Raw genomic sequence first — 288,358 nt, forward strand, 5'->3', positions numbered from 1 at the left:
TTCATCACCCAAACTTCACACAACTCCAACGAGGTTTTGTTGAGTAGTCTGAGTTTTGTTGAGTAGGTCTAAGGGCATGTGGACTTACAATCAGGGTTTTAATAGAATCATAGGATCATTGATTTAGAGCTGGAAGGGACCTTGGTGGTCATCTCTTCCAACTGCCCTCTTCATACAGATGAAAGAGAAATTAAATGAACTACCCAAGTCCATGTTACACAACACAAGTGGCAGAGCCAGGATTTGAACCTAGGTTCTATGGATTCAAATCCAGTGGCCTTTTCACTGTACCATGCTGTCTCCAAGTTAAAAGGAATTTTCTAAAACCTCAGTCGGATTGTTATGGGGACACCAGAAGAAAAGTAGTCAAAAGAATAGATTTAATCTTAGCCCAAGGCTTTTTGCTGTCTATCTGGCTAAATATGGTAGCAATAGACCTATGTAATTCACTAAAATCAATTTACACTTCTCCCTGACCTTGCCAGGTTTTACTTATTGTTATGCTCCCAAGAGATCATAGGACAGAGCAAGAGATCACTCTCAAGAGACTGAATAGCTGAAAATGCAGAAGGTCATGGTAGAAAACTGTTCAATGACCAAAAGAACAGCAGAGAAGCCCAGCAGAAACGACACAGTGGATAAGGAGGATGAAACACCCAACAAGGAGCATCAGATATTCAATGATTTCACCAGAAGATATAAGTAACTCGATAGCAGAGATGTGAGTTGCCCTGATCACATATGTGTTATAGCTACGTGTGTTACTGGTATGTGCTTCAATATGCATGCTCCCTGGCCACACAGTTCCTTACATATGTTCCCTGCATGTATGTTTCCTGATTACATATATTCAATGTGTATGTGCCCTGCCTCAGTGCTAGTATGTAAAATGTGGAAGGCTATACTGCATTTGTGTCTGGTAGGAGGGAAATATTTTCTTGTCATGTAATTTGTTATGTTTTTTTGATTAAATGTATTTTGATTTGAACTAATGTGTCCACCGGCCTTGCAAAAATAAACATATTAGTGGGACTTATGAGTTATGGCTCTGAGTGGATGTTGATCCACAAAGTAACTTGAACCTTGAGTAGCCCCAGTTATTATATTTTAGACATTGAATATTATGTTCACTCAAAAAAATTTACACTATATCATGTATTCCTAGATTTATGAAGAATCTTTAGTGGGACTGAACAATAACTTCATTATATTAAAAATTCCTCCATTTCTCGAGCCGCTATTTCTATGCTCTCACTCATTTCAGATGAAGCCGCTAAATACATCATTATCACCAAGTTCACTCTAATAGAATTAAAAATTATAAATTAGCAGCAAATTTAAATTAATCTTATCTCTTGAACTAAAAAAGGAGGGTTAGGGGACAAAGATTCATAATTATACATACACAACAAACAGATATTCATACCCTTGATCTTTCCATGACCCATAAGTATTTCACTTCCATGTTCATGCACTATGAAATTCCTTTATCTGATCATAGTCTTTTATCATTCCATCTTTTTTCTGCCTTAAGACCCCAATCTCTGTTCCTCTGTCTTCACTGTGACTTCTAATTTCTCCACTCCACATTTGTTTCACAGGCCATCACTTCTTCACTGGCTATACTGTCTTCCCTTCCCCATTTCTAGGCCTTGGTGAATCAGTCTGGACCTACTCTTCTCTTGAAACCATTGCCCCTTATCCTATCACTGATTTTGCCCTGATAATCCCCTTTCTTGGAATGCTTTGATAATACACTGCCTTCATTCTTATTTATGAGTGGTAGAATAAAGCCAGTGAAAAATCAGGAAATCAGAGTAGGGACTTCTGGGATCCAAGATGGCAGAGTAAGCAGTAAATTACCATAATTCTCCCATATTTACCTCCAAGTAACCATAAAATAGTTCCCCAAAGCAAATCCTGGAACAACAGAACCAACAAAAAGATGGGATGAAACCATTTTTGAGCTCAAGAAACTTAGAAGATTGGCAAGAAAGGCCTGGATCACTTGGAGGGGGATGTAGTCCAGGAAAGGAAGCATCCCAGCAAGCCCCACCTCAGCAAAGCAATGGGAGATCCTGGACCCCAGTGTTGTGGAGCAGGCAAAGACCAACACCAGGACCCCCCATGTGCGTCAGCCCAGCCAGGGGAACCAGCAGACTGCAGCTCTGAAAACCACCATGTGCTTCATTGTAGCCCTGGGCAAACAGGCATCCTCCAGTGACCCAACCTCAACATGTTGCAGTACAGCCCCAGAAAACAGCCACCAGTACCACCTCCCCACCACATGCTTCAGAGTAGTCATGGGGAAACAGAACTACACCACCAGCCTCAGCACACACCAGACACCAGAACTAGGACCCCAGCTCAGTACCAGGTAAGCTGATAGACCCATACACCTCCAGCAGTACCAGTCAATCCCCACCTCACCCCCTCAGTGCAGCACCAGACACACAGGTCCCCCAAGGGCCTCAGGGCAACATTAGTGCAGCACAAGGTAAACAGCCAGGGCCTGCAGCCCCTGGCACAAGAAACCTGAGACAGGGCCTCATCCACCCTAGGCACAGAGATCAAATTTTTAAAAAAGTAAGAAGACCAAAAATAATGAGCAAAAAACAACAACAAAAAAGGAAATCTGACCAGAGAAAGTTATTATGGTAACAGGGAAGACCAAGACACAAATTCAGAAGAGGACAATGCCAAAAGAACTATGGGCAAAATTCCAAAGAAAAATGGGAAGTGGTCTCAAACCCAGAAAGAACTCATGAAAGAGCTCAAAAAAGGAGCTTAAAAATCTTAGAGAGGTAAGAAGGTAGAAGGTAGAGAGGTAGAAGAAAAATTGGGAAAAGAAATGAGAGAGATGAAAGAGAATTACAAAAAAAAGAGTCAACAGCTTGGAAAAAGATAACTGCTTAAAAAGTAAAATTGGCTAAATGGAAAGGAGATACAAAAATCCACTGAAGCAAACAACTCCCTAAAATGTACAATTGGCCAAATAGAAGAGGAAGTACAAAAGCTAACTGAGGAAAATACCTCCTTAAAAGTTAGAATTGAGCAAGTAGAAGCTAATGACTCTATGAGACATCAAGAATCAATCAAACAAATTCAAAAGAATGAAAAAATAGAAGAAAGTATAAAATACCTCATTGGAAAAGGAGAGACAATGTCAGAATCATTGGACTACCTGAAAGCCATAATCTATAGGAAGACTTGGACAGCCTCTTTCAAGAAATTATCAAGGAAAACTGCCCTGATAACCTAGAACCAGAGGGCAAAATAGGCATTAAGAGAATCCATGAATCACCTCAGGAAAGAGATCCTAAAATAAAAATTCCAAGGAACATTATAGCCAAATTACAGGACTATCAGGTCAAGGAAAACAATAGTGCAGGTGGCTAGAAAAAAATCAAATACTAGGGAGCCATAATCAAGATTACACAGGACATAGCAGCTGAAACATTAAAGGATTGGAGGTCATGGAATTAGGCAAAGGAGCTAAGACTACAACCAGGAATCATCTACTTGGTGAAATTAAGCATAATACTCCAAGGGGAAAAAATTGTCATTCAATGATATAAAACAATTTCAAGTTTTCATAAGGAGAAGACCAGAACTGAACAAAAAAAATTGATTTCCAGTATCAAGACTCAAGAGAAACCTAAAAAGTGGAAAAGGTAAAAGAAAGCGTAAGGTATTCAATGGAGCTGAACTGTATATATCACTACATGGGATGATATTTGTAATTCTTAAAAATTGTACCACTAATAGTACAGCTAGATGTAATACACATAGAGAAGGGGTGTGAGTATAAGGTGAATTTGAGGGAATGAGATAAAAATAACCAAAGGATGAGAAAGGAATACACTGGGTGCAGAAGGAAGGGAGAGGTAGAATGAGGTAATTTGCTTCCCATGAAGAGGCACTAAAACCTATTGCAGTGGAGGGAAAGATGGGAGGGTAGGCAATGGGCATCACTTGAACCTTACTCTCATCAGTATTTACTCAAAGAGGGAATAATATGCACAATCATTTGACAATAGAAATCTATTTTATCCAACAGGAAAATAGGAGAGGAGGAGATTAAGTAAAGGCGGGGGTGGGGGAGTGGCTGACAGAAGAGAGGGCAGACCAGGGGAGGTGGTAGATAGAAACAAAACACTGTTGAGGAGGGAAAGGGTGAAAGGAGAGAGAGGACAAACAGGAGAAAAAATAGGATACAGGGAAATACCATTAGTAATAATAACTGTGAATCTGAATGGAATGAACTCACCCATAAAATGGAAGCAGATAGCAGAGTAGATCAAAAACCAGAATCCCACAATATGTTATTTACAAGAAATGCACTTGAAGCAGAGAGACACATGCAAGGAAAAGGTAAGGGCTGGAGCAGAATCTATTATGCTTCAGCTGAAGTAAAAATAATAAAAAGCATAGGTAACAATCCTGATCTCAGACAAAACAAGAGCAAAAATAGACCCAATTAAAAGAGATAAGGAAGGAAATTATACCTTGCTAAAAAGTATGACAGACATAGAAGTAATAATATCAATACTAAACACACATGCACCAAATGGTATAGCATCCAAAGTCTTAAAGGAGAAATTAAGTGAGTTGCAATTTCATGATCAAACAAGAGACAGAAATCATTATGAAATGTAAAAGATAAATTTGATTATATTAAATTAACAAGCTTTTGTACAAACAAAACCAATGCAACCAAGATTAGAAAGAAGGCAGAAAGCTGAGAAACAATTTTTATAGAAATGTCCCTGATAAAGACCTCATTTTTCAAATGTGTACAGAAATGAATCAAATTTATAAGAATGCAAGCCATTCCACAATCGATAAATGACTAAAGGAAAGGTCAACAGGCAGTTTTCAGATGAAGAAATCAAAGCTACCTATAGGCATCGGAAAAAGTACTCTAAATCACTTTTGGTTAAAAAATGCCAATAAAAACAACTCTGAGGTACCACTTCACACTTGTCAGATTGGCTAATCTGACAAAAAAAATGGAAAATGACAAATGTTGGAGAGGATGTGGGAAAACTGGGACACCAACACACTGTTGGTGGAATTGTGAACTGATTCAACCATTCTGGAGAGCATTTTGAAACTATGTCCAAAGGGCAATCGAACCATATGTACCCTTTGATCTAACATTACCACTACTAGATTTGTATCCCAAAGAGATCATAAAAAGGGGGAAAGGACATACAAATGCAAAAAATATTAATAGCAGCTGTTTTCATGGGGGCAAAATATTGGAAACTGAGGGGATGCCCATCAATTAAGGAACTGCTGAACAAACTGTGGTATATGAATGTAATTGAATACTATTGTGGAGTAAGAAATGATGGACAGGCAGATTTCAGAAAATGCTGGAAAGACTTGCACAAACTCATGCAAAGTGAAATGAGCAGGACCAGGAAAACATTGTACACAGTATCAGCAACACTGTGTTAAGATCAACTGTAACACTGTGTTAAGATCAACATGACTCAGCTCTTCTCAGTCATACAATGATCAAAGACAAGAACAATGGACTCATGAAGGAAAAGTTAAATACAACCAGATAAAAATTGATGGACTCTGAATACAGATTAAAGCATATTTTTTTCCACTTACTTTATTCTTTTTTGTGGTCTTTTTCCTTTTGATCTGTTTCTTCTTTCACAACTCTGACTAACATGGAAATACGTTTCACATGATAGCACAAGCACAACCTAAATCAAATTGTCTACTACTTTAGGAGCAGGGGAGGGGAGAGGAGGAGAAAAAACTGAAACTCAAAATCTTGTAAAAATGAATGCTAAAAATCGTTTTGACATGTAATTGGGAAAAATGCTATGAAATGCAAAAGAAAGAAAGAGAGAGAGAGAAAGAGAAAGAGAAAGGAAGGAAGGAAGGAAGGAAGGAAGGAAGGAAGGAAGGAAGGAAGGAAGGAAGGAAGGAAGGAACAAAAAATCAGGAAATCATGCTGAGTCTACAACAAATTTATGTTACAAAAACTCAACTGGGCCCTCACTGCAGCAAGACAATATTTTTATACTTCCCGAATCCCAGTGACTACAAATTTTCCCCAACCTTTTCAAGAACTCTCTTCAAACCTTCCAGGGCTCTCACTTCTCCCCCCGTCTCATCTGAGAATTTTGTCTCATATTTCACTGAAAAAACTGAAGGCTTTCATCAATAGGTCCCTTTTCTGTCATCTTCCCCATCTCACATTACTCAGATGCCTTCCCCCATGATCTCCTTCACTTTTGTCTCACATGAAGAGGTAGGAATTATCCTTATCAATGCAATCCTCTCTACATGTACAAGTGATCCCATTCCAACCCATCTTCTCTAGCAAATGGATCTTCAATCTTTCTTTGTCTACTAGCTGCTTATCTGCTGGCTGCTTCCCTACTCCCTAGACACATGTCCATATCTTCATGATCCTCAAAAATCCTCATCCATCTCTGCTAGCTATCATCCTATATCCTCTTAACCCCTTGAAAAGACCATCTACAATAAGGACCTTTGCTTTATCTTCTTTTCTCTCACTCACTACTTAACTCTCTACATTCTGGCTCCCAACTATTCAAGTGAAACTGCTCTCTCCGAAATTATCAATGACATTACAGTTGCTAAATCTAATGGCCTTTTATCAATCTTTTTCCTTCTTAAGCTCACTGCAATCTTTGATATTGTCAATTACCCTTTTCCCCTTGATACATTCTTTGCTTTAGGTTTCTATGACACTGCTCTCTCCTGGTTCTCTGTCTACCTGTCTGACTGGAAGATTCTCAGTCTTTGCTGATCTTAATCCAGGTTGTAGCTCCTAACCATGGGTGACCATCAAAGCTCTCATCTAGGTCCTCTTTTCTTCTCCTTTGGCACTATTTTGATCAGTGATACCATCAGCTTCCATAGATTCAATTATAATTTATATGCAGATAATTCTCAGATCCAGCCCTAACCTCTTTTCTGACCTTTAGTCTTGTATCTCCAACTGCTTATTGTACATACTTAATTAGAATGCCACAGACATCTTAAACTGTGCCTGTTATGGGCCAGAGGACCAGATTTATGTTTCAGTCCACCTCCACAACACACATATGAGGACATCCTAAGCTACCTCATGCCTCATCCTTTTAAAGACTAGGAAAATGGGGCTCCGCATGTTTATAACTCCAGTCCCAAACTTTATTTTCCCAGTAAAATGAGTTGAGAATGTACCATGTCAATCTCTGCCCCTGCCATATCTTTAGCAGAGAAGATGCCTACTCAGTGTAGGATTTTTTTAAAAAGAAACCAGTATATTTTCCAATAAATACCTCTAACTGCAGAGAAAATCTGGTTCTCAGGATATTTTTTTCCTTTGGGGTCTAAAATAAACATGTCCATTGCTTTATAGTTTCCTGTAATAATGACATTCGAGTGCAATTTCAAATTCCTATGACAGGCACAACTATTTTTACTGTCTGCAATGATCTATAAAATTCATTTGTAAGCAAGAGCTTTGAGAAGCCACTATTTGAAGACATGAGTATAAAAGGAAACATTAAGAGGCCCACTTTGGAAGTTGAAGTGAACCCTAACAGATATTGAGAGTTTCTGAGAAACTGTGTTTAGTTCTCAGTGCTGGAAGGTATCTCAAGCTCACAAATGAATGCCCACCTGAAGCCACTCAGAGAATCTATTGAGGATTGGCTTTTGCCAACTGGTTAAATCATTTAGGCAAAGGCCTTTTTTTATGAGTGTTGAGGGAAAAGATGTACTCAGGCAAAACATTTAACAGTCAAAGTCAATCAAAATATAAGTAGCCAGGATGATTTAAACTCACTAGATAATGGCTCAAAAGTTCACTTCTTCTGGGTAGTCCTGGCCTCATTGTTTTATAACCATGATTAGCAGCCAAATAATGGTGAGCAGAGACTTGTTGTAAAGCTAGGAAACAAATAGGATAACTTGGGGTTGGAGAGAGGAAGGCATGGAATTGAGATATTGAAAAATTAAAAAGTGATTGTGATTGCAAAACCATACAACCAAATGGAGACAGAGAGAAAGACATCGTAAAGCACCACAATTTAATCACTATGGTAACTCACAAAGTATTTTTGCAGAGCTGTTCTCACAGCTCCCCCACGTACAATCAAAACAAATATGCTGAACACTAAAATTTAAAGAGAATTGGTCATTTTATGTGTTGTATTAACACATTTAATAGTGTCATTGTACATAATGTGAAATTTATGTTAAATCCATATAATGTTATAGTAGTCAAGGCTACTTTTGCTTAATTTAATGAGCATGTATCCCAACATAACATGACTCTAAAGAAATGTTTTCAATGATGCAATAAAGGTGATATGAAGGAACACAGGGAAATAAAAGCAAATAACCTTTTTTGGGAAGTGAAAATTTTATACAGTTACCTTTCAAAAATCATGATCACACATATGAAGGTCAATTTCCCTAACTATTCAAAAGTATTGACCAGCACAGCTCTTTGGAAGATATCACTCCATAGTTACAATGGTTCACATGATAACCCCATTTTGGAATGTTTTAAGATGTTTTCGCCCGCAAATCCTTTCTTGGATAAAATTTTCCATACTCTCTTTTCAGAAAACTGAAAATGGCAGGAGCATTAAAATTTTTCTTTCCTTTCCTTTCCTTTCCTTTCCTTTCCTTTCCTTTCCTTTCCCCTTTCCTTTCCCCTTTCCTTTCCCCTTTCCTTTCCCCTTTCCTTTCCCCTTTCCTTTCCCCTTTCCTTTCCCCTTTCCTTTCCCCTTTCCTTTCCTTTCCTTTCCTTTCCTTTCCTTTCCTTTCCTTTCCTTTTTTTGATTTATAATAGTCACACTTTTTTATCAAAACAAAAGATGTGATAAATTTTCAGGTCAATGTTTGAATTTTGCAATTCCAAAGCTTATGTGCAGTTAGATGCCAATAAGCAATAGGTCTTCTAGGAAGTTTCTAAGTAACTGGCTCTGAAAGTTAATGTATCCTGAGAAGACAGTATAGAGCAGCAAATAGGATTTTGGGCCTGGAGTAAGGGAGATACGGGTTCTAATCCTGCCTCAGACACATATGTAACCTTGGACAAGTCACTTTAATTTCACTGAACTTGAATTTTCTTGTCTACAAAATGAGGGGGCTGGACTTGATGGCTTTTAAGGATCCTTCCATTTCTGAATCTAGAATCCTATGAATATTCCCCAGCATTGTCCTAATCCATTTTACCAAAATAATCTGCTCACCATCATCCCATATTCATCTTCACTTCAATGTCTCCCTATAATATTCTCCCATATAATGTAACCTCCAACCAACACTTCACCATTACATATTCTCATAATATATCAAAACAGATATATGAAAAACCTTTCTGATCTAAACCTACCTTGTCTAATTACTCCTATATGTAACATCTCCTTAATAAGTATACAGTTTTATGTAAGATCAAAGGATATGGACAAACAGTTCTCTAAGAAGAATTGCCAACTATTAACAACCACACGAAAGAATGCTTCACGTTACTCATAAGAGAGGCACGCTAGTGTAATGCTGGTAGAGCTGTGAACTAATATAACCATTTTGGAAAGCAATTTGAAATAATGCAAATAAAGTGACTTAAAAATTTTTATCTTTTAATGCAGAGATTCTACTACTGGACAAGAAATTAATTGCTAAGTCCCCATATACACCAAAATATTTATAGCAGCATTTTTTTGTGGTAATAAAGAATTTGAAACAAAGTAATCCCCGTTAGTTGAGGGATGGATAAACATACTGTGGGACATGAAGATAATGGGAAATTACTGTGGTAAAAGAAACAATGAATACAGAGAAGCATGAAAAGATTTACATAAACTGATGTAGAGTGAAGTAATGAAAACAACATATACAAGGGCTACAATAATGTAAATGGAAAGAATAGTAATCATAAAATAATTGAGTGTTGCAAAATTATAGAATAAACATGACCCCAAAGAAGAGATATGGGAAAACACCTCCCCCACTCCTTTTCAGAGGAGGGAGGTTCACAGGTGTGAAACATTGAATATATTTTCAGATTTTGTGGATATATTGATTGGTTTTGCTGATTTTTTCTCATTTTCCTCATTTATTTAAAAATACTATTTGTTACAAGGAATGATTTTCTGGGATGGTGGAAGGGAAGGGATAAAAGAGTGTTAATTTAGGCAACAGAAAAACAAAAATGACCTCTAAAAAATTATTTAAAAAATGAGGACATAGGAAAATATGTTGTTTAAAGATATTATGCTAACAAGTTTCTGCAAAGGCACCAAACCTCTATTTTCTTTTGTAATACCAAAGCATCTGGTGCTCACCATAGGTACTCAATCAATCTTGCTCAAATGAATAAATTTTAAATGTGCAACTAGTTGTGTGCCATAGAAAATCTTATTAGATTTCAGGATGTGTACTTATCCTGTGAACTTGAGTATACCACTTACCATCTAACATCATTCTCCTCATCTGAACAATGAGGGAATTCATTTAGATGATCCCTACGGTCTCTTCTAGCTTTCAGATTTTATTTCCTTCCATAATGACCACATCAGAGAATACACATGGGGACAATGGAATTGCCACTGTGCTCCTGGATTTCCCACATGCTTATGGACTAAGCCTTTGTGCTAAGAGTAAAATGGAAGCCTATCCAGCTTTGCAGACCTAAGACCTATGTGTTTCTAACTTAGAGTTCTTAACCCCAGGGCAATCATATCACTTCTACACACGGGATTTCCATCAAGTGTCCTCGGTATCTCTCCTATGCTTGACATTCCCTTGGAACTTTGCAAATGAAAACTCTGAAAATAGAAAAACCTCATGCAAATAAGAAGCCAAAAAGGAAGGTGAGATATGAACAAATGAAAAAAACAGCAAAAGACATTGTATTTCTTGACTATATGGAGCCTAATTAACAGATTGCTTTTCAGCAGATGACCAGAGAAGGCAGAAGATGACCCTGTGACTCCTGGATTGCAGGTTACATGACAGCCATCACATAAGAGTAGAAGAAAGAATGCTAATAACACACCTGAATGTTTTGACAAAAGCAGAGATTCTGTAAGACCAGCTGTCAGTAGAACAGAGCTTGCATTCTGAAGTTTCCTGGAAGGCATACTCATAGCCATTGATGTTTGTCCTTTGCAAACATGGATGGGGAATTCTGTCTTCTCACTTGCTTTAGTTTATTCAGGACATAATGAAAATCAATATTCTTACATTGAGTTTGAAAAGTTCATAAAATCAAACAGAATGAAGCTGGAAAGAAACACACAGATAAAAATGACAACTTATTTATATGTAACTATCACTTCATGGTATATGGAGCACTTTACACACGTCTCATTTAAGCCTGGGGGCAATTCTGTGAAGGAGGTAGTGCATTCGTTTCACAGATAAGGAAACCGAGGCTTAGAGATATTAAACAACTTGCCTCAAGGTCATGCAGATTGCAAACGGCACTTAGTAGAGGCATAAATTCTAGCTCATAAAGCCAGACAGAACGATGCCGGAAATAAATTCATATACCAAGAACCTCCCAATGAACAAAAGAATAATGGGAAGGAACATAGTGGGGCTACAGTGGCATATTATCTACAAAGACCTGAATGCAAGGACTGGCATAAAAAATACCATGGCTACACAGGCATGGAGGAACAGACATACAACTAGTAATTTTTACATCTGAAGCAAGCAGCAGGCAATGTGTCCTCAAGTAACATTTTATGGTGAACATGTTTAGAAGAAGGGAGCAAAGGGTCCCTCAGATGCCGTGTGGTTGCTTCTGAAGGGCCCACCACTGGAGAGTGGGGGGAGCAGAGTAAGATTAGAGGTTTAGAGCTATTAGGGATCCCAGAAGCCGTGTACTTCAATGCTCTCATTTTTACAGTTGAGGAAAATGGAGCCCAAAGAGGTCAGGGAGAAGACCACCTGAGTTGTCACTGATGACAAGAAGAATGCTATTTGATATATGCTTATTTTAACTCTTTCTTGCTAATTCAGGGCAAATGTCAGTTGTTTCTACACCCACTGAAGGATGTTAAATACTGTCAGCACCCTCTGAATTTAGGTGCCTTGGGATAAAGCCCTCAAAATCCCACCCTAATTAGAGTTCTTTGTTGGGCTAAAAAAAAAAAAAGGAGGTGGGCTTACCATGTGGTAAGAATGAGACTTAGAGCAGATTGCCCAAGGGCTACATTCTACCCTGGAAATAGTAAAAAAAAAATTAAACATAAAAGGCCTCTATGTAGGATGCATAGAGAGATAGAGATTTTAAGGCCAAGAAATGTTGTTATCTTCATTGATGGATTAAGGGAAGTAATATCTATAACAGGAAATAATAGGGTAGCAGCCAGGTAGTACAATAAATAAAATGCCAGCCCTGGAGTCAGGGAGACCCAAGTTCAAATCCAGCTTCAGATACTTACTAGCTATGTAACCTTAGACAAGTCATTTACTCTTTTGCCTCAGTTTCCTTATCTGTAAAATGGGGATAATAATAGCACCTACTTCTCAGTGTTGTGAGAATCAAACAAGATAATTGTAGAGCTTTTAGTATAGTGCCTGGCATATGTTACGTGCTATCTAAATGTTAGTTATTATTATTTATTATTATTAATCTAAATATCTAAGTAATCATATTTATATAGTGTTTTAAGGCTTGTATGAAATATCAATAAGCCTTCAAAAACATCCTGAAAAGTGGGTAGGTAGCCTAAGTATTATCTCTATTTTACAGATGAAGAAACATGGACTAAAAGAGATTCAGTGTCTTGTCTGAGGTCACATAGTGAGTTAGTGGCAGCGCTGAGACTTGAATTCAAGGATTCTGATTGTAGATCCATCGATTCTTCCCCTACACAACATTGTCCCATGCAAAGGGATGGGTGGCAGAAGAGAACCAAAAGTCTTAAATAAAATAATACAGAACTAACTTTTAAAAATGGGTCATCCCTACAAAACACCTGGCATTAGCATCAAGAAATGTCTGGGTCCTCAGGATAAGACCTTGAACACAGGCTCAGTGGAGGCCTGTTAAAGAAGTAGGGTTGCACCAAACTTTTATTTTCTTAGCAGGTCAATTATTTTTGCAGATACTCATTTTCTTGGAGCTCTATTTCATATTCCAATTTTTTTTCCTCTCTACATACTTGGAGAGTTCAAAGTACCAAACCAAATCCTCCCTAAAAGAAACCTGGAGGTTGCAACTTAAACAGACCAAACCAATTATCTCAGTTGAAGAATTCTTTTTCCATAAGGTGAAGTTCTAATGAGTTACAACTTTATGTGCCAGGGCATGTTTTAGTTTGTACTTAAGATACTCCCAAATCAAGTCTTTTTTAATTACCCACCTGTATATAAAAAGTAATTATTTATTATAAGTGAATAGAAAAGAATATTAATTTAATTATTTCATCTGTGACATCAAATACCTTGAAGACAGTAGGACTTGATAAATATTTCTTAAATTTGGGGGAAAAGTAGTGAAAAAAAATTGAGAGCTAGCAATTTTAGCACCTTTCCAAGACTATCTTAGTTGAACCTATGAATATGTAGACAAGGATATTTTAGACTTCCCATTAACAAATGTAAAAACTACTATTTATAATAAAGCCATTGTATAATGGAAAGAGCAATTTATTTGGAACCAGAGGTCTATGGTCCAAATTCTGGCTCAGTTACTCACTATTTATATAACCTTAAACAAATCTTCGTCTTACTGTTGTTCAGTCATTTTCAGTTATATCCTACTCTTCTTTTGTTTGTTTATTTGTTTGTTTGTTTTTGGAAGGGGGAGGCAGGGCAATTGGGGTTAAGTGACTTGCCCAAGGTTATACAGCTAGTATGTCAAGTGTCTGAGGTCAGATTTGAACTCAGGCCCTCCTGACTCCAGGGCTGGTCCTCTACTCACTGCGCCACCTAGTTGCCCCTGTGTTCTACTCTTCATGACCCCATTTGGAGTTTTCTTGGCAAAGATACTAGAGGAGTTTGCCATGTACTTCTCCAGAGAAAACTGAGGCAAACAGAGTAAAATAACTTGCCCAGGGTCACAGAGCTACTAAGTGTCTGAAACCAGATTTGAACTCAGGAAGACGAGCCTCTCTGATTTCAGGCCTGGCACTCTATCCATTGTACCACTTAGCTGCTTTATTCTTCTTTAAAATGATGGGGTTGAAGTAGGTCTCTAAGGTCCCTTTCAGTTATAAAACTGTAATCCTATAAAATAAAACAACTATTGCGGCCACAAAGGGAAAATAGATATGCTCCATAATTTTAACATAGGAGGTGACTAGAGGCCTTCCTTGCTTTTTCCAGACATCCCAAGGATATCAGTGGAACACTCTTACTGCTTATCTGTCATCCCTTGCCCTTTCTACATTCCAGTCCATCTCCTCTTCTTATCATGCATTTCCCTGATGACATCCTTTATTGCTGTTCTTTGAAGTTCTACATTGGTTTTACTCTATGATGCAGCCTACTCACATCCACCATAAGACTCTCCATAGTCTTCTGTATGATACTTCCTGACACATACGTACCCTTTGATCCAATGACATTGACCTCCTGGTTGTTCCATGAACAAGACATCTCTCAGCTCCAGGCATTTCCTCTGGCTGTACCCCATGCCTGGAATGCTCTCCCACCTCCACTCCCACAACTGATTTCCCTAGGTTTAAGTCCTAATTAACACCCCATCTTCTTCACTAAAAGTCTTCTTCAACCCCTCTTAACTTCAATGCCTTCCCTGTTAATTGTTTCCCATTTATCCTGTATGTAGTTTGCTCTCTATATATTTGTTTTCCTGTTGGATCTCCCAATAGATTGTAAGTTATTTGAGGGAAGAGATAACCTTTTGCCTCTTTTTGTACTCCCAACATTTAGGACGGTCTGACAATTGTATGCACTTAATAAAGGTTTATTGATTAATGTTAATTTTCAATTCTTCAGAGACTATTGTATTCCATGTCTTGTGAATACACAACACTGGTAGAATATTGGGATTATTTTTAATGTGCCTTTGTTTCCAGGAGAAAGTTAATTAAAGAAGCTTTACAGTTTCCTAAAGGGAATCTAGCCCGTTTTCCTCCTCCTCCTTAATTCTGGACCCAATTCAGTGCCCATTTAGATTGTGTGTCCCGTATACATACATGCATACATACATACATACATATATAATACACATGCACATACTAATAGATAAGCACTGCATGCTGTCTATTCAACTATATGTTATAATTGGGCAATAGATATTTTTTATCCAGTTAGTCCTTGTGCGAATAATCAAAACAAACTACTTTGAGTGGTTAAGAAATTTTCTCTTCTTCTTCTAGCAAGCTCTGCAATGTATCAAAGCTTGAAACAAGCAGAAAAAATGTTATCTTTGAACTGGAACATTACAAAGGTCTTACAATCCACAGGGAATCCCTGTTCAACTTGGAATTTGTGCTAGGTCTCCCCCATCATAGTACCAGACACTTTTAGCAAGCACAGAGGTCCATGTCTTGGATATCACTTCACATTTATGATCAGAAGGTGGTTGAACAGGGTTATTTCTATCATATCTTTCAGACAATCTTAAATGATTTTAATGCATGGATAAGAGATAACTTGTTGAATGAGACCATTTAAGGAGGTGTTTTGTTCTATCAAATCAATGAACCTTATATTGCTGAGAAAAGACTAACAAGGTAATATCAATAACTGGACCCATAAGATTATTTCCCCATAGCTAGAAATTCTTTATGGGAATAATCTATGTATATATAAAGGACACTGTTATATGTACACAGACATATATGTATATATATACACAAACACACATACATGCATACACATATTTGATTTAGCAAAAAAGCTGTCCTCCAACAAGCTATCTTAACAAAATCATTAAAGATCTAGAAAGATACACCAACACAGAAACCTATTTGGTAACTTTCCATTTATGTTTGTAACACTTTACTTAATAAATGACTCCCTACAAATAGGTGGCTGACAAATACTTTTTTGAGTGATGTCATGTTCTACTCTTATGCCTCATTATGCTCATCAAAATCTGAAGCAGGCCCTGTGATTTTGAAGATGACATCAGCATATTACAAGCCCTTATGGGTCCTGCCAAACTGGAAAGGCTTCAAATATTGGTTGGTGATAGACTATGTGCATCTGTCTTTGAGAAGCAGCTTAGCTGAGTGTGGAAAGCCTCAGTGCCCGAAGGTTGGTCACAGCTAAGACCATGTACTAAGCCAATATTATGTTTTCTCTCCGTGAACAGTATACCCACACTAATAAAATCACAGACTCTTGAAACACTGATATAAATAAGAATGCAATTGTATTACATCAACCCTTTACACTTCAAAGAATAGAGAATCTTGATATGCTAGAAGCTTTATATGACACATCAGAAGACATTACTTATGACTTCCAGAGGCCAAAAAAGACAAAATACACACAAATAGAAGGAAAATATGAAAAACAAAAAAGCTTTGGCTTGCTTAAAAAAAGAAAAACTCACAATCTTTCATTTTGTTTGTTACTTGCTAAATTCTTAAATTGAATGAGATCATATGGCTATCTATGAGAACTGAAATATCACTTGACAAGTCAAAGAAAAAATGCTGAATATAAATATGTTAATAATAATCAAAGTATATTCTAATCCTCACCTGAAGAATGGAGTATAAAGCTTAATAGTCTGGGATAGAATAAGTGAAATATGCTTATATACATTTGTACATGGTCTACTACTTTAAAAAAAATTACCTCAAAGGTCTCTCATGGCTCTAAATCTATGATACTATGATGCTATTATTCTATTGAATTACAGTTTAAAGGATAATTGACCTTCTTGATGGTGAGTGCACTTGGTTTTAACTCTAGACAATCAACTCTCTGGCAGTCATTTCTTCTTGTCAATGTTCACATTTTAATGCATAATTGAGGATTTCGAATTGCATACTCAAACTGATGAATCATGATTGACATAGTCCCTCCTGTTCAAGTTTGGATCAATGGTAAATGTATGCTTCTGCACTCATGAAAAATGCTTCCCTTTTATAAAATATCTTCCCTATCTTCCCCCCCCCAAAAAAACATAAAACAACTTCTTTTGTTTATCTTATAGCACAAATGCATTTTTTGAATAGATTTTTATGCTTTGGACTCAACAGTTTAAATGGCTACCTGATTAAGCTGCTATGTGACCATATGCCTTAAACACTCAATGACAGACTATAAAATGTGCAATAGGAACAAAAGCATTAATTCTGTCCTTTGCATTTCCATAAGTAACAAGGTATTAAATATTCCAAGGGAAAAGAAAAGGCCCATTTTAAAAGGAATAATAATGTCCCTTGCATTTTTATTTCAATGAAAACTAACATCACAACAGCAGATGCAATGAACTAACATTAATGAAACATAGCCTGACCACTGATGAGCTGGATTAATCATTTCTAATGAGAGATGCAATATTGAATGACCTTCAAGACGGTCCTTTCCAATTCATTTTCTCCACAAGCATTATCAATAGCAGAGAGGAAATCTTATTTAAATTAGAATAAATCTCAGTTCGAAAGATAAATAAATCATTACTGTATGGAAAACTCCAGGAGACAAACATGCACTTCCAGGAAGCCAATGATCAGCTGCCTATCTGAATGCCCTGGTTTGGTATACCTGAAATTAAATGCTTTGTAAGTGCTTGATTTTTTTAAACCAAAAAGGCATATACCCAAAATGCTATTTTAGAATCAAAGAAATCTGTTCTGAATCTCATTTCACTATTTAATAGCGCAGCTGAAAAATGACTTAAAGATGTGGCCATATGGTGTGAAAATCCAGAATCAAGGAAAGAATGAAATACTGTAAACATGAACCTAATGTGAAATTTGAAAAGGCAATAAAAGGAGGCACCTCCAGGTTTGGTTAATGAAAAGCTGATGATGGAGATTGTCTTTTATTGATTACATTTGAGGACAGTGACTCACTGGTGATTTCCAAAACATGAATCCCGCATTTAAAGGCCATTTAACATATTTCAGGGAGGTTCATCTGAATATATTTCACTCAGCCTGCAATCACTTGTGCAGAAAATTCTGCCCACGAAATATTGCCATACTTTCAAGCACAGCTCATCTAACTCAAAGACACAGGCGGGAAAGAGCTCCAATCTGGTAGCCTCAGACTAGAACCTGGCATTTTATTTGCTTAAACACTTTTCAGGGCATTATTATGCTGCATTAAAATTGGGGGTTCTAGAGGAAACATAATAGGATGAAGTGTGAGGAGCCTAAGCTGACATTCACTTTTGACGGCTGGCTCTGCAGGACGTCGGAATCATATGTTTTCATTTTGGAGCCATTTTACAGGCTGTCTTTGTATGGAATTTTTTAAAGCATTTTTTTTCCTTTCCATAAATGCTCTTTTAAAGATGAGCTGGTTTCAATGAAAAAAAAGGATAGATCTGAACCTTCACCCCAGTCTTAGGTTAAGCCAAGCTTTTTCTGATCTCCAGAAGTTCTACATAGCCCTAGCCTCTCTCTCATACAGCCCTTTGTATGTTTTGATAAATATGATGTACATCTGAGTGCAATGCCATATGTAAATGCCTGGGAAAATGATGGCCTTCCATACCCTTAAGCAGATCTTGTTCTGGTCCAAAACCTGCATATGAATCCAAATTAATGAAGTCCTACAGGGACTGGGCCAGTTCCAGGGAATATTAATAACTGACATTTATCTAGTGCTTTGGAGTTTGCAGAGCACTTTTACATGTTGTCTCAGTCAATTCTCACTACAACCCTATGAGGTAGGTGTTACTGATGATATTATCCCATTTTACAGAGCAACTGAGGCCCAGGGAGTATAAATGACCTATCTAGGGTCACAGAGCTAGAAAGTGCTTGAGGCAATTTTAGAATCCAAGTTTTCTGGGCTCCAGTTCTAGAACTCTAACACCACCACACCATGCTGCCTTATTATCTTCTGGGCTGTTCCCAAATTCATTTCTTTGGAAAATTTTAGACAAACATTTTGTTTGAGACACTCTCTTAGTCCTTTTGAAGGTCTTAGATGTCTGTTTTTCCCCTCATAATGTGTGAGTGGCAACAGAAGGCCAACTGGGCTGAATAACTTTGGGAAAGCTTCAGCTCTGTTCTGTGCCCTTTAACTGTCTCTAACTACCATGTGTCAAAACAACAAAAAAGGAAGAATCATGTTAACAAACTTGAGGATGGCTCACACATTAACAGCTAGCTGCTGCCCTCAAATGTACATGGAGCCCACAGCCAAAGAAGTCAATACTTGTGGAAGCCAGGGCAACCACATGTTAAATGCTGGGAGCTCCAAAAGGCATCAGTGATGGGTGCCCACAATTAAGCGGCATCCTTCTCAACCCTGAGTGCTGAAAGCACAAAGTGTGGCTGCAAAGATGGGCCTATACCATAAAAAGCAATAGAGAAAAGGATGCACGAAACAGCTGATAATATGTCAGTAAACCCTGTCTCACCAACAAAATGGAAAAGTCACCAGGTCTCCTTACGCTGCTTTCATTCCAGATGCTCCATGCTCAACATGGGTTTTTCTGGCCCTTCTCCAATGGCAGTGGCCTAATGTGCTTCATATGAAAATAAAACAAAGGATACCATTCATCATATTTTTCAACAACTGCTTTCTTTTTCTAGATCGAAAGAAAAACTTGGCAATCACACCACTAATTTTTTTTATTTTTTTTTATATTTTTCCCCCTCAGATGTCAAAGTAAACTTAAAGAGGAAAGAAAATAGCCCAATGGTGAAGGAACGAAAACACACAAAACCCTTCAGCCCAACAGGGGCAAACCCTTTCATTCATCTGACACCAAGCAGAGGAATGCATCTCTGTGAATGTCTGGCAACCCAGAGAGACCTCTGCTTCTGGAAGATGTGGCTACTTAGAGAAGCTCATTTTGGCTCCCAGCGTTAACAGCTCTGCAGATTGGCATCACCCGAAGTGACATATCCCAGATGGTGTCATCTAGAAAACCTCTTATGAATTAAGGAGAGAAAGAGAATTGGGTTCTTAGGCAGTACATGCAAATGGAAATTGAATGCAGGTGTGCTGTTCCCTTAAGACAACCCAGTTTCTGAAAATACTAGCTTATTCAACAGATATCTACATTCACCTTATGAGAAAATTAATAATAACAATAGCAATAATAATAAATTAGGACAAGAAAAAGATGATAATTTTTCATTAACAGTATGTAAACAAAGAAACATTGGGAAAATGACTAAGCTGTGCATATTTTTCTTAAAGAAATGAGGTGTATATGAAGATGATTTAGTATCAGGTTACTGGCGTCACAAATTACAGAAAGGTTACCCTGAAAAGGGCTAAAAGTAATGATCTATGTAGATTATGCAAAAAAGGGTAAGAACTGTCTCATGTATTATTTTAGGTCATAAAAATTTGGCACCTATGAAATATCCAGAAAAGACACAATTGAATGGCTATAATTATACACTAGAAGCTCAATATCTTTCAGAAACTGATAGAAGACAAATCCTGTTAGTATAAATACTGATCCCTAACTATCCTGAATAATTCAACAACAACAAAGAAAGGGAACTGGAAAATGATCACAAGTTAACACTGTTGCCCACAAGGACCCTGACATAACATTCATCCATACAAATTTAAGAATGTTTTTAATAGATGTCACTATACAGAGACCAAAGGCTTATAATCTATAAAATACATAGAATGAAAAGTTCTCAAAATACATACCTAACAAAACGTGGGAACAGGAGGAAGTGCATATCATCCCCATCATCTTGTCTGCTACTGGAGTTATTCCAAAGATAGCTCTGTGAGCCTTCAGAAGAAGAGTATGCAGCCCAACACTTTGGACAAAAAGGCAATCATTTTATCCATCAACATGATAGTTTGCCAGACATATTGTAGCATATCAACTTGTCCTAGGACTATATCTAGCTGAATGCCATCAAATCTGAGATAACCAGCATTTATAAATTACTTTAAGACATTATGAATCGCTTTACACATCTCATTTAATCTTTACTTATATTGAGGAGAGAACTGAGTGACAACTATCAGAAATATATAAATGGTTTGTTTGCAATGGTTAATTTTAAAATACCTCCATTTCTCTCCCTAATGCAAGGGTTCTTATCCTATTCTATGTCGTGAACCATTTTGGCAGGTGATGAAGTATATGGACCGACCCTTTCTCAGAATGTTTTTAAATGTATAGAACAAAATACATAGAGTTACAAATGGCACCAAAGGTCAGTGAAAATAAAGATGTAATTTTTTTCCTATCCAAGTTGAAAGACACCCCTGAAACCTATCGACAGACTCCTTGAGATCCCTAGGTTAAAAACCTCTGTCCTAAGGGAAAGAGGTATTGATGGAGTATTCTTGCCTTGATGACTTGAGTCAAAGAGAAGTATGGCAGAAAGAGTATTCCAACCCCCAACCAATGCAAATTAACAATCTGGAAACCTCCAACTAGGTTCTGATGAATTCGTGAGTGGCATCGAAATGTGTTAATTTCTCTACTCACCTGGATTTAATTCATGATTATGTCACATCCTGCTTCCAAAATCCAGACCCTGTACTGAGGCACCAAATCACCCAATGCTAAGGAAAGGCCTTTCTTTGGGGAAAGGTCTGTGTCTTCAAGTTGTTCACTCTACGTATCACAGTGTGTGCAGAAGAGGCTATGCCAATGAGTATGTAAAAGCCACCAGAATTACTGAGCCAAGGAAGGGCCGGGGGGCTCTAGATAGAACAAAGACATTGACGAGTGAAAACAACTGCTCTTTAGTCTCTAGGAGGAGAGGGAAATGTGACTATGGCCATTATTTCACTTTATTTTTGAAATCATACTCTACTTTTCTCTTACCTCACAGAGCCCCCTTTCCTTTATTCCCTACTGATTCAGCCTCACGATGCTCTCTGATTAGCAGCTGCACCCAGGCCTGGCTTATCTTGAAGTGATCCATGTTCTAAGACTACTTTCAATTAGTTGTCCTTCCTGCTCCACCTTCCTCCCATGCTACTGCTGCTCTTCAGTCCTTCAGTTGTGTCCAACTCCATGGACCACAGCGCACCAGACCCTCTCATCCTCCACTATCTTTTGAAGTCTCTCCAAGTTAATAATTGTTGTTTCCATGACACCATCTATCTATCTATCTCATCCTCTGCTGTCCCTTTTTCCTTTTGCCTTCAATCTTTCCCAATCAGGGTCTCATTACGTGGCCAAAGTATTGAGGCTTCAGCTTTGGTATTTGACCTTCCAGTGAATGGCCTGAATTAATTTCTTTAAGTATTGACTGATTTCATGTCCTTGCTATCTAAGGGACTCTCAAAAAGTCTTCTATAGCACCACAATTCAAAAACATCAATTCTGTGGTGCTCAGCTTTCCTTATAGTCCAACTCTCACAACCATAGCTTGTTAGTGGAAAAACCATAGCTTAGACTATTGTTGTTGCTGTTCAGTTGTGCCTGACTCTTCACAACCCCATTTGGGGTTTTTCTAGTAATGATACTAGAGTGGTTTGCCATTTCCTTCTCCAGCTCATTTTATAGAGGAAGAAACTGAGGCAAACAGGGTTAAGTGATTTGCCCAGGATCACACAGCTAGAAAGTGTCTGAGGTCACATTTGAACTCAGGAAGATGAGTGTTCCTGACTATAGGCCAGGTGCTGTATTCACTGCTCCACCTGGCTGCCCCCAGCTTTGACTATATAGATCTTTGTTGGCAAGGTGATATCTCTGATTTTTGGTATGCTGTCCAGATTTGTCATAGCTTTCCTTCCAAGTAGCAAGTGTCTTTTAATTTCATAAATGCAGTTGCCATCTGCAGTGATCTTTGAGCCCAAGAATATAAAATCTGACACTACTTCCATTTCTTCTCCTTTTATTTGCCAGAAAGTGATGGGACAAGTTGCCAAGATCTTAGGTTTTTTTGATGTTAAGCTTCAAGCAAGCTTTTACACTCTCTACTTTTACCCTCATCAAAAGGTTTATTAATTCCTCTTCACTTTCTACCATCAGAGTGGTATCATCTGCTTATCTGAGATTGTTGATATTTCCCCCAGCAACCTTAATTCTGGCTTTTGACTTATACAGGCTGGCATATCACATGATATACTATGCATATAAGTTAAATAAATAAGGTGACAATATACAGTCTTGTCATACTCTTTTTCCAATCTTAAACCAATCACTTGTTCCATATTTGGTTCTAACTTTTGCTTCTTGGCCTACATACAGGTTCCTCAGGAGACAAGTAAGATGATCTGATACTCTTATTTCTTTGAGGACTTGCCACATTTTGTTGCGATCCACATAGTCAAAGGCTTTAGTGTAGTCAATGAAGCAGAAGTAGATTTTTTCCTGGAACTCTCTTGTTTTCTTCTTAATCCAGCAAATGTTGGCAATTTGGTCTCTAGTTCCTCTGCCTCTTCAAAAACCAGCTTATTCTTCTGATAATTCTCAGTTCATGTATTGCTGAAGCCCAGCTAGCAGAATCTTAAGCATAACCTTGCTGGAATTTGAAATGAGCACAGTTTTTAGTAATTTGAACATTCCTTGGCATTGCCCTTATTTAGGATTGGGACATAAACTGATCTTTTCCAATCTAGTGGCCACTGTTGAGTTTTCTAAATTTGCTGGCATATTGAGTGCATCACTTTAACAACATCATATTTTAGGGTTTTAAATACCTCAGCTGGCATTCCATCACTTTCACTAGCTTTATTGTTAGCAATACTTCTTAGGGCCCAATTGAGTTCATTCTCCAAGATGTCTGTCTCTAGATCAATAACTAGACCATCAGACATCCCATTTCTTTAGTGTCAGGTGTTAGGAAGGAAATCTAATCAAAATATAGGAAACTCTCAGGGTTTGAAAATTTGCAACAAGAATAATAACTGATATTTACTCAGTGTTTTAAAGTTCACAAAGCATTTTACCTACATTATCTCATTTGAACCTCAAATGAAGTTGCCTTGTGAACTATGTAGGGTGGGTATTAGTATCTTCATTTTTCAGAAAAGGAAATTGAGCTTCGTTTCTGTGAAAGTAAATGTAAGCACTTTCTCCCCAAGTAGCCATTTTGTAACTTTGCTCTCCCTTATATATGTGCGTGTGTATGTATATGTATACGCATATATAGACATATATACATACATACATATATATATACACATGCGTATGTATGTATGTATATATAAATCAGAGACAGACAGACAGACAGAGAGAGGGAGAGAGAGAGAATGAATGAAACATCCTGGAGAGTATTGTAGACAGCTTTGTCTCATTTTTGTAGACTGTAAAGTTGTTTTTTGTAAATCCCCACCTCCACCCCACCAGAATCTAATTGACAATATTTTGGTGGTTTCTTGATATTTAAAATTTTCCCATAGAGTTTTCCTTTATGTTTGTCTTATCTGAGAAGTCACCTGGGCTGCAGAAGAAGTCCTAGACTTCTTTTTAACCCCTCATGAATAGCTATTTATCTTTTTGTTTCTTCCTGTAGAACCTAATAGCCCAGTCCCTACTACTGGACCCTTCCTATGGAGTCAAACTACATATAACCCCCTGCAAGAAAACAGAAAGAACTGAATCCAAGATAAAGCTTCTTTTGACTATCATAGAGAAAAAAGGGTTTTTGTTTTTGTTTTTTAATGTCTTATTTTGGAAGCTCCTTGTGTTAGAAGTTATTTTGCATGAATTTACCTCTAGTCTCTCCAAGAATTCTTCAAAGGAGTTTACTTTTTCTTAAGTTCTCATTACTGCCATATTATTCAGGGATTTGTCCATCCCCTCAAATGTATAGAGGTGTGCACAGTAAGCACCTCCTGGAGTTCAAGCTAAAGCATAGCCCCTTTTAGTCCTCTCAATGGATGCCTGCTTATCAAACTAAATAAATACCCAATTATTGGAATCTGAATCAAATGTGGCAGAGGATCTCTAGAGGAAATTGTGCCTTTCCTTGAATCTAAAATAGCCAGTTATTCCATCTGTATGTGTCACTTGGAATGAGAATGGAAGGGTGAAGATACATTTGTACGTATCTCTTTTTTTGTATGTATGTATGTATCTGTACCATCTAGGGACAGTCAAGGAAAGGATGAAAAGAGAGCTGCTCTGAGACTTTTCCTGAAAATTCTAGTATCCATAATAAATATCCATGACATGGCCCACTCTGGAATCTCTAGAAGGAGCCTAAGCATTCTAGGCCCACCTAGGTGATAAATATAGCTGTTCCCAGTTAGGAACACAAGACAAGTATCCTAGGGCCAATTTGACTCAAAATCTGGAAGTACCCTTCGCTAAGGTCAAACTGGAACAGTCCATGCCTCATGATTCAGATAGAAAGCTCATCAAGCATGGAGAAAGAGTGGAGGTCTCCTCTTGCCAATTCCTCACTTTGGGGGGAATAAAGGACAATTTCCCTCTCTTCCTCCCATCAACTGACCTTAGAAATGCTTGGTTTGGCTTTGTACAAGTAACCCTAGTTATTTGTCGATCAGAAAGGCTTCTTCTCACTTATGTTTAATTATAATGCACCACAATAGTGGTCATGCACAATAAATCACAGGGATAGCTAGGCAGTACAGTAGTTAGAGTATCAGGCCTGGAGTCAGGGAAGACCTGAGTTCAAATCCAGCCTCACACACTTATAAACTGTATGACTCTGGGCACAATAACAAAGTTATTTAACTTTGTTTGCCTCAGTTTTCTCATCTGTAAATCAGTTGGAAAAGGAAATGGCTAAACCACTCCAGTACCTTTGCCCAGAAAACCTCAAATGGGTTCATAAAGAGTTGGACACAATTGAATCTATTGAATAACAGCAATAATCACTAGCATCTATAAAGTGCATTAAATATATATATATACGAAGCTAATTTCGTTTGAAGTTTTATTTGATGTCATTTCTGAGCTCCTTTGGTCTTCGTAGTTTGTCGCTCACATCACATGACTATTTTCTAACAACTTAAGTTAGAGGGAACACTATTCAGAATCATGCTACTATCCTTCCCATCCCCAAACCTCAAATTTAAAATTCATTCAGCAGATATTTATTGTATAAATACTACATACAAAGTACTGGGGTGGAGGAGAGATAGAATGCCATTGTTCTCAGTCTTTCGGGCCCACAGTTTAACAGGGGAAGTAAGACATGAACACAAATAACTATATTATAAGGCAATATTTATTGTATTGGCACACATCATCCCAATTGAGCCCAATGCTCTACCCCTTTCACGTAATGTCTTTCTAGGTGTAGAAAATAGCCTCACCTGCTCCATGTAGAAACTGGCTTTCTGCATAAGTAGTCTATGCAGAGATCTAAATGATTCCCTCCAAAAGAGGGACATTTGTTAGGGTGAAATAGAGATAGAGTAAGACACAGTTGGGGATTATGTCCCTGAAACAATTTTAAAATTAAACTCAAAAGCTGTTCCTCCACCACTCTACAAACAATAGTACAGCAAGTGGAGAGAAGAAACTAGAAGAAGACTTTCCTATTCCCCAGGAGGGCTCATGGTCAAAACATTCTTGAACAAAAAAAAAAAGAGAGAATCAAAAATTTGTTATATCTAGTTACTTCATGGCTACTAAAAAGCCAAAATTGCTTAACCATGGGGATGATAGAAAGAGAATCTTTTGAAATTGTGCTCCAACTTTCCAAAGTGACCAAGGTAAATATAACTCTATGCAGTAGTTTCTATAGAACAGATTATTAAGCTTTTATTCCTCTCAAGGTGGTTTTATTTCCTATAATTTTATTTCCATGACTATACTAATAAAGAAACAAAGAAAATATCAGCAAGAATTCAACTGCCACTCTATTTTTATGCCAAACCAAGATGTCAGGTGATATGTAGATAGACCTTTTCAAGAAGCCAGCTATCAGGAACATATCACTCTGAAGCAAGTCTGATTTGGTTACCATATCAGAAACAAAATATGGTCTACAGGTTGGAGCTACTCATTCTCAAATGTTAAAGAGGGTAGGTTTGAAAGAATGAGCCCCAAATAGATTTGAGATGTTGCTGGGATGGATTTCCAAGGCCAGATTGGTAAAATGTGTCACAGAGTACATACTGAGGAATAAAGTACCATTGACTGGAATCTGTTGACTTGTCAGAATCTAAGTGCAGAATATAGATTCAGTTTTAAAGGGGCATTGTTGTCCTCTCTCTCTCTCCCTTCCAGAGAAGAAACATTATGAACACAAGGGTTAGTGAGAAGATTCAGGACATGAACTTGGAAAAGTGTTCAAGCATGATTCAGCTGGAGATTTGAGAAGGGGAGAGTAAAGGAGGGCTGTCATGGCTGACACTAGAGACACAGAAAGGGCTCCACTGTGCCTTTAGCCCCAATAACCTCTTTGAATAGCTTCAGGCTATGTCTGAAGTGAACTGATTGTTTTGTACTTTTGCATTTTTCCCTCAGAAATACCTGATTAAGAAAGGAATATACTAATCTTTTCTTCCCCTTCTCCTTCCTCTTGTTCCCATCTGCCCATTCCGCCAGGGAAAATCTTCACATGCTTAGGATAGACATCTCCCTAACTCACAGATAGGTTTGAAGCCTATTGGTTACTCTCACTTTTGGTTTAACCTTTCTGCTGAGATAGTTTACCAGGCTGTGACTGCTGCTTATGTTACAGTTTCTTAGAGCCACAGGTAAGAGTTGGGTGAATCAGGTAGATGCTAAAGGTAGATGAACAGCACTGAAAAGGGTTCATCAAGCCCTCACACCAGCAGTGCTAGTCTTCTTGGACACCTCATACAACCCAACTGCCTTCTCTAGAGGAAGGAGGAGATACGCATCTAATATGGACTGGTTATTCCGCTAAACTAAACACCTCTCACCCCAGGGATAGCTACAAATGCAAAGTGAAAGAACAATGCACTTTTACCACTTTGCCTTGATACAGGAAGGCTGTAGGTGAATGATGCCTCAGGTTTCCATCTGGCCTCACCCAATATACCCAGCCTCAGTTTTGGCATGGATAATAGTAATGATGGTGGTGCTAGCTCTCCTGCTGAAGGTACCACAGAAGAATTAGAGGGCAGGGCTAATTGCAAATAGTCTGATACATACATATATATATATATAGATATATAGATATAGATATATATAGATATAAACAAATATAGAATTAGACCAAAGGAACTTAGCAAACTAAGGTAACTCTGGTCTGACTCGATGTTACTTGCATAGTACTAAGCCATATACCCTGAGCCCCAGATCTTGACTATCACTAGATAGGTACCTTTTGGACTTTTTAATGATGCCTCATTTTTATCCTGCTTCTGCTCCCAACACAGCCTTACACTTCGGCCCTATCTATTCCTTACACATCTAACTGGCTCTTGACTTTGGCTTGTAGACACTACAATTCTTACCAGCAACTTTCTTCAACCCCATCCCAACCAGTTAAATCAGAAAGGGTTCAATCAGCACAATTAACACTGTTCAGTCAAAGCCTTTTATAGGTCAGGAGTATACTATAATTTCAACCTAGCTGGGCTGGGGATGAATTGTCCCTTTGCCTGAATTTAACAATTGTTAAGTTGCCAAGGCATATTTGAGAAAGTCTGTTTTAATTTCTTGGGACACTTATTTAAAGTAAGTAAGGAGACAAAAGAGAAGTGTTACCCTTATGAAATCAATTCACATATTCTATATATAATTCATATGTAGTTTATATGTATTTGCATATGTATACATGTGTATATATGCATATATATTTTCCATTGTGGAATAAACTTGGATTTGTAATGACATTTGGCCAAAACAGAAAGTATCAAAGGCAATTTGTAAGTTATAAGCTGACACAGAGATACTCCTAAGGCAGTCATATTTAAAGTATGAATGACACCTAGCCAACAATTACTGTTAGAAATAGTTGCTAGAAGGAAGATATTTCTCTATTTAAGAAGTGAAAGTTAAGCCCTCATGGTGATGTATGTGGGGTGGGGGAAGAATAAATTTCCATAAGGATTTTTGTGCTCCAAATTACATGCCCATTGTAGCTTTCATTCTCTTTGTTCTTTTCTTTTTTTTTTTCTTGTCCTTTTCTACCATGTGTTAGTACAGCAAAAAACAAACAAACAAAAAAACAAGGGAGTCTGAGTATGAAGCCAGAAAACCAACAGGCAGAGAAGTGAACTAGCCTTTCTGGGGTTCTAGGCCTACCTATAGCTAGCAAATGAAACCAGGGAGAAGCAGACATCTCCTCATTTCCCATCCAGGACTCATTTTAGATTTCTTTAGTGTCTCCATCATGTCCTATATAAACTTATAACTGGGAAATCTCATCATCTTGAAAGATCCAATCAGCCTTGTTACTCACACCTCATCAGTACCCTCTGCCCCTCTGATTGGAGTGGGGAGCCATAAATTCCTCCATTTGAGTAGGGAGACAAGACTGACATTTCCTCAGACTTCTCATTTTCCACCACTTCACTTGTTTGGACATCTTCGTCTATTTTCTTTTTTTTTTCTTTTTTTTAAATTTATTTAATATTTTTAGTTTTCAGCATTGATTTTCACAAAAGTTTGAATTACAAATTTTTTTCCCCATTTCTACCCTCCCCCACTCCAAGATGGCATGTATTCTGGTTGCCCCATTCCCCAGTTAGCCCTCCCATCTGTCACCCCACTCCCCTCCCATCCCCCTTTCCCTTCTTCTCTTGTAGGGCAAGATAAATTTCTATGCCCCATTGCCTGTGTATCTTATTTCCTAGTTGCATGCAAAAACTTTTTTTGTTGTTGTTGTTTTTGAATATCTGTTTTTAAAACTTTGAGTTCCAAATTCTCTCCCCTCTTCCCTCCCCACCCACCCTCCCTAAGAAGGCAAGCAATTCAACATAGGCCACATGTGTATCATGTAAAACCCTTCCACAATACTCATGTTGTGAAAGATTAACTATGTTTTGCTCCTTCCTAACCTATCCGCCTTTATTGAATTTTCTCCCTTGACTCTGTCCCTTTTCGAAAATGTTTGTTTTTGATTACCTCCTCCCCCCATCTGCCTCCCTTCTATCATCTCCCCTTTTTTATCTTCTTCCTCCTTCTTTCCTGTGGGGTAAGATACCCAATTGAGTGTGTATGGTTTTCCCTCCTCAGGTCAAATCCGATGAGAGCAAGATTTACTCATTCCCCCTCACCTGCCCCCTCTTCCCTTCCTACAGAACCACTTTTTCTTGCCACTTTTATGTGAGATAATTTACCCCATTCTATCTCTCCCTTTCTCCCTCTCTCAATATATTCCTCTCTTATCCCTTAAATTGATTTTATTTTTTTAGATATCATCCCTTCATATTCAACTCACCCTGTGTCCTTTGTGTGTGTGTGTGTGTGTGTGTGTGTGTGTGTGTGTATACCTACATATATACATACATAGACACACACATATGTATATATATATGCATATTCCTTTCAGCTACTATGGTATTGAGGTCTCATGAATCATACACATCATCTTTCTATGTAGGAGTGTAAACAAAAGAGTTCAACTTTAGTAAGTCCCTTATGATTTCTCTTTCTTGTTTACCTTTCCATGCTTCTCTTGATTCTTGTGTTTGAAAGTCAAATTTTCTTTCCAGCTCTGGTCTTTTCACTGAGAAAGCTTGAAAGTCCTCTATTTTATTGAAAATCCATATTTTGCCTTGGAGCATGATACTCAGTTTTGCTGGGTAGGTGATTCTTGGTTTTAATCCTAGCTCCATTGACCCTTCGGTCCCTTAATGTGGAAGCTGCCAGATCCTGTGTTATCCTGATTGTTTTTCCACAATATTCAAATTATTTCTTTCTGTCTGCTTGCAGTATTTTCTTCTTGACCTGGGAGCTCTGGAATTTGGTGACAATGTTCCTAGGAGTTTTTGGGGGGGGAATCTATTTGAGGAGGTGATCTGTGGATTCTTTCAATTTCTATTTCACCCTCTGGCTCTAGAATATCAGGGCAGTTCTCCTTGATAATTTCTTGAAAGATGATATCTAGGCTCTTTTTTGATCATGGCTTTCAGGTAGTCCAATAATTTTTAAATTATCTCTCCTGGATCTATTTTCTAGGTCAGTGGTTTTTCCAATGAGATATTTGACATTGTCTTCCATTTTTTCATTCCTTTGGATCTGTTTTATAATATCTTGATTTCTCATCAAGTCACTAGCTTCCACTTGCTCCAATCTCATTTTTAAGGTAGTATTTTCTTCAGTGGTCTTTTGGACCTCCTTTTCCATTTGGTTAATTCTGCCTTTCAAGGCATTCTTCTTCTCGTTGGCTTTTTGGAGCTCTTTTGCCATTTGAGTTAGTCTATTTTTCAAAGTGTTGTTTTCTTCAATATTTTTTTCAGTATTTTTCTGAGTCTCCTTTAGCAAGTCATTGACTTGTTTTTCATGGTTTTCTTGCATCATTCTCATTTCTCTTCCCAATTTTTCCTCTACTTGTCTAACTTGCTTTTCCAACTCCTTTTTGAGCTCTTCCATGGCCTGAGACCAGTTCATGTTTTTCTTGGAGGCTTTTGGTGTAGGCTCTTGCACTTTGTTGACTTCTTCAGGCCATATGTTCTGGTCTTCTTTGTCACCAAAGAAAGATTCCAAAGTCTGAGACTGAATCTGGGTGTGTTTTTGCTGCCTGGCCATGTTCCCAGCCAACTTACTTGACCCTTGAGCTTTTCGTCGGGGTATGACTGCTTGTAGAGCAAAGAGTACTTTGTTCCAAGCTTGAAGGGATGCGCTGTTAATTTCAGAGCTATTTCGATATAGCCAGCTCTGCCACCCCAGTACTCCTCCTTCCTCAAGAACCACCAACACGGACCTGACGCAAATCTTCAGCAGGCTCTTCACTCCTGCTCTGATCCACCACTTAATTCCTCCCACCACGTGGGCCTGGGGCCGGAAGTAACTGCAGCTGTAGTTCTGTAGCTGCACCTCCCCCGCTGCCCCTGGGGCAGTGGCCAAATCACAAACTCTGTCCCCCGCAGCTTTTCCCACTAACCTTCTCTGTTGTCTTTGGTGTTTGTGGGTTGAGAAGTCTGGTAACTGCCGCAACTCACTGATTCAGGGTGCTAGGGCCTGTTCTGCCCGGCTCCTGGTCTGGCTGATCCGCTCCCCTCCACTCCGTGCGCTATAGACCTCATCCAGCAACCATCCAGGCTGTCCTGGGCTGGATCCCTGCTTCCCTCTGCTATTTTGTGGGTTCTGCAGTTCTAGAATTTGTTCAGAGCCATTTTTATAGGTTTTTGGAGGGATGTGGTGGGGAGCTGACACAAGTCCCTGCTTTCCAGCTGCCAACTTGGCTCCACTCCCATCTTTGTCTATTTTCTACCAAGGAACTTTCCCCTCAACCTCCACCCCAACCCTTCTCAGGTGTGTGTGTGTGAGCATGTGTGTGTTCAAATTCCTATTAGATCGTAAGCTCCTTGAGAGCAAAAGACTTTCTTTTTTGTATTTGTGTCCTCAGCTCTTAGCACAGTACCTAGAACACAGTAGGCACTTAATAAATGTTCATTCACTCAAGCAAGATTTTACTGCTGGTGCTTGGGACTAACCCTATTTCTGCCTCTATTGGAAAAAGAAAAATTTCATGCTATCTGAAGGACAAAAGAGACATTCACAGCATAGCAGCATGGGTGTGCTTGGGTGTCTTACTCTGTGCATGCGTGTGTGTGTGTGTGTGTGTGTGTGTGTGTGTGTGTGAAAGATCATGAAGGGAGTTATGTGTCCAGCTGAGCTACCTGTAGTCTGAAGCAAATGCTGATATTGATGAATCTATGTCACAAAGGCAGCAAAAGCTACATCCCCTAACATGTTAGAGCTATTCCCTCTTCCCTAAGGTGTTTAAATGTCATGGTATCATATACCACATACCAGTTGGAAATGAGGAGGAAAGATGCCTAAGTGAACTTTGGGTGAAGTAGAAGTCACATGGATGATTCTGAAAGTAATGTGGACACAGGTAACAACAGAAAGAGGTTTCAAAGTCTTGTGATTTCAATCTAGCCTGAAGTCTAGAGCTATACGTCAGTCTCAGGTGGAATTTTACTCCAGGGTCAATTACAAAGAAACATTATAATCAAAATTTGGTTGAAACAAAGATTAGAGTAAGTTGTGAATGGCAATATTTAAGGATTGATGAAAATAATGCCTGGGATCTCGTTTTCTTTAAAAAAGAACTTGAGTTCTATAAATCATCTTTATACAGCAGTACTTGGTAAAATTATTTAAGTTCAGCTGTATTAGTAAAGGAGTGTTTACCTTTAAAAGAATGAGTAGCAAGTTAAAGATTTAAATCTAGCTCTAAGACAAAATATGTTTCTTGTGGTTGGATACTGGACCACATGAATGAGGAATGGCTCCCACCTGTTGGCAGTGTACCCTAATTTCAGGGAAAGCACTTAAGGGGTGGGGCTGGTAGCTGAATTTGCAAACCTGAACTTACTAAGCTATAGCAAATGTCTTGGACATGGTAAGTCATCAGCAAGAATCTTTGCCAGAATGATGACCAGTTTACAAACTGCTAGTAATAAAAAGTAAGCATAATCTTGTGGTGAACTGCATCTCAGTCATTTTTCAGAAACTAAATACATATACATATATATATATATATATACATATACATATATATATATATATGCCATAGCTACTTTATATGTAGAATCAGAAGACCTGAATTTATATGGTGAAATGAAGAGAACTCTGGATTTGCAATCAAAGGACATGAGTTAGAAGCTCTCCTCTATCACTTGCTGCTTGTGTGACCTTCTTAAGTCACTTAACCTCTCTGAGTATCAGTTTCTTCATCTGTAAAATAAGAAGGTTTGGAGGCCTCCGAAATTTCTTTGAGCCCTAACTACATGATTCTAAAATCTTTACTGTGTTACAGTTATCCCTTCCATATCATGACTTTCTCCATCGCAGTTTCAATATATTGGGGATCTACATAAGAAATTAAATGGGAATTTAGGAGTTTTTCTGATAGCTCATGCAATGACACAAAAATGCCAGTGCCTGTGAGCAAATTCTTAACCCAAATTTTGCAATAAGATACTGTAAAGACCCCATAAAAGAATAAAAAAATCAAACTTCTTTGGTATGAAGAGAGGGCCAGATTGCAGGGGCACTGCAACTCTAACCCTGGCAATGTGGAAGGGATAATTGTTTTTACTGTGAGGACTTGGACAAGTCAGGTCACCCCTTCTGAATCTGTCTCCTCTTCTGGAAAATGACATGAATAAACTAGAGGCCCTGAGATACCTTCTAGCTATAAATTCTATGAACCTATAGCCTAATTATTTCCTTTATTAAATCCTGTTGCATTTACTGAATCACACAATTGGCACTTTATTATTTCCTGTCTTGTCACCTAATGTTTTTATGTCTTGTTTGAATAACTAAACTTTGACCTTCCTATGGGCCAGGGTCATGTCTGTTATACTTCCCATAGCACATAGAATAGTGCTTGATACCGATTAGGGACTTAATAAACATTTCCTCATTATCGGTCAACCAATAAGTATTTTCTAAGTATTTATAACATGCAAACCACTGTCCTGGGTGCCGAGGAAACAAAGACTGTAAGGATTCATTTTGATTGTCTTTCCTTTGTTCTATCTTCCTTTCCCCTTCTCATTTGAAAGGCTTGACAAGGCTACTGTTAAGTATGTAGAGAGGTTTGGGGAAAGCCAGGGTCTTGACCTTGCCTGCTTTACTACAGGAATTGACTCACACACTTCTAAGGGGCAGGACAACAGTGATGAGGCACCCCTCACAGCAGCCCTTGCAAAGATGTTATTGACATCAACTGCTGCAACATCCAAAGACCAGTAACTTCCTATTTAATGAAGATGGAGTTGTGGAATTAGAGAAAGATACAGGACTTGCTCTGGGGCAACTTGGTGGTGCAGGGGCTAGAGTGCCAGGTCTGAAGTCAGGAAGACTCATTTTTCTGAGTTAAAATCTGGCCTCAGACACTTACTAGCTGTGTGATCCTGGGCAGGTCACTTAACCTTGTTTGTCTCTGTTTCTTCATCTTTAAATTGATCTGGAGAAGGAAATGGCAAAGCACTCCAGTACCTTTGCTAAGAAAACCCCAAATGCTAGTGCAAGCTCCGTTCAGTCATTTTTGAGTTGTGTTTAACTCTTTGTGACCTCATTTGGGTGAAGCTCATGGAGGTAGTCTAATTGATAAAGTGAGACTGTATCTAAAAGGGAAAGTTAGTAAAGATTTCAGTGGACTGATGGGTCGGTCCATGGGGCATTTTTGACACTACATGACTGCATTTTATAGGGTAGAATAGGCTATATCAAGGAACACCTGGAGACTATCCATTTGGACACCCTACCTATAAGCAAGCAACCATTAATATTTCTCCTCCTTACTCCAGAGATATGTCATATCCTGTCTAGCTGAAAGGTTCACAAAGACACAGACAAAGTGAAGAGAGACAGATAAAGAAGAAAACAAAGAGGCAAGACAATGGGGAGCTGACAGAGAATAGAACAGTTGTCTGTCATTTATTAGGAACTCTGATGATCCTGCAGATTCTCTGCCTCTGTCTCTGTGTCTCTATTCTCTCATTCTTTTGTCAGAGGGCTTGTTCCCATGCCAAAAACCTTGGAGGATAAACAGGTTCCAATGTTAACGCCTCTGCTTCAACTCCCAAATCATGCTAAATTAAGCTACATTAATGCTTTATGGGAACAAACCTGAAAATACACATAAATTAAAAGGAAGCAGCCAATTGATCAAAATTCAGACTAGGTGCTCCACATGCATAGGAACATTTGCTTTAACCATAGCTGAATAGTTACAGATGTTTTATTAGAGATTGTTCTTAGTAATTGTTCATACCTATGAAAAATAGATTTTCTTAAAAGCCATGTGCAGGCTTGCTTAAAACAATAAGCCTTTCTAGCCCCCAGAGCACAACATGCTCTGGTTGTACAGTCTGGATTCTTATCAGACAAATTCTGTGCTATGCCCTGAAGTTTCTGTGGAAGTACAAACAACCAAGTCAAAGAAATGCCTTAGAAAAGCGAAGCTTTGGAGCACGTAGCCTGTCAGTGAGATCCTCATATTCCCACAAAGTAAACAGTAACACGAGAATATTTATACTAAACAAAACTATATATCAAGCCTGCTTTTGCTCAGCCAGAGGGAATGATAAATTTCTTACAGATCTCTATTATAGTGGTCCTTTGTTGACCACGGACTCCACTTCCGAGATGGTAGAAACTAATTACAGTTCAAGACTTTCTTTTCATGTCAAGCAAAGACAGTATCATTCCCTCCCAATTTTTTTGCTGTTTTTTACAGCTACATTTTACTTAACCCACCTTTCACTGAAATGTTTTTATTTCTTATGATATAGTTCCAAAGTTGTTGGAAAAAATACCAACCACAAAACATTTATCACTCCCAGACTTGCTTACTTCTCTCCTTGGCCCTTTGAAAAGAAATTAAAGTTTAAAGTTTTAAATTGGGCAGGGTAAGAAATACCAAGCATTTGATAGAGCAATTTCATTTTGTTCTGGCATGGGCACAAAAGGTGAGCAAAATGACCTGGGAGGCACTGAGAACTAAGTGGGATGATTCCATCTTCCATATAATGCCCATTATATGCCCAAATGAAAAAAAACAGAAGAGTTGGGCTTAGAGTTATTTTAGCTTTTTACATAATCATTTAATACGGGTTAGGATATACATCATAGCTTAGCTCATTTCAATAGATTTTCTGCCACATTCACAATACTTGTCAAATACCAGAATAGGTAGGATGATCATTATGAGATTAATCCTACACTCATTCCATTCTACCTCCTTCTTAGCATCATTCAAAGCTCTATTTGCCAGATCTGTGTGGATGGACCGGCAAAATCTGATTCCAACCAAAGAAGTCTGAGAGAATGAAGAGTTTGTCCAAGGAGAATTGCTAGAGAAATGTGGTGAAGAGAAAGAGAAAGGGAAAAGAAGAGAAGAGAAGGAAAGGCGGGGCTGGGGTACACAGCCCTTGTAGCTTATGAATCTATTGGTTTTGCAACGTTCTATTATTTGTGACTCAAAAATAGCAAGCTAATACAATTTTTAAATGCACATAACTGCCACATATTTCCAGATTGATGCAGAGGATTTATGTTTGTTTAAAAAAATAAGCACAACTAAAGTTCACATACAGTAAGTGAAGTCAGCATAAGAGATAAAAGTAGAAAAAGGAAACATTATCTACTTATCTACTTTATCCATGTGTATTTATTTGCCCATTACATTTTTTAAGAATTCATGGATTTATCAATATAATTCCCTTATTTGGAGTGATATGATCTAACAGGGCCTGCTCCTAAAAAAGTAGTTTGGTATGCATTGATGTGGGAATACACAGAAAGTCTGATCATCATTGAAAGTCATTGAAAAGTAAATCAACTTCTACATAATTTGATATGATTTTTATATTAAGCCTAAATGAATGATTTCAAATATTGAGAAAAAGGTTATAGCCCTAGAATAAGTCTGCAAAGAATTGCTAGAGGAGAGGAAAATTAGGTTATCACTCTTCCCCAGATGTTACACCCAGAGATACATTGACCTATCCAGTCAAATGGGAAACATGCTTCACATCTCACAACTAGGAGCACACATGAACAGTGCTCAGATACAATGCCTAATTTTTCCTTCCATTTTTCAATTATAATGATAAATACCTAAAAAAAACCCAAAAATCACAATTCTGGCAAGAAAGTCAAGTGTTTGGGTCCAAGGCCTAAATACAAAACATACTGAACATTAGGGTAAATAACAAGATACTGTCTAAGGAAGAAGTGAGTTCATCTTCTTTTGTAGTCCCTTCAAACAAATTCACATCATATGCTGTTACCAGAGAAGTTTGTAATCTTTCTTGCTAAACAAAGGTGATCAAAAAGTCCCTCATGAAATTCCATTTGTTTATGCCTAGACAGGAGCACCATGGAATATCATGGGTACAATTAAATACAAATTCTGTGAATTTACAGACGATCTTCAAGGATTTCAATGCAAATTCTATGTATTTACAGAATATCTCCAAAGATTTAAAAGTACTTTAAAGGCACTAATTGTCCCAACAAGATGTACTCCACATGTTGGCTTCTTTCTCCTGAAATTTCTTCCAACAAATGCCATTCTCCTTACCCAATAGCAATGCCTTACTTCATCACTCAGATTTCCCATTTATATACTCCACATCACTTAAAATTAATCAGTCAATCAATTAAAAAACCTTTGTTCAGCACCTATTACATGCTAGGCACTGTGCTGGGTACCTAATGGGATATGTGTGTGTTTAAGTATGTATATACATGTATATACATACATACATACCTATATGTATATACATATATATATACATATGTATATATACACACGTGTATATGTGAATATACATATAGGTATATATAATGAAACAATCTGTAGTTATAAGCACGGTCAGTATGAGAGGCAGTAGAACATAATGGCATAAACCTTGAGAGTCAGAAGACCTAGATTTAGTCCCAGTTCTGTTGCTTCCTTGCTGTAGGATTATGAACAAGTCACTTCACTTTCAACCTCAGCTTCTCCATCTGTGAAATGGGAATAAGAAGACTCATACTGTCTACCTCACATAGCAGTGATGAAGAAAGTGGCCTTTAAAATCAATCCACCTGTAATTATTTATTGAATTGTAAACTTTAAATCATTTATAAAGGTGCTGTTATTTTTTTTTAACGTAATCGTTCCCAGTATGAACCCTCCACATAAGACAAACCCTACTCTCAAGATTACCACTAGAGTACACAAAATGCTATAATGAAGGGCATGAAAATATGAAAATAGAAACTGGAGTATTTTTTAACTCTCCCCACCCCTCAATCATAAAATTACAGAGTTGGAATGGAGGGACCTCAGAAGCCATATAGTGCAACCTCTGCCCCAAGGCCTGAGAGTCCTGCCTACCGCATCCCCTAGAAGTGGTTATGCCGCTTTGAGCTGTGTTAGGTTATACTATTAAGTGAATCATACTATTTAGTCTATGAAAAACTCCTCTATATTTCAATGGTTTCTGAATGCTGTTTTAAAGTATCTATAAAACAAGATAGATAATCATCTACCGTGGAATAGGGCAATCAGAATATATGCCCTCTTGGAGTGGGGGGGTGGTAGAAATGGGGAGAAAATTTGTAATTCAAACTCTTGTGAAAATCAATGCTGAAAACTAAAAATATTAAACAAATAAAAGGTATAAGAAGAAAAAAAAAGATAATCATCTACCCTAAAGACGGCCTTATTCAATCCCAGTAATCTGATAGGCAGTTAGGTAGCACAGTGGATCGAGTACTAGAGCTGGAGTCAGGAAGACCTGAATTCAAATCTAGCCTCAGATACTTATTAGCTCTGCTATCCTGGGAAAATCACTTAAACTCTCAGCCTCAGTTTCCTCAACTGTAAAATGAGAATCATAATAGGACATACATCCCAAGGTTGCCATGTGTAATGGTAATGTAAATGGGAAGATCTTTCCCATCCATTAATAGGCCCATGTGACCTGCCTGGGTCACATGGAAGCCTGAGTCGCATGAGCCTGTGATGGGAGGAGCTTGCTGAATGGGTGAAGCAGGAAGTGGGAGGTTGTTGCTGTTTGGGGAGAGAGAAAGGAGGCCGAGAGAACAGCTACTAGCCAGTGAGAGAGCGGCATTCTGGAGCCTAAGGGAGCCTGACGGAAGGAAGGCCTGACGGAGGGAAAGCTTGGAGAGGTTGGTGCCCCCTGCATTGCCAATGCATACAGACTTCTTTTTTGCTATGATTGATCTGGCTTTCTGGTGTTTGAATAAATGTTTTGGTTCTGTTATATTTTGCGATTCAGAACTACGCCAGCACATTCATAGTCGCCATAGGCACTGTGAGTATTGCATTGGCACTATACCATGTGGATAAAATAAAATGATATTTTAAAGTGCTTTGCGAACTTTAAAGAGTTATAGATGGTAGCTCTAGTTACTATTATTATAGGAGTTAAATTAATTATAGGAATTAATCATTATAGGAATTAAATAATATTATTATAGGAATTAATAGGAATAATTATTATAGGAATTAATTTAATTAATATTATAGGAATTAATATAGGAATAACAATTAATAGGAATTATAGGAATAATAAGTCCATTATTGGCAAAAGATAGTAATAATACCCAGGGATTTAATTAGTATAGAGCAATGAAAGATTTACAGCTCCATTCCCTATACTCCTCAGCTCTCCTTTCTTCCAGGAGAATGTATAATTTGTGTTTGTATTTCCAGAGACTAACAAATATTTAATAAAAGCCTGTTGATTGTTAAACTTTATTCCCTCCTAGATATCACACTGCACTTTGCCTCATAATTCTTTGCCTTTTCATTGGCTGTCTCCCATGCTTGGAATGTTTTCCTTTCTCTCCTCTGACTCCTGGCTTCCTTCAAAACTCAAATTAAATCTTATCTTCTACAAAAGGCCTTTCTCAGTGCCTCCTCACCTCCTCACCCTCCTCAGGGCCACCTCACATATGTGTGTATGTCATTATATACAATATATGTCATTATATATAATACATGCCATTATATATAATATATATAACATATACCATTATATATTATATACTCTATTATACTATATGTGTACATGTGTATATGTATGTATACATATATACACAAACACACATATATTGTTTATCCTTCATTTGAAGAAAACTAATAATATCATAGTGTGATATCTTAACTTCTGCGTGAATTGGATTTAAGTGGGGCAGAGTTGCACAAAGTCATCAACCTCACTCTTCCAGAATCATGGAAGTCTATGAATATATTGAATGACCTTGGTGTTTTTGATGTCTGACCAAGCTCTAAGCACTCCATAGCTCTTGCTTTAGTCGCCTTCATGGCCACTGGAACAAACTGGTATCATCCACCTATTCTGCCAGGGAAAGTCTTCACATGCTTGTGGTAGGCATCTCCCTAACTTACAAACAGGTTTGAGGCCTCTTGGTTACCCCCAATCTCATTTGGCCTGTCTGCCTAGATGGTTTACTGGGGTGTGGCTGCTGCACATGCTATGGCTTCTTGGAGCCACCAAAGATGAATGAGCAACCTTGAAAAGGGCTTGACAAGCCCTCACATCAGAGGTGCTAGTCCTTCTGGAGTACTCCATATACCTCAAATATATACATATGTACATGGTTGCTTGCATGTTGTCTCCTTTATTGGAATGTGAGCTCCTTGAGGGCAGTGATGATGCTTTGCCTTCCTTTGTATCCCTCCTATTTAGCACAGTGCCTGGAACATAGTAAATGTTGTTGACTGGCTGACTGACTTTCATAATCTTCCATCTTCTAGTATTCACTGAAACCTACCTTCCTCCTAAACATATTGCATCATTTGGTATTCTTTGAAAGGTTGTTCTTTCTACCACAGCTCCTAACATTCAGGGTTGGGAAGAGAAGTTGACATATTCCATCTTCCTCATTTCAGACTCTCTTTTTGCCCTCATCACTCAGCAACCACTTCTCCTTCCTTAAAATTCACTCCAACATATCTAGATCACCTGTGTACCTCCAGATCACTCAGCCTCTTTGACAATAATTTCAGTATCTGGCTTAGTTTTCTTTTCCACCTCAGTCTCTGGACTTTCTAACACCACAGAGTCATAGTTCTATCTCTTCAATTCCCTTGATTTCCATAGCCAATACTTCTCAACCACACAGAAGTGGTCAAACCTGAAGTACCTCCATCTGTCACTCATACTTGGCCACAGTGCTAGAATTCCTAGTTATAGCTCTGATTTATGTAATCTTTCAAGGCGCATTTCCTTTTTGTTGCATACCTAGTTATGATATTTTAAGTTTCATGAAGTGTTTTACAAATATTATCTTCAAATATGACAACAATTTGTAAAGTAAGTATTGCATGTATTATTATCTATCCTTAAAGAATGAGGAAACTGAGGCTCAAAGAGTTTAGGTGGTTTGTCTGTGATGCAAAATCTGAACCCAGGTCTCTCTTGTGTCCAAGATCATCACTTTACTCAACACTACACATATGATGCTAGAAGGTACTGAGAATCTGCTGGAAGTAGAAGGTATTAATTTGATACGTGCTTCAGAATGAACAACTGAGTAAACAAAATCTATCTTTAACTTTATTCATATCAATTAGTGGAAATATACATATATGTGTGTGTGTGTGTGTGTGTGTATATATATACATATATATGTATATATATATGTATATATATATTTTCTTTTTCCAAGGATTGATTTTTTTCTTCCAAGATCTTTTATAACTACCACACGGTAGGTAAGTATTCCTGATAATCATAGCAAAAATCACAAGGCCATTTTTGTTGACATTTACAGATACTATTTTTCTATTGCAGCTTCAACCCAACCTCTGTGCACCTCCTTTTCATCTTTAGAAGAAAGGGTTTGGTAGAGGCTGCCACTTTCCATTTAATGCAAAAGCAGCATTTGCTGGAGTCACATGAAAATGCCCTCCCGTTTCTTCCAGAATTCTCCAATCTTTTCCCTTAGAGCATATTCAGCACAGTCTTTGCACTCCTGAGGGGTAAACCCAACCAATGCTGTTCCAATGGTGCTAATTCCCTGATTGTGAGCCAGCTTTTTAATTTGAGCCTCTAGAGATTGAGGAGAAATGTAAGAATAATGATGCCCAAGAATACAGTATGTCATATATCCTGTGTTTCCTATAGGATTTTGATCTTCAAAACTCTCTACATTACAAGCAATTTCAATTTTCCCATTATGAGGAAAAGCCATAGCTTGAACACCCTTTAGTCCATCCACATTGGAGCCTCTGATGGCACTTGCAATCTTTTTTCCTGTAGCCAAATCTTGAGAGTCAATTGTCACATTGCAGTTCATCACATAGGGGCTGGCACCAATACCTACAACCATTAGAAGATTATATTAGTGAAGAAAAACAAGTTCCCATTTGGAGTATTTTAAGCATCCACTCCTTAATCTGTTGTGATCGTCAATAAAACACTTTCTTTGGCCTGCTTTCACCACGAAATAATGCGGAGTGCCATCATTAATATTCCCTCTTTTCAGTGACTCACAACTTTCTAAAAAATTATCTTTGTGGTGATACCTGAGCAAAGTTGACATAGAGGTAACAACAGGTATAAAGAAATTTATTATATCAATTTTTATTATATCAATTTTAAAAGCATTTGGAGGACTTTTTCAGCCTAGGTAATTGCAAAACATGGGAGACTTTCCAAAGAGCTAAGGCAGGGATTCTTAACCTGAAATTAATTGATCTCCCAAGGGGTCCATGGATAGATTTTAGGTATCTATAAATTTGAAAAGGAAGAAAATTAAGTTTTATTTTCATTAGTCTCCTTTGGGGTCCTATCTATTTTATTCCATGTATTTAAAAACACAATTCTGACTTCAGCAGACTGACAATTGGGTCCATGACACACAAAAAAGTTTAAGACCCTCTGAGTTACAAACAAAGGTATGGTCTTCCTACCTCTCCCCTTTCCAATCCATTTTCTACAGAGCTGCTAAAGGGAGTTTCCTAAATCAAACATCTGACCATGTGACTTCCCTACTCAAAAGAATCTAGCAGCCCTCCTGGGATATCATCAACAGCAAACTACTGCAAAATAATCTTCAACTTCCATGTAATGTCATCTCTATATGCTAGTTTGAATGGTAAAAGAAGTCAGAAAAAGATAAAATGGAGCCTTGTTATTGATAAGGGGAGGTACACAGGATCTTTACCTTTGTCATAATTGAAGGTGGGTATCATGGGCTGGCTTTATGCATATAAACCTCAGATAATTTTTTCCCCATAGCTAGTGAAGCTAAGCCCCTTCCCCTATTCCTGAGTGAGTCGCTGCCCCATGCCAGCAAGTCAGTCCACAAGCATTTATTAAACACTTAATACATACTAGGCACTAAGTATACAAAGAAAGGCAAAAATAGTCCCTTCCCAAAGGAGTTAACATTCTAATGGGAGAGATAATGTATAAATAATTAGGTACATACATAATATATGCAGAGTGGATGGAAGGTAATCCTGGAGCAGAAGTCACTAGCAGCTAGACAGCCTGGAAAGACTTTCCGCAATATGTGGGATTTGAATTGAGTTTAGAAGGAAGCCAAAGGGACTAAGAGAAAAAAGGCTGGGGAGAGAAAAAATCTAGGTATGGGGATTTTAAGGCACAGAGTTAGGAGATAGACTGTCATATGTGAGGAATAGCAACTAAACCAATGTGGTTTAATTGGAGAGTTCTTGAGGGGAGCAAAGTATAAGACAGAAAGAGACCAGGTTATAAAGAGTTTTAAATGCTAAATGGAGCATTTTATTTTTTATTCTGGAGGTGTAACTGGGAGCCCCTGGATCCCTTTGAACACACAGGCAACATTGTCAGAACTACTCTTTAGAAAAATTACTCTAGCATTTGAGTGGAGAATGCATTGAAATAAGGAAAGATTTGGGGCATGGAGACCAACCTGAAGGCTCCACTCAGGGCCTGAACTTGCTATTGCACCAACTGCTCCCCCACCCCTCCTGCCTTTTGAGGGAAATGGATTAAAGATGGTTGTTGCTGTTGTTTGGTTGTTTTACAGTCATATCTGATTCTTTGTGACTCCATTTGGAGTTTTATTGGCAAAGGTACTAGAGAGGTTTGCCATTTTCTTCTCCTGCTCATTTTACAGATGAAGCAACTGAGGCAAATAGGGTTAAGTGACTTGGCCAGGGTCATACAGCTAGTAAATGTTTGAAGCCGGTCTTCCTGACTCCAGGAATGACACTCTATCCACTGAGCCACTTAGCTGCCCTGGTAGTTTCATAAGTGAAGAGAAAGGGACAGATATGACAGATGTTATGAAGGTAAAAGTGATAAGATTTGGAAAAGGATTGGGTAATGTAGGATAAGTCAGAATGAGGTAATGATATTGAAGTTTTGAGCCTAGGTGACTAAGAGGATGGTGGTGCCCTTAAAAGTAATAGGAAAGTTTGGAAGAGAAGGAGCCTGGGATGGGATGCCTATGAGATATCCAGTTCAAGATAGCCAAAAGGTAATTGGTGATGTAACACTCTAGTTCAGGACTGTAATGTAGAACTGGAATTTATCTTCATAGAGATGCATAGAACCCATGGAAACGGATGAGATCATGAAGACAGTATACAGAGAAAGGAAAAGAGAGACCCTAGGTAAAAGTCTTAGGGGATGTACATAGTTAATCAGTATGATGTGGATGATTAACCAGCAAAGGTGACTGAGGAGGAGATGGACCAATAAGAAGTAAACCAGGATCGATATCATGAAAAACCAGAAATAACATGAAAGAATGCTCCAAATCATTAATAATAAAAGAAATGTGAATAAAAAATACCCCAAGGTTTCACCTCAAACCCCACAAGCTGGCAAAGATGATAAAAGGTGGGAATCATCAGCATTGGAAGAAGGAAGGAAATAAGCATTTTAAGTACCTACTATGTGTCAGGCACTACACTCTCATTTGACCCTTACAACAACCTTGGGAGGTAGACACTAATATTGTCTTAGTTTTATAGTTGAAGAAACTGAGACAGACAAAAGTTAAGTGACTTGCCCAGGGTCACACAGCTATTACATGTCTGAGGCTGGATTTGAACTCAGGGCTGGCACCCAATTCATTATACAGCTGAGCTGAGGAAATTAGGTACAGTAATATATTGGTGGAGCTGTTAATCAATATAACAATTTTGTCAAACAATTTGGAATTATGCAATAAAGTAATTAACTATCCACACAGTTTAATACAGAGATTCCACTACTAAATATATTACCCAGTGAATTTATTGCTAAACACAATGTCCCCATATACAAGAAAATATTTATAGCAGGACTCTTTGTAGTAGCAAAGAATTGGAAATGAAGTAGATGTCCATCGATTTGGGAATGGCCATACAAATTGTGATACACTAACATAAGGGAACATTACTCTGCTTTAAGAAACCAGGAATATGACGACTACAGAGAAATATAGAAAGGAATTGTATGAACTGATATAGAGTAAAGTTAGCAGAGTCAAGAAAACAATATGTGCAATGACTTCAATAATGTAAATGGAAGCAAAAAATAACCGAATATGAATGTTGTGAAATTACAAAGAACAAACATAGAGGAGACTTAGAAGACATTCTCCCTACCACCACCACCCCTTCCTGCGGTGATGGTATAGAATGATCATTACATATGTTGTCAGATATTTGTGATGTATTGATTAGTTTCACTCATTTTTTCTATTCTTTTTTTTAAAGTATTATTTGTTACATGGGATAGCTCTCTGGCAGGGAGAAGGAGGAGGGGAGGTTGTAAAAGCAAAACATCAATATGAATTAATTTTTAAAAAAAACAGAAAAGAGAAAGGTGGAAGAGAAGGTGATCAATCATCAAGTGCTATATAAAAGTCAAGAAGGATGAGGATTGAAAAAATGCAATTAAGAAATTATGAGCTTGATGATCTTAGAAAAACATGGATAGACTTGTAAGAAGTAATGAAGAGGGAAATGAGCAGAACCAAGAGAATATTGAATATAGTAACAGCAATATTGTTTTAAAAACAACTTTAAGTCATTTTGACTATTTTAAATACCTAAATTAACTACAAGGGACGTATGAAGATGTTGTCTGCATCCAAAGAAAGAACTGTTAAACAGAAGTGTGTATAGAATGATTTTATATATATACATATTTGTGTCTAATGGTAGCCACCTCTAAGGTGGGAGGAAGGACAAAAAGGAAAAAAAGAGAAATTTACATAATAACTTTGCTATATATTTAAAAAGAATGGCAAGTTGTACATAATAGATTTGCAGTATCATGTGCAATCATCTTTTTTATTATACTATGTTTATTCCATAAATTAAAAATAAAATAAATAAAGCTAAAAAAAATCATTGGTGACTTTGGAGAGAGCCATTTGAGTTGAATAATGAAATTAGAAAACAGATTGTAGAGGGTTTAGAAAAGAGAAAATCAAATGGCAAAACCTCGTCAAGATGGCTTTTCTCAAGAAACTTAACAACAGAGAAAGATAGAGGATAAAAACTATCAGGGAGGTTATGGTCAAGTAAGGGCTTTTTGTTTTTTAAGATATGAGATAAGTGTGTTTTTAGGCAGCAGGAACAGAGTCCATATGTAGGGAGAGAATCAAGATAAGAAAAAGTGGAGATTATAGTGGCAATCTTGAACAAAACAGGAAAAGATGAAATCAAGGACACGTGTAGAGGGTTGTGCCTTAGCAAGAAGAAATGTCACTTCTTCACCTGAGACTGGAAAAAAGAAGGAGATAATGGGTGAAGATCTCTGAGTGATATGTGATGAAGATGGATGGGAGATGGGAGATGGCTTCTGTGGGGTATGTGTCAAGGCCCTCAGTTGAGAGCATTCAGGAAGAGATGCCCTGGGAGGCTTGGAGAGAGATGAGATAGTTTAGAACAATACTGAGGATCACTTAAATCATGGAGCCCAGAATGGTCATCTCATTCACTGTACTCTAGGGATAGTTCTTCTCACACTGCACATACAAAATATACATTGAAAGATCTATGATCTGACCAGTGTGGATATTCCTCCCACCAAACTACATATCATAACCATTTCTTACCTTCTTGGTCTATATGATTTTCATTATGTCCTTCTGTAAAATCTCCATTAAAGCTCCACCTAATGTTCTGAAGTCCTTCTCTGTTTCTTTTAATATCTTATAGATAATCATTGTTAAAACTACTGATAAATATTGATAGATATCTTAATATCTTGATATCCATATGTGGTCTTTTATTCTTGCTACATGATCGGCTTACCTCCTTTTCCAACCAGACATATGCTTGACAAGTTCTTCTATATAAACTTTTCATGCAAGTCATTTTTGGTAATCTGCTCTATGGGAACTATGTAATTTTTTATTCTTGTGAACTCTAAACACAGGGATTCTAAATATATAGTTTATTAGTTGGTTAAGTTAATGGCAGCATAATAAGCCTCAGTTTTCTATGCCTTCATTTGGGAATATTTACATTTCTAACAGTGAAACTGTCTAGGGGGTTAGTGAGAGTGTAAAAAGGGTAACTTTTTTGTACTTAACAATTCCTTAGTTATTATTTCCAGCTCATTTTGCTGTCATTTCTTTTTCTTGCTGCTTTCAAACATATTACTTGTGATATCAGTGTCCACCAGAGAGGTACCTACTGTTTTTTCTTTATACTACTGAGATTTGGGGTTTTTTTACTCACTGGTCTGGATACTCTCATAGTAATGGTCTCTTTACATGTTCAGAAAGACAGGCTTTACTGGAACCAGTTAAACTATTAAATAAGGCACATTTCCTTCTTTTCTCACACACAGCCACAATGAAACATTTCAACTCCCATGAACAGGCAGGCCCCTAGGTATACAGACTTCTGTAGGCATGAATCATATTACAGTATTTCTCTATACTGCTGATTTCACAAAAAATACATTTCCTAACAGTCAATAGATCTCTCTCTCTCTCTCTCTCTCTCTCTCTCTCTCTCTCTCTCTCTCTCTCTCTCTCTCCCTCTTCAAATCGCACACACCAATCACCTACTCCAAATATCTGCAGGAAGTAAATCATTGTAACATTTCACAGAGTGCATTTAGACATTCCTTTTGCTCACATAAATCCTGATGTACCGTGTTGCCATGTGTGAACTCTGTATGGGCATCTAAGTATTATAGGGAAGGAGGCAGCCCAGCTTAACAAAATGAGCACTGGACCTTGAAACACAAGAGACTTTGAATCACATTTTGCTTTGGACACTTGCTAGCTAAGTAACCCTTGGCAAGTTATTTGAACTCTCTTAGGCTCAGTTTCCTCATCTGTAAAATATCTGTAGTATGAGGTATTGGTTTTTTCAATTGGCTAGTTAACCTGTCAAACACTTCGCAAGGCTAAGAATATTTAGTAAATGCCAGCTATTTTTATCATGATGTCCGTGTGTCTGTCTATATGTCTCTCTCTGTCTCTTTCTGTCTCTCTCTCTCTCTCTCTCTCTCTCTCTCTCTCTCTCTCTCTTGCACACACACACGTGTGTGCACACACACACACACACACACACACACACACACACACACACCATCCCATCTCTCTGGTCTCCTTTCCTAAAAGTAGATAAACACACTGAACTTCTCACTCAATATTTTACTCCATGATTTTATATGAATTTATAACTGATAAAGATCTTCTTACTATGCCTTCCCATGTATAATTAACTAGGACACTCAACCTTAGGAGAATGGTGAGTTGTTGTTTCTACTAGCCACTGTCAAATTACTTCATGCTAGTATGTGAACAATAATCTCCAAGAATTCCAAATTTCCAATCGAAGAAGGCATTTACATGGTAGGCTACAGCTCTTTCCTTAAATAACAATGACAACAAGATGTGCCTTCTTCTGCTTCATACTTTTCCAGACTCTAGCATTCCACCCTTCACAAAACAAGAGTAAATGATAAAAATAATCCAGTAACAATAAACTAGATTCTGCTTTAAAATACAGAGATCCCACTGATGTTACGCACAGGCAGAATTTGGTCCTCTGTGCTCATTGCAACTTTGAAAGAATTTTTAATTAAAAAAGGAAAGCTAATTCTATGTCCTTTAGTTAGTTAAGGCTGTCTAATTCAAATACTTCCATTCTTGTTTGGAAACTAGAAATCTGATGTGAACATTTTCTTTTCAAGTTGTAGCTTTCCGCCCCTCCCAAAGTCTACAACAGAATGGTATTCAGATGTTCTGATGGCAGAATGCAATTCTTTGCTGCACGGTTAAAATCACAACTTTATTCCAACACAACTGTCACAACGCCCTGAAGCAAGCTAAAAACAAGAAGAGGAAAAAAAAACTCTGGTATGATTTAATTTTCCATGTGTTCTTTAATGAGAAAATTTATCATTCTAAATATTGGTGTTTACTCCTATTTAAATCCTTTTTTTTCTAAAAAGAAAAAGAAACTGAGATTGAGTTGCTATTATGTAGCTTGGAAATATAACAAGCCTGATGTTTTCCTGACAATTCTGCTATTTTCTTGTGTGGAAACACTGTATTTATCATATACTGTACGGCTGGTGAGTCAGATATTGTAGAGACCTTATGGTTAACTGATAGTGATGTAAACTCTTTATGCCAGATTGTTTAAGCAGGAAAAAAACCCAAATGCACTTAATTAACATCTGATGTGTAGCTTTTTCAAACACAAATGCAATATTTGTGTTTGAGCACTGGCAGTAATGACTGTGAACTCTGCTATTAATGTCTGGTTGAAAGATGCTTGTGGCAAGATCACGTCTGAAGCAACACAAATAAAAACTTGTGTTCAGACAAAACAATGGTGAAGAAAGAGCCCATTAGAAAAATAAAGAAGCAGCCATCAGAAGAGAAACATGTAATTTTTTTCCCTTTAGAAACATACTCACATATCAAAACTGCTCTCAAGAGTGGATCCAGATACCGTCATTTTCAATAAATCAAAGGTAGAAAAGACTCCATATAGTCTTCTCCCTTCTGCCCTTTCCCCCAAATAAACTTAAATTTAACAAGGTCAGAGATAGTTTGAGAGTTTCTGTGTTAGTTTTCTTACTGACCTAGGCATCCTCTTCTTGAATAAACTGATGAGTTCAGAGGATCATAGATCCAGAGTTAGAATGGGCCTTGGAGGTCATGTAGTCCAATCGTGTCATTTTATAGATGAAGAAACTGAGTCACAGAAAGGTTAAGTGACTCAAGTTTACATGAGTAGTGAGCAACATAGGTGGGATTTGAACCAGGCTCCTATGACTCAACATTCTTCCACTGTACTGCAGTGAGAAAGACAATGATATGAAATATTTGGCATCTTCTTTCTCAGGGGGTTCTTAACCTGAGCTCCATAGACCCCTGATAGTGGACAGATTCCAGAAGGTCTGTGAACTTCAAACTTTAGGATTTGATAACTATTTCAATATAATCGCTTTCCTTGGTAATTTTCATTTTATGCATATCAAAACATCATTTTGAGGAGTCCATAGGCTTCACCAGGCCACCAGAGGGGTCCATGACACAAGCAAAGGTTAAGACCCCTATTTAATCTATTTGGAGAAAGGACATCTTTCTTGTTTGTAAGCTGCATTTCAATTGCTATCCAATCACAAGATAAAGTCCTGGTAACTTTTACCAAGGACAGCTAGGTGGGCAGTGGAGGAAGCAGGAAGACTTACCTTCCTGAGTTCAAATCCAGCTTCAGATACTACTAGCTGTCTGCCTCAGTTTCCTCATCTGAGCTGGAGCTCAGGAGAAGGAAATGGTAAGCCATTCCAGTATCTTTGCCAAGAAAATCCCCCAAATAGGGTCACAAACAGTCAGCCACGACTGAACAACAAACTTTTACCAAACTAGGATAAACATTAATCCTTGCTTTAGAGAGGATCCCAGGGTAAGAGTGCCACATAGGTTCAAGTTTATGGGCAGAGAGTTTCTTCTCAATAGATTTGTTATCACACTAGCCATGAATACTTCAAAAAATTTTAAGTGTGTCCTAAAAAAAGAAGCATAGCAACCTCAGGGAGTTTGATTAGAGGATTCCTATGACTCTAATGTGCTTAGTAAGTCGAATATTACCACAGAGGGAATGCAGGACATCCATCTATATCACTGAAATAAGAGGTAAAAAGCTTAGCAAGAGGTAAAAGTTTAGAAAGAGGACAGACACACAGACGTTAGCAGAATCAAAGGAGTAGTCTAGTTTTGTAGCCACAGCCTAGGCACTGCATCAACTGGATCTGATTTCAAATTTTATTTCTGCAGTAACTGCCTGTCTTCCTCAACAAAAGAGAAATAATATTATCCTACTCATAATCATGAGTTCCAATCAAAGACAGCGATTTTCAGATGAATGTTTCTGAAAGTGGTAGATGCTGTAATTAAATTAAATTGTTATTATTAACATTAATAACATGTATTTATATAGTACTTCAAGGTTTTGGAGAGTTTTATATATAAAATATTTCTATATATAGATACATATATATTTAACAATTTAAAACCACACTAAGTGTGTGTGTGTATATCCAGAAATATTTGAAGGACATAATTACATGTAAAATGGGCAGCCGGGTGGTACAGTGGATAGAGTGCCAGGCCTGGAATCAGGAAGACTCATCTTCTTGAGTTCAAATCCAGCCTCAGATGCTTACTAGCTGGGTGACCATGGGCAAGTCACTTAACCCCATTTGTCTCAGTTTCCTCATCTGTAAAATGAGCTGGAGAAGGAAATGGCAAACTACTTCGGTATCTTTGCCAAGAAAACCCCAAATGGAGTCACAAAGAATCAGACACGACTGAAAAAAAAAAGACTGAACAACAAATAACACATAAATATGCCCAAACTCAAATTTTTCTAGAAAGTACAATTCTGTCCTTCTCTACTTAACCCTTGTAGAGATAGTTCTCTCTTCATCTCCTTCTTGAGTTCATAGTTTAAGTACCTAAGACACATTAAGTTTCAACACTTTGAGAAATGTTTTCAGAAGATCAATTTGACTGAGCAATAAGTGCAAGAAATGATGAAATGTGCTCCTTGAAATAAACTTCTTTCTACAAATGGTAAATCATTTTCTAAGATGAGGCCTCGAGCTTTGAGAACACTTGCAGGTATCTCAAAAGAATCCTCATAGGAAATTCTCGGTGTGGGGTCACGAGGCACTACATACATCAGTTGGGTTTCTTGATGCCAAGAACAGGATTGTCTGATATTGGGCTTCCTGTTTAGAGTGGAGCAAATTGAGCAGGAGCAGATCTCAATAACCCATTTAGAGAGCTAAATAGAAAGACCATGATTCTAAGACGTGCCATTACTCATATTATCTATGACTCTTAAAACATCATATAAGATTAGAATTCAAAGAACACTTTTCTTCTATTTTTTAAACAATTATACACACATGCATGCTTTTCATACAGCAGAGCGACTATAGTGTTTAAATTACCCCATAAATGTTTAGGCTTTTTTTTTGATATGGTGTTTATTTATAGTTCTTAGACTATCAACCATTATTGCTCTGTCCTCACTTATGTTCACAACAAGCTGATCAACCATGAACTTTTAAAAGGAATTTGGCTTAAAAGATTTTTATGTGTTTGGCAGAGGCTGAGTATGTTAATCATCCCTGGACTCATTTTGTTCTCTCTTGTTTATAATACTCTTAGGGAACTTCACATTAGAAACCTGTGCCCTTATTGATTCTGTTTCTACTCTGGTGATCATGTGAATATATTTGTCATCCTGGAATGTGGACATTAAGTGCAAACTTGATAGCAATGCTAATATTTTATTCATTTTTTTAAAAAAAATAAACATGGTAACAATGTGTTCTTGGTGTCAAGCTATGGTTTGTTTTGTGGAATAGAACAGAAGAATGCTAAGACTATGTAGAGTAACCTGAGATGAGTTGGGAAAAAATATTAAAGGTTAAATTTAGGAAACATATGAAAAGCATTAGTATTATATGGAACCAAACTCATTTGATCAAGTGATAACCAGATCTGGTGTGCCTTCACTTAAACATTGTAGCTATGAAAATTACATTTTTAATAAGATATTATTTTAGGTAAAAGTAGATCATTTTTCCCTCCTAACTTCATTATAGGACAATATAGAATATGGTAAAAACTAACCTCTGTTTGGAGTTTACTATGAATCACAGACCCCATTTACATTCTAGATAATTTATATAGCTTTAAAAATTATTTTCCATTCACCTTTGAAAAAGTTTATTTGATTGCTACCAGCACCTGCTCTATACCTGTTAAATGAGTTGCTATTTTTGGTTGGTCTTATCTAAGAGTATGGCAAAGTAAGCTTGGCAGTCCTTGCAATTTCCAAATTTCCTGGTCAATGTGAAATTTATAATGCTTTCAGGCAAGATTTATCAAGAAGTACAAGAAACATCATGGGAAACAGTCTAGCCCCATTTTTCTTTCTTTGCTAATACAAAAAACATTTTAGATCTATCATCAAGCCAAATACGGCTGAAATCAAGGCCTGACTTATAAAAATTCCAGATTGACTAATCTTAACAAAAACCCTACAAAAAAGATAGGAGATAAGTAAGAGAAATATTTGTGTAGAAGTTTAAAAAAAAGCTAAAGACCACCTCAAAGTTCTCCAGATATTTCCAGAGATAACTGACCTTCATGTAAAGTAGTAAAGAAGATTTAAGAAGGTTGAATACAAATGAACCAAAGATTAATGCTAAAAAAAAGGAAAGACAAAAGTATTCTTAATTATATATGCATTTAGAATTAGAATGGGAAGTAACATACATACTGGTTTAAAACAAAAACAATATTTCCTTCCTTTTAGGAGACTGGCCAAATAAGAAGAATAGAATTAGTGTTTGATTTTTAGGTAATGCTGTTTACCACAAAAACTTGAATTTCCTCATAGGTAATTCAATTCAACCCAACCAACATCTATTAAGCACATATCATACGCAGAGCACTATGCCAGGCACTAGGGGGAGAATTAAAACCCTTTCATGAGATTAACAGTCTAGTGGCTAGCTTACACTGAAACTGGCATACACAATAATACATGGTAAGTACCTTAGAGACAGGAAAATGCTCTGTGAGAAGTCCATAGACAATGACTCATTCTCACTTGGCTACAAAAATGAATAATTCAATTACTCATCCAGATGTTTGGTCTACATGATATTACAACTGATTGGACTATATTGTTTATTGAACTGACTGGATGTTTTGGCAACATATAGATACAGGCTCAATCTTCAATGCAGTTTGAGTTAGAAACCAGGCATGAAGTATCTGAAGTTTTAATCATAAATTTACACTTGCTCATCTGTGAGCTGAGTTATAAGGCAATAAGTAAGGAATAAATAAGTTCCAGAGAGATAGTTTCTCTTTGCCAGTCATTAATGGTGCTGAGCTTGTTCTTGTATTGAAAAAGAAAACATCTTATTCTTTAGTTCTGTGAGTTTCTACAGGTTAGGTAGGACTATGTACTTGTAAACATGATTTTAACACCTAAGATTGACAATTTATAGCACATGTAACTAGAAGTGATAAACAAGATAATAGCTCTCCTTTAAACAGAACTTTAATGTTTACAAACATACACACATAAATATAAAACAGATATACACATACATGTGTGTACACATATAGTACATATACACGAATATACAAATACATATGTGTATATACATACATACATTCATGCTATATACACATACTATACGTGTATACACACTATATCACACATACCATGTATACATAGTGTATATGTATGTGTGCATATATATACATACATATATGTGTATATATACATATATATTTATATACATATATATACGTATACACACACATATATATATTTATATACATACACACACACACACACACACACACATATATATATACACACACATATGTGTATAGTATTTGGTATGCTCAGTCATGTACCAAGAAGAGAATGGTAAGATCAGTATCCCTTTTGCTCCCTTGGACAGGATGTGACTTCCCTAAGTGAGGTACACATTCCCTTGCCCTGAGTCTTTAATACCCAATGATCTGACCCTTTGTTTATAATTGATAACAAAGTTCACAGCTAAGGAGTTCTACCAGCAATGAGGATAAGCAAGCTCATATCTTTAACCTGGGCCTTGGAAAATGCTGCAAGTCTCAAAGAAATAATAGCGATGGAGTTGCAGGTGGTAAAGTAGATATATTGAGCAGAAGTCCACCTAGTTAGCCCACTCAAAATTTCAATAAAATTGTAATTGAGTTATTAAAAGTAATTTTCTGGGCCCAGAGGGAAAGTCTAATAGAAAAATAAACAAGGTAGAATTTAAGAACCTGAATAAAATATTAGAAGAATTTGGTATAATAGACCTTTAGCAGTTACTGAATGGGAACTATAAGGAATATACATATTTTTCAGTGTTCTAGCATCTTTGCAACAATTAAGCAGGAGCCAGAGCATAGAGAACTAATAGACAAAGATAAAAAGGCAAACATACTAAACACTTCCTTTAAAGACTGCAATGAAATTAAAATTTTAATTAACAATGGGAAAATAACAAAAGATTTTGAATTAAAGTTTAAATGATTTAATCCAAATATGAGTGGTTCAAAGAACAAATCAGAGAAACAAGTAATTATATCAAAGTAAATGATAACAATGAGAAAAACATACCAACACTTATGGGAGACAGCCAAAGCAGTTTGTAAGGGGAAATTTATATCTCTAAATACATGTTATTAAAAGAGTAAAGGAAGAGATCAATTAATTGAACTTGCAGCTTGAAAAATTAGAATATCAAAAAATAACTACCAAGTAAACAAAAAAATAAAATTCTGAAAAATCAAAGTAACTTCTGAAAGTAATTTTTTTTAAAAAATATTAAGTTGTTTAAAAGAAAAACACAATAAAGTAATAGATCATTTGCTAATTTAAGTTTTTAAAAAGATAAGGAGCCCAAGATTTAGAGAGGAATTTTCCCAGACTATCCTTGACCATGCCTCCAACAAAGGGCTTTTCTAGCTCACTTCACTAGGAAGACTTCTTGGAGGGATGACTCATAAGTAGTCTCTAAATTTGCCTTGCTTTCAGAGAAACAACACAACACCCTTTTCCCAAGAGACTATTAAACGAATAAAATTATTCTTTGTCTCTGTACTATCAGATAGAGAAAAAAATATATATGTTTCTAACCTGTTAAGCCACATCTTTTGTTAGGCATAGTTCCTAAATCAGGTTTAAGAGAATTGAATTCCCTCCTTGAGAACCAGCCAAGCTGTTTCCGTCTTTGGACAAGGCTTCGTTTCTCTGGATGGTCAGCTTCCCCAAAAAGAAACATACTGCAACCGGGCACACGAATGGTCAGCTTTTCAGCTAAGCCTAGGGAGAAGGGGAAGGGAGCAGGGAGAAAGAATAACAGAAATCAAAGTCTTTAAAAATGTTTCATACTTCTATTCATATTTGAAAAACTCACACTTTAGTGTCATTCTTCCTTTGAAGCTCATTTCAGAACTTACTTTTATACAAAGGATCCAGAACTCAGTAGCTCTTATGCGTATATCCATTTTGAATTGTCCAACTCTCTTGGTTCTCCTCCTAACTATCTGACTACCTCTTTGGTCTCCTTTGCTGGATGATGATCAACATTCTACCTTCTAGGAGTGGGTGTAGACTAGGATTATATTAAAGACCCTCTTCTCTTCTTTACATATGCTCTGTTTCAATGATCTTATCATTTTTCATGGGCTCAAGTATTATCACTATGCAAATAATTTCCAAATCTATATATTCATCTCTCATCTCTTTTCTGATATATATATATATATATATATGTATGTATGTATTTACACACGCATAAATTCAACAAGGGTTTATTGAGCATTTACTATACACAAAGTAGTCTGCATGCTAGGTGCTAGGGATACAAAGAGCTTCTTGTCACTTCTTACTTGAACTATATTTTGTAGTAGGTTCTTAATTGTTCTCCCTGTCTCCCTTCCAATCCAGCTTCCATACTGTTGCCAAATTGATATTCCCAAAGTCCAGATTAAGCCCCTGCTCATGAAATTCCAGTGGCTTCCTACTGGGTCTGGGGAAAGATATAAACTCCTCAACAAGATATTTAAAGCCCTCCACAATCAACTCTAAAGTTTAATGTCTAAACTATCATTCCAGACTTGTTTCATTCCTCATATATTTTATATCTTAGCTAAATCGGCCTACTTGTTCTCCCCTTTACATGACACCTCCTCACAATTCTTTACCTTTACACAGACTATTTTTCATGCCTGGAATGCAAGACCTCCTCATTTCTGCCTCCTGAAGTCCCTAGCTCCATTCACATCAACTCAAGTGCCACATCCTACACAAGTTGTTTTCTGATCCTATCTCTCTCCTCTCTCCTCTCTTTTCTCTCTCTCTCTCTCTCTCTCTCTCTCTCTCTCTCTCTCTCTCTGTCGGTCTCTCTATGTGTCTTTGTCTCTTTCTCTGTTTGTGTGTCTCTGTCTCTCTTTTTGTCTGTCTGTCTCTCACACATACACACACAAACACACATACACATAATTATTAGTGCTTCCCCTTCAGATATTTGTTTTGCACATATTCTACATTTACTTATTTGTATATTTTTCCTCTTCTTTCCCACCCCATCACCCCCAATCCCTAGTAGAACAGAAGCCTTTGAGGGAAGACAGTTTCCATTTTTTTCTTTGTATTCCCCTTGTATCTACCACAGTGCCTTGGACATAATAGATGATGAATAAAGATCAAATTGAATCTGAATAAGAACTACCACTATCTGCTTATTCAAAATAAACTTTTAAAATATACTATGATTTAAAAAACACATAACTCCCAGGCCATTTTCATGTATGGACCCCAAAAAAGCTGCCTCAGGTTTGAGTCTCTCTCTACAAGATAACACCTTACTCAAAACTATGGCTCATGAGCCCCTACAGATGTGTTCCCTAAAAAAAACATAAGAACAGATCACAGAATTTCAGAGTTGAAATGTACATCTCTTTTCCATGCTAGCCTCAGGAAGGACATCTGAGTTCAAAGTAAAAGACAGTTACTCAAACATAGCAAATTAAGTGATAAGAAATGTTCCCACAGGGAAAAACTGTCCCTAACCTACTACGTCACCAGTGGGAGAGTATACATATTATAATGTAAGGTCCTTGAGGACAGAGACTGTCTTGCTTTGTGTATTTTTATAGTTGGCTCCTGGCATGTAGTAAGTACTTAACAAATGCTTTTTCATTCATTCACATACACAGATAACATTAGGTCAGTTGACAAGCCATTTATTAAGAATTTAACAAGTGCCAGGCACTGTACTGAGCCCTGAGGATACAAAGAAAGGCAAAAATACAAAGTCCCTGCCCTTAAAGAGCCCACATTTCTAATGGGGGAGGCAAGGATAAATGCTATATAGTGTAAATGAAAGGTAATCTCAGATAGCACTGAGACAGCAAGGGTAGAGTAGGTGGGGGAGGGGTATGGAGAGGTTGGGAAAGGCTTTTTGCTGAAGGCATAATTACAATGAGTCTTCAAGGAGACCAAGGAATCCAGTAGGCAGAGGTGAGGAGGAAGTTCATTCCAGACATAGGGTATATCCAATGGAAAAACACAGTCTGGAGATGGAATGTTAGGCCATAACTGTTGGACTATAGTACGTGTAAAATGGAGTAAAGCAAAAGAAGATCAGAAGATATCAATGGACAAGGTTGTGAAGGGGCTCAAATAATAATAATAACCACAATATTAACTACCATTTATATAGTGACTATCATGTGTCAGGCACCGTGCTGAGAACTTTTTACAGATGTTATCTCATTCAGTCCTCCCAACAACCCTGTTAAGGTAGATGCTGCTATTATCCCCATTTTATGATTGAGGAAACTGAGGCAAATGGAGATTAAGTGATTTGCCCAGGGTTACACAGTTAAGTGTCTAAGGCTAGATTTGAACTCAGGTCTTCCTGACTCCAGGCTTGGAACTCTATCCACTGTGACACCTAGCTGCCTCAGGATGTCAGAGGATTTTATATATTATATTTTGTATTTTATTTTGAGGTTTTGGGGAACCATTGTAGTGGAGTGACATAATCATAGTCATACTTTAGGAAGATCATTTGGTGACTGAGTGGAGGATGAAGTAGAATGGGGAGAGGCTACGGAAGTGCCATTGTACTCCTGCAATCTGCTTGCTGGAATGTTTTTGTTTCCTCTTGAGCATCATGTTTCTATTGTGCATCTCTGTCTGTCTCTAACTGCTGTGTTCTATAAGCTGTTTTCTGCTTCCATTTACTGGGGTAGAGCTGCTGCTAAGCCTCTTTCTGGCAAAGAAGATTAAGTTCATTTAGTCTGCCTGATCCTGGACAGCCAACTTTCCTTCCTTCCTACCTTCCTTCCTTCCTTCCTTCCTTCCTTCCTTCCTTCCTTCCTTCCTTCCTTCCTTCTTTCCTTCCTTCCTTCCTTCCTTCCTTCCTTCTTATCTCCTTCCCTTCCTCCCACCCTCCTTCCTTTTTTCCCTTTCTTCATTCCCACACTATTTGACTTAGGGTTAGAAAATTCCTTTTAATTTCTGTCAAATCCCTGATGTTCAGTCTGTACCTATCAAATGATTTTGGAGACTCTGCCCAACAAAGTCACAAAGGAGTTACGTAGTGTTGAAAAGAAGCTTTATGTAAAGTTCACTGGTCTATCAGTCTCCTCTTTAGATCCTTTCTTCTAAATTTACCTTTATTATCTGCCTTTATTACTAACAAACAAAATCATTAATCTTTGTTTCGTATTTTTGACAGCAACAAACCTTTCTAGGCCCCCTGAAAATGCAAACTGAAGAAACGCTGAAGAAACTTTTGGGTCTAATTTACGAAGATAACATTCACCTTTTGTGAAAGACAGAAGGACCATATCCCCTAAGCTAGAAGTGAGAAGACCTAAATTTTAACCTTAGCTGTAATACTTACCTTGGAAAAGTCAATTCCTTTCCCTGATCCTCAGTTTTCTCATCTATATGTGATCTATAGGTTTATAAAGGACAAGTTCACTCTTGGGGACCTTTCAAGATTTATCCCTGGCTTATATCTCCACTCAGAGTATCCTCTGAGAACACCGTGCCCCTGCCTAGCATTTCCCCTCCAAATACCATAGCTTGGCTCACTCCTAGGCTATATAAGAAAAGGAAAAAAAAAGGTCCTTCAGCTCCCCATCAATAGAACACTGATGATAAAAGAGATTTCATTTGACCTGGGGTGGGGTGGGGGGAAGCACAAAGAACTAACCCAATCTCACAGATAGTTAAAAACAAGTCCCCAAACACCGCTAGTGGGGCTCTCCTCTCAGGTCCCAATTTATAGCACTATTATAGGTAAAGCTACAACTGCTCCGAGTTGAGGTCTTGCCTGCTCCTTACCTATTCCCCACATCACCTCCCCACCCCAAGGGAAAAGCATTCAGATCACTAGAAAGTTAACTCTTTTCAGGGGCAGCTAGGTGGTGCAGTGAGTAAAGCACCAGCCCTGAAGTCAGGAGGACCTGAGTTTAAATCCGGCCTCAGACACCTGACACACTTACTAGCTGTGTGACCTTGGGCAAGTCACTTAACCCCAACTGCCCTGCCTTCCCCCCTGCAAAGAAAAAAATTTTTAAAAAGTTAACTCTTTTCAATAGACCTGTGCAGCCCCCATAATTGAGAGTACTAGTGGAGGGCAAGGTATGGGTTCATTCCTCCCCATTACAACAAGCATTCTAAGCATCTACTGTTTGCCAGGCATTATACTAGGCACTGGAAATAAAAATATAAAAATGAGAGTCCCAGACTGCAAGGACCTGAATTCTATTGGGCGGAAGGGGAAAGGAAAACAACATGCACATAGCTAAATAAATGCAAAGTATATACACAGTAAATATGAAGTCATCCTAAGGGCAAAGACACAAGCAATTGCAGGGATCAGGGTCAGCCTTGTATAGGAGGTGGCGCCTGAGCTGAATCTTGAAAGAAGCTAGGAATACTACGAAGTGGCCCTGAGGAGAGAGTGCGCTCCAGGTAGGGAGGCCAGGCTGTATATACAGCAGTGTGGCATGTAGAGGGAACAACAAGTGACATAGTTTGGCTGGAACAGAGAGTGCACGAAGGGGAATAATGTGCATTAAGCTTGCAAAGGTAGGCTGGATCCAGGTAAAGAAAGACTTTAAATGCCAGATGAAAGAGTTTGCATTTTATCCTAGAGGCAAGGGGCAGCCTTGTGAGCTTTTGTCAGCAGGGGAGTAAGATGGTCAGATTTGTACTTTAGGAATATCAATTTGCCTGCATGGAGGATGGGTTGAATCAGGGAGACCCTGGAAACAAGGAGATGTGTTAGGAGGTTATCTACATCTCTTTTCTCTCTGCGTTCTCCATTCCTATTGATACCACATTAAAGATGATTGATTGTGCATGATTGATCATGCACAGTCTACGTGAATGATATGGCCATGGATTGATCAATCATCTTTATGTGGTATCAACAGAGAAAACCAGGTCAAAGAATTTCCAATGATGAACTTGGACATCTATTAAATATAAAATGAGGGATTGGACTGAATGATCTCTTTAGGCCCCTTCTAGCTCTAAATTCTATCACTATTTGAAGCAAACATTTCATCAAATCTGCCTACAATTAGCCAGTGACCATAGTCCTCTCTCATGTGTGTGTGGGGGGAGGGGTATACACATATACATTTTATCATAGTTGGTCACAGAAAATTAAAAGAGTGAGCGGAGCTAAACTTTTTAAAGCAGGTTGCTTTGAACACTTTCAAAGAATGGGAATTTGGGGATAAATGTTGATTCTTTAAGTACTTCTCCAGTTTTTGCCTCTTTAAACTGTGCCTATGTGCTAAGGCAATAAACATTTATTAAGCACTTACAACGTGCCAAGCCAAGCACTGGAAATATAAAAGCAAAAACAGTCCCTGCCCTCAAGAAGCCCGAAGTCCAATTAGGGGATATGACTTGAAAAATAATAATAGTGATAATAATAATGATAACAATAAAAACAAATAATATTTACACAGCTCTTACTATATGCCAGGCACTGGACTAAGTACTTTACAATTGTTATTTCATTTGATCCTCACAACAATCTGTGAGGCAGGATCCTCCCCACTTTACAGATCAGGAAACTAAGGCAAAGAAATGTTAAGAGACCTGCCTAGGCGCACACTGAGGCCAGATTTAAACTCAGGTTTTACTGACTCTAGGCCCAGTGCTCTATTCACCGCACACCCTAGTTGCCTAAATGGAGTTTAGTTTCAGTACTTTTTGAAGTCTGCAGTATTCCATCACAGATTATATGATTCTCCTATGTGGTTATCCAGCGGGTGAAGGCATCTGAGTGATTTGAGAGGAGGAGGATGGAAGAAGAGGGAGTTCTTAGCAAATGGCTTTGATTTTTTCAGTAAAATATACGGCAAAATTCTCATCTGAAAGAGTGGGAGAAAGAAATCCAGGAGAGGTTTTAGGAGGAATGACAAAGTTGGAAAAGCTGCTGCGGTGAGCGGGATCAAACTCTGCTGATAAAGAGTATTAACGAAACAATCCACATTATCACTGGTGTATGATATATCCTAAAGAAGCAGCCATTTAATAGTTTTTTCGCCTTTGTCTTACTTAGTCAGCTCTCCCAGGAATAATGGTTCACATCTTAATACCCCAAAGTCACTGTATGGTGTTATTGTTGTTCATTCGTTTCAGTTGTGTCTGACTCTTCATGACACTATTTGGGGTTTTCATGGCAAAGATACTGGAGTGGTTTGCCATTTCCTTCTCCAGCTTGTTTTAAAGATGAGGAAACTGAGGCAAACCAGTGTAGTACAAGATACCAAATTCAGTCCATATTATGAGTGTCTAATAAATCAACCCATCTAGTTCGAAAGAAGGAACATGTCTTCACATAATTAGGAAGCAAAAAGAAGGCAAATCTCTATAGCCACCTAAATTGTTATGAAGGTAATCATTATTTTTTTCTTTTTTATCCACATACAGCATATTGGTTACAATAGAAAAAGTATTGACTAGATTCCAAGGACTAGGTTCAAATTTGGCCTCTGACATACAGTAGATAAGTGTGATGTTGGGAAAATCATTTAATCTTCTTCCTTTCCTAGGCCTCTAGCTACTCATCTGTAAAATAAGGAGCTTCTTAAGTCTGTTTTAGCTCTCAATCTATAATCCCATGATTCTAATCCACATGTCTGCCCATTATTGTCAAGGCTGAGCAGTATCCTTCTCTCTCTACGTTTTTACTAGGCTGAGACTTTGCTTCCATTGCCTGAGACTTTGAAGAACATATCCCGTATAGCCAACTGGCTGGCCTCAGCTCCCCTCAAAATGATTTTTCTTTATCCACTCATACTCATTTATTTTATGATGTTATTCTGTTTCAACTTTAGATATTTATGTAATGAGCTTGGCAATTTCTCCTTTTCAGAAAGAAGAGACTAGTATGAAATGAAAGGCTTGTTTGTGTAACAGTTTCAGCTTGATATTGTTATCACAAGTGTTTTTCTACAAATGTATACCAGACATGACTGTGGTTGCAATGTAGTGTTTTATAGAGAATTTACAGTAATAAAAGTAGTACATACGGATTGTGTTTAAAAATCGGCTTAATTGATTATATGTGCCTGCCTTGCACTAATGTGCATTTTGTGTCTGGAGCATCACTTAATACCATTCTTTTCCTTTCTGTTTTTGTTTCTCTCAAAAACATTTAGGGCTGCTGGCAGGAACAAGATGAAACTTTCACTTTTTTTTCTTAAACCATTGGAATGATGCTGTGGCAGCACAAAGAACATAAAATGTTAAGTTCAGCTCTGTTTAACAGCCCTGTGCTGGCCAATACATGTAGCCAAAAGGCAACTTCAACCATCTATTGCTCATCCGTTTTCCTCTGGGAAGAGGCAAAACAAATCCTGTTTCCTCTGGCATCCTAAAAGTATCTGTGGTTCCCAAGAGCTGTCTCTAGCCCTCTTTACCAGATCTTTGATGATGCTAAAAGAAACTGTCACATCCTCTTGCTCTTAGGTACAAATAAAGATTTTCTGCCCTCTTTACCTCATACTCAAAGAAAGAACTATACCATATTTTTCAAAACAAACAACAAAGGTACCAGACCTGAAATCTTAGGAAGGCTAAGACTCAATCTAAATCTTGTTCTAAAGTAGGGGTTTTGTAGGGTCCAATAACTCAGTTTTTAAAATATATGTATATATATATATATATATACATATACATATATGTAACTGCATTTCATAATAATTGGTTTCCTTTATATGCTATGTGTTTTATTTTATGCATTTAAAAACATTCTTCTGAAAAGGAGTCCATAAGTTTCACCAGACTGCCAAACAGGTCCATGACACAGAAATGGTTAAAAACCTCTAGTCTAAAGAATAGCATAGCCTGGTGCTTTTAAAGGCAAAAACTAAGGATTCCTACCAGAAGCCCTAAAATATTCTCATGTTACAAAGTGCCTTTATGCTTTTGTTCTGTATAAAACATTGCCTGACCTTGTTTATTGAGATCTAATTCATTCTTAGTCTCTGTGATTTAATAGAACTTTTTTCCAGTAGTCTGAAAAAAATATGCAGCAGTCCTATGTGTAAAGGAGTTATTCAGGACCTTTCCTAAACAACCTGACAACAGATCATGACAGGAGTTTCCTAAATGACCAGATAAACATAACAGAATGTGGACTATTCTTGTTTACTGATCAAAATGAAAAGGTTCCTTGATTAACTTGATGGAAGTATAGGGAACTCGCCATCAGATGAATGCAACTGATGGGAGATAGACTGTGCTTAAGAACAAGCCACATCTCTGGTGATCTTTTAAAAGTAAGAGTCAGCTGTGAGTTCATCCTTCACTTCTTCCCTTGTGGTGCTCTTTGAGAATGCAGAGAGTCACTTGTATGGACCTCCTGGGTACACTTCTCAGCATACAGGAGGAAAGATTCAGAATACTCTGGACAGTATGATCTCTGATTCCAGCCTTTTAGCAGAAAAAGGAGATTTTAGTGCCAGTTGTGAGACATATTTGAGTTGGCTAGATGAATGGAGGGCACTGTACCTGGAGTGGAGATCTTGTTCAGGAGATGAAATGCTCCATAACTGAAGTGCTATGGCTACAGCTACTGAAGACTCAGAAAAGTCTGGAATTTGGTCACAATATTCCTAGGAGTTTTATTTTTGGGGATCTTTTTCAAGACATGATAGGTGGATTCTTTCAATTTTTATTTTACCATCTGGTTCCAGAATGTCAGGGCAGTTTTCCTTGATAATTTCTTGAAAGATGATGTCTAGGACCTTTTTTGGATCATGGCTTTCAGGTAATCCAATAATTTTTAAATTATCTCTCCTGGATCTATTCTCCAGGTCAGTGGTTTTTCCAATAAGATATTTCACATTGTCTTCCATTTTTTCATTCCTTTGGTTCTGTTTTGTAATTTCTTGATTTCTCATAAAGTCACTAGCTTCTACTTGTTCCATTCTAATTTTTAAGATAGTATTTTCTTCAGTGGTCTCTTGGACGTTCTTTTCCATTTGGCTAATTCTGCCTTTTAAGGGATTCTTCTCCTCATTGGCTTTTTGGAGCTCTTTTGCCACTTGGGTTAGGCTATCTTTAAGCTGTTATTTTATTCAGCATTTTTTGAGATCTCCTTTAGCAAGTTGTTGAGTTGTTTTTTTATGATTTTCTTTCATCACTCTCATTTCTCTTTCCAATTTTTCCTCTACTTCTCTTATTTGATTTTCCAAATCCTTTTTGAGCTCTCCCACGGCCTGAGACCAATTCATATTTTTCTTGGAGGCTTTTGATGTAGGATCTTTAACTTTGTTGACTTCTTCTGGCTGTATGTTTTGATCTTCTTTGTCACCAAAAAAAGATTCTATAGTCTGAGTCTGAGTCCTTTTACACTGCCTGTTCATGTTCCCAGCCAACTACTTGACCCTTGAGCTTTTTGTCAGGGTATGACTGCGTTTAGAGTGGAGAGGGCTTTGTCCCAAGCTTCAGGGGCCTTGCACTGTTGTTTTCAGAGCTACTTATACTCCGTAGTCACTGTAAGCTCTGCCACACCAGCACTCCTCTTCCCCCAAGAACTGCCAACCAGGACTGTAACCTAGATCCAAACTGGGCAAAGCAAGAGAACCCTACTCCCTGCACTCCCACTCTGATCTGCCGCTTGATCCCTTGCACCCTATGGGCCTGGGGCCAGAAGCAGCCACGGTGGAGCTCTGGAAGCAGCCACTGGAGCTTCCCGCTGCTGCTGCAGCTATCTCCGCCACCCCCGGGGCTGGGGCTGGACCATGCACTTCTCTTACCTAAATCCAGGAGTTTCCCACTGACCTGCTCAGTTGTCTTTGGCATTTGTGGGTTGAGAAGTCTGGTAACTGCTACAACTCAGTGATTCATGGCCCTGAGGCCTACTCCGCCCAATCTCCTCTGTGCCTGGTCTGTCCTGGTCCTGGCGTGGCCCACACTGGGCTGAGCTCCGCTCCCAGTATGGTGTGATAGACCCTTCCCAGCAACCACCCAGGCCGTCTTGGGCTAGAGACTTGTTTCCCTCTGTTATTTTGTGGGTTCTTTAGCTCTAGAATTTATTTAGAGTCATTTTTACAGGTGTTTGGAGGAATTTGGAGGAGAGATTGAGCAAGACCCTGTTTTCCAGCTACCATTTTGGCTCTGCCCCTCTACATGTGTCCTTTCTACATTTGTCTCAGAATAATTTTTTAAGTGCAAAAAATACAAAATACAAAGGATTATAAAGGAAACCAATTAGAGTGAAATGCAGTCATCAAAAAATATATATATATAAAAAAAAACAAATTCAAAGATCTCTTGAGGTCTCTCCTCGGACTTCCATGAGGGTCCATGGACCCCAGGTTAAAAACTCCGGGTTGTACCATTTCAACAAATGTTTTGAGTTAATTTTATCCTTTGGCTGACTATCAAAGGGTAAACACACCATTTTGGGGAGGAGGATTATCATAATCTATAGTTTTAGAAGTGCAGACCCAAAGAGAACCTTGAACCTAGGGTAGTTATCCCCAGGTGATAATCTGTTAAGGTAAATTCTAAGAGTAGCCCAGGGAGGAAATACACACATACAGCAATATATTTGTAGCAGCAGTTTTTGTGGTAGCAAAAAAAAAAAGTTAGTGCTCCTTGAATATAGAATAAGCTATTGTTTTGTTATAGAATATTGTGCTATTAAAAACTACAAATTATGAGGAATTCAGAGGAACAAAGTAATATTTGTATGAACTAATGCAGAATCAAGAAAGTAGAATCAAAAGAACAATCTGTACAATGTCCATAATAATGTAAATGAAGAAAACACAAAAAGACTACAGAATTCAGATGAAATGCAATGACCAATCATGGTTTTAGAGGACTGATGATGAAACATCCTTTCTTGGTCTTGGCATGGTAGACTACAAGTTGGGGAAGTTGCATATGACATTAAATTCTTTTGTTGTGATGGTCTGTTTTTCTTGACTATTTTGATACAAAGGAAAATCCCATGGAAAACTGACAAAAAATAACATGGATGTAAAGAACAAAAATCATCAATGTAACTTTTTAAACTGTGCACAAGCACACACATACACATGCACACACACTCACACACACACACACACACACACACACACCCCTTACTACTGTTACTCTCTTCCTCTTTCCTATCAAAATGGGTTCTACTACTGCTGTGTCCTCTGTCATAAAGACAATTGAACACAAGTCTAGTATACATACTCCAAAATTCTACAAATGTAGATTTCCCATCAAAAAATGAACAAAAAGAATACAACAGAAAGGAAGAGTTTGTTGCATTGCTGAGAGGCCTGCTGACCAATTCCTTGGGCATGTGGACACATTTTAACATTTATTAGTTAACTGTAGTATGAAACTTATATTTAATGAGAGGAATGCAAACCTCCCCCCCAAAAAACCAACCTGTGTGTTTTTCTTGTTTTGAGATTTTAGTACGATAGACCATGTATACAATCACCCATATACCCAAAGAAGAGCGTGATATAGTAAATAAAGGACTGGATTTACAATCCAGAAGATCTGGATTTGAATCATACCTCAGACACTTAATAGCTATGTGACTTTGAGCAAGTCTCAGCCTCAATTTCATCATCTGTAAAATGGGTCTAAAAATATCAATAATACTTACCTTATCCAATTGTTGTGAAGATCAAAAGTAATAACACATGTAGAGCATTTGCAAACCTTAAAGCACAATTTAAGCATCTGTTATTCTCAAACCTAAAGAAACTTTCATTCCACTTTGCTATAAAACTTCAAAAAAAGAGTAATACTAGAAAACAGTTTAAGTAATATGACAGTTGAAACTTTAATCAGTTTCAAACTTTGAAAATCTGAAGACTGTACATTAAAAAATATTAAGAATATAGCAATACTTTTTAATCTTTGGAAAATTACATAGCATTTTTTAGGTTGCAATGTGGGGGGCAAGAGGAAAAGTTTTCCCTTTTAATGTCAAAATTTTTCAAGAGATAAAGCATTGCTTTTTCAATGTCTTCATTAAACAGAGATGTTAAGTATGGCCCCCCAACCATCCCCGTAGAGTACAAAGCTAACCAGTATTCACCCCATATGCTCAGCTTTGAAGTGTGAAACTGTGACCATCCCACTAGTCTATGACTACCATCAAAGCCATCTCATTACGCCTCGTACTGTGAGTTAAAGCACAGGGCCCTAACCACTCCAACACAAACACCGTATTAACAAAGCAACCGCAATATTCCTCCCCCACATGACTCGAACTCAAAGAAATTTCTACCATATGTACACACACATGAGATATGAAAATTTATTGTGCTAGAACATCATTGAGAAGTACGTTAAGTATGTTGACTAAAAGGGGATGTTATTCTAAGGAAATGGAAAAAAAATAAAATGCAGATGATCTTTATGATGAAAGAACAGAAACATTAAACTGAAAAATGAGATTAAGTGCAATTCCTAAATTGCCTTTCTTCTGACACATTCTCCTGCCTGGTTTTTCTTGTGGGAGTGGAATACAATTTAAGAGGAGAAAACAAAACACTGTCACTCCATGCTGGGTGCTACTGTTTACTCTATCACATTTTACTTCTAAAATACAAATAAAGATACAAATAAAGATAAACTGATAATGTCTATGATTCAAAATGAACAGGCTTCTTTCTCAGGCAAGTAATTTCATTGGTAAGTCCTGTTTCCATTTATTCTGCCAGCAAGAGAAAAATAAATATACATATATGTATATATTTACCTATAGAAATTCAGAAGATTTATGAGAAGTTAATTCCAATTGAGCACTTAATTAATGGGAGCATAGGGAGGAAATGAATCCATATGTTACAGTTGTGAATTCTAGTGAGGATATAAGCTTACAAAATTTGGTATGAACATTGCCTTGTGGAAATCTTACAAGTGTGAATAAGATTATAATGTACTATCTTATCTCTCCTACTTACTCCATAACTCCTCCCAAACCATTTCTCCAGCCTCTTTATACTGAAGGTCCTGAGCTCAGTTGCTCTCTCCCCCTCTCCCAATCTGTCGACCCTATTCTGACCTCCTTCCCTTTCCTACCCACTCTTGACACAATGTTAAGCTATTTCTACATTATACTTTCCTTAATCTTTGAATCACTTGCACTTTTGAGATTTAGGGGATAAGGAATTGCTTGCTAAGAGTACCAAGATATTATTCCATTTCCTTCATGAAGTCTATGTTCCATCCAAATGAGCCTATTGGATATCCCCCAATTTTGTTAAACATTCTCCCACTTGCACTCCTCCAGGGCATCCCTTATTCCTGGAATATACTTTTTCCTGATCTCTGCCTACTGAAATCCTCAAAGCTCAGATCAGGCATCATCTCCATGAAGCCTTCTCTGATCCCTCCACCTCCCTCTCCCCAGATTAATCACATTTTCCTAGAGCACATTATCTGTATTTCTCTTTTGCCCCAATCACATTCAACTTTGTAGCACAGTTATTTACATACATGCATATCCTTGGTAAAATGCAAGTTTCTGGACTTCAGGGACTGTAATTTTTTTTTGCCTTCGTATCCCCAGTGTCCAGGATAGTACTTTGCATAGAGTAGCTCCTTAATATTTGTTGAATTGTATTTCACTATGCTACTATTCCTAAAAGGCCCAATATTGCTGAAAGAAATCACAAAAGTATACTTGACTAAATTACAAATGTAAGCTAGTTAATCTCAACTGGATCCTCACAGGTTTATAATAATCCTTTTATTCATTTCTGTTAGATCTCTACCGCATTTTGGACAGTAGATTTTCTCTTCTCTATTCTTTTTAAGCCTCCAATTTCAATGCTTTCCTTCTTACTTTCAAGATGACCTTTTTCTTACTTTAGTGAGAAGATTGAAATCATTGGTTATAAACTTTTTCATCTCCCTTAAAACAATGCCCTCATCCATTATATCATACTTTCTTCCAGTCTCAGAGAATACAGTGTCCCTCAATCTTGCCAATGCTAACTTCTCCACATGTCATTGATCCCATCCCTTCCCACTTCCTCCATGAAATTGTTCTCTATCAACCTTGCCCTCTCCTTGAATTAATTCTTAATCTCTCCTCTACTGCCTCTTCCCCTTCAACAGTGTCAGGGTCTCATGAATAATAACTCTCAGAGCATATTGACTTCTAACACAAGCAGACTTGTAAGAATATAGAAAGGATCAGAAGGTGTCATCGAGAGTACTGGAAAATAGTATAGAAGAAACTAGGTATAGACCAACATATACTTCATAAATACTTTATAAATAAGGTCAAAATGGGTACATGATTTACACATAAAGGGTTATACCATAAGCAAATTAGGAAGACACAGAATAGTTTATTTGTTAGAGCTATGGATAAGGGAAGAATTTAGGACCAAAGAAAATATAGAGAGCATTACAAAATGTAAAATAGATAATTTTGATTATATAAAATTAAGAAGTCCTTACACAAACAAAACCAATGCAAAAAAATTAAAAGGCAAGCAGAAAAGTGGGGTGGGGGGAGGGAGGCAAAATCTTTACAACAAGTATCTCTAATAAAGGCCTAATTTCTCAAAAAAATAGAAAACTTTTATATTTTATAATTATAAATTGTATAATATTATATTTTATAAAATTTTGTATTTACAAAAATACACATCATTCCCAAATTGATAAATGGTCAAATGATGATGATGATGATGTCATAGTCCTCTTCAAGAATGTAGGACAAACACAAAGGGTCAAAGGATATGAAGAGGCAGTTTTCAGACAAAGAAATCAAAGCTATCTATAGTCATATGAAAAAAATGCTCTAAATCACTATTGATTAGAGAAATTCAAATTAAAAAAACTCTGAGCTACCACCTCAAACCTACAAGATTGGGTAATATGGCAAAAATGGAAAACTATAAATGTTGGAAGGGATGTGGGAAAATTGGGACACTAATACACTCTTGGTGGAATTGTGAACCAATCCAAACATTCTGCCCAAAGGGCTATAAAACTGTGCATACCCTTTGATCCAGCAATACCACTGCTAGGTATACATTCCAAAAACATCAAAAAGCGGGGGGCCTAACTGTACAGGAATATTTATAGCAGCTCTTTTTGTGATGGCTAGGAATTGGACATTGAGAAGATAACCATCAACTGGGGAATGGCTAAATAGCTGTAGTATATGATTGTGATGGAATATTATTGTTCTATAAGAAATGATAAGCAGGATGATTTCAGAAAAACCTGGAAAGACTTACATGAATTGATACAAATCAGGAGAACATTGTACACAATAAGAGCAATATTGTACAATGAAGAACTGTGAATGACTTAGCTATTCTCAGCAGTACGATACTCAAAGACAATCTCAAAGGACTAATGATGAAGCATGCTGTCACCTGTAGAGAAAGAACTGATACTATCTGAATACAGATTGAAGCATACTATTTTCACTTTCTTTCTTTGTCTTTCCTTCCTTCTTTCTTTGTTTCTTTGTTTCTTTCTATACAAGTCTTCTTGTACAAAATGACTAATATGAAAATGTTTTACATGATTGCATGTGCATAAACTATATCAGATTGCTTATGATCTCAGAGAGGGGGAAGGAGAGAGAGAGAGGGATAGAATTTGGAACTCAAAACATTTTTTAAAAATGTTTAAAATTGTTTTAATATGTAATTGGGGAAAAATAAAATATTTTAGTAAAAATAAATGATTACAGGCAAAAAAAAAGAGTACATGTGACAATGTCTTTCTGTAGAGTCATTAACACCTAGACTTTTGGTATATTCTGTGTCAAAGATCTCAAGCAGCTTTCCATATAGGCTAATACAGAAGACTGTCCCAGTGATCCAAACAATAAGGGACATAAATACAGATACAGATAGAAAACCATTCAATTCTCATCTGGTTCTCTAACTCTCCTTCCTATCAACACACTCAGCCCTCAGTCACTGTATAAAGACCAGTTAAGAGACACAGGAGATCTTAAATCTCTTTGTATTTATATGCTTCCTACAGGCTACCACAGAGCATGAAGGAAACTGAGATCCTTTTTAGGGGATATTGGTAGCTTCTGTTTTCCTGCTCCTACCACTCAACTTTTCTGCCTCCCTGACTGTTGCAACACTGCCTACAAACAAGTTCAAGTATCCTCTGTCCTAAAAATATAAATCTCATTTACTCTGCATTTCCCTCAAGCTATTTTCCTATCATTCTTCTCTCCTTCTATGAAAAGCATTTGGATAGAATAGTCTACACTCTGCCTCTGCCTCAACTCCCTCAACAGCCATTCATTCCTCAACCACAGCATGATTTTCATCTTCACCACACTACTCAAACTAACCTTTCCAAAGTTACCAATGACCTCCCTATTCACCAAACCAGGAGACCATAGAATTTGAATCTAGAAAAGGCCATGAGGCTTATCTAGTTCTGATGGCAAGGAGGATCCAGTGCAATGTCATGGAAAGAGCTCTAGATTTGGAGTCAGAGGCTGTAAGTTCGGATCTCAGTATTCCATTTCAACTTGTGTAAGAAGGGTTGGGCAAGTCATTTAAGCTCTGTAGGACTTGGTTCTTCATGTATAAAATTAAGGGATCGGACTAGATGATCCCTGATTTCCTTTCTAGCCCTCAGTCTAGGATTCTAGGATTTTATTTTTCCATTCCTAACTTCTTTAACCTTCATTTGACACTGTTGGTCATTCCTTGTTTCTGGATACTCTCTATTCCCTTGGCTACCATAACATCGTTCCTACATTATTGTCTCTGCCTCCCCAATCACTCATACATCACTGGCTCTTCACTCTCATTTCATCACTTAATATTGGATGTACTCCAAGGCTCTGTCATTGTGTCTCTTCTCATCTCTTTCTACACTCTCTGTCTTGATCTCATTCATTTCTATGGTTTTAATTATCACATAGTAGGCACTTAATAGATGTTTATCTACACTTTACTTCTTTTTACAAATAATAGAGTTTATCTAAATATAAAGATCCTTCAGTTTTGTCATTGACAGGAATGTTAGATAAACAACAGCAAACTTGTTGCTAGCAGGTATGCATAATAAATGCAGGAATGTAGAACAAATAATGTAGGGCAGAAACTTGGCTTAGCTCTTTTTTTCTTGTCCCAGATTTTCATGGCAGACAGGATCATTATGGGAACTAAGAAGAGGTTATAATCTTAGCCTCACATACATCACTTAAGTCATTTTTAGGTGGCATCTTTGCAATGGTTTGAGGGAATACAGACTTACAATTACGGATTTGATGGAAGTTAAAAGAAATTTTCTAAGTCCAAGTCAGATAGTTGGCTGGGACCAGGGACTTTGAGCCAGCAACAAAAGATGTAGCCAGATTGGATTTAATCTTAGCCTGAGGGTTTCTCCTGGCTTTCATTAGTTACCTAGTTGGGTTTGGTTGTCATTGCCTCCTCGGGCTATATAGAGTAAAAGAGTTTATTAACACTCCCTTTCCTGGGAGGGGTTTACTAGCAGCTGTGTGCCAGGTCCCAACATACTGTAGAAGAATGTACTTCAGGAAATACTGTATGGAGAAACTAATGGAGGCTCCCAACAGATGACATGATGCCCCCATGGAAGGCTGAGATGCAGTGACCACCAGAGGGCAGCAGAGAGCTACACAATGACTGCACCAAAATTGGTTGTATCAAAGGTATGAGTTAACCCTGCCACACATGTGCCCTGCCCACACATGTTCCTATATGTGTGGCTTCATTAGATATGTTTAGGCCACATGTATTTTCTGTATGTTTGCCTCTCCACATGTACTCCCTATACGTGAGGTCATTTAAGTATGTTCCCTATATGTCTTTACAAAGGGAGCTAAAAATCACAGTGGATAGCATGTGGATTTGGAATCAGGAAGGCCTATGTTCAAATTCTGGGTTAGATACTTCACTAGTTGTATGACCCTGGGAAAGTCACTTGATCTTTGTCAACTTCAGTTTTCTCATCTGTAAAATGGGGATAATAATACACCTATTTCAAAGGATTATTGAGAGGATTAAATGAGATGGCATACATAAAGTGAGTTGCAAATGTTAAAGCATTAATCATGTAAGTAAGAAGCCAGATGGCCATCAAACATATTGTGGAGAATACACTAAGGTATCTTCTAACTCGAGGAGTCTATGATTTTTATGTGTAAATCTTTTTTCCTAGGCTTGACCATAAGCTCCCTGTGGGTAAGAACTGTCATATGGTCTCTAGTATTCCTTAAAGCACACAACACAGTGCTGAGAGCATATTAAGTTATCAATAAAGACCCACAGATTTGCTTCATTTATCCTCATGATATCACCATGTGAGACAGAGGCTGTCTATCATTTAATAGACAGAAAGCTAAGTCCGGAAGGAGTTATTTGATATAATAAAGGCTCTAGTGCTGGAGATACCTAAAATAATCTGAATCTCTGACCCTGTCCAGCTCTGAAAATACTGGCATTTAAGAACCCTTCTCTGTTAACCCCAACTTATTGTGGCCTTGAGCCCTTCACCAGAAGCAGGGAGAAGCAGAAGAAAATGAGAAGCACAAAGAGTTTAAGGTAACAGAAAAGTTCCAGGTGGACCTCCATGGCAAACTCATTGCATCTCTCTCCTAGAGTGTGAGAAAGAGGGATAGTCATGGGATGCAGACAGCCACTTAATAACATCCTCCTCATTTGGGCAGTTTCCCAGTATGTGCCTTGTTGATCTAGCCTGGATGTTCTCAAACCCTTTCATATTATAACATCTTTCTCCATTTCTCCAAGGATTTTTGAGTCCTAAATTATCCTTACACCTAAAGAAAAAAAAATCATGTGGGCCAGATCACTATCAAATGGTTTCTTTACAGCTCTTCAGGTCTGATCTCCTTGACACTGGAGTATATCATAAACTCTAGGAGGGAACACAGGGGATATTCCTGGGATAGAAGAGGCTGGCTCATCATATTTATATAGCCTGTTGTTAGCTGTCATGAGCACTAAATCTCCTCCCATATACTTGCCTCTAAAACTGAACACAAGAAAGCATCTAACTCCCAAGGGAAAAATGAGGAAGTCAAGGAATATTAGGCTCATCACTGAATTTATAGACCATTAAAAACAATCTCTTGGCTCAGCACCTTGGTGCTTTGATTCGTCTTTTAAAGGGACAAAGGAAATCTTAGCTGTTGTTGTGGTTTTATACCTTATTTTCTGTACTTTAACTTTTCATGCTGCTGACACTATTCTCTAAGAATGTCTGAGAACGTTTACCAAAGTTCAAATTCAACTAAAATGACCAGAAAGCAAAGAAGCTAATGCAAACTTTGGATATTCCAGTGTTACCATCACATGTCAGAGTTGGTGAAAGGTGACGAGTATCTTTCTAGTGGTCCCTTGGCTTAATACAGACTATCCTAAGAAGCCTCCATTGGGTACAGGGGTGAAAAAGATGGGGACAGGCATCAATCACTCAATTTTTTACACGGAAGTGGACTTCTATATTAGTAGGGAGGTGTGTTCAAGGAAGTACACAGGGTAAAGCAGCATTTAGTTTAATCAATATGCTCCAACTAATTAGTCAGATGTCCCAAGTCAATGGGATACTTTCCATAAGGTAAGAGAAACCCAAATTCATGACTGGCTCAGCTAACTAAGGATATCTAATTGAGTAATATTAGACTAATGAAAATGATTATTATATCAGTTATATAATGCTTTGAAGTTTACGATGAGCTTTATGTACATTATCTCATTTGAGCCTAAAATCCATCCTATGAAATTAGCTGGTACTTTAGTTTCCAATGCTGCCTGCTTTTTCCTGTTATTAGTGTCTATCTTAAGGTGATAGAGAGGTATTTATGGCAGTCACCAAGCCTGCAGTAATTTGTACTTATTAGCTATCAAATAGCTGATTATCCTTCATAACTGTTATAGCCACTAAACGGATAAAAACCTGCCTTCATCACAAAATGATAATTTCAAAACATTATGATATAATGAAAAGGGTACAGTTTGGAGTCAGGAAAGTGGGGTTCAAGGACCTACTAGCTACTAAAACAGGCTTATATTCATGTGGATACAGGTATGTTATTCAACCTCTCAAGGCCTCAATTGTATCTTCTGTAGAATGTGGATGATAAACCTATCTAGGTCCTAGAATGGCTATGAAGAAAGTGTTTTATAAACTATAAGGTGCTATATAAATAAGAGTTATTACATTATTTCACTTAATTCTGTAACTCCCATTTATTTTTCTACCCCCTTTTCAGTACCACATGTGGAGGCCATATTTTTGAATGAAGTGCTCTATTGCAGGCTAAAATTAATCTATATGTAAAGTAAAACCATTGCTTTCAGAAGTGATGACAAAGGCAGGACTATGGAAAAAAGGAAAATAGAACAAAATCTAGACTGAAAACACCAAAACCTTCTATCCCTAACCAAACACAAGGCTGCTTTCATATGACCATCTCCATAGCAACTGGAGAAGCAAAGTAGATTCAAGACTTGAAGTGAAAAGTTGTTCTTGATTTGCCAGATCAGACTATGTTTTGACAGTCTGTAATAGGTAGTCAAAGAATACCGAGACTACCATGCAATAGTGTTGATGCCTTGTGAATCCATGATGGCATCTTTCCTCTCAGCCACAAAAATGCTAGAAGCACCATCGTGAAATCCACTCCTATGGCTGTTGATAACTGCTAATCAAAGTCATTAATATTATGTGTGCATGTAGCATATTTTAACTGGATGGAGATTTCAAAAGTGAATATGGCACCTACTCTTTAAGTGACCCAGAGAACACCAGGCCTCTCTAGCACAATATCAGTAACATAAACCAAAAGGCAAATCTCCATGTAGTTTTACAAAACACATGGTTCTGATACAGTACTACCACTGAGAATTGTGTCCCTACAGTTTTGCATTTGGAAAGGGTTCACACATGCAGGAGCATATTATTTGCTGACAAGTGTTGTCAGATGTAAAAGGGATTAGATGCATTTCTCTTTGGACTCATAGTGCAGAACTACAAGTGATGTGTGTAAGTTACAAAGAGAAAATTTTGGATTTCATGTAAGGAAAAATGTTCTAATAATTAGAGCTACCTCCAAGGAGAAATGAGATGCCTCAGGAGGTACTGGGCTCCTCCTCACCCGAGGTCTTCAAGCAAAGACTGGATGACCATTTGTGAAGTATGGTGGAGAGGGCATTCTTGTTCCAGGTGTTGGACAAAATGCAAACTGAGACCCCTTCTAACTCCAAAACTATGTGAGTCTGTGAAGCGGAAGCCCTAAATGGGAGAGAACATGAAAGGGTGTAGTGCATTGTGTAGTGCAGTATCCAGAAAACTTTTAGAAAAAAGTTATTTGAAAATTTATAAAAGCCTATCCTTAAACCAGAGATTGAGAAGGAATAGTTTTAATTAATGATTTGGATGATGGGCCTGATAAAATGTTCCAAAACTATGCCAATGATACTGAGAAGCTCCTGGAAGTAAAAATGTCAATTAAAAGTCACTCTGAAAATTAAGAGAAGAGGGTGGATATAAACAGGATAAAACTGTATTGGGAAATAAAAGCAAACTACATAGAACAGCATATAGGGATAGGGAGCTTTGCAGTAGGTCAATAATATAGACAGTGTGGTGGAATAGAAAGAGCATTAGATCTGAAGTCTGAGGGTCTGGTTTGGAATCCTAGCTCCCCTTCTTTCTATGTGTGGAACCTGAGGCAAGCCACTTCCCCTCCTCATTGACAACATGGAGGAGTGGGTCTAGATAATCTTTAAGGTTCCTTCCAGTTTTAAAATCTGATCCTGTAAATATACTATAATATTTTTGTCATTAAAAAACAACAGAGCAACACTTCAAAGGAGAATTAGGAACATGACATATGGAAACCATAACGTAATCTTCCACTAGCTTCTGCACTGGTCAGGGTTTGCTTATTTTTTTTAATACCCAGTTTGGGGTCCTTTAACTTGAGATGTACAGAATTCACAGAGTATAAAAGAACAACAAAAATAGCTTAAGGCTTGGGATTAGTGTAGATGAGAAAAAAAAGTAAAATAGATCATCATTATTTAGCCTGGAGGAGAACAGACAAGAAAGAACCTAAGAAACAGAATTTTAGAGTTGGAAGAGACCTCAGTGGCCATCGAGACTAACTTATGTCCCTGACACAGAGCTCTTACAACACACACAACAAGTGGTCAATCCGGTCTTTCCTTGAGGACACCCAGTGTCTCCAGAGGTAGCTCATTCTGCTTTGCTATAGCAGCAATTGAGAGGAAATTGTTCCTGGCATTAAGCCAAAATTTTCCATTTGGGGGAACTTTCATCCACTGTGCCCAGTTCTGCTTTCTAAGGCCAAACAGAAAAACTCTAATCCCACTTCCACATAATAACCTTTCAACATTTTAAAGATGGTTATAATGTCCTCTCTGAATCTTCTCTTTTGTAGTCTAAACATAACCAGTTTCTTCAGCTGATCTTCATATGTCATGGTCTTAAATCTCTCCCTATTCTGATGGCCTTTCTTTGTCCATTTTCTAGTTTATCAATAAGTTAGAACTGAACACGGTTGATGATGATAACATCCGGATGTTACCTAACCAGGTGTTTTGTTGTCGTTCAGCCATTTTTCAGTCATGTACAACTCTTCATGATCCCATTTGGGGTTTTCTTGGACAAGATGATGAAATGGCTTGCCATTTCCTTTCCCAGCACATTTTACAGATGAGAAACTGAGGCAAAGAGGATTATCTGACTTTCCCAGGGTCACACAGCTAGCAAGTGTCTGAAACCAGTTCTGAACTCAGAAAGATGACCCCAGCCATGGTACTCTATCCACTGTGCCACCTAGCTGTCTCTTGACTAGGTAAGCATGCAGCAAACTATCACCTTGGAAGATATATTGTATCATGTAACCCACGATTAGATTCACTTTCTTTGTTGTCAGTTCCTGTGTTGACTAATATTAAACTTGTGGTTCACTAAAAAAAAAACCCAGGCTTTTTTTTTCCAGACAAATTGCTGTCCAATTATGCCTTTCCCACATTTTACTTCTAAAGTCAATTTCCTGAACCCAAGTGGAAAACAACGTAATAGAAAAAAACACTAGGGCGGAGCCAAGATGGCCGCATGAAGGCAGCATCTTACCGGAGCTCTCTCACAAGGTCTGTCAGATTCCTATAAAAAAGTGAATTGGAGCAGATTTGAGAGAGTCAGAAACCACGAGCAGTCTACGTGCGGCAAATTTCCGAGCCAGGAGAGTCTGAAAGGCCAGAGGCACGAACCTGTAGGCTCAGAGAGTGCTCGGTGCGGAGCTGCTCCAGACCAAGGCGGAAGCGGCTGGCCGGGAAATCCATGTGGGAGACGGGTGGGAGAAAGCTGGGCGCCCGAAACCGGCGGAGATCCCCAGACCTCCCAACACAGGACGGCAGTCTGTGGAAGCGATGAGAGGCAGCGCAATGCCACCCATGAACCACCGTCTCCAGAAGTTTGCAGCCCAAACGTATTAAACGCAGCTTCTTGAACTTCCGGGAGTTCTTAATGTCCAGGTAAACATCTCTAATCCCTCCTCTCCCCACCCAGAGAATCCCTCGGAAAAAAAAAAAAGAACGCTGGAACTGAGCAGAAAGTAGTGGGGCTTCAGTGGTCAAATAGCAGAAGTTCATTAGTCCCATAGGGGCAGAGTTGGCAGGGGTCAATGCCAGGAGCCCAGACGTAATCTTGCTCCCACAGGGGAAGTGCCAGACATCAGCTCAAACAACAAACAGCTGAGACCATTGCTGAAAAGCAAGTGCTGGAGAGCACCCACAGGGAGTGAGACGCCAGGGAGCCAGACCCCTCCCCCACACCTCAGGAAACTGAAGGTTATAATTCTAGACTCACAACCCCCAGAATAAGAAAGCTGGGACAGAAAGCCCTGAGGCCCACAGATAGAAATTCGTTGTAAAGCCAGCAAAAGGCAACCCAACATGAAGAAGAACACAAAAAAACCGAGGATAATAGATTCTTTTTATGGAGACAGGCAGGATCAAAATACAAATATGCAAGAGGAAAGTAACGATACTGTAGACACATAAGATACCTCAAAAGGTAATATGAACTGGTCTCCAGCCCAAAAAGCACTCTTGGAAGAACTAAAGGAGGATTTTAAAAACCAAATTAGGGAGGTAAAAGAAAACATGGAAAAAATGGAAAAGTCCCTAAAGAATAAGATTGGCGAAATGGCTACGGAGATTCAGAATCTAGAGAGAGAAAATGACACCCTGAGAGGTAAAATCAACCAATTGGAAAAGGAGACTCAAAAGCAAAATGTAAACACTAACTCATTTAAAATTAGACTTGAGCAAGTGGAAGCTAATGAATCTATGAGGTACCAAGAAGTAATAAAACAAAACGTAAAGAATGAAAAAATAGAAAAAAAAATGTGAAATATCTGATTGGCAAAACAACTGACCTGGAAAACAGATCTAGGAGAGACAATTTGAGAATTATTGGTCTACCAGAAATCCACGATGAAAAAAAGAGCCTTGACAGTATTTTCGAAGAAATTATCAAAGACAACTGCCCAGAGATCCTAGAACTAGAGGGCAAAATAGTCATTGAAAGAATTCACCGATCACCCCCTGAAAGAGATCCCAAACTGAAAACACCAAGGAATATTATAGCCAAATTTCAGAGCTATAAACTCAAGGAGAAAATACTGCAAGCAGCCAAAAAGAAGCAATTTAAATATCGTGGAACTACAGTCAGGATCACGCAGGATCTCTCAGCTTCCACATTAAAAGACAGGAGAAATTGGAATATGATATTCCGAAGGGCAAAGGAGCTGGGACTACAACCAAGGATCAGCTACCCAGCAGAACTAAGCATAATTTTCCAGGCAAGGCGATGGACATTCAATGAAATAAGGGAATTCCAGACCTTCCTGATGAAAAGGCCAGAACTCAATGGAAAATTTGATCTCCAAATACAAAACTCAAGAGAGACATAAAAAGGTAACCAGGGGGAAAAACCCCCCACAAACCTTATTAACCAATAAGGGCAGGTTGTTTACATCTTTATGTGGGATTATATCATCTCATGTATGTTATATATATACACACACACACACACACACACACACACACATATATATATATATATATACACATATATTAGTCAGTCTTGGGAATGGTACAGCTATTATGACAATTGAAAGGGACATACATAGGTTATGAATGCCTGTATAAATTAAATGATGTAAAGATATAAAATATAAGTAAGAGATATAAAGGGAGGGCTATGAGGGAAGCGGTAAGGAGGTAGTAGAAAAGGGTAAATTACACCAAATGAAGTGGCACAAAAACATATTATAGTAGAGGAAAAGAAGGGAGGGAGAAGAGCAGTATTTGAGCTATACTGTCATCTGATCTAGTCCAAGAAGGGAATAACATACTCTGATAAGTTTAGAAATCTAACTTGTCCTACAGGAAGTGGGAGGGTAAGGGGGGAAAAGGGAGGGGGGTGGTCAGAAGGGAGAGGAGAAGTAGCAAGTGGGTAACAGTAAGATAAGGGAGGGGAATAAAGAGGGAGGGTTAACTGAGGAAAGCGGTGGGCAAAAGCAAAACTTTGTTGAGGAGGAGAAGGGGAAAGGGAGAAATAAAAGCATAAACAGGGGGAATTAGGATGGAGAAAAAGACACAGATAGAAATCATAACCCTGAACGTGCAGGGGATGAACATTCTCACAAAACAGAAGGAGATAGCAGAATGGATTAAAAACCATAATCCTACAATATGCTGTTTACAAGAAACGCGTTTGAAACAGGGAGATACACATAGGGTAAAGGTAAAAGGCTGGAGTAAAATATATTGTGTCTCAGCTAAAGAAAAAAAAGCAGGTGTAGCAATCCTAATCTCAGACAAAGCAAAAGTAAAGATAGATTTAATTAAAAGAGATAAGGAAGGACATTATATCCTGCTAAAAGGCACCATAAACAATGAAGCAATATCATTGCTTAACATATATGCACCAAGTGGTAAGGCATACAAATTCTTAGAGGAGAGGTTAAGGGAGTTACAGGAAGAAATAGAGAGCAAAACTGTCATATTGGGAGACCTCAACCTCCCCCTTTCTGAACTTGATAAATCTAACCTCAAAATAAATAAGAAAAAAGTTAAGGAGGTAAACAGAATTTTAGAAAAGGCACATATGATAGACCTCTGGAGAAAACTGAATGGGGATAAAAAGGAATATACTTTCTTCTCAAAAGTACATGGCACATACTCAAAAATTGACCATGTACTAGGGCATAAAAACCTCACAATCCAGTGCAGAAAAGCAGAAGTAGTCGAAGCATCCTTTTCAGATCATGATGCAATAAGAATCATTTTTAATAAAGAGCCATGGAAAAATAAGCTAAAAACTAATTGGAAACTAAATAATTTAATTCTAAAGAGTGAGTGGGCCAAAGAACAAATCAGAGAAACAATTAATAATTTCATTCAAGAGAATGACAATAATGAAACAACATACCAAAACTTATGGGATGCAGCAAAAGCAGTTCTTAGGGGAAGTTTTATATCCCTAAATGCCTACATGAATAAAATAGGGAAAAAGGAGATCAATGATCTCGGCATACAGCTGAAAAAGCTAGAAAAAGAGCAAATTGAAAACCCCCAATTAAATACCAAATAAGAAATACTGAAAATCAAAGGAGAGATTAATAAAATTCAAACCAAGAAAACTATTGAATTCATAAATAAAACAAAGAGCTGGTTTTATGAAAAAAACCAATAAAATTGATAAACCTTTGGCCAATTTGATTAGAAAAAAGAAAGAAGAAAATCAAATTGCCAATATCAAAAATGAAAAGGGTGAGGTCACCTCTAATGAAGAGGAAATCAAAACAATAATTAGGAATTATTTTGCCCAACTGTATGCCCATAAATTTGATAACCTTAGCGATATGGATGAATATCTACAAAAACATAAACTGCCCAGGCTAACAGAAAAAGAAGTGAAATTTCTTAATAACCCCATCTCAGAAAAAGAAATTGAGCATGCCATCAATGAACTCCCTAGGAAAAAATCTCCAGGGCCGGATGGTTTTACATGTGAATTCTATCAAACATTTAAACAACAACTAATTCCAATACTTTGTAGACTATTTGGGAAAATAGGTGAAGAAGGAGTCCTACCAAATTCTTTTTATGACACAAATATGGTACTAATACCCAAACCAGGTAGAGTCAAAACAGAGAAAGAAAATTATAGACCAATTTCTCTAATGAATATTGATGCAAAAATTTTAAATAAAATATTAGCAAAAAGATTGCAGGAACTCATCACGAGAATAATACACTATGACCAGGTAGGATTTATTCCAGGAATGCAAGGCTGGTTCAATATTAGGAAAACTATTAGCATAATTGACCATATCAACAACAAAACCAGCAGAAACCATATGATCATCTCAATAGACACAGAAAAAGCCTTTGACAAAGTACAACACCCATTCCTATTAAAAACACTAGAAAGCATAGGAATAAGTGGAACCTGCCTTAAAATTATAGATAGCATCTACCTAAAACCATCAACAAGCATTATTTGTAATGGGGATAAGATAGATGCATTCCCAATAAGATCAGGGGTGAAACAAGGATGTCCATTATCACCCCTATTATTCAATTTGGTACTAGAAACGTTAGCTGTAGCAATAAGAGAAGAAAAAGAAATTGAAGGAATTAGAATAGGAAAAGAAGAAACTAAATTATCACTTTTTGCAGATGATATGATGATTTATTTAGAGAATCCTAGAGAATCAAGTAAAAAACTACTTGAAATAATAAACAACTTTAGCAAAGTTGCAGGATATAAAATAAACCCACATAAATCCTCAGCATTCCTATACATTACTGACAAAGCCCAACAGCAAGAGATAGAAAGAGAAATTCCATTCAAAGTTACTGTAGACACTATAAAATATTTGGGAGTCTATTTGCCAAGACAAACCCAGGGCCTATATGAACATAACTACGATACACTTTTCACGCGAATAAAATCAGATCTAAATAAATGGAAAAATATCAGTTGCTCATGGTTAGGCCGAGCTAATATAATAAAAATGACAATTTTACCTAAATTAATCTATCTATTCAGTGCCATACCAAAAAATTATTTTACTGAGCTGGACAAAATAATAACAAAATTCATCTGGAAAAACAAGAGGTCTAGAATATCTAGAGTATTAATGAAAAGAAATGCTAGAGAAGGTAGCCTAGCGATACCAGATATTGAACTGTACTACAGAGCAGCAGTCATCAAAACTGCCTGGTACTGGTTAAGAAACAGGGGTGTGGATCAGTGGAATAGGATAGGTACACAAGTAGGAGAAATCAACAAGTTTAGCAATCTACTCTTTGATAAACCCAAAGAGGCCAGCTTCTGGGCTAATAATTCATTATTTCACAAAAACTGTTGGGAAAATTGGAAAATGGTAGGGCAGAAACTGGGCATAGACCAATATCTTACACCATATACCAAAATAAAGTCAAAATGGGTTCATGATTTAGGAGTAAAGGCCGATACTATAAGTAATTTGGGAGAGCAAGGTATAGTCTATTTATCAGATTTATGGAAAAGAAAAGAATTCATGACCCAACAAGAGATAGAGAGCATCACAAAATGCAAAATGGATAATTTTGATTATGTCAAATTGAAATGTTTTTGTACAAAAAAAGCCAATGCAACAAAAATTAGGAGGGAAGCAGAAAATTGGGAGAAAATCTTTACAACTAGTATCTCTGATAAAGGCCTCATTTCTAAAATATACAGGGAACTCAGCCAAATATATAGGCATGCAAGCCATTCCCCAATTGAGAAATGGTCAAAGGATATGAACAGACAGTTTTCAGAGGAAGAAATTAAAGCTATCTATAGGCATATGAAAAAATGCTCTGGATCACTACTGATTAGAGAAATGCAAATCAAAACAACTCTTAGATACCACATCTCTCCTGTCAGATTGGCTAAAATAACAAAACAGGAAAATGATAAATGCTGGAAAGGATGTGGGGAGATTGGAACATTGTTACATTGCTGGTGGAGTTGTGAGCTGATCCAGCCATTTTGGAGAGCAATTTGGAACTATGCCCAAAGGTCTATAAAAATGTTCATACCCTTTGACCCAGCATTACCAATTCTAGGGTTGTATCCCAAAGAAATCACACAAGCGGGAATAGGACCCATATGTACAAGGATATTTATAGCGGCTCTTTTTGTGGTAGCCAAGAATTGGAAATCAAACGGATGCCCATCAATTGGGGAATGGCTGAAGAAGCTGTGGTATACGAAGGTAATGGAATACTATTGTGCCATAAGAAATGGGGATGATACGGACTTCGTAACAACCTGGAAAAACCCACACGACATAATGCTGAGTGAGCGGAGCAGAGCCAGGAGAACATTGTACACAACCACAGATATATGGATTATGTGAGGACCAACCCTGACATACTTCACTCTTCTCAGCAACGTAAGGTGCAAGGACAACTCCAGGGGACTCACGATGGAGAATGGTATCTTCATCCAGAGAAAGAACTGTGAAGTTTGAATACAGATTGAGGCGCACTACATGCTTGCCTTTTTTGCTTCTCTTTTGTTTTTGTTTTTGGTTTTTTTTTTATTTGTTTGGTTGGTTTTTTTGGTTATGTCTCTTCTTTCTCATGATTCATTCCATTGGTCATAATTCTTCTCCACAACTTGACTAATGTATAAATTAATTCAATGCGAAGTTATACATGGTAGTTATATGAGATTCCAGGCCGTCTTGGGGTGGGAGGGGGGAGGGAGGGGAGAAAATCTGGAACTCAAAATTATGTAGAACCGTGTGTGGTAAACTAAAAATAAATAAATAATTTTTTAAAAAAAATTCTAAAAAAAAAAACACTAGCTCTGGAATCAGAAGACCTGGGTCCATCTCTTGTCTCTGACATTTACTACCTGCATTATCTTGAGCACGCCATTTAACCTCCATGGGTCTCCTCTTCCTCATCTGTAAAATGAGGCGTTGGACTAAATAGCCCACAAGGTCCTTCCCAACTCTATGAGCCTACAATCTATTACTCTAAATCAATTGTATTTAATCCTATCCAATTTCATATTGTTAGGTTTTGCCCAAACATTCTAGGCTATCAAGATATATTTTTGCATCTTGACTATACCATCCAGTTATCTTAGCTTCATCAGAAAACTGGACAAGAATTCTGTCTTTGCCTTTATCTAAGTCATTGATAAAAATTACAATGAGCAGAGGGTTAAGCACAAACCCCTGAGGCTCTCCATTAGAGACTTTCTTCCCAACTGGAATGAAGGAATGTATAACTACTTTTTGCGTCTAGCCATTCCACTGGTTTCAAATCCATTTAGTTGTACTGTATTCATGTTTAGACTACATCTGTCCAACTTCCCCATATGAAGAGCATGAGATATTTTATTAACTACTTTATGAAAACTGAGCTATATCTACAGCATTCCTTCATTCTATCATTTTAATAACAGTCAAAAAGTGAAATAATGTGATTCTGGCTTGACCTGTTCTTGGTGAACTTGAGCTACCTCTTTAGTACTGTCATTTCATTTTCTAGATGCCACTAGCCATTTCTTTAATAATATATTCTAGAATTTCCCCAGAGATTAAAGTAAATAGCCTATAATTAGTAATTACATTTCTTGTCTTTAAAGAAAAATCAGAATATTTGCCCTTCTCTAATCACACAGTGAGGAAGCTAGATGGCTCAATGGATAAGGCACTGGGTCTGGAGTCGGGAAGACTTGAGTTCAAATCTGACCTCAGACATTTACTGGCTACGTGACACTGGGCAAGTCACTTAATTCCTGTTTGTCTTAATCCACTGGAGCAAAAAGTGGCAAACCACCCCAATATCCTCACCAAGAAAACCCCTTGGACAGTATGGTCCACAGGGTCACGAAGACTAGGATATGACTGATCAACTGAACGATAACAACAGTCACGTAGAATTTTGCCTGTTCTCCATAACACTTTCAAAAATCACCATCAAAAAGAATATATGGGCCCAATGAATTAAATTCATCAAGGGCAGCTAAGAGTTCTCTTAATTATCATCTTATTTATATTAAGTACTGACATCTTGTTAGTCATTTTTCATCTGTCTAGTCCAAAAGTTTGAAATGTAGTTAGGCAAAAGAAATGTATAAACAGTTGTGAAAATAAGTATAGATAGATTTATAGAAATAAATTCATGGTGGTGTTTCTAGTATTTTGTGCCTGATAGGATATTCCCAACAAGAAGAGAGAATGTGCTTAAACTGCATCAGGAAAAATTTACGTTAAGTGCCACAAAGAATTACCTAACAATAAGCATTTTAAAACACCAGAATACATTGCCAGGGTCAGTTGTAGAATCTCTTCTTCAGATTTCGTTCCAAAACTGGATAAATAAGTTTCTTTCTTAGATCATTAGTTGAGGTCCTTCCCGGACATAAGGGCTGCATGGATTCCCAAGGTCTCTTGTAGCATTATATTGCCTGACTTCCTCTTAAGGTAGCAAGATTTTCTAAGTGATTCAGCAATTAGTCATTTTTATAAAACATAAGTACTCTAATTCATTTAACTTGGTAATAATAGACCAAAATCTGAACAATTTAATTGAATAGAAAAAGAAAATCACGGATTTATGATCAACCAACTTTTAGTAGGTATGTTATTCATTTACAAGGAGGCAGAGGGACTTTTCTTTATATGCTTTGTGTTCTGTTCATCCTTATTATCCACAAATATTTTTTCGTCTTTATTTTGCTCATGGCACCAAACTAAACTCTAGGAATTTACAAGAAAAGATAGTATCAAAAGTTTTAATTATAAAGCAATATAACTAATCTTCTGTAAATATAACTTATGTATCTGAATGACCACTGTCTTTCCAAGTAGTCCCCTTCGTGAGGCTATATAATTAGTTAAACAATACTGCCATTGTTTGGAACATTTTTTGGAATTCTGCTAGAATTACCTTCAGAAACCATACTCTATTATTTTCAGTATCCTCAATGGTATCCTCATCTTCGTCCTTGGAAGGTGGATTTAATTTTTGGAAACAACCCAAAAGCATTCAGAGTCAAGTATAAAAAATAATGTTAGTTGTCCAGCCAGGTCATGCTATATTTTTGGTTAAATATGAAGCATTACTATAATAATGAGACTGATTTTTTGTACAGCTTTGAAGATGACTCTATAGACAAATGCCAAAAAAGAGTTGCAAAAAATGTTTGGAGAAAGATAAGCAGCATCTGAATAAACGTATATCATCCAATAGTGATTACTTGGAACGGTGGAACTCATTTGGTTGTACAAGTTATAGAGTGTTTATTAAAAGAGGCATGTCTCACTATTTTATATTTATATCTTCTATAATTACATGGTCTGTCAGGGCTGTGAGAGTCCTTAGGGATCATCTAGTCTGACTCCCCTCAATTTGCAGAAAAGGAAACTAAAACCAAGACTGGGGAAGTGCCTGGCCCAAGGTCATGAGCTAGTTAGCACTTAAAGTATAAAAGGAGGAGATAAGAGAGACAGTCACAATGTCAATAAGTGTATACGCACAGAGAACTATTTTATTCAGATGTTTTTCAGTCATGTCTCACTCTTCATGACTCCACTTGGGGTTTTCTTGACAAAGATACTGGAGTGGTTTGCCATTTCCTTCTCCAGTTCATTTTATAGATGAGGAAACTGAATCAAACAGGTTAAGTGACTTGTCCAGGGTCACACAGCTAGTAAGTGTCTGAGACCAGGTCTGAACTCAGAAAGATAAGTCTTCCTGACTCCAGATCCAGCACTTTAGCCACTTCACTACATAGCTGCCCCTCAGAGCTATACATATACACATAAATATGCAAGTGCTAAATCACAAATAACATCAAACCTCTACATACATTCACATGAATACACACACTTCATACACATGAAAAATAAGTCACTTTTGAAGGGCTTAGTAGCAAATTTTGTTTGTTGCTTGTTCAGTCTTTTCAATCCTGTCCAACTCTTTGTGACTCCATCTGGAGTTTTCTCGGCAAAGATATTGGAGTGATTTGCCATTTCCTTCTCCAGTTCATTTCAAAGATGAGGAAACTGAGGCAAACAGGGTTAAGTGACTTGTCCAGGGTCATACACCTAGTAAATATCTAAAAACAGATTTGAACTCATGACAATTAGTCTTCCTGATTCCAAGCCCAATGCTCTGTCCACTGTACCACCTCACTGCCCCTAGTAGCAAATACAGGACAAATTTTATATAGGGCTACATTCTTCTTAGGATAAAAAGACTTTTATACAATATATAAGACATAAGCTGGCCTTCAAGCAGCAGAAAGACCATAGTCTGACAGAATGGAACACAGGCTGATTGTCTGCCTTTACCAAAGAAGCAAACGTTATTCAAACCAAAAGTTTCTTTCACATCATGTCCAATAATGTTTCTATACAAGACAACAGCAACAAGCATTTATTATTAGGTATCAAATAAGTGCCAGGCATTGTGCTAGATGCTAGGGATAGTCCTTGCCTTTAAAGAGTTCACATTCTATTGGGTGAAAACAGCATGTACATAGAATATTAAACGCAAAATATATACAATATAAATACAAAGCAATTTAGGGGGGATGGTATAGATTTCCTGTAGGGGGTAGTACCCATGCTAAGCCACAAAAGAACTCAGGGTTTCCCTGAGGCAAAGGGGAGGAAAGAGGGCATTCTAGGAATGGGATCTGGACTGTACCTACAGGCACAGGTACTAGAATATAACATAATGAATGGGGCACAGAAAGTAATATAGTTTGTGTGGAACATAAAGTACATGAAAGAGAGTAATATGAAATAAGACTGGAAGGCTGGAGTCAGGTGGTAAAGGACTTCTAAAAACCAAACAAAAGTTTGCATCTTATTATGAAGGGAAGTGGAGCCAATGGAGCTTCTTGAGGTGGGAAGTGACAAGGTCAGACTTGTGCTTCATGAGTATTTATTTGGCAGCAATGTGGAGGATGTACTGGAAAGGAAAGCCTGGATGGAGGCTATTGAATAATCTGGGTGAGAGGTAATGAGGGCCTGAACCAGACTAGTGGCTACACAAGTGGAGAGAAAGGTTCAGATGGGAGATATATTACAAAGGAACAATCAACAAGGATTGTCAACTGACTGGATATGAAGAGTAGGGGATTACTATAAGGTCGCAAAATTCAGTGATCAGAAGGGTGGTGGTACCTTCGGCAAAGAGAGAAAGAAGGGTGGGTTTGGGGAAGAGTTCCATTTTGAAAATACTAAGTTTCAGGTACCAATAGGATATCCAGTTGGAGATGTTCAATAGGCAGTTGGAGCTGTGGGATTGTTAGGAGAAAGATGAAGGCCTGACATTTAAATGTGGGAGCTGTCTGATTAGAGTTGATAACTGAACTCAGAAGAGCTGATGAGATAGCCAAGAGTACAGTAATGAAAGAGAAAAGGGCTCTAGGGAGCACTTACATATAGGTAGGAGGACATAGATGTTGACATCAAAAGAGACTGAAAAGTTACAACTAATTAGGAACAAGTTAGAAGAGTATTGGACAAATCCAGGGAATGGAGAGTATCTAGGAGAGGGTCGTTAATAGGATCAGATGCTGCAGAGGTTAACAAATAAGAGTATTGAGAAAAAGCCATTAGGATTGGGAATAATGAGATCGTTAGTAATGTTATAGATACATTGAGTGCTACGAATAGGAAGTGTAATTATGTTTCCACACAGAGAGAAGTTTTAGTTGAATGATGATGCTACCAGTCACATTGTAAGGTGTTACGAAGTGAGAGGGAAGGAAGCAGAGGCATTATATTTCTTATTTGTTTTTTCTTTTTCTTTTTCCTAGGAATTTGGCTGTGAAAAGAAGCTATATAAGACAATAGCTTGAGGGGATGATAGGGTCAAATGAAAGCTTATAAAGTGAAGGAGCATGTTTGTAAGAAGTAAAGACAGCAGATTAGGAGAAATTGAAAATTAGGGAGAGGATCAAAGAGGCAAGCTCACAGAGGAGCTGGAAGGGGGTAGAATCAAGGGCACAAGTAGAGGGGCAGGGATTTACAAGAAGGGGTACCTCTTCTGCTGAGACTGGAGCAAAGGAGGAGAGAGTGTGGAATAACGTAGTTAGTAATTGAAGTATGGAATTGGGAAGAAGAGGGACCTTGAGGCATAAGGCCTCAATTTCTTCAATTAAGTGTGAGATAAGGTCCTCTGCTGAGAGGGAGAAGATGAGGTATAGGATTTGAAAAGAGAATGTTTAGAACATTTGTTAACAGAAGTGGGATAGAGATCAAATTAGGGAAAAGACAAAGAATTAATGTTCAGCAAGGAAGGGCCTGAGATTGGATAACAAAAATTTGTAGGGGACTCGGCACATTGGTGTAATGCCCTCCACTGCTATTCAGGAGCAAAGGAGCAGAAACACAAAAAGCTTAAGGCAGGATTAATTCAGGATGAGTATTTGGGAAGGGATGAGTGATGTCAAGACATGAAATCAAGAGATTCAAGATAGAAGACAGTGTCCAGCTGAACTGGTTAACTACAGGGTTCAATATTTTAAAGGGAGAAAAGAGAAGCCAGAGCAGACACAATGGCTTTGAAAGGAAGAGACAGTTGGAATGACATTCATGAATTACCAAACCTTCAGCAGTCTTACTATGATTTAATGACTTGTGAAAACTCCCCTCTTCTTTTCTCCCTCTCCACTTCAAAATAAAACAAAACACCACCCACACTTAATCACCAGTTTAAACACCAGGGTTGATTTCTTCAGGAAAGGTTTTCCCTCTAAGAGCTGAAAATATCCCACCACTTTTCTGAGAACTTAAGTATTGTGAATTTGAATAGCTCTGCCTTATGAACATGCTGTTACCAAAAAATAAAAATTAAAAAAATATTGGAAGATATTAGTTGAACAGCTGTGTAGAAAGGGGAATGTAAAAATAAAAACTGCATGTTGGAGCATCAAAATAGTAACCATGTACAGTATACGACTGTTTTTAATCAGAGGAAGATTGAAGCTATTACATTTCAAATCAAATGTTATAAATTAGTTCAAGAATGCAGCTGAGCTCTCATTTAATTAGAAATGTCCATGTTTAAATCATGAGGTACAGTAGCTGCCAACAAACCAAAAGGGTGAGGGAGGGGAAAAGTACTGTAGCCTGGTCCTATGATATACAACTGTCTTCTATACAGGAAGAACATCTGGGGAGGCCTGGGACTGTTGTAACGAAGTCCTTCATGTGTTAGCTAATTTGAGGTTTAATGTAATTATCTATCATTGATTTGAAAACAATTAAAATCATTATCTGGTCTGGACAGTTCTGAACACTTCCTTTTTTCCCCCCTGAAAAACATTTTCTTTTCTCATACTGAACCTTAACTCATTGTTAGATTAAAAATGAAGTCAATGCTGGCCCAAGTTTCCCTGGGAAATGGCTTCTCCAATCATCAGGTCACATTAAAATGCAGGATAAGCTGTGAAATGTTCTTTTGGAAACATAATCACACTTCCTATTTGTAGCATTCCATGTATCTGTTACCATTTGTCTCATCTAAATTCCAAATTTATAGCCAAAATGTTAGGCAATTCATTATTTTAAAAAGAGAAAGAAAACATAATAAAAAGGAGATATGCCATTCCTCCTGAAGTCATACCAAGAAGAATGCAATTATCCAAAGACAGAATTTCCCCCAACTGTTATGAGCCTGTATATATTGTAATTAACAGTAGTTCTGCTAGACAGTCCAGGCAAAGGATCCTTTCCCCTCCAATTTACCTAATTCAAAAACACCTCAAGTGACATGGCTCAAAATTTCCAAATTAAACTCACCCCTGGGGTGAAAGGCAAGCATGTGACATTTTAGCTCCAAAGGAAATCGTACCGAAGGCAGCGGGTAAGTGAAAGCGAGAAAATCAGAGGCAAGGGAGGAGTTAAAATCTAAGTGGGTTTTTCAACCTCATCATTACCCCCTCTCAAAGAAAATAAGACACAGATGGGCAAACTACACCACCACACTGCCATAATAGTTTAAGGAACTCATTAGAAACTACCGTTGTTTCTCTCATTATCTACGGTGAGCCTACATGGGGAGGTAGGAACCCAATTTTCAATGGTCTTTCTGCCATATACTACTTAAGTATCTGAAGTTGTATGACATCGTAGAGAAGAGAAGAACAAGTTCCCCAAAATGGAGACAGCATTGCATGCAATCAAGAAGAGCTACACTGCCACAGATTGTGGTCATACAATTCCTTAAAGCCCTTCTTTTCAGAGGGAGTCCCCAAGTGATTATTCTCTGCCACACAAGCTGTTTCAGTTTGGGAAACCTGTTTACATTTGGGAATAACACACAAGCCCAAACTTTTACTTACTTCTGGCCACCAATCCACACTCTTCGACTCCTACCCCAGAGAGAGGGTAGATGGGAATGAGGTCCACTGCTCCAAGGCAAGGGTGAATTCCTTCTTGAACCTCCATATCAATCAGCTGGAAAGCCTCCACACATGCAGCAAGAATAGAGTTGACTAAGAAATATAAAATTGAGAATGATACTTAAATTCCTCCTAAAGTTTTAATTACTATTTGTTTTTCTCCAGTGGTCTGGTTATGGGTTGTCTCTACCTTACATTAATTAAAAATAGAAGACCCAACAAACCCCCTCAGTTGTCAAGAAAGTTTACTTTTTTAACTAACTTTTTTACTCTATGGCGGGGGGGAAATCATTCATTTTATCTGTCTAGACTCTAAACACTTACTCACTTATAATAATAGATTTCTTTACATTTTTGTTTGGTTGACTAAATCAAGTAAATCTGATTAAAATTCAGGTTATTTTCAGGATGCCTATTTTGTGAAACATTTTAATAAATATGATGCAAGCATTAGTCAGATAAACAACTTTCAAACTTTAGCAGCTTGGTGGTGCAGTAGATACAATGCTAAACTTGGAGTCAGGAAGATCTGAGTTAAACCCACCTTCAGATATTTATAAGTTGTTATAACTTCTGATAGCCTCAGTTTCCTTAACTGTAAAGTGGGAATAATAACAGCACCTCCCCTCAGCTTACTGTGAGGATCAGATGAGATTATATTTGCAAAACATTCAGCATAATGCCTGGCACGTAGTAAGTGCTACATAAATGTTAGCTACTATTTTTGTTAATTATTTCATAGTATCATACTTTTAGGTACCTGAGATTGCCATTCTGCTGTTACCTTTGTATTCACCTACAGTCTAGTATGGTACCACCTTAAAAGTGGAAGTAGATAGGGAACTTATTCCTTTATCATAATAATCAATGGAATATACTATTGAGGATTTTGAGCTATCTTATCAAGATAGTATTTCATTTTTAATAAAACCAAGTGTGCCTTTTAAAAAGGAAAATCTGCCAAGTAAAACTAAGCTTGTGGCGGGGAGCAGGGAAGAAATAGTGTTTGTGTGTGTGTGTGTATACATATATACATATATGTATATATGTGTGGCTGTATATATGTGTGTATATATGGACATGTATAGATAGATATACATAGTATATATATTTGGTAAAAGATATATATGTATATATATATATCTTTTACCAAATAATGAAGTGATAAGATTTTTATAACTTTTTTTCATTCCAAAATTTTTAATTGATTTGCAAATGATATTAACCCTTACACATAATCTCTGTCAACAGTGCTTGGCACAATTACCTCTCACATAGTAGGCACTTAATAAATACTAGTTCATTGACAACATAAAGCAACAATTTTCTCCATTTTTAAACAGGGACAGTAAATCTCCAGCCACTAGCACAACAGAAGATGAAACTCCTGGTTCCTGACTCCCACCCTGGGCACAGACTACTGGGCCTGCTACTTCTATGTCTATTAAAATACATGGAACAGTAAAAATAGAAATAGTCATTTTTAAATGCTTATCTCAAGCATTGATTTGAAGGTGACTATTAGCCACCAACAGTCTGAGACAGTCTTCCACATGAGAAAACCATTAATCTTGGACTCCCAGAATAAATCACAAATAAAATGTAAACAATTCCAGAGGTGTGGCTGTATGGTCCTAGGCAAAAGTCACTTAACCTCCCAGTGCTCTGACAACTCAGTAAAACTAAATTGCAAAGAAGGTACAGATCTGCTTTGGCAGACAGAACTTATTCATCCAATACTCTCCTATATGAATTAAATCATAGGTCTAGTCCCTATCCCTAACGTAGCGGTTTTTTGCTTGTTTGGTGTAAACTCCCAAATTAATGGTAAGAAATTGTGTACCTTTCGAAAAACGCCACACAGAGCACTGCAGAGTTAAATAGGCAATCTTTAAGGAAAGAACAGTCAGCCCTGTGTCTTCCATAGAAATATATCATATATACATTTAACAAAATAACTCTTACCCAACTTCTCAACAGGTGCTGCTATTGTTATAACTGATCTGTTATAATCATAATCAGAAAATATATTGAGCACTGTAGTTTCAGAATGTTCCTTTCCTTTAGGGAAAAAAAACACAAAGCACAGATTCTTAGAAATTATTTTAACACTTTAAGAAAAAAAACTCTACATGGCATACTTCTTTGACTCTTTAATTTTTCAAGGCATATATTTAAGGGAATTAACAAATGGGGAATTCTGCGATAAAAAAACGTGAGGTGACAACCTTCTGAGAATGAAACAGGTAGGAAATGAGTAATATGAGCTTTTTGACTTGAGGAGCCAGATTGGGTATTGTACTTCATTCAGTGAGTCTAAGATTTGCTCCCGGACTCCTTATGGAGTTGGCTCAAGTTCTCTTAGCTCAAACTGAGACATAATCTCTGGCTTTGATTTTCAAATCTCTGGGTTTTGATTCCCACCACTCCAATTGCTCCTTATCAATCTCCACCCTAATCTATATCTCTCAGCCTCAGTCACAATCTTCCCTGGTCCATATTTCCCTTTCTTCTGACACCCTCAACTATACTAGTCTGGGTCAGACTCTGACATCTGGCAAATCTGAAGCTTGCCAATTAGTGGTCTGTGTGATGTATGCACCTGTCCATTAGAGACAAGCCTGACACCATCAGCTCTTTTCAGAGACCACCAAACAACCTTCAGATGTTAATGACTTCCAGTTTCCAGTGGCTAGTGACTCACTTGAATTTGTGACCTAGAGGAGAAAGTTGCCACATCCCTTTACCAAAACTTCCAGCCACACAGTGGGTCAGCCTCAAAGTTATTTTGGAAGTTTACAAGCCTGAGCCAGGCTCTTTAAAAGTCTCTCTTAAGCCTACAAAAACAAATTCAAAGTGAAGGACAAAAGTTTTAGGTGGTAATTAAACCTTTAGTTCTTGCTATTATATACCTTGTCCCTGTATCCTCCTGGCAGCCAAACAATTAATCTTTTCAGAGCAAGGGAAAAAGAGGTTACACCCAGGAACTACAGTGCCTAAGGCAGCATTGAACACTTAATTTTAATAATGTGAGAAGATAAACATATGTCACTCACTCATAGCCAGACAAACATGCATAGAGCACTGCTGTGGTGATGAGTTAAGAACAGACATTTACAACTTGGGCTACTTTACCTAAGACCTCGTAAAGTAATTTAAATTTTCTTATTTGTACTTAATTAAAAATATCATTTTTAAAAAGATCCCGTTCTTTTAACTAATCTAAAAATGCATGCTATAGAAACGTTTGAAAAATAACCTGTCCATTGTTTTGATTCAATGTTTATTTATCAAAAACATTTAGATATATATGTATATATGTTAATATGTATTGAAGCAATTCATCCATTCTTCCCTTTGTAGTAGGCTTTTTAAAAAATACATTCTATCTTTTGCGGGAGAAAATTATTTTATTTTTCATCCTCATTTTTTCTGAAAAGCTTTCATTCTCAGTTTCATGTTTCAATCGAATAAAACGCTGAAAGAATAAAACACTCTTTCCTGCAATTTCTTAAGCATACGTATAGAAAAAAATTACTGCTGGCAAGATGAGCTGTCAGTATGAATCTCAGCAGAAGTAAATTGTTTGGTATTTGTAATGGAGCATAATAGCTATAATTCCATTTGAGCTGTTGCCACTAATAAGCTGATAAAAACTATGAGTCAAGACCTGGGCATCCATCAGCGTGTGGCTTCCACAAATTTCTTTGCATATTCACTTAATCACAGAGACAGGTAACTCAATCCCATTAAGTGTTGCTGCTTCTGACAATGATGAGCCAGAACTGGCTCTTAAAGCAAAGAGAATGAAAAAGCACAGCTGCATACCAACTCCAAAGGAGTTTTCTTATCGGCATTTAACAGGTGTTTTCATAGGAAGTCCCATCTTCCGCCAGGATTCAAGACAGTAATTGAAATGCATTGATAGCTAAAAACAGCTTTTAAAAAAATACTCCCTCCCCATTTAAATCAATACAGAAAACAAATGACTCCATTCAAAGACATTGTTTTAAGTACTGTTTGGTGATGATGGCATTAATGCTTGTCTATTATTGCCAAGGAGAGGCTGATTAATAATAATGTTATTTTACTATAAATCATTTACATAAGACTTAAAGTTACTAGTGTTTTAAAATTGCAAAACCATCATTAAACATCCCTGAAATGCTGTGTCCTCATAAAAATATCTTGATAATGTTTCGGGATGGTTTTTTTTGGAGGGGGGTAAGGTTGTTTTGTTTTATTTTGTTTTTTCGAGAGTTATCATCCTTCAAGTTATCAAGGCTCTAAAAGCAAAAGACTAAAAGTCTTGTTTGCAAGTCCTGTCAATGAACTGTTAAGTAATCTTAAATCAGTCATTTAATTGCAGGGGCCTGACTCCTTGTATTTTTTTTTATGAATTAAAAATAATACATCCTTCCCTCCAGAAATTCTTTAAGAATAAGTTGGTTTATACTCTCCAACTCAGTGGGTAACAAGCTCTATGCATACACACTTCTATTAATAAGCAATCAGGAGGGTAAAAAATGTCATCAAAAGGCACATTAGAATAATGTTAAGTCTCAAGAGTAAAGATTTCATCCTTCTGTACTCCATCAACATGCTTTACAGTATGTTTTTTCAGAAATATGGGGAATTACAATGTCAAGGGTAAGTAGGCATTCTGAGAGGATAACACACTTAAACATATGTGTAGTTGATTTGTCTCAGTCTCCTGGAGTCTTGCATAATAAATCAGCTAGAAAAACACCAAGAAAAGCAAAGAGAGTGAAAGGAAGGAAAAAATTAGGCAAAATAAATAAATGCTCTGCAGTTATTGTTTTCAGAGCAAAAAAATATTACTAATAAACTACAATACTAACCTACAATGAATTTTTCTTACCATTTTCTTCAAAAAGAGCAGCTTTTGCTATTTTCTCAACTACGTTTTTTCTTCTGGCTTCAGAAATGTTTAGTAAACAGGCAGCCAAACGGAGCCCCAGTCTGCTAGAAGACATTGTAATTTCTTAAAAGAAAAAAATACAAATGATTATTCAGTTTCAATCCCTATGGGTTTATTCACATTTTTTTTGTCTCTCTGGCTTCTTTCACTCGTTCATTCTTTCATTTTTTTCTAGTGTAAGACAATATATTAAAACCAAGGCAGTATAAATTGTAATTATTGGAGAATTTATTTCTAAGAGGTTGCTTCAACCTTGAATAATGATAAAATTATACAATTATGAAATTAGTAACTGTATTGGTAAACATCTAGTATATTAAATATCTAATATGGATTTAGTTGAGTAGAAGAAATGTGTGTGACAGTGATAAAGTGCTTTCTTTAGCTATAAGTACCCCCTTCCTATTTCAGGTTCAGCTATAGCAAGCAAAAAGGTATTCCTAGGAGACATAGTATGGACATTAGACAAATGATCATGCTTTATTGTAACATGACTTTTGTATTAGATTTGAGTGTTTAAGGCTAATACTGACTTAATAAGTTTTTAAATTTTTTATCTCTATAGTGTCTGAATCAGTCCATAAGTTCCAGGTAACTCGTACTTTGAGGATTAAGGTACTTGGATCCATGTAGCTATTGTTCCTTGTGGCCACTTTGAAGGCTGATTTTTCTGGTTAAAAAGATTCAGTCTTTGAAAGCAACCCTGACTTTCTCAGGGCACCAGAGTAACATAACCAATTTTTTTTTCCCATTCCACCAAGTGATACTTTAATGGTATGAAGAGCTTAAGATAGCTCACTCAAAAATTAATTCCCTTTTCAATATCAGGCCATTATTTGGTCTTCAACTCTGTAGTGAGAAATTCATATGCCACAAATGAATAATTAACTATTCTTAGACAAAATGCAAGCTAACTACTTTAAATCAAACATGTTGTATGAGGCGGGGCAGGGATTTCACTGGACATATCTGCTATATTTTGTATACTAAAGCTGTATGTTGACCTAATCAACTTAATCTGGAGCAGTTCTGGGGCTTCATGTCTGCTTTAGGTCTGTAAGCAGATTTTCACATTCTGACAGTCATCTCCTAATTGAAAATTCATAAAAACATAGTTATTAGATTTTATAGACATTAATAACATTGTTGTAATAAAGTCTCTCAGACCTCTCTAGTTACTATGTAAACAAAAAATTGCTTTACACAAGGGGTGTAGGCGTCTTCTGGTTTTCATTTGTTTTCAGTGTGTTTATGTAGCTTAATTGTCTCATCAGGCACTTTCCCAACATAATTATGCTTTTTAACAAATGGTGTTTATGGCAACCCCTAGCAGTGCACAAGAAAGGATTAGTTTCATCCTCTCATTCCACATTTGGATTCCCTGTGGACAGCTAACTCACAGAAAGATGGTGTGAGAAAATCCACCTCCCCAGCAAAGACTTGGACTTGGTGCTTATACCAGGCATAAGGGAGACCCAGAGAGAATTGTATTTGAACATGAGTAACTTAGCCATGTCTTTCCTTCCCTTCTATATTGCTGACACTAAATATACTTTTATGTCACCGACATGGTACTAGGGTTGTACATTTTGTGGTTTTGAGGTTCACCTGCCTGGTCCACACATGCCTTGGGCCACAATCAGCCTTGTTTTAAATTGTTTTTGTCGGTCATGCTGAGAAACCATCTTTCTCCATCCTTGAAGCTAGAATTGCAGTGCCACTAAGTGTGGAATATAGTAGACATCTTGAAAGGAGTCATGATGTGTTTCCTAACTCAAGTCATTGAACTGCTTTAGTTCTCATTTTGCTATTCTGGCAAATGAGCAGGTTAAGCTAGAATATATTTTAAATCACATCTCCTCTTAGAAATCCCTTGATATAGTGGATAGAGAGCTGGCCTTACAGCCAGGAAGAGTTGGGTTCAAGTTTCACCTCTGATACATATTGACTGTGTGGCCTTGTGCAAGTCACTAAACCCCCTAGAGGTCTAAGCAATTCTAAGGCGTTGGCCTGTATTGGTTTTAAAGGGTGTTTTCTCACCAACAATATCAGAGATCTAGTTCCTATGTAAGTCACAGGATCCTAGAAATTGAGTTGAAAGAGACCTTAGAGTCCAGTTATTCCACCTTCATGTGACAGAAGAGTAAACTGGTCCAGAGAGGTTAAACGACTTACAAGGTCATCCAGGTACTACATGATTGGAACTTAGGTCCCCTGACTCCAAATCCAGTAACTTTTCCACTACACTACCCAGAGTCCTTCCCACCAATTACAGTGGGATCAGAGACAATTATAATCACCAAGGGTTCTTTTGGAGTAATCTGTATTCAAGACAACAAAAACCTTTATCTAAAGGGAAGGAAAATCGCCCTTTCCCCTAGAACTAAAAAAGCCAGTCATGGTTCTGGGAGCTATAATCACACTTAAGGCTTGAGGTTCTTAGCTGCAAATGACTTCTGGGAGTGTCGTCTTTGTCTCCAATGCACAGCATTCACTTGGCCCCGTAGGTGTCCTTTCCTCCAGAGCTTGATTCCTCTGGTCCCTATAGCAGGGCCTAGAGCTAGCCTGATTGAAGACACAGGAGGACACAGCCTCCTGCTATAGCTATGCCACCCCGGGGCAGTAGCAGCAGTATAAGCAGCCCAGCATTAGCACGAGCAGGAGCAGCAGCAAACTTCAGTTCTCCCTACCAGGACCCAAGAGAGTGCAGGCAGCTGGAAGGTATCCTGCTACACCCTGACTCTCCATAGAGGAGCTCTACAGCTGTTCTCGAACCTTAGAATTTGCTGTTGGAAGAGGCCTGGAGCAGGGCTAAAGAAAAAAGGGAATGAGTGGCAAACACATTGGATGTTGACACAGGCCGAAAGACAAGCCCACAGTATTGCCAGACTAGGCCTCGCTGGCCTTTTTCAATGTCCTGGACATTGATTGACCTAAATTCTTTTTGCATGTTCTTTGGCATTTTCACCCTGATCCACTGAGCTCTCTGGAAACTCCCAACCAATAGCTTCTTTTGTCCTACAAGTTAAAAATTTGGTTTTTACTCTCAGTTTTCCTCTGCCCTGCCTTTAGTCCACCCCAGTTCCACATTTCTTTCTAGTTAAGAATTGGCTTTCTTTTTTGTAAGGCTTCAGATCTCACCCATTTATTGTATGCCAGCAGGGGGCTCATTTCTCAGCCCAGATTCCTAAGCCCTGGATGGGGGAGGAGGGGAAGTACTTGTATTTAATGTCCCCCTGACTTCATTACCATAGCTGGTGAGGACTTGTGCTTATAAAATTGCTTGGTACTACCTAGAATCAGTAGGTCAACAGGAACGGGCCCAGACCTTGATTTTCAAAGCCCTACTTAGTCCCAGGAAGTTACAAAGAACAGGAACCAAGTACTGCTTTTTCCAGGCCATTGATTCTTGGTATTCATTTGTGCTCCGAAACCATGGAATTTCTTTTTCATTTTGCAGCAAGGAGTGAATGACACCATCTTGATAAAGTTCCCTGCTTGAAGTAAAATAACCACCAAGCAGCAACTTTGAAAGGAAGAAATTAATTTTTAAATCTATTTTTAATTTCTAATTATAATTTAAAAAAAACCACAGATTTGGAGAAAGTAACATTTATGTGGACATTTGGTTTCTAGCCTAATGTGGCATAAAAATAAGTAACATAATGAGTGTTAAAAAAAATCAGGTTCATGATGCTTCTCACATCATCATCATTGTGCTTAGATGTCACAACAGTATTATGTGTGATTATGTCAGATTCAGCCTTCTCCATCTCTGAGTGTTGGCAGGTAGGAGGGCTGTTGGCAAGAGGAGGGGTGTTAACCTCAGGATCCTGGATTGATTCCAAGTCTGGTAATTACATTCTGCCAGCCAAAATTCATCCCATAATTTTAATTGGATAAATCCTTCCTGGCCTGAGCTACTGCTCTGCCTGTCAAACTGTTGCCACATTTCACCCCAGAGGTGTCTATGTTTCAGTAGTGAAGGAAGCAATTCCTTTGTGGCTTACATATCAGTTTAAATCTGCAAAATGCTTTGGGATCCCTTGGAATGAAAGAAACTATTTGTATATGTATGCTTTATACTGTATCTGCATACATAATGCAATATAGAGAGAGACATATTTCTAATGGGTGTGCATGTAGATGTTAACAGCAAAAAACTCAACTCCAGATAACTGTGACATCAGCCAGAGAACTCTGTAAGCTACCACAGGTCACTGATGTTCTTTCCCCTACGTATCATGTTGCATTCAACTCTAATTTCCCACTCCCAGAGATCACCTCATTGTCTCAAGAGAAGTTCCCGTGCTAAGACACTGGACCTTCATTGTTCTATACAATTTCTTTGATCAGAAGATAGAAAATGAAAAGAATAGCTCATTTTTCCATTCTCCCAATCTTCTTCCTCTCCTCCATTTCATAATCGTAGCTTCAGGAAGAAATAAAGATGAGGACTGGGGATATCTTTGGTCTTGCTTTAGCCATCATGTCAACCAAACCTGCTTTTCCACCTCTATTTTTACCACCACCACCCACCCCCCCACACACAATTCCAGAGGTAGATAATGAAACATGATGCCCATCTCTTGACAGAGAAATAATGTACGCAAGAAGTAGAATGAGACTTACATTTTTGGACAGGTCTATGTGCACATTTGTTGGGAGCAGCCAGGTGGTGAAGTGAATAGAATGCCTGGCCTGGAGTTAGGAAGACTCATCTTTCTGAGTTCAAATCTGGACTCAGACACTTACTATCTGTGTGACCCTAGGCAAGTTACTTAACCCTGTTTGCCTCAGCTTCCTCATCTGTAAAATGAGCTGGAGAAGGAAATGGCAAACCACTCTAGTATATTTGTCAAGAAAACCCAAAATGGGGTCATGAAGAGTCAGACATAACTGAAACGGCTAAATAAAAAATGCACATTTGTTACAATGGTTTTGTTTTTCATTTTCAGTGGAGTTAATTAAGATTTTTTTCAGTGGAGTTAAGAGAGAAAATAAGTACTTGTTAATTAAAAATAAAAGTTGAAAAAAAAAGAAATACAATTCAAGGGAAACCAAAATCTAAATTGTCCTTGGTAGAAAATACTGTTTTACTGCTTGGACACACCAATCAGATTTTGCTAGAGAAAGAAACAAGAGAGGAGGTGATAGCAAGTACAATTTTAGCAATCATGTTGAAAATATATACCTGTTCTCTAGTAGACTGAAGGGCTATGGTCAACATTCCTATAAATTTAGTCACGATGCATACAATATTTCCTATGGCATAATTTCAGAAAGTATTACATGTTATATTACATGTAAAATGTAGATATATATTAATTATGATGTTTTCCTTATTTTAAGGATTTTCTTCAGAAAGACTTACTTTCTGAGATTGTTTTTCAACAGTACTGGAGTGGGTTATTTATTTTATGAATTATTTCCTGGTTTCTGTTCCTTGTGCTGTCCTCTCTTTTGGCCTTATTTCTTTAAGTATCTTACACATCCAAAAGAAAGTAAGTGGGAGCAGAAAAAAGAAATAAAACTTAGAATATCAATAACATTGGATATGATTGCTATTTTCTAAGGAACCATGAATTCCATGAAAATAAACAAATTGGATAGAAGCTTTTCTAGAATCTAAATTTTAGATTTCGCAACCAGTTAAGCCTTTGTATAAAGATCTTCACTAATCCAGATGAGAGAAAGTGGATGCAAAGAAGGTGAAGACATAGTCTCCTCAGGCTCCATGAATCTTGGTTGGTTGGTTGTTGTCCTTTGTTCTTGAAGAGGACCAAAATGACATCACTATTCCAGAGTCAAGTTTCAATGTGTCTGACTGTGGCTGATCACACCAATATGAAATTGGAATGCTCTACCACAAGTCGGTCACAAACAGTTCGTGTGAACATTTGGGGAAGATACTTTAAATTTGCACATCCTATGTTTCCTTCAAGCTGTTTCAATTCTGCTTTGCTCATAGAGCAGCAGCACCTTCTCTGATTTGGGTAAGCCATGCTGAGTGGTCCTCTGCCAGTGTCTCCCATGTCACACAATCAATTCCAAAGTTCTTAAGAGAGACCTTGAGAGTATCCTTGTATCACTTCTTCTGACCACCATATGAATGGCTGCCCTATGTGAGTTCTCCAGGTAATGCAATCGAACAATGTGGCCAGCCCATCAGAGTTTCTCTCCATACCACTGACCAAAGGTGTTGGGATAATTCTCTCTTTTGTCACCATTTTTCTCACATAGAAATGACAAGGTCTCACTCTGTCCTACAAGTGCTCCCCCTCCAAGTTACCAACTGGGTAGGAATCCTAACCTCTAAGAAAAACAGAGAGAAAGTTTTCCTTTTCACCATTACTGCAGAGAATGAAGCATTCTACTCTAAGAAAATTACACAAAAATCATCCATCCTTCAGTGTATAATATATGTGTCCAACTTATTCCATAGGAAGGCCAGTCCTCATTAGAACTACAAAAATAATCTATCCAAAAAAATTTTTAAATAGTCTATCCTATATCTAAGTTCTGTTTCTTCAACAAAATAGTTTTTTTCTATTGTGCATGAAAAGCAATGCATACGATTAGATAATTATAATGAGAATTTTAACAAATGCCTTGAACCAGTTGTTTGTTCATGTATTCTGCCACAAATAATTTTGTTATCTATATTCCAGAGAACCCCTACTAAGGCTATACTTATTTTAACTTTATATCCTCTGTGCTTAAGGGAAAGTACATACAGAACCATCCTTGGATAAGGACAAATCAGGTTTATAATGCAATTTTCATAGACATCAACTGCATTTTCTTGAATTACTTCAAAATTTACTCTGTCAAGAAGTTTTCTCTTTGAAGAAAATCAAATCATTTATTCATTTATATAGAGAGTCAATCTGAAGTATGATTGAAATTTGTTTTAAGTGGTGTTGGTTGGCATTTTAGGTCAATGTGGTATAGGTTGTTTGAAAAATGTGGGCTAAAGTAAAAGTTAAATGTTTACTTATTTACTTTTTGTAGTTATAGGAAGTCCATGGTCTGTTTGGACTTTGTCATACAGTTAAAACTGCCTTTCTAAGATAATGGTTTTCAATACTGCCTCGTTTAGTTATGTGTGTTAGCCTTTTCATATTAAGTAAAGAAAAAACAAAGATTTGATGTCCATCAAGAGGGTATAGCAATTAGCAAGAATGGGACAAAGTAGCCTGCACCAATGTACCTTAATCCTGACCTGAAAATGAGCTCTTCACAGTTCAGGTGTTGGTGAATATAGACAAAACCAAAACCAAATAAAGGCTTTACAATAAAACAGAATTTTACAAAGCATCTGCTGCAGGAAAAACACTATGTAGAGTATTAGGGAAAATACAAGGTTTAGGTAAGACAAGACCCTCATCCTCAAGAAGCTTACAGTCTAGTGGGGAATGTCAAGATATTAGGAGACACCCTGTTTTCCAGAGCTAAGGCCCAGCAAGAAAGCTGTCCCTGAGCTTGGCATAACAACAATCCATGGTGTTCACCCTCCGGATGATCTCAGCCACAGCAAAATCACATAATTATTATATTACTTTGACCCACACCAGGTGTCCTCTGAGCTCAGACAAGCACTGGACAAGCTTGGACAAGTACCCATGTTCTGGTCATGAAGCCCTGCAGTGAATCAGACTTGTCTCATTGTTGCTGTTTGTTTCCCCTCATTGTCAGGGCTACAGCCTACAACAGAGCCATTGGTATAAGTATTGAGATCTCCCCACCCTGCCTCAGTTTCCCACATTAGGGGCGGGGCCCCGGCACATGTATCCTTGCTCGCAAGCCTTTTCCCTCACTTAGAAATTAAACTTATGTTTGATTCCTGACTCTCCTGTCTCTAGCCTGCTCTGTTTGGCTCCAGACATCCACAGGTTAGAGGGCAGTTCGACCCAGTTGACCCTCTACCAGGGTGTTGGCAGTGGGAATGATATTGAGGGAACAAAAGTGAGAGACATGACTGACGTCGCTGAACTGAATGCTCTTTTCCTCTGCTAGTAAAGATTTTTCCTCCCATAGTCTGCCTTCTTTATTATGTTGCACCAATACAATCATATTGCAAGAGTGATTTGGGGTGTAAGTTGTCATTTCTTATATTGCTGTACATTGTTTGTCACCCCCTTTGCCCTTTCTCACTGATATCACCAAAATGCTAAAACCACAAATACAATATGTATTAACAATAGAAGATTTCCTAGAATGACTGTAGGAAGAGCATGGAATCTAGGTCTGAAATGAACATGTAGTAAATGGAGTAGCAGAAGCTGGGTATCCAGGAGGGGGTCATCTTCTATATTTTGTATGAGATTCCCTTCAATCCCAGTCAGGACATCTTAAATGTGTGTTGAAAAAAAAATCAGCTTCACAAGTGCAAGATGGGAGAGGGATGGCTAGATAGTAGTTTGTGTGGGAGTTTTAATGGACTGAAACTTCAATACAAGTCAATGATGGCATACAAGTGGGGAAAAAAGAATTCAATCCTAGGCTGCACTAAGAAAGGAATATGTTAAGGCCTAGAGAAGTAAGAGACCTTATGTACTCTACAACAGGCAAACTACATCTGGAGTATTTTGTTAAGTTCTAGGAAATGCATTTTAGAAACGGATGTTTATCCTGTTGAAGGGAGATTTAAAGGAACATAATAGCTGTATTTAAGTATTTGAAAGGCTATCACATGGAAAAGGGATTAGATGTGTTCTGTTAGGTCCCAGAGAGCTGAACTAAGAGCAATGTATGAATTGTTGCAAAGAGGTACATTTAGATTTGATGTAAGGAAAAAAAAAAACTTCCCACTGCTAAAGCTATCCCAGAATGGGATGGGCCACATTCAGACCACAGATCTACAGCTGGAAGTAACCTTAGAGGTTATGTAGTTCAGCCCTTTCATTTTGTAGATGAGAAAAGTGTGGCTTGCAATTTGCCCCAGGTCATACTGGAGTGATAGAATCAGGATTCTTTCCACTGTAGCACACTGCCTCAGGTAAGCAGTGCCCCTCAATGGAGGTCTTCAAGCAAAGGCTGGATGACCACTTGTCAGGTATGTTGTATGAGGAATTCTTGCTTAGGTATAATTTAGATTATAATGCTTCTGAGATCACTTCAAGTTCTATAATTCTATGATGCTGTGACATGATATTAAACAAGGAGTCTGGGGTTAAACTCTAACTTATCCAAGTTTTCCTTGATCTTTTTTATACTTTGTACAGTAATAACTCACATTGTGAAATTTAGAATAGTCAGAAATATCTCCTGGAGTTTTTCTCCTGAGCTGTTGTTATCAAGAGTATTTGTTCCAAGTACAAAATTAAAAATCAACTCTTCAAGTGGATTTTGAACTTTACTAAAAGGCAGGTCTATATGCAGGAATTTTGTAATAATGACATTCTAGAAAGAGTTATGAGTCATGAGTGACGGCTGTAAGATAGGGGCAAAAAAACCCTAGTTTTCAATTCTGTGTTTGTGGCAATACAATACATTCATCTCCTTGGGCATTAGTTTCTTCAACTGTCAAATGAAGGGGATGCCATAAAAATATTTCAAACACTATTTATGGTAGCAAAAAAAAATAATAGAAGTAGACTCCCATCAATTGGAGAATAGGTAAACAAAATGTGGTGTATGTGTGTGATGGAATATTACTGCCCCAAAGGAAACAACAATTATGAAGAAATCAGAGAATCTTGGGAAGATTTGTATGAACTGATACAAAGTGAACAGAGCAAGGAGAACACTTTATACAATGACTATGATAATGTAAATCAAAACAACATAAAAGGCCATTAGAACTCTAATTAATGCAGTGACCCATTTTAATTTTAGGAATATTGACAGTGAAATATAATTCCATTCTCAGAGCATAGAGGTGGGAAAGTATGAGTTTAACATGAGGCATATATTGTCAGATGTAGTTAATGTATTGGTTTGTTTTGCTTAATTATATTTGTTTGAGGAGGAAAAAGAATGTACTATTGGGGTGTCACTGAGAAATTATAATGATACTCCCCCAAAAGTATAAATGAAACATTTATGAAAATAAAATGACTATATTAGCCCATAAAAATTCAAGAACAAACTGAAATATATTGTGAAAGAGATGTCTTCCTCTTTTCACCAATACTGCTTGTCCAAATTGTCACTCACTTTTAAGCCAACCACTAACAATTTTAATTGCTTGTTTTACCATTTCTGTTTGGACTGTTTTACATTAACAGCCCAGTTACCTAGTGAAAGAGTATTCAAGAATACCAAAACACCCTGTACTCAGTTTCTTTTTCCTCCATACATACACAAAGAAAATGTCAGATGGTCTGGAAATGTAAAGCATCCACAGATAATATGGAAATATTGACTCAAGGAAATACTAATGTGTCTTCAGATTGATGCTTTCTATCCTAATTTCATAAGTTTATTGGTCAAGGCTTCCATCTAAGACCTAGCCCTTCCCAAATGGGAGAATGATCCAGCATGATTGTAGTCCCATTGAAAAGACATAAATTTAGGGAGCATATTTTAGCATATTGTCAGTAACCCTACTGTTTTGCACTGTTAAAAGCACACAAATATTCAGAGTTGATAAGATGTATGAATTTTGTTTTAGAAACTAAAAAAAAATAATTAATTGTTAAATGCACTATGTAAGGTTATTAACATAATCCCCTCTCCTCCCCCTTCCCCCCCACCTTAGGAGTAACTGTGAAATCAGGTGCCTGGAACTAAGAGCACTTTTGGACATTTAACCATGCAATAAACTGAGCTAAAGAAACAACAAAACAACCTATGAGAAGGTGAACTAAAATCAGTGTGAACTCTTTCAGCAATACCCGAGACTAGGGTTGAAGAAGCTCTAATGTTTTTTTTCTTCTAATTTTGTGAGCTCTGTTTGTTAGAACATGAAACTAATATGCTAATGATGCTAGTTTTATCTTGATAGATAAGTTATAGGAACATCTGATTTAGAGCTAGTAAATACCTTACAGATTCTCTTGTTAGTACAACACTTTCCTTGTGCAGGTGAGGAAGCTGAAGTCCATGGAGTTGAAGTGATTATAACAACACATCAGTAATAAGGGACAGAGCTAAGATTCAAACCCAGAATTCCTTACTTCCAATACAACATTCTTCCTATTATCCATGTGTGTTTTCTCCTTTTCTTTGCTTGTAGAATGAGGAGGTTGAACTGGAGGGTCATATATTTCCTTCTAGTTCTAAGTCTTATCCTAGTTCCAATCTTGTTCACAGTCTATATTCTTTCTTTACTCTCATCCTTCTTTCTAGCTATCTCCCAAAGTTCATAGAATGTTATGGTAAGTTTGGTGGTACAATGGATAGAGTGCTAGGCCTGGAGTCAGGAAGATTTGAGTTCAAATCCAGCCTTAGACATTTACTGCCTGTGTGACCCTAGGCAAGACATTTAACCTGTTTGCCTCAGTTTCCTCATCTGTAAAATGGAGTTAATAATAGCACTTCCCCCCAGGGTTGTAGTGAGGATCAAATAAGATAATAATTGTACAGCTCTTAGCATATTGCCTGGCATATAGTAGGAGGTGTATATAAATGTTAGCTATTATGATGATGATGATATGAATGGACTAGGACTGTGAATGGGTCAAGACAAATTTATCACCATTACTAGGAAAACAAGTCATCAAGTATCCCTTGACTGTGGTTAGCAGTATCATCTCAGAAAAGACATGGCATAACCCCATTACTTCCTATGACAAATGAAAGAGCACTAAATTCAAAATCAGTTTGCCTTGGTTCAGATGTTAGCTCTGCTACTAATTATGTGACAAGTCATTTAACTTTTCTGGGCCTCAGTTTCTAAAATTATAAAATAAAGGATTAAACTCTAGGATCTCTAAAGGTCCTTCCAACTCTAAATTCTATAATCCCATGACCAGAATGGGGGGGAAAGGGAAAATGTAAATCTGCCTGGGTATTTTTGCATGGCACTAGTAAAGCTATATAAACTTTTTGATTATAGTAATAATTTTAAAATCTCCTTCCATTCTTTCTTCTATTTATAAATTAATGTTAATTCTAAAAAGAACCTATATGGGAAAGATGAGAGGTTCAACCTCTAAGTGAAAATTGAAGTTCTTTATATGAGAATTAGAAACACTGAGTAGAGACAGTTATTCATGTTTCAAAATCCAGATGTGTCCAGAGAGAGTCCTTCTTGTTTTGAAAAGGATCCCTTTTGGATAATCATGAATTCCCTTTAGTTTGAGGGACAGTCCCTTCAGCACAATAATTTCTATGATTATGATACCAACAATATCCCAGTCTTTGAACAGATTTTTGCTAATTCTCTCCTTCAAATTTACCTGCATAGTAAATATTTATTTCTTTAGAGGGCAGAGAGAAAATTGAATCCATTTTATTTAACTATCATTATTACAGTTAATAATGACAGAGGTTCAGTAATCATGTTCTTAACCAAGCAGTATGATTGCATTGCATTCATGTCTTTCCCAATTGTTCTGTCATTTGCAACATTGGCATTCTTAACACTCTATTTGGAGAGTAGTATATACTATCCACTACTTATATGATGCTGTTCCTCTTGGGATATTTCTTGGTTTCTCTATTGTGTTTTGAAAAAGACTACTTATTTTTCTTGCTCCCCCCACCCATTGCCAATCAGATCTTTTTTATTTCCATTTCTCTTCACCTCATGTGAGCGGGGAGTTTTTATTCTGTATTACACTTCAGCTCTTCCAGATGGAATTCGTCTCTTCCTTCAGTTGGTGACATTTGCAGTTATAGGTCTGCCTGTAAAAGTACTTTTAATTCCACTGTGTTTTTTACTGCTGAATAAAAATATGGCCGGTGTGAAATACCTGTTTTACTTCTTTAAATCTAAACTGAAGTTCTACTTTATGCTCTTTTGGTTGTTTCTAATAACTTCACTCTCCTGAAATCTGTAAAATTGCTCAATCTTATGGTTTCCCTACAAGTTAGAAAAAAGAATCCCAAAACTTAAAATATTTTCATTGCCATGAAACTGTATACTTTTTTGAGGCAATTCCTTTAAAAAGTTTACCTTGAATAGCAAAAACTAGTTCTTCTTACTTGATTAATGAAAATACGAATAGCAGAAAAGTCTAGAAAACTCTTCCAGAATAAAGTATCCTTCAGGCAATTCTGATACCAAATTCTCTAAAGAATGATGAGTCCCTTTTGAGTAATAAATATTATTCAAACTATTTGCTCTATAGAAGTACTTAATCTTCTAACTTTATACCAAATCTCACATATAGAAGTAATGTAATTTGGCACTTTGTTCTTAAGAATAACAAAGAAATACCTACACCAATAGGTTGAATATAAATATGTGTACAAATTCAATGGGGTTTATTAACATGTTTCTAACACATATTCATATACAAGGATTATCTCTTCCTTTATATATGTATATTGTAGCTTTCATTAATATTTATAATAAAAAAACCCACTTTTAAGAAAAAAGAATTTTTGATTTTATAGTTGTTATCCTTGCCAATTAAGTGAGAAAAGTATTAGGTCAAGAGACTTGAAGTGAAGTCCTAGATCAGTCCCTTCACAAAATGTTGTTGGAAACAAAAACTGAGCTGACCAAGGATTTAGCAGGATAAACATGTCACATACAATGTCATGAGAAGACACTGCCTGTCCCTATTGTGAAAGATAAATTATTGATCAAATTCCATGGCCTCTTAAAATTATCACTAAACTACAATGGGAAGTCTATGGTTTTATGTGGTCATGTACTGCCAGTTGTAGTACAGAATAGCTTTTCTAGATTCTGTTTAATAAATAGGTTCCTGGAAACAAGGATATTGGTATGATTAAATAGGAACTAAACTCCATTTGATAGCACCATCTTGTGGATATTTGGGGAATTCGTTGCTTATTTCAGATTAGGTATCATATCTAAATAAGAATTCACATTTATATATAAATTCAAACTCTGAAAATCACTTTCTTCATAACAACTCTAAGATGTAAGTAATGCAAGTTGTTAATGATAATAGTTACAAAATTGGAAATTTTCTCTACTCATACATTATGAACCCTTAAGTTCTGTGGAATGAAGATTTTCCTAATAAATATTCCTATGGCAAGTAGCATCAACCTTCTAGTCACCCAGGTTTCTAAGCTTGGAGTCATCCTCAGCTCTCCACTCTTTGTCACCTCACACACCCAATAGGTTTCAAAGTCTCATAATTTTTTCTGACCCAACATTCCTCACTTCTCTCCCCAGCTGTTATTTGGACCCTCATTGCCTTTATCTTAGGCCAGGGCTGTCCAACCTTAGGTTTTTATTGAAACAACAGACAATATATTTTGATTTGCCATTTTAGTGAGAGCTCTGAGGTAGCTGGGCTTTCTTTACTAAAGCATTTATGTAAATTTCTGTGCTTGTAGACAGGCCACATAAATCACACTGGGCCACATTTTCTGACCTAGGCTATTGCAATAGCAGCCTAATTTGTTTCCCTGACTTGAAGCTCTCCCTTCTTCAACTCATTCTTCACATGGCTGCCAAAGTGATACTTCTAAAGCACGTCTGACCATGCCATTTGCACCCCTCCTCAATAAACTCTTGTGGTTCTCTGTTGCCTCTAGGATCAAATGCAGACTTCTCCATTTGGCAATTAAGGCTCTCCACAGCCTGGCTCCAGTCTACCTATCTGGTCTTGCTGCACATTACTCCCTTTCATACATCCTTTAGTCCCCTAAACTGGTCTTCTTGTCGTTCCTCACATTTAACACCTCTCTGCCATCTCCTGGTTTCTTACAGCCTGTCCTCCCTATTTGGAGTTCACTCCCTCCTTATCTCCACATCTAAGAATACCTAGTTTCCTTCAAAGTTAAACAACTCAAACACTACCTCCTGCATGAGACCTCTCTTGATTCCCCCTCTGCTGCTAGTGTCTTCCTCCCACAAATTATCTTGTATTTATTTTGCGTATAATTTCATACATACTCTTATATGTACAGATTGTATGCCCCTATAAAAATAAGCTCCCTGAGGCATGGATTATTTTATTAATGTCTTTCTAATCTCATAGACTAACATGGGGCCTGCCACATTGTAGGTACTTAACAAATCATTGTCGACTAATTGTAATTGATTTATGGTATTAATGAAGTGCTTTAAGTTTTAAAAGGTGTTTTATATATATTATCTCATTTTAAGTGTCAGATTTCTGGTTGGCTCTATATGGTCCCATGAATTATACTGTGTAAGTTGGAAAGTCTTTGTTATCCTCATCAATAGTTTTTCTCCCCACATGCAAGTACTTCTGGTGCATCTGCAACCACTGATCTTTGGTGGGGAACATTCTGCATATCACCTTTGCCATTTCATCTAGTGACTATAGACTTCTGCTTTTTGTGCCTTGTTCTTGGATGCAAATCCTGAAAGCAATAATCATCACAGAAAACACAGTGAAGTTGCTCATCTCTGTCCTTATTTTTACAGGCACATCACTCTTGGTAATCAATGTGAAGCTGAAACTGATAATAATTCAGTCCTCTTTGTATCTTTTGACACATTATATGTTCATGCTGTTATTCTGATGAAATTCATTTGACTTTTATATGCTTATTCCATTCTAAGCCACATTTCCACTTCTATTTTCTCTCCTCTAATACACAGAGTGTAGTCAGGCTACCCCGGGAGTATCAGGAAGTACCAGAAGGACAGCTAGGGGAGGTAAAATTGACTCACCCCATCCTGCTTTTTTTCCCCTCTATAAGGTGTTGACAGAGAAACAATAAATAATGGTAAAAAAAAAAAGGGAAAAGGATCTACATGTACAAAATGTTTATAGTAGCTCTTTTTGTGGTGGCCAAGAATTCGAAATTGAGGGGATGCCCAGCAATTGGGGAATGATTGAACAAGCTGTGGTATATGAATGTGATGGAATACTATTGTGCTATAAGAAATGATGAGCAGGTAGATTTCTGAAAAACCTGGAAAGACTTACATGAACTGATGCTAAGTGAAGTGAGCAGAACCAAGAGAACATTGTACACAGTAACAGCAAAGTTCTGTGATAATCAACCATGAATAACTTAGCTCTTCTCAGCAATACAATGATCCAAGATAATTCTAAAGGACTCCTGACTGAAAATGCTATTTATATCCAGAGAAAGAACTGATTGAGTCTGAATGTAGATCGAAGCATAGTATTTTCAGTTTCTTTATCTTTTTCATGTTTCTTTTTTCCTTTTGGTCTCTTTCTTTATTCACAACATGACTAATAAGGAAATGCATTTTACATGATTGTACATATATATTTTAAATTCTTAACTTTTCAGGAAGGGGAAGGAAAGAGGAGGGAAAATTTTGGAGCTCAAAATGAATGATAAAATTGTCTCTACATGTAACTGGAAAAATAAAATACTATTTAAAAAAGAAAGAATAGTAAAGTAGAGGAGTGAGAGGAGACTCTTTGTTCCATATCATCACATTCTACTACAGGCAGTAGCCAAAATCACAACGGAACTATCGTGTAATGACCGTGGCCCAACAATGACCATTGCATATATAGGTTACCCATCTGTTTCATTGGCTAATGTATTTTAAAAAGTAACTCAGAATAGTGGATAAAGGACTAGAAGTTCTTGGAGTCAAGAAGACCTGGGTTCAAGTTCTACCTCTGCCACATATTGGTTGGGTGACATATTGGCAAGTCACTCTCCCTCTTACTAACCTAGGCAACTCTAACTATAAGACCATAAATTGCAGAGAAAGTGCCAACCCTGCATTGGTAGAAGTTCCTCAGTAGAAGTTACCTGTACTAATAGAATTAAAGTTCTTGTCCATGTAGTATTAATGTGATCAAAGATCTTCCCCATCCATTCAATAGGCCTCAGGTGAGGCTAGGTGGGAAAGCTTGATTATATTTTTGCTTGTAAGTAGGCCTAAAGCCTCTACTAACCAGGTACTAAGCCCATTTGGGCGTGAAGCCCTCAGGGCCCTCAGGGAAGTTGCTAAGACCAGAACCAATGGTATGTGCACTGAGTTCTAGTCAATCATGAGTTCAGCCAATCAGAGACCTGAGTTCGAGCCAATCAGATGCCAGCTATGACTGTATGTAAGGAGAGCAAGGACTAGGAACTCGCTAAAGTGTTGGAGCAGAAAAATTGTTTTTGTTTGTTTGTTTGGTTTTAAGTCTAGTCTCAGCCCTAACCTCTGATCCACAGAATATTGTACCAACTTCTGGAACCAGAATGGCCCGAATTTAGTAAGTGTGTCAGACAAAAGTCAATGACAGCAGCAGATATGAGCATTTAATTTCAAGATTAGTTGCAGTTCTGACTTTAATCATCATACAAATGATAGATATTATAGACATAGATATATTCTATGTTTTGTGCATATGTTATATATAGTAAAAGTTAATATTTTATTCAACGAATAGAATATAGTTGATTTTTTCCCCTTATGGTTGCCTTAAGCATATGAATATGAAATGCAATAGTTACATTTTATATATAAATAATATATGTTATTTCTATAGTTGCCTTAGTCATATATATTAGTAAAGTTGATATATTTTATTTATATACATAATCTTTTCTTTCTGTAGTTGCTGTACTGTATCAAATATGTAAAAATTTACATAAAGTTAACCTAAGGGTATCAGTATTAAATGTAACACATATACATATACATATTGGCATATATTTTACTTTAATATACATATACCTAAGGCAACTATGAAAAAATCAACAATAATCTAGTAATTGACTAAAACATTAGTATAGTTTAATATCAAATCATTTAAAAAACTTATTAGACAAAATATTGCCAGTAACTATACATTAATCATTACAATAATGTCATACCAAATAATTCAGCATTTTATGCCATGTAATCCTGACAACTTTCTTTTTTACAATGTTTAAAGAAATCATTTTGATACCAATCAATATTTTCCCCTGTGGCCATAAGTTTATAATATTTATAATCGAAGATTTATATATTAGAATTTTATAAGTTACCAAAATCTCTTTTGCTAGTAAATTACATATATGAACAAAATCTCTAATCAGTTTTTAAACTTTTAAATGAGAACTGCTTTTACTCAAAAAACAGATGCTATATGGCTAAAAACAATTTTAAGATGCATATACTGAAAACATTATCCCTTTTAAAAAAACAATGCACACTTTCTTCATCCACTACCCATCCTCAAACGAGGCAAGTTATTTTGAAGATTTTGTTCCATGGAACTTCTGAAAACTACTTTTGTTTTTAAATTTCAGGGCAGAACAGGTTTTAGGTAAAGAACCTGTATTGGCAATCACAGCTTCTAAAGTAGAAAAAAAAAAACACTCTGGCTTAAATTTGACATAAGGTCAAAATTACGTTTCCTAGGACTAAAAGAAATGAATGATAAACCTTTTCTTGTAAGTATATGGGTTTCTGGTCTAGAGGGAAAATTTTTTGAGATCTCTATGGTATGTTGTATACAAAATTAAGCTAAAGTTAGTTTTTAGTGAAAAAAAAGTTTACTTAATTTGAAAGTCTTTTCATTATAGCAGATGGTCTAGTACTAAACATAGTTGTATGATTTTGTTGTTCTCTTAATTTTAATATTTTCAAAGGTGTAAGATAATCCATATAGGAAGCTACAACTATCATTTTACCCCCAGGGGAGGCTGCACAAAGCAATAGTAATAATAAATAAACTTTATAGTATGCTATGTGCCAAGCATATCAATAAGTAAAAAAGTAGAAAAGATAGCTGAGATATTCTTTTTGTCATCAAGGACCCTATGATTAAACATATCTATCTCCCATTAACTACTTTGCCAATGATTCACTTTTCTGAATCAGTCTTTAAGTTCTCACTTGAAAGTAGCTACCATCATATCACTTATGACGACAACACAAATGAGCTAATTTTAGATTAGCCATGTAATATCTCCTAGACATTATCATTATAGAAAAATAGAATGTGAAGAGACTTACATAAGTCATTTGGTTTCTTCTTTTGTCTCTAGACAGGTCAATGTATATATGGAGTAAAACTTTTATGTTAGAGGCTTCCACAGTGAAGGCCACACAAATTCTTTCAATAGTCTTTTAGTCTGTTCCAATAACAATCATAGGATATCAAGTTAAAAAAGAAGCATTAGAGGTTATCTGACTGAACATCATTTTATAGATACAGAAACAAGCTCATAGAAGTTAAAGTACTTATAAGGTCACACAGGTAGTAAGAGGCAAAACCCTGTCAGATGGTCTTGTCAAACTTGGAATAATTTAAGCCTATTTTTCTTCTAGGTTAGACTCCTAATCATATACAAAGAAACTGTTCCTGGTTATTCTCATAAAAATTCTCTATAAACCTGTCCTGCATTAGTCTTCTTTTCAGTTCTTTTTGAGATTCTTTCTAGTATTTCTGCATTTTGTTTCAGACAATAGACAATGTTCTTTAAATTGAGGTCTGAATGACTTCACTGCTGAGGACAGTGAGAAGATTACTTCTAGGTGTGTGGAGATCTGGCCATAGTGTATGTTGTAAAATGGGGATTAAGGTACATATACCTTATTTTCAATTTGATCATTAACTTTGTGTTAAAAGAAAAGCCACATTCTAAGATGATATTTCACTAGACTCCAAACCAATGATAGAGTTCCAAATATTTAGCAGTTTTTCCAGCAATTTTGAAACAAATAATACTGAGAGGTAAACTATTGGGAGCCACAATATAAAAAAAATGTTAGTAATAAAACCAGCAAAAGTTGGCCATTGCTCTATGCATTTGAACAGGCTGTCCTTTTTATTCAAGATGGGAGATCTAAGTATATGTACATGTAACACAAATGGCTAATTCATGATTGACCAAAGAAAGTATCATGAAAATATGATAAATTTTTATCATTTCCTGTACTACAATATGGAGCAGTGCAAATTTAATGTCAATATGTTAGGAGTTGACAAACTCTCTGATATATGCCGGAGGGTAGGACATTGGAATATTTTGCCAATAATGCATAGAATGGTCATAGTACTATCATATCTTGGCAGCTGCCACCCAATATTGGTTATCTCTCTTTAACTATACAAGACTTGGACCAAACAGCTGGGACATTAGAGAGTAAGGAACCACTGATGAGCTACGTTTGCTACAAGTATTGGAAGATTAGAACAAATTTATTTTGTTTCTCAATCTTAGACTTGGAAGAAGCACCTTTCAAGAATGGATCATGTCTCCAAATGCAGCTGGCACCTTCCCATAACACTAAGATGTTACACAGAGTTTAGGAAGTTAACAGATAACTGATATTCTTTCCATCTTAGAAAAATACCTAGTTACCCTCTGACCCAAACTAACCCAGAGCCTGTCCATGGTCCTACCTTCAAGCATCTTCAATGTATATTTTTGTCATAGCACTCCACTAATGACTAGCTTTACATAATGGTAGGATCTTCAATATTACTACAGCTATTACATATTAGACAATTAGACAAAAGAAGTATCTATTTTTCCCTTAAATCACAATCTTTTCTGGCATTACTGCTTCTAGAGTGATTAATCCTGAATCTATTTTATTTTTTTCAATTTAATTGAGTGAACATTTACTAAGCACATACTATATAAAAGGTTAGAGAGGCACAGTGGACAAAGAGCCTGCCTCAGAATCAGAAAGACCTGGGTTAGAGTCCTACCTCTTGCATACCTTCTCAGTCCTCTAGAGCTGGGAAATTCTCTAAGACTGCAAAGAAGATGCTGGCCAACATTGGTAAAAAGAATTTCCTCATTGTGGGGCTCCTAATATGAATGAAATAACAGATCCAGTCCCTAAACCTATATGAAAGGCACTGTGCTGTGCTAGGTGCTACATAATGACAAAAATTAAGTAAAACCTATCCTCAAGAAGCTTATATCTTCTGGTTGGGGGTTGGGAGAGTATTAGTTATAGCTTCTATAGTGATGAATAAATTCAAGGTAATCTAAAGAAAGAGAGGGTTTTAGCCATTAGAGATGTCTAACTTTTGTCTTTGTATCCCAGGTATGGGTAGGTTTGATGGCCTTTTGATGATCCTCATTCATCTTGACCTCCCTGCAGTATTTGCCACACACTCCCGAATCCATTCACTTCATTTTTGGGACACTGCTTTCTCTTGCCTCTCTTCCTACGTGTCTGACTTTTCAGTCTCTTTTGCTAGGTCATCATCTATATCTTGTCCCCTCACTGTGGGTATGCTGTAGGCCTCTATCTTTTGCCCTTTTTCTCTCTCTTTATACTTTCTCAGTTAATAATCTTAACAGATCTCATGGTTTCAGTTGTCATCCTAATCTGGATGACTCAGACTTGCTGTATACCAATTTCTCTCCTGAGAGCTAACACCCCATAACTTTTGGATATTCAAACTCAATGTCCGGTAGGCACCTCAAAGTTACTGAGTCCAAAACTCACATCTCTTCTGAATTTCCCCATACTGAAAAGGGCACTACCATTTTTCAGGTTATCTAGGTTCACGACCTTGGTGTTTTCTTCAACTTCTACTTCTTACTCCACATATCCAACTAGTCGCCAAACACTATTTTTACTTCCACAATGCTGTTTTCTTGTGTCTCTTCGCTACTCACAAAGTTACCACACTAGTTTGGTCCCTTGTTATCTCTTCCCTAGACTACTGCAATAGCCCTCTAATTGGTCTCTTTGTTTTAACTCTCTCCCTACTCCAATCAGTCTTCCATATAACTGCCAAAGGGGTTTCCTGCAGTGGAAATCTGACCACATCAATCTCTTACTCACTAAATTCCAATGGTTCCCTATTACCTTTAAGAGCAAATATAAATCCCTTTGTCTGGCATTTAAAACTCTTCACAACCCAGTTCTAACCTACCTTTAGAGTCTTATTGAACATTGTTTCCTTTAATACACTCAATGCTCCAGTCAAAGGGACTTTCTTTATGTTTCTCATACATGACTCTCCATTTTCCATCTCTGAATCTTTGCACTGGCCCTCCTCCTATGCCTGGAATATATTTCCTCCTCACCTCTGCCTCTTAGAATCCCTAGTGTCCTCCAAGACTCAGCTCAAGTGCCACCTTCTACATGAAGTCTTTCCTAATAGGTTTGTACTTTCTGAATACAGAAAGGCTTGAACTTTCTGATTAAAGTACTTTCCCCTCCAAAAATCACCTTATATATCCCTCTTTCTCTCCTCTAATTCTGCCACTAGCCTGGTGCAGACCCTTATCACATGTAAATTATTGCAATAGCCTTCTGGAGGGTCTGCCTACCTCAAGCCTCTACCCATTCTGATCCATTCTCCATTCAGCCACCAAAATGATTTTCCTAAAGCACAGGGTTAACCATGTCACTCCCCTATTCAATAAACTCCAGCTTATTTATTAACACTTGTTTATTTTAAATTCCCTATTGACTTTAGGATGATCTGATTGGCACTCAAAACCCTTCGCAACCTAGTCCCTTCCTGTATTTTCACTCTTCTTGCACCTTGCTTCTGGAATCCCACATAACTCTTTGATTCAACGATACTGGCCTCCTGGCTGTTCCACAAACAAGACACTCCTCCTCTTGACTCTGGCTATTTTCTCTATCTGTCCTCCATTCCCGGAATGTTCTCCCTCTTCAACTTCACCTACTAACTTCCCTGACTTCCTTTAAGTCCCAATTAAAATCTCATATTTTATGGGAAGCCTTTCCCACCCCCTCTTATTTCTGTGCCTTTCCTCTGTTATTTCCTGTTTATCTGGTATATAGCTTGCTTTGTGTAAATTTGTTTCCATGTTGTCTACCCCATTAAATTGTAAGCTCCTTGAGGACAAGGATTATCTTCTGTTTCTTTTATCCCTCAAGCAGGGCACACAGTAAGTACTTAATAAATGTTTATTGATTAGTTGATTGAAACAGACAAAATAGGAGTTTATTTTAATAGCCCATGCTAGTGGTGTTAAAGGCCTGAATAAAGGCAGTTGTCATGGGAATGAAGGGAACAGATAAGAGATGTTATAGAGGTAGAATAAATAGTACTGGGTAACCAACTGGATGGGACCAATGAGATAACCAGAAGAGTCTAGGGTGGGAAACCTGTGGCCTCAAGGCTACATGTGGCCCTCTAGGTCCTCAAGTGGGGCCCCTTCACTGAATCCAAACTTCACAGCACAAATCCCCTTAATAAAAAGTATCTGTTCGGTGAAACAAGGATTCAGTCAAAAAGCTATACCCAAGGACCTAGAAGGTCCTATGTGGCCTCCAGACCCACAGGTTCTCCACCTGGGTAGGATGATTCACAGGTTATGAACTTGTATGACTGGAGGATAGTGTACTCTACTGGATCATTTCCTCAAAGTTCTAAGGAAGAAAGTATAGCTAGAAGAAAGTATAACAGAGAGCAAGCTGCCAGGCCTTGATAGCTTCTCCCTGAAAGATACTTGTATTCAGTCTCAGATTGGAAGTTATTGAGAAAGTCTCCGAAAAGTACACTGTCCAACACACTCTAGGACTATGAAGGCTAGGCACTTGTCCTAGTAGCCTGTTGGGGGAAATATATGCCTTACCTGACCTAGCCCAAAAGAAAAAAGGAAGACTGTGCTCCTATCAAGACAGTTACCCATATCTGGGAATTCTATAGGTTAACACAAAGAGGAAGAGCAGCCCATAGCAGTAAAGCAAGTGCTGTTGGATTCAGGCAGAATTCAATCAGATCTCACAGTCTTTAAAGAGAGAAGATATCCACGAATGCATTGAGCTGAATCTACTCTCCCTCCCTTGAAATTTGTATTTTTATTTATTTATTATAAAATTTTTATCTTATTTTTATTGATACCTTTAGTTTTTATTTCTGAATACATTCATTTTTTGAATATATTTCTCCTTTTTTCTTTACCAAACAAGTCATCCACTGCAACAAAGATTTTTTAAAGAGACAAAAGAAATCAGTTAAATTTTGTATAGTCAATAGTTGGTGCACTCAACAGATTCTTTCTCAGGTCCTTTTTCACAAAATCCTATGTCAATTATGGGATCAGTTTTAAAATGGCTCTTATAGGATCTTCAGATATAACAGTGGCTCTAAAAGAGCAGACATTTACTGAAAAATTCTAAGTCTGAAAAATTCTAAAAGATTCACTCAAATATGCTGAAAAAAGAGCAAAGTTACCACTTAACTAAATTCATGGTTTTAGAATGAAATTTCCAAATAATTAGATGACAGCATTCAAAATATATGTATAAATCCCTGCATAAGACTGCTGTATAATTTGGTGAATATCAAGATGTTATTTTCTCAAAATGAATAGTCTTAAGGGAAAATTAGCTCTCTCATATCAATCACCTTATAAAATGGAATCCTAGAGTTGCAAAATGTATTGTGTTGTTTGCAACTGTTAGAATACTATATAAGATTAAAATTCCTTTGAGAAGGCCATTTTCAGCACTTTCAGTTTTTACTTTAAGTTAGAATTAGCATTATATCTTGAAAGGGTATCTAGTATGAATTTTTAAAAATGTATAATTCACACAATAGCTATCTGTTGGGTCAAAACTTTTATAAAAGATATGTGACAGGCTGAGTTATTTTTTGTTTATAACATGACTTACTTGTCAGTGTAAGCTATTTATTTTTTAATCCCTTAAATCAAAAGATTGGTTTTTAATATGCCACAGTATAAGACACTTTCCTTCTTTATCTCTTTTGTGGAGGGCAGAGAATAGGAATGGTTTCTAATTCTGAAGATCCAAAAGACTTAATAGCTGGATGAATTATATCTCAACATTCCCATTAATTTGTCCTTAAATAGGGAAAACCCACAATTCTGAGAAACTTATTATTATGGGAGGAAAAGCCCTGATGTATAATTGTAACCAAATATGAAAGCCCAGATTTTCTAAGCTAAATATTACATGTTCTTCAAAAGATTTATAAATTCTCATAGACACAGAACTTGGAGAATGAAAAGATTATAATTTGACAAATTATAGATTTCATTGTTGTTGTTTTTTTGATGTGTGAAACCTACAAACAAATATCAAGAGATTGTATTGCAAGATTGAAAATCCCTTGTTTAGCTTTGCAAGGGACAGTGTCCTATGTGGCTTGCAACCCTGCCTTGAAAGAAAATGCAGTGTAATGTAAAAGACACTCTAATCACTACATCTAATTACAAAGAAGAATAACTCACTAAATTTTTTAAGGATCCTTGGGTGGGAGTGCGGTTGAGTGGTTAGAGCCTAGGACTGCAAGTCAGTAGTCTTGGTTTCTATTTTAAACAGTACCTCCATGACCTTCAGTAAAACATTTAACCTCTTTGTTTCTGTTTTACTCATGTGTCAATTGTAGTTAACACTATGCATTATTAACGTTTCTTGAATAAGAAATTGAGATTTATAATTTAGATTTTCAAGATCCTAGAAGAATAAGGACAATATAAGTTCAAATCTTGATTCTGCTTCTTTTTGGGTAAGTCACTTAACCATACTGGGTCTCAGTTTCCTATAGAATGAAGGGCTTGTCCTAGATGAAGGGTGGGAAACCTGTGGCCAAGAGGCCACATGTGGCCTTCTAGGTCCTTCAGTGCAGCCTTTTGACTGAGTCCAAGTTTTACAGAACAAATCCTTTTATTAAGGGGATTTGTTCTGTGAAGTCTGGATTCAGTCAAAGGACCACACTTGAGGACCTAGAGGGCCACTTGTGGCCTCGAGGCCAAGGCTCCCCACCCCTATCCTGGATAATCTCCAAGTTAACTTCCAGTTCTAAGTCCTGTGTGCCTAGGGACCTAAGTAGGAGTCACTATTGCTCTAGACAAAAAGGTGTGGTGCATTCTTGACTGTCAGGACCTAACCATAACAAGAAACAAAAATCTCTCTTAAATTTTTTTTGAATAAGCACTTTGAAAGCTATCAAGGCAAATTTCAATAATTTCAAAACTCCTTAATAACTTTCTGGTGACATTACTACATCCAGATGCTATGTAGAAAATTCATTTTTAGGACATTATTTCACAACCAGCCCATCAGTAATGTGACTAATTCCTGAAGCTTCCCTCCAAGTTGCTCTTTGGCTTTGGAGGAGATGTTGTGCCAATGCTGCTCTTTTTTTTTTTTTGCTAGTCATTATTATTGTTCCTCTAAGGCATTTGCAAGCTGCATCATCGTCAGTTTTGGGTTTTGTTGAGTAGTGGTTTTCAATGTCCTCCAAGTATTAAATATAGACAAATAGGCATATAAGTTTTCTCTAAACTACTTCAGAGGTATCTGGGGCAAACACAGGTAAATGATTCAAATTCTACTATACCTGTATAAATCAGCTACCATGGTAGCTCTCAAAGGGGATACTTAACATTTTGATTCATTGAGTATGGGAGACATTAGGACAGTAATTCTTTCCTTTCCTAAAACAAAACAAAAAACAAACAGACTCTTTCAGGACTCTATGGACTTTTCTGAGGCAAACGTATTTCTTGTACTACTTTTTGTCCCAGTTTGGGGATATTGATCTTTTTGCCTAGGGATAGGCCTTTCTCTTGGGAGGCTACATTTAGTATAATTCACTAAGACGTTCTTTAGACAAATCGGGAACAAATAGCAATAAGAATAGTGTTGGATATTAATGCAGCATGTAATGGAGTTCTCAAAGAAGTGGTAAAATATTCAGCCTTTACCAAGAAGGCTCATTCTATGAGCTAATTTATTTTTTTCTAGCATAAAATGCTCATTGAAACGCAATTAGTCAAGATAATGTATCATGAAGGGAGATGGTGACTATTACAAAGCAAACTAAAACCGTTAAAAGAAAATTCTATTGAAATGACTTGATTAGAATGCAGGATAAGCTAAGGCATAAGTCTCAGGTAGAGGACCTTTAAGTCAGAAGTAGGGCTACATTAGGGCTACATTTAGTCTTTTGTTATTCCACGGTTGGTAAATCCAGAATTGTGTTTTTATTAGGACAATCTCATAGATAAAACTTTAAAATGTGAAGTGGTTATCTCTAGTAATAGCCCTAGGACATCCAATTGATATTACATTAGAGAATAAATTATGAAAAAGTATTTCTTTTATTAAAATTTTGTTTAATTTTTTTCAATTTTTTAGTTATTATTATTTTAAACAATAATATCCCTAGTTTGCTGTGTCCAAAAACTATATGTCTCAAACTGTACCCTGAATCAACACCTCTCTGTCAGGAGGTAGCTAGCATGTTTCACCATGAGTCCCTCAGAATTAGAGCTGGTCATTGCATTGTTTAGAGTTTCAAACGTTTAGAATGTTGTTACTGTTATTACTTGTTTACCTAGTTCTGCTCACTTCACTCTTCATCAGTTCATATATGTCTTCCCAAGTTTCTTTAAAACTATCACCTTCATCTTTTCTTATAGTACAATAGTATTTCATTCAACCACACATGATAATTTTTTCAGTCATTCTGTACCTGATGGGCACGCTCTTTAGTTTCCAGTTCCTTGACTTCACAAAGAGAGCGGCTATATTTCTGTACATGTTGGTCTTTTTTTTTCTTTATTTGACACTTTTGGGGTATAGACCTAGTAGTGGCATTTCTGGGTAAAATAGTGTATTCATGCACCTATTTTCTGATAGCTCCTCCAGTACTTGCTATTTTCCTTTTTAGCTAACTTTGCCAATTGATGGGTATGAAGTAGAATCTCAGGTTGTGCTAGTTTTCTTTTCTCTAATCATTAGTGGAACATTATTTTTCATATGGTTACAACAGCTGGGGGTTTCTTCTGAAAACCCCCTGACGAAAATGTGTTTCTTAAGGGTTTACTACGAGACAGGAACTATAGAAGTCAACTAAATATGACAGAAATATTAAATGAATAAATTAATTCAATTAAAGTCAGAAACCCTGAAGAATATACATGATATATGTTCAAAAATCTAAGAATAACCTCAACCTATTCTCAGTTCCTGCCACAAATCCTTTCAATTTTCCTACCCTTCGCAAACCCATAAGATAAATACAAAAATGTAAGAAAATCTAGGAAGTTTTGACAGTTATAAAAAAGCTCTAAATTTCCATTTACTTCAACAAATATTTATTAAGTGTCTATTTTTTGCAAGTCACTATACCAGGAATTGGGGCAAATAAAATTCATATAAAACAGGATTGCTATCCTCATGAAGTTTACTCCCCCCTTTAAAATCCATGTTTCTGTTTGATCCTTAGTACTCTTTATTGACCCTCCCCTCAACACCTAACTCCCTAGCGCTTCCCCATCATGCATGCATTGTGAAAAGATTTTAAAAGTTAAACCACTGACTCCTATTCAGAAAGGAAGAATAGCTTAGTAGAAAGTGTGCTAGACTAGAAATCAGAAGTTGGGGGTTCTAGTCTGCCATTATAACCCCCAAAACATTGTATAAATCACCAAACTCTTTAAACTTTTTTGCTTAATGATAAAACAGGGACAAAAATATCTTCTCTGCCTACCTTACAGAATTATCGTGGGAATTAAATAAAGATATCATCTATGCTACATATATTTATATTATCATTCTATCATTATCTATTATATATCATATATGTACATATACGAAATTACTTCAAAAGTTGCACATCACTCTACAGACATGCTATATAATTCTGCCCCCATGTGGAGGATGGAAATAAAAATGCAGACCTTGATTGATATAAAAGAAAAAGAAAGTAAGCACCAGATGGTAGAAAGAGTTCTGTGCTCGTGTTCAAGAGGTCTGTGTCTGAATTCTGCCTCAGATATAAGTAACTGTGAAACAAGAGAAAGTCACATTGCCTCTCTGAGTCTCAGTTTTTTCATATGTAAATGAAAATAATACTTGTAGTACCAATTTCATAAGTTTTTTGTAAGGAAAGTGATTTGCAAACTATATAATGCAAGTTATTAATATACAAACTAGTTCTTTCATCTCAAAAAGATCAGTTTTTAGAATTGTAAAATTGGAAATCTCACTTTCTTTCTTGGGTATACATTATGACTACTCCTCTTATAATGACAAAAACACCTGTGGTTTATATATGGTTCTCTTAGTCATAGCTGCTAAACCTTTTGTTCTAACCCCAGGAGTCTCTTCCCCATCAATCCTAATTCTGTTATACAGTAGTTCACTGTAGTTGCCCACAGTAACCTTAAATATGCTATAGTACTTTATGGAAAGGGGAGGAATTGGCTTCATGTAATGAATAGACCAAAGTCTCTGAAACCTGGATAGAAATTTTGGGAGAGCAGGGAGTCCCTATGGCATGTCAATGTGTTACTCATTCTATAGAAGTAAGATTTATTTCTTTTTGACAAAAAATAAAAGGTTACCATGAATTTTTTTTTTAAATCATCATAGTGACAGTTCTATATCACGGCCATCTCCTCTTGGTTTATTTTAAATTTGATGTCTATAATAAACAATTCTTTTGTTAGGTTGCTAATGACAAATGTGGATTTTTTTAAATAATTGGAATGCATTATCCACATAAAAAAGTAGTAGAGTTAATTGACAGTATTGTCAGTAAAATACTAGCTGGCTGAAGCGAACATTCAGTTATTACACGATACAAAAGCACTAACATTATAAATGTTGGTAATGATATTCATCTTGCTAGATGTAACAAGAAATTTTCAATTCAAGAGACAAAATATTCCATTTTTTATATGTGAAAAGAACTATGTGGTATTGACAGAAGAGGAAAATAGAGTTGAATATATACATATAATACACATGTAACATATACCAATATTAGAGGGTTCAGAGTACAACATACAATATTTTTTTTAGGATCTCACAACAATCCTCCTAAGGTCAGTATTTTCCACACAAATAAGAATTAAATTTAATTATATTCAATTCAACAGGAGAGTCAGCATAATGTAATGGGGAGAGAGCTGGCCTTTGAGACAGGAAGATGAAGGTCTGCCTCTGACACCTACTGGCTGTGTGACTGTTGTCAAGTACTCAAATTCATAGTGCTCTCTAAGCAATTCTCTTAAGATTTTAAATTGCAAGAGAAAATGATGATTTGCATTGGGTAGGGAGAGTTTCCTCATTGGTAATAATACATCTAGAGCTGGAAGGGACTTCTTACATTTTATAGATGATGAAACTGAGGCCCAGGGGAATTAAATGGAAGTTAATATGTTCAAAGTCACACAGGGAGTGTCATAGGTGGGATCTGAACCCAAGTCCTCTTATTCCAGAACCAATCAACACTGGTTTTCCTCATCATTCCTTCTTTCATAACATATATTTTATACATCCTTTTTATTTTCTATTCACTCACTCAGCTACCATTGTGGTATAGGCCATGCCCTCTTGCCTGGGCTAATGCATTATCATCTGAATCTATCTCAAGCTTCCCCCCATTACTATCCATCCTCCACTCAGCTGCCAAAGTGATCCTCTTAAGATGCAGGTCTAACTCCTCAATAAATTTCAGTGGTTTCATATGATTTCCAAGATCAATTGTAAAACCATCTGCTTGTCATTTATAGTCCTTCACAACCTAGACCTTACTTACCTTTACTCCCCTCCACACACTCTTTGACACAACTATACTGGCCTATTTCCTCCCTCCATCTTCTTACTATGTGCCTTTGTCTTGGCTGTCCCTTGTGCCTATAAAGCTCTTCTTCACCTCTGACCACTAATAAGTGAAGGAGAATAGTGAAATAAAGGTTGGTTAACGTCAGAATAAACAGGGCCTTAATGGTAGGATTAGGACTTTATACTCTAAAAGTTAACCAATGAATCAATAAAAATGGATAACATTTATGTAGCATTTCAAGGTTTAAAAAATACTCTATGTATGCTACTTTCATTGAGTCTAACAATACTGAAAGTTAGGTACAGAAAAGGTTGTGCTTTGCCTATGAGATCTCTCACTTGACTAGGTTCAATTCTCATTTAACCACACCATTCTTCCTTTTGTAAAGCAGAGAAGTGACATGACATTATCAGTGTATTAGGAAGACTACAATGGCAATGATGTAAAGGATGAATTAGAGAGGTGATATATACTGGAGACGGAAAACCTATTGGCTCCTACAACAGTCTAAGTAAGAGGCCATAGGATCATAGTTTTAGAGCCTAAAGAAACATTACACACCACTGAGTTCTACATGCCTCCTCATTTAACAGATGAGGAAACTGAGGCACAGAGAAGTTGAGTGATTTGCCTAGGGCCAAGATCTGAACCCTGATTTTAAGTCCAGTTCCCTGTCTACTGAGTCAGGTTGCCTGTCTGAAGTCTTGAACTAAGGTGGTTGGGAGTGGAAAGAAGGTATAGATGTAAGAGATATTGTAGAGGTAGAAATGGTAGGATTAAGCAACTTATTGAAAGTAGTGTATTAGGAGGCAGGTATGTGACTCCCTGGATTGAGCACTAGGCCTGGAGTCAGGAAGACCAGAGTTCAAATCTGGCCTCAGACACTTACTAGCTGTGTGACCTTGGGCAAGTCACTTAACCTTTGTTTGCCTTAATCCACTGAAGAAGGGAATGGCAAACCACCCCAGTATCTTTGCCAAGAAAACCCCACAGACAGAATGATCCATGGGGCCACAAAGAGTCAGATATGACTGAACAGCAACATGGAGGGAGAAAAGAATCAATTATGACTCTTAGACTCAGAATCACTGAATCTAAGTTGGGAGGGACTTCAAAAGCCACTTAGTACAACTGATACCTAGACAAGAGTTGCTTCTACAACATATCTGACAAGTGGTTTTTCAGCTTTTACTTAGAGACCTTCACTAGGAAGCTACTATTTCCTGAGGCAAACCATTCCACTGTGGGATAATTCTAATTATTAGGAAATGTTTTCTTTAAGCTTAAATTTACCTTTTTTGATTTCCAACCCATTGTCACTAGTTCCACCCTCTGGATCTAAGGAAACAATTTTAATCCCTCTTACATGTGATAGCCCTTCAAATATTTGGGAGTAGCTATTTTTTTCCTTTTTAGTATTATCTTTTCCAGGCTAACATCCTCAGTTCTTTCAACTTACATTCAGAGGGCAAGAATTTAAGGCTATTCATCCCAAAATTAAAAGCTTGAAAGACTTGGAGGATATTTGTTATATTAATAAACATAGAGATTTTAGGGGTAGGGGTAGGTTTATGGTAAAATATGGATTCCAAGCTGAAGATACCTATCTAGTTGGTAGTTTGCAAATATTTAGGCCTGGAGTTCTTGGTACACTAGGACAGAAATAAATTTGGGAATCATTGGCTTGAAAGCAATGAAGTCATACTAGTAGATGAAATCACCAAGGGAAAGAATCTAAAAAGAGAAGAGAGCCTAGGGTAGAACCTTGAAGAACCCTCTATTAGGAGAATGAGGAGCCAACAAAATAAGAAAGGAGAGAGCAGTATTAAAAGAAAAAAGCCATAAAGGTAGAGTGTCACAGAAACCAGGGGAAGAGAGAATTCCAAGAAGAGAATTCCCTATCATAATAGGTCAAAGATAAGAACAAAAAAAGACAATTAGGTTGAATAATCAGGGTATAATTAATAACTGTGGAAAGGGATGTTTGCGTAAATGAGTAGGGAAGGAAGTCAGATTGCAAGGAATTGAGGAGTGAGTGGGTAATGAGGTGGAGGCAACAAGGTGTAAACTACTTCTAGGAATGTGTCAGTGAAGCCAGAGGGTGAAGGAAGAGATAGGATAACTGCTACTGGAGGGTAGCAAAGTGAAGGAAAGGTTTTTGGATTTGATTTTTAGGCAAGAAGAGACATGAGCATTCTTGTAGGCTGGAGAGGGCTCAGTAGAGAAGACAAGATAGGAGACGCAGAACAGCGTTATTAGTGATGTTGCTGCTGTTTGTCCTTCATTTTAAAAAAAACTCATTTATTTTTAGTTTCCAACATTCGCTTCTGTAAGATTTTGAGTTCTAGTAGCTCTTTGCCCCAGCAGTGGTGGCGTGTGACTCTGGGCCAGCCCTTGTTCTGAGCTCCTGGGCTGAACCTAGATGTTGAACTGCAGAACCCACAAAACAGCAGGGGGAAGCAGGGCTCCAGGCCAGGACAGCCTGGATGGTCTCTGGGTGAGGAGCTGGGAGCAGAGCGGAGCGGAGCGGAGCAGAGCCCAGCGTGAGCAGCACGGACCAACCAGATCAGGAGCCAGGCAGAGTGTGCCCTAGCACCCTGAATCAGCGAACTGCAGCAGTTACCAGACTTCTCAACCCACAAACACCAAAGACAACAGAGAAGGTTAGTGGGAAAAGCTGCGAGAGTGGAACGAGTTCGCAGTTCGGCTACCACGGAGGTGGTGCAGCCACAGAAGTACAGCTGCAGTTGCTTCCGGCCCCAGGCCCACCTGGGGGGAGGAATTAAGTGGCGGATCAGAGCAGGAGTGCACAGCCTGCTGAAGATCTAAGTCCAGTCCAGGTTGGGGCTTCTTGGGGAAGGAGGAGTGCTGGTGTGGCAGAGCTGGCACATCCCCCCAAGCGTGGAACACAGTTCTCTTAACTCCACAAGCAGTCATACCCCACTGAAAAACTCAAGGGTCAAGTTAGTTGGCTGGGAATATGGCCAGGCAGCAAAAACGCACCCAGATTCAGTCTCAGACTTTGGATTCTTTCTTTGGTGACAAAGAAGACCAAAACATACAGACAGAAGAAGTTAACAAAGTCAAAGAGCCTACAACAAAAGCCTCCAGGAAAAACATGAACTGGTCCCAGACCATGGAAGAGCTCAAAAAGGAGTTGGAAAAGCAAGTTAGAGAAGTAGAGGAAAAATTGGGAAGAGAAATGAGAAGGATGCGAGAAAACCATGAAAAACAAGTCAATGACTTGCTAAAGGAGACCCAAAAAAATACTGAAAAATATACGGAAGAAAACAACACCTTAAAAAATAGACTAACTCAAATGGTAGAAGAGCTCCAAAAAGTCAATGAGGAGAAGAATGCCTTGAAAGGAAGAATTAGCCAAATGGAAAAGGAGGTCCAAAAGACCACTGAAGAAAATACTACTTTAAAAATTAGACTGGAGCAAGAGGAAGCTAGTGATTTCAGGAGAAATCAAGATAATATAAAACAGAACCAAAGGAATGAAAAAATGGAAGACAATGTCAAATATCTCACTGGAAAAAACACTGACCTAGAAAAGAGATCCAGGAGAGATAATTTAAAAATTATTGGACTACCTGAAAGCCATGATCAAAAAAAGAGCCTAGATATCATCTTTCAAAAAATTATCAAGGAGAACTGCCCTGATATTCTAGAGCCACAGGGCAAAATAGAAATTGAAAGAATCCATCGATCGCCTCCTCAAATAGATCCCAAAAAGAAATCTCCTAGGAATATTGTCACCAAATTCCAGGGCTCCCAGATCAAGGAGAAAACATTGCAAGCAGTCAGAAAGAAACAATTTGAGTATTGTGGAAACACAATCAGAACAACCCAAGATCTGGCAGCTTATACATTAAGAGATTGAAGGGCTTGGAATACGATATTCCGGAGGTCAATGGAGCTAGGATTAAAACCAAGAATCACCTACCCAGCAAAACTGAGTATCATGCTCCAAGGCAAAATATGGATTTTCAATAAAATACAGGACTTTCAAGTTTTCTCAGTGAAAAGACCAGAGCTGAATAGAAAATTTGACTTTCAAACACCGGAATTAAGAGAAGCATGAAAAGGTAATCAAGAAAAAGAACAAGAAAAAGAAATTGCAACGGACTTACTAAAGTTGAACTGTTTTGTTTACATTCCTACATGGAAAGATGATGTGTATGATTCCTGAGACCTCAGTATTAGGGTAGCTGAAGGGAATATGAATATATATATATATATATATATATATATGTTTATGTATATATATATATATGTAAGTGAATGTGTATGTATGTATGTGCATATATGTATATTATATATATATATATATAGAGAGAGAGAGAGAGAGAGAGAAAGAAAGAGAGAGAGCAGGCACAGGGTGAGTTGAAGATGAAGGGAAGATATCTAAAAGAAATAAAATCAAATTAAGGGGTGAGAGATGGAGATAGGGAGAGATAGAATGGGGTGGATTATCTCACATAAAGGTGGCAAGAGGAAGTTCTGTGGGAGGAGGGGAGAGGGCAGGTGAGGGGGGAATGAGTAAATCTTGCTCTCATCAGATTTGGCTTGAGGAGGGAATACCAAACATACTAAATTGGGTATCTTACCCCACAGGAAAGAAGAGGGAAGAAGACAAAAACAGGGGGGGATGATGGAGGGGAGCACAGATGGGGGTGGAGGTAATCAAAAACAAACACTTTCCAAAGGGGACAGGGTCAAGGGAGAAAATTCAATAAAGGGGGATGGGTTGGGAAGGAGCAAAATATAGTTAGTCTTTCGCAACATAAGTATTGTGGAAGGGTTATACATAATGATACACTTGTGGCCTATGTTGAATTGCTTGACTTCTTAGGGAGGGTGGGTGGGAAGGGAAGAGGGGAGATATTTTGGAACTCAAAGTTTTAAAAACAGATGTTCAAAAACAGAAAAAAAAAGTTTTTGCATGCAACTAGAAAATAAGATACACAGGCAATGGGGCGTAGAAATTTATCTTGCCCTACAAGAAAGGAAGGGAAAAGAGGATGGGAGGGGAGTGAGGTGACAGAAGGGAGGGCTGACTGGGGAAAAGGGTAACCAGAATATACACCATCTTGGAGTAGGGGGGGAGAGGGTAGAAATGGGGAGAAAATTTGTAATTCAAACTCTTGTGAAAAACAATGCTGAAAACTAAATATATTAAATAAATAAATTTTTAAAAAAAGATTTTGAGTTCTAAATTTTCTCTCTTCCTCTCCTCCCCTAGAGAGTATGCAATCTAATGCAGGCTATACATGTACAATATCATATTAAACACATTTCCATATTAGTCATGTTGTAAAAGAATTAGAACCAAAGGGGAAAACCACAAAAAAGAAGAAACCAAAAAAAAAAGAAAGAAAGAGAAAATAGTATGCTTTGATTTGCATTCAGATTCCTTAGTTCTTTCTCTCAATGTGGATAGCATTTTCTATAATGAGTCTTTTGGAATTGTCATAGATCCTCAAATTGCTGAGAAGAACCATGATTGTCAAAGCTGATCATTGCACAATGTTGCTATGTACAAGGTTCTGCTGGTTCTGCTCACTTCACTCAGCATCTGTTCATATAAGTCTTTCCAGGTTTTTCTGAAGTTTGCCTGCTCATCATTTCTTATGGAACAATAGTATCCCATTACATTCATATACCACAACTTGTTCAGCCATTCCCCTATCGATGGGCATCCCCTCAATTTCCAATGCTTGGCCACCACAAAAAGAACTGCTATAAATATTTTTGTACATGTGGGTCCTTTTCCCATTTTTATGATCTCTTTGGGATATAGACCTAGAAGTGGTATTTCTGGGTCAAACGGTAGGCACAGTTTTATAGACCTTTGGGCACAGCTCTGAACTGCTCTCCAGAATGATTGGATCAGTTCACAACTCCACCAACAATGCATTAGCATTCCAATTTTCCCACATCTTCTCCAATATTTATCATTTTCCTGTTTTGTCATGTTAGCCAATCTGACAGGTATGAAGTGATAACTCAGAGTTGTTTTAATTTGCATTTCTCTTATCAATAATGATTTAGAGCATTTTTATATGACTATAAATAGCTTTAATTTTTCATTTGAAAACCGTCTGTTCATATCATTTGACCATTTATCAATTGGGGAATGACTTGTATTCTTTTTTTTTCTAATTTCAGACCTGGAAAGGACTGAGAGCCTCTCATTTCATTTTTTTTTTACAAATTAATTTATTTATTTTTAATTTTCAACATTCACTTCCATAAGTTTTAAATTTTAAATTTTCTCTGCTTCCCTCTTCTCCCCCAAAACAAAACCAAAAAAAGAGAGCAAATAATATGCTTTGATCTGCATTCGGACTCCATATTTCTTTGTCTAGATATGGACAGCATTTTCCATCATGAGTCTTTTGGAGTTGTTTTAGGTCTTTGCATTGTTGAGAAGAGCTAAGTCTATCAAAGTCAGTCATTTGGCTGTTACTGTGTACACTGTTCTCCTGGTTCTGCTCGCTTCACTCAGCATCAATTCACATAAGTCTTTCCAGGTTTTTCTGAAGTTCACCTGCTCATCATTTCTTAAAGTATAATATTATTTCTTATAGTATGTTATTACATTACATTCATATACCACAACTTGTTCAGCCATTCCCAATTGATGAGCATCCCCTCAATTTGCAGTTCTTGGCCACCACAAAAAGAGCTACTATAAATATTTTTGTACATGTGGGTCCTTTGCCCAATTGACTTATATTCTTATAAATTTGGTTTGTCCTTCATTTTTGAAGGAGACTAATAACATCTCAGGATGATGTCTTGACTTCTGTGTGAATTGAATTTAAGTGAGGCAGAGTTGCACAAAGCTGTCAGCCTCCCTCTCTCTTCCAGAGTCATCGAAATACAGTGGCAGGGCAAAAATCAAGATGACTAGAGATGGCCCAGGATACAGTGTATGACCTATGTCTAACTAAGCTCTAAGTACTCCACAGCACCTGCTTCAGCCATCTTCATTACTATTGGAACAAATTGTTTTCATCTGCCTGTTCCACTAGGGGAGTCTTCGAATGTTTGGGGTAGACATCCCCTAGTAAAGAAAGGCCATGAGGGCAAGGAGATGGGATTGGAAGTAGTAGTAGAAAGGAGGTGTGACAACTCTGAAACTGGAGGGAAGGAAAAGAACATAAAAGAAGCCATTAAAAAATTAAAGGACTTGTAGATGACCTCAAATCTTGTCTATAAAATAGGAGACAAAATGCTCACCAATCAAATAGGAATCAGCATGGTACAGTAGAAAGAATACTAAATTTGGAATCAGAGGATCTAGGTTTCAATCCTGGCCCTATCACTTAAAGCCAATGTGATCCTGAACAAGTTACTTAACTTCTCTGGCTTCAGTTTCCTCATTTGGAACATAAGGGGCTTCAATGAGGTGATCTCAAGAACAAATACTATCTTTTGCTTTTTTTGTATCCCCAAAGCTTAGCATAGTGCCTGGCACATAATAGGCACTTAATACTGGCTGACTGACCAACTGGCTGACTGAATGACTGGATGAATGAATACATAAATGAGTGAATGAATGAATGAATGAATGACTATAAGTTCTCTTCTAATTCTAAATCTATGATCCCACAACCAGCTGAGAGTGACAGTATGGGGAAGTGCATGAAGTTTGAGGATTAATAAGATAAGAGATATGGAATAGCTGATGTGGGGAGTATGTATAATAATGTGATGAGTAAAAGGACTGCAAACAATGAGCTCCCGGTTGAGGTTAGACAGAATCGATGTGTAGTTAACCCATTCAGCATGATTTTGTAATTTACTCAAACAGCACAGCATTTGGCAAATTAGGAAAAGAGCAGATGGTGGAAGAAAGTAGAAGTCACCCACGGTAGGAAAAAAAAAAGATCACAGAGGCAAAGAAAGAAAGGAAGACCAGAGAGCATTATTGAAGTTGATATCTGATCAAAACTGGACAGAAAAGAAATTTAGGCCAGAAAGAGGTTGATTCGGATATGAACCTGAGCATCAAATGCATAAAATGTTTTTGCTTAAATTAGTTTTCCCATAAATGATTTAACCTCAGATGTTTTTGACTAGGGACAGGGGAAGGAAAGAAGCATTTATTAAGCACATTCTATGTACCAGAGACTATTCTAAATGCTTTACAAAAATTATCTCATTTTATCTTTACAACAACCCTTGGAAGTAAGTACAATCACTATTATCTCCATTTTATAGTGGGGGAAACTGAGGCAGGCAGATGTTGAATGACCTGCCCAAGGCTACACAATTAGAGGCTGAATTTGAATTCTAGACTTCCTGACTTCTGACCCAGAACACTTATTCAGGGCTCCATCTAATTGCCTAGACGATAAGTAGAGGATGGTCTAGGTCAGCAAATGAATGATTTTCTAATCCTATTAAACAGGGGCTGGATCACTTCTCTGGGAGATTACGGAAGGAGTTCTTTACCAGGTGTTAGTTGGACACCTGAAGTCCCTTCCAACACAGAAATTCCGTGATTCTTTGGTAGCAAGTGAGAGGGCAGCTAGGTGCTGCAGTGGATAGAGCACTTGAACTTAGAACCAGGAAGATTCATCTTCATGAGTTCAAATCTAGCCTTAGACATTTACTAGCTATGTGGCAAGTCACTTAACCTTGTTTGCCCCAGTTCCTCATCTATAAAATGAGTTGGAGAAGGATATGGCAAACCACTCCAGTATCTTTGCCAATAAAACCCTAAACGGAGTCACAAAGAGTCTCAGATGATTGAAATGACAGAACAAAAATTTATAGCAAGTTCTGGAATATTTGTCTCTTCCTTTTTGTCCAAATAACTGAGAAAAATATAAGTGTGAATGAATATCCCAAGGGCTGTACATAAATTTGTCATTGAGAAGGAAGACTGAAGTACTTGCTCAAAGAAAGTACTAAAAACCAGCAGAGAAGAGAAAGACTCCGAAGTTTGCTTGTTTATTTTAAACCTCTTATACTAGGAAAATAACATCAAAAGATGGTATCCTTCCCCCACCTCCCCCATTTCATGTGAGAAACTACTACACTAGGTGATCATACTACAGAGGTTGTAGAGCTACAATCTCTCCAGTTGCAGTCTCTTTACCTTCATCTCCCTCTTTTAGCTGGGGCTGGAAAAACTAGGAGCTTCCCTTTCTGGGGAGGGTCAAGAATGAAAAGCAGTAGAAACATGAAGAGCAGGGGGAAAGAGTTGTAAGACAGAAGTAAAGAAATACCACTTAGCCCCAAGAGGAGGAGAGCCTTCAATGAGCTAAGATTAGAATTATGGGGGGACCTCCCAAAGAAATGCCCTCACATTTAATATAGCTCTTTGGAACTAAGGGTTTATTATTTGGTAATTTATTTCTTATCCTTAAAATAACATTTTATCCTATAGAAGAAATGAATATACAAAATATTGTGAACTACATTCTTGAAGTGAGGAGCTAATCTCATTAAACTGATGAGAGGAGTGAGTAATAAGCATAGAGATGAGCACTTTTGTGCAGGCCAAAATACTTAGGATCATCAGTTTTATTTCTGAAAGGTATACATAACTGAGGCAGTAATATAGAGGAACAATAGAGATTGATAACCCTATCAGCTTCACCTAGCCAGGTTTATTTACCTATGAAGCATTATGAGAGTTGAAGGATTCCTCATCTCCCAGCCCCAAACTTTTCTTGTGTGTTTTGAAGAGAGCAGAATCACCAAAGTGGGAGAACCAGACTCAAAAATTTGACAGGAATTAGAGGGAATTTCCTAGTCCACAACCCCAAGTGGTTGGGTAGGACCAGGGACTTCAAATGAAGGCTGTAAACAGTTAATCAAAATGACAGATAATGTTAGCCTGTGGTAGCTTTCTTTTTTGGTTTTTGTAGTTGTTTTTCGTTTGTTTGGCTGCCTTGAAGAGTGAAATTTTGATGGCCTTAGGCTATGCAGCTCCCCAGGAAGGGAAGCTCCTAGCTTTTTCAACCCCAGCTGAAAGCTGGTAAAGAGGCTGCAACTGGAGAGGTTGCAGCTCTGCAAACACTAACCAAGAGGAGACATCAGTGGAGAATAGCTATAGACCTGAGGAGATAGGATCTGTTGCCCAGAGAAAAACAGCAAGGATGATCAAAACCCTGTAAAGACATGACAGGACTTCTAGCTAGAGTGGCTGTTCAACAGAGGTCAGTTTGCAGTGTCAGAGGTATGACTTGCCCCCTGCACTGCCGGTTTCACAAACTGTAGGACAGTTATCAGGAGGTGGCTCAGTGGATAGAGTGCCAGGCCTAGAGTCAGGAAGACTTATCTTCCTGAATTCAAATCTGCCCTCAGATGCTTACTAGCTGTGGGACCCTGGTCAAGTCACTTACCTTGTTTGCCTCAGTATCCTCATCTGTAAAAATGAGCTGGAGAAGGAAATGGCAAATCACTCCAATGTCTTTGCTGAGATAACCCTAAATAGGGTCACAGTCAGATAAGATTAAAAACAACTGACCAACAATAATATTATACCCAATGTAGATGAGTGGGAGGGGACTGTATCATCTAATTTACTATGCTGTTTGATTAAATATTTTTTTTATTTTGAACGAATTGTTGGTTTAGTAAAAATAAACACCTTAGTAAAGCTATGGCTCCAAGTAGTTGCTGATCTACATTGAACCTTAAACCTGGAATACTGGGATAACTTTTTCTGGGATCCCAAATGAGGGGAGGGATGTTTACACATACCTTATCTTAGGCTTCCTGGATAGGAGACATAAGTCAAAAGAAGGAGAAAAATTCCCCCAAATGAACCTGGGCCCCTCAAGATTGTAAAAGAAACTGAAACAAGGCTTACATTATCATTATGTTCCATTAAATATTGCTAGTGATTCTTTTTGTCTTCTATGAAAAATCTCATTTTACCCTCATGTATTAAAACATTGAAAAAAACTCATTTTCACTCCAATTTCCTTTCACTTAAGTCACACATGATTCTACATGATTTCACTTAGAAGTGTGGAAATTTCAGATTCAAAAATTATTTTTTCTGGGAGAAATTGGGGACAGTATTTGCAAGCAGCTGTTGGAGATAGTTGCTTGAAATCAGAATATTATTCTACTCTCAATATCCTACTCCCCTTTCCATTCTTATTCTTTGACTAAATCTACAAAAGGAGAAAAAACTGGAAGCACTGGGTAAAGAATGGTGCCATAGACCAACCTCAGCTGAAATAGAATATTTCTCATATCCAGTAAATCTTGCTACAATTCAACAGTAAATTCACAGCTTGAAAAAACAAAAAAAGCTCACTAGTCATAAGCATCACACACAAGAAATATTAGACAAATCTTGTAAGCAATCAAAATAGACATGACAATGACCACTAAGGCCCATTCTTTATAAAAAGGTGGGAATGGCAGGTAGTACTGCTTTGACATTGGCAGATGGCAGATTAAATCAATACAGCTATTAGCAAAGCAATAAAATTGCATCTTTAATGGTTATTTTGACCTAGGGGGATTATAAAGTCATATAAGTGATTCATAATGGTAGCATAACTGGAAAAATACAATATAGAAATCTACTACCATAAAAGCATACAAAGTAATAAGGAATAAAGTAAATAACCATTTGCGAATGTGCAATTTTTGAGAATAATAGTGGTTTAAAAAATTTACTCAAAAAAGTTATAAAGAAAAGGCAAGCAACTCAAAAGAAATTAATCGGCTAAGCTCTTCTAGTGCAAAAAGTGGTTTTCAGGTTCATCTGTTAATTTAAGTCCCTGCAATTCATCCTTCATTCTCAAAAACGGAACATCACGAGGGTGATGGCTTTGAGTTTCTTGAGAGTTGGATTCAAGTGAGGCATTTATTGTATTTAGCTTTTACATATAATAAAATAATTACCGTATCATAATTCTTAAGAATGTACCAATATTGCAGTGGAAAGAGAGTGGATTTAGTCAGAGGATCTGTATTTCAATACTGTTCACTTAATGTCCCTGTGCGATAGTAGGCATGTCACAACCTCTCCGGATCTCCGTTTCCCTGAAAAATGAGAGGGATGGAATAGATGTCCTTCTAAGGTCCCTTTCAGCTCCAAATCTATGCTTTTCAATGGAAAAAATACTGGCTTTGGGGAGGGCTCAGATTCAAATCCCACTTTTGATAGTACCTGTGAGACTTTGGCCAAGTTTCTGTAACCTCCATGAGTTTCAGTTCCCTATCCATAAAATGAAGTTGGATTAGATGCCTTAAATAAGGTTCCTTCCAGCCCAAAAGCCAGGATTCTATGATTCTGCTCTCAGAGAGCAGTAGACCAGCTATAGTATCAATACCTATGTGAGGATACCCATGGCAGGGGCTCCTTTCAGGATTTCTAATCTGCTATACAAATATTTTTCCCAGAGCTCAATGTGAAGCACATACCTCTGAACTGCTGGGAAGATAAAATGAGATAATCTTTGTAAAGTGATTTGTAAACTTTAGAGCACTACCTAAATGCTAACTTAGTTTTTGGGGGGGGACAGAAAGGCAGCTGACAAAACACTGCAAAGGACTGAACCTGTCTTCTTCAAGAGTCTCACAGGTTCCCAAAGTGGGCAATACATACATACATACATATATACATATATACATATATATATACATATAATATATGAAATAAATAAATAACAGTGGAAGCATAAGGAAAGAAAAGAAGATAAGAAAATTTTGAAAAACTATTCACACATGTTTCATCTATTATGTAACAGAGTTAAAAGTCATAGTGATTACATTATTTTCTAAATGAATACACAAAATACAAGTTATAACTGATCAATGGTCAAGTCCACTGACAGGTCTTAAGAAGCAAGTGTTGGCAGGTGAGCATGTGGTGCATTGTCAGGAAGTCCAGCATGCATCAGCAGGAATATGTGCATGTAATGACTTGATTATAATATGATACTATACAGTTACATGACACAATCTTGCATCATCAAAATTTCGATGCAGGAAAAAACCCACACATTTACGATAAATTATTAAATTTAAGATGCATCATTTAAAAAAACTATATTTTTTGAAACAACGCTAAATCAAAAAAAGGAAAACCATTAAAGGGTTAAAGAAAATACATTTCCAGGGAGACACTGAGTGGTTGGTTGTTGTCCTTCATTAGAGGAACACAATGACATCACTATGCTAGGGTCAAGTTTCAAAGTGTCTGACTGTGGCTGATCAGACCAATGTGAGCTGGGAATGCTCTACCGCAAGTCGAGCACAAAGAGTCCATGTGAACATTTGGAGTGGATTCTCTAAATTTGCACATATTGAGGTTTTTTGAGCTACTTTAATTCTGCTTTGCTCATAGAGCACAGCACCATCTCTGATGTGGAATGCAGTCCTGAGCAGTCCTCTGCCCGTGTCTCCTATGTCACACAATCAATTCCAAAATTCTTAAGAGAGACCTTGAGAGTTTACTTGTATCACTTCTTCTGACCACCATGTGAATGCTTGCCTTGTGTAAGTTCTCCATAAAATAGTCTTCTTGGCAAGCATACGTTTTACATTCAAACAGCATGGCCAGCCCATTAGAGTTGTGCTCTCTAAAGCAGAGTTTGAATGCTTGGCAGTTTATTTCAAGAATGGGCTTCAGTGTCTGGTATCTTAGTCTGCCAGGTGATCTTCAGAATCTTCCTAAGACAATTCAAATGGAAGCAATTCAATTTCCTGGAATGACGCTTGTATACTATCCAGGTTTCATAGGCATACAAACAAAGAGAATAGCATAACGTCTCTGTAGACCTTCAGTTTGGTAGTCAGTCTAATACCTCTTCTCTCCCATACTTTTTTTCAGAGCCTCCCAAACACTGAGCTAACTCTGGCAATGCATGAGTCAATCTCATTAGCAATGTGGACATCCCTGGAAAGTACACTACAAGGGTAAGTGAACTTATCCACAGCATTTAAACTTCCTCATTTGCTGTAATTGATGGTTCCATGTATGGATGGTATGGTAGTGGCAGATAGAGCACCTGTGTTTTCTTGGTGTTAATTGTTAGGCCAAAATCAGCACAAGCAGCAGAGAATTAATCCATACTTTGTTGCATCTCACCTTCAGAGGTTGCACTGAGTGCACAATCATCTGCAAACAGAAACATCTGCATCAACACTCCTACCACTCTGGTCTTGGCTTACAGCCTTTTCAAGTTGAAGAATTTACCATCAGTGGGGTAGCTGACCTTGATGCCAGGTTCACCCTCATTGAAAGCATTTGACAACATGGCTAAAGACACCATGCTAAAAAGCACAGGAGGAAGCACATAGCCTTGTTTCACTCCATTGGTGACTGGGAAAGCATGAGAGGATTGTCCATTATCTAGAACCTGGGCAAGCATGCCATCATGAAATTGACATGTAACGCAGATGAATTTCTCAGGGCATCTCATGACCTTCTCATCACCAACACTGTCTTCCATTTATTTAAATGCAATAAAACTTCACGGATGCACCCTCGCAGCAAACACTAGCAGTTAATAGACTATGTGATTGTAAGGAGAAGAGACAGACAGGGTATGAGAGTGACAAAGGCAATGTGTGGCGCAGAGTGCTGGACTGATCATAGAAGTATCCTCTACAAACTAAAAATTCGCATTCAACAAAAGTGGCATCCCCAAGGCAAAATGACTACCAGAAGAATTAATGTCAACAGATTAGAGCTCATCTCTGAGCAGGAACAGTTTGTTGCTAACTTGCAGGGAAAGTTGAGCCAAAACACAGGTGGCAACAGTGGAACAGAAAAGGAGTGGGCAGCTTTCAGAGATTTCATGTATAGCACTGCATTTGCTCATCTGGGTCAGAACACTTGCAAACATCAAGACTAGTTTGATGAAATTATGGGGAAATTCAGCAGCTGTTAAATGAAAAATGAGAATTCCACAGGGTTTACCAGCAGGACAGTTCATCTGTTTCTAAGAAGGCAGCATTTAATTGCATCAAAAGTACAGTACAAGCAAAGCTTAGAGAGATACAAGATTCTTGGCTCAGAAAGAAGGCAGGTGAAATTCAGTTTTATGCTGATAGTAACAATCCAAAGCACTTTTATGATGCCTTGAAGGCTATTTATGGGCCAAAGACCTATAGTGCATCTCTATATATGCAACTACTCTATAGTGCAACTACTCAGTGCTGATAGAGCCACATTGATTAGTGATAAGGATATGATTCTAGAGAGATGGGCTGAACATTTCCATAGTATTCTCAACAGACCATCATCAATCAATGCTGAGTCCACTGACCATTTACCCCAGGTTGAAGTCAATCCCTCCCTAGCTGAAGTTCCAACTGAAGAAGAGGTTTTGAATGACATTAGGCTCCTTTTGTGTGGCAAAGCACCTGGTGCTGATTGTATTACAGTTGAGACACACAAGGTGTGTGTGTGTGGGGTCCATTGTTCATACAAAAGCTGACTGAAATTGTCCTCGTTGTTTTGCCATGCAAAAGGAGGTTGTCCCCTAGGAGTTAAGGATGCCTCCATCGTTCATCTCTACAAATGGGTGTTGAGTAACTGTTTTTTGAAAAGGGGGCAGTAGGTCAAATAAGTTTGGGAACCTCTGGTCTCGTCTTTGGATCTTTTCAGTCCCTTGGAGTGCTCTGGGGCAGCATATTTGTTCTTGGGTAGAACAGTGATAAGGAAGTGGGTGGGTGTAATGCTCTCCCTTTCCTCTCTTTTGCTCATGAAATTTGGAGTGGACTGCTTTTCTTCTCAGGCAGAGGTATGGATGCATTTGGATGCTGATGGGCAAACCCAGGCAACAGACAGGTGGCACAGTGAATAGAGTGCTGGGCCTGGAGTTAAGAAGATCTGAGTTCAAATCCAGTCTCTGATACTTACTGGCTATGTAACCATTGGCAAGTCACTTAATCCCTGATTACTTCAGTTACCTTATCTGTAAAGTGGGAATAATAATTGCACCTACCTCCCAGGGCTGATATGAGGATCAAATGAGATTATAATTGTAACGTATTTAGCATAGTACCTAGTATACAGTAAGTGCTACATAATCATTGGCCATTAACTATGTCAACCCTGAAAACAGATTACTAAAGAGTCACAGAGGTTTTGCAACCACTGTTAACCCTAAAAATACCAAAGAGCTGACACAGGTTATCACAACCACAGTTTAACTCTGAAAAATAAAATAAAAAAAAAACAAAGAGATAACAGTGGTCATAAGCAAAAAGCTTTCTTTATTCCATTGGAGGAGGGAAACTAGACACATGTACTGGGGTCCCCTCTAGTAGGAGACCCACTTTAGTGTGGGCAAATCTTAATATATATACTAGTGGCTACATAGTGAGCTATACCCGACAATGAGTGGTAACAGCAACAATTAGACAAGTTTGACCCATAGCAGGGCTTCATGACAAGAACATGGGTCCTTCAGGGGCTCGTCTGAGCTCAGGGATCACCTGATGCTGGCGTGAAGCAATTCTGGTATTTTGCTGTGCCTGAGTTCATACACAGGGTGATCGCAAAGAACTGTTGTTATGGCAAGCTCAGGGCACAGCTTTCTTTTTGGCCCTTAGCTCTGGAAAACAAGGCATCTCCTAATAGTAAAAAGACAGGAAAAAAAAGAGAGGAGTGGTCTTGGCATGGGGTTCCTATCAGCTATTATGTAGGTTGGTAGAAACTAACATAGGGAATCAGGTCTGTGGGACCACAGAACTCCCATAGTTCAAGAGAATGACTTCCTGCTTGACATTATGGTTCAAAGATAGGGAAAGATGGGACATCCTGACCTGTATCTCCTACCTGCAAAGAGATCCTAGGACCTATGTTCCTCTCTTTGAAGACCAGGAGCTATGCTAAGAAGCAGAGATTGGACTAGAAACTAAAACAACCAATTAGAAACCAGTGTTGAGTCAAATCCAGACAGAGAAGTTCTCTGAAAGCAGGTGAGAAGCCTGGGGGAACATTCCAAACTCATGACATTATTCCTCATGCTTCCCTTGATTCCAGCATTAATAGTACCTGATCCCATGAGAACTCCCAGAAATTCAACCTCTTCTTTAATCTGTTTGATAACCTGAAAGAGAAGATCGTTTGGGGCTATTCTTGGGGTTATCTCAAAGAAATGGGAGAATAAGTAGGAGGAGGTTTGAAGAATGGATGAAGCTTCCTAAAAGAGTGGAAAATTTGACAGTTTCTTACAATTTTACTTTACAAGGTTTAATACCATGTGGCCACAGAGAAGTTAATTGGTTGTGATTGTCAATGTAGAGCATCAATAGAGCAGGAAATTTCCAAGAGGAAGGGCTGGAGATACAGCCATGGAGAGCTACATATCTTAATAAATTTTATTTCATGTCACACTTAGATTCATTCAGAACCTGAGTCATCAAAGATTTTTCTTTGCCCTGCTACTTGAAACTACTCTGGGCTTCAAGCACATGTGCACATCCATCCAGGCTTATGGGACTGGGCTGGTAGCTAGAGTAGCATGCCACCTGGTGGGCAAAATTATACATTACTTTTCCATGCCAATTTATGGAAAAGGTACATCTTGCTTTTCAGTATACGGGCCCACTGTGGGCTACTTATTTTAGTACAATGCCCGAAAATGTCACCTTGAACGCCCACCAACTACACACATAACCAACATCACTGTTCAAAATAGATCATTAGATTGAGAATCAGGATTGTAGATTTCTCTATTGATTTCTTACTTGCTTTATGATTTTGTTCCACTTGCTTTCCTCTCCATGTCTACCAAGTAGGATGTAAGCTCCTAGGAGAAATGTACTAATTTGGGTTTTTGGTTTTTGTGAACCCAATACCTTGCATAATATCTTATACTCAGAAGACACCCATCACTGTCTGTTGAATAGAGTTTAATTGAATTGAATGTTGTTTTTAAACAGCTATAAAACAGAAAATGGTATAGGAATAATACATAATTCTTCCCTACATCATAGGAATATTATGAGGATTCTTATACAAAATATTAAATTGCTGCCAGACGGAATAAAATGAGAGAGAAAAGCCCAAAAACATTAGCCATGTTGTCCAGAGGAGGAACCACTAAATGTTTAAAACCAAGGACAGTTTTCCCCCTGGCAAGTTAGAGGCCTGGTGACTTCACTGAAATTCTTTACTGAGAAAAGGAAGAAATCGATCAGAAAATAAATCACATTAAGATCAGGGAATAGAGAAATTAAGGCAGGAAAAAGGAATAAACAGCAACTAGGAGAAAGAAGAAAGTATCAAAGGTATCTCTGGAACTTCTATATCGCCTATTTATTCCCTTTAAGTCCCAGGAGAGAAGGAAAGCCAGTTGAAGGAAAGGATTATTTAGCACTTCTGACAGGACAAATAGAGAACACAGAACCATTAAAAGGATGTTTTGTTGTCAAGATAGACTTTTAAAAGATAGCAAACATCCACACAAAGATTTTGTTACAGGAAACACAATTATGAAGTCACTGGGGACGACTTGAGATGTGTTTAGAGTGACCACAGATGTTGGATAAAAGAATATGACACAGACTTTAAGAGAGGCGGCAATTTGTGACTTATTTTTAAAACTATATCTGGAGAATAAAATGAATTGCTGGCAAGACGAGCGGATCAAGAATGACAACAATAACAGCTCACACTCATACAGCACTGTAAGTTTACAAAGTGCTTTCTCCACAACAACTCTGTGCGGTGTCTCTGCACACAGTTAGCGACAATTGTTGCCTTGCACAACTATTATTCCCACTGTATAGGAAATTGAGGGAATAGAGGTGCTGATTTTCCAGTCATTGCCCAGCTCCTGTTGGAGATGGGATTCCAACCCACCTCTCCTGACTCCAAGTTGTCTCTAATACGTAAACAATAATAATTGCATATATGTTATTAAAGATAAAATTATTGCTACAGACTAAATTCAACAAACAGTTGTTGCCAATGATGTGCAAAGACACTGTGCCAAGTGCTGGAGATATAAAGGCAAAAATGAACTAGTACCGGGCACTAAGAGGCCTGCATTCTACTTGAGGCATTCAACATGTACACAAAAATGGAAACAAGAAGGAATTTTGAAGAGGAAAAGAACACCCACATGTGAGGATGATATACACAGCAATATCTTAGGCAAATATGAGGTATAGAGAGGGAAATATAATATACCATGGGGTGTAGGGTGTGTTCAGAGAAGACAAAATACCTTTGGTGTGAGGACTGCTGAGCCCTTTTCAGGGTTGTTTTCCACCTTTGGTGTCCACCTAATCCACCTAATTCTCACCTGTGACTCCAAAAAGCTGTAGCATGCACAGTGGCCACAACCTGGTAAACCATTTCAGCAGATGGGCTAAATCAGGTTGAGGGTAACCAACAGGGCTCAGACCCATCAGTGAGTTAGAGGGGTATCTACCCCAAGCATGTGAAGACTTCCCCTGGTAGAATGGGAGAATGAGAACAATTTGTTCCAATGGCCATGAAGGCAGTGGAAGCAGATGTGGAGCACTTAGAGATTGGTTAGACATTGAAGAAACCAAAGTCATCCGCTGCATCTCAAGACATCACCAGTCATCTTGACTCTATCCTGCCACTGGAGTGTGATGACTCTGGAAGAGAGAGTGAGGCTGTAACTCTGTGCAACTGTGCCTCACTTAAATCCAATTTGTGCACAAATCAAAAGATATCACCCATATCATTTTACCAGTTTAACCTATGTCAAAGTCCTTTGGTCACAGACAAGTGATGAAGCAGCAGGTGTATATACTGGGAGCTGTATTCACAACTCTGTACACAGGTGACTCAGGCCAGAAGGTCATCTTCTCACTGGAAGCAGCAGTGGGATTTGCCAGCCCCCGGGTGTGTGAGTGCCTTTTAAGGACCACACTGTTCACCCCCTTGTGTGAGGAAGGGGCTAGAAAAGGTGCCCTAAAAATTGTCTGCTTACCCAACCCTGACCTGTTTACTGTGGCAGGCAGGAATCCCACCCTGTGGTCAAAACACACACAAAAATGTATAAAAACTTTTGCAAAGATGATTCCACTCACCATCAGTACATGGAATGTGGGCACACTAACATACAACACAAAATGCAGTAGACCTGAAAGACGAACAGCTCTTGTGAGAGAACTCAGCAGGTATCACAAGGTAGCACATCCAAATAGCAGCCCTGAGTAAAACAAGGCTGGCATATGAAGGCCAGTTTACTGAATTCAGAGCTGGATACAAGTTTTTCTGGAGTGGCCACAGTGAAGGGGAGTGCCATGAAGCTGCTGTGGGCTTTACAGTCAAAACTAATCTATTTAACAAGTTTGTATGCCTCCCAAAAGGAGTGAACTACAGGCTTATGATAATGCTATTGCCACTTGCAGGAAAACCATGCCACCGTCATCGGCACCTATGCTCCCACCATGATGAACCCTGATGAGGTAAAAAAAAAATTATGAAGACCTGGAGACTTTTATCATCAATGTGCCAAAATAGGACAAGCTTATAATTCTGAGTGACTTTAATGCTAAAGTAAGCTCAGATTACCAGACATGGCAGAGAGTTCTCGGGAAGAATGAAGTTGGAAAAAGCAACAGCAATGGACACTTACTTGTGTGTCTCATGACCTTCTCATCACCAACACTGTCTTCCATTTACCCAAAAGCAATAAAACTTTGTGTATGCACTCTCGCAGCAAACATTGGCAGTTAATAGACTATGTCATTAGAAGGAAAAGAGACAGAGGATATGAGAGTGACAAAGGCAATATGTAGCACAATGTGGTAGACAAATCATAGACTTATCCTCTCCAAGCTAAATATTTGCATTCAACAACTACTACATCCTACATCTCACTCGTCACTGCTCACAAATTCCTTTCTTATTTAAAACCTAGGTATTGTTGTTCACTCTTCTCTCTCCCTCACTTTTCACATCTAATCAGTTACCAAACCTGATAGATTCTACTGCCACAATATCTCTTACATTGATTCCCTTCTTTCTATTCCCAGTTCTAGTACAAGCCCTCATCACTAACAGCCTATTCCATCATACTACCTCCTAATCAGGTCTTACAGATAATATTCTCTCCACCTCCAATCAATAATTTAGACTGCTGCCAGACATATCATCTTTATACATGGAGTTGGTTATATTGCAGTTAGGTGGTGTAGTGGATAGAAGGCTGAACATGGAGTCAGGAAGGCCTGAGTTCAAATCCAGTCTCAGACATTTACTGACTATATGGCCATGGGTAAGTCAATTAACCTCTGTTTGCTTCAGTTTCCTCATCTATAAAATGAGGGTAATAATAGCACCTACTTCCCAGGGTTCTTGTAAGGATCAAATGACATAATAATTGTAAAGTACTTAGCAAGTGCCTGGCACATAGTAAGTACCATATAAATGTTAACTTATTATTATTAATATGTTCGAAACATTTCAATGGCTCCATATTATCTGAGTAAAGTTTAAACTCTTTAGCCTGGTATTCAAAGTCATCTAAGACCTGGTGCCTTCTTATCTTTCTAGCCTGGAATGACTCCCTTCCTCTTCTTTAGCTATTGAATTCCTATACATCCTTTAAAAATCCAAATCAAATTTTACCTCCTTTAGAAAATATTTTTCTGGTCCCCCAAACAGTAATGATCTTTTTACCTTTGGATTTCATATAGCATTATGCTTGCAAGTCTCTAATTCAGTATACATATATATATGTATATATATATATATATACACACATATATATGTGTGTGTGTGTATACATATATATATATATGTAAATATATACATATATATCAGACTGCTGGCCTTCTTGTTTTTGGCTAGACTTGATTGAGTCTCGTCCCCTGGCAGTTGAGGTTTGGTAGTGAATCAAGATGAGATACTCATAGGTCATTTAACCATTAACAAAAAGATTTACTTGGCCATATCAGAAGGATATTCAAGGAACATAGACAAAGAAGGCATTTCAAGTTGATTCATTTGAGTGAGGCTCTCTTGCCATCATTTTTTGCAGCCATGTATCAGATCCCCTGAAATTCTTCATGGCTTCTTTTCACTCAAGTTATAAGGAACTGATATTAATAGTCTAAGCCAACCAAGTCTCAAGGGATGTCTCAATACTTTTTAAAGAAAAACTAGCCCAACCTGCATGGAGGTAGAAAGGAGAGGCACAGGATGAGGATCTTGCTCCTAGTATACTCACGTTTTCTCCAATTTGACAATTTTATACACACACACACACACACACACACACACACAGAGTTTATTACCTCCCCCAAACATAAGTTTAGGTGAAACAATTTGACAGAGGTTCAAGAAAGTTAATCCTGTGGGGTTCAACACAAGCTCAAGTTGTTGGGTAAAATTTAATTTGCAACTTGAACAATTAGTTAAATGTGTTGGGATAGGACTAGGACCCTCTAGTATAAGGGAAGTTTCCAATGAGAAACCTATCAAATTTAATAAAGAAATAGAATTTGCTGATTAAATTATATTTACCCCCAAACCTACCCCCTTTCAAACTTACTTATATCTGTCAAGGGTACCACTACAGTTCTAATCACCCAGTTTTGCAACATTGGCATCAATCTCAGTTCCTTATTCTCTCTCACCTGACATATCAAATCAGTGTTCAAGTTAATTCTACTTCCATAACATCTCTTATGTCCACTCCCTCCTCACAATCACCATCCTAGATCAAGCCCACATTGCCTTTCAAATAAACTATTGTAATAGTCTTCTAATTGGTCTCCTCTCCAATTCATCCTCCTGTACAATTATCAAAGTGATTTTCCTAAAGCTCAGGTTTGTATGTCATACTGCCTTGTTCTATAAACTCTAGTGATGACCTATTACTTCTAGGATCAAAAGGAAACCTTTTTTTTTGGAGGTTGTGGGAAGCACATTTAAAGCCCTTTACAACCTGGATCCAACTGACTTTTCTAGGGTTATTATACGTTATCCCCCACTTCTGCCTGGTAAGGAATCCAGTCCAGTCCAAATTTCAAGGGCAAGTAGCAGGAAGCAGAGATAATTATACCTATATTCTACTTGGTTCAGCCAAACTGGCCTTCTTACTGTCTGTCACACTCTCCCATCTTCGTGCCTTTGAATAGGCTATCACCTCCTCACCTTCACCTCTTTGAATTTTTAGCTTGTTTCAAAGTTCAGGTCACGTGCTACCTTATCCTCTACTCAATGAGAAAGAATAAAAAGAAGGAAAAGGAAGGCAGAAGGGGGAAGGGGGAAGGGGAAAGGGGAAGGTGAAGGGAAAGGGAAAGGGAAAGGAAAGGAAAGGAAGAGGATATCAGAACTATGCTCCTTCATCTCTGCCTCAAAGAACCTAGCTATATTATATCACTCCTTTGTTCCCACCAGTCACATAGGAAGAGGTATCCCTCTTCCATTTCAAAACTACTTCCCTATGTTCTCGATTCCCCTTCTTAACTCTTGGCAGATTTTGCATTCAGTTACTCTCTTCTTCCACTCCACATTTATCCCCTTAATTATCCTTCTCAACTGCCTCCTTGCCTTCTGTCCTTCAAATGAACTCAGAAGTCCTTTATCTAAAAATGAAAAAAAAACTAACCTTACAGTTCTATTTTTCTCCTTTTAACTGCCAAACTTCTCAAACAAGCGATATATAGCCGATATCTTTCTTTTCTTGTTACTCATTCCCTCCTTGACTTCTTTCAATCTGACTTCACACTCAGTTTAAACTGTAGTATTGAAGGTCACCCATGACTTCTTTCGAGTCAAATTATTTGTCACTACTCAATCTTATTGAGCACTTAGAAACATGTGACACTGTCAAATCACTTATTTTTTTAAAATTCCCCTCTGGTTTGGCTTCTACGATTCTTTATCATCCTGGTTCTCTTCTCATTCTTGTGATTTTTCTTGGTTTCATTCATTTCTCCCTCATGCTAATTATGGGTATCTCTCAAGGGTCAGTATTTGGTTTTCTTTTCTCTATTTACACTGCCTCAGAGACAACATACTTTTTTAGGACTAAAACTATCACTTTTGTACTGGTGACTCCCCAATCTATATCTTCAGTACTAACCTATTATCAAAAGTCCAGTTTCATATTTTCAGCAGCCCTTAGTGTTTTCATTTGACTGAACATAAGTAAATTAGTTTCCATTTAAATTCCAACCTCATAAATATAGTGAGAGATTACCAAAAGATTCTACAAAATGTTGATGAATGACAGGATATGTTAGAAATGGCCCTAGCACTAACTTACCAAATGACAGATCCCTTGCTCATTTGTCCTTAGTTTTCTTATATAGAATGAGAGTGTTAAAATTAATAAAGTTTTTATTTTGTGTTCTATACGTTATCATATCATTTTCTATGCTACCTCTTAGTACTTGCTGCTATATTATACTTTTCTTCCCTAGTCTTGCAGCAGACACAATACCACATCTGTTTTTTCAACTCTTCTGTTTTCTGTGAAGAGGCACCTGTTTAGAAAGTACCTAAGGACTGGCTTCTTTTTTGTTTTTTGAATAATTAAAGCCCTGCTGTAGTGTTGGCTGACATCTGGATACACTTTGAAAGACTTGGCTATGCTTTTCTGGCTCCTGGGAGGTGCACATAGTATAATGTCATGGATGAAATTGTGGTGATGTGCTTCATTTTGCAGCATCAATTTTATTCTTGCTTTGTTATTTCCCCATTGCAGTGAGTGAGGGATGCCACTTTGTTGCTGCTGCACTGAGATTAAGGGAAAAGAGTCGAGCTCCAGAAATTTAATGTGCCATATAATGCCTGGCTTATTTTCATCCTGGCATTGACTTGAATTAATGAAACTCACCTGGGATTGTTCCGCAGAATCAATATCACGGGAGTTCAAAAATTTTATGAGCTGGTTCTGAAATAATTTATTTTGGGAGAGATAAAAGTCAGAAGTCTCAACGATTGCCAGTGGTAATGGAGAAAGGTAAACTATGTTAAAATATTTAATGACACTACAATATCACTACCTATGAAAGTGGTACATTTTTGGTCACCACTGTATTCCAAATTCTTTCTGAGATTTTTAAAAATGTGATTATAGGGTTCTATTTAAGATGATCATATGGCTTGCTTGAGAACTACATTGGTGCCCTGAAAATATGAAAAGAAATAGAGGAAGGCCTCTAGTATGGAATAGCATGGAACAATTTTGTTATCTGCCATTGAGGCCATAAATCAATCGAAGCAAAGCAAAGATTTTAAACTAAATTTAAATTACAAATGTATTATTGTGGATATACTCTTGGGCTTAAAATTGGCACAGATCATAACAACCACTAATACTATCAAAATTATACTGACATTTATATCAATCAATTAACTAACAATTTATAACTTCCTACTATGTTTCAGTCAGTGGGTCTGCATAGATTTTAAGGTTATATAAGATTGTGGATAAATGCAACCAAAGAGATTACTCAGTTCAGTGACCATCTGATTATTACCATTAAGCATTTATCATTACTTAGCACTGTGCTTTGCACATAGCTCTTTAAGAACTTCATAAATGCTTTTTCATTCATTCATTTGAGTAAGGCAAATGTGCTTGTCGAAATTTTCTCCACCATAATGGATGTTGGCCTTGATAACCCTGAGAAAAGTTTTTTTGAAAAAAAGTGATTCTAACACAAGGCAATATAGTCCATGTGTTTGCAGATGATACTGTGCTAATTATATTAAGCTCCAAATGGTATTTAGGGGTATACTGTGAGAAAGAGAAAGGTAAAAGAAAGACTGCTTGGGAGAGAAAGGTCAACAACAGAGAAAAGGTAGAAATGAACAGTTTTACTTCCGTCTTCGCCGTTCAGGAAAATGCTCTTTGTGATGAAAACAACAAAACAAAACAAAAAGGCTAATAAGGAGTTGATACTCAAGGTAAAAAGGTAGTGGGAAAGTACGTAGCTGCCCTTCATAAATGCAAGTAGCCTGGCCCAGAGGCAGGCAGGTGGAACAGTGGATAGAGTGCTGAGCCTGAATTCGGCTTCAGACACTTCCAAACTGCATGACCCTAAGTGAGTCACTTAAGGTTTGTCTGTCTCAGTTTCCTCAACTGTAAAATGGAAATAATAATAATGCTTACCTCTCAGGTTTGTTGTAAGGATCAAATGAGATATCTGTAAAGTACTTAGTGCAGTACCTGGCACATAATAAGCACTTAAATACTTGTACCCTTGCCTCTTCCCAGATGAGCTACATCCTTACATACTGCATGAGTGTCTATCGTTGCTGCAGCACTGTCAATGTTTGAAAGATTGTGGATGATGAGAAAGGTACTAAAGGACCAGAGAAAGGAAAATATTTAACCTATTTTCAAAAGAGGGAAACGATGGAGTCTGAAAACTCAAGACCAATAAGCTTGACTTCCATCCCTGAGAGAATTATAGAACAGATTATTTAACAAGTGAATCTATGCTTTGTTTACTTACCTGTATAACATGTTTCACCACCAAGAGAATGTAAACTCTATGAGGGCAGAGACTATTTAATTTTTGTCTCTGCATCCCCAGAACCTAGCACAGTCTCTGATACGTTGTAGATGCTTAATAAGTTCTTGTAAAATAAATATGTAATAGGGACCTAGTCAATGGAATCCCATCCTTAGAGCATGCAGTACTCTTGACTGCTACCAACCCACATGGAAAAGCCTGAGAAGCCTGTTTCCCAAATAGAGTGATGACATGTAACAGAAAGGACCTGATCGCCAGTTCAAAGAATGCATAGGTATTCTATTTCCAGTCCTTTTAACCTTGTGAAGAAGACCTGCATATCAACTGGCTAGTAGGCCAGAACTGAGAATACATGCAAAAAGTGTTAACTGGCCAGGAGGTTTCCTCTTCCCTGACTCTCTCTGTTAGAGTGAGGAGGCCAAGACTGCAAAAATTCATTGTTGGGGAGAGGCCTCAGGACTTTATCTTCCCACCTGGGCTACTGCCATGTGGCCTATAAGCTGATGGGCCTACTTGTTGCTCGTAACTCTATTGGGTTAGAAGTGACTTGTGACTTTACTTAATAAGAGAAGATATATTAGATATGGCTAAGACTTCGTGAGCTTTGAAAGGATAGAATAGTGAGCACCAGAAATTTAAAAGCTGATCTGTATTCTTAGATCTGCCAGAAGCAAATGGGTGAGGTGGCAGCAGACATCTTAAAGAGCAACCTATGTGGCCCAGACCAGCAGTAGCTGAGACCCAGATATGCCTAGTAGTGCTATGCTGCATTTGGAAGTGAACTCATTGGAGCAAGTATCTGTAGAAACTGTTTTAAGTTTAAGCCCACTATCCCTAGGGGCTTAGGAAACAGAGGAGAGAGTGTGACCCTAGGTGTTCAGAAGAGAGCAGGAAATGGGCTTACTTCTGTTCTTGCTATATATTCTTAATAAATACACCTTTGTAAAAGCTAATTGATATTAGTTGAATGGTACTGGAAGTCTAATCACTGATAATTGTATTGAGAAGAACACACTGGAATAAGGGCTTGAGCTAGTGGCATCACTCACCTGTCAGGTATATCTCTAGAACTGTGAAGGGGAAGTAACACCTTGCATGGGGGACCGGACTCATCAATGTAAATGTGAATAGGGATAAGGGAGCCTACAGTTTTATATGGCCTACAAATGAATAGAAGAGATGGTTAGTGAACATCTAGAAAGGGGAATAGGTGGTGACAAAGTGCCATCATGGTTTCATCAAAAGTAGATGACTTATAAAGTACCTCCCAATTCTAATTCCCATGAACCAATGAAATACTATGACTATTTCAATTTCAACCTAATTACTATATGAAATAACATTGTTTTTAGAGATGAACATTGTATGTTCTGATTCCAAATTTCCTTTCTTCACTGCCCCGCCCCTCCCAGTCACACAGTGGGAGAAGGGATTCCTGTAGAATCCCATAAGGGTGTCAGTTGCTGCTGCTTCAGTAATGTCCGACTCTTTGTCACTCCATTTGGGGCCTTCGCAACAGAACTAACATGTAATGACCGAGGCCCAAAAGTGACCATTTTATAATATAGGTTACTCATCTGTTTTATTGGATAATGTGGTTTAAAGAGAAGTAACATGGCACAGTTGATAGAGGACTTTCAGTCGTGTCTGATTTTTTTTGGAGCCCTATTTGGGGCTTTCTTGGCAAAGATACTAGAGTGGCTTACCATTTCCTTCTCCAGCTCATTTTACAGATGAACAAACTGAGGCAAACAAATTAACAGGGTTAGGTGACTTGGCCAGGGTCTGTGTTGGTAAGCAAAATGTGCTCTTAGTGCAGCTGTAGCTAAGAGACCTCCAGCTTGTAACACGGATGTTGGAACTTTGTTAAACTTTGGTAACTATGTATCGGGATTTGAATCAGACAAGGTCTGTCAATGTTTGTAATTTGTTTGTAAATTGCTCTGAACTTCAGGGTGCTGGTTTTTTCCCCTGAACTAAGTGAATGGAATTTGTATGCTGAATTAAAGCAAGCATGTTAACCCCTTAAGTTGCTTTCCTTACTAAAGCAGATCAAAAGAACCTGGGCTTTTGCAACGTGCTGGTAGCGTGCTTGTTGTTGGCCTTGTGTTGGTCTTTCACCCCTACAACAGCGCTAGCCAGATTGTTGAAACAGGGTCACACTGCTAGTTAGTGTCTGAGGCCAGATTTGAACTCGAGAAGACAAGTCTTCCTAACTTCAGTCCCAGCACTCTCCACTGAGCCACCTACCTGCCCCCAAGGATATCAGTGCTGCTATCCAGAATCATGGGAGACCTGGCTCTGGCAGTGTCAAATCCCAGAACAGTTCTATCAGTTACAGGTACTCACTTCACAAGGACCAGGAGTGGGGATGGGGTTTGAAAATACTAGCCATCAGTAAACTGATCATTTGCACAACTGAAAGTAACTTCTTTTTAAAATTTTCTTTCCCCTATGGCATTTTTAAGTACTTTTTTGCATGTGAAACCAATCATAGAATTAGCAAAACAAGTCAAAACAAGAAATGCTCAAACTACATAATTAAATGAAAAAAAATTGTAAAGTGGTTGGGTGAATGTTAAAAATTGTTTTTACATGTAACTGGGGAAAAATAAAATACTAAATAAAAAAGACATTTGAAATTGACTTTAGTTATTTCTTTGGATGAAGCTTTTGGGTATTTCTACTCAATACTTCATTACTTTTCAATATCTTTGTTATCAGTGTTCCTTAGCATTCTAAAGACTTCAAATAATGAAAAATTAAACGTGGTTTTACCTATATGGACCAGATGCATCCATTTATCTATCTATCTATCTGTCTACACACACACACACACACACGCACACACACACACACACATCCAAATACTTTATACTTCTGTTGTAAATAAGAAGAAATGCTCCTACACCTATTTCTATGGGGTCATTTCTTTAACCATATTAGCCTTTTTCTCTTGGAATGTTAGAATTTACCAAATGTTTATAGAATCTTATGAGTAACGTATTTGTAAAGAAAAATAAATTTTATCTTTGTATGTAGTTTCCACCATCTTACTAATTTATTTATTTTCCTGGATTTTCAGAATTTCAGAATTTATAGTTTGATTTTTAAAGTAATCTAGCTCTCCTTGCATCCTTACTGATAAAATATCTGAGGGACTCTGATTAATAGATTTTAGAAATAATAAAACACATCCTATCCAATTCACCCCAAGGGTGAATTTTCAGATAGAGAATTTCATGATGTAAATGCTACAACTGAAATGAGTGAGACAAGAAAAAGTATTTCTTATCTGATTCTAGCAACAATAAACCCATCAGTGAAGTTCCATCTACAGATGATAATCCGAAAAGATAATAAGCAAAGTGGTTCTTTTCTGACCCCAATTCACAATAAAAGAGATGAAGAACCACAGCATCTAAAAGAGGAAGATGGTTATTCTTGGCAATGGTCTACTGTTTCTCAAGCAGTACAAGGCCACTAGCAACAGCTAAATGTTACTTTAGTAACGCCTACCACATATTCTACAAACTGTGTGTCATTGAGATAAGTCCTGTTTCTTCTTTTTGAATTTTAATTAGTGAGCCAATGCCTAGAAATATTCAGAAATGTACAAATGCTTAGGGCCAATGAATAACATGCAATACTAACTGGTCTATTACATTAGACGAATTAGAAAAGTTCATTGGCCTTATTGTTACTTGTGGTGTTATCAGTAGATGAAACTTACCCATAAAGATATGTGGACTAGCTCCTAAGGGAGTCTTTAGTTCAATAAAACTATGCCATGAAAGGGATTCTTAGATATAACGAGATAATGATTTTGCCCTGAAAAGTGAACGGAAGCATAATCTATCTCAGGACAAGTTTTGACTAGCATCCTTGTTCCGGAATCTTCTTATTGAAAATTGTCAGAAGGCTTGATGTACACATAATGGTCAATGAGCAATTACTGGCTTGTAAGGCACGCTATACAGTTATTCAATATATGTCAAATAAACCAGAAAAATTGGTCTACAAATTTTGCTTGACAAGTGAAAACAAATATTCATTCAGTGGATTCCCTTACTTGGGAAAAGATGATCCTAGAAGCAACAAGACCAGTACATCTACAGATAAGAGTGTTGAAGCTCATGAAACCACTGTTCAACAGTGGTTACAAGGTAGTCTGTTGCAATTATTTCACATCCTCTGATCTTTCCTTGAGACTTGAAATGCAAAGGTTAGGCACAGTTGGGACTATTTGTCAGAACTGTACGGAACTCTCAAAAGTAATGAAGACACATAGGCTACTGAGTGAAATTCTACTTTCAAAATAGACAGAGAAACCCACTGTGACACTGACTTCATGCCAGTGTAAGAAATCCAAATCTGTAATCATGAGGAGTACCAGTGTTCAGAGTCTAGCAGAGAACAACCCAAAGCAAAGTCAAATACTGTCCCATTTTACAAGAATAAGGTAGATGTTCTTGACTAAAAGACAAGGTGTGAAAGCTGGAACAAGGGTCATTTTCTATCCACATTTTCTAAAGAATTCTAGACATGGCCTTACTCAACAGCTGGGTAATATATTTAGAAATTTGTCATTTAAACATTAGCCATCAAGAATACATCCAAAAAGTGAGTGAGGAGTATACTGGATATTGTCCAAGTGGCAAACTGAAAGCTACAGCAACCATGGTTGAAGATACGGATACCCCTCTAGCCAAAATATGCAACAGTTGTTATACTACAAAGTGCCAGAAGTACAGGACCACTGATCTATATTTCATTTGTAAACAAAACAAAATAAAAAAACCTGCTTGCGGCAAATAATGCACAACCCCACAAAAGTGTGCAAAATGCAATTGCTAAATAAATGCTTACAAGGAAACATATTTGATAATATTTTCTTTCTGCTATCTGTTCAAATATATTTTAACATAAATAATTATGAGTAGATGTTATAATTTTACTCTGAAATAAAAAAATTTTATCCTACTAGGTTTTCTTTCATATATATACATATACGTGTACATATACATGTGGGTATATATGTATGTATGTATGTAATGCATTGCACCAATTGACACTGATTGAAAGATGGAAATCCCAATGAGGGGAAAGTCCATTTTTCTCAAAATTTGGCATTGGCTCCCTCTTGCCCAGTAGATAAGGTTCAAATTCCTTAGTCTGACATTGATTCCACTTTATATTTCCTGACCTATCTCATATTATTGTAGTGTAGCTAAACTGGAATACTTGTCAGGCCCTACACATAATGCTACACATTCCAGCCTCCATGCCTTTGCTCACACTGCTCTCTGGGTAAATGATTGTTGTCCTTTGTGCTTGAAGAATATAAAAACAAGTTCACTATGTTGGAGTTGAGTTTCAGTGTGTCAGACCAGTACAAGCTTGGAAGGTTCTATCACAGATCAGACACAAATAGTCCATATGAACATTTGGAGTGGAAATGTCTCTAAATTTACACATCTCACATTTCTTTTGAGCTACTGCAATCTGCTTCACTTAGAGAGCACTGCACCTTCTTTGATGCAGGTACACCATGCTGGGTGGTCCTGTGGCTGTGTTTCCCATGTCTTCCAATAGATTCCAAAGTTCTTTAGAGAGAACTTGAGAGTGTCCGTGTATAGCTTCTTCTGACCTTTGCATGAGTGCTTGCTTTGTGTGAATTCTCCACAAAAATAGTCTTTTAAGCAAACATGTTTGGCATTTGAACAACATGGCCAGGCCATCAGAGTTTCACTCTCTGAAGTAGAGTTTGAATGCTCTTCTCTGTAATGTCTTTGTGCTGTCTCCTCCCACCACCACTACCTGTTGGCTTCTTGTACATCCTTTAAAACCTTGATCAAATACTATTTCCTCTATAAAACTTCCCTTGATACCCAGTTGATATTGACATTTTCACCTTCAGATACTATGTATTTTGTCCTACCTTTTATATTATCATATCATATTATCTTTCTGTCTCTCTGTCTCTCTCATTGTCTATCTATGTATCTAACCTATATGGATAGTTGGGCTGAACTCCACTGAGTGATTAAGAATCTCATTAAGGAAGATCTTTAATATGTTGGGGATGCACAGAGCATCCAGAGAGAAGAACATCTGGAGGATTTTCTTCTGCAAGAAGCCTTTCCAATTTCCCTTTAATGGAACTGTCTTTTCTCCTATCTTATTTTTACATAGGCATTTGCATGTTGTCTTGCCCATCACTTACAAGTTCCTTAAAGGCAGGACTTTTTTTGTTTTTGTTTTTTGCTTGGCTTTGCATCACAAGTGCTTAGCACAGTACCTGAATAAATGCTTGTTGACTTAACCTAAGGAGACTCTTCCCCTAGCCCACAGGTAATCCCTCTTCCATTTAGACTCCATATTGGTCACAGAAGATGATAGTGGCAAATACCATCGATAGGCATATGTCTCATTGTTTTCTGCCTTGTTTGATATTAATAATCAAAGGCTCAAAAATTATTTCTGTTGTTACACTTTTCAATCAACCTTGTACAGTTTTAACATGTACTGGAAGAGAGCCTCTCAGGAAGTATTTTACTCTACTGCACAAATTTTTTATTATTCTGATCCTTAGTTTCCTTACCTGTAAAATGAGGATGTTGGACTATATGGCTTAAGGTTCCTTCTAGCTCTAAAAATCTAAATTCTTCTCATACTTGTGAAAGTCTGGTTCTTTAACCTTTAATGAGAGAATCTTGATAGATATGTAGATATTCTCATAGAGATTCTGTGGACATGAAAAAGAACTGATGTTCTCTTGACCTCTATTTTTCTGTTAATGATGAGGTTCAAAAATTTTTTTTCCCAAGTCTATGGTATTTTCTCTTCTTTCAGATATCTTGAGAAGTGAGCCCTCAATACCTTCCAGGACCAACTTCCTCTATACATATTTGATCTATTCCAGCTGTTCTCCTGATTTTTTCAACGTTATTTCTACTTCCTCATACAGCACATCTGGGACTATGAAACTAGACTACAAATGTTGTGGCTCCACTGTTATTGATGATGAAGAATATGTTATAAAATTATTTATAGGTCTTTTTTATTTTTCACCTGTTTTCACCACTTTTATTCTTAAATTTCCTTAGAATGACCACCTTATTTAAGTCTTTTGCTAAAATTTTTGAAAAGTCATTTATCCCTCCACTCTTTTATGAGGCAAAACTGTTCATAATTTTTCACTATTGTCATAACATTTTATAAATAAATTTCTAACAAGGTGTTGTGACACTTGGCTGACAAATCTCTGTTTTGCAAGATCAGATGTTTGTTGGCTGAAGCATTTTCTAGGCCCTTCTATTCTCATTATTGCAATTTTTAGTCAATCAATAAGCTTTTAGCTGCTTAATTTGTACAAGATGCTATGCTAGACACTGGATAATTTAACTATATAAATATTTATCAAACTCTTACTTTGTGCAGAGCACCATGTTAGGCACTATTGTTGTTATTTCAGTCATTATTCTGTCATATCCAACTCTTTGTGACTCCATTTGGGGTTTTCTTGGCAGAGATACTACAGTGATTTGCAATTTCCTTCTCCAGATCATTTCACAGATGAGAAAATGGAAGCAAACAGGGTTAAATGACTTGCCCAGAGTCGAACAACTAGTATGTATCTGAGGCCAGATTTGAAGAGGGGTCATGACTCCAGACCCAGCATTCTATCTACTATCCACTATACCACTTACCTGCCCCATGCTAGGCACTAGGGGATGATTAAAATTTAGGTTAAACATAGTCCCTGTCTGTGTGTAGTTTAGAGTCTAGAAGGAATTTGTAAAGTCACGGAATTTCAGAATTGAAAGAGATTTTAGAGGGCATTTAGTTCAACTCTTATGTGAAAGACTATCCTCTCTATAACATGCCTGACAAGGGGATTAAGACTTGTGCATTACAACAAGAGCAACCTACTTCTTTTTCAAGCATGTTATTATGTCTTCACAGGATTTCTACCTTTATTCTCTGACTTCCTTCAAGGCTCAAGGTTGCAAGTTCTACACAAGTCCTTTCATGATTCCACCAGCTATTAATGCCCTACCTCTACTCCCAAATTTAACTTGTACCTATTTTGATTTTTCTTATGTGTATATGTTGTTTCAAGTTCCTTGAAGGAAGAACTATTTCTTTCTTGTTTTGTGTCCCAGTTCCTGGTACTCTGCACAATAAGGAATAAAAATAATAATTGTAAGAATTTTAATATCTAGCATTTATATGGTACCCACTATGCTAAGTGCTTTACAAAGGTTATCTCCTTTGATCTTCACAAACCTGGAAGGTAGGTGCTATTATTACTCCTCCTTTACAGTAGAGGAAACTGAGGCAGACAAAGGTTAAGTGGCTTGACCAGGGTCACATACTAGTGTATAAAACCAAATTTGAATTCAGGTCCATCTGACTCCAAGCCAAACACTATCCACTGCACCACCTAGCCATCTATGGTGCTTAATGCTTATCAAACTGAACTAGGAAAAATATATGGAAGGAATAAAGAGGCAAATTTAAGCTTGATATAAACAAAAATTTGCTAACAATTATAACTATCTAAAAGTGGAACGGATGACATGAAAAGCTATAAAGATCCTCCCCACATATCAATGAACATACTATAGATTTTTATATTGCTCTGCCCTCAAGTACATTTGAAAAAAAAGAATGTATTGACCATATGCTTGGCTGAAGGAAGCATGAAATCTAAGAATATATGATCTTAGTCCCAATCTGAAGGACATGATACATAGCAAGAATGGAAACAATAAAAATGATTTCTAAGAGAAATGTAAACAAATGAAATGGTGAGAGAATTTGGATGAAATAAATGTCTTTCTCCTTCCCCGCTTCCTTTCTCTATCCCTCTCCCTAGTCTATGCTTTTCAGAGATATACTCTGAGGTACTCATAATAGGATTTTGAGGTAGATTGGCATGAACTTCATGCAATGTATAAAACAAGAGCACTTGTCTATTTTCATTTGCAAATAAGGCTGTATCATGTGCAAATAAGGCGATTTTATAAGTAAAGTTCAAGAAAAATTGAGTTTCTCATTTGGTATAGAGATAACACAGTAGTACATGAAAATATATAGATCCCTATTTTTCCTAATCTGGTAGAACACTTTCAAGATGATATAGAGAGATGTGTATACACACATCTCTCTGTATCTATCTATCTAACATTATTTTAAAATGCAACTGCTTGTAGGTTGAGACCTGGCTGAGGCAAGATTTATGAAAAAAGATCATACATTTCAGACAATGGATTATGTCCTAAAAGTAAGTCAAAGGGTTCAGGTGGCTGAGTCAGAGGCATCCTTGTCACAAGGCTTATGAAACAGGCCTAAGTTCATAAAATGTTTTTCACATTAACCTCCAACCCAGTCTCCACACTACTCTTCTGGAGAAAAAGTGAAAAAAAGTAGAAAAGAAAATATCTAGTATCCTGTTTTCAGTGCCTGTCAATACATTCATGCATAGCCCAATTTCTTTTCTCCAGAATATACCAGAATAACAACTCTCCCCTCCAAAAAAAATATTTACTATGACATCTGGATATAGAATAGGTTCACTGGGGAACTTCAGAGACTATTTACCTAATCAACATGTTGTGAAATTGCAGTAAGGGTCAGAGTATGAACAACCTTGGTCACCTGTTCCAAACTCCAAGTCCTTGTACTTGACATTTATATGATGTGTTTGCTTTAGCTCTAGTGATACGTTAGCCAGCTAAGACTGGCTAGGTACCAGCAATTGATTGATTTTAATATAAATTTGGGAGTGGAAGGGCAGGTATACATTTAAAATGACCATCAGTTCATGGCCTGCTTCAGAAGAAGCCTCAATCTGAGGTTGGCAGAGGGTATTCCAGCATTGATGAGGTTTCAATGGTGTATGTTTAAATGCCTTTGGACAAAGTAAAATAAATGTGTGGATTTTGAGAAAGGAATTTGTAATTTTCATATTAACTGATATATGTGTAATAAATATACTAATAATTCAGTTTTCTCAAGAGCTGCTTTTCTGGCTTGGGAGTTATGGCTCATAATAAAACGTAAATTGATTAATCAAAACTCAAAAATTGATTAATTAAACTATTTGATTACTGGTACTCCATTGCTAGTCCTGTTTTGTGAGGCTCCAAGCACTCTCAGGTTAGAAACTGTCTCACTAAAAATTCTGTTAACATTAATTGCTGTCAGAAGTTTGTAAGGGTGGATGTAGGGTGAAGCCTCGAGTTCTTCAGTACAGGGGAAGAAGGGACAGGTGCCACTGGATTTTTTTTCCAGAAGTCCCAGCTCACTTGACTGATAAGTTCAACGATCCTGACTCTCCCTTCATTACAGGTGTAGCCTCTGATCAAGTCTGGCTTTTTATTATGAGGTATGCTCCAGGGCCCCTTTTCTTGACTCAGATCACTTTGGTAAGGCCTGTAGTTTTTGGTTTTTGGCACATGGATTTGGCTTTGCATCTGTCTTTTATATTGCAGAGCCAGCTATGGTCTTTGGTTTTTCTCTTTTATAAATGCAGTCTTAGCTATGGACTACGTGGTTTAATTTCTGCATGTGGTAAAAATATTTTGTGTTAAGAGTTACTTGTGAGGTTGGTTTTGTGTGCTGTTAAACTGGTTGAAATTAACTTTTTTAATTGCATGCTTGGTTAGAATTATGGAATGTTTACTTCTATAATTCAAGTGAATTGCTAGCACAATGTGAAATACTTGTAATTGTACTTGTACGTTGTGGATTTGTGTTGTTATATCCCCTTATAGTATGTTTGTGTATTGTATATACTTACTAGTTAAGTGGTGTTATTATCTTTGAGTTTACACCTTTAAAATGGGACGGATCTGTGGTAAAGGCATGAGGGAAGATACAGCAGTTCTTATTAGCAAACCCTCAGAATGAACCTTTCAAATGTAGAAGAAATATGGCCTTAACTGTCCCTCATATTGCCAGGATTGGGTTGATTTGACTAGTGATGACCTTAAACTTTGCTGGCTTCATTGGGGCAGCTTTGAGATAAAGACCAGATTAGAGTATTTAAGGCAGAAACAGAATGAACAAGGAAACTCAGTCTCTTGAGTGGGACCACTATAATAAATGATACTCAGAGGCAAAGGAAAGAAAGCATTGGTCTGAATTAGAATCAGTGAAAGAAAGGATTAAATCATTTGAAAACCTCCCCCTTAACAACCCCCAAATTACCCAACTACCTAAAATATATCCACCTTTACCAAAAGACTCCATCAGTTCCCCAGTTTCTATATTCCCTTTCAAAGTGAAAGCCAATGCTCTCACAGGAAAAAAACCCTGAGTGGCTTGATCAGGACCTATGATTTCAAGCCCTGACAGCTCAGAGAACTCCAGGATATTGCCAAGGAGTGTCCCAGCCCCAGGGAGGATCCCATAGGCTTTGATGAATAGTTCTGACTCACCCTGTGATCATACAGACCCAGGTATCCGGACCTGTATCAACTCATGGTAGTCTCAGTTGGGAAAGACGGGACTAGGTGTTGGTGCCAAAAAGCACCCCAGAAAGCAATGAGAGATGATTCCCCGCAATCCTGATCATTCAGTGTGACTAAACTCTGAGAAGGCCTGACAGGAGGGGTGGCAACAGGAGGAAGATGTACAGACAATGCCCATAATCCCCATGATTTGTATTGGAGAAGTTTTAAACCCCTCTATCTTCCCCACTCCCCTCCCCTGGAATTGAGTGTATCTGAGTTGTGGAGATTGCTAATAAGACCACTGTAGCCCTTCTCTCAGAACCACTTTCCCTTTTTAATGGATAAATCACAGCTTTTCATCCTTTTGTCCTGGTCTCTGAGGCCCTTGGCCACTTGCTAGGACAGGCCACTATTGCATTTGACCCAGGAGGGACCAATTCCTTTTGTTCTTTATCTCCAACACCTTCCTTAACCCCTGCCAATCATCTAGCTGTCAACCAAATTCCCTCCAGCTTGTGGACTTCAGGTGCTACTGATATTGGGTGTTATCAATGCCCATTAATGTTGTAAATTAGCTCTCCCATCTAATTTATTCACCTCTGAGAAAGGAGGGAATATAGTTGGTGTAAGCAGTACACTCAATCCTGTCATCTATTGCCTATGAGACTTTGGCATATGACTTTGGGATGCTATGGAAACATCAGGGCTTCCAAACCTCCTCAGGACAGCTCATTAAAAATCAGAAATAGGTTTCCCATCTATTGGACTCTTTACTGCTTTTCCCAAGCTGTGGCAGTAATTAAAACTCCATGACACAGTCAAGAAAACAGCATTCATGCCCATGGAAATGACTTGGTTGACCAAGCATCAAAAACCACAGCATTAACTCCTCAAAGTCCTGAAGGAAAGGTTCCTATAGTACAGGTCCCTATGGAACTTTCACTTTGCCCCATAAGTATAGCCTTAGCATTTTCATCTTACCCTGAAGGCCCGCCTAAGACTCTTAGCCCTACTAGAGAAGAGATAGCCACTGCCCAGGAAAGAATGCTTATCACAAAGCAAGAAAAGCTTCAAAAGGAGGGACTAAATCTGATGAGACCATGGTACTATAGGTTATCCCAAATGGGTTTATAGTACTCCCTAAGAACTCATCCCTTCCCATGTTGGAACACCTTCATTTATTCAGCCATCAGGGACCTGACAAGCTCATGGAGCTAGCTCAAAACTATGGGTTGGGAGTTTTCACAGAGGTGCTGCCACCACCTATGAGATGTGTCCTACCCGCCCCAAGAACAGCGCACCCAAGCATTGAAGCTTGTACTCTTTGAAACTTGGCAGATCTGACTTTATTCAATTGCCACCTGCCCTTGGATTCAAATATGCTTTGATTATGGTCTGCATGTTTTCCCAGTGGATGGAAGTGTTCCCCTGTCATATTGCCACAGACTCTGGGGTAGCAAAAATCCTTTTAGAAAAATCATTCCATTATGGAGAATTCCTAAAGAGATACATAGTGATAGAGGTACCCATTTCACAGGAGCTTCATTCACTAAGCTACTTTCATCCTGGCCAATTCTTCAGCCTCCATTGTGCCTATCACCCCATCAACAGGAATGGTTGAACGAGTTAATGGGATACTTGAAACCTCCCTTGCTAAATTCACTGAGGAACTAGATATCCTCTGGTCCAAAGCCCTTCTTTTAGCCCTGGTAAACCTTAGGTCTAGACTGGCTGAGGCAAGTGCTATGGAGTGCTTAGAGCTTGATCAGGCATCAAAGACTCCAAGGTCATCCACTGTATCCTGGGCCATCACCAATTGTCTTGACTTTTGTCCTGCCACTGGACTTGGTTAACTTAGGAAGAGACAGTGAGGTTGACTATGTGCATCTCTGTCTCACTTAAATCCAATTCTAAATCAAGATATCCTCTCATGATGTTATTGGTCCTCTTTAAAAATGCCAGACGAACAAGAACAAAATGATTCCTAAACATTAAAGCACTATTTATTGGCTGGTATTATTTGTTAGTAGTACTAGCATGAATACGAAGTTATCTTCTCAATATTTCAATTGGGTACGGGGAGTCTGTGAAGGGCTGGGTTTTCCCAGATGGCTAACTGGGACTATAATTAGAAATTGCCTTTGTTCTTATATTCTCAGGGAAATGATTGTTCAAGTAATCTTTGTGTCTGCACGTGGAAAGATGAAGGATGGGGAGAGGGAAAGAGAAGATATTGTTAAGATTCCAGAAGAACTTTCTCCAGGCTCTGTTAATTTGGGAAGGGAAAAGGTCTTTGTATTATTGTGCTTCTCTCAACTGTGACTCAAAATATTCTTCTAAAATGTCAGTTCTCTTAATTTTTAGCATGATTGTGTGTGTGTTGAGGCAGCATTGTGCAGTAGACAGAAATCCACTAGAAGGCTTAGGTTCAAATATGCCTCTGACATATACTAAGCTGAATGATCATCCCAAAACACTTAATTCCTTCTCAAGTGTTACAGGCAACTCTCCAGGACTTTTATAGTTTTAGAAGGAATAAGTTACAACTTATAAGTTACAACAAGAAGGAAATTTTACCAAGCGTTTCCTACACAAATGAGATTACAATTCTGAAAAGTACTATTTGAATGCTATAAAATAATTTCAAAATATAACAGATTTACAATCTTATTTGCAACTTTACTGAAATAAAAATGATTTATCATTTTTTGCAGCAACATTTATCAACTGCCTACAATGCATATAAAACAAAATACAGGCACTTAAGAGTTTGCACATAAAGTAAAATTTAAATATGGATTTGTAATGAAATGATACTTGATTCCTTTCCTTTCCCTTCTCACCCCCACCCCCATCTCCCATCCCTTTCTTCCTCTGTGCTATTTTTTAACAGCCTGTTTAGGGAAAATAAACCATGGGCTTGAAGTCCTAAGGCATAACAAGTCTAGGATTCAAAATTCACAACTTCAATATGCATATGAAATTCAAATTTGCTGGTGATGGTGATGAAAATCTGGTATTGATTGCTCTAGTTAGCTTCTCTTCTTTTGTATTTTGATACTGTTTAGAAAGAATCGTCCAATTAAAAAACCAAAACTCCTGGATGAGAAAGCCTACCTTCTCATGATTATCAAGAATTGAGAATTTTCACTCAATGTTCAGGAAATTGTATTCTAATTTAGTCCAGCTCAAGTAAGAATCTTATGATTCTAAGTTGGGGACTGGCTAGGCTGAAGCTCTGACCACAATACCCTGCTCCTTCTTGCCATCTATGTCAGCCCTATCCCTTCAAGATCCCTATGGCACACATATTTCCATTGTACCCTCTAGAATCCATTCTATTGCCAACAAACTGTCCTTTATATTAGACCTGTGTAGTACCACAGAAACTGGGACCATAGACTTAAAGCTGGAAAGGACCAGAGAGTCCATTAAGTCTAATCATCATTTTAAAGATGTACATTTATCAAATTTATTTAGATATTCATGGTTCCCCTAGATAATTTAAGCTTTTTGAAGTCTTGACCTGTTTCCTTTTGCCTTTGTATCCCCAGTGCGTAGCACAGTGCCTGACACATAGAAGCTTGTTGAAGTGACATAATTTTTGGAAAAGTACACTATATTGACAGTCAGGATTCTTCCTGTTCTGATCCCACCTTTCTATTAAAGACTTTTGCAATCTGGCCCTGAATTTACTTTTCCAACCTTCTTATATTTTACTCCCCCTTCCATACACTTCAGTCGGCCAAGCTGGCCTTGCCATTTCTCACATACAACACTGTTATTTCCTATCTCTACACCTTACACAGGTTGTCAAATATGCTGGAAATCTGAGCTTTCCCTCTTAGTATTCTTTGTTTCCTTAAAAACTAAATTCTCAAATTACACCTTTTACATGAAACCTTTCCTGATTCCCCAGTGCCTTCCTGACACCAAATCTTCCTTGCATATATTTCTTATTTATACTTATTTCTGTATATGTCATCTCCTTAGATGTAAACTGCTTGAAGGGAGGGATGACTTCATATTTGCGTTGCTGTACCCTTGTGTCTAGAACAGTGCCTCATATATAGTAAATGGGCTTAGTAAATAGTTTACTGGTTCATTTGTTTTTAGGGATATTAGTTTGGCAGCAGTATAAATGGGGTACGATGGGGTAGGGGAAGATTTTGGGAACGGGTAGATCAGAAAGGGAGATTTTGTTTTAATCTAGTCATGAGGTGATGAGGATCTGGCCTAGAGTAATGGCAGCGTAAGGAAAGAGGAAAGGGAAAAGCTGAGAGATATTTTGAAGGGAAAAAAAAGAACCATATGCAAAATCTGGCCTATATGCAAATTGGCAGATGGGCCCTAACCAGAGGTAGCAAAAAAAAAAAATCTTGGCTTGGAGTTTTTAAAACAGAAAAGTTCATTTTAAATGTATTTATGTATATAAATTAAAAAACAGAAATTTAAATCAATTAAACTAAAATAAAACATGAGTTAACAGTGACTTAAAAACAATGACATTCTTTTTATGATGAAATTGTTATTTCAATTTTGAATTTAACATGTTTTTTCAATTAACTTAAAAAACATAACCACCCTTACTATTGCTATACACTTATTGAGTATAATTAGGTCAACTTGTTTTATACAACCATACCCATTTTTATAATTATCTAGATATCTATGTGTAACTAACCTGGCACCAGTAAACAGATACTTTACGCTTGCTTATTCCATTATGATGTTAACTGATCCAATGGTTTGGCTCAGAATAACAAACTTACTCCACCTTTTGCTGTGAGGTCACTCATTGTAAATACTTTACTGGGTTATATTTCTCACAAGCTTATTTTCATACTTACATGCAATAATAACCTAACAGCTTATGTTAGAAGCAGCCATTTATATGTCTTCTGTTTATATTTTCCCACATGGGTCAAAGAAAATGTTATAAATCCATAAGGAATTACCCTTTGGGAAATACCGTATACCACAGATATAACAGGAACACTGGCTATACAACTCAATTGCCTTTATAAAGTCTGACATATTGTTGGTATGCAATATGTTGCTATTGTAATAAAAATGGTGTTAAAGTTAATTACAATTAATTATTTTACTATAGATCATAGGTGAATATTTTAATATTCAGGATCAAAGATGCTTACTGTTACTCACAGGAATATTACCAGTGTACATATATTGTTAGCTCTCAAATTCTTTAGAAAAGGATGAATTGTAATAGATTATCTCCAAAAATCTAGAGCCTATTCCCTCATTCCTACAGTCATATGACATAGTGTAACATCCCTTACTTATGTGCCACAGAGTCAGGAAGTGATTATAAAGTCCAACTTGAGTTTAGAGCAAAGATCAGTTATTACAATGCTGTTTTCTTCCACACGAATATTATACAGCATCCTCATGGTACACTGGGGAAAAGCCTCAGATATGGAGTTAAGAAAAAAACTGTGTGTGCATCCTAGCTCAGTCACTACTTGTGTAACCCTAGGTCACTGAACCTCTCTAGGCCTGTTTGCTCCCCTACATATTGAAATGACCTGAACTACTACTCCTAACTCAGGACACTGAGTCTTCCTTAACCTACTCCAAGTTACTCTCATACACCAAGTTTAATATGGACCTTGGTTCTGCAGCTTGTTCAGTTAAGAGTGTTGGTGTGGGCAGGGGTGTAGGGAAAGGAGTAAGACTTAAATATTCAGTATGTATTAATGAACTTGAACGTACATCTTTGAGTCTGCTAGGTCATCTCTCTATTCACTGGTACTTTGCAACCTCCCTGGGAAATTACACAAGGAAAGTAGTCCTAATGACATGAAAATATTTATTAGTGAACTACTTATAAAAATTAATTCCAATTCGAACAATGCTCTCAAACAGAAGAATCTATCAAAAGACAACGATTTGAATATGAAAAAATTGTGTGGCCCTAGAAAAACTGATGAAGTCTTGGAATACTTTTGCTGCAATAACCCTCTTTATGATAGTGCTTCATAAATTTAAATGTGAAGGATGTGGTATTGGCTACCATACAAATGTCAGAAAAAAACCATCTGATTCTTTGTTTAGATTCTAAGAATTGTCACAATTGCAACAATAATCTAAAATTTGTTTAAAAAAAAACAAAACATCTTCATAAATTTTAGCTTCATCTTTCAAGAAAGTCCAAATCAAACCTTTTACAAACTATTTACTATGAAATGGTGGTCCCCATTTTAAGTGGATTCATTTTAGGAAGCCTTTTCCCGTTATATCAATAGTAATCCTCAGATGACTAGGTATCATGTATTGATGGGCTTGCCACAAATTTTTCTCTTGGAGAACCAGAAAGATTTTGAGTCGCAGATTCCGGGCCACTCACTCGAGGGATGTGACCTTGGGACAATCCCCATTACCTAATTTCCACATGCTAAAATGGAGGGCTTAGACGAGGAGATACTCAAGTTCCAGGCATGCTTAGACTCTGACAGACTGGATTTGGGGACACCCACCATTTACCTACAACTGCACGACGTGGCCCACGAGAAGAATGAATTCTGAAATCACTCCGCTGTGAGGGCTGCACATCCCACAAAACCCACGAGTGGGGGGAGTGCATGCTAATCGCTTTTTCTTTCTTGCCCTTTCATAACGTAGCTAAGCTTGCTGGGGTAAAGCAAGCCTCGTCGGCCCTGGAAAGGCCTGGCACTGCCCGGAGCCAGCGCCAACACCAAGGAGCCCGGCTTCCCAACGGAAAGGGCGGGCGCCACCATGGGAGCTCTCCACACACGAAGCGTACGTCGTGGGAACTGCCTCCCTTTGAGGCCCCGAGAACTTTGGAAAGCCTCCCCCGAAAACGTAAGCCGGGGAACACGGCCACAGACCTGAACCGTGCCTCACAATCCCCTCGGGATTGTTGGACAGCTACTATTACGGCTCACCCCGACTAATGCGCATGCGCTGTAACGGCTTCCCCTCCCCGCTTCCTTCCCTTCCCTTCCCCCTCCCAGCCCGGCTGAGAGACTTTCTGACACTTCCGTTTTGAACTGCCCGGCGAGACCCGAACCTGCCAATAACAAACTCCCTTCCCCAAGAAACGCCCCATCCCCGCCTTCCGTTCCCAGTGACCAGACCCCCTAACCCACTCCTCTCAGGCGGCGGGTAGCGCCCTAGACCCCCTTCCTCTTACGCACCCGGGGCGCGCGACGTCGCTCGCTGACGACAGCACTACGCTGCCGCCGCCTCCCGCTCTCCTCACGGGCGGTTGAGGCCGGCGGCAGGTGTAGTGGCTGCGGGGAGGGACCGAGCTGAGCAGCCGCCGCCGGCGGCGGCTTCATGACCCTCCTGCTGTCACTGCCGCCGTCGCTGCCACTGCTGCTGCTGGTCGTGACCAGGGGCACCTGCGCCTTCTTCTCCCAGGCCGGGGTCATGAACGTGTGCAGCAGCAGCAGCGGTGGTCGCGCCACCCCTGCGGTGGGCTACCGCGGCGTGGGGCTGGGCACCCAGTGCCTGCGGCTGCCTTCCGTGCAGGGCGCCGACCCCCAGCGCTGCAACGAGCTGCTCCTGCTGGCGGCGGCGGGGGTCCGCGAGCAGGAGAACCCTCCGGGTAGCCCTGGAGAGAAGGCGAAGCCCGAGACGTCGGCGGCAGCCCCCCAGCATCACGTCCTCTACTTCCCCGGAGACGTGCAGGTAGGTGGCGACCCCGCCCCCTCACTCCCCGTGCCTTTCTCCCGGAATGCTTTACCTGGGTGGTCTCTGGGACACGCGTGAAGGGCCCTCGGCCTGCTCCTCCCCCTCCCACTCGCCCGCCCGCGGGGGGCTGCAGGCGCTCTGAGGTCCCGCCCCCAGGAGGTGCCCCGGCAGCCCGGGGTTCCCGACTTCTGAGTGGCCGGTTAGGGCCGTGGGAGGAGGGAGTGTGCTCGAGTTAACCTGGTGTGTAGTGTTGTAGAAAAGGCTGCCGGACCCTGGGGCTCTGAGCCAGCCAATGGTCTCTGTGACCCAAGGGACAGTGCTGGGGGTGGAGAGAGGAAGTCGAGCGTGTCGTGGTAGTTTGAGGCGCACCCAAGGTCTGAACCCTTAATTTTATTAAGTAACATTTTAATTGATTTTAAGAAGGTGACAGGGTGCTTGGAAGTTTGGTTATCTGGTGAAAGTCTATCGGACTGCTCCTCTCCGTTTCCTTTGCTGAAAGCCCCTTCAGATATCGCCTTCTAACCTTAGGTGTCCCCCAGGGTTCTGTCCTGGGGCCTCTCATTAGCTCCCATAGATTTAATTATAATGTCCATACTAACGAATCTCAAATCTACCTATCTTGCCCCAGACCTCCAGCCTCTCTCGGAGTTCCCATTTGCCTTTCAACATCGTCCAGTAGACACCCAGTCTTAAACTTAAACATGGCCAAAACGGAACTCATCTTTCCCCCTAAACATCCCACCTCCAAACTTCCCTATTACACTTTCTCAGGCATCACCATTCTCCCAGCCCCCCAGGCTGGCAATGCACATGTCATCCTCAGCTCTTCATTGTCTCTCACTTTCATTATCCAGTCTGTCTATCTCAGCATTTTAACATCTCTCCAATAGCCCCCTTCTTTCCTCTGATACTGCGACCACTCTAGTTGGGAGAGGGGTTGGGAGTAGAGAATAAGCATTTAAATAACACCTACTGTGTGCCATTCACTGTGTTAATATTTTACAAGCCTCATTTGATCCTCACAGCAACCCTAGGAGATAGGTACTTTTATCCCCATTTTACAGTTGAGGAAACTGAGGCAGAGAGAAGTTAAGTGGCTTGCCCAAGGCCCGTTGGTTGTTGTCCTTCATGCTTGAAGAAGGCCAAAATGACATCACTATGTTGGGGTCAAGGTACATTGTCACTGATTGTGGCTAATCAGACCAATATAAACTTGGAAGGCTCTATCACAGGTGGGCCCAAATAGTCCATATGAACATTTGGAATGGAAATGCCCAGGGTCACACAGCTAACAAGTGTCTGAGGCTGTATTTGAACTCAGGTCTTCTTGACTTCCAGACTGATTCAGGGCCTCTTCACCTCATGCATGGGACTATTGTAATAACCTAATGATGGAACTGCCTGCTTCACATCTCTTCCCCAATACAATCCATCCTCCAAAGTGGTTTTCCTAAAGCAGATTTCACCGTGTCACCCTTCCCCCCTGCCCAGTAAACTCTGTTGTTTCCCTATCCTTCCAGAATCAAATTCAAAATCTTCTGTTTGGTAATCAAAGCTCTCCATAACCTAGCATCCCCCTCCAATTCCTACTGTTTCTTGGGCTTCTTACACCTTATTTTTCTCCTCTGTCCAGTTGCACTGGCCTCTTTGGTGTTCCACCAACAAGGCACTTGTCTTGTCTCTTCAGGCATTCTCTCTGGCTGTCCCCCATACCTGGAATGCTCTCCCGTATCAATTCTGCCTCCTGGCTTCCTTCCCCCAACTAAAAATCCCATCTTCTACATGAAGCCTTTCCCATGTCTTAATTCTATTGTCTTTCTTCTTTTAATTATGTCATATCTACCCTGGACATAGCTTGTTGGTATATATTTGTTTGCTTTGTTATCTCACCCCATTAGATTATGAGCTCCTTGAAGGTGGGTACTATCTTTTGCTTCTTTTATATCCCCAGTGCTTAGCACAGTGCCTGTAGGCATTTAATAAATACTTAGTGACTAACAACAAAAGTTAGTTTAATATAATTTAATTTAATTTAATTAATAATTTAATTTAATTAATTAATTTAATTTAATTTAATATAGTTTAATATAAACAGTATACTTTTGAGGAAAGTATGTTCTGGAAAGTATACAGTAATATAGAGTTATTCAACAAATAATTTGTGCATTGAGCCCAGTATAGCACCGCACAACCTCAAAGTTGGAAAGGAACTGAACTTATACCTGAAGAAGAAATCTTTATAGTATATCTAACAAGGGACCATCTAACCTTTGAAGACCTCTCATAAAGGGGAACTCACTCCTTCCCCCATTTCACTTCTTTGTTGTTGTTGTTGTTCAGTCGTTTTTCAGTGTCCAGCTCTTTATGACTCCATTTGGAATTTTCTTGGCAAAGATAATAGAGTGGTTTGCCATTTTGGCACTCCACCCACTCACTGCACCACCCAGCTGCCCATTTCACTTTTGGATAGTTCTAATTGTTTGGGAATTTTTCTTTATATCAAGCCTAAACCAGTCTCTCAGCAGCTTTCACCCTGTTGCTCACAGTTCTGCCCTCAGAGACCAAGAAGAAGTCTAATCCTATTTCCACACAATAGCCCTTCAGATAATTGAAAATAGCTATTATGTCCCTGTCCAGTTTTTGAGGCCACTCTCCTCCTCCTGTCTCTCCCCCACCCATCCCCCAGTTTTCTCTAGGCTAAAAGTCTTCACTTTCAACTAATCCTCATTATGTCATAATTTTCTGACCCTTTACCACATGGTTACCTTTCTCTGGAAAATCTCCAGTTTAACATCCTTCCTACATTGTGTCATCCAAAACTGAAAACAGTGATCCAGATGTAATCTGACCAGGGTAGAGTACAGTAGCTGGCCTCTCACCTCTCATCTTGGACATTATACCTCTCATTTTAATTTAAAATTATGCTGCTTTTTTGTTTATACTGTTGATTCATATTCAAACTGAAATCCACTAAAACATTTATATCTTTTTCAGATGAATGGCTTTCTAGACATGGTTTTTCCATTTAGTACTTGTAAGGTTAATTTTATTCACATTAAATTTCCTGATACTGTATTTAGTACATAAAAATATTTTAATATCTCAAGCTAAATTTTATTTGAGTCTGTATTGAAGATGAGTTATGATAATTCTTGCTGAGAGCTATTATAATAAACAAAGAAAATGGGTTAATAATTTATGGTAACAAAATGTACAGATCATTTTTAATGTTAAAATAATTGGATAACTCAGTTTTCATTATTGTCTTGTAGACTTTTTGTCTAAAAATTATTAAAAGCTCACAAGTTAGTACCAGAAAGAATTGTAAAAATGAATAAAATAGAACTATTCAGAGTCTTTAAAAATCACTTGGTTCGTATCAAATAATCATAGAATATTAGAGGTAGAAGGAACTTTAGAAGTGATCCAGTTCAACTTCATACCCAGTGCAAATCCTCATCCACATTTCTGCTCAAACTCTTACCGTGATTCAACTTACATTTATTAAATGCCTGTATTCTTGGCCACTTAAAAGAAGCTCATTTCATTTTAAAAATTCTTACTCCTTATTTCTGTCAAGGGCACCAGCATCTCTCCTATTACCCAGGTTTACATCTGTGATGTCATCATTAATTTCTCACACTCACCCTATAAATCCAATTAGTTGCTAAACCCCTTATCCCTTCTACCTCCCTAACTTCTCTTGCATCCATCCCAGTCTCTTCACACAGCTACCACTCTAGTTTAGATGCTTATCCCCTCTTAATTGCAGTATTACCATAGCTTCCTGATCTGTATCCCTGCCTCAGGTCTCTCTCTTTATGCCAATTTATCCTGCACAAAGTTACCAAGGTGATTTTTCTAAAGCTCCAGTCTGACTACCTTACTCCATTACTTAGTTAACTCCAGCAGCATTCTCTTACCTCTAAGATCAAATATAAACTATTTTGTTTGGCACTAAAACCCCAACTCTACCTGACAGGCTAACTCTAACTTAACTTTCCAGCCTTTTTACATATAACTCCTCTTATTACATACAACAAAATTACATATTGATCCAGCCAGACTGACCTTACTGTTCCTCTTGTGGCACCCCATTGCCCATTTCAGTGCCCTTGCCCTCATTGTCCCCCATGCCATCTTTTTGAATTTACAGTTTTTTTCACTTATCACTTTCTATATGAGGTCTTTTCCTGATATTCCAGCTGCTAGTGATTTCCCACCCCGCATCCCCATCAGTTATCTGTTTGGTATCAATTTTGTGTGTGTGTGTGTAATATGTATGTATATATGTATTTACATACTTACATACACGCATACATATAATGTCATCTTCCAATTCAATCGTAAATTCAAGGGCAGGAAATGTTTAACTTTTGTTTTTGTATCCCTAGCACCTGGCACACAGTAGGTATTCAGTAAATGCTTGTTGTTTGATTGTTGACTTATCTTCAGTTGGAATCAACCTCCCTGTAAAATCTACTGACAAGAAATTGGCTGCCCTATTGGTAATAAATTTAAAAATCTACTCTTATCTCATATATGATGGTTTCTCAATTTGGGGTAGGGAGAGTTTTGCCTGTATATTTTTCACTTTGCTCAGCGGTTTCTCTCCAGATTTTTACACTTATAGGCCACTAGGTATTATAAGTGGCCCCCATTGCCTTCAGCAATTGATATCCAGCTTATCTGTCCATAATTAGTTAAGGTGGGTGACTTGAAAAGAAGGTGTAATTTGGGGTTAAGGGTAAGCTTGTAACAAGACTAGCAAAGAAAACTTTGCTTTATTACATCCAAGTTGGCATGGTACCTTAAGTGTTGGGATGGGTCTTTAATGAACTCTAATATTGCTGCCGCACACAGTTGGAAAGGAAATGACAGGAGTTAAAGCAAACTTGCCAACTTTTGCTGCAGCTCTAATAGCTGCAGAAGGTCCTGAACAGGCCTAAGTGCTGGACAAAATGGCAAAAATAAAACAGTCACATATTGGCAAAGACAATATGTACATACACATATATCTATATACATACATATTATATGCATCACACATACATATACATGTATTATACTTATATAAATATCTATTATACATATATGTACATGAAAACTAAACACAAGGTAATGGGGGGTAGTGCGTGTCCTAGTTTTGTATAACCATGAAAAAGTCACTTGACCTTTCCGAGTCTTAGTTTTCTCATCTATAAAATGGGTATACTACCAGCATGATTTACCTCACAGGGTTGTTTTTAGCCACAAAGTACTATATTGTAAGCCAAACAGGCATAAAGCTGTGATACTGCCTAGAGGCTGCTAGGTGTCACAGTGGATAAAGTTCTAGACCTAGAATTAGGAAGACCTGAGTTCAAATTCAGTCTCAGATACTTACTAGCTCTGTGACAAAGAGAAAGTCACCTAATCTTTGTTTGTCTCTATTTCCTGTCCTGTAAAATGAGGATGATAATAGCACTTGCTAATAGCACTTATCTCCCAGGGTTGGTCAAATAAGATAATGTTTGTAAGGTGCTTAGAGTAATACCTATAAGCGCTTAATAAATGCTTATTCCTTTCCCATATGACATTGGTCACAAATTGTACTTTTTCTTTTTTCTGTTAATGTACAACTAGCTTCCTTCAAGAGTACTAGAACAGGTGCCATACGTTTGGGCATCACCCAATAACAAGGTCTGGTCACTATATCCATGTTGCCAGATGAGTGCAGATGATTTTATCTTTGTTAATCTAGAGTAATTCCTCATGTATGTATGAGTGTGTCCAAGCCCTCCAAAAATTAACTGGTCAGAGCAAGAATATTCATGCAAAACGCTGGTTATGAGTTCTGAAAGAACTTATTACTGGTAAAGCTGATAAATCTGCTAATTAGGAATTTTTGCCTTAAGGGCAATATCAAAAGTCCCCTTAAGCTCTGGAAGGAAGCTATCTACATGGTCCGATGGAAGCTATTCAGCCAGGTATAGAGTGGCCAAAAACGACTTAACAAGCAAGTACTTGATCCTTCTTGCCTGAACAAAGGGCAGGAATTTTAGAGTATGAGCCAAGCTCAATTGTTAAACATTATGGAGAAAGATAGTTAAAAAAAAAAAAGCCTCACAACACTGAAATCAATAAAGGGGAAAATGAGTCTGCAGAAAAGTTGGTGTGAAATCCAGATAATAGGATCCTAAAAGTATTTTAGGATGAAGCTGCCGGGAGAACACAAATAGACATAATAATGTACTGGATTTGCCAATGTTTTTGTATTTGTTATCATTGATGAATGAGGAAACACTACATTGGGACTCTTAATACCTCATCACCTGATATTATATATGAAGAATTGAAAATAACACTCAATGAAATCAAACTGGGAAGCATGGCTGGATCAGACCAAACATATAGAGAAAAAAATGCATACAGGATGGGATCCTAGTTTTGAAGGTACCTAGATAAGTTTTTCAAGTTTTCTCACAAAGAGAACATTATCAAAGAAATAGCAGGAAAAAAGCATAGCTCAAATTATTTCCCCTCAAAATTCATTGAATCAACTACCAGCCCTATACATTTACTTTCTTAATGCTAAAAACTATTTGAGAATGCTCTGTATACATGTTGATGGTATCATCAAAGAAATTGAGAAAGAAACTTTTAAATAGGCTTTTGTAGCTTAGTTCAGTGCCTGGCACATAGTAGGCGCTTATTATGTGTTTATTATTGACTATTTTCTACAGTGGTCTTCATATTTATATAATTGAGTAAAAAAAGTGGAGAACATGAGATCTTTTTTCTTAGATTATCAATTTTATGTTTTTAATCATATGTTTTCCAATAAACAGAAATCTATCTTTCTCTTCTTTTCACCTTCTCCTTCCACTGAAAAGGAAAAAAAAAACAACAACAAAAGCCCTTTAACAAATATGCATAACCAAGCAAAACAAATTAGCCATATCCAAAAATATGTCAGTCTGCCCCTTACACCATCACTTTTCTGGAAATGGGTAGCATGCTTTCATCATAGATCCTTTGGAATCATGGCTGGTCATTGTATTGATCAGAATTCTTAGTCTTTCAAAGTTGAGAACATAAGATCTTACAATGTTTATTGTTTGATTGCAAAAAGCATTTGACTTTTTAAACATTTTTTACTTATTTAATTTTTAATTCATGGGATAAAATAAGCATTTCTATAACATAGTGTAACAAAAAAAAGATGATTGCACATAAAACTGCAAATTATTATGTACAACTTGCTAATCCTTTTAAATATATAATAAAGTTATCATGTAAACTAAATTCCCTTTTTTCTTTTTTCTTCCCTCCTCTTCTCTCCACTCTCGAGATAGCTACCATTAGACACAAATATGTGTGTATATGCAAAATCATTCTATACACACTTCTATTTATCAGTTCTTTTTCTGGATACAGGTAGCATCTTCCTTCATATGTCCTTTGTAGAAGGAAAGAAGAAGCCCTAATGTAATGAAAATAGCACTGGGCTTAAGAGATAAAAGTTCTGATGTCAAGTCTGCCATTTACTAGTTGTAGGATCTTGGACAAGTCACAAAATAACAATGTCCTGCTAGGAAGTGAGCACAGAAGTCATCCAGGCCAACCCACACCTGAATAGAAGTCCCTCACAATGATCCCAAATGATCATCCAGCCTCTTCATGAAGACCTCCAGTGATGAAGAACCACCTCCCAAGATGGCCAGTTTCACTTTTGAACAAATCCTAATTGTTAGGAGGTTTTTCTGAAAGTGAAATCTGCCTCTTTTGCAACCTCTACCCATCATTCCTAATTCTGCTCTTTGTGGTGAGGCAGACAAGTCTAATATCTCTCTCATGTGGCAGTCTTTCCAGTGCTTAATCAAAGAGACATCCTATTGTCCCTTTGGCTCTTCCTCTCTCCAGACTAAATATGTACAATTTGTTCAACCAACATTTGTTTGGCATGATGGCCAACCTTCTCCCATCCTGGTCACTCTACCCTTGATGTTCTCTAATTAATGTGATTCCTAAAACAGGATAGATACCCAGAACTGAACCCAGAATCTCACATATAGAATTACCAGAGCCAAGGGCAGTTGGGCTGTCACCTCCTTTGCCTTGGACAATATGTTGACGAGTGTTAGCTCTGGAGGCTGCCATGTCGCACTGTTGATTCATATTGAGTTTAAATTCAGCTAAAATCTCCCAGTTCTTTTTCATATGACCTTGCAATGCCTGCTGTAATTGTGCCATTGATTTTTTTTTTGAGCCCAAGTATAGAGTCTAAATGCAGTTTTAAGCTTTAATTGCTATGATAATATAATAATTTAATAGCTTAATAATTAATACTTAATAACTATTAAAGCTTTAAGCTGCACTAAGACTTTTGGGACATCTTACATAGGATATCATTTATCTTTAATACATTTTGTCTTACTAGTCATATATAAGTAATTTAAACTCTGAGACTTAATTTTCTTATCCATAATATGATTTGGTGTTAATAACAGGCCTTATCTATGCATCATGTGAGGAATTTTAAGACTATCAAATGGCACCAAGTTTTTTGTATACTGTAAAGTACAATACAATTCTAAGAGGCATTAATACTATTTCTACTATTAATAGTTTTAAAAATATATTGCTAGTTTAAAAATATATATCACTAGCCTCTTGTATTTGCTGTTAAAAATTGCCAAGGGATGGAAGACTGAGTAAATTTTTTATTCTGTCCACCTTTAGTGACCCTGCCCTCCTTCTGCTACACCTCACCAATGGATTGCTTGTCTTTATCACCCTTTGACCCCTCTTTCCAGCAAATTCCTGTTGCTCTCCTACTGCTCATATATAATTAAACCAGGATGAAGGAATCCATTGTGTATCATCAGCAAAGACATTGCTCAACTGTGTTGTTTTGGTGGAAGAGTTGTTGATCAATATCATTCTAAAGCCCTCTTCCCTTCCCTCTCTACTTTCACTTATTCCATAGAATCCTAAATTAGGAGATTCCAGGAAGGAGGCTTTCCTCAACACTTGAACTTTTGCACTTTAAACTGTGGACTGCCTGGGACAGACAACCGGGTGCACTTATTTAACGAATTGATGAACTGTCATCAGATGGGGTTGTGCATTTGTGTGGGTTGGTGAGTAGGAAGGCTAAAGGAAAAACAGATTCTCTTTGTCTCCAAAAGAACCTTTCAATACTGCCAAACAGTTACTGAACAATCTGTTGGTTCTCAGAGGTACTGATCCCTTTTGGCAGCATTTGACTCTTAAAGTGAGTACAGCTTCAGTCACCAAAAAGGTGTCTCCCATGCTTATATTCAAGTCAATGAGATAGTTTGATAGATGCAACCGCAGAGACAGTTTTGTTTAGTGACTCTTGGATTATCAATACCAACTGAAATATAAAACAAAGGTGAAGACTCCCCCAAGGTGTTCATCACTGTCATTTAGGATGTCCTGTGCAGTGCAAATGGAAGAGAGATTCCCTATACATGATAAGGTACTCCAAATGCTCCTGTTTGCAGGTGACATTGTGGTGTGTTCGTCAAACCCCAGAATACTACAGGATCTCAATGTCCACTTAACAGATATTGACTCACCACATAGAAAAAACCAAGTGGATGAAGAATACTTGGTCAGATTATGAGTAGCCCATTTTGTCCTTCAGGATATCTATGGTAGACACTACATATGGATGATGAACTGGGCCCAGTATTGAAGAGGCTCAAGAGTGGGCTGAACTGCATTTAGAAAATTATGCAGTGCTTTGATTGTTCCCTTACACAAAAACTTGACTTCTTAATACGAATAATTTTTCAGTGATTCTATTTTGCTATGAATCATGTATAACCGTCAGAATTTCAGGTGACACAAAGAGAATATTGTGTAGTAGGCATAAGTTAGCTACAATAAATTACCAATACTTATGCAACACTAGAGAGATAAGAGGTTATCACTGGAGAGATAACATGCATGATAAAAGGTCTTGAGCTAGTCATGGCACAAGATCACAGAGACAATAAAAATATCAAAATACCTAGCCAAAGACCGTTGGCAAATTGGGTAGATCATCTGTGGAAGATATATGGGAGTAAATAAATGAGAATTTCTCTAATGGCATAAGGCATGGATGAGTTAAGATCTGCATCAGTAGAGGGAGAATCTATATTAATGAAATCATGTTATCTTTCAAAAGCAAAGTATAAGTGAATCTGGCTCAGTGATACTAAGATAGGATACCACAAAAGATATCTTGGTCTAGTTCATAGGAAATGCCAATAGGTGGAGGTCCATGAACAATCGAGAAAGACCTATTTGGCAAATAAGCCTGACCAATTCCTTGTGCTGTCTGTGGCCGCCCTAGATTAAAGAATTCTCCTTAAGCCAAGTTGCTGATGGTCTTTATTGCTTGATAGATCCTCAGGAATTTGAAAAATAGTCATCACAGCTTATGAATTCTGGAGACAGTTCTGAGCATCTTGCAGAAAATAACCTCAGTCATTATTTTCAGGCAGTCTATTTTGGGATTGAGATAGTATCATGGTTTACCCCAGGCAAGGCAAAAAAACCGCTGGAAATTAGGAAGACATCCATGCTTGGGAAGGGCTTAGTGGTAGTGCAGGGATATGGGGGCAGGTATGGTTGAAAGAGATAAGCAAGGATAATCAAAAAAACTGGGATGGTATTGGTAGGTTTGCAGAACATCCAAGTCAAAGTTGCTGAGAGGAGCTTATAGAGAGGGAGAGCTTGGTGTTAGTAGAGGCCGAGAAGACAATACCAGATAAGGCAGGAGAGAGAAAATTTCAGTTCTTTAGTAATGTCATGTTGTGTTTTTGGTCCTTGGTCCCTAGTCATGATTATTGTCATTTGCCATGTTTCCTCTTTAGACTGTAGTTAAGCTGTGAGTTAATATATAGGTACATAACTGGATTTTTGTTAGACCTCTTACTGTCAGAATCAGTCCATGTATTATAGGATCATTGACCTAGAGCTGGAAAGGACCTGAGTCCTTCATTTTACTTACAAGGAAACTGAAGTAGAGGTAATAAATACTAGGGGCAGTACTTGAATCCCAATTCCCTATCTTAAAACTCCATCAATGCAGATTGTAATTTTTCTGTTTTCAGATTCTTTCTCTCCTGACACCTTGACAATACATCTAGTACCCTCTTCCTCTGGAAAAGCATTTTTTTTTCTGGTCCCTTTCTTGGATCTTAAAAAAATTTTGTCTTGAAATCCTTCAATCTCTCCAATAAACCTGAGTTTAGAGATGCATTTCTCAAGCCTGAGACCATCTTTCATTTATGGTGCAAATAGTTAATGAGTCCCTTAGGCAGAAAGCCAAATGTAGCCTATAACCTGGTAAGTCACTGACAAAGAATTGTAGAGGATAAGAACTAAAAAGGACCCTGAAAACACTTTAGTGTAACATCCTTATTTTACACATGAGGATAATGAAACCTAGAGAGAAGTGACTTTTAGGTTCTGAGTGGCAGAACTAGGACTTGAAATCAGGTCTGTGGTTTTTTCCTACCATACATATTGCCTTCCAGTCCTCTTTGTTCATATCTCCTAGATAAGATTAACTAATGATCTTGACTTTCCCTATAAACTTTTTTTTTTTTTTGCTTACTTGTTAGCCACTGGGCTCCTTGTCTGTTTTCTTGGAATGTTTATTTTTAAATCCGTTTGGATGACCTTTCCAAGTCTTAGTTATTAGCAGTAACGTATTAGCTAGATGTCTTTTTAGCAAACTGCAAACACTAAGACTACTTGAGGCAAATATTCAAGAAAGGCTCATCTCTTTGCCCTCTTGATATGGGCCTACAGGACTCCTAGTTTTTCCCTGCCTTGAAATGACTGCAGCTGTAAACTATCCTAAATAAATGAAGCTTATCTATTCTTAAGACTCATGCTATCAAAGAATTCATCTTTGTATCTGACCTAAGGTTTTATGCTTTGGTGTAAGCATTTCTCTTCTTTTTTTCCAGTTGGGATTAAGGATCATTTTACATATGATATCAGAGAACTCTTTAAGAAAAATATCTAAATTTTAGAGTTGTGTTGTTTGATATAGCACTGGAAAAAAAAAAAGATTAATTCCAGTCTCTGCTATGTTACTAATTTGATCACTGACCTTGGGTAATTAATCTCTCTGGGATTTAGTTTCTTTTTCTATGCAATATAGGAGCAGAATTCTAATTTGTCACTAAGGTAGGTCCTTTTGTGATTTTTATATGCCATTGTAATAAATTTTTAAAAATAACATAGCATTGTCTAATGCTTCTGGATATAAATTTCCACCAAACTAGGGTGTTGTGTTATTTGGGAAGGGACTTTCTCTTAGTTATCCCATGTTGATTTGATATTGAGCCTATAGTTTAACCATTAGAAAAGGGTAGAGCTACCTGCTTTCTTGGTAAATCATCTGCTCTTTCACATGTTTAATCCTTTTAAAATCTAGGAGCCAAATTTTTCAGTTTAATTATTGTATTTTACATTTCTGTTCAGAGAATGGAGTAATAGGTAAAAATCAAACACTTATTAAGCACCTACTCTTATGAAAAATAAAAAACTAGTACATTAGCTCTGAAAATAGCACCGCATATATCAAACTTTATATTGTTAGATACAGAGCAACCCAAGTAGTTGTATTCAATTGTTATTATAGTCAACAATATGGCAGCTACCATAGGAGAGAATTATTTTAATCCTAATTTGCAAGAGAATTAGTTTATGTCAAAAATGCAGTCAAATAAACTTGTATCTAAAGCAGTACTTACATTTGTATAGTACTTTAAGATTTACAAACCACTAAAACAAAGGAAGTTGAATGCATATATAATATATGTACAGTTTATTAGCACCCAAATATTTCTATTTGGAGCAAACCAATCAACCTCCATTTTCCACTTAGCAATCCAGAATCCTAAAGTGTTCCCTCCATTGCCCTATAAAAAAGAACAATAAAAGGTGAAAGCAATTTTAGGACAATATTTATGCGTTTATCTCTCTCCGTTTGTAACAATGATTTGGTGATGTTTCTTCTCTTTCAGAACTATCGTGAAATTATGGCACGTCATCCTGAGAATTATCAGTGGGAAAACTGGAGTCTAGAAAATGTTGCTTTCCTTCTAGCGCACCACTTCACCAATAGTTATATTTGGGTAGTAAAGAGCTCCCGAATGCATTTGCACAAGTTCAGCTGTTATGACAATTTTGTGAAGAGCAACATGTTTGGTGCCCCAGATCACAGCATTGAGTTTGGAGCTTTTAAACATCTTTATTCATTATTAGTTAATGCATTCACCCTTACGCAAAACATTGTCTTGTCAAAGAAGAAAAGGTATGGCTTAAAAAAGGAGGCAAAGACTTCTAGCTACTGTAGAGCAAATTCATCTCATGCTTCAAATGGCTGCCAGGGGGAGAGAGAGAGAAAATATGAACAATATGATGACTTTGAGACCAACTTTAATCCACCGTCGTTTAAAGATGCATCCTTTACTTTGATTGGATTCAGTAAAGGATGTGTTGTTTTGAACCAACTGCTTTTTGAGCTGAAAGAAGCCCAGAAAGATAAGAACATAAACAACTTCATCAAAAACATCAGAACAATGTACTGGCTGGATGGCGGTCACTCTGGAGGAAGCCATACTTGGGTTACTTACCCCGAAGTGTTGCAAGAATTTGCAAAGACAGGGATTACAGTTCACACTCATGTTACTCCTTACCAAGTAAATGACCCCATGAGGTCTTGGATTGGAAAGGAGCACAAGAAATTTGTACAGATCCTCGAGGACTTTGGCATGCAGGTGACTAGCCAGATTCACTTTGAGCAGGAACCTCCTTCCATAGAAAATCACTTCAGGGTTCATGAAGTATTTTGAAACTTGAAGTTTGCCACTTTACTATATTCAGTTAAAGAACAAAAACACTTGTGAAATCAAGTGACAAGAAACAACATTCAACAGACACCTTGTATTGTTAGTTTGGGCGAAATAGAAGCATAGTTACTAAAAATTGGCATGAAGCACTGATGGTATTCCTTGAAAGTGAATTCCAGCGATTCTTAGTCTGAATTGAGTTAGAATTACAAGTCTTTATGATATCAGTGTGGTTCTTGCTAATCCTATGGTGTGATCCTTGAAATTAGTGAAAAAGTTATAATTGTTGTCTTTCAAAGGCACATATATGATCGATTTAAACTATAAAATTATTATTGATATTTAAATAATTGGAGATTTTGAATAATATTTACTTCTAACCTTAATCTTGGTAAAAATAAAGAAACAGTAACTATTTTAGCACCCTGAAAATTTTAAGATTTAATTTCATTATACACTTGGGTGGAAAAATTTCCTTTGTCTTATTCTTTAGTAGAGGCAAAGATTTGATATTTTCTGTTGTTTGGGAGTAACTACCAATTTGTGCCTCATTCTTATCTCCACAGAAGAGACATTTATATAGTCTTACTGATTCATCTTGCAACATCTGTCACTGAATAGTCTTTTCTTTAAGGTCTTATAAAAATATTAGACAACTATGCTTTATATATAAAATGACCAATAATCTTTTTAGAGTACAATTGGCCATTAAGTTTTAACATTCCATCTTAACTTTATAGTCTGATTTTTAACTGAATGCTTTTTGACTAGACAATACTTTAATTCATTTTGGTCAGAAATTTTTGGGAAATTGGTCTAAAGAAGAATTACATATCTTGTGTTAGTTAACATGTACTGTGGTCAGATTTAAACATTTCATTTCATGAATCTTACGAGAAAGATCAACATGGGTGGTAAAAAACAAACTAAAAAGTAAAATCATTGCTCCATTTATTACTCTCCCCAAAAGAAGACAATTCTACAGTTCTGAATTGCTTGTTTCTTTCCAGAAGAGTGATCTGCCTGCCAAAAGGAAACAGCTCTCTTTGGCCAAAATGCAGAATTGCTGCAGAAACAAGTTATAAAGGAAAGTTTAAAGACACAAAATTTAATTTTGGCTCAAAAATTGAATTTGGTTAACACTGCTGCATAACTTAGGTGAAGACCTCTTCTGCTATTTTGTTCCTTGACCTAAATAAATATGTTTTGAGGAACCAGGATGTAATTATCAATGAAAAGCAGTTGTTTGATGAAGACAAAGAGATTTTTTATCCATCTATCAAAATGGATTTTACTTGTCACAATAATTAGCCTTTAAGTAGTTGTGAAGTAAACCTAAGTGATATTTAACTCACTCTCGTGATTTGAAAAAAGAAATATAGGAGAAGTAAAATAATAATGAGCCAACAGACAATATTGGTGTTTACTCACTGAAAACTTACAAAAGAATATAGGATAAATATTTCAGGCCAATTAAAATAATTTCACAGGAATACCCTGTTTAGTATTATCTTTCCACAGTACCTTTTAAAAAAATTTTTGCTATTGAAACATTCCAGATATTCAGAACTTAATGGGAAATGGGATCACTGTCTAAATATTCCCTGAAAAGAAACTGCTTAAGCAGAAACATCCTATTTTGTTTTACCACTTAGTTCTGCATAGAAATACCATTTATAACTTACTCTTGGATCTTTTTACGGGGGAGAAAAAATAGTGTTGTTGCCTAGACTTTCTTTAAATAACTAGTTTCTTTTGAGACCAAAAATTCCTACCAACTCCCACCCTCCTCACCAACCCACTGCTAACCTTAAAAAAAGAAAAAACACCTTGAAGCAAAGTAGTTGATAAAATGGGTTGTACAGTTACCACAAATTGCCTAACTGTAATACCTGTTTTAATTCCCAGATTCATATGTGAATTTGTACTAAGTTATCTTACATATGTGCATGGACTAATGAATGAAAGAGGAGGATTTACTTTGCATTGAGATTGAAATGAGGTTTGGAAGGAAAAGTTCGTGGGAGAGTGTTTTTCTACATATCTTTTAATATTGTGATTATAAATAAACATCTCAAGTACTTTATGTATTAGTGCTAATGTGAATGATACATTGTAAACTTAAAAATGCCCTTTTGGAGCTCTTCAGGTTAGATACTCTGTGGAAATCAAGAAAATTAATGGTCAGACTCTTGGAACTACTATTATATCAAAGCGTTATTTTTTCCTGTGCTGGAAATAAATTTCTCCCGAATAGTGTTTAATTTTTCAAGAAATTGGCCTGTGTTTCAGTTATTATTAGTACTTTAAAGCAAGTTTTTCTTTTTTGTGTCAAAAGGTTTTGTTTTTTTACTTTCCTAATTGTAATAATATGTACTTTTGAATTGTGTCTTGTGTCACAAATTGAAAAATAGACATGAAGACAATGTGAAAGGTTGATCCCACCACAGCATTAATGTATAATTGTGTTAAAATGAGTAATTGATAGATTGTTTTTGAGTATGCTCTACATATAAATAAGGAGTTGATGAATATTGAAATGTTTGAGCAGAAGCTGCTAACGCGCCGATTAGGTTTGAATATGTGAAAGATTAAATTTTCATCTTTCTTGATTAAACTGTATTTGTCTAAATTCACTTTAAACATTAATTACAAAAATAAGCTATGTAGTCTTATACAAGAGCAAATTTTTCTGTTTTGAATTGCTTCACAGAATTTAGCATTTTTTTTTTTCGTTTTGAAGCATTTGATTTTCTAGTGTGGGCTAGATCTCATAATGAATTTAGTATTACTCTCAGACTGGGTAATTTTTAGAGTTCTGTGAATTGTTTCAGTTCTTCTGCAACATTGTTTACCAAAATGTTTAGGGTGTTACAATTAAGCCCATCTGTAATCTCTTAAGTTATTAGGGTTTTTAATGTACCATTTGTTTTTCTGGCATAATTTACTTTTGCTATCTATATCTCATCACATCCTTAGCTGGGCAAGGTTTATATGATTATATCGTGTGTGAATTCTTTTGCTCTGCCCAGATGGTCTGCACATAAAAATCTTGGGGATTTAATAATTATTAAGCCTCGTGTGTATGCATTCACTTGCTTGAGCTTCATTCACTTCCAGAAGTGCCTTGCACCCTGGAATAAAGGACTCTGAAATCATTGTTAATTTAAGAATGTTCCATATTATGTATAATTAGATTTTTAGAGAAAGTTATATAGGAAAAAACTTATTTGATTTTTTTGTGAAAATATAAAATATTTTACTAAAATGCAAAGAAACAATCTTTGATTTAGCATCTTAGATATGCCGTTCTGAGCCTCAGTTCTCATCTGTATGGTATTACATTAGAATATTTTATATCAAAGGGTTTTTTCTTGTTTTTTGCTTTGACTCTCATTAAAAAAAAGTAGACTGTTGAAATTGTGCCTAAGTGTAGGTTCTGTCTATAACTTGGTTATAATCTAGTTAACGTGTTGGGTAAAGTATACAACTGAAAAAGCATTTGCCAAACCTACTTTCAGTTTCATCAAAGCATATTTCAGCTTAATATTTTGTGTTTAAGTCTTTGAAATGAGTTTACATCTATTCTGCTTTTTTTATTTCAGTGAAGGAAGCCATATTCATTCACTTCCATCTTTTCTCTAGTAATCTAGAGGATTTTCAGCTTAAACACTTCATAAAATGATGGAGATACTATAAATTGGACAGGAATGAGAACTAGTTTCATTATTTTGAAAAATATTTCCTTTAGTCTCTTTGCAATGCTTAATTACAATGGGTGCAAGGTGTTCACATTTTATTACAGGATCTTTCCCAGACTCCAGAAACACTCTTGTTCTTTACTTTGTTCAGCTTCTTTCATAGCTCCCCATTCCCTGGCTAGACTGCTTGGATTATACATATACAGTGGATATATGATGTTAGGGCAATGAGGTGGCACAGTGGATAGTGTTGACTCTCGAGTTAGGAAGACCTGATTTCAAATCGACGACACAATAACAAGAAAATACAATGTTCCCTTCTAGTAAATGCATTAGTATTCTGTGCTATACTCATTCATAGAAACTGAAGGATGATAATAACTATAGGAGAAAAATCTGGATTGCCTTGCAGCATTCTTCTCCACGCCCACAACTGATGGGTTTTACTGCTTTGGCCTTAGATGATTGCTAGTCTTGATAGGCCCTGAAACTTCTGCTATAATCATAGGAAAATGCACCAAACATTTCTTTCCCAGTGTAGGTGGAGCAGTTGCTGTATCACAGCTCCAGCCTCACTATGTACCATTTCTTGCACTCCCCGCATTATCTGCCTCTTTGTCTCAGCAGTTCTGTTTATTGGCAACTTTGGGTTAGAAAAAAGCCAAAAGGTAAAGCTCCTTCAACCTGTACCTGCTAAGATTAAAAAGATGCATGAAATAAAACTTGCTTTCACACCTCCATGAAAGTGGGCAGTATAGAAGTGATTATCAATTAGGAATTTAAATGATTCTCTGAACTAATCCCTTTCTGGGATTCATTTTTGTCAGCTATAAAATGATACTTTTACTCAACTTCTTCATCTGTAAAAGGAAAACCTGGGAAGGCTTGTTGGATAAATGATTAACAAACCCCGAAAGTAAATGAAAGACTTTGAGTCAATTTGAATCATGTTCTATATGAAAGAAATTAATACTAACATGCAAAAAGACTAATAGTAAAATTTTCTTTGAAAAGAGAAGAACCATATTTAGCTTTGGCTAATACGTGAACATACAAGCTTCAGTGTCTTGGATGTAATCCTGAATGCTCTGTGACTGGCAAGGCTGCTTTCCAGAAGATGTATGGGAAAATCAGAATAGGAACTTATTATGTACGTACCTTACCTTTATACACTAATGTCCTTAGTGAATGCTTTTTAAAATTAAGTTCATCCATTTCCTTACTAGAATATGGTTAGATTATTCCTCAAAAGTTTTCATAATCATGAATATTCCCAGGATGATGTATGCTGTTTTGTTGTTCATTCATTTTGGTTTCATACAACTCTTCATGACCCTGTTTGAGGTTTTCTTATCAAGGTGGTTTGTCATTACTTCCTCCAGTTCATTTTACAGATGAGGAAGCTGAGGCAAACAGGATTAAGTTACTTGCCCAGGGTCACACAGTTAATAAGTGTCTAAGGCTAGAAGATGAATCTTCCTGACTCCAGGCCTGGTGCTGTATCCACTGCAGCACTGTAACAACCATGCTGGTTGCAGCTACTGTGGAGGTGCAAGGCCAATAACACCAGCACGCTAGCACAGGTTCTTTGATCTGCTTTTCTAAGGAAAGCAACTTTAAGGAGTTTACAATCTCACTTTAATTAAACATACATATATCATTCACTTAGTCCAAGGGAAAGTCATCATCCTGAACTTCAGAGAAAACAAACAAATTATAAGCAGAAATTATATAAATAGAGCAAATAACACAAATCAATAGACAGGGCTTCTGTCTCTGCATAGCAATGTATACATAGTTACGAGATTGAGAAACACCAACATCTGGGATTTCAAAGCCAGGGGGCTCCTTAACAGCTACCCAGTCTCGTCTGGTGAAATCACAGGAACAGTCTTCCAATGAGTGAGCCCCCAAAGCAAAATGCTAACCTCAGAGTATGTATACACTTCTTCAGGGCTGTGACTCAAACTCATGTGACTTAGGCTTTCTTGTGACTTAAGCAGGTCATCAAAGATTTGTGATTCAATCCAAAACTCTTGGTTGAAACAAAGGCAAGTCTCAATCAAAGGCACTTGATTACCTTAGTGCTGAGAAGAAAAGAAAAAAGAGCAAAACAAAAAGCCCCACTTTGCTTGCCATTACAACCACACAGCCCAAACACATGCAGAATGGTTATCCTTTCTCAATGGCAGTAGCTTTTACTAGGCCTTCTTATAACTTCTCATTTATTTAGAAACTGAAAAGAAGTGGGGTTAAAAGTTGTTCTATATAGTCATTAAATGGTAAGTGTATTTATAACAGGAAATTTTCAAGAGTTCTCCCCAAAGAAGATGACTAAGGTAGAGAAAAATAAGTAGCTACAGTGAATCCTGGAGCTGGATTAATAGAACCAGTAGTTAGGAATGAAAATAGGCAAGAGCCAACTGAGTCTCAGATTTTAAAGCAGGGGTCAGAAGCTAGCAGCTGGAGGAATAGCATAAGAAATATTAGGTAACTTGTATACAACTTGACTTCTAAAGATAACATATAATCTTTCAGTAACTCTACCTGGTCTTCATCAAGCCATGTCCACGTGAATCAAGAAACTATTGTACCATAAGATTTTTTCAAGGACAAAAACCTACAGGAAATCTCTCAAGTAGATTTTTAGGTGACATTCAGCAAACAGTAATGGTTAGTCGAAAAAAATGTTGATAAAAGATAGAAAACTTCATGTGTTCAATTTGGCATACAACATTTCCAGAAAAACATCACTGGGTCCTGACTGGGGAAAAAAAGAGTTTCTAATGCCTTAATTCTTCCTTTCTTTTTGATAGGTATCTGATAATTCATTAAGGCAGTAAGAAAACTGCCCAGCAAACAATCAACCAGAAATATGGCTTTGAAGGAACAGGAGTAGGGGGTGGGGGCTGAGGAACTTGTCTGGGTCTTGTGACCAACAAAAGGTGCATACCTTTGGCAGGGTAGTACTAACTGCAAAAACAACCCCCCAAATCCATAATTGCTCCCCTTCCTAACCCCACCTCCCTAATTGAAACCACATGAACACAAAAGTACAAGGGTTCTTTCTTAAATGTGTCTTTATAATAGTTAAAGATCATTATACACTGAAAGAATTTAAATTTATCTAAACCCAAAGTAATGTAAACCACTCATAGAATCTAAAAACTGGTATGGCCCTCCTAGGGCAAAGGTCAACTATTAATCTATAACATTATCCAAAGTATTGGATAATTATCCATGGTAATGGATGTAATTACAAGTTAGTGTAACAGAAAGCAATGAATGGAAAGTAGGGGTTTCAGTTCTTTTGCCTCTAAGTTTGTACATGACCTCTGAACCTGTTTCCCCATTTAAAATGAAGGAATTAGATTAGTTTGATCTTAAAACTCTACTTCAGCTCTTTCTATCATGTCTATTATCAACAGTCTAATAACACTCATTTATATTGGAATCTGGGATACATTACATAATTTTTTCTTTGCCCAAGTCTATTTATTTATCTAAATTTGTTAGGTAAGACTGATTTACATCTCACGATGGCAAAACAGATGGCAGAAAAGCATCCCTAAACAATGGTAGGTAGAAGAGACATTAACCTCACATTGGACATTTGCCCTGAGTAGAACCCAAACCGTATAATCAACTCAGATAAATCATAAAAATGTTAATTTGAAAATTTCAAAATACCTTGGAGATCACATGTTCAGTAACCGTATTTTGCAGATAAGGAAAATGAAGCCCAGAGGTTAGGAGATTTTCCTAAAGACAGATAACTATAGTAAAGCCATCCCCTAACTCCTTTCTGTCCTCAACACGATTTAACAATCCATGATAGCTGTTTCAATAACCAAACTGAGGCTATGACACTTCTCTATTTTAAAAGAATAATGAATCTTAAAACAATTTTAAAAATAATTTTTATTTAGTAATTCTGTACAACGTATGTGAATTTTCTAAGCAGTTTAGTACACTATTTATTCATAGTTAGAGCTAAAAGCTTTGTCTTGAATTCTTAAGACCATTCGCCGTGCATAAAAATCCTTATACTCCTCTGGTAGTTCATCAAGTGTTTTTAAGGCTCTGTCCAAAATCTGTATAGCTCTTGAGGCTGCTGTAGGATCTTTGTTTCCATAGGTGTCTGTCTTATCATAGCACTCAGAAGAAAGGTGCTTCCAAAAAACATTCACTCCTACTCCAAACTCTTCTGAAATCACATTATGGAACCATAAAGCTGGAGAGAGTTTAAAAAAAAAAGATAAAAATAAAATTGCAGTTTAAAAAAAAACAAAATGTCAGTTAAATATCACAAATTGAATGTAGCCAATGTAAGAAATAATTCCCATATCAAGCTTCCTTCGTTAGCACACTCACAGCCTTTAATAGAATCACGTTAACTTTTGTGGAATGCCAACCAATTTAAAGTGTCAATGGCACAGTCCTTACTTTCCAAACCTTTGGCAAAAGCAAATTTTCCTTCTAACTTGAAAGGCATAATAAAGTTATATTTGTTTTGTAGTTCTGCAATTTAGGCCTGTGGTTTGTGTTACTTGTTTACATTTCTCCAGTCTTGCAACCACATCAAAGCTCCTACTTTTGGTAGACAGGACATTTCCATTATTTGAAGAGTATCTCTGACCTTGGATTCAGTCTAGCAATCTACTTTTGTTCTCAAAGATTTCCTGTTTCAGCTATAATTTGGTTTTTGTAACTTGGTTAAATTTGCATTTAATGTACCCTTCTCGGTTTATATTTCTGTTGCACTTATAATTGTCCTACTGCTTTTAGATCATTTAAAATAAAAACCAAGGGTAAAGCAAATTTTTTTGTGGAATGGAGAGGATGAATGAAATTTCATTACAGTCTTATGACTAAAGCATTTTTAGCAGCTTGCTGCTCTACCAAATGGATATGAGGTTAGCTGCTGGAATTTCAATTGAGCCTTAAAAACTCTCAGCATTTAAGTGCTATAAAAATGCTACAGCAATATCCTAACAATTACAATTATAAAAATAATTATAATAAAATATACTTTAATAATATGAAATTGAGTATAGAAGAAAACCTTGGGAACTCACCCTCAAGAGCTCTTTTAAAAAGCACAATAATGATTTTGTTAATGTTACTTTTAAACACTATTTTGTTACACCAAAAGATGTAAATAGCATAAAATACATAACATGCAAAAATTAAAGTGGGTCAGAGTTCAATGTTCAAAATAAGGGGAAATAAATATTTTTTCTTTTTAAATTGTGTTATGAATACTGAGGAAATTATGCAATAAAAGTGTTGCCAACTGAAAGTTAATGTACTAAGGAACATGAAGCTTTTAACTAAACCATCACAGATGTTTAAATTTTTGGTAATACTGTGTGTGTGTTGGAGGGGAGGAGGGCCTCTCGAGACTGCATATAGTCACCAAAAATGTTTTTCATGTAATATTAATTCAGTTATATAAAAGAGACATAAAATTAAATTATGGTCTCAACTATGAGTGTATAATTTTTTTGAGTTAAAATTTAGGATTAATTATAGATGCAATTAATTAAATTATATTGCTCACTAATGAGGATGGTATGGATTTTAAAATTAAAGCTTGCTTATTGTACAAAGAAATGCACAATTCAATCCACAAAAATAATGCATGTCAAAGGTACCAGGAATGTTATGATTAGAAAAGACTAACATTATGAATATGAGAGAAGTATTCATGTTCTTTGACTAATTTCCTCTACAAGATTTATAAAAATTGTTGGTAAATAAGTTATATTCACAGACTGTGCAGAAAATGTGTGGACTATGTGATTTTAAAGAATCAAAGCATTTCCCTAGAGTTTTACCAAGCTGCTAGATAGTTGTATATATTCTTTTATGATGAAGTAATTTTAGTTATAGATATAAAATGAGGTCATAATTTTGGAAGGCTTTGTCTTACTGACAAAAATCTAGGAAATATAGCATAAGATATAATTTTGTACTGTAAATGAATACCAAGAGTGATGGACAAGGTATAGTGTTTATAAATAGATGTTAGTGAATTTTTAAAATCTTACCAGGAATGAACAATACATCTCCTGCTTCAAGGACACATTCAAATCTCCTGGCTTTGAAAAATAGTGGATATTTATTCATATCTGGGTTATCCAAATTCAGCACCTCTGATTTAGTACCTGAAAAGTTATGAAAAAGATAATACAGATTTAACAAAGTTGTGGTTTTTTATTTTAAAGCAATCACTAATACAAGTTGGAAACTGTGTTCTCTACTATATGGTGCAATTATTATGTTCACGTTGGGAGAACAATTACTATTCTGCTGAAACCTAAGACAATTTTCAATGACCTACCCTCCCATTATATCCACTGAAGCTGATGTAACAATTAAAGTATGAATCCAATAATCTAGTTCTTCATATAGTCTATCATTATATATACACTCTTATACAAAGAATACAATGAATCATAATTAGAAAGAAGCTCCAAGATTTTTTCTATTGAAATGCAGAATCAGATCTCTAAAGAAATGTAACTGAATAAACCAGACAGCAAAAATGTTGGCTTCAAGTATAATAGAATACATACCCGATAAATACAAATACTGGGCATCTCGAGGACTGAACAACACAACACGTTTTTTCCCTGTCACTTGGATTAAGAAATTATCCATAACCTAAAAGTCAATAAGCACTATCAGTAATTTCTTAAAATGCAAAAAAATAAAATAAAAATAAAAATTTGGGACTAACAGGATTTCAATAATCAAATCAAGAATTCATTCCAAGTACTAGTCTTTAGCCCAAGTTCTCTTTTATCCATGCCTCAAAATACCTAAAATTCTTAGGTTGATGTCCCAGACTAACAAAAACAAGACAGGTGAATTTGTATTCTGTGGTATTTTTGCAGTAGTCTGGTGAAAAAAAGCAATGGCCTAGAAGTCAGGAGACTAGAGAATCAATAGGCTAGAACAACAGAGATGTGGGTGACCTAAAACATAGTATTAAGTCAATTTCTCTGTGGACTCAATTTTTCTATATATAAAATGTGAGGTAATTAATATCAACTCTACCTACCTAGGAGACAAAATGAGGGTGACAAATTTAAAGAATGTATAGTAGAAAGCAAGTTATTTTTTAGTAAGCACTGCTGAGTTTTATTATATATAGGCAATCTGCCTTAATTTCTTTAAGTAAGTAGGCTAACTAGGGTGTCTAAATTCTTTCTATATGAACTCAATCTGGAAAATTCATCAATGCAATTATTAAAGAACCTAATTTGCAGTTTCCTGTTGATCCAAGCTACCACTTTTTTTGGTGTGAATTATAGAAGTGCTAATATGCAAGAGTGACAGATTTGCCTACTAAAGGGTTTTTTTTTAACCAAAAAGAGAAACCCACAATACAAATAATGTATATCACCTCTACCTAACCACTTCTCTTTCAGTCAACCAGAGGAACATTAATCTTTTTATCTACACGTGCTTAATTATGCATTTCGCAGTACTCTGGTAATATAACTCAAATTTCTCAAATTTTTACTTCAAATTTAAATAAAGTTACACATTGCTTTTTATATTCAGGTAAAGATTTAGTCTGGTTATAAAAATTTAAAACAAATTCACAAGTATAATGCAATTACTTGAAACACTTTTAATAATCAGAAACATCATCATTTTCCCACTATTGCAGCTAAGAACAAACCATTTGGGCAACCATTCCCTTGACACATAAAGAAAAACCTATGACTGCTTGAAAGATAACTGACTCTTGTTCTTATAAAATCTTTAAAATGTAACAGTCTAGATTTTAGTATATAACAGTCTAGATTTTAGTCTGTCCTATGTCATTGAAGAGTGCTGAAATCCACCTGAGAAATAATCTAGCTTTTGGTCTGTTCTGTGTCACTGAAGAATGCTAAAATCCACCTGAGAAATCTATAAGCTGAATTTAAACAAAATGATGTGAGGCAGAAAATTCTATTCCTTTATACTGTAGGAATTTAAAGTTTGAGTTTAACACCTACTGCAAACCTACTGCATGATAAATTGCCTCTTGCCCTGTCTACACTCTGCAACACCAAACTGAAAAACAAAAGAAAAACAAAAATCCGCCATCAGATTGTTCTATTTTCTGATTATTTCTAGATAGATAGACATCTTCAGATGAGAAACATTTAATAAAGTGAATGAATTAACTACAAAAATTAGTATTCAGTGTACCACGCTAGATTGCCATTAGTTTTAGATTTCATATTTATGTTGCATACATACATCATAGTGAGTCCAAAGCTGTAATCCTGGTGAACTAATACGAAAGACACTAGAAAAGAACTGTTCCTTTTCAAAAAATTCTGGAATCTTGATATCTCCTTCTAATAAAGGAAACTGTTTTCTGATATCTGCAACATCCTGAATTGAGAGAGATGGTTGGAAAAGAAAAAAATTAATGCCTGGTAGACTAATATAAAATACCATATGATGTGATTATGCTTTCTTAAGCTACCTGTACTTCATATTTATGTCCATTAGGATAGAGAACTTAAATATTTCAATTTCTCTACTATTACTTTTATTAACTAGATAAAAGATCTTATAAGTCTTCTTAATAAGCAAGCATTACAGAAGCTTCTTTAACTGTAAACAGATCCTTAATCTTATAAACTCTATGTTCTATCCCCTCTTACTTTCCAAAAACTATTTAGCAAACTAGACTACTGCTACATCTAGAGAGTTGTTCTTCATCAAAGCACTTCACTGAATATTTTCAAGATCACTAATCTGGCTTCTTATCACCAAACCCAGAAACCTTTTTTTTTTCCCATGTGTGTCATCCTCACTATCTGCACTCCTTTGTCATCTTCTTCTTGTCCTTTAAATATGTGATTCCCAAGGCTACTGCCCTTAGGCCCTCTTCTTCCCTTTACAATGTTTCCCTAGGTTATCTCCTCCATTCCCATGGCTTCAAGTATAATGAAGTATTATGCAGATGACTCCCAAATCTGTATCGCTACTCCTAACACCTCCCTAGAGTTCTAATACAATATATTTAAAATTGCTGGTTGGAGATCTCCATTGGGATGTCCTCAGTATGTTCAAAATAGTGTTTATCACATCTCTCCTAAATCTGTTCTTTTCCATGGCTTTTCTGTTTAGCCCAGGGGTGGGGAACCGAAGCCTCGGGGTCACACATGGCCCTCTAAGTCCTCAAGTACAGCTCTTTGACTGAATCTACACTTCACAGAACAAATCCCTTTAATAAAAGTATTTGTTCTGTAAAACTTGAATTCAGTCTAAAGGCCATACCCAAGGACCTAGAAGGGTACATGTGGCCTCAAGGCTACAGGTTTCCCACCCTATGGAGTAACGATGCCAACAATCTCTCAGGTTTGTATCTTTGCAGTTATTTTTTGTCTTCTCCTCTCCCTCACTGCACATATCTAATCAATTTACAAATCCTTTGATTCTACCTCCCCATCCTATATCCAGCCCTTCCTCTCTACTCCTACTGTAACCCCCTAAGTCAGACTCTAATGGTATCTCACCCAGCCTCCTAACTGGTCTTTCATGCACTTAATCTACCTCTTCTTCAATCCATTCTCCCTAGAGCTATTTTGATAATCTACCTACCTAGCAAGCCACTACGATCATGTCATTCCTCAACTCAAAAAGCTTCAGTGTATCCCCAGGATAAGGCACAAATTTCTAACTCTGGCATTCAAAGCTCTCCCTCATACTATACTCCCCTTCATGTAGTCTACAATCCAGCCACACAGTTTTGTCTGTCTCAGTTCTCATCCTGCCCTCTCCGGGCTTCTTTTGCTTGCACCAATCAGTCAGCATCACCTCTCAGTCTGCTATCTCCTTTTCTTCAAAGCTCACCTAAAATGTCACCTCTACTGTGGCTTGTCCTTTCCTCATCATTTAAATCACAAAGCTCCTTGAGAACAAAGCTGGCATAGCATCTATCTATCACTTAGGCCTCCCTACGTATGAGGCACTTAATACTTGTTGAATTGAATCATCGAAATCACCTCTGATGGACTGACTTCAGAAATACAGCCAGGCGTTTTTCTGGGAATCCAATCACTAGGTGGTGATGCTGAGTTAGTAAGAGGAACAGGAAAACTTTTACACAAAGGGCGAGAGAGGCTGGTTGAAACTCATCACTGGCTGAAAGTGATGAATAAATTATGGAAGAGGATGAAAAATAAAGGTAATTCCTAAATTATAGTCATAGGAGCAGAACCTCTTCATAATAAGTATATTTTTAAACCAAAACAAATCCACAGCATCTTAGGTTTCCTAGTTCTATTGCCGTAGCGATCCAAAGATAAGCCACATTTTCCCCTCAGGTCTGGTTTGTCTAAAACCTAAATGTGACTTATAGTAACTTATTTTTCAGTACATGCCTATGTAATTTTATCTCACTTTGGGGAGTTTGGCATATTTGTGGAGCAGACTATGACAGAACCAGAATGCTACTTCTGAATGTGGTGACATGGATAGTAAAGAATGTCAGAATGAATCAAGAGTTCTGGGGGCCTTAGCATTGCTACAGATTAAATGTATGAATGTACATATGCATGTTATATATGTGTATATGTTATATGTACATATATATCAATATATAAATATAGATTATGGAGCAAATATCAATCTGTATTATTAGAGAGAGATTTCTTAGTGGCTATTTCCTATAACTAAGAATAGGCCTGGGCCAAAAACAGAAACCTACGTTCCCTCACCCCTAAACAGTTTGAATATTTTAGTATCAGTGCTAATAGGAATGTTAAATTATAAACTTAAAATTGCCCCTTTTGAGCATTTCTGGACAGATACTCTGTTAAATCTATCAGATACCTGGACTGCTATTGTATCAGAGTAATATTTTCCTATGCTAAAAGTAAATGAGGCCCTTTAAGGAAGATAAAATGGAGGTGGTGTAGTACAGCCACTAATTCCCTTAGAAGCCTACCACAATGAACTACTCAGGGTATGTCCAAATAAAACAGTTCTTCAACTGAAGCCACAAAATTTAATTGTAGTATAGCTAGATTTAAATTTTACTTCTTCAGTTGAAGAATTATGCTAAATTGATTACTCTTTAAGAATTAGTTGTAGGAGGGATTTCTGGGAACTCAAAAGTTTAGAACTAGGTGAATCATTTTGTTTAGAGGAAGAAGCCAACACAACAAGCAGTAAAGACATGGAGAATAAAATCTCCAAGAGGCCTGCATGGATCTTGGCTACATGGCTCATTTGGCAGAGATAAAAGAGGTGGTTTTTAACATTAAGGGTTTCATTGGGCAAAAAGATATGAAGAATAGAATCTGTTTCTTAGGGCTGGTCAGATGAAAGATAGAGCAAGGCAAAAAAATGACTTCCAAAATTGGGGTTACAGCATGAAAGGTGAAGTAGTTGAGGCTCAACTCAATAGAACTTTGGAGTGCAGAGAGGGGAAAGAAGAGTACTTTCCAAAGTTTTAGCCAGAGGTGAGGGGAAGGTATTCCTGATTGCAGTCAAACAAGGGGGGTAAAAAATCTGGGTTATATGCCCCAGACTTCCAGGTTACCTAACTGAAGGCTGAAGGCTGAAGAAGTAGAGTCTAGAGATGAGGACCAATAGCCTCTGCTGAATCTTCCTTCAGCAATGGAGTTAAAACTAAATTAATGTTGAGGTTAAAAACACTGATGTTGAAAACCACAACTATATTATTTGAATCTTTGTAACTTGTGAAACTTTACATCTATTATTTAAACTCCCCACCTACCATATGCTTCCGTATGATCCTGCATAATAAGTTCCCTCTATGTACTATTATGGATAGGCAGGAAAGGGGAGGTGCAACAGGAATGTCTGTGGTCAGGACTCTGAAGTTTACAGAATCGCAGAGAGCCAGGGACAGACTCTACCTCCCATCCATTCCTATGTGCTCTTGCATTGGCTGCCCTCCCCCTCCCCCACCCCAAAATGTATTCCCTCCTTACTTCTGTCTCTTAGAATATCTAGTCTCCTTCAATACCCAAGGGCTACCTTCTACAAGAGGCCTTTTCTGTTCCTCATAGTTGCTAGTATTTCACCCTGCTTCACTTCAGTCATTTTCAGTTGTGTCTGACTCTTCATGACCTCATTTGGGGGTTTTTTTGGCAAAGATACTAACGGTTTGCCATTTCCTTCTTCAGCTCATTTTACAGATGAGGAAACTGAGGCAAACCAGGTTAAGTGACCTTCCCAGGCTCACACAGCTAGTAAGTGTCTGAGGTCAAATTTGAACTCAAAAAGAAGAGTCTTCCTGACTCCAGGCCTGGCACAGTATCTACTGTGCCACCTAGCTCCCCCTCCCTGCTCCACTACTTTTTATTTTGTGTATATCTTTGCCAAATAATGCTCCTCAAGGGCACAGTCTGTGTTTAGAATTTTTTATAAACAAAGTAGTATGAGACAAGGAAGAAAAAAGTTTATCAAACTGTACAAAAATTTTAACATTAAAAACAAGGCTTGTTAACATTTATAAAGCCACTTTATAATGCTTGGATCAAATCTTCAGTGGTTGTGTTGCCTAGAAAGGCTCAAATCCCCTTTCCTGAATTTAAGCTCTCCCCAGCCCCCAGCCCCATGATCTCACCCTAGCCCTCTGCCACCCTCCAAACATTATGTTCCAGCTAAAATGGTCTACTTTCTGTCTGCTGAATGTGCTATGTGCTCTCTCACTTTGTTTACCCTGCTCCCTTCTTCACCTGATGAACTCCTATGTATCCCATTCAAATGCCAACTCTCGCAGCAAGCCTTCCCAGGTTAGTCACAATCTCCCCTAAGACCTCTTAAGAGCAAACTTTTTCAACTCCTTGATGCACTTACCATGTAATATTGTGTAAAATTGTTTCTATATTTGTGTTGTTCCCTTCTGGACTAAAAGATTCATGAGGGAAAGGAATGAATCAATCTAAACTTTCTATCTCCCCCTGTCCCTGGCACAGTATACTTTTTTAATGAATCCTGCTGAATTACTGGAATTGCTATTTTGGTACTGAAATTCTCACCTTTCTAGGATCTTCACCAAGTGATCTCAAGTAGTACTTCTCATCCTTGACACCCCAGAAAAGAAATGACACCAATATTAATTTTTACATACACTTACATTGGAAAATAAAGAAGTTATTTTATTAGGTTCTCTTTAAAACAATCTAGTCAAATTACAAGTTCAGTAATTTTACTGTCTTACCCTTTCTACTAATGCTCTCTGGTGGCTATCTGAAGAAATATAAAAATAAAATCATGCTAATGAAGGAGTGTGGGTAACACTAAGTAAGAAAAACTCATCAAAGAAGGATAAAACTTTATTTCATTTAGAGATGTAAACCACAAGTAATTAACCACTTTAATAATATCACAAAAAATTCCATTTCTATTACATAATATTGTATCAAAGTATTATTAACACATTTAACATGCTAATGACACATAAGAAAGAACAAAAAAATCTGTATTTTTCCCTTTTTTCTTATCCCCAGCACTTAGCACAGTGCTTGGCACACAGCAAGTGCTTAATAAATACTGATTATAGTTAAAATAATTTTTAAAAAACCGGTATTTAACATTTTATTAAGAATTTTAGAATACCCTCAACCACATAAACCTCTTCTCGAAATGCAAGTTTGGATTCAGTCAAAGGGGTGTACTTGAGGACCTAGAGGGCCAGGTGTAGCCTTGAGGCCCCAGGTTCTCCATCCTTGGACTAGAACCAATAAAGACTCAGTTGAGCAAAATGTAAGTTGAAAAAGTAGAGTACTGTTTAACTACACTAAGGAAAGTTTTAAAATCAGTCCTCTCAGTATATAAATACTACTGTATAATAATGAAGTTAGTTTGAAAGCAATTACCTCTGAAATAAAGAACTCCATGTGCTTGTTTTCTGCTGCCCTATGTATAAACTTGTCAAAAGGCAAAGTTCTGAAATACATACAAAAGAATACTTGAAATTAGTCAGAGAACTAATAATGATCTAGGAGCTGTAATGAAGTACACCACAGTTTAAGATACAGAAAAAGTAAAACCTTAATTAACTGTATGTAAGCCATTCAGTATGGAGAATCTTGAACTTAAATCAGGGAACAAATATGCGTCATGTTAACTTAGATTTTGGAACTATGAATCAACTAATTCTTCTGTTTCACCTTTCCTCCTCCTCCTCCAACTTATCTACTTAAGGAACAGCTCTCCACTACTAAAAATGTATGTTTCCAGGTCATGGTTCCTATTTCCTTTTCTGCAATGAAACAGATGCAGTGATGATTGCATGAAAAGTGTGTGCTAGCTGGTTGGAGGAAAACTGGTGTTTAATGAAGATGAAGATCCCTTTTTGTTACTGTTCCAGGACAGAGAAGCCAATCTGGAGGCCCAGCTTCAGACTGCTACTTCTCACCTCCTGTGCAATAGCCTGAACCAGACCCTGTCATGACACTAATCTGTCTCCCCAAAGAAAATCCCAAGTACCCGCTGCTGTCTATAGCGGCTACATGCCTCAGACCTGAGGAAGCAGTGGCTTTGTATTTCCAGGTGGAATATTCTACTCACTAAGTGGAATGAGACCAGGAAATTCTTCCATAGGAGACAAATCCTAGGAAACAGAAGATATAAACTGCAAAGGAAGTTCCTTAGATTCTTCTCATCTACCCCTTGCTTGAACTTAAATCTTTTAAAAATGCTTTTCCATGCATGGCTCCATACAAGAAAGCTGGAGTTCCATGTAGCTCCCAGCATGTTCACCCAAGTGCACCATTGTCCTGCCATGCATTCAGACACATTAGTGTTCAACAGTTTACAAGACAACACCAAAACCACATTCAAACACAGCATGTCCCGGGCACTCACTGCCATGATCACTTCCTTAGAAGGCAGCTGTAGAAAGCCCCTACGTGGCTGGGAAACACTGAAGCCGAGGCTTGCTGACTTTTCATTCATTAAGCAAGTTGTAGGAGCGCTCCTTACCAGTAAGTAGATGGGACAGCCCTGGAAACAGCAAGATGGCAGGAATAGGATTGTGGTCACAGTGGCAGAAACAATGCAAGAGTTGTACTGTCTCTGAGCTCTTTGTTTACTTACTACCAGCCACATGGGGTGACAAAACTAATAGGTCCTTTTTGGAGGCATGTTCCCAAACTGTTTATAGTTTCTAGAGGAGGCTTCCTGCTTGGAGGAAAAAGAGGGGCAGCCATCCTAGTGACCTGCTGACAAAGCAGCTACTCCTTTTCGTATCTGCTCTTCTGCTATCACCAGATAAGTCATACGGAAAGGACTCTCCTCTATTTGACTACACGAACCCCAGAAAGTATCTTCAATTCTGCAATGGTAAAATAAGTTTCAATGCTTATTGAAAAGCTGCAGAGGCAGCTAGGTGGCACAGTAGATCGAGTGCTATACAGCCTGCAATCAGGGAGACCTGAATTTAAATTCAGCTCAGATACTTACTAGCCTGTGACCCTGAGTAAGTCAACCTTTATGTGCCCCAGTTTCCTCATCTGTAAAATGGGGATAATAATTATCCCTAGCTACCTCCCAGTGCACTGGGAGTACAAAAGCACTTTAGCACAGTGCCTGGTACAGAGTGAGTACTTAATAAATGCTTTCTTTCCTTCCTACATGGAACTTTGGCTAATCAAACACATTTTTTCTACAACACACCTACTCAACATAATTAGGTAAGTTGTTCTACAAAGAGATCATTTTAGTATTATAGAAAAAACACAAAATTCATTAGAGATTAGGTGTGGTACTTATTTCCTTACACAAGTTAGCTTCTTGCTTGGCAATTATCTTAACAGTTAATTTTATTAATGATAGTACTTTCTATCCCTGCATTCCAAAAAGTACTCAGGGAACTAAAAATCATTAAACAGAGCAAGGTGTTTTCATTACTGTAGTCTTTTTCTGGTTTTATATTGCTATGAAATCTTTAGGGTTCAGCATATTAAAAAATTTGCAAGTAACCAGCAAAACAAAAAACTTTTTTGGTGTTCCATTATGAATACAGTCAACTTACAATCATAAGAAACCCTTAACTTTTCTACCTTCTTCATCTGTATACTACTGGCAATGTCATTTAATTACTTATTAGTATTACCACAACAAGACCATGCTTTATGTAAACTCCTGGGGAACTCGGGAAGTGTTCTTATATTGGCTCTCTACCTTGGTCAATTTCTTAATAGGTTTTTATTTTAATTGTTAATGTTAAATGTTCTCTTGAAATTTTCTAAAACTTAAGACATTCTCCCTCCCCATTAAAACATGTAAATAGTACCATACTACATGTTACTATTTCCTCTAGTATTAAATCATGAATAATGTTCCTTATACAAAACAAATGAATATGAATTTGAATACACACAAAAATCAGAGTATAAAATCAAAACACAACTCTAATTTTAAAACGATGATCCAAATTATAGTGCACTGAGTCATGGTTAAGTCAAGAAAATAGCTTTGTTTACAACCAAGGAATGGCTGTTGAAGAATATGCAATTATAGATTTGAAATAGTATTTTATATTTTAGAGCTTCCTAATAAAATTATGGTTATTGAAAAATTTTCATTTTCAGACCGCTTTTTTGGACAAGCCTTAGTCAAGTAGTATATTTACCTTTGTTTATAATGTAGTACCAAGGGAATTTAACTACTTCTTTTTTGGGGAGGGGGGATTTGGGGGGGAGGGCAGGGCAATTGGGGTTAAGTGACTTGCCCAAGATCACACAGCTAGTACATGTGTCAAGTGTCTTGAGGCTGGATTTGAACTCAGGTCCTCCTGACTCCAGGGCCAGTGCTCTACTCACTGTGCCACCTAGCTGCCCCATTTAACTACTTCTTAATAGCTCTGGTTAAGTAGTTTGATAGTAGGTAGACACTATTGTCAAAATTATGATTTTAATTACTGGAGAATTTCATTATCTATGCATTATTATAATGGATAATCGAGATGTAGTTGTACTGCCTGTGTATGATTACATAAAAAGTCATACAAGGTAAAAAAAAAAAAAACAATTCAGAATTTTACATGTTTTAGAACAAATTCTAATCAGGTGAAGATAATTCATAATGACATTCAAACACTGTGTGATTATATTTTTGGCATTTACCCCTCTTGAAAACAAACATCATTTATTACAGGCTACAAACATTCATCATTCCAGAAGGATTTTTTTTTACTCCTTTAAACTAATGAGAAGTGAACAGTGCTTACTGTTTCTTAGAGAAGCTTACAGCAATTAAATCCAATTCGTGCCCTATTATAGATGAAAACCATAATGGTGAGAAATTCCAAGGCACCAGAATTGAAGAACGCTTTGGCAGCTTAAACCTCTAATGAAAAAGGAATGGCTCAGGACATTAGAACCTCTGTTTGACTGTCTCTAGACCAAAGTCTTAGTGAACCTGCATGGTATTTCAGGAGCCTGGGAACTGCACATGCTCAAAATTCTGAGTTTGTGTATTTTTGAACCTGACATTGCTAATGAAATCCATGGATGCAAATCCCATGCTGAATTTATCTTATGACAGCACTTAAATCTTCTAAGTTTGGATATTTAGCAGAATTTGCCTGTGTGAAATATGAGAAATATCAACAAAATGATTTAAAACTAATTCCCTTCAACTTTTTTAAAATGAGTAAAAAATTTACAAAACTTCTGTTACCAAGACAACTTTCTTTTAATAATAGGTAAAGGGCTGCACTTTAAAAGTCTTCCCATTTCTACATGGTATGAAGAAATAATTCAGAACTAGTTTTCTCCCCTGTTGCCAGGCCAGGAAAACATCTAAAGGACAGTCATCACAGTCCAATCCTACAATGCATCGAGATATGGAAAACTGATAATTCAATTTAATTATATTTTTAAGACACAGTCAAGCTCCCAGAGGTTTAATACTCTCCCACCTAAACTCTTTGAACTTTATCCTTCACCTACATTCTGGAGAAACTTGCCTAAAGGTTAAGCTTTCTTCTCACAATTATTTCTACCCCATACTCAGGTAGCCTCAGGGTTGAAGTTGTACAGACTACTCCCTTGGTGAGCAGCCCAATCCTTTATTGGAGAATTATTCTGATTTTCTGAAAAGGGAGAAAGGAACTAAGATAATTCATCCCACCTCCTCTTTAAAATATCTACCAATCAGGATTACCTTACCTTCCTTTGTCAGGGGAGGTCCAAATAATATATGGTAAGACCAATCAGAAGGAAGACATACCTAGTTTTGAAAGAACCTCTCAGCCCTCACTCAGGCACTTTGGTCATTGAGAGAAGGCCATCCAGTTTGTTAGTTATTGCTAGTCTAACTAATAAATTGTTCATGCTCAGAACCTTGTCTCTCAGTTTACCTTAATTTTAAAACATAACAGATATGTGAGTATTCCCTCCAATGAGGCAGGTAACAATCTATCCATCCCTGCCTATCCAGTGATACTTTTGTCCATGTCATCCCATAAGCTCACCACAGGATCCACCCAGCATGCCAATTTCCTTGCTGTCTCCAGATATCATGAGGTTATATCCTAATTATCAGTTCTCTCTCATTCTCACCATATGTCTTATTAATTCTTTTTTACCATACATTCCTTTCGTGGTATCCTTTATACTACTTCTACATAATTTCTTGTTTGTAATAGATTACAGGGCAGCTAGGTGATACAGTGGATAGAGTGCTGAGCCTAGAGTCAGGAAGACTCATCTTTCTAAGTTTAAATCTGGTCTCAGACATTTACTAGCTGTGTGATTCTGGGCAAGTCACTTAATCCTGTTTGCCTTGGTTTTCTCATCCGGAGAAGGAAATAGTAAACCACTCTAGTATTTTTGCTAAGAAAACTCCAAATAAGGTCACGTAGAATCAGACATGATTAAAACGACTGAACAACAATATATTAGTCTCCTCACACCCTTCTTGTTCACTCCACTGACCTTTGGGAGATCATCAAATTCAGCTCTTCGGGTGCTTGGTCAAACAGTATCACCAGGGGGCCATAGGTATTAAAAAGATAGGCTTTTGTTTTATGGAGAAGCTTGGGACCATTAAAAGAACTGCAGTTTCCCAAAGACAATCCAGCCCACTCATCCTCCTGATCAATTCTGGACAAAACTCATCATCCATTTGCAGTGTCTCTCCACACAGACACACACAAACCCATGAACAGGTTGTGCATGTAATTGCATATCACAGTCTAGAGACAAAAGGCATCTTCATTCACTTTGGTTTTTCCAGTAGGGATAATTAGGCCAAGCAAGCTCTTTTAAGTAGTCATTTGGGAAATACGACATGTTTCCTATTTTAGATTATAAGTGCATACTAGGACTTGATGCAGTCAATAAAATATCATTGATAAACAGGAATATCTGAAGGAACTCACTATCTATAGGGAATGCCCTCTCGACTTGGGCTAGATCTCCTCCCTAACAGTGGGGATTATCTTTGGTGACCATATGTTTTATGCCTTACTTGATATTATCAGCAAGTCAAACAAGGTTATCTTTATTGTTATATATTTTAAGGAACTTTACATAATTTTGGCATATGCTCAAGAGTCACTTTTTCAGAGAAAGCTCTTTTAGGCAACATTTTACTCTATAAATCTTTTTTTTATAATCAACAAACAAGAACATTGCAATCTTGTAATTTCTACATCTTTCAGTCTACATAATGGCAAGATGTATTCTGTAGAATACCACCTCTAAAGCCTGTCTATTTTCTTCTAATAGCTTCACTCACGATACATACCCTTGATGCATGCTGAATTTTTCTGGTATGGACCTATGACCCTCACTCTGAGGTCTCTTCCAGCTGTAAGTCTATAATCTTACAAACCCATGAAACAAAACAAATAAAAAAAACTCTGTGTGTTTGTGGGGTGTGTGTGTGTGTGTGTGTGTGTGCATGTATGTATATATGGATACAGCTATATACATCTTAAAAGACTATATAAAGGTCATATATTATTAGGCATGGGACAGGTTTTATTGTCTTTATTTTTCAGATAAGGAAATAAAATCACAGAGGCAAGTAACTAACCCAGGATAAGTAAATGTCTGAGTTAGGACTTGAAGTCAGGACTCCTGGGCTCCAAAAGCACAAATGTCTAAGACATTAGGAAAAATTCTTTTATCTGAAATGGGATTATAAGAAAGATGTCAAATTTTGTCACTATGAATGTAAGCTTTTGAGAATTCCTAGTTTCTTTCAAAAGTCAGGCAAGGTCTGAGTTCAAATCTAGCCTCAGGCACTTACTAGCTTTGTGACCCTGGGCAACTCATTTAATCCTGTTTGCCTCAGTTTCCTCAACTGTAAAATGGGGATCATAATAGCACCTACCTCCCAAGGCTGCTGTGTGGATCAAATAAGAAAATATTTGTGAAGTGCTTAACACAGTGCTTAGCACACAGAAAGCACTATGTAAGTGTTAGCTATTATCATTACTTGTATTTTTTGGACATACTCTCATATGTGCTTGTTGTCTTGTTAAAATGTAAGAACCGTTGTCATTTCAGCACCCAGCACGGTGCCTGGCACATAGTGACACTTAACAACTGCATGTTGCTTGAGTGTTTTGATGAAGCTTTTCATAAAGAGTTATAAACTCTTCACCTTTTAATAACCTCACTTCCTTTAACTTTTCCTTCTAATTAATGTTAACATTCATTTCAATTATAATTACAGTATGATTTTTTTTTAGGGAAATAAGGTTCACTGAGATTTCTTCAGTAAAATTTGCCCTTAATTTTTTTTTTCCCAAATCCCTGCCCATGGTCTACTGATTTTTAAATGATCTTTATTACAACAAAATCTTACCACAACAGAAAAACTTGAAGAAACTGTGTTGTAATGAATATCATTTGAATTAAGTGGACCATGGGCTGAGGTCTGGAATGTTGTTAGGGTTTTTTTTGTTTTTATTTTTTGAGTTTTTTTGGTGGGCAAAGCCCATTAAAGAAATAATAGTATGTCTTATTTCCTTTAAAAAAAAAGTACTTATGCTATAATTATACCTGAAACTTTCATGCTGTGAGGGGAAGGCACTAAAAGTGGTACAGGAGGCTTGAGGAGAGAAGAAAAAATTTGGAACAACTGCTGTGGGTGGTTCTCAAGAATCAATTAGGAAAGAGTAATTAGATATTATACACCTGTGTTGGATCCAGGCAATGTAGCTGTGAGACTTCTTCCAGCAGTCCTCACAGTGAGGACCAAGAATAGGAAGAGATATGCTACAATATGGAGTTATGAAAAGGATTTTCAGAAGTCTTGATCATGAAAGTGGAATATTTGTTGGTGATGGCAGTATCAAAGGTGTGACCACTCCTTTGTGGCTGAAGTGGATGAGAAGTAGGTCATGGGGAACTGTGAAGACTGAAGAACTAGGAAGCTAAACTGTTTGAGGGAACATCTACCTGTATGATGAAGGTCCTATACTAAAAAGAAATAGTCATACTGGAGTGGAAGGCGGTGAGTCAGCTACTGAACTACAACTACTTATCTTGAGTCAGCTACTGAACTATACTTATCTAACTATATAAAAATAACTGACTATTTTATACTCTTTATAAGGACAGAAAAAGAATAAATGCCCTTAGATTAAGAGGACCCGGTAATTTTGTTGGGGAGACCTGGGTTTGAGTCCCCAGCTAACACAAGATTATGACCTTTAATGTATCCCTTAGCTTCCCTGAGCCTCAGTTCCCTCATCTTTAAAATGATGATCACAATATTTGCATAACCCATTTCATAGGGTTATTGTGAAAATCAAATCAGATTATGCAGAGCACTCTTCAAAACTTTAAAAAAAGCCAATTATTACTTTAATCAATGTAAAATTAAAGCACTGAACTAAATAATCTCTAAGGTCCTTTCCAGTTCTGAAATAGCAGTGTGAAGGACTTAAGTATGAGAAGTTATTTTTCAAATGTGAATGCTGATAAAAATTATAATAGATTGAAGAAAATCGAAATTTGCTTTAAAGGAGAGATTTTCAGCTGGCTAAAGACAATAAATAAGCAATGAGTGCCTACCACATGCCCAGGTTTAAATATAAACAGTCTTTAAGTAAAAGAAAGAACTTTTTACAAGGTACGTTTCAACTGATTCTGTTATTTCCCTGAAAGAAATCTAATCAAAGGGTATCCTACGAAAAAATGACTTTAATTTTTTTTAAACAAATCTTTATATGACATAAATCTAGATTTTTTAAAGCCTTGATCTTGAAAAATCAGTAACACATTTGTATATATGAATACTCAAAACAGAGCCAAAAAAACACAAAAATACTTAGAACATTTTACAAAGTTATTTATATCCCCACAGTAAACCTTAGAAGTGAATACCTATACACAAAATTCTTACTGATGAAGTCCATCTGTGGAACTGCAGAAACATGAATTTTCACTTCTTTAGTTCCTCCTACTTGGCTGATATAATCCACTGTCCATTTGGTAGTACATGTCCCAAGATCAATTCCTTTCAGCACTACTGGCTTTCTCTGTTGATTATCAAAATAACAAGAATATGAATAATTGTATTACAGTTTAATATCACTAAAATAAAGCAGGATATTTAAAAATTAGATGCAAAAATGATTTAATGATATTATTAATGGCATTTTGGTCCCCCTCGAAAACGAAAAACAACCAACCAACCAACCAATGGCATATAGGGATACAAAACAAATTTATTATCTTATTGAGTAATAACAATACCTCTATTTTTTTTAGTGTTTTAGTTTATAGGACTACACAATGTAATACTGCCCTAATATCACAAACTCTACCATCCCACTGGGAAACTCCATTACTATTTCACTATAATGTCATTTGTCCAATCACCCATTTGTAACATTGTTCCTATGGAACTATCTTGTGTCATTTCTTCTGACATCTTGTGCTTTTGTGGTACCAATCAATTATGTCAGATTGGGTATAATTTTCTAAAGCACCTTCAGAACAACCCTACAGGATAGCGTTATATTATATAACTACTGTAGAGAAGAGGAAACTAAGCCTCAGACAAATTAAGTGCTTTGAATTTCACAAAGCAAATGTTGGTAGTGCTGAGCCCTGAACTACTACACTGCCTTCCAGTAAGCTGCCTTTGTTTAACTCAAGGCAAAAGTGCAATTGTACCTCACATTCTTATTTTAAAGTACAAAGATAGCATTTTAATAAAATCAGAAAACTATTCTGAGTACATGAAATAGGGCTATGGCCAAAGTACCCTACTTGGAGTCAGAAGCCCCTCTCTGGGTTTCAGTTTCTTCATCTATAAAAAGAAGGTGCTCTATTAGATGGTTTCCAAGATCCTGTATAGATTGAAATCCTATTAACTCTATAACTCTAGGACTGAGTATGGCTTTTCATTCAAAAAAAGAATGCCTCAGAACTAACAGCTGATGTTTATATAGCACTTTAAAGTTTGCAAAGTATTTTAGATACAATCTCGGAATGTTTGCTTCATGACAACCCTGTGAGAAAAATATTTACAGGTATTATTATTTCTCCTTTAGAAATGAGGCAACTGAGGCTCAGAAATGTTGTGACACACCTATGACTACAAAGCTAATGCTTGTTAGATATGGGGATTTAAACCCAATTCATCAAATTCAGGACTCTAGCCTCCACATCATGCTGCCTCTCTCTATGGGTAGAGGGGGAACTTGGTTCTCTTCTGTTGGCTTTATGTACAGCTGGGTGCTATTGATTAATAAACATTTAAATGCCTACTATTTGGCAGGCACTGTGTTAAGTGTTGGAGATACTAAAAGAGGCAAAAGACAATCCTTGCCTTTGAGGAACAAACAATGTAATGGGGGAGACAAGAAGTAAACGCATATATACAAAACAAGATAGATAAATAGGAAATAATTAACAGAGGGAAGTCACTAAAATTAAGAGGGCTTGGGGAAGGATTCCTGTAGAAGGTAGGATTTTAGTTGGGACTTAAAGGAAGACACAGAGGTCAGTTCTTAAGTTTCTTAGGATTGAAAGTAACTCAGTTATTGTCCATCCGGGAGGCATCATCTAGATTGTTTTCTATATGACTTAAAAATTAAATTAGGATGAATGGGTCCAAAAAACATCAAAGTTCTCTAAGGCCCATGTTCAACCTTCTCTCATCAGCTGAAGTACAGGTCAAGAAGGGTAGTCCAGGTAAATAGAAGCCACAGGGCAAAGAAAGAGATGAAGAGAAGAAGAGTAAAAGTAAGATGAGGACAGATCATGAAGGCTATAAGGAAAGTACTAGAAATAATGACTGAGGTAAGAGAAGTCACAGGCAGAGATTAAATAGCAGAGCATTAGGATAGTAGAAAAGCCAAGCTCCAACAACAGCATCATAGAATTTTTCTAACGCTAACCTTTTCACCTCAATCGTAAGTATTACACTTTATTAAGAATGAAATATTAGTCTTTTACACTTCTGCCATTTTCATTTCTCAGGAGAGGAACCCCAGAGTACTTTAAGTACCATCAAACAGGCAGAGCCAAGATGGCAGCTGGAAAGCAGGGACTTCCTTAAGATCCCCACCAGGTCCCTCCAAACACCTATAAAAAATGGCTCTGAACAAATTCTAGAGCTGCAGAACCCACGAAATAGCAAAGGGAAGCAGGGCTCCAGCTCAGGACAGCCTGGATGGTCACTGGGAAGGGTCTATCAAACGGAGCTGGGAGCAGAGCAGAGCACAGCATGGGCCATGCCAGGACCAACCAGACCAGGAGCTGGGCAGAACAGGCATAGAGCCCTGAATCAGTGAGCTGTGGCAGTTACCAGATTTTTCAACCCACAAATGCCAAAAACAACAGAGAAGGTTAGTGGGAAAAGCTGCTGGGACAGAGTGAAAGGAGTTTGCAGTTTGGGGCGGTGGAGGTGGTGCAGCTCTGAGGCTGCTTCCAGAGCTACAGCTGCAGTTGCTTCCAGCCCCAGGCCCACCTGATGGGAGGAATTAAGCGACAGATTACAGGGGGAGTGCAAAGCCTGTTCTGCCCTGCCTGGATCTGGGCTGCAATTCTGGTTGGCAGCTCTTGGGGAGAAGGAGCACTGGTGTGGCAGAGCTTGCTGTGTAGAAGTAGCTCTGAAAATAGCAGTGCAGCCTTCAACCTTGGGACAAAGTGCTCTCTACTCTACAAGCAGTCATACCCTGAACAAAAAGCTCAAGAGTCAAGTAGTTGGCTGGGAACGTGAACAGGCAGCAAAAACGGTCTCAGATTCAGACTCAGGCTTTGGAATCTTTTTTTGGTGACAAAGGAGACCAAAACGTACAGCCAGAAGAAGTCAACAAAGTCAAAGAGCCTACAACAAAAGCCTCCAAGGAAAATATGAATTGGTCTCACTCAGGCCATGGAAGAGCTCAAAAAGGATTTGGAAAAGCAGGTTAGAGAAATAGAGGAAAAACTGGGAAGAGAAATAAGAGTGATGCAAGAAAGCCATGAAAAACAAGTCAATGACTTGCTAAAGGAGACCCCAAAAATACTGAAGAAAATAACACCTTAAAAAATAGACTAACTCAAATGGCAAAAGAGCTCCAAAAAGCCAATGAGAAGAATGCCTTGAAAGGCAGAATTAGCCAAATGGAAAAGGAGGTCCAAAAGACCACTGAAGAAAATACTACCTTAAAAATTAGATTGGAGCAAGTGGAAGCTAGTGACTTTATAAACCAAGATATTATAAAACATAACCAAAGGAATGAAAAAATGGAAGACAATGTGAAATATCTAACTGGAAAAACCACTGACCCAGAAAATAGATCCAGGAGAGATAATTTAAAAAGTATTGGACTACCTGAAAGCCATGATCAAAAAAAGAGCCTAGATATCATCTTTCAAGAAATTATCAAGGAGAACTGCCCTGATATTCTAGAGCCAGAGGGTAAAACAGAAATTGAAAGAATCCACCAATCACCTCCTGAAAAAAATCCCAAAAAGAAAACTCCTAGGAATGTTGTCGCCAAATTCCAGAGCTCCCGGACCAAGGAGAAAATACTGCAAGCAGCCAGAAAGAAACAATTTGAGTATTGTGGAAACACAATCAGGATAACACAAGATCTAGCAGCTTCTACATTAAGGGATCGAAGGCCTTGGAATATGATATTCCAGAGGTCAATGGAGCTAGGATTAAAACCAAGAATCGCCTGCACAGCACATCTGAGTATCATGCTCCAAGGCAAAATATGGACTTTCAATAAAATAGAGGACTTTCAAGCTTTCTCAGTGAAAAGACCAGAGCTGAATGGAAAATCTGACTTTCAAACATAAGAATCAAGAGAAGCATTAAAAGGTAAACAAGAAAGAGAAATCACAAGGGACTTACTAAAGTTGAACTGTTTTGTTTACATTCCTACATGGAAAGATGATGTGTGTAATTCATGAGACTTCAGTATTAGGGTAGCTGAAGGGAATATACATATATATGTATGTATATGTATATATATGTATGTATATGTGTATATATATATATATACACACACACACACACACACATATAGAGAGAGAGAGAGAGAGACAGAGGGCAGAGGGTGAGTTGAATATGAAGGGATCATATCTAAAAAAATTAAATTAAGGGATGAGAGAGGAATATATTGAGAGAGGGAGAAAGGGAGAGATAGAATGGGGTAAATTATCTCACATAAAAGTGGCAAGAAAAGCGGTTCTGTTGGAAGGGAAGAGGGGGCAGGTGAGGGGGAATAGGTGAATCTTGCTCTCATCAGATTTGACCTGAAGAAGGAATAACATACACACTCAATTGGGTATCTTACCCCACAGGAAAGAAGGAAGAAAGAGATAAAAAGGGGGGGACGATAGAAGGGAGGGCAGACAGGGGGAGGAGGTAATCAAAAGCAAACACTTTTGAAAAGGGACAAGGTCAAGGAAGAAAATTGAATAAAGGGGGACTGGATAGGAGGAAGCAAAATATAGTTAATCTTTCACAACATGAGTATTGTGGAAGGGTTTTACATAATGATACACGTGTCACCTATGTTGAATTGCTTGCCTTCTTAGGGAAGGTGGGTGAGGATGGAAGAGGGGAGAGAATTTGGAACTCAAAGTTTTAAAAGCAGATGTTCAAAATAAAAGTTTTTGCATGCAAGCAGGAAATAAGATATACAGGCAATGGGGCATAGAAATCTATCTTGCCCAACAAGAAAAGGAAAAGGGGATGGGGGGGAGTGAGGTGACAGAAGGGAGGGCTGACTGGGGAATGGGGCAATCAGAATATATGCCATCTTGGAGGGGAGGGTAGAAATGGGGAGAAAATTTGTAATTCAAAATCTTGTGGAAATCAATGCTGAAAACTAAAAATTTTAAATAAATAAAAAAAAGTACCATCAAGTAATATTACTGACATTTTCTGCCTAAATATGTAGGGCACACTGAATGACTCAAACTCTCTTTTCAGTGGAGATGGTGAGGAAGGGAACATACCATCGCCCACCACTACAACCCTCTCCTAGTGGAGGATCATCTGCAGCAGAGACCAACCCTTGACATCTGGGGCTGTGAGCTTTACCATTCATAGGTCACCGTTACTTCCCTATGGCGTCTCCTGTTTCCTGTGCCAAACTATGCCATTATCTCATTCTCATCATCTTGACCCTCCCCATGCCCATCCCAACTTCACCCACCTGTTCTACTGTGCTCTCTGCAATTTTTGTTCTAAAATGAACAATGTTCCTTTAATAATGGATTTTTTTCTGCTCATACTCCTTCCAGGTACTAACCTCACCGAGACCCAGCTTCCTCCAGAACACTATACCTGCAACCATCCTCTCCAGTGTTGGCTATACCTTCTCTCACTCCCCTAGACACAGTGGTCTTTAAGGGGAATCCCACTACCACTTTATTTATCTTTACCTCTATCACTCAACAACTTTTCCTCCTTTGAAGTATATTCAATAAAAGGCTTCCACTTAGTCCAAATCACCATGGCTGCAGTTTATTAACCCCCCAGGTCATTCTCCCTCATTTCCCAAATAGTGCTTTACTCAACATCTTCATCATCTCAACTCCTGTCTTTGTAATTGCTGTTCCTTCATATCTCTAATCTCTCAATTTTTCAGCTTCCTTAAATCTAATGACCAACGCCATCACTCTAGTTCATTCACACGTAGGGATGATCACACAGTGTATCTCACCATTACTCAAAAGCATTCCATTTATTTAATTAGCATTCCTCCCTTGATTCTACCTTCTCCTATGCCTTATTTCTCCTAAACACATTCTTTGCTTTCACTGAGACATCCAATCTCTCCACCCCTCAGTATTTTCTAAAGTCATTATCCCTGCTATCTTCACTTCCCTCCTTTTCCAGTTTTGATCCAACAATCTCTCAACTGACAAATCTGATGGACTTTTCTCAGTCTTCATCTTTCTTGACTTACCTGCTGCATTTGACACTATTGGTAGTGCAGCAGATACAGCACTAAGCTTTGAGTCAGGAGGATTTGAATTCAAATCTGTCCTCACACACTTACTAGCTGTGTGAGCCTGGGCAAGTCATTTACCCTGTTTGCCTTAGTTTCCCCAAATGTAAAATGGGAATAACAACAGAACCTACCTGCCTTGCACAGGTTGTTGTGATGATCAAATGAGATATTTGTAAAGTGCTTAGCATAATGCCTGGCACACGCAAGACATGTTCATTCCATTTCCTCTTGACCACCCTCTCCTCCTCAACATTTTTTTCTCTCTGGATTTTTGTGACACTCCTCTGTCCTTGTTCTTCTCTCACCTGTTCAACTGCTTGTTTTCAGTATCCCTTGCTGGCTGAGCATATGTATCACATGCCTTAACTGTACGTGTTTCCTAAAATTCTGTCCTAAGCCCTCTTCTCTCTCCATACTCTCTTGATAACATCAGCAGTTTCCATGGGTATAATTATTATTTTTATGCAGATGATTCGCAGATGACCTATATAGCCAGGCCCAGTCTCTCCCCTGAACTTCCATCCTTTACTGCCAATTGCCTATTGGACATTTCAAACTGGATGTATGAGAAATAACAAACTCAATGGGTCCAAAACTGAATTCATCTTTCCTCTGCTTCACCCCATGTATCCAATCAATTGTCAAATCTTATCATTTCTACCTTCACAACATCTCTTGCTTCTGCCCTTCTCTCTACTCACGTAGCTATCACTCGCTCCGACCCTCATTTTCTCTTTCCTAGATTACAACAGCCTCCAAATTGGTCTCTTTCGCCCAAGTTTCTAACTTTTCTAATCCATTTTACATGCTACCACCAAGGTAATGTTTATTTTTTTTAATATATCTATTTATTTTTGGTTTTCAACATTCACTTCCATAAGATGAGTTCCAAATTTTCTTCCCATCTCTCCCCTCCCCCACCCCAAGATGGAACTATTTTCACACTAGTCATATTGTAAAGAAGAATTAGAACCAATGGGAGAAACCACAAGAAAGAGGAAACAAATTTTTAAAAAGAGAGTAACAAAGTAACTTTTCTTAAGTAGAGATCTGATCATGTCATCTTCCTACTCATTCAATCCCATGGCTCTCTTGCTTCTTGGTTAAAATATTTTTATTTTACTTGGCTGCAGCTTATCTTTGCAGCCTTACTGGACATTGCTCTCCTCCCCTACTCTACTATCCAGCCAAACTGGCCTTTTCTCTCTTCCTTACGCAGGACACTCCATCTCCCATCCTTTACACTAGCTGTCCCCCATGCCTAGCATGAACTCCCTCTTTACCTGTGCCTCAGAAGCAGCATGGTGTAGGGGTGAAAGTGCTGGTCTTAAAGACTTGGGTTCAAATCCTGATTCTGCCACTTGACCTGTGAGGTTGGATAAGATGGCCTCTGAGGTCCTTTCTAGCTCTAGATTTGGATCCTATGACCAGGGCTCCCATTCCTTCAAGACACAGCTTAAGCATCACCTTCTGCATGAAGCTTTTTCTAGCCCCAGTTGCTAGTGCCCTTCTTTTCAAATACCTTGTACTTAAAAATTTTGTATTTATCTTCATTTATTAGGAATATAGTTGTTTTCCCCATTAGAATGTACACTACTTTCAAACTACTTTTGTTCCTCCAGCAGCAGAGTGCCTAGCACACGTAAGTACTTGATAAAGACTGATTCCATGCCTGGAAGGTTCTCCCTCCTCTATTCTGACAAATTTCTCTAGTTTACCTTAAGTACCAGTTATAAACTCCAGAGACTGTCTTGTGCATTTTTTTTTGGTATTCCCAGCATTTAGCAGAGTGCCTGGTACAGAGCAGGCACTTAATAAATGTGTATCAACTGACTAAAGCTTTAAATCCAGAGCCTTGTTTTACTAACAGCTCATACCAGAACTCCCTATATTCATACTTCTTGAATCACTTTGAAATTTCAATATTATCCTCAACTCCTCAGTCTCACTCACTTCCACATATCTGTTCAGTTGCCACATCTTGTTTCTAACTATATTTGTTGTTCTTCAGTCATTGCTGACTCTTTGTGACCCCATTTGGGTTTTCTTGGCAAAGAAGTGATTTGCCATTTCCTGCTCCAACTTATTTTTTTTTTTTTTACAGATGAGGAACTGAGGCAAACAGGGTTAAGTGACTTGCCCAGGGTCACATAGCTACTAAGTGTCTGAGGCTGGATTTGAACTCAGGAATATAAGTCTTCTTAACTCCATGCCTATCAATCTATCCTCACCTACCCACCGCTTCTATCTCCATAATTTCCAGTACATCTCTTCTTTCCACTCATACAGACATTCCTATGGTAAAGTCTCCTATTTGGATTCCCTGCCTCGGCCCTCTCCTTCTTCTAATTCATCTTTTTCAGAGCTACCCAAGCAATTTTCCTAAAGTGTAGGTGTGGGGAAAAAAGGAGGTTGTTGCTTCTGTATAAAAGCCAAGTTGCTAAATAAGATGCGGGTACTTACTAGGCAGCTGGAAATTATAAAGAAAATGAGGGGAAGGGGGCAAGGTATTGGGAGATGTAATCGGGGTGGAGAATCCCATGGGAAGTTTAGGCTCTAGAGAGCCTGCCAGTACCCAGCCAATGGGGAAACTCAGGAGGAAAATATGAATTGGGAATAGAGAATCTCAATGGGTGCACCTATTTGTTAGGTGCCTGCACTTGCAAGAATGTTTAAAAAAAAAAAAAAAGTCCTTCCTAACTCACCAGCAGCTTCATGTTCTTGGGAGTTCTTGGTAAGAAGCCTTGTTTCTTACATAGATCTGGTCAGATCATGCATTCCCAACCACACTCCCCTCCAACTCTATATATAAACTCCTGGGGCTCCTTGTTGCCCTAAAATAAAATATAAACTTTTTGACATTTAAAGCTCCTCATAAATTGGTCCTCTTCCTGACTTTCCAGTCTTCTTACACATTCTCTTCCCTTGGCTCTTTGTGATCTAGTTATATTGGCCACTAACAAAACATGTCATGTCTACACTCCTTATCTTTGCACCAGTTGCTTCCAATCCTGGAATGCACCCCTCCTTTAATCTTTCAAAATCCCTATTTTCCTCCAAGATTTAAGAGCTAACTCCTTCATGAATTTTTTTTCCTGGTATCCCTGGCTACTAGGACTCCCCTTCCCAAAACTACTTGTATTCATTTTGTATTTATTCATATGTATACATGTTGTCTTCCTAATTAGAATATATGGGCAAGAATTGTTCTTTTTTTTTAAACTTCTATTCCCCAAGGCTTAGCACCATGCCTGGTTACATAGTAAGTGCTTAATAAACGCTTTCTGATGTAAGCACATGTGCTTCACTAACTTAAATATGCATATGGGTCCTGAAGATGTCAATCAACAAGCATTTATTTGTCTTTGTTAAGTGGCAGGCCCTGTATCAAGCCTTGGGAATACAAAAAAGGGAGAAAACACTGATCCTGCTTATAAGGAACTCATATTCTAATTGGGGAGACAATTTATAAGACACAGTAAATGAAAAGTAATTTTGCAGTAAGGCACCATGAAAGTGGTGAGGGGAAGAGGATGAATTATCTCTGTTCAGTCATTTCAGGCTCTTTGTGACCTCATTTTTGGGGGGGAAGTTTTCTTGGCAAAGATATTGGAGTGGTTTGCCATGTCCTTCTCCAGCTCATTTTCCAGATGAGGAACTGAGGCACACAGGGTTAAGTGACTTGCCCAGGTTCACTCAGCTAGCAAGCGTCTGAAGTCAAATTTGAACTCATGACAACGGGTCCTCCAGATTCCAACCCCAGTGCTCTACCCACTGGGCCACCTAGCTGCCTGAATTAGTCCTACCTGAGCAACAGAAGCTGAGCTCCCTTACTACATGAGATACAGAAACTGACTATCAGATAAAAGTAACAATTAGCATGTATATAGAACTTTAAGGTGGGCAGAGTGCTTTAGAAATACCTAATTTTATCCTCACCATAACCTTGGGAGTTAGGTACTGTTATTATTCCCACTTTATAGATAAGGAAACTGAGGCAGACAGCAGTTATAGAACTTGCCCAGGGTCACACAGCTACGATGTGTAGGAGGCAGGATTTTAACTAGGGTCTTCCCGACTCCAAGTCCATTGCACTACCCTGAGCACATTAGTTGTGGCCAGTAAGAACTTCGCAAGCCCTCAGGAAGGTCCAAGTGAGCCCAAAGATGAGCTCCTGCGGGTGGAACAGAACATGCGCAGAAGAGTGGGTAACAATGCGAGAAGGCTGCAGAGCGCCCTCCCCGCCGCCAGGGGGAGCCGGAGCAGCCGCGACTACACTGGAGCCGCAAGCTTCAGGCCGGGAAACGTGGGGGTCGAGAGCTGACATTTCTACAGCGCTTTATGGTCTGCAAAGTACTTTACACATATTAACTCATTTTAGCTTCACGACAACCCTGTATGGCAGGTGGTATTTTATTTCCCAGCTTACAAGTAAGAGAAATGAGGAGCGGAGAAGTTAAGTGCTTTGCCCAGCCACAAAGTCCCATTCGAACCCCTAACACTCAATCCACCACATCAGAGTGTGGCACTCGAACTATGTCACACCTAGAAAGCGAGGATGCTTCTTGATAATTACGTAATTAGTTCGTTAACAGAGGCGCCGAAAGGGGCTGCCCGAGTCACTCAAGCCCCTGGCATCTTTCCCCCACGGGAGGGAGGATACGAGCCCAGGTAGGACATGGAGGGGTAAAGTCAGTGGCTCTTTCCTGAGCCCCACGCGCGCAGCTGGCGTCCTCACCTGCGGATAAATGCGCTGCAGAAACTCTTCGCGCGTGACGCCCTCGAGCTGAGGAACTGGGATGCGCCTTGCCATGGCACCTGAGTGCCGGGTTCTCAGGTTTCGCCTCCACTTCCCTTCTGGCTTCAGGCTATTTCCGGTCCTTGCGGTCCGCCCGGAAACAATTGGCAAAAGAGAAGGGCCGCGTGCCTGTCGGCCAGTCTCCAGAGAGAGGGGTCGGCAGCCGGCGAAGGCTGAATTGAAAAAGAGGTTCTGTCACCGCTGCCGTGGCGGCGGCTGCGAGGAGGCGAGGCCGTGAATGGCCTGACCTCTCCGGAAGCAAAAGTGACAGACCCGGTTTGACGCTCGCGAGTTTACCGCCCGGCCCGCTTTTGCTGTTGCACCGGGCCGGTTGAGGTGAAAGGCCAGCAACATGGCGCTGGCCATTCAGCTACCCCGCTCTGTGATCGCCAGGCTGCTGACTGGGAGAGCCGCCCGCCCGGCCCTGCTCGGGCCGGCGGAGACTTTGCCACCCTTCCCCGGCTACTGCTGCCGCTGCCGCCTCAGCCTCAGCTCCTGGGCTGCCCCCGGGGCTGGCTGGGCCCGGGCAGCGGCTGCCCCCCGCCTCAGCCGCCGCCGCCCCCTTCTGAGCCCTGCCCAGCGCCCGGCAGCCGCCGCTCCCGCTGCCTTCATCCTCCCCGGCCCCGGCCCCTGCCTCTCGCCTCCCGAGCGGAGCTACAGCAGCACCGAGGAGCCGCAACCGCAGCCACAGCCGCCGCGCCAGCAGACCAGGGTGATGTACCTGGGGCTGTTCAACCCCGTCGTGTGGCTCCGCACCCGCGTCTACGCCTTCCTCATCTGGGCCTATTTCGACCAGGAGTTCAGTATCACCGAGTTCACCGAGGGAGCGAAACAGGTTTGTCCCCTCTCCACCTCTCTGGGGTCTCCCTCCTTTGCAGCCCAAGGTCTCGGGGCCTAAGGCGGCGGGGGGGGTCCCTATATCCTATCAGCGCCAGCGTTTGGATTTATAGTGGAGGACCTGCCTCCAAATTTGTCTTTTACTTACCAATTACCTCGTGTGATCTTGGGGCGAATCACTCAGCTTCACACAGCTAGTCTCAGTTTGCTCATTTGTATCACGAAGGAGTTGAACAGATCTATGAGAACCCCTCCAACTCCAAATTCTTTGATCTCACGTAGTATTCTTTAATGAGAGCCACCTGGATTCGGGGATCAGATGAAGCTTTTGTAAAGGTTACTCATTATTTCAGGAGCAGTTTCTGGTGTTTGTCCTCCCTCTCTCTCCTGCTTTCTTGCCAAGTCATTGTTATGTTGGGTAACACTTTGGTAATGCCTTGAATGAGCCTATGGCTTTAAGACAGGTGGCTTCGTTAAGTATTACTTCTTTTGTTCATCATTCATGACGTGAGCAGACAGACTAACTTAGGGACACTAAATATAAGAATTTGTCAGTCTTCTTTGTAGTAGCTATATTGTAAAGTGTTTTACAGAATTTAAATCCTTCACATTCTTGAAACAGTAAATAAGTGATTTGGTAATTTGTTATGCTCTGTCCTGTCAATTCAAAAAGTTGTTTTCCGTCTATCTTCAATCAGTAAACATTTCTAGGTCTGTGCTAAGTTCTAGGAATAAAATATACAAAGGCAAAACAAGTCCTTGTCCTGGAAGTGCTTACAGGCTAAAAGAGGAGATGACACATTCACATGAATATATGTGTCATATATGTGTGTGTGTCGTATATGTGTATAATAGATTTAATGTTAAATCATAGCTAAAGCTGAATGATACCTGAGTGATCATAGAATACAATAGTTTAATTTTTTCAGAAGAGGACCTGGTTTCAAATCCCAGCCCTGAAATTTACTGTTTTTGTGGCCCTGGGAAAGTCAGTTCTCTTCTCTGGCCTTTATGTTAATATCTCCTGATACAGGGATTAGAAATCTTTTGGATGTCATAAGTGCCATAGCTCTTTAACCCTGGTGGGGCCAAAGAGTGACTCTTATTGCCACAGGTTAGCCTCTGACTTAGTCAGGAGGCATGGAAACTGGAGGAAGACAAAAGATGTTTAGAGATAACTGGTAAAGAAAGGAAGAGAAACCTAAATGATACTTAGTGATGTCTCTAACAGACTACCCTTCGCAAAAGTTGGCAGAGAATACTGAGATTCAAGAGAGCAGGTTCTAGTCACTCTTGCTGTATAACTTGTGAGTAAGTCTTATAAACCTTCATATAATATTTTTTGTGAAGGAACTATGGCTTGAGGTCTCAAAGTTAGCTGACTAGTAGCAGCGCTGGAAGAAAAATCCAATTCTCCTGTCTTCCCAGCAGTTGTCCTTTCTACTAAAGCTACTTCCCTCAGGTTTATACATATTTGACAAAATTGTGTTATATAGTCAAGGCAGGGTGATTCTGTCATCTTCATGAAGAAAAATGTATGTGAGGATCATATAACTAATATATCCATATTTAGGAATTAAGATGAACATCTAGAATATATGTAGTGCTATGCTAGGATACAAAAAAGTATCATTCCTTCAAGAAGCTTATAGTTGATCCAGGAAGATAAGACACATACATGAAAAGTTGCCAAAAAAAAAAAAAAGGCCCAGAATTGTGATTTCATTGGTGTAAGCAACTTCCTCTACCAATCCCTGGCACATAGTAGTTCCTAAATTACTGCTTATTCCCTCCCCTCCCCACTAAAGCATGTGGAAATGGACAAACCCTTGGCATATGTGGAGGGAAGACTAGATGATCTCTTTTCCAGATCTCTGATTCACTGCGAAAGTCTTACTACCGTTTGCATCCTTTTCAAATGGGAGTACCACTAACAACTTTTCTCAGCCCCTATTTTTCATTCTATGAGTAAAACTTTGAGAGAAATATATGACAGCATAGTTTTGATCCAATTCCTACTGTAAAATCTCATGTCATATTTCTACAGTGTGTATTGTTTATACTTGTGTATAAGGCAAAAGCCTCTTTTCATGATATTATGAAATATCTAATCTTTTCTTTTTCTTTTTTGATAAAGGCTTTTACTCATGTATCTAAGCTGCTTTCTCAGTGTAAATTTGATCTTCTGGAAGAGCTTGTCACCAAGGAGGTAAAATAATCATTTCCCTTATTCTTTAAAAAGAAACTAATACATTGATCTTGTGTTAAGCTCCTAATTTTATATATTTGAAGTATAACAAAATATTCTTTGTGAACACTCACAAAGAATGCTGTACATTTTACAACCAATAAATACCTACTATTTATATATACTGGCAGCCAGATAGTGGTGGGATAGAGTGCTGGACTTGAGGAGTTGGAAAGACAGCTCATATCCTACCTTAGCACTAGCTATGTGACCCCAGTCAGGTCCCTTAACCTCTCTTAGTCTCAGTTTCCTCACCTATAAAATGTGGATAATCATAATACCTTTCTTATAGGATCATCGTGAGGATCAAGTGAGAACAAAAGTAAAGTGCTTTGCAAACCTTAAAGCAATTTATAAACGTTAGTTATTATTTTTATAAGTGTCAAAGCAGTGAACTCTTGACTTTTCAACACATATGATGTATCAATGATCTTATCAATGTGCTTCCTTTCTCCATTAATAAAGTTAACAAGTCATCCATACCTTCTCATCCTATGTAGCTCTTGTCCATATCTTCCCATAAATCTTCCACAGGGGTTCCACTCAGCATATTGGCGTGGCTCCTTGAGATCTCTGAATATTATCTGGGTACTGGTGTAGTTTGTAGGCTGTGTATCTATTATTCCTCAATCTGATTACATGACTGGCTCATCTCCATATCTTTTGATTATATCTTTGATGTTGCTTCCTTGCGATTACATAAAACAAAGGTGAAGGTAGCTAAATTGTAATATAGTTGAAGATAAACTGACATGTTTAAATAGCCCATTACAGCTTTAGGTCAAGAATGATCTGCCTAAATGTTTAGAAACTTTCCAGCCTACTTCCAGAAGGATTGTCCAGTACAGTAATTAAACTTAAAAATGAGAAAGAATTTTTTTTTTGCCAAGTACTACTTAGTTTTTGAAATAATATTTTAATTGGCAAACTCAGTAAAGCTATTGATTTGATTCTTCCAAACCCAGGTACTCCAAGTGTTGAAGGAAAAAGTTGCTTCACTGCCTGACAACTATAAGACTGCACTTGCTGCTGAATTAGATGAAATTGTATACACTGCAACAGGTGACATCTCCATTTACTATGATGATAAAGGTATGAATTGACATATATGTCTGAATTTAATCTAAATTATTCAGTGAGAAAAATGAATCAGCATTTGAGCAGATAATTCCAAAATTATTATCTGCATTGCTTTCAGATAATTTTCTTGTGTCTCTTTGATGTTATAGGAACTAATAATACTGAAATAATAAATCTATTCTGTGAAAACCCAACTCAGAAGGAACCATAAAACTAATACTACCCATCTGCTTAGTACTTTTCCTTGTTACCTATCCTCTTTATGCTAGTTAAAGACTTTTATCACATCTCAAGTTGATGAAAAGCATCAACTTGAGATGTGTTGCCTTCTTTTTGAATTCACTATATTCTTGATTCATAATTTGGCTTGAGTTTCAAAGAAGTAAATATGAGTTAGGTTTTAAAAGTTTCTAGCCATGAGTGGAGCTGGGTTTGGATAAAGGGGAAAGGAAGAGGAAAAAAATTAAAGTACATGGTATCAGTCAAAGACTGATAAATAGTATCACCTACTCTGGTTACTCAAGAAGAATTTTAAAACAAGATTAGTTTCAGAGCTCGATTGGCTTCGACTATAGTATATCTGGGTAAAATGGTAAAGTTTTATTTTTTGTTATGAATTTAACAAACATGAGCATTCTAATACACAACAAATAAAGAATATTGCATATGAAACTATAAATGTCAGCTAATGTGAAGTTGTTTCTTTATTAAGTGGATATTTAATTTAACCATAGTAGAACAAATTGCCTTATTTGTGGCCACTTTGGAGCTTCTGATTTTTTTTCACATTTTTTAAGGTCTTGTAAATATCCTCTTCACTTATTTTTTCTTTTCTATCATTCCCATATGGAAGGCTTCCCTTATAACTTTAGTATAGTGACGCAAAATAAATCAGTACCATAGCCACATCTGAAGATGTCCATCTCATTTTGCATATCAAGTGCACCAACATTTAGTGGTAAAGTTTTTATAAGTTCTTTATCAACTTTTCATAGTTTATTATCCATTTTATTCAGTTGCTTAATTATGTAGTTCTCCGTGAGAATATGATTTATTTCTAGCATGTCTTAATGAAATTTCATTTCTAAATTTCAGTATTCTGACTTTTTGGACTTTTGATGTTCTGCCTGAGGTTAACCTTTGGAGTCTCTTTGATGCCTAAAAAGACAAAATTTAATTAACTTGACAGAATTTTTTTTTTGACAGAATTTTTTTATATTCCATGCTATTCTTTTTAACCTGCACATATGAATTTGAATAATGTACTCTGTTCTTAAAAAGCTTTTTTTAAGTGACCAATTTAATTTCAAGCAAACCATTTAAATTAGTATCTGCCTAAATGTCTATAATAAAAGGAAATAGGCAGTACAAAACATCCCACCTATGTAATGATATGGTTTCTAATAACTTCACTCATCCAGACATAGACACAAATATGTGTAAACCAGAGAGGCTTCCTGTTTATCTGAAATAGATGTCACAAAATTCCAAAACAATGAAGTCCATTCTCTTGTCTTATAAGCAATCAGACACTTAGTTAAAATCTATTAACTTATACTTCCTGGTGCATAATGATTGAGAACTGAGGGAAAGGCCCAGCCCCACCCCTTCTGAGGCCTGAGTTACCAGACCAGATATCAAAATGACCAGAGCCTTGAGCAGTAGGTCTGACCTAGGACCAAATGCTTTTGATGGTTTTTTCTATTTTAACTACAAACCTCCTAGACATTCTTTCATTATCTGACTTCTATGATGTTGTGCTCCTCTGATTTTCTATATGTCTGACTATTCCTTCTTAGCTATCTTGGCAAAATCATCATGAACCTCCTTCCCTGTTACTGTGAGATTCTGCCAGGAATCCTTTCTGAACCTTCTTCTCTTTATACTTTTCCCTTAGTTGTCTAATCTGCACATAATATTTTTTAAGTCTATGAAGGTGACTCCTTAATCTATGTGTCCAACTGTAATCTCTCCCCTGAAAGCCAGTCAGGTATCACTAACTTGTGTGTTTGTACCTTTCTTGGATATACCATAGTCATATTACACTCATGTTCAAAATATAATTTACCTTCTTCACTCTGATGGAAACCCACCTTGCCTATGAACTTACCAGTTTTTATCGAAGGTACCACCATTCTCATCCTTACCCCGAGTAACCCATGTCATAATCTCAGGACATCCTTGTCTTTTTTCTCTACTTCACTATACTTATCCAATTAATCGCCAGAATTGTCCAACGTATCTACAACATCTTTTAAATATGTCTCCTGTTCTCTCACACAGGCATTACTCTAGTTCAGGCCCTCATCACCGTTCATCTAGAATACTGTAATTTCCTCTTTAATTGGCCGTTTTCATTCCAGGTCCTCCTCTGTCCAACCTATCCTCCACACAGCTGACAAAATAATTTTCCTAAGACACAAGTCTGACCTTGTCATTCCCCATACTCAAAAACTTTTAATGACTCCCCTTTTTATTCTATGATAAAACAAAAACTCCTTGAGCTGATTTTTAAAGCCCTCCTAGTTCTTCTTCCTGTCTACCTTTCCAGCCTTATTTTAGACAATTCCCCTTGTGAATTCTAATTTCTAGCCAAACTGGATTACTAGCTGTTTTGTTGTTGTCGTCGTCTTTGTATTGCCAACGCCTAGTAGAGTGCTTCACATTTGGTAGCAGCTTAAATTGCTGACTTAACTGACAGTCCATTAACTATTATCTTGCAAACAATTCTAATAAACATATTTATCTGGTTTCCTAGCTGACCGGAAATTAGAAAGACTAACAGTATTGTTAAAGAAAACAGTGCAGATACTCTTACAACTAAGGAAGATTGAAAAATAAAACCCACTACAACACAGCTAGAAAAGCATAGCAATATGAGGCATTTTGTATAGGAGCAAACAGCTCAACAATAGCCTGAGGATGTTGCTGTATTGCCACACAGAATAATCATGGATGTTAATGATGATGATCTAGAGAAGATGGTTATCTTTTATATGATCTGTTGGAAGTTTTTTTGTGAATAGTAAAACGTATTTTATTAACAGAAATTACTGATAGATGTCACTGGTTTTCTTTTTCTAAAAATTAAATTTTATTTTCAGCTCTGAATTCTCTCCTTCCATCTCCCCCTCTCTGACATCAAGAAAAGCAAAACCTATTGCAAACATGTATAGTCAAGCAAAACAAATTCCTGCATTAATCTTGTTTAAAAAATTCCAGCAGCAACATATTCCTCAGTCTTTTCTCTGAGTCTGTCACTTCTGTTTCTGGAGGTGGGTAGCATATGTCATGAGGCCTCTGGAGTTGTGGTTGATCATTGTGTTCATCAGAGTTCCTAGGTCTTTCAGAATTGTTTGTCTTTACAGTGTCATTGTTATTTTATATATTGTTCTCCTGGTTATGATCACTTCACTGTTCATGCATACAAGTCTTCCCAGTTTTCTCTGAAACCATCCCCTTCATCATTTCTTACAGCACAATAGTATGCCATCCTAATCATATACCATAACTTGTTCAGCCACTTACCAGTCGTTGGATACCCCCTCAATTTCTAATTCTTTGCCACCACAAAAAGACCTGCTAAAAATATTTTGTATACATGGGTCTTTTTCCTTTTTCTTTGAAGTATAGACATAGTAGCAGTATTGCTGGGTCAAAGGGTATGCACAGTTCAATAGCTTTTTGGACATAGTTCCAAATTTCTTTCCAAAGTGGCTGTACCAGAATGTGCCCATTTTCCCACAACCTCTCTAAAATTTGTTATTTTTCTTTATGTGTCATCTTAGCCGATTTGATAAGTATGAGGGAGTACTTCAAAAGTTGTCTTAATTTGCACTTCTCTTATTGGTGATTTAGGGCATTTTTTCGTTTGGCTATTGATACTTGGGCAACTAGGTGGTGTAGTGGCTAGAGTGCCAGTTCTGGAGTCAGGAAGAGACTCGTCTTCTTGAGTTCAAATCTGGCTTCAAACACTTAATAGGTATATGACCCTGAACAAGTCACGTGCTCCTGTTTGCCTTGGTTTCTCATCTGTCTGATAGTCTGGAGAAGGAAATGGCAAACCATCCGGTATCTTTGCCAAGAAAACCCCAAATGGGGTCACAAAGAGACAGACACAGTGGAACTGAATTGATAATTGAGATTTCTCCCTCTGAAAACTGCCTCTTCTTATCCTTAGACTATTTATAAATTAGGGAATGGTTCTATTCTTATAAGTTTCAGTAAGTTCCTTATATGTCTTTTAAATAAGACCATTATCAGAGAAACTTGATATAAAGATTTTTTTCCCCCAGTTTATTGTTTTTCTGATTTTGATGCATTAGTTTTGTTTATGCAAAAAATTAATTTTACATAATCAAAATTGTCTACTTTACCTCCTATGAACCTCTCTGTATCTTGTCTGGTCATAAATTCTTCTTCTATCCATATATCTGATAGGCATTCCTTCTGTGGTTTTCTAATTTATGATATCTTCTTTAAGAAGATCTTTAAGAAGAAAGAAAAACATATAATGCATTTCAGAAAGATTTTCTTTTTATAATTATTTTAAAATTTGCATAGTTGTATTGCTCAAAAATATTTATAAATGGTGCCTCATTCTTCAATTTTAGATAATAATGATAACTCATTTATCTAATTATAAAACGTTTCCTTCAAAATAACTCTGTGGTAAGTATAAACTGATATTTATATAGTGCTTTAATGATTGCATAGCACTTTACAAACAATTGTGCCATTTGAACAGCACAATAGGCCTTCGAGAGATAACTAGCATCCCCATTTTGCAGATCAGAAAATTGAGGCACAGAAAGATTACAAGGCACAAGTGATTTGCTAGTAATCACAGCTATTGTCAGAGGCAAGATTTAAACGAAGTTCTTTCTGACTCCAACTTCAGCATTCTATCAGCCATTCCATGCTGCGTCTATTATTCTCATTTTTCATTTGAGGAAACTGAGGCCCAGAGGAGTTAAGTGACTTTCCCAAGATTCTACAGGTAGTACTCAGTAGAGGCAGAACTTGAACCCAGGTCTTCTAATTCCAAGTCAGTATTTTTTCCAGTTTAGTTATGAAAATGAGTTACTGTACTATATTTTCAAGTTGAAAAGAAGGCCTATAAGAAGTCAGACAGTAAGCCAGTTTGAATTTAAATAAATGGTGCCCTGCTTTGTAATCCAAAATAGATTGTTCTTTTTATTTTTTTCCCCCTCTTGCAGTCATTTTTGCATGTTGAATTTCATTGAATTAAATGTTAAATTACATTGTTTTGGGAATCCATGTATATTGAGTAAATTGAGAATATGGTTGCAAAAACTTTGTGATGATTTGTATTAAAAATTTAGTAATTTGCATATCTGATACATAAGGTCATTACATTGGTAAAAGTGATTTTTTTAATGGATTACAATTTTTAAGACAATCTGAAGGATTAGTTTGTTCTTACCTGTTGGCTTCTGAATTAAATGGAAACAACACTCCATGGGAGTGCTTTCCCCAGAAACACCATTATGACCTCCCTGATGAAACTCTAAGTGGAACCAAAATATTCCAGGTTCAGCTGGTGGATCACAATAGAGAAACTAAGCAACATTCCATCTTGCGTGATCATGATGATTTGATATTTACTTCTTCCTACTTTTCAAAGGAGGACTACCATACAGTTTCTGTTGGCTTGGGAGTAAGACTGATTTTTGAGACTCTTTAATGTTTTTTTTTCTCTACAACCAGGTTCATTCTTTTTTTTTTTTTTTTGCATACCTTTGATGTACCTTTTGACTTGCCATTGCATAAAAATCCTATTTTCTTTTACTATATGTGACTGTCTATAGTACTATTTCTATACACATCACAAATTCAGGTTAGCAGGAATATGAAAAAAGAGAGTCTTCTGAATTTATTAATCTCCAGCCCCTCTACAAGTACACACGTGCACGTGCACACACATACACACAAACATACACACACAGAGTTTGCAGTTATTGTGTATTTGTCATGTTAACATACCTGCTAAAGTACATTAAGCAAATAATATTTTCACCATGGATGTTCCCAGTTGTTACCCTGCTATTTTTAATTAATATGCTGTACTTAATGTTTATTAGGTACAGCAAAGTAAACTAGCTTAGATTAGTCTCCTTTATTTGTCAGTTTGGGGCTACCACGTTTTCATATTCGGTTTCTTCTAAAGTCATCTTGTTGACAAAACTTTATATTTACTCTAGTCTCTGGTCTATAGTAATCGTGGTAATCTGGAGAGATAGCTTTAATTTATTTTTAGAAAAATGGTATCATGGCTCTTAAGGAACATTTACTAGAATTATATTCTTTTTACTGTTCTTCACTGGTTTTTTTCTTATATATCAAAGCTGTGTAACATTTACCAATAACAAATATAAATACTGACAATAACTTGTAAAATCTTGAATGTTCAGCTTATTGAATATTGTGTATTTGATGTATTTTTGTTTGGTTTTTCTCCTCCAGGAAGGAAATTTGTTCACATCCTGATGTGCTTTTGGTATCTAACCAGTGCCAAACTCCCTGATGAGACGTTAAGTGGAACCAAAATATTCCAAGTTCAGCTAGGGGATCAGAATGTAGAAACTAAACAGCTTCTTAGTGCAAACTATGAGTAAGTCTCCTGAGATTTCTTTGTTTCTTCTTTCTCTTGAGAGTGGAGAAATTGATACCAAGGAGTGAAACCTAGATGGGATTTTCAGAATGAAACATTTTGAAATTTTGCAAATAATTTGTGAAAGGGTCAGGGAAAAGAAATACTAGCTGAAGAATGAAGGTTTGATTTCATAAATTAAAAAGGTAGCAATGGTCTTGAAATTTAGTCAAGTTGACAAATGGACAGTGAAATGCTTGAAGAGACCAATCAACACTGGGTCCTTACGCTAACCGGTCTTAGAATGTCAATACCACAATTCATAGTTATCAAAATGTATTATTTCTTAAAATTTTAGCATTGTATGCACAAGACTACGGAATATTTGCATTAAAAAATCTTATAAAGCGCCCTCCAGAAATGGCCAATGGAGATGTTTCCAGAGCTAAGAAAGTAGTTGTGACTTTATTGACCTTATTTGTTTTTGCCTTCATTTTATTTATTTCATCCCTTATAAAGAAAGAATAAAAGAGAAAGGGGAAAAAAACTATTGAACAATACAACCAACACATCAGCCACACCTGACAGGATATCCATGTCCTGTATCTACAGCTCCCCACCTGCAAAGAAGGGAGACACGTTCATTTTTCTCATTCCTTTGTCAGCAACTACCTTGTTGACAATTCTTCTTAAAAGAATTTGTATTCTCCATTTCTCTTTCTTTGAGGTTTGCTTTCTTTTCAGATACCAAAAAGACATTTTACATTTTAAATAAAATTTTTCCTTTGATTATAGTTAGAGCGCGTAGCATTTCTTAGTAAAAAGCACGTCATTTTTTATAGTCTCCACTCTTATTTTTTGGGTTTTTTTGTTTGTTTTTGTTTTTTTGCTTTTTGGCAGGGCAGTTGGGGTTAAGTGACTTGCCCAAGGTCACACAGCTAATAAATGTGTCACATGTCTGAGGCCAGATTTGAACTCAGGTGCTCCTGACTCCAGGGCTGGTGCTCTACTCACTGCACCACCTGGCTGCCCCTAGTCTCCACTCTTTATTGGCTTTGAAACATTGTTAATGTCAGTATTGATGGTTTATTTTATAGTAAAGTTGTGATAATATGAACAGGTGTAATTCCTATGTAGTTGGCAAAATTTAGATGGAAATGTGAGGCTAGATCACTGACTTGTGTCATGCTGCTGGGACCAGTTCAATTTAACAAATGATTATTTAAGTGCCAAGTAGGTACAGAGTCCTGTCATCACTGCCTAGATATAGGGAGTATTTCCTTGGGTATTAAGAAGCAAAGAGAATCTGCTTGTATTTGAATGAATGTGAGAAAAATCTTCTAATAGTGCCAAAAGCAGCAGTATATAAAGACATTCATTTGATTGTAAACTCTAAGGTAATCTACGTATCAGCTGAAATTTTTAATTGCCTGGAGAGGATTTGCCATTATTTAGGGCAGTGTTCTCCAGAGTTGGGACCTGACCTCAACGAGTGTAGGATGAGAGAGTGGAAGATTGGTTACATCCCACTATCCTGACATACTCTGTTGTAGGACTTTCCTCCAACACAACAGTACACCCACCTTGTCTTCCACCTCCTCCTATAGACAAACTCTCAATTTTCCTAATTTAGAAGATAAAGCAAGAAATGTTGCAGGGTCAGAGAGGTCATCTCCCTAGGGAAGTTGTAACCACTACAGTCAATATACCCAGACCCTCAGTAAGGGCTCCACAGGTACTAATAGCTCTAGTCAGCCACTCCTCAGAGGGTAGACCCTGCATTCTGGATCAGCGACATGTGAGTATGATTCCTGGCATCCTCACTTTTCCTTTTGGGCGAATGTTACACCCAAATTTTGGATCGAGTATTTACAAGTTGAACTAGCATGAGTGGGTTGTGCTCTGAAGTGTTGCTCTTATTCCATCCAATTCAAACCTTCCAAACTTCCCATTTACTTTAGAGGGTACCACAATCCTTCTAGTTACCCAGGTTCCTTCTCACTCCACATATCTAATCAGTTAACAGATGTTCTTTCTACTTCCATGGCATTTCTTGTTTCTGTCTCCTCCCTATTCATGTAAACACCCCCAGCCCCCTCAGTTCAAGCTCTATCACCTCTTGCCTATACTATGGCAATAGCTTCTTAATTGATCTTCCTGCCTTAAGGCTGTCCCTATTACATAACATCTTCCACCCAGCTACCAAAATGATTTTCCTAAAGCACAGATTTGTCCATGTGCTTCTCCCACTCATTAAACTCCATTTTCTCCTAAATAGCAAGTGTTATCTCATCTTTTAATTTCTAAGGCTCCTTTTTGTGTGTTTCATAATGTACATAATGATTAGTGCCTGTAGTACATGTATATGAATTATAAATAAGTAAATATACACATTGGAGCTGTGTGCTTTTACAGAAAGAGAAGTGTGTGATCAAAAGAGTTTGGAGACCAGTGGTATAGAATAATAGCTGATTTTATTTTATAAGAATGACTTAAAAGTGTGAAAATTAAGTTCTTCCACCTTAACACTTGAAATGCCCTCAATAAACCTAAACTGCGTATAGTGAAATGCCCGCCAATTTAAAGATAGGAATGAGGAAAAGTTAATTAAAATTTTAATTGATTGACTAGGAGGAGCAACTAACTTTACATGAACTAACTTTCAGATTTCTAAAACATCTCTGTCTGCTATATATTTTTATGTATGGCCACTACTTGCATAGATACATAATTAAGAAAGTGCTGTTTTATCAGGTTATGCTGAGGCATGTTAAATAATGAAATATCTTAATTTTAATTTGGCTCACCACCAGAAAATACACATTTAAAATTTGAACATACCCTTGAGTTATATGATTATGTATTTGGTTGGTGATTTGGTAAATTAAATGTTTTGTTGAGGTGGAAGTTCCTTGTTTTGGTTTATATTTAACATTAGAAAGATATTTGGTAATTAGCTGGTTGTTTAAAAAGTATACAGTAATTATAAATTATATAATTACCCAAGTTTTATATGGATTGATTTTATCATGAGTTCATTATGCTATCTTTTCTTTTAGATTTCAGAGAGAGTTTACACAAGGAGTGAAACCTGACTGGACGATTGCAAGGGTGGAACATTCAAAATTATTAGAATAATCATCTTTCTCTTGGAAAATCAGGTTTTGGACTTTTAAGAACTGCTGTGACAAACTAAAAATAGAACTTTTTGGATCACTTGTTCTCCACATAATCTATTCTGTGGATTAATTTTGTATTACTTTGAAATATTTACAGTATCTTGGTGTTACACAATAAAAAAAATTTTGCAGATCTTTACCACCTAATATAAAATACTTTTTTAAAAATAGACTTTTTGATGTTGTAAATGATCACTACACATATGCCATCAGGCATGGATTTCATTGCCCTTTAAAAGAGGTAATTATAGAGGGATTATAAAATCCTAAAGACTTAGATATTTGGTGCTTAACTCACTTATAGTATTTAATCAGGTCAATTAAAAGGTTTTGTTTTTTTTTAAAGCCATAAATGAAATTTATCTCTTGAAAGGGCTAGCTTTGCTGAGAAAGTCACACAAACTGTGATTTTGAACCAACTGAGTATTTTCCCTGGTTATTCTCCCCTCTCCTTTGTTCTCTCTCTTGCCTCCACTCTTTTTTTAAAGACTCAGTGACCTTGTCTCACTCAGGCTGGAAGTGCAGGGCCTACTCATGAGTCTGATCCCATTGCTTTCAGTTCACTTTCCAACCTGAGCCAGTTCACCTAAAGGCAAGCCCCTTTGGAGCTCACAGTATTGGTTGATAGACTTGGTGTGGATAACCAGTCAGCTTTAGCCTACTGTAACTCAGAACTCTAGCTTCCCCCAGTAGCAGGGACTACAGGTGTATGCCACCACTAGCCCTGTGCCAATTGCTTAGTTTTCTTACTCAAAATTCCTTTGTCATTTTCATAAATATTTGATCGATTTGCCTTTCATATTTTTCCCAGGTTATTTTGTGCTACATAGATGAAATAAAACTGTCAGTAGAAAACCAAGAACTCCAAGTTTTGTCTCATTTCAAGGAACTTTTAAGTGGCTGTTTGCATGTAATGTGGTAGACACCATTCAAAACAACTTAGCCCCTGTAATAATTAAAACCAAATTCTCAACTTGGTGGTGAGTAGCACTCAGTTGTGTCTACTGTGCTTTCCCTGGTTATCCTTTCCATAGTTGGGTTGTTGAATACCAATACTTCAGAGTAACATAATGACACATAATGCTTACATATGGCTTGTTTTTATAGCATTTTAAAAATCCAGTAAAAAAACCTGGGAGAATTTTCTTCTTACATGGACTTCACTGTTGTCTTCTATTCAGAAAAATCCTTAAACTCTCAAAATGACTTGCTTCTATCCTTGAAATTATCATAACACTTTTTAAACAACAAAAAAAATCAAATGGAAATTTTGTTTTTATCTGAAGCTTCTTGGTTGCATTCCTCAGAGAAATAAAGCATGATAATCAGTGCCCCTTTAAAAAATAAATGGAAAACGACAAAACAACCATTGATAAGATTTGATGCTAATATGTGTTTGCATTTATTTTCAGTTTTAGGCCCGGTTTAGTTTACTATTTTTTCACTTGTATAACACGTAAAGCCCAAAAATACCTTGCTAAAAATTTGTTGCATGGTCAGCTGGTTCTGAATCTAATAACATTGGTGCCTTAAAGAAATTTCATAGTTGTAAATTACTTCCGTTGTCATCAGCATGCATTTGAGACAGACAGAAAAGGTATTCAGATTAGCCAGAATTTTTCTCCACTGTGGTCAGTCCGTAAATGTTCATTATGCATGTACTCTTTGGTGAGCGCTGTGCTAGGTTCTGCAGGAGGTGGAAAAGAAACAGGAAAGTTTTCCCGGCTAACTTCATGTTGTAATAACATCGTTAATGTATAACTTATAACATTGTTCCTATGGAACTAACTATTCCCTGAAACATTGTTTCTTATGGAATTAGTCGAAACCATTAAATGAAGAGGACGTTTAAATGACACGGTCTGGTTTAGAGAGATAAGGCTAACACACAAAACTATAAATAAGCCATTTAAGACAGTGTATAACTAAGTGCCAAACTGCTGCAGGCTCAGTGTTGTAGGAATTAGGAAGTGGGAAATCAGTAAGAGCTAGCATGATTTTCTTTCCTCTCTGCTTTCAGCCCATCCTTTAAGACCCATCTCCTTTATGAAAGCCTCCCTGCTAATCCTAGCCCTTTAGAGAAGCATAATGATAGTGAAAAGAGCAAAAGTCTAGGAATCAGGGAACTTGGATTTACACAGTCATGATTGGGAGCAAGCAAGCCACTTAATCTCTCTGAGCATCAGTTTCCTTGTCTGTAAAAATGGAGATAATATTAGCACAAAAAAAAAACCTTAAAGGAAGGCCTCCACTGCTTTGTTTAAGATTTTCAACATGGATAAGCATTGCATGGGATGAGAGGGTATTTGATGGTGGAGATACGACTGGAGGAAAAGCCCACATCATTGGGATACGAGGGATCATCTGCAGAAGCAACAGTACTTGCATTACCTACCTCACAGGGTTGTTGTGAAGAAAATGCTTTGTAAACCCAAGCTTTATACAAATGTGAGTCCTTACTAATAAAGACTTTATATCAATTCTTCTAGACTTTTAGGTCTATATGACAATATTCTCCTGTTTGAAATTTAAAAAATCAGGTATTCTGCCAACATGCCACCTGTTTCTTTTTTGCAAACAGCAGTCATGTTGTACACTGTGGCCACAGGTGAATCAAGGACCTGCTGTCTAGTGGCTAGCTGTGGTGGTTTTACCCATTTTTTCTCATAAAACAATGCCATGACTTTTTCTTTTATTTTTTTTTTGGTTGCGTGATTTTGAATATGGTAAGAGAGAGACGATCTTAAATTGTGTCTCTAGTTCCAGAAGCTTTTTTTGGGGGGAGGGGGGGGCGGTGGAAGGCAATAGAATATTTAGACTTGCTTCAAAATTACCTTGGATCTTAGGAGAAAGAGATATAGGGTTTCTTAGCCACCACTGTAAATAAGTGCATTAAAATATAGTATATAAAGAAAAATCACTAAGGATTTCAAGGAAACCGAAACAAACTAAGAAGTAGGGATACTTAGTTTTGCATACATAAATGTGAAATTGTCTATATCTACTTTCATTCTTTCCCCCTTTTAAAGTATAATTTTTAAAAACATTAATTCAAAACCTGTAATTATTTCAAAATCAAGAGTCATAAAGAGAGATGAATATCTAGCTTTGTACTATATTTGGTCCAAATATATAGGTTATCCTTTAACGTACATTGTATCTTCAAAATGAGATTGTTTTAAAAGAAAAGGAAATATATGGACATACCCTGAAAAACAACCAATTATAGGCTGCAGTCAAGTTTTGTACAAGGCAGATTTGAAGAGAATAGCCTATATTCAGACTGTTGTGTTACATTTGAGAAGAATGACTTGACAAGTCTTGCTACAATACCAGCATGCTCTAACTGCTTTCTCTTTTCCTGACTTAGTTCTGTTCCCATTGCCCTTGCAAAGTCCTAAATTTGAGATTAACTCAGCCAGCTTGAACCTGGCTGGCTTTGTTGATGAGAAACAATATTGGAAAATTTTGAATGTTATTGGGGGAAGGTATCATGTAGGGGAATCAAGGTGGTACAGTAGATAGAGTGCCAGACCTGGAGTCAGGAAGAGTCATCTTCCTGAATTCAAATCTGGCCTCAGATACTTACTAGCTATGTGACCCCGGGCAAATCACTTAACCCTGATTGCCTCAGTTTTCTCATCTGTAAAATAATCTGGAGAAAGAAATAGCAAACCACTCCAGTATTTTTGCCTAGAAAACCCCGAATGGACTCTGGAAGAATTGGACATGACTGATAAAGGACTTAATTACAACAATTCCCATGCAATTTATGGGTATTTAAGACACACCCACCAAAACTTGCCTTTATTTTCACTTCTTTTGAATCATCAGCTAAAGCAATGAAATGCAAATTGTGGCAAGTAAAATGTCACAAAGGTAAACTGAGGCACATTTTCTCTGAGTAATAGTTTTTTTAACAGTGATGTGTCTAGCTGTTAATAAAGTGGATCAGACTGGTCCCCTCAATCAGGTCAGTGACCAAGATGAGAAGGAAAAAATTTTTCTTTATTGAGACAGAAAAAGAGGAGTTCTGGGTAGTTGGGGAATGTCACAGTTCCCCGAAGCTGGGAAAGATGAGTTATCCTTCAGGTGTGGGTGATTATGCCTCTGACAATTAAGAAATGTTAATTACTTTATGGGCCTCAGCTGCCTTTAGTAATCTTGACTAGAATATCAGAACCATTCCAGTCAGAACCAACATTTTAGTCACTCCCTTGGGGGAGATCAAACCACCCCTAATTTTACAAGGAGAGACAAGAAGAATCACCCCTTGCAGAGGGCCTCATCCTAAACTGATACCTACTTACAGGTAGTAAAACAGAAGTCCCAGGTTAAACTGGTTAGCAACGATCACACCATTCCCTCTTACCCATGCCTTTAAGTCAGTTCAGACTAGGAGAGACCCCATTTTTGAGCTAAACTGAGAAATGGGGCTTTGACAAAATGTGGAATAGGTTCAATTACAGAGTAGAATCAATTATTAAATGATACACCGTAATTTTAATTTCCTCATTACCCTTGACTGCTCACCCTCGATGACACCAAATATTCAGGTACTGAATTTTATCCTTCCTTTTTCTCATTTCAGTTCCATTCTCCACTCACACAACTGCCACCTTTGTTCTGACCCACATTACCTGCTGTTTGGACTATTGATATAGTTCCTAATTGGTTCCCCTGTCTTAGGTCTCTCCAGCCATTCTCCATTCAGCTGCCAAAGTGATTTTCTTAAAGTGCAAGTCTGATTGTGCCACTCTCCTCAGTTTACCCCAGTGGTTCCTTTTGCATCTAAGATCAAATGCAAACTCCCAACCCTACACAACCTGGATCCATCTCCTCTTTCCAGCCTTATTATAAATTACTCCCCTTTTCACACTCTGTGGTCTGGCTGAACTGACCTTGCAGTTCCTCACACACAATACTCCATCTCCTATCCCTGTACAGTCTCTCACCTCACACTTCTGCCTCTTAGAATCCCTAGTTTTCTTTGAAGTTCAGCTCAAACACGACCACCTCCTACATGAAGCCTTTCCTGATGTGTACATCACAAGCTGCAGATAGTTTCCCCCACCCATTTTTGTATATTTCTGTTCATTTTGTCTCCCCTATGGAATGTACATTTTTGGCCAGGGATTGTTTAATTTTTTCTTTGTATCTAGCACCTAGCACAATGCTTGATAAAGATTATTAGGCATATAAATGCTTGTTGGTTTGATTGGTTGATTTCTAAATATATAGTTGAGGGACATGGAAGTAATAGAATATTTAAGTTGTTGAGTTTTGGATTTTCTGAGTTCATACAATTTAGTACTGGACCTTTTAAATCATTTAGTTCTCATTTTTGGACTAAGAGGGCAAAATTCAGAAAAGTAAGGTGACTTGACACAATTTACATTATGGTAAATCTAACTGTATGAAAGGATAATGTTTTTCTTTATATACTGAGGAGAGAACAAGAGAACTTTTTAAGTTATAGCCTAAGAAAGGTTGGATATAAGGAAGAATTTTTTGCCATTGAATTTTCACTCTAAAATGGACAAGACAAAGAGGGTATGGACTTGCCTAAAATATTTACAAGCTTTCTCTGCCATAACTTATGCCAATTTCCTCTTCTGAAGTCATAGCACTTATCTATATTTCCCTTTAGCCTCTCTTGTATCATCTGTAGTTTTTATTATTAACTATATTATAGATTTATGTCTTGTCTCTCTAAGTAGATCATAAGTTCCTAGAGAGCAAGGTCTGGTTCTTTTGTTTCTTTTACTTTGTTTTATAATACTGTGCCATGTATTTTGTAAGTACTCATATGCTTGAGGGAGAGATTGGGATGTACTAAATAATATTGAAAGTTCCTTTCTAGAGACACTATCAAGCCAAGTACTAGGGCTTATTGCTGGAAGATGAAAATAACATCATCTCAGATACAAGGATGAACCTCAACCTTAATATCATAAGGCCCCTTATCTTTAAAAAGAGCAGATTGAATTAGGTGATCTTGTCTCTTCCAGCTTCAGCAGTAGTTACATTTTTATAAATTACATTTTTGTAAATTAAATTATTCCGTTCTAACCATGCCTCCTCCAAAACCCCGAAAGAGGTAAATTAATATAAAAGAGCATCTTATTAATGGGATCAGTTTTTTGTCTTTTCAGTCTGTTGAGGCAGAAATTTGAAGTGCCGCTTTATTTTAAGAATCCCTTTGTTTTTCCTTTCTCTGACTTGGTTGTTTATCTCTCCCTGTTTCCTCAGTCCAATATCTCTTCCATCTCTTTAATGCATAAAACAAACAATAACCACTTTTAATTGCATACATATTACCTGGAGACTAAACGATGAATTTTTTAAAATTCCATTCACTGATTTCTTCTAGGTTGAAATTCTGTCCTTGACCCTTGAAGGAGAGGGATTCTAAAACCCATATTTGGAATTTAATCAATCAAGCATTTATTAAGCACCTACTATATGCCAGCCACTATAGTAGGCAATGGGTATACAGTGACAAAAATGAAATGGCCCTTGACCTTAAGGAATTAATGTTCTATTAAGATGATATGATGTGGAATCTAGGTCCCCACATGCTGTCTCAGTCTCTCCGTTATAATTTATACATTTGCATTCATCGTAGCTAGGATCCAACTACCATCCAGAATAGACAAATTTTCGTGGATTTGACAGCGAGATATCACAGGAATGTCAGCATCAAGGGTTGTGTCGAGACGAGCTCAGCAACTGGCTGGCAGATGGGGTTTTTCAGTTGTTTATCAGCCTTGTCAGACTTCTTGACCCCATTTGGGGTTTTCCATTGGCAAAGATACTGAAGTAGTTTACCATTTCTTTCTGCAGCTCATTTTACAAATGAGGGAACGGAGGCAAAGAGGATTAAGTGATTTTCCCAGTTCACATAGCTAGTAAATGTCTGAGGCCAGATTTGAACCCAGGTCTTTCTGACTCCACACCCAGCGTGCTAGCCACTGAGCCACCTTGCTGCTCTTAGCTCGAATTTTAGCCATTCCTTTCTGACCTCTCCTTTCCTGAAAAAATATGCAAGAGAGATGACTGAGTAAATAAATGCCCAAAAGGTGAGCCAATGACCCTGCAAGGAACCCCAACTTCTATTTACTTGGTAATGCCTCATTAAATATGACTTTCTGCACTCAGTGGATTATTCATTAAATCATGGTGGCTGGCTCTTTGTTTATACTTTTGTTCCTAATGTACAAGGCAAAACACTTCTTTGGCCTTTTCCTGCTCTTCTAATCACTGTGTAGCAAATTTATTCCCTCAAGTCCCCTTAGTCAGGACAGAATATACCCATCAGTCTCCTGGGTACCATTACTCGGACAGTCTATTTAATAACTATGATTAGACTACAGTCTGTGAAGAACTGAAACTTCTACCTTTTTCCAAGGACAAAAAGAGCAGGGCCAACTGACTTGCCAAAGCTCTCCATGTACATCATCAGGATTTGCCTAACCCTTTTGGTACTGCTAAAAGCCAACAGACGGAGCTCTAGTTGTATGTATGAAAGTTGGCACTTTTACTTCAGATCAGAATGATGAGTTAATAAGCATTTATTAAACAGTTATTATGTGCCAGCCACTAGGCTAAATGCTGGGGATACAAAGAAAGGCAAAAACAGTTCTTGTCCTCAAGGAATTTAAATTTGGATGGGGAAGACAAGCAATTACGTACATACAAGATTATATATACATAAATATATGCACACATATACATATATGTATACATATATCTGAATATGTATATATGCATATATACATACATAGTAAATTGGAGGTAATTCCAAAGGAAATAGACTAACATTAATAGAGACTGAGGAAACCTTCTTGGCAGAAGGAAATGGATTTTAGCTGGGACTTGAAAGAAGCCAGGAAGCAGAGATGAGGATTGAGGGATTCCAGGAGTAAGGGACAGCCAGTGAAAATGCACAGAATTTGGAGATGGAGTGTCTTGTATGAAGTACATAACAAGGAGGCCAGTGTCGTTAGATCATAGACTACATGGAGAGGAGTAAAGTGTGAGAAGATTGGAAAGGTAGGAGGTGACTAAGTTGTGAAGGGCTTTAAAATCCAAGCAGAGGAACTTTTCCATAATAGAGAATTGTTGTGTATTTTAGAGAAATAATGCCTTTTTAAAATCCAGTCCATTTGATGGATGGTCTGATTTGCTTCTTTTGAATTAATACACATACTAAAGTGGTATTATTTAAGCATTCAGTTTTGTTAATGAAAAAAAAATTCTCTGCAAACATAAGAGCCCAAAAAGGAATCTCAGAGGCCCGGGAATTATCCCCTTGACATCAAGAGCAGAAAAGGTAGATAAAAGGAGAAGGAAAAGCATGGAATTTCAAGTAGTGAGAAAAAGGAGAAAATACATTTTTTTCTGTTGTATAGACAAGAACAAAAGTATACAGACTAAGAAGGGAGACGAGGTAGTGATTTCCATGAACAGAAGGATCATCGAAAATTCGTAAGTATGGTGGAGTGCTTCTTGAAAAACAAATACTTTAATCCAAGTAATTTCTAGGATCCATTGCTTTAAATTGGCTGAGTATTTGGGTGTGAAAAACCTATTGGCCAGTAGGTGTCCTCCTTCTCCAAAAAAAACAAAACCCAAAAAAACAACAAAAACCAAAAACCCTAACCTCTTGCACAGAATGAATTGCCCCAAGAATCAAACCAAGAATTGTTAGGATGTTTTAAATGTTAAACTCAGGCTATAGAAGATTCCAAGGATGGTCCCTAACTGGTTTCCAGGACAAAGAGATTGCCTTCAAGGGACTTCTTGTACCTAACATCTTTCATCTTGGGCTTGACTCTTTTGCCTTTCAATCTCTTCAGGTGACATAAACATGCTGCATTTGAGATCGAAACTATTAACCCTAATGTCTGGCAGTGCCCAAGAATCACACCCTCAATATCAAACAACTTAGTTTCATGTGGTTTGAATTATGTCAGCTGTCCTGCTGTTTATTTCACTTTTATAGTTCTCATTTTTGGAATTGTCTTAGCATCGAGTCCCATTTTTGTCTTCCATTTTGTTTGCTATTGGCTTATTATTTTCAGTTTTCAGGAATCTTTTTATATTTCCAGGCCTTTTTCACTGTTGAGCATTAAAGTTTATACACAGTAGAGCATACAACCTTTGCTGCAGGAATTTGAGGGAAATAAATACTAGAAATCTCCCAACTGGGAACCCCTCCAATACTGTGATGATAACAAAGGCTGCATATAGAATGAATTAGTGTGACCTAGTGAAAAAAGTGCTGACCTTGAACTTGAGTTCAAGTCCAACTTCAAGCCATCATTAGCTGTATGACTACTGGTAATTCACTGAGCTTCTCCAAGGCTCAGGCACTTCTCAGAAACCCTGTTATTTATCTCTGCTTTGGGGGAGTGAGTCCCACACCATTGAAATTACAGGTCATTGACAGGTACCTAGGGTATATGCAACAGCTAGTATATCTCTTCTGTCTTCCTTATTTTCCTTTCCCTTCACCTCTTCTCTTAGCAGAAAGAAGTGGGTATTAGAGACGGGTGAGTTGAAGAAGTCTGACAATTGCAGCCTTCCAAATTGGTCCTGATATCTTTATTTAGGCACCGTCTGCCTACAGCACACGTGTCAAAAATAACCTAGCTGAAGATTTTTCAGTGGCCCATGAGCTTCCCCCAGGGACCTTAACAAAATTGCAAATTAGGCAAAAGTTTATCTTTGAACCTTTCTCTCAACTGTTTTGCCAAGGAGAAACACACCCACCAAGAAACATAAAAGTATTGAAGACCATGCATGAATAAACTATATAGTCAGCATGGGCAGAGTGGAGGAGAAGGGGAAGGAAATAAGCATTTATATAACACCTACTATGTTCCAGGCACTGTGCAAACATTATCTCATTTGATCTTCACAACAACCCTTCGAGGTAGGTGCTGTTATTATCCCCATTTTACAGCTGTGGAAATAGGCAAATGGAAGTTAACTTGCTCACGGCCACACATCTAGTAAATGTTTGAGGCTGGAGTTCTGAACCTTTTGTGTCACAGACTCCTTTGGAAATCTAGTGAAGCCTAAAAACTTCTTCTTAGAATAATGTTTTTTAAATAACTGAAGGAAATGCCGAATTTCAATTAGTGTTTACGGGAAATAAAGATGTAATTTTTTTTTCCCTATCCATGTTCACAGGGCCTCTGAAATCTATTCATGTACTTCAAACAAGGACCCTAGTTTAAGAACCCTTGACTTAGACCCTTGTCTTCCCTCCACGTGGGGTTCAGTACTCCCAGAATACCCAAGAAGTGTTCACTTGCTTACATAGGTACAACTTATACCATGACTATTCAAAGTTGGAAATAATAATCTTCAATGGCAGTTCTGTTTTATTTCAGTACTTTCTAAATAATTCCATTACTATGGACCAACATGGTACTACTGACAGAGAATTCAGGGACTTCTGCCAAGTCAGCAACGTGAACACCAAACCACATCCTGCCATTGGTCACGTTGAATAGATAACTTCCAAACACTCCTTTCACTTTATGCTGTTTAGGTGCAGCCTGTGATACAAAATTGTCTCATAACCCCATGCATCCGGTGGAGCAGAGACCTTGGGGGCAGGGAATACCTCGGGACTTGTACAGTGTCAGGATATTGTGAGACAGTAAGCTGACTTGGTGATAACTTGAACTTAAAATCTTGGGGCTCTCATTTTAATTTTGGATTTGATGGTGTCCCTCACCTGTCAGAATTGAGAGATTACAGACTAAGAAGAAGTGATTCTTGTTGTTTAAATAAGAAAAGTGATAAACACACACACACGCACACACACACAACAACAACAGCATCAGGTTTTAGCATTGCCATTCCTGAAAGCCTCACTTTAAGTAAAGCTCATTCCAAGTTCTGATCCCAGCTCAACCCTAACTTGGTGGATGACCTCAGGCAAGTTACCAAACTTCTCTATGGCTGTTGTTTCCTCAGCTGTGACAACATTATCCTATCTGAAACATTTGTTGTATAACTGGAGAAAAAAAGAACAAAAAATAAGAAAAGCGGGGAAATGACCAAAATGTCAAATAGCTATAAAAGCAAAACAAAGCCATTTTCTAATGGACAGCTTTTTTTTTTCTCCTGATATTCTACAACCTTAACTCCCTATAAGATTCAGCTCAAGGACTATTTCCTTCAAGAGGGCTTTTCTGATTGCCCCAATTGTTGACTCCTCCCCATTACTTTATATTTATTCTGTATGTATCTTGTATTTATTTTTTTTAACATAGTCTATCCCACACAAGAATGGAAGCTCATTGAAGGCAGGGACTGTTTTGATTTTGTATTTGTATTCCCCAATTCTAGCACAATGCCTGGCCCTTAAGAGGCTAATTTAGCTAGTACTTACTGATTGATTAATTAGAAGTCAGGTAACTAATAGGGCTTGGTGGCACACTCCTATAATCCTAGCCCCTGGGGAGATTGAGGTTGGTAGATCATTTGAGTTGAGGAGTTCTGAGATGCAGTAGGAATAGAGTGTAAAGTCCATACTAAGTCTGAGCCTCTGAGAGAGGAGAGCCAGCAGGTTGCCTAAGGAGGGGTGAAACAGCCTGTGTTCAAAATGAATCAGGTTAAAGCTTCCATAATAAAAGCAATGGGGTCAGGCCCTTAAGCAGCAATTGCACTACCAACTTAGGTAACAAAAACTGGGGGAGGGAGGAGAGAGGCAGAGAAACAAAAACAGAGATAGAGAGGAGGAAGAAGAGGAGAAAGAAGAGAAGGAGGGAAGGAAGAAAAAAAGAAGGGGAGAAAGAAAGAAAGAAGGAAAGAGAAAGAAGGAAAGAAGGAAGGAAGGAAGGAAAGAAGGAAAGAAAGAGAAAGAGAAAGGAAGGAAGGAAGAAAGAAAGAAAGAAAGAGAAAGAAAGGAAAGAAGAATGAAATATTTTTTTAAAAAATTTCTATTTATTTAACTATTTCCCAATTACACATAAATTTTTTTTGTAACAATCTTTTTTGTAAATTTTGAGATCCAAATTCTCTCTCTCCCTCCCAATGCTCCCCTCTCCTTGAGAAGCAATTTGATACCACTTAGTCATGCAACACATTTCCATATTATCCATGTTGCAAAAGAAAATACAAACAAAACAATAAAAATAAAGTTTAAAAATTATGCTTCAATCTGTATTCAGAGTTCATCAGTTCTCTCTCTGAAGGTGGGTAGAATTTTCATCATGGGTTCTTTGGAATTGTCTTGGATCAGTGTCTTGATCAGATTACCTAAGTCTTTCACAGTCGATCATCCTTATGATATTGCTGTTATGGTGTGTAATGTTCTGGTTCCACTCACTTTCACTTCACCTTACACGAGTTCATCTAAGTCTTCCCAGGTTTTTCTGAACCCATCCTACTCATCATTTCTTAAAGCCCAATAGTATTCCATCGCAATCATATACCACAACTTGTTCAGCTGTTTCCCAATTGAAGAGCATCCCACAAAAAAGAACTACTCCCCATATTTTTGTATAAGTAGATCCCTTTCTCTTTTCTTTGATCTCTTTGGGATACAGGTCTACCTAATAGCAGTATTGCTGTCAAAAGAACATGCACGGTTTGATAGCTGGTTGGGTATAGTTCCAAATTATTCTCCAGAATGGTTGGACTAGTTCACAACTCCAGCAACAATGCTTTAGTGTCCCAATTTTTCCATATCTCCTCCAGCATTTTATTTTTTGTTATATTAGTCAATCTGGTAGGTATGTGGTGATATCTCAAAGTTGTTTTAATTTGCATTTTTCTCATCTGTACTGATTTGGAGCACTTTTTCATGTGATTATTGATAGCTCTTATTTCTTCTTCTGAAAACTGCCTGTTCATAACCTCTGACCATTTTTCAATTGAATTTCAATTCAATTTCCTATATGTTTGAGAAATGAAGCCTTTATTAGAGAAACCTGCTTTAAAAATTTTCTCCAGTTTTCTGTTTCCCTTCTAATTTTGACTGTGTTGGTTTTGTTTGTGCAAAAGTTTTTTAGTTTTGTGCAATCAAAATTATCTATCTTCCCAATATCCTCTCTATCTCTTTTTTGGTCATTAATTCTTCCCTTAACCATATTTCTGACAAGTTTTCCCATGCTCCCCTAGCTTACTTATGATATCAGCCTTTATGTCTAAATCATTTATCTTGGTATATACAATATGAAATGTTAGTCTATCTTTCTACCAGTCTCTACCAAACTGCTTTCCAGTTTTCCCAGAAATTTTTGTCAAATGTTGAGTTCTTACATCAAAAACTTGGATCTTTGGGTTTATCAGACACTCGATTACCATAGTCATTTACTACTGTGTATTGTGTATCTAATCAATTCCACTGATTCACCACTCTATGTCTTAGCCACTACCAGATTATTTTGGTAATTACTGCTTTGTAATATAGTTTGAAATCTGAAACTGTTAGGAACCTTCTTTAACATTTTTTAAAACTGATCTTTTGTTCTTCCAGATGAATTTTGTTACGATTTTTTTCCTAGCTCTATAAAATAATTCTCTGGTAGTTTGATTTGTATGGAACTGAATAAGTAAATTAACTTGGGATTGTCATAATATTTCTCCAGTTGTTTAGATCTGTCTTTATTTGTGTGAAGTGTTTTGCAATTGTTTTCATACAATAGTATGAAGTACTAAGTATTTATACATACTAAGTATGAAGTACCAAGTATTTCATATTGTCTACAGTTATTTTAAATGGACTTTCTCTTTTTATCTTTTCCTGCTTGGTTTTGTTGGTCGTGTATAGAAAAGCTGATGAATTATGTGGGTTTATTTTATATCTTGCAAGTTTGCTGAAGTGGTTAATTATTTCAACTAGTTATATAGTGGATTCCCTCATTACCTATTTTTATTCCTTCAATTTCTTTTTCTTGTCTTATTTCTATAACTAGCATTTCTAGTACAATACTGAATAATAGTGATGATAATGGACATCATTGCTCCACTCCTGATCTTTTGGGAAGGCTTCAAGTTTCTCCCCATTGCAGATAATACTTGCCCCTGAGTTTAGATAGATACTGCTTAGCATTTTAAGAAAGGCTCCATTGATTCATATGCGTTCTAGTGCTTTTAATAGGTATGGGTGTTGTGTTTTGTCAAAGGCTTTTTCTGCATCTATTAATATAATAATACGATTTTTGTTGTTATCAATGTGGTCAATTGTGCTGATAAAATCATCTAATTCTAATATGGAACCAGCCCTGAATTCCTAGTATAAATCCCACCTGGTCATAGTATGTGATCTTTGTGATCTATTGCTGTAGTCTCCTTGCTAGTATTTTATTTAAAAATTTTCCATCAATATTCATTAAGGAAATTGGTTTATATTTTTCTTTCTCTATTTTTGCTCCTCCTGACTTAGGGAGACCACATTTGTTTTAAGTTTAAAATAAGCTAATTAAAAATACTTGTGTCATAAAGGGAATTGTGTAGGATTCCTTCTTTACATTTTTGTTTTTCTTCAAATATTTTGTCTAGCACTTAGATTAATTGTTCCTTAAATGTTTGGTAGAATTCACATGTGACTACACTTGGTCCTGGAGATTTTGTCTTAGGGAACTCATGGATAGCTCGTCCAATTTCTTTTTCTAAGATAGATAGAATTATTTAGGTATTCCATTTTGTCTTGTGTTATGTCTTCTGGAATATAATTGAGCAAAATAACTCCTACTAATTGCTTTAATTTTATTTTCATTAGCAATGCATTTACTCTTATCATTTTTGATGCTAGTAATTTGGTTTTCTTTCCTTTTTTAATCAAATTAATCAATGATTTGTCCATTTTATTATTAGTTCAATGGTTGGCTGGTTGTTTTTTTAGATTTCAATTTTTTTAGTCTTTCCTTTGATTTTCAGGATTTCCATTTTGGTGTTTAATTGGGGATTTTAAAATTTGTTCTTTTTCTAGTTTTTTTTTTAAGTTGTATGGCCAGTTCATTGATCTGCTCTTTTTCTCTTTTACTGTTATATGCATTTAGAGGCAAGAATTTTCCTTGAAATACTGCATCCCACAAATTTTGGAATGTTGTCTCATTGTCATTCTCTTTAATGAAATTATTGATTGTTTCTATGATTTGTTCTATGACCCACTCACTCATTCTTTAGAATTATTTAGTTTCCAATTAATTTTAAGCTATCATTCCACAGCCTTTTACTGAATGCAATTTTTAGTGCATTATGGCATAGAAAGGGTACATTTAATATTTCTGCTTTTCTGCAATATTTTTGAGGTTTTTATGCCCTCAGACATGACCAACTTTTGTGAAGGTACAATATATAGCTGAGAAAAAGGTCTACTCCTTTCTATTCCTTCAGCTTTCTCCAGTAGTCTATCATATCTAACTTTTCTAAGATTCTATTCATCTCCTTCACTTTTCTTTTATTTATTTTATGTTTAGATTTATCCAGTTTTGCAAGGGAAAAGTTAAGGTTCCCCACTAGTATAGTTTTACCATCTATTTCCTCCTGTAATTCATTTAACTTTTCCTTTAAGAATTTGGATGCTCTGCCATTTGGTTCATATATGTTTAGTACTGATATTATTTTATTATCTAGTGTTTCTTTTAGCAAAATGTAGTTTACCTGCTTATCTCTTTTAATTAGGTCTATTTTTATTTTTTCTTTGTCTGAGATTATTATTGCTACTCGTGCTTCTTTTACTTCAGCTAATAAATAATAGACTCTGCCCCAGCCTCTTATTTTCACTTCATGTGTGTCCCTTTCAAGTGTGTTTCTTGTAAACAACATATAGTTGGGTTTTGGTTTTGAAACCATTATGCTATTTGCTCTATTTTATGGGCAAGTTCATCCCATTCACATTCAAGTTATGATTCCTGACTGCATTCCTTCATCCTATTTTCTTCTGTTTATCCTTCTCTTTTTTTTTAATCCTGTCCCTCCTATAAAGTCTGTTTGCTTCTGATCACTGGCTTCATTTACCTTCCCTCCATTTTATTACTCCTCCACCTATTATCCCTTTCTCTACCTACCTCCCTGATGGGTAAGATAGATTGAATACATACATACATACACACATACATACATACAAATATGTATACATATATACACATATGTATGTAATATGCATATGTACATATATGTATATACACATATTTAATTCATGTATTTCTGTTATATTACATAGCTATTTCCCTCTTTAAACCAATGTAGATGTGAGTGAGGTTCAAGTGTTGCACACCACCCCCCATCATTTTCCACTCCAGTATAAAAGCCCTTTCTTACATGCCTCTCTTATGTAAGATAATTTTTCTCATTCTTCTTCTCCCTTCCCCTTTTCTTAGGGCATCCCTTTTTCTCAGCTATCCATTTTATATATCATCCCAACATAACTGACTTACTCCCATACCCTCTTTCTTTGTAGAATCTTTCTAGCTACCCTAATAATGATAAAGTCCTTAGAAGATATATGTGTTATCTTCCCACCTAGAAAGGTAAGCAGTTTAACCTTACTGAGTCCCTTATGATTTCTCTTTCATGTTTATCTTTTTATGCTTCTCTTGAGTCTTGTATTTGAAAGTCAAACTTTCTATTTGGCTCTGGGGTTTTGATCAGCAATGTTTGAATGTCCTTTATTTCATTAAGTATCTATTTTTCCCTTGAAGGATTATATTCAGCTTTGCTGGGTAGGTTATTCTTGGTTGTAGTCCCAACTCTTTTGCCTTTTGGAATATCATACTCCAAGCCCTCTATTTTTTTAATGTGGTAGCTGCTAAATTTTGTGTGATCATGACTATAGCTCCATGATATTTGAATTATTTCTTTCTTTTGTGAATGGTTTCTTTCTGGCTGCTTGAAGTATTTTTTATTCGACCTGAGAGCTTTGAAATTTGGCTATAATATTCCTGGGAGTTTTCATTTGGGGATCTCTTTCAGGAGGTAATCTATAGATTATTTCAATTTTTAGTTTTTCCTCTTGTTTAAATATATTGGGGCACTTTTCCTAGATAATTTCTTTAGGTAATCTAATAATTTTAAATTTATCTCTCCTCAGTCTATTTCCCCAGTCAGTTGTTTTTCTTGCAAGATATTTCATATTTCTTTTATTTTATAAATTTAAATTTAATTATTTCTTGATGTCTCATGCAGTCATAGCTTCCATTGGCCAATTCTAATTTTTTATGAATTATTTTCTTCAGTGAACTATTGTACCTCTTTTTCCACTTAGCTAGTTCTGCTTTTTAAGTTCTTTTCATCATTGAATTTTTGTACCTCTTTTTTCCATTTTGCAACTTGTTTAAAGATTTAGTTTCTTCAGTATTTTTTGTGCCTCTTTCACCAAACTGTTAATTCTTCTTCCTTTGCTTTAATTTCTTCATCTAATTTTTCTGGTCCTGTGTCCAGTGCTAGCTTAGGGATATCCTGTAATCTCTTTCTGACCAGTTGCCAGGCCCCCTTACTGTTTCTGGCTTAAGTGCTCCCGAAGCTGCTGCTGCTTCTGTCACTACCACCTAGTCCCACCACTGATGTATCATCCACATGGACTCCAGGTCAGCCACCACCTCCATGTCACAGATCTCTTTTTCTTCTTGGTCTGGGAAAATATTTCACTCTGACCTTGTTGGCTCTGCCATTCTAGAATTCAGTTTGAGGCATTATTTTAAAGTTGTTTGGAGGGAAATGAGCTCCTAGAGAGCTCAGCTGACTGGTTTCTTTATTCTGCCATTTTGGCCAAAGAATGAAATATTTTGAAAAAAAAATGGTAAGGCAGGTAGGTGAATAAGTAGATAGAGTGCTGGGCTTTGAGTCAGAAAGACCTAAGTTCAAATCCTGACTCAGACATTACAGACATTACTGGGCAAGTCCATTAACCCATCTTAGCTTTAGTTTCCTTATGTGTTAAATGAGGAAATAATAGCACTTATCACATAGGACAGGTGAGGATGAAACGTGATAATGCATGTGAAGTACTTCAAAATCTTAAAGCCCTAAATAAATGTTAGTTATTAATATTATTATTATTTCAATGGATCTGTGATTTTAATGGTATGCATATTCCTTCTACTGATACAGTTTTTAATATATCCTGTCCATGCCCTTCCATAACTTCCCTATGGAGGATGTGTCCAATATACTGTAGGCCTTCCTTTGAGTAATTCAATGTTACTAGTATACTGGTGCAATACTCAGGCTGTCAATCTGTTATACCTTCCTCTTGCCACATGACCAACCTACTTCATTTTCAAGTCATACATTTACAGAGGATAAGAGATTTAAACTGGAAGATACTTCTGATGTCATGTAGTCCAATGCCCCTCCCTTTTTACAGATAAGGATACCGAGGCCCCTAGACTTGTCTAAGGTAATGAAAGGATTCAGTAACAGAGCCAGGATTCAAACCCAACTCTTCTAACTCCAAATCCCATGCTCTCCATTGTATAATGTCTTTTAAGCACAAATTATGATAGTTCATATGCTGCAATCTACCTAAGGCCACTACTTTTTGGATCACTTGTAAGTTGATTTTTCAAACATTAAGGGGTTCCATGATTCACAGGCCTAAAAGAGGAATATTGACATTTATTGGCAATAATTATAATAGTCTGTTTCAATCATATTCAACAAAAGTATTTATCATTGTCACAAAGGATATGAACCAAGAGAAGTATAACTGGGAGAATTCCCAATTTACAGAAGTTTTCCAGATCCTCCTATTTGGAGATGACATTGTACTGAAACACCGTAGTGCATTCTCAGTGAAATAACAGAAAAGCCAAAAGATCTAAAAGATAGTGGCTCATAGAAATCAATTTAGTCATCAATTCATGAAAAAAACAGGATAAAAAATGCTTATTGAACCAATTATTACATACAGTCGAATTGAAATTAGGTCATTAATTCATTTATCTTGGTTATGTATATGATGGAGAGCACTCTAGCCTTAGGAGTTAGAAAAGAGCTGGGTTCAAATCCTGATTCAATTAGTAGTAGTGCAATCTGGGTGAGCTATTGAACATCTCTCAGACTCAGTTTCCTCATCTGTGAAGTGATAACAGTAACACCCATCTCAGAAGGTTATTGTGAAGATCAAATGAGACAATATTTGTAAAAGCGCTCTGAAAATTTCAAAGTGATCAATAAATATTAGCTAGTTCTCAAGAAGGATGATGAACGAGGTTCAAAATTAGGATGAAAGAGTTAGGATAGCTTGTATTTGGGGAAATTCCACAGCACTTTGAACGATACCAACTGACTCGCTACTGCTAAGGCATATCTTTTGTAACATGATAGTCTTCCGGTGATACTCGATAGCTGAGTCATCAAACGCTAGAATCTTAGAAGAATGACCATTGACCCATGCATATTTTCCATTCATCCCTATTAAGTTTAATCTTACTAGATTTGGACCAAAATGCTGACCTGTTCAAAATCTCTCTGGAGGCAGACGATCTAATGTGTTAAAGACAGATCACGCCAGGATGACCTTATTCTCTTCTTGAGTAGAGTTGCTCGATAAGTAGATTAGAGGAAGGATGTCATTCTAGTTTACTTACATTTTAGCAAAGCATTTTACTCTCATGCTCTTCTCAGGGAATCTTCATGGAGAGATATGAGGGATGATTTTGAACTTCTATGGATTTGAAGTAGGCGAATGACTAGAACTGAAGAGTGGTCACTAAGGGTTCAGTTTAAGATGAGAAGGAGTTCTCTACTAGAGTACCCCAAGGATATATGCTTGGCCCTTTGCTGTTTTACAGGATTTATCAATGACTGGGACAAAACCATGCATGGAATAATTATCAAATCTGCAAGTGATAGGAGCTGGGAGAGATAGCTAACAGTTAGCTTCATATATGCGTGAGGTGGGGAAGGGGAGACTTGACACCTGAAAAGACTATACCCTGGTCTTAATCCATTCCACTTAGAACATCCCCTACCCCTCTAGTCTGTAATTAGAGAGTGCCTCACCTAGTGAACTATTGCAGGTGGGCTCTTCCCTAGCCCACCCTTCTTGCCACTTTCTACCACTCTTTCTACTACTCTCCAGTTGTATAATAATAATCAAATCAATTCTGCCTTTGCTTCTGGAAAGGTGTGTCAGTCTGCTCTGTAGCTTCACTTACTATTACTGAAACTTTCCCAATCAAAATACCCCTCCCTAGCCATTATACCCCTATCTAGTTTTCTTGTTGCAAGCTCCTTGAGGGCAGGGACTGTCTTTGATTTTCCACTTAGCACTGTGCTTGACACATAGTAAAATCTTAATACATTCTTTTTATTTTATTCATTCAGTTAATCTGAAAAAAAATCTGAGGGTGTTAGTGGATTACAGCCTAAATATAGGTCAACAGCATCACATGGCAGCCAAAAAAGCTAATGTAATCTTAGGCTGCTTTAAAAGAGACTAGAGACATGATGGTTCAGTTCAGATATTATCTTGATTAGACCACATTTGGGGAACTTTGCTCAAAGTTCCCCAAATGTGGTCTAACCAAGATAATCTGTGTGCCAGATTTTAGAAAGGTCACTGATAAATGGAGAGCATACAGAGAAAGACTATCATTTTGGTCATGGGAATTAAGATTATGCTATATCACTTGAAGGAATTAGGGGGCTTAGGCCTGAAGAATAGACATACATGAAAGGTTGTTGCATGCAAGGGGATTGGACGTATTCTACTTGGTTCCAGAGGATGGAACTAAAGAAAAGTTACAAATAGCTAAATTCAGTGTTGGTAAGAGAAAAAACTTCCTAACAATTAGAGCTGTATCAGAGCAGAATTGCTTTAGGAGTTAGTAGGTTTTCATGTAGTGTAGGTCTTCAAATAAAAGTTGGATTACCACTGTAATGTTGGGGGAGTACTGTTGGGGGAGGGGAAGGGAAAGAGTGGGGAAGGATTCTTGTTTAGGTATGTGTCAGAGCAATATCCTAAACCCACATTTACATACAAGTTGTACCAATTTTTGCTTCAAATGTTTGAAACTGTTCTCAAGACTTAATTAACTCATAGGACTAAAGACTCAGTCTATTGACATCACTTTCTCATCACCTAAGTACAAACAATCATGAGAAACTCCAGGTGTATTTTGATGATTGACTGTGGGACCTTCATGTGCAAGTCTGGGGCAGGGAGACTTTGCTGAGCTGAATCAATTCATGATATCCACATTGAACACTTTATTCAATTTCTCTGAATAAAAACAATCTCCTTTTGTTAATTGTTGAAATACATTTTGTTCCAATATCAGACTGAAGTTACCCAGGAGAACGGCCTTAGTTGAGCCCAACCTAGAACAACATGCATTGGAAGAGATCAGGGGTTCTTAACTTGAGGTTCATTAAAATGCCCATATATACCCATGGGATCCATGGATATATTTTGAGGAATTTGTGAGCTTGGATGGGAAAAAAATCATATTTTAATTTTCACTAGGTTTTGCTTGTGTTTGTAGTTTTTTTTGGTAATCCTGTGTGTTTTACATTATATATATAAAAACATCATTTTGAGAAGGGGTCCATAGGCTTCACCAGACTGTGAAAGATGCCCATGACACAAAAAATGTTAAGAAAAAAGATCTAGAGCGGTGCTGATGTCCCATCCTACCCTAAGATTCTAAAGTCTGGGATTCTGTGATTTCCTTTTTCTATTTAGCTAAGGTCTTACAAACTTATTTGCTATTCTTTAACTAAAATGAAAGTCTGAAGATGAAAGGGTCCTTAGAGAATCCAGCTTCCCAGTTTTAAGATGCAGAGCTTAAGACCCAGAATGGTGAAATGACTTTCTCAAGATCACACAATCAGTGATTCAGCCAGTAGTAGACTTATCTCCTGACTTTCATCCAGTGCTTTTCCCCATACATTGTTAATTCTCCAAAGAAACTAGATAAAGAAAACAAGGAGTTTTTTCTAACAACACCTTGAATGAGGGCTCTTTCTAGACGTAAAAGAAAAAAAGTGAAATATGGTATAGCTGGCCAATTTATGTTTACTATGTCATAAAAGAATTTCTGGCTTAACTTTCTTACTGTCATTTACTTAAGATAAAACTACTTAAAATCTGCAAAATCAAGCTGAGACGTCAAGTATAGTTCCAGTGTTAACCAGTTAGTTCCTGCTTTATCTGTCTGCAAATTCAGTCTTGAGATATTAGCCATAACTCTGCTATTGACTGGCTAGTTTCCTGTCTTACCTGATATAGAACTTCTCCTCCTATCTGTGTATTGGTCTGTAAATCACAATCTTCCCTTATTTGTTTTTTGAGCTTCCATTGTACCCATCCTGCTTCTGTAACCAAAACCTATATTACATAGCTTAAAATCGGTGTTCCAGGCTCACTGATTTTTTTTTTGTTCAATGATACCTATGCTCTGAGTGTAATAAACTGTGGTTTTTCCCTATCTCTACATTACTGATTGTATGATTAGCACATAATATCAACAGATGTTCAGACAATTTTTGGTCACAACTACAAGGATCACCGTGTATCACAGCCCATGCTGAATGCCATGGCTTGGGGAAATGAATGAAAAGATTACTATCGCTGGATTCATCTTCTGGGTAACGACATAGCCTTAGTGTTGAGAGTGCCTCCTTATCCATTGGCATCTTTTCAAAGGCTTTCACCTCTATCCCAAGGAAGCCAATTTCCTTCTCGCCTTAGAAGCTTATCCCAAATTTACTGTAACCCCAGTCCCACATTCTCCATATGGTCCCCCCTCTTATTTTCTCCCTTTTGATCACTCAAAACTCCAAGCTCTTTCCTAGTGTTTTTCTTTTCTCTTGTAGCCTTTGATGTTTCTTATACAATGAGATCACTTCAAGATTCCTAGTCATCTTTTTTTTTGGGTGTGGGGGGGTTCTGCTGTTTCTGTAAGCAAATTTCATTTTCCCACTAACAATAGCAAAATGTAGTAAGGCTTAAATATAGCAGTATGTTTATTCAACATACTTTAAAATAAATTAAAGTACCCATCAAGTGACTTGGTTTTGGGGTGCTATTATTTCTGTAGGCCAATTGAAGAGTAATTTTCCAGAACATCTTTTCATTGTCCACATGTTCAGCAGTCACACCTGGATTAGTCTCCCTCTTGCTCACCAATAGCATCTGGACACCTGACTATCGAATATATTCCTCGGAACTTTAAGTGCTTTTATTTAATTTAAGTGCTTTTTGGTATAGCATATATCCTTTTGGTAGCCTATAAGAATACTAAATTGCCATGATGCTTGCTTTTGCCTAAGTAACTACAGTATATCCTCACTAGGCAGGTAGATAGTGCAGCAAATAGAATGTTGTACCTAGAGTCGGGAAGAGTAGAGTTCAAATTCAGCTTCAAACACTTAGCTAGGTATGTGACCCCTGGCAAGTCACTTAATCCCTGTTTGCCTCAGTTTCCTCATCTGTAAAATTGGAACAATAATAGCACCTACCTTCAAGGGCTGTTATGATGATAAAAGGAGATAATATTTGTAAAACACTTTGCGAGCCTTAGCTATTCTTCTTGTTGTTGTTGTTGTTGTTCTTCTTCTTCTTCTTATTATTATTATTATTACTATTATTATTATTATCATATATGCTATCCTTGGGGTTCATGCCATAGCCTGAAATAAAGACGCAAATATTTTGTGAGATACTTTTGTTTTCTACAGGGGGAAAATTTATATTTGCCAGTCTCTAAATATCACTCATTTAACAAATATTTATCGAGGACCCAATAAACATGGATTGAGGTAAGTGTGGTACGGCAGAAAGAGTCTTGGGTTTTGAGTCAGAGGAGACTGGTTTGAATCCCAACTCTCATTTTTACAAGCTGTGTTACCTTAAGCAGATCACTTGACTTCTCTAGGCCTCTATTTACTTATCCGTAAAATAAGGAGATCAGATTAGAATATCTCTAAGTTACCTTCTAGTACAAACACCGTGGGCGCTGTTAGGTGCTATGGTGGGTACAGAGAAGAAAATACATGGTCCCCACTTTAAAGAGGCTTACAATCCAGTTGGAGAAGGAGTTAATACTGCAATACTTCAGACTTAGTGCTGCAGATATTTCTTTTACTGGTGTAGGTCATAACCTCTCCACATCATTAAAGATGGGTTTGCATAAGTTACTGTGCTGCCCAAAATCATCCCTGGGTAGCCAACTGTCTGGTGATGACCCTTTTTAGCTTGGCTAGTCCTCAAACGACAGTCATAAAGCCTGTTGTTCAGCCATCATTTGAAGTTTTTCAGCTTGGTAGGACCTAACTGAACATGCTTTCTGTTAGCCTAGTCTTGAGAACTTAGTCAAGACGAGGCATCCGAGTTGGGGTGAGGGAAGTAAAGAAAGCTTCAAAGAGTAATGGAATTGGGTTTTTGAAAGATGAATTTTACTTGGAAAGGTAGAGGAAGGGTTTCTGATTTATCTGATGCTTATATATATATATGTATATATATATATATATATGTATATATATATGTATATATATATGTATATATATATGTACATATACACACAGAGACACATACACACACATGTATATAAACATACACATATATAATATATATATGTTGCTTGTCAGTAAATTTATTTATTCATATACATGTATATATTTGTTTAAATATATATTTACATTATTCAAATAATATATAATGTAATATTACATTAAATTATATTATATTTTATGTAACCTATTATAATATATTGTGACAATATATTATGCATACTTTTATGTTTTTGTATATGTATATATAAAGGGACTATATATTTGCAGGTGGTACAGTGGGTAGAGTGCTAGGCCTGGAGTCAGGAAGACTCATCTCCCTGAGTTCAAATCTGGTCTCAGACACTTAGCTGTGTGACCCTGAGCAAGTCACTTAACCCTGCTTGCCTCAGTTCCTCATCTGTAAAATGAGCTGGAGAAGGAAATAGCAAATCAAGCTAGTACCTTTGCCAAGAAAACCCCAAATGGAATTACAAAGAGACAGAACTAAAAAAATGACTTAAAAATGCTGTGTGTATGTGTGTGTGTGTTTGTGTGTGTGTGTGTGAGAGAGAGAGAGAGAGACAGAGACATAGAGAGAGACAGAGACAGAGACATAGAGAGAGACAGAGAGACAGAGACAGAGACAGAGAGAAACACACAAAGGCAGATTATTTAGCCTGATTTCTTTGACTGTAATTTCACAATGAGTCAGTTCCATTTCTGGCAGATCTGAGACTCTGTGAAGTCAATTCCTTTTCAGTCTTGTGTGGGGTGTAAAAGGACAATTCTTCCTCCTCCTTCCCCACATGTGTGAAGAGTAGGCATTTATTGCTCTGTCCGAATAGCCTTCATAAATCTTCTTGCTTCCTCTCTGGGGCCTTTTAGCCTTTTCATAATTCTGAAGATTCCCTTACTCATTCTCACTTTTCCCCATTCTGTGCTGCCCAATGTAGAGAAAACCATAACCCATTCTATTCTTTGTTCCCCTGAATCTGGAGCCCCTGTTCTAAAACCCAGAGCCAAAGAACCTCATTGTATCATATTCAGGAATGCCTTTAGATATTTTTCCCTTAACATTTCAATTCTCTTATAAATCCCCCCTTTGCTGACCAAATGGTGGGCAGCTGCTGATTTTGCACGATAGTAGGTAGCAATGTAAAGTATGTCTCCTTTGAGCCTCTTTATCATTGGGTTGCTCTTTGCTCTACCTTTTCCATATTTATATCCTTATCAGAGTTGTGCACAGTATTTCGAATGAGCTCCAGTGTTCTTCATGCCATGATAAAGTATTGCCTATAATGTAATACCATAGCTCAAAATTGGTTTTTCAGGATTCTTTTTTTCTCACTGTGGATAAAAAGAGCTCACCCTGTAAATGCTGTAACTTAAATTTTCAGATTAGGGTTTTACATGGTATTGTGGCCAAAAGCTTTCCTGAAATCCATTTAAATTGTCCCTATACATAGGTGGCTTCAACCATCAACATTTTCCATCGTAGATTGGTTGGACATAGTCTGTCTACTGAGAATCCATGCTGATTACCTTTTAATCAATCTTAACTTTCTGAAAGATTGTACATTCTCTATATGGTTAAGCATTAAAAAAAAATCTTCCCCTGATGTGGAAATCAAGTCCATAGTTTTCTAGCCCTTCTCTAAACCCTGCCTTAATGGAGAAGCCGCCACAGCTTCTGTCCAATTCAGTGTCACTATTGATATTTTCCAAGACATTTTCATGGGCTCTGTTAAGTGGTTAGTGAGTCTTTGGAAGGAGGACCTTGGTGCTTGTTAAAGTTTAAAAGGCTCTCTGTTTTACAATTTGTCTTTTTCCATGAACGTGCTATATTTATTTCCTGTTTTCTTTGTGCTGTGATCTGTTTTTGCTTTCTAAGTCACTACTTGGACAGTTTGCCTAGCCAGGAGAATGTATGTGACCTATCTTTGCACTTCTTTCCTTCATGCCTGCCTTTTATTTCAACAAATAAGAGGTGTTTCTGCCTCATCTTTACCATTTAGATCTTAGCCTGAACTACAGTTTTCTTGATGTTAGTCCTAAAATCTTAGTTCAGCTTTTCTAGTGCTTTTATGTCAGAACAGTTTATAAAAATCTTTATCCTAGTGTCTTATTGAAGATTGATACTCCCAGATTAGTAGTTTTTAATTTGCTTATTGAAATTTGACCATTGATTTTTAGGGCATCTATATGAAGATTGTTCCAGATTGTACGTCCAGTGCATGCTGGTTTATAAACCAATCATTTACTAAGTGTATCATGCCCACAGCACATTTTGATTCACATTCACAGATTGAAGTCACCCGTAATTAAATACTGCTGCTCTTGCATGAATTATTTTATCTAGCTATATTTTATTCAGATCCTTCCTCTTTGAAAGTCTCTAGTGAGTTCCTTCATCTTTTAAAAAGTCTTTTGTCTATATTTCTAAAGCCGAAGCTGAATGGATTATTTATTCTGTGTTTGTAATGATTTGCTTGAACTAGGACCCAAATTAAGAATGGTATGCCTTTTTAGCCAGTCCAGCTATGTCATGTATTCAATCAATCAATTAATATGCATTTATTAAATGCTTACTACGCACTAGGTGCTGGTGACACAAGAACAGAAGTGAAACAGTCTCTGCCCTCAAGGAGCTTAATTTTATTGAGGAAAATAATGAATAACATATGAGAATTTTTAAAAAAAACCCAGCATATAAGTGTGTACAAAATAAATGCAAGGTAGCTTTAGGGGGAGAGAGGCACTAGCAGCTGGGGGGAATCAGGAAAGGCTATGTAGGAGGCAGCTTACATTCTATTATGGAGACAACCTGCAAAGCTTTATTTATTTATTTGCCAGGCTTTTCTGGACCATTGTACTCCAGCTGATGATGATAAATTAGATAATGCATTTTGATGATTTTTGACTGTAGCTTCCCATATCCTCTCCCTTTGTTTTCTGGTGTTACCAGTAATACAATTTAGAATGTGAAACAAAAGGGCATGCTAAGGGCAACATCTACATAATGCCCAAACAACCAGATGGTTGAAAAGATCTGCATTTTGGACCTTACCCCCCTCTCCTTTTTCCTTCAGTTTTCAGTTGACTATTTGGCACTATGTAAGACAGACCAAGCTTGTCATTCATTGTCTGCTGACATCTTATTCCATCCAGTTGTACTTAATTCTTGTTAGGACAGAAGGAAAATAATACAAATAGAAAATGTCCTTCTGGAAAGTATCCCAGAACTCTTAAGTGGAGAGACTTCTAGGTCACATTGGACCCCCCAAGAGCAATCAAGAGTTCCTTTGGATCTTTCTCTCAGGTTCCACCCTTTTATAGAGAAATAGCTTGGACTTTAAGTGGGAAAGAAAAGGAACTAGGATGGTTTGAACATCACTTCTCATTGACTCTGTTATCCTTTGCCTGTCAGCCATTTCTGACTTATTGTATATCCTAGGAAATAAGAAAACATAGTGTTATATAGTTAAGTAGCTAAGAAGGAGAATGAATGAATAAATAAACATTTTCCAAACCTTTATTATGTGCCAGGCACTACGCTAAGTACCGAATGAAGAAAAAAGAAAAAAAATATTAAGTACCTACTACATGCTAAGCACTGGGTAAATAAAGAAAAAAATAAGACAGCCCTTGATTTACTGGGGCTTACATCTTAATAGGGGAAAACCATAGACACACAATACCAGAGGTCCAAGAGGGACATTGCAATCAAAGGTGCCATAGATGTGGCAAATAGAGGCTAGGGCAACTGACTGATCCCTACTTTCCAAGAAGGGTAGTGTGATTTTAATTACTGTTAGGGCCCTTAGCTACAGGTAGAAAAATAAAAAGATAGATACATATAGAAGTATGACATAAAGACTACCAAGAAGCACTGCATCCTGGTGGAATCAGGATTGGGCTAGTTATGAAGTAATCAGAAGTCAAGGAGCCCAAGAGCTGGTGTCACGTGTTGTCTGGAGTGCAGGCATATGGCATGAAGACGGACGTGGTAGTGGGGATAAGAGCCACTATTAAGTAAGGACAAGAGAGGAGGAACAGGGGCAGCTAGGTGGTGCAGTGAGTAGAGCACTGGTCCTGGAATCAGGAGGATCTGAGTTCAAATCTGGCCTCAGATACTTGAAACATGTACTATCTGTGACTTGGGCAAGTCACTTAACCCCAATTGCCCTGCCAAAAAAAAGAGAAAGGAACAGGTGGAAGATAAAGAAGAGGTATACCAGAGCAATTTTCCCAGTCTGAGAGAGGAAGTAGAAAATTTCAAGTCATTAGAAATAGAAGAATGGAACTCCTCCTATGTCACCTCACATACTGGAGTTTACATCAGATGGACACGCTCCAGTTAACACCAGTAAAGTGGAATTCATCCCCGATTCTCTTTCCTTTACTGATTGGCTTCCTGCCAGCGCTGCGTTCCTCTCCATCCTTTCTGGTCTCTGCTTTTGGGCAAGGAAAGAAGAAGCTTAGAGTAAGTTGTAGCACTCTATCCCCATCCCCCCTCTTTGTAGCTCCATCGATACGCTTTTCCCACCCCATCATCCTAGAATCTGTTTATCTTACTCAGCCTCCCTCAGAAAGTAAAGTACAGATCAATTGACTTTTAGCATCATTCTGTTTAACTATGCAGCATCAGTAATGGGACAGACATGTCTCTCTGTGGTAGGAATTCTTTTGTAGTCAAAGACCTAGGATTATTTTTTTTTTGCCTGAACCATCCAGGATATCAGGTTGTATTTAGAGCAAGAAAGAAGAGGCTTTAATCCAAACTATATCCTTATACTTTGCTTTGGGCTCTAGGGAACCAACTCTTATGTTCCATAGGTAATCTAAACATGACTGTTCAAAATCTTTCCTCTATAGAGAGTGGTTTCAATCTCTTTCCATGGAAGTATACATCCCTTTTTTATTATTTTCTTTATTGTTTCTAGGGCAGATGCAGTTTCTTATGTGTTCAAAGTTCTTCTTTGAAAAGACTATTCTAACTTTTCCCTCTGGTGTGGTTGACTTTTCAGCCAAATGAAGATGGTTGTCTGCTGCTCTCGCTTGCCTGAATTCCAACTGGAAACATGAGATAAAATGGAGTACATAAAATGGTGTGAAGCTCAAACTTCAATGCTTATATGCTGAATAGTTTATGATCTGTTTCACATCTGATTCAGATAAAAGGAGCTGCTACAAGTGTGAACCTATGGCGACTTCACTAACTCTGTAGGCACTCTGGAAACCAACTGGTTCTCATTCACAATGAATGATGTCCTTTGAGAAACCGCAATTCTCCTGCCACATCTGAATGAAATGTGTAACTGTGTGGAGGCCAGGGACCCTACTAGTATTCCACAGAGTACCCTAGATAAGGTAGGGGGATTAGGACAAAGATATAGTGAAATTTAGGCTCTCACTACACTGACCAGGCACAAGATAGCTAGACTTTGGAGCTAAACAAAAAGAGATTTGTAGTCAGGATTTGAGTTTATATATTTGATCTGTTCCATAACCCACAAACTCAGGAAGATAGGTTATTTAACCTTCCTGTGTCTCATTTTCTAAATGTAAAATATGGTAAATTAGACTTGATGATTTTTTTGTTGTTGTTGTGAAAATGTTTTTTCCCTTGATTTCATATTTTATTATTTAATATTTTAGTTTTCAACATTGATTTCCACAAGATTTTGAGTTGCAAATTTTCTCCCCATTTCTACCCTCCCCCCTACTCCAAGATGGCATATATTCTGATTGCCCTGTTCCCCAGTCAGCCCTCCCTTCTCTCACCCCACTTCCTCCCCCCATCCCTTTTCCTCTTATTTTCTTGTAGGGCAGGATAGATTTCTATGCCCCATTCCCTATATATTTTATTTCCCAGTTGCATGCAAAAACAACTTTTTTTGAGCATCTGCTTTCAAAACTTCGAATTCCAAATTCTCTCCCCCTTCCCTTCCCACCCACCCTCCCTAAGAAGGCAAGCAATTCAACATAGGCCACACATGTATCATTATGCAAAACACTTCCACAATAATCATGTTGTGAAACACTAGCTATTTTTCTCTCCATCCTATCCTGTCCTCCTTTATTCATTTTTCTCCCTTGACCCTGTCCCTGTTCAAAAGTGTTTGGGTTTGCTTACCTCCCCCATCTGTCCTCCCTTCTATCATCCCCCCTTTTTATCCCATTCCCCCTACTTTCCTGTGGGGTAAGATATGCAATTGAGTGTGTATGTTATTCTCTCCTCAAGTCAAATTCTATGAGAGCAAGATTCACTCATTCCCCCTCACCTGCCCCCTCTTCCCTTCCGACAGAACTGCTTATCTTGCCACTTTTATGTGAGATAATTTACCCAATTCTATCTCTCCCTTTCTCCCTCTCTCAATATATTCCTCCCACCTCTTAATTTTATTTTATTTTTTAGACATTATCCCTTCACATTCAACTCACCCTGTGCCCTCTGTCTATATATGTATATATATTTCCCTTCAACTACCCTAATACTGAGGTCTCACGAATTACACACATCATTTTCCATGTAGGAATGTAAACAAAACAGTTCAACTTTAGTAAGTCCCTCATGATTTCTCTTTCTTGTTTACCTTTTCACGCTTCTCTTGATTGTTGTGTTTGAAAGTCAAATTTTCTATTCAGCTCTGGTCTTTTCATTGAGAAAGCTTGAAAGTCCTCTATTTTATTGAAAATACACATTTTGACTTGGAGCATTATACTCAGTTTTGCTGGGTAGGTGATTCTTGTTTTTAATCCTAGCTCCTTTGACCTCCAGAATATCATATTCCAAGCCCTTTGATCCCTTTAATGTAGAAATTGTTAGATCATGTATTATCCTGATTGTGTTTCCACAATACTCATATTGTTTCTTTCTGGATGCTTGCAGTATTTTCTCTTTGGCCTGGGAACGCTGAAATTTGGCAACAATATTCCTAGGAGTTTTCTTTTTAGGATCTTTTTCAAGAGGTGATCTGTGGATTCTTTCAATTTGTATTTTACCCTCTGGTTCCAGAATATCAAGGCAGTTTTCCTTGATAATTTCTTGAAAGATGATAGCTAGGCTCTTTTTTGGATCATGGCTTTCAGGTAGTCCAATGATTTTTAAGTTATCTCTCCTGCATCTATTTTCCAGGTCAGTGGTTTTTCCAATGAGATATTTCACATTGTCTTCCATTTTTTCATTCCTTTAGTTCTGTTTTATATCTTGATTTCTCACAAAGTCACTAGCTTCCACTTGCTCCAATCTAATTTTTAAGGTGGTATTTTCTTCAGTGGTCTTTTGGACTTCCTTTTCCATTTGGCTAATTCTGCCTTTCAAGGCATTCTTCTTCTCCTCATTGGCTTTTTGGAGCTCTTTTGCCATTTGAGTTAGTCTATTTTTCAAGGTGTTATTTTCTTCATTATTTTGGGTCTCTTTTAGCAAGTCATTGACTTGTTTTTCAAGGCTTTGTTGCATCACTCTCATTTCTCTTCCCAATTTTTCCTCTACTTCTCTTACTTGCTTTTCCAAATCCTTTTTGAGCTTTTCCATGGCCTGAGACCAATTCATATTTTTCTTGGAGGCTTTTGATGTAGGCTCTTTGACTTTGTTGAATTCTGGCTGTATGTTTTGATCTTCTTTGTCATCAAGAAAAGATTCTAAAGTCTGAATCTGAGTCTGTGTCCTTTTTCATTGTCTGTTCATGTTCCCAGCCAACTACTTGACCCTTGAGCTTTTTGTCAGGGTATGACTGCTTGTAGAGTAGAGAGTACTTTGTCCCAAACTTTAGGGACTGTGCTGCTGTTTTCAGAACTACTTTTCTTCCACTGTCACTGCAAGATCTGCCACAGCAGCACTCCTCCTCCTCCAAAAACCACCAACCAGGACCACAACCCAGATCCAAGTAGAACACAGCAAGAGAAACTGCCTCTGTGCCAGCAAAGCGCTCCTTGTATTCCCGCTCCAATCCTCCACTTGATTCCTCCCATTGTGTGAGCCAGGGACTCAGGAAGCAGCTGACGCTGGAGCTCCAGAAGCAGCTGCAGGAGCCACCGCCCCCAGGGCTGGGGCTGGACTGGTCTCTAACCAGATCCAGCAGTTTTCCCACTAACCTGCTCTGTGGTCTTTGGCGCCTGTAGGTTGAAAAGTCTGGTAACTGCCGCAGCTCAGTGATTCGTGGCCCTCAGGCCTGCTCTGCCTGACGCCCAGTCTGGTTGGTCCTGGTGTGAGCCCACACTATGCTGTGCTCTGCTCCCAGCACCTGCGATAGACCCTTCCCAGTGACCATCCAGACTGTCCTGGGCTGGAGACCTGCTTCCCTCTGCTATTTCGTGAGTTCTGCAGCTCTAGAATTTGTTCAGAGCCATTTTTTACAGGTGTTTGGAGGGATTTGGGGGAGAGCTTAAGCAAGTCCCTGCTTTCCAGCCACCATCTTGTCTCTGCTTCCCAACTTGATTATTTCTAACATCCTTCTTCCATCACTAAAACCTATTGCTCATGAAGTTCTAGTATACCTTAAGCCATGAGAGCCTCTAATGTATAAAAGTGTTGTACTCAGTCTTAGGGCCACAGAATATAAGAAGTACATAACATAATTGGCAATCATCTAGTCCAATTCCCTTATGTTGCAGTTGAGGGAAACTGAGACCCAAAAAATTATAGATCGAGGGACCTCTAAGTTTTCAATCCAACCTCCTTATTTCATAGATGAGAGACTGAGGACCAAGAGCATATGACTTGCTCAAGGTCATCTGGATAGCAGTAAGTAGTAGAGCTAGAATTTACACCCAGATTCTGTTGGCTCCGAAACCAAAATTCTTTCCACAGAACCACAGCAAAATCATACAAATAAGAAGAAGCAGAACCAGAAATTTGAACCTAGGCCTTTTTTAAAGATTCTTTCCTAGTTGTATGGTATTTTACTGTCATTAATATGAATTTTCACCTATGATATGTTATTTGCTCTTCATAACAAATACCAGGAGGCAGATGAGGCAAGCAGTATTATACCTACTTGATTGTTATTCAGTTATTTCAGTTGTATCCAACTCTTGGTGATCCCATTTGGGATTTTCTTGGCAAAAATATTAGAGTAGTTTGCCATTTCCTTCTCCAGCTCATTTTACAAAAGAGAAGACTGAGGCAAACAGGGCTAAGTGACTTGCCTAGGGTCACACAGCTAGTAAGTATCTGAGACCAGATTTGAACTCAGGAAGAGGAATCTTCCTGACTTCAGGCCCAGCACGCTATCCACTGTGCCACCTAGCTGCCTATAGTACCTACTTTATAGCAAGGAACCTGAGACTCAGAGAGGTTGTGACTTTTCCCAAGGTCACACAGCTAACAAGTCATCAGGAGTCAAACACTCGGTTTCTGGCTCCTTCTGGTGCATTTTTGACTATACCATATTCCCCCCTTAAACACAGAAACAGAAGCGCTAAAAGAAATTTATAGCCTTCATTTTCTGGGAGCAGTATGTGAACTATATCTGGTCAAAGGCTGAGATTTTTATTTATAGGATTTCTTTACTTCTGTCTGGTGAATTATGCTTAACCACATATGCTTTGCAACAGTCCTGAGTGATGACAGAAATGTGTATGGGTTGACTAACAGCATTTAATTTGGTAAAATCCCAGAGCTTTCAGTGAACAAAGCAGATCTATTATATATTATTTCATAAGATGTAGGTGAAGCTTAGCCAAACAAAACATCTCCAGGATGTGAGCTGGATGAATTATACCCTAAGAGTGTTGGATTTAAGCTTTTATTTCTTCTGATTCAAGATCAGGTAAAATAGCCAAATCAAAAACCCCTATGTAAGAATTGACAATTTAGTAAAAATGAGCCATTATAAAGGTCAATGTGGCTTTTAATAAACTGGTGCCTTTCATGCCTCCAATGCAACAGATCATGAAATCTTGTAGTATCAACTGTACCATCTCATACAAAACATTCAAGTTGTTTCAGTGCCTTTCCACTGATGCCATCCAGTGACCCATGTCTATGAAGATTAAGAAGTACTCTTTGTTCTAATGACCCAAGGGGGACAATTATATTGAACTTCTCTGCTTCCCTCTTCTTAGTATTCCATGTTCAAAAAATTGCTTAATGGAATGACCCCTTCACCTTTGTTAATTCCTTCCAAGTTTTCTACTGTCGACACTGTCCTGAGTGAAGCTTTACTAGCAAAATTCTTTCAGCTGGAGCAATGACTTTGCAGCCACTACACAAGGATAATGTAGATGTTAGGCAGTTCATTTTAGAGGGTTAAAAATCCTTGTTCTTGGTTAATCAATTAATACAAAAATGTTTATTTCACAACTATTATGTATAAAACATTATGAATGCAAATCTGAAAACGATATGGTCTCTGTCCTTAGGCAGATTATAATCTAGTTGAGGCTATAAGAAATATATACATAATAAGTGCCAACTCTTTGTACATTCTCCAGTACCCAGCATGGTGCTCCATACTTAGTAGGTACTTAGTTGATGTTTGATGAATGAATAACTGAATGATATAGAGAGTGAGGGCTCTAGGAGTTCAGAAGATAGAGAGAGCGAGCTCACCATGGCCTATGGATTTTAGGCAATTATATTTGGAAGAGATAGGAGTTGACCTGAGCCCAGAGCAATGAATAGAATTTAGATGAGGGCAGGGGAAGACTTTCTAAGCTAAAGTGAATGGTCAATAAAAAGGTACAGAGGTGAGAAGCCATAGGAGTGTTTGGAGAATGAATAAACTATAGATGGAAATTATAGATGCTCCATCTTGATGTCTGCTTCAAATATTGAAGTGATTTAATTTTAAAATATTGCTATTAGTATAATTTGCACCTTTAAAAACATCATGAGAAAAGGAACAATTTAATAATGAGTTTAACATTTTATATTACAATGAAAACTCACTAGTTTGGAAAAATTAGGGGAGGATAGTCTGAAAGAAGTTAGGTTGTTTTATGACTTGCCAAGTACAGATATTAACTCAAAGTAGGCTAACAAAAATATCTATGGTTTCTTTTCAGCTCTGAATTCTAGAAGCCCTTAGGAGAGAGACCTGTTTAATAAAAAGGTAAAAATTATTTTAAATCAACTGATTAGTTGTTTATATCTATAGCCAACATATAGACTGAAGTATACTATTTTCACTTCCTTCCTCCCTTCCTTCCTTCTTTTCTTCCTTCCTTCCATTTTTGTTCGCCTTCTTGCACAAAATGACTAATATGGAAACATTTTACATGTTTGCACATGTATAGCATATATCAGCTTGCTTACCAAATCAGGGAGGGAAGAGGAGAGGGAGCAAGGGAGGAAGGAATAGAATTTGGAACTGAAAACTTTTAAAAAAAAAACAACGAATGTTAAAAATTGTTTTTTATATATAATGGGGAAAAATAAAATAATATTTTTTTTAAAAAGAGCACTTCAATGCTTCTGTCCCAGAGGAACTGTACCCATTGGCTTGGAGCTGGAGATAGTCCCAATCTCTCTCAGGGTTGACGACAGAATATCTCTCCAGGACTACAATTCCCTGGATTGACAGCTATCTCATGAACAGCACTCCCTCAACCTTCGGAAGGGTCATTCTGTAAATTGTGCTCCTGAAATTCTTTTAAAAAATGAGTAGTTTCCCCCATAAGGTTAGCTATATTCTTAATAGTTCACATTTATATGGCACTTAAAAGTTTACAAATTTGTTCTAAGAAAGGATTTATTTAGCAAAGATAAATATGTATTACTGAATCATAATTCTAGATCTTCAAGATACAACTCAGAAACAATCTAGTTCAACCCCCTCTTTAAAAAAATGAACAGAGCTTTGTAGGAAGCTCCCAGTGGGAAACTTTCTCTACTAATTTGATTGGTGCATTCTCAGCAATGTAGAGGAGAGAGGGAGAAAATTAGCATTTATATAGAACCTACTATGTGCCAAGTACTGAGCTAAGTGCTTTGTACACATTTTTTTTTCATTTGGTCCTCACAATAACCCTGGGAGGTAGGTGCCATCATCATACCCATTTTGCAATTGAAGAATCTGAAGTGAACAGAAGTTAAGTGACTTGCCAAGGGTCATATCGCTCGCTAGAACCCAGGTCCTCCTACTCCAGAACTACTGCTTTTTCGTTTTACTTCCTTCCTATCTAAAAGATCATAAACTTCAAATTGGCGGAGTGCAAATGAATGAGGTTTTGTTGCATTCACCAATCCCTTAATTTAGAAAAGTACCTAATGCATCCCAAATGGTACATTTGAATAAAACTCACAAATTGAGGCCATTTATTAATTCATAAGTATTTTTCATCTAACTAGCAAAATGATAAAATCTAGCCCTTATTCTCATTTTAATGCAAAAGTGCCATAATACATTCATCCTGCTTCATAAGCTAAAAATAAGGTTTTTAATTAAGATTTATCCACAAACTATAATTGTAACTACCTTCCTCCATTATCCAAAAAGTTGATGTGAACAGAAGTATAGTGGTAGTTTTGGGTTAAGCTCTCATCCTGGAGTAGATGGTAGTAGGGGTGAAGAAAATGGAGTTTCTCTTGACTCCTTAGGATTGGCAGAACATAAGGAATCAGTCAGATAAAAATACAATTTGGTAATAAATACCATGGATGGACTAACTTCTATGGACAGAATGGTGCCTTGCCTCCTGGGAGAAAAAGAGATGGGACTCATTGGTCTGAGGGAAGAGACAGGAATCGTTCCCTTAGGGAGTCTCTAGTCTGAGGGTAAAATTGTAATAGTATCTTTAGATAATGGAGCTATTGGGACAATGTGACTAAGCCTCATAATGCATTTTGCTAGTGTTTTCATGCAAGTACACTTAGTGCAAATTGACAAATTCTAGAGTCAGTCGCATACTAGGGGGATTTCTTTGTTCACATTGAAAGCTTTTTCCATGTCATGGATGACTAGACACTGAGGCCAGTGTCACCATGCTTTATTAGCATAGGCAGAGTGCCATTGCTCCCCATGTGGAAGAGGCTGGGGAGCCTGCTTCTGAGAGAGTCATGATCATATCTGATAGAAGTGCCTTGGAGAGATTTTGTGCCACACACAGATATTCTGTAACTGGTTCTGGTCCACTAACCACATGATAAACAATAGCGTCTTTAAATGACTGCAGCTGTGCAGCCTGAACTGGCGGTACATTCAAAAGGCACTAGTCAGCCTACCTCCTTCTCTTCTTTTCACCCCTTCTCTTTGTGTGACTTCTTCCTTGCTGATAGTGTCTGAAAGTACTCTAGAACACTGAAAGAGAGAGAAATGTAACCAATTCCACTTAAGTGGGGCTATGGAGTATTCACTATTTGTTAGGGCTCAGCCAGAGAACCCCCAAGGAGTTGTATTGCCTGTTTTCCGATGTCATTGGCTGTAGCCCCCATTCTGGGTGTGTTTCCTCACCACTGTTTGTCACAAGCAACTAGTACCCCTGTCGAATTTAGCCACTTGATATCAATCAGATTTTATGAAGATATAGGAAGAACATAGAGTAATTTCCCCTAAGCACCTTAGGACATATTCTTTCCTATGCCCATTCAGTCTGAGGAGGCGGGCTCAGATTTAATTCTGTTTCTACATAAATTTGGACCCACCAAGTCCACCTCTGAATGTGGCATGGCTGTAGGATGAGCCTTCATCTCAGCCATCTTTTAGGCTGGCTAGGTCCTGAAGGTTGCTCCTTGTGGCATAGAAGCTAGACTGGCTACAAGACCTAGAATAGACTTGATTCCCATACTTCTATTCTTCAAGTGTCTAATTCTCCTGACCTTTCAAAATTCACACTGTCATAGCCTCCAGATTAATCTCCTCCACCTAAAATGAAAGACCAAATACCAAGGCAATGAACCAAACCTGGCATTCACAGGCCACACCAGTCTTAGAAGGAGGGGGCCTTAAGCCTCTTCCTTTAAAGGATTGTCTTTCACTGGATGCCATCCAAATCACACAAAGGGAAGGGGTAAAAAGAAGTAACTAGATTCACTAGGAGCTCTTGAACGCACCTCCAACTCCAGCTAAACAGCTGCCACCAATTAAAGAGGAGCTTCTTCATCATGTAGTAAGCGGATTAGAACCAGATACAGAATGTCAGGGTATAATACAGAGTCTCTACTAAGCACTTCCATCATATATCATAATAATGAATTGAGTACTGAACTTGGAATCTAGAGATCTGAAATGGAATCCCACTCAGATACTTAGTAACTGTGGCAGTTAATCTCTCCAAGAATTAATTTTCTCACCTGTAAAATAAGGATAGCACTTGTACTTACCTCAGAGGATTGTTTTATTTCTCCACACCCTCTACCCCAGACTCCGTTGCCTGATCAGGAAGCCATGGAAACATAGAACAGTTTTACCTATACTATAAAGATAGACAGGACTCACATCCAAGCCAATAATTGTCAGGATATGTTTTCCTCACCCTTTCCAGTGGACCAGTCAGTGACAATATCTTTTATAGTCGCCATGATTTACAGTGATAACTGGGCACTGGGGGAATAAATACAACTAATAGCTTGCCATAAGATATTTTGGAGTGGGAGACAATGACCACAGAGATCCAGGAGAGAGGTATTTCCCACCACAATCACCTTGAGAAAGTCATTATATGGATAGTAGAGCTGTGGAACCCCTACTGTGGGAAACAACAGAAGGTTTAAATAACCCAGAGGCATTCTTGTCCTGAAACTGTGGAGGAACCATAAGATTGTCAGCTGGAGTTCCAGAGTAAACCCTCCACAGCCCAGCTGCCCAGGAGCTGGCACCATTTCCTGAGGAGACCCAAACAACAGGAAGCAGACAGCAGAATGAAAACAGTGACAGTGGAGAGAAAGGACTATGATGCTTACAGAGGAGAAGCAAAAGGTGGTAACCATGACTGGATGAATGCACAGTCCTGCTGGGAACAGGAGAAATCAGTAAATCCATGGACTTTTGGTGAGAAAGCTGTCAGTGAGAGAGCAATGAAGCCCAGAGTCACTGACTAAGAAGCATCCTTCCTTTTCAAGGACCCCAGACTCACCTTACTATAAGTCCCAGAGACTGTACAATACTCTTTGGAAGACTTGTTCCTTGGAAGGCAAAGGGAGGTTATCTCTTGACTCTTAATGTCTTGTATGTTTGTCCTTGACATATAAGTAAAACTGTTCTGTTTTGAAGACTTGTAAACTGGAGTGTTTGTAAGAAGAAATGATTATTTCCTTTGGGAATGTGTGAGATGCTGAAGACCCCAGGTTTTACCTCAGATAGGACAATAAGCTAGATAAATGAAAACTCCATAAAGGATATCAGGCCTGGAGGAGACCTTTGACATAAACATTTAAATACAGCTAGTCCAGGGCTAAAAATTAGCACTGCTAAAAATCATAATCACCTAGAAGCTGCTTCATGCCTGATTCTGGTCCCAACTGTGCCACCTTGGATATTTGTTATAACCTCAGTTAAGAACCAACATTTGATTTTCAGTTTTCACATATGTCCAATAGGGAGGTTAATCTCCAAGGTCATTTCCAGGACTAACTTTCTGATTCTATTCAACTTTCCTCATTTTAAGCAATAGATTTATACTGAAGATCCTTTCAGAGCACTCCTGTACAAGCATCTTATAGTTGGATTCCTGACCCAAGTCAAGTTTTGGAAGGCCTACATAATGATCCTCAAAAAATATATTCTCACATTCAAATGTGGGGAATGGAAGAGATAGAAGGACTGAGGGATTGATGGGGTGCTTGTGCTTGGACCCTAATTCTAACATCACATTTCCCCTTAGCCTCTGCCTGGGTGCTTCTGCCTGTGGCAGAATTCCAATTTCAGAACACATCTAGTTCTCAAACACATTCTTTCCCAGCCAGCCTCTCTCTAGCTAAAGGGCAGTGTGCCCCAAAATTATCTCTGCTTCTTCCTCAGTAAGCAGCTATACCCAATTATAGATTGATTCAGGATGCTGATAACTGACTATACACTGAGTCTAACATGTATCCTAGACATAGTCAAATGTATACTCCCTTACATTAATCTTGTCTAACAAGACACGTGATGGAATCCACCTGGATATTCCCAGTCAGCTGTGAACTTTTGATGACTTAGTGACATTTCACAGGCAAAACCACATCCCCGGGTAGCCCTGCTTTGGGCTATTTCCCAGTGAACTTTAGGGAAGATACCTGTGCAGTAGATACAAAAAGTGCATGTTCCTTTAAGAACTGACCAACCCCTAACCACACCTTGACCACTCCCTAATCCCACCCCAAAACACCTAATTGACAGATTTCACCCCTAAATCTTGTACTTAAACTTTCCCTATAGCCCTGTATAGTTGCAGGTTCCCTAAGAACTCTTGCCCGCTTTATTTACATAAAGCGTGATAAATCTTTGCCTCCTTGACTTAAAGAATGCTTGGATCTGTGAATTCATTCCAGGTGGCCTTGCCTTGGGGATTTTGGTTTGGGATTTCTACTTCCCTGGGTTCATTTCTCCTTTGGTTTGGGATTCCTACATCCCTGGGATTCATTTCTCCCTCTACAGGATGAATGATGAGAAGGGCTCCAATGGAGGAAGAAACATCTAAGAGTTCAGTTTCAACACAGCCTATCCCCTATTTACAATTGTAATAGCAAAGGAATAGTTAAAGAGATAGAAGAAGAACCAGAAAATCACAATACTCTGGAGGTCAAGGGAAGAAAGGGTGTCTAAAAGGGTAAGAAGGAGTCAACAGTGTAAAATGCTGTATAGATCTGAAGGAGAATGAAGAATAAAAAGACGAATGGATTTGGTGATTAGGAAGTCTTTGGTAACATGAGAAAACAATTTCAGTGAAGTAGAAAGGGGAACTAGATTATAAAGATTAAGAGCGGATGATAAGGAGTGAAAGAGAAGAAAGTAGATAAGTAAAGACAGGGGGTACAAACAACTTTTTAAAATAAATTTGGCTTTGAGGAGGAGAAGGGAAATCAGAACTAGATGGGATAGAAGGATTAAGGAAAGAATTCTTTAAGATTCATGGGAATTTTTGTAAATACATAGGAAGATACTAGTAAAGAGTGAAAGATTCAAGATCAATTAACTAATAAGCAAGATTTATTAAGTGTTTACTCTGTACTGAGCATTGTACCAAGGGCTGGGGATACAAAGCAAAAACAATAACAAACACGAGAGATTTAGGCTGCCTACTGGAGCAATCCTAGATGGAGAGGCCAAAAATCAGAGGATTAAGGGCACAGGTAAAGGGTAGCTGATTAAGGAATAGGGATACCTTTTTGACTGAGACAGAAAGGACATCAGTAACGATGCAGAGGCGTTTTGAGTAGTAGGAGGGGATTGAGAGAACTTGTGATAGATGGATTTGACCTTTTTGAACTTAGAGAGGAGGAAATGAAGGTCCAGAGAGGTGGTAGCTTGCCCAAGGTACACAGATATAAGTAGCAGGGCTGGGATTTGAACCTCCATCCTCTGATTCCAAATTTTTCCATTGCATGACATTGCCTTTCAATGAATGAAGTAGGAGGCCAAGTCATCTGTATGGGAGTCAAGGTGGGGATGGTTGTGGGTATGATATTAGGTGCTTGAGTCTAGAAGAAAAAGTTCATAACAATCAGTGTGGGGAATGAAATAGAGTCATTGAAAATAGTCAAAATTGATAAGCAGGAGGGACAGCCCAGATGCAATTACATAAACTTACAGTATGTAAAATCAGCTGGACTCAGTAACCTCCTCCAGAGATACTCAGCAACTCAAAGAAAGACAAGAGGGGAAAGATAGCAGTGTTTACCTAGGGTTGAAAATTAACTCGTTTGGAATTGCAGACATTTCAGGAGGCAAAGGATTTGGTGGGGACAGGGGAGGGGGGCGGGGTGGGGGGGGACGGCGCTGTCAGCAAATCATCATTTAAGTGGCAGCCATCAGAAGAGAGCTGTTTCTGGAGAAAACTGAAGCCAGAGTGGAGGAAATGAACAGCTCCAGTCCACAGTGCTTGTTGCAATAGGGCATCTCAGATCCTGGGTGTGGGGGAAGGGGATGGGGAAGGCTAAAGACTTAAAAGAGAGGAAGGCCAAAAAGAAGCAAGGATACATTTTCTCTGTAAATTTCACAATATTTTGTTGTTGTTCAGTCATGTTTGACTCTTCATGACCCCATGTGAGGTTTTCTTGGTAAAGATACTGGAGTGGTTTGCCATTTCCTTGTCCAGCTCATTTTACAGATAAGGAGACTGAGGCAAACAGGGCTGAGTGACTTCGCCAGGGTCATAAAGCTAGTAAGTGTCTGAGATTCAGACTTAATCTCAGAAAGATGAGTCTTCCTGACTTCAGGCCCAGCATTCTATCCACTGCACAACCTAGCTGCCAACCACAACAATATAAATTAAATTATAATATAAAATAAATTTCACTTTCACAATTTCATGACATTTCATCAGAGGGCAGGCTCTGGCAAGCAGAACCTCTTTTTTCTTCTAGCAGACTGCCTATGTTCTAGAAGACTTGGGTCCAAATACCAACTCTGTGACTTGCTTCCTGTACTACTTTGAGCAAATCTTTGCACTTTCCCAGGCCTCAGTTACCTCATTTAAAAAGTGAGTGGGTTGAGCTCCATGACCTGTAAGGTCTTTTCCAGCTCTAAGTCTAAGACACTTTGAGCTTGTTAATAAGTCTGCTTTCTTGTCCAAGTAATTGAATTCAGTGACTTCTTTAAGCTTTGTGCCTTTGACAAAAAAGTGGGAAGGGTTTTCTGCTCTAACTAGGTTGGTATATAAATTTTATTTCCTTCATTACCATGTTAATACAGTGGCTCAGGATTTCACTATTTACTGAAATTCTTGCTTGCAGTCTAAAATACATTGGAGTGTGTATGTTTCTGTATGTGTGTATGTGCATATACATACATACACAAACATATGTGCATATACATGTGTATCTATGTATGCATGCATATATATAAATGATATTTATATTGCACACATACATACATATAAACATGTATTTGGACTTTAGGTCATTTTTCCAGGTCCTAGACCTCCAGGCTCAGTATTTTTTGCAGGTGAATCATGGGGTATTGCAGGAAATAACTAATGAAATTATTTTATTTTATTTTTGCCTGGGAGAGAGAAGAGAGTAGGAGGAGCTCTAGCCTTTTTCGCTTGTGTGAGGAACTCTTGGTATGGTAACTCCATCACTGATACATAATGTTTCCTGGCAGGAGGTGGGGTGTCACTCAAATAGCACGCAGTATTTAGAATCAGATTGCTTTCTAGAATGGTTATACTCATTTACGGCTCCACCAATAGTACATCAATGTACCTGATCCTCTGAATGCCTGCCACAATTTTTCATTTTCTTTTTTTTTGTTAGTTTTTCCAATCTGATGAGTATAAAGTAGAATCTTAAGGTTGATGTGCATTCTTTAATTTTTAGTGTTAGAGAACATTGTTTCCTATGGCTATAGATAGCCAGGGTTTCTTCCCTTGAGAATTGCCTGTTCATATCCTTATCAATTGGGAAATGCCTCTTATTCTTACAAATTTAAATCTGTACCTTATATATTTTTGAAATGAGACTTTTATCAGAGAAACTTGACTCTCAGGGAACTAATTATGAAGTGCTAAATAATATGAAGTACCAAAATGGCCTAAAATTCTAAGTCTAGTGGACTATCTCCCAGATGCTGTTATGATGTTCTAAATATTAGAGAGATCATACAATCTATAAATTCACACAGACTCATGGGTAAGCCACTCTACCTCTTTAACAGCTTCCACATCTGGCAACTCTTGCCATTTGAATGGCCATTACCCTAGTTCAAACTCTTTTCCCCTCTGACCTAAATTATTTCAACCACATCCTATTTGGATTCCTAGTTTCCTATCACTTCTTCTCCCCCACCCTTCCCCAATCTGCCCTCTACACAGCTGGCAAAATAATCTTCCAATAGCAAATCTGGTCATATGATTCCTTTGCTTAAGAGCCTTCAATGGTTTCCTATTGCTTTGGGGATAAAATATAAACTGCTCACCTTGGTAATTAAAGCCTTTCACAATCTGGCTCCTGCCTACCCTTACAGGTTTATTACTCATTATTACCCTCCATATGCTTAACTTCACAAATAAACTGGCGTATTTGCTGTTACCCAAACTTGGCACACCCCCTCCTTGCTTGGCGCTTTTGTAGAGGCTTCCCTCCCCCCATGCCTGAAATGCACTCCTTCCCTCTCTCCCCTCCACATCTCAGAATCCATAGCTTTCCTTATGGACTCTGATCACGTGTCTGTGACAAGGGACCGGCCGGCCGATGAGAGCCCAGTCCTTATTAGCATGAGCAGTGTGCTCTGCCTAACACAACCCTCCACCTGTACCTCAGGTATTTTCTGGCTGTTTCTGTCAGCATACTCCATGATGAAGAAAGAGATTTTGATTGGCTGCTGAGGCAAAACTGGGTTTACATACAAGACCCTAATAGAAACATCAACTTCTTGGAAAGGGAGGCTCCTGAGGACCACCCCCCCAGCTGTAATAATAATTTAATGATAATACCTAACCTTTATATAGCAAAATCCAGCAGTAATAATAATGCCTAACCTTTATGTAACAACTACTATATACCAGGCACTTTACAAATATTATTCGATCCTCACAACAACCCTGGGAGGTAGGTGCTGTTATTACCCTTACTTTACAAGTAAGGAAACTGAGGTAGATAAAGGTTAAGGACTTGCCAGGATTACACAGCTAGTAAACATCTGAGGTTGGATTTGAACTCAGGTTTTCCTGGCTTCAGGTCCGGTGCTTTATCCATGGCACCTCTGTGAGTAGCTGGTAGGCTTCCTGTTCTTTTCTGCTCTTGGCTAGAGGAATATCAGAGATGGCTACAACCTCGTGACTTTTGAAAGGTCAGAAGAGCCAGACTCTAGAGGTTGAGGAACTGGAGTCTATCCTAGTGTTTGCCAGTAACCACAAGCTAACAGTGGTGGATCAATTCCAAGACCACACATCCTGCTGCAGCCAGAGAGTGAGTTGTCCAGCAGCAATGCCACAGTGGAAAGGGAATTCAGTGGGGCAAATGCTCTGTAGCAACCAGTGTCCCCAGGGATTGAGGCGATAGAGAGGAGAATGTGCCCCTCTGGTTCAGGGTAATGAGTTCTTGCTGTATCTTCTCAGTAAAGAATCCTTTGTAAAAGCTAATTGATGTTACCGAGTCAAATTGATAATGGGGGCCTAATTAAATGTATCAATGTTATTGAGAAGATATTAACTGGCACCAGTTGAATGGTATTAAGGAGATAACTGAGGATTGCTATTGGGGAAAACACACCAGAATGGAAGCTCTAACTGATAATATTAGAGAGACCCCTCTTTTGCCCCCTAGAGTACTAGAACTCCAGTGGGGCAGAATTAGCTGCTTTCTGGGAATCCAACTTGCCAGTCTGTGGGAACTGACAGTCTAGAGGGACTATATGTCACTTCCGATAGGAAGCCTTTCCTGATCCCTCTCTGCCTCCTCAAATGACTGTACAGTTTATACACATCTGTTTGCATATATATTCCCTCAGTAGAATGTAAGCTGCATGAGGAAAGGGACTATTTTTCCTTTCATCTTTGTATTTACAGCACCTTGCCTATAAAGCCCACCATCTTCTTTGATTAGGGCATGCCATTCTGGGCAGTCCTATGGCACTGTCTCCCGTGTCATGCAATCAATTCCAAAGTTCTTAAGAGAGACCTTAAGAGTATCCTTGTATCACTTTTTTCTGTGAGTCCTCCATAAAATAGTCTTTCAGACAAATGTACGTTTGGCATTTGAACAATGTCGCCAAGCAGAATTGAAGTAGCTCAAAAGAAATTCAAGATGTACAGATTTAGAGAATCTACCCCAAATGTTTATCTGGACTATTTGTGCCCGACCTATGGTAGAGAATCCAAGCTTGTATTGGTCTGATCAGCTACAGTAAGATACACTGTAACTGGGCTCTAACATAGTGATATCATTTTGGTACTTTTTGAGAACAAAGGACAATCTTACATATAGTAGACATAATAAATAAATACTGTTGGACTGGGGTGGATCAGAAGGACAGATATTATTGGGGAAAAGCTATTCTAATTCACTTTTAAACTAGAAGAGACTATGAAAATAACCAAAGGGGTTTCACAAAGAATATGATTTTTCCTCTTGGAGTTTAAAAGGGAAGTCTTCTATGAAATTCCCATACTAGGTTACCAAATTTTACTGTGATCTGCCCGAATTGAAACCTGAAAAACTCAATTTGTTTCCTTGAGCTTTATCATTCTTCAAAGGCATATCTGTAGCAAATCCTCTGAGATCCAAGCACTTGTTTTTACTATATAGATAAGTGAAGATACCTATCAATTGTGGTTTTACTTTTTTCCTGCCAGGTCACATAGACTTAGCTACATAGCTGCTCAGTGAATTAACCTGATTGTGAATTGACCTTGACCAAAGAAGGGATGATTCAGCCAATATGGGAGGGGGGGTAGTGTGACCTCTTGCCCTGAGCCAGGAGGACATGCGCTTCCTTGTCCAGACCAGCTCCTGTCTTGTTCATATCCAGTGCTTTGGGGGTTGCCCAGTCAAAGCTATTAACTGGCAAAGAGCCACAAACCAATACTAACGAGCTACCTGTCTAGGTGAGGGAGCATAGTACTGTGGACAAAGTGCTAGATTTCCAGTCTGAGGATTTTTAATTAAATCCAGGATCTTCTACTTGTTAGTTGTGTGGCTTTGAGTAAGTTATTTCACCAGTCTGAGCCTCATCTGTAAAACAAGAGGTTTGGAAAAAATATCCTTTAAGGCTCTTTTCTAGCTCTAAATCTGTGATCTTGTGATTCTCTTACTCTCTTACTCATACCTGTACCTTGGTTCTTGTTTCTTATTTGGCCACCAGATGCTTTGGTTTCCACAAAAAGCCATATTCATTGTGAGGTCCCTCTTTTGGTAAGAATGAGATTCCAGATCTGCTCTGGGCTTATCTCTAAATGGCCTAGCCCTTTTAAGCAGTGCCCCCTCACCACCACCAACGACAGCCACAACAACAACAAAGATGCATGTGAGTTCAATCAATCAGTAAACATTTATTAGGTACCTACAACATGCCATGCACTTTGCTAAGTGCCGGGGATACAAAAAGTAGCAAAAGACAGCCCCTGCCTTCAAGGACCATACAATCTAATGAGGGGCAGGGAGGGGGGGGGGGGACGGACGGACACGACAACATGTAAACAAATAAATACAAAGCAAATGGTATACAGGATAAATAGGAAATAACTAACAGAGGGAAGGCACTTGAATTAAGAGGGATTGGGGAAGG

At 37.6% G+C, this 288,358-nt stretch overlaps 4 protein-coding genes across 5 annotated transcripts; 2 read left to right on the forward strand and 2 right to left on the reverse strand.

Annotated features, from left to right (window-relative positions):
• Nucleotides 1–42,317: 42,317 nt before the first annotated feature.
• On the reverse strand, nucleotides 42,318–176,033 carry FTCDNL1 (formiminotransferase cyclodeaminase N-terminal like). 2 transcript variants are annotated; one of them, XM_036744828.1, is made up of 6 exons: nucleotides 175,869–176,032; nucleotides 99,640–99,762; nucleotides 96,723–96,818; nucleotides 94,698–94,850; nucleotides 56,865–57,050; nucleotides 42,318–43,008 (listed from the first exon to the last, which is right to left on the reverse strand). In XM_036744828.1, the coding sequence occupies exons 2-6, from the start codon at nucleotides 99,752–99,754 to the stop codon at nucleotides 42,581–42,583; spliced, it is 978 nt and encodes a 325-aa protein (XP_036600723.1). In that variant the 5' UTR covers nucleotides 99,755–99,762; nucleotides 175,869–176,032; the 3' UTR covers nucleotides 42,318–42,580. The 2 variants fall into 2 exon arrangements, with proteins under 2 accessions (XP_036600723.1, XP_036600724.1); XM_036744829.1 differs by lacking the exon at nucleotides 96,723–96,818 and having other exon boundaries at nucleotides 175,869–176,033.
• On the forward strand, nucleotides 175,251–191,963 carry C2H2orf69 (chromosome 2 C2orf69 homolog). The gene is made up of 2 exons (XM_036744827.1): nucleotides 175,251–175,813; nucleotides 188,860–191,963. The coding sequence occupies exons 1-2, from the start codon at nucleotides 175,460–175,462 to the stop codon at nucleotides 189,688–189,690; spliced, it is 1,185 nt and encodes a 394-aa protein (XP_036600722.1). The 5' UTR covers nucleotides 175,251–175,459; the 3' UTR covers nucleotides 189,691–191,963.
• A 5,328-nt stretch (nucleotides 191,964–197,291) lies between these two features.
• Nucleotides 197,292–226,695, reverse strand: TYW5 (tRNA-yW synthesizing protein 5). Its single transcript, XM_036742535.1, has 8 exons — nucleotides 226,562–226,695; nucleotides 215,738–215,892; nucleotides 207,263–207,332; nucleotides 206,423–206,467; nucleotides 201,654–201,791; nucleotides 199,970–200,057; nucleotides 199,442–199,558; nucleotides 197,292–197,622 (listed from the first exon to the last, which is right to left on the reverse strand). The coding sequence occupies exons 1-8, from the start codon at nucleotides 226,634–226,636 to the stop codon at nucleotides 197,366–197,368; spliced, it is 945 nt and encodes a 314-aa protein (XP_036598430.1). The 5' UTR covers nucleotides 226,637–226,695; the 3' UTR covers nucleotides 197,292–197,365.
• Nucleotides 226,696–226,940: 245 nt separating this feature from the next.
• On the forward strand, nucleotides 226,941–240,720 carry MAIP1 (matrix AAA peptidase interacting protein 1). Its single transcript, XM_036747733.1, has 5 exons — nucleotides 226,941–227,456; nucleotides 229,596–229,667; nucleotides 230,672–230,798; nucleotides 237,273–237,420; nucleotides 240,459–240,720. Exons 1-5 carry the CDS (start codon nucleotides 226,974–226,976, stop codon nucleotides 240,535–240,537), a joined length of 909 nt encoding a protein of 302 aa, XP_036603628.1. The 5' UTR covers nucleotides 226,941–226,973; the 3' UTR covers nucleotides 240,538–240,720.
• Nucleotides 240,721–288,358: the final 47,638 nt, after the last annotated feature.

The sequence above is a fragment of the Trichosurus vulpecula genome, chromosome 2 (genome assembly GCF_011100635.1).
Source record: "Trichosurus vulpecula isolate mTriVul1 chromosome 2, mTriVul1.pri, whole genome shotgun sequence".
Taxonomy (NCBI): domain Eukaryota; kingdom Metazoa; phylum Chordata; class Mammalia; order Diprotodontia; family Phalangeridae; genus Trichosurus; species Trichosurus vulpecula.

Coding starts and splice junctions, on each gene's coding strand:
- C2H2orf69 (XM_036744827.1), top strand. CDS start 175,460: ATGACCCTCCTGCTGTCACTGCCGCCGTCGCTGCCACTGCTGCTGCTG. Junction 175,814..188,859: donor ACTTCCCCGGAGACGTGCAG/GTAGGTGGCGAC, acceptor CTTCTCTTTCAG/AACTATCGTGAAATTATGGC.
- MAIP1 (XM_036747733.1), top strand. CDS start 226,974: ATGGCGCTGGCCATTCAGCTACCCCGCTCTGTGATCGCCAGGCTGCTG. Junction 227,457..229,595: donor TCACCGAGGGAGCGAAACAG/GTTTGTCCCCTC, acceptor TTTTTGATAAAG/GCTTTTACTCATGTATCTAA. Junction 229,668..230,671: donor AAGAGCTTGTCACCAAGGAG/GTAAAATAATCA, acceptor TTCCAAACCCAG/GTACTCCAAGTGTTGAAGGA.
- TYW5 (XM_036742535.1), bottom strand. CDS start 226,636: ATGGCAAGGCGCATCCCAGTTCCTCAGCTCGAGGGCGTCACGCGCGAA. Junction 201,792..206,422: donor TTGGTGAAGATCCTAGAAAG/GTGAGAATTTCA, acceptor CTCTCAATTCAG/GATGTTGCAGATATCAGAAA. Junction 197,623..199,441: donor AGATGTATTGTTCATTCCTG/GTAAGATTTTAA, acceptor AACTCTCTCCAG/CTTTATGGTTCCATAATGTG.
- FTCDNL1 (XM_036744828.1), bottom strand. CDS start 99,754: ATGTCTTCTAGCAGACTGGGGCTCCGTTTGGCTGCCTGTTTACTAAAC. Junction 57,051..94,697: donor GTGTGGATTGGTGGCCAGAA/GTAAGTAAAAGT, acceptor CCTTCTCCCTAG/GCTTAGCTGAAAAGCTGACC. Junction 43,009..56,864: donor CAAAAGATGTGGCTTAACAG/GTTAGAAACATA, acceptor TAATGGTTGTAG/GTATTGGTGCCAGCCCCTAT.